The 288358-nt window shown below is 35.0% G+C and overlaps 1 protein-coding gene across 3 annotated transcripts; it reads right to left on the bottom strand.

Annotated features, from left to right (window-relative positions):
* Window positions 1-82770: 82770 nt before the first annotated feature.
* On the bottom strand, window positions 82771-252490 carry TBC1D32 (TBC1 domain family member 32; the record flags this gene model as incomplete). 3 transcript variants are annotated; one of them, XM_084228396.1, is made up of 33 exons in its annotated part: window positions 82771-82890; window positions 92026-92214; window positions 101094-101234; window positions 107001-107155; window positions 107552-107679; window positions 109167-109236; window positions 129536-129619; window positions 131523-131648; window positions 149957-150050; window positions 150742-150850; window positions 151771-151893; window positions 176776-176864; window positions 187821-187937; window positions 194255-194373; window positions 197108-197195; window positions 200404-200542; window positions 203005-203087; window positions 203649-203850; window positions 208519-208646; window positions 212810-212955; window positions 214862-214936; window positions 217237-217383; window positions 220772-220862; window positions 227661-227720; window positions 231359-231503; window positions 232114-232175; window positions 232262-232365; window positions 232498-232576; window positions 234938-235063; window positions 235525-235593; window positions 241387-241564; window positions 243922-244083; window positions 252336-252490. In XM_084228396.1, the coding sequence occupies 33 exons, from the start codon at window positions 252488-252490 to the stop codon at window positions 82771-82773; spliced, it is 3903 nt and encodes a 1300-aa protein (XP_084084522.1). The 3 variants fall into 3 exon arrangements, with proteins under 3 accessions (XP_084084522.1, XP_084084521.1, XP_084084523.1); XM_084228395.1 differs by having other exon boundaries at window positions 214862-214942; window positions 217243-217383; XM_084228397.1 differs by lacking the exon at window positions 151771-151893.
* Between the last annotated feature and the right edge of the window lie 35868 nt (window positions 252491-288358).

Below are 288358 nucleotides of genomic sequence, written 5' to 3'. Positions count from 1 at the left end.
AGAATAAGAAGAGAAAATGTTGAGTCATTTATCAGTAACAATTGGAATGGGAGAGTACTAATTAAGTATGAACAGTTGCATAAGTCATGAAATTTGCAAAAATAGAAATTGCTGTATTGTATGTACATAAGTGTTCCAAAACACATTATACAGTACTTCTAATGAGACAATTCTGTAGAGTGGGGTTGAAACAACTGGAGAGGAAGATGGTTTAGATATGAAACATCTCAGGTCCATTTAACTTAGGAGTAATTAAAAGTTGGTATCTTATTTATTCTAAAGTTTGACAAGGGATGAATGGTAAAAATATCTTCACATAAGGTGCATGTATTATAGATAATGTTTAAAAGAAAACATGATACCAAGCATCTAGACATATTGGTAATGTTATATTGTAACATTACAATATAACTGTGTCGAGTCAAATGCATACTCAAATTTTTGTCTAGGTACTTTACTGGAACTTACTTACATAGGACCTATATTGTTTTCCCTGCAAAACAGTTAAAATGTTCATATCATCAGTTAAAATATCAGAATTTTATATTGTTAACATGAACAAGATAACCGTTAACAATCTTTTTTCAATGAAATAAGTTATCAAATGTCATCTCCTCCTCTGTGAAACCGCAATACCGATTCTATAACTCTTGAACTCCAGTCTCTTTCTTCCTCTGACATAAAATAAAGCCTATTTTCTTTGCAAAGTCTAGTCTCTTCACATGTGGCAATGGATATTATTTTCTCCTACTTTCCTCAGGACCATATTCTTAATTATTCCTTTCTTTTTGCATCATCCTCTCTATTTTATTTTTGAAAGATTTATTTATGTATGCATACAAGAGCTGGGGCACAGGCCAGAGGTTTGAGGGGTGAGAGGATTCACCAGAGACAGAGTGGGGAGCAGAACAGGCTGATCTACTGAAATACACTGCTGAGGGGAGCAGCACATGAGACAGAAGTCTGTTGTACCATGTGGCCATGTGGGTAGCTCCCTGGACAGCCAGGGATTGAACTCATGCTGCAGAGGCTATGGATTGCTTTATAATGCTGTGCTTAACCCCTTGCACCATCAGGGAGTCCCACATCATCCTCTCTTTTAATTGTTACTAGACCTACTGGTTTTGAAATAATAGTCCTGCTGTTTTTGAACTCAAACATATTTGACTTTCTCCAATATGATATTTATTTTTTAATTTACCCACATTTCCCATCTATTACAGATCTTATTATTTTATTTTTGTAGACAGGCTTGAGTTTGGTGTTGGGAAATAAGGAATGAGCACATCCATCTAAAGATTTGTATTTTGGGCCTCCCCAAAATATTTGGCGCAGCAGTTGAGCACTGGGTTGCGAAGCTGCCCACAGCCTCTGCAGCGCCGGTTCGATCCCCGGCTGCTCCTCGGCCACCAGAGGAGGGTCCCACATGGCGCACAGACCTCTACTGCCGCCTGCAGCTCCCCTCAGCAGTGTTCTTCGGTCCTTCTGCCTGCTCTGCTCCCCGCTTTGGCGAATTCTCTCACCCTCCTGCACTTCTGACTGTACCCAGTGCTTGTATAAATAAATAAATAATAAAGATTTGTATTTTTATGAGTTAACACACATAAGTTATTTCCCTGATTTACTCCCTTAGCATGCTATTTTCCTTCATAGAAATTATTAGTTTGTAATTGTAATGTAAATAAATAATTGTGATGTAAATAATAATAAAGATTTGTATTTTTATGAGTTAACACACATAAGTTATTTCCCTGATTTACTCCCATAGCATGATATTTTCCTTTATAGAAATTATCAGTTTGTAATTGTGATGTAATTAATGTCTGTACAAACTTTTACCTACCCACATCCTTTAAAAACCTGTCGACCTCTGAGAGAAGCTGCTTATGTCTACCTTAAAATAGTCTGTGAGCTTCCCAGTTCATGTCTAATCAGTGGCAATACTTTTTGCCTAATTTAATAATTCATGTTTGTTCAGTCAAGATGTTTCTAATACCCATACTACTTTTTGTTTATAGAAGAGATATTTGGGGGTGTTTTTTCAAATGTATCCCTGAATGGAAAAATAGTCTTCTTCTTATGTGTCAATATTTGTCTACTAGTATTGCCTGTCTAAAATTTTCTTCAGATGAGCCCTGAGGCTGAATCTAGGTTCTGCAGGAAAGTGTAGTGAGACAGATAAATTCTCTGAGCTAGGATCAAAGGGGGAGTTAGTGGACTATATCTCTTGATTTTCATGTTTGACATCCTTGGCTTTGTAAAATTATATCACCCAAGGTGCTAATCATACAGCTCACTGAGTAATTGTCCTCTCTGAATTACTGAGATTGAGTTCCAAGATTATCTTACTATTTCCACTTGTTTGAGAGAAATACAGGCATGAAATTCAATTTCCAACTCAATCCAAACACTTTGATAGCCTGAATCTTTTCAAATGTCTCTTTGAGGAAATCAGTGGGTAAACCCTAATTTGAACATCATATTACTAAATTAAGACTCAAGAGAATGCAATGTCCTGGTTTTTAATATCTTAAACTCTCTACTTTTACTAGGCCATCTGGAAAATGATGATCACATAACCTGACATGAGTAACTCTTAAATGTAATAACACTATATTTTTGAAGTGATATGAATTGTACTCTCATAAAAGCAAATCTATTTTTTAACATTGGCTCTACTTAGTGTGTGGCAAAACATTGAGATATAATATCTAAAAATATATAAGTACCTTGATTTAAGGCAATAATACATGCTAGTAAAAAGAGGACTCTGCCTTGAATATGATTCTGGAAGAGAACTTAATAGTCTCATTTAGAATTAATTTCTCTTAACTCTTGGAAATTAGAACTGAGTAATTCAGGTTTCATAATGTAAACATTTTTGGCATTTCATTTACTTTCTGAATACAAACAGCTAGCAAAACAATAGAGTATAAGATTTTTCAAAAATTAGATCTTGGGCTAATTCTCCAAAAGGCTCTAGGATAAAAGCAAATGTTTCGATCTGTGGTGTTACATGAAATTAATTATTACTTGTCTTCCTGATAAAAATGTGTGTATACATATATATATTATATATATAAAATATTTATATATATATATATAATAACCTTTCAGGTAAACACTATTTGTAGCACAACACTATGAATTATGATAGACTAGTAGTTACAATTATTTACTTGACATATCTACTTCCATATCTAATAGGGATCCCAAATTTAACATATCCAAAAACAACTCCTATCGTTCTCCCTCAAATCTGTTTTTTCCTACATTCTTCTACTTCTTAAGTAGTTGTAATTCTAATCATTTGAAGGAAGGACAAAACCCAGATTCAATTTTGATTTATGTTTTTCTTTCATAGTCCTCTGTTAGCTAATCTAGTAGATTTACCTTTAAAACATTCTCTTTATCTGTGTATTTCTAACTACCTTCACTGCCACCATGTTCAAGGAATAACATCTCTGGCCTAAGCCAGTACAAAATTCATCAATATGGTTGCTTAGTCTTCTGCAACTATCTCACCTTGCTCTGGTCACACTAGATCCTTGATGACTTTGCAATAGGACAGGTAAGCTCCTGCACAGCCCCTTGCTGTTCCTCTGCCTAGATTGTTCTTGCTACAATTCTCAAGTCTCATTTTCATCCACTCTTTCAGGTATTTCTTCAAATATCCCTCTTTGGTAAGACCTTCCCAATTTAATATTACATATTATATCCCATCTCATCCTACTACGTATCTTTAATAGTACACACAAATCTGAGGCAGACATTCTTTCTAAAGCAGGATACATTAATTCCTCAAAACATCATCCTTAATATGGTCAATCACATTCCTTCAATATGCTTTAAATTCTTGCCAATGTGAAAACAAACTTTTCTACTTTATAAATAATGATTAATGACTATATTAATATGTGATTGTAATAGAGAAATTGCATTAAATATAGAAGAGAAATAAAATAGAACATAAATTTTAAGAGAAAAAGATATTTCTTTTAATACTTCTTATAGTAGTACATTATTTTGAGCAATTCAATGAAATTTGTACCAAATCAAAAGCCTCTTTAACCCATCAACTTTTCAAAATGTTACTGATAATTTATAAAAACAAATTAGCAAAATTATTAAATTTAAGGGGGAGATGCAAGGGCTAGCTTGATTGAAGCTTTTAAGACTAAATTTATTAGCCAAATCAGTGGTCTAAAACAGGTGCTCTCAAATTTTGTCATTCCAGAGCCTTCCTGATGGTGCAAGGGGTTAAGCACAGCACTATGAAGCTATCCGCAGCCTCTGCAGCACAAGTTCCATCCCTGGCTGGCCAAGGAGCTACCCACATGGCGCAGCAGACCTTGCCTGTCTTGCCCACTGCTCCCCTCAGCAGTGTATTTCAGTCAGTCTGCCTGTTCTGTTCCCCACTTTGTCTCTGGTGAATCCTTTCATCCCCGCCCCTCACCTCTGGCCCGTACCCCAGTTCTTGATTGCATAAATAAATATTTTTTAAAAATTATCATTCCATACTGTAAGGTCAGGAATGGACACAGTGCAGGTTTTCTATGATCCCATGCAGAACGGGTGAAGGAGGAGTCAGAGTCCTCAGTGGTTTTTTGCAGGTCTTTTATTGGGATTTACCCGGTACACAGCAGGCAAGGGTGCTGGGGGGCCAGGAGGCTGGCAGTCCTCCCAGCCCCCAGCAAGTCTTCACTCTGTCTGGGCTCTCAGTGTTCTCTGCTTCTGCTACTTCTTTCTCGGCTTCTCTTTCTGCTTCTGCTGCTGCTGGCATCCCCGTGACGCCGCCCTTAAAAGCACAGTCTTAGCCCAGGTCAATCCCATCTACCTATGCCCACCCCTATTCCAGGTGCCCGCCATCAGGCATGCATTCAGGACCGCAAGGATCCATCCTCTATCCTGATGGCAGGAGGGCAGAAAAGCCTGACATTTTTCCTTACCCTACACAATCACCTGAATGGCTTGCTAAAATGTAGTTCACAGAAACTCATCTCCAGATATTAAGCTCATTAAGTCTGGAGTAAGACCTTGTAATTGTTAATTTCATTAATTCTCCAGGAATAATCAGTTTAGAAACTATACTTTGAAAACCACTGGTTAAAGGAATCATGCAGATTTAATGAAGATTAACCTTTCCTAGAAAAAAACCAACATTTTCCCATGTTTAAGAAAGGAGATGGTATTCATTTTTTGTTTGTAGGTTAGTACTTGAATTTCCATTTGCTCTATGTGGGATTCAGAACAACTTTCATACCAGCATGACTAAAACAAAACAACTTTATGGTAATTTGGCCTTATGACATGCATTTAATCATATTGTAGTTTCCTAAATATGCAGTGACAAATAAAAATCTTAAGTTTTATACTTAAGACTCTTTTTTATGTTAATTCTGTAAAGGAAAACAAGGGATAAAAATAAACAAAAGTTTTAGAGTATCAGAAAGAACTGTATCAAAACCAATGCAACACTTCAAAGAATCTGATTCCAAGGTGTTATTCTTGATTTACTAATACAATATGCAGCTGAACCTCATAAGTTCCAATTGCCAACATAAAGAGGAAACCTTTAAATTTTCCCTTCTAGCTTGTACTTTCTAGTAACATTTCCCATAAAAATGTCTTCAGACTTAATCTAGATCATCTTACAACTACCATCTTTATTCCTTATACTCTTTTCAAGATTAAAGGGGCAATGGACAGAGATAGAAAAGTAAGACTATGGTTTAAACTCTGACTAGAAAGGAGATTGTCTGATTCACTGGAAAGTATAGCTTGATTGAGAAAAATGAGGCCCTGGCACATACAAGGTTTATCTTTTCCTTTTACTTACAGTTCTAGATAAGCAGGTAACTGGAAGACAACTCCTAAAATGAGCACAGTATATCACAGATGTTATCCTGACAGAGCATGCGCAAAAGGGAACATTTGTTTCCACAATTGCTCTTAAAAATCTGAGTGTAAATCACTTCCTGCCCAGCGTTGCTATTCTTTGCAGTCTGTTAGGTCATACAATACCATTTCATTCTCCCACATTTACATTTTAAAGGGAATAAATGTCATTCATTCACTCATTGTAACACTGGTTTACAACTTGGTTTTAGAAGTATAGAGCCTACCACTTCAGGTGCTTTATTACCCTACACCCCACAAAGCACACCTATAGTTAACCACCACAGTCCAATGTGCTTCTGCCCCACTTTGTTCCCCCACCTCTCGGAGCCTCAGTTCTACCCTCAGATTTCTAGGATTTCTTATTAGTTTCATATTATTTTTATTAGATAAATAATGGTTTGTTAGATAAAGTCAAACTATGTGTAAAGGCAGGAATGGCCACTGAGCAGGTTTTCTGATCCAGCAGACCGGGTAAAGGAGGAGTCAGAGTCCTCAGTGGCCTTTGCAGCTCTTTTATTTAGATTTACCAGGCATATGGCAGGCAGGGGTGCTAGGGGGCAGGGAGGCTGGGCATCATCCCAGCCCCCTGCAAATCCTCACTGTAGCTGGGTTCTCTGGCCTTCTCTCTGCTTCTCTTCCCTCAGCTTCCATTCGTTCTTGGCTTCTGCTGGCGTCCCTGTGACGCCGCCCTTATAAACTCAGTCTCTCAGCCCAGGTGTATCCACTTCAGGTGCCCGCCATCAGGCATGTATTTAGGGCCACAGGGTTCCCTCATTTATCCTAATGGCGAGAGGGCAGAAAAGCCTGATACTTTTTCCTTACCCTACACTATGTCATTTTTATTCACAACACTGATACCACTTTCATCTATAAATTTTACACACTAATATACCATACATAAACATGTAAATATTAAGGTATTCAATAGTATGTGATAGCTTGACACTGAAATTTTGATACAGGAGTGTTCAAGTTACTGCTATAGATGTAATGACACATAATTATGAAGGTGAAGGCCTCAGTTGGGTTCACAAAATTTTGACATATATCTGTCTTATGTAGTGGTTTAATTTCTGATTTTAATTCTGAATGTATTTTTTCAATGAAAGTCAATCAAGCTATACTTTCCAGTGAATCAGACAATCTCCTTTCTAGTCAGAGTTTAAACCATAGTCTTACTTTTCTATCTCTGTCCATTGCCCCTTTAATCTTATAGTAGAATTATAAAAAAATAAATGCTCAAAATCATAATTTGTTTAGATATAAAGGCCCATAGGTTATTTTGACCATACAAACTTAATGAGCATCGGATGGGTTAGAGCAACACCTATAAATTAAAAAGCTTAAGCTATCTTGACTTTTAGCCATACAGGAAAAGATTTCCTACATGAGAATGTTAAAATTATTAACTTCACAACTCTGCCAAGACAATTATGAGTTTTCCACATTTTATCTGTCTCCAAGGAATGACATTAAAAATAAAATCCAAGACCTAATTGAAGAATATAAATATGTGGAAGTTAATGAAAACTCAAGATACTGAAGTTAAGAATAAATTTTTTTTTGATTTACATGAAAAGAAAAAAAACCTGCTGATCATTAGTTACCATCTAATGGGCTTCTCCATTCCTTAGGAATAAGTAAAGTATAAATGTGTGAATCTTTGATAAATACCGGTAATAAAATAACAGATGGTTTAAAATAAATAAAAGCTAAGATTTTAAGTCTAAGTGATTTATGATTTTAATCACTCTTTACTAAGTCTTAAGAAGTAATGAAAGACAATTTCAGAAAATGAAAAACACCTTTTTAAAGAGAAAAAGAAATAGCTTACTTACCCTCTAATGATTTTCCATTAATAATAGAAACTAAACTCTCTGACAACTGTAATTGCTGGTCATGACCAAAGCAGTGGAAAGCAATAAGGCAAATAACTATTGTGACCCCATTTATCCCTTTGCATTTGTGTCTTTTGATATTATACCTCATTTTTACATGTAAATATGGATTTTATTTTCATAGGAAATAGTAGCAGAAAATCATTTTTATTTTCAGATCAGCAAACATTTTTCCTCCACTACCATCCCTCATGCCTTTGACCCTTGCTCTTTCCCCTCCCTCTTAACATCAGAAACCTCCTGCCCTTTTTTAGTGTCCACTTGTTTTTATAAGTATTATGCATTATCAAATCATCTACTATATAAATGTGCAATATTTCTCTTTGTCTTTCTGACTTGCTTTACTACACATAATTCTCTTGAACTACTTCCATTTTATTGTAAATGGTAACTATCTTTTCTTATGGCTGAATAATATTCCATTGTACAGATATACCAGCTCTTCTTAATCCAGTCTTCTATCTGTGGGTACTTAGGTTGTTTTCATATACTAGCTATTATAAACAATGCTGCAGGAAACATTGAGCATATACTTTTTGAGCTGATGGTTTTTAATTCTTTGGATAGATTTCAAAGAGTGGGGGTGCTGGTTTATATACTATTTCCATCTGGCCCCAAATCAGGGCCAAAACCAAGACAAATACTGAATGCTTTCAATAGTTTCCAGCTAGAAACAATCCTTTACTCTACAAGATTAACATTCAAGATAGAGTAAAAATATCTGGATCTAAATACCAAAAATAAGTGTCCCAGAGTAAGACTCTGTATTGAAAAAGTAAAGAGAAAAACACTAACCTCATAGTCCATTCTCAACTAAAATTCAGTGCAATATCTAGTGCACAAACACAGCCTAAATGTTGTTGACACAAAACTACACTTGTGTCAAGGAACTGGCCTAGGGGAAGGGATCACTGCAGATGCCCAACACACAACTCTTGTATGTGAAATACAGCAGGAAGTATATATTTAATTGAGCTGGGTCTTCAAAGCCCCCATATGGAATATGTCCCTGAATCAATAACTGTATGAGGAGGCTGCTGTACAGAGTCTGTTTATGAGCTGTACATACTCATACAGAGCTGTATATACATAACTACAAACGCAGCTCAATTAAACTTCTCCTACCTCTTTCCACAGAATTCTTGCTCCTGGTATAGGTACAGTGATCTTGTTTATCTCTCAGGAGTTGTCAAAATTTGACTCAATTTAGTTGTAATTATATGGAGGACAGCCCAGGGTCTTCACTCTGCCACCATCTTGCATCTCTTCTACCTCAATTTTTTAAATGATTTAGGTATTTTCACAGTTACCATGTAACAAGATGATTATGCTAAAAGAAATAAGTCAGAAGAAGAAAGACAAATACAGGATGATTTCACTCATGTTTGGATTATAGAGTAATAAGTCAAAGAGACAGACAAAACCAGATCAAAAACAAACCCTAGAAATGACTGTAAAATTGAGAATACCAGGGTGGAGATGTAGGGGGTATAGCCCAACAGGCTATGGTGGAGGACTATGGCTACCATGGTGGTCAGTGGGTATGGTGACATACATCTGAGGAGGTGTAAGCTTATACTTCTGAGTGAGCTACAGTATTGTAAACCAATGCTATATCAATTTAAAAAAACAAAAAAAGAGATGAATGAAAATCTCACAAAAAAATGGATGAGGAAATAAGGGCAAGGAAAAATAAAGATTCAAATATAACATTAAATAGGATTAATGTATAAAGTATAGATAACATTGACAATAATATATAGACATAAAAACATTAATTACAGATACTAAAAATTATCATTACTAAAGATTACAAATTTTCTACTATTCTTAAATTTGTTTAACTAAAGTAAATCACATTTTTTAAAATTGTCAATCTTGTGAAACCAATAATGATCAAAAGTAAATGAATGTATTGGAACCATAATATTTGTTTCTGATATTTTTGAAATTTCTCTCTAGCTTTCCTCTCTCCAAGAATTTATATTTTGCAACTGAAAAGACAATAGTTAAAATTTAGCTCCTCTTATATGCTATCAACATTGATTTTCATGGCAATTGTTGCATATATTTGATTCTTTGCAAAATTTTAATACATTATTTGCTGTATTTGCTCATATCATCCTTATGCATTCATCTACATTCTAAGCTATTACTACTCCTGAGAGGAAATCACAAATCATGCTTATTATATTTTCTCGTAAGAAAAAAAAATTTCCATTTTGCATTATTATTAAGAACAATTGGTGTAAGAGCAAGCATTTACTGCTAATGGGGTCAGAAGCCATTGACTAAAAAGAGTAGCACTACTGTTTTTTCAGCTTCTATCTAAAGTACATGCTGGGTGCCTTTATCCACCCATTTAATCTCTTAAACTTTTAAATCTAATTTCTTCCTTTAAATCCTCTTTTCTTGTTTTGTTTGGTCTCCTAACCCTTGAAGTTCTCTTAGATAAGCTCAAATTCAGTTGAAATAATCCCTATTGATTCTTGTGTTTCTCATAAAGCTTGAGAGCAGGAAAACAAACACAGATCAAAAGCTGAAATAAATGTCACTGAGCTAATAAAAACAATAAATGCATTTAATATTTAAGCTAACAACAGATATTTGCAGCAGAAAGCATACATTTTATAATAACAAAACATCATAAATGCTAAATGCTCAGCTAATCTTTATATGCTCAGACATGACAGGCATGGTTATTATCCCCATTTTACAGATAAGGGAACTGAAGAGAAGAAGATTAAATAGTTTGTCCGAAGTCACACATCTAGTGAGGGGTGGAGTTCAATTCTAAATCTAGCAGTATACTCAAACAATGTACCTCCTCTCCAAGGAGATAACTGATGACATGTAACTTCCTATATGATTCTCATTATTTGCTCTCTCAAATTCCAGTTGTTCACAAGCCATCCTAGCAATTTAATATTACTAAAGCATACTTTACATTAATTTATTATACTAATGTATATTTGATATTTAAAATACATTTCTATTTTTCATCAGTGTAAAGTAAAGCAAAAAAAAAAAAAAGATGAGGTATTTAATACATATGGTTAGTCTCCAAACAGATACATCTTGAAATTCACAAGCTATTTTGCTAACCACCTGTATGAATATATTTTCTACATTCTTAAGTATTAGCAACTATATGAAAATATAAACATTTTGAAAATCAAAATACTGAATTTACCATATGATCTAATGAAATATTGGCTAAATATTCTAATATACTTTCAGTATGATTTATGAGAATACTATTGTTAATTGCCCCTATCACTATGTCTCAAATAATGGAAGTTTGCATAACAAATACTTTCAAATTGTAGTAGTGCAAAGAAGCAATGGGTTACACTAAAAAATACAAAGTTATTTCAGTTCTTTTGGCTTTACCTCTGAATAGGCAGGGATCTTGAGTTTGTATTTTTGAGTTCAGTCCAATACAAGAAACCTTGAGCACCGATTATCTTTAAAAATTTGAACTAAGTCCTAAGGAAAGATGAGTTATCTGCTCTCATGAAGTTTAATGTGTACTTGAAAGAATCAAATGTATACAGAAACTACAATACAATGCAAACTGCTAAAAAAGTGAAATGCTTTTAAAATTTACCACAAAGGAAAAAATGTTGACGATAGACATTATGAGGACTGGTTCTTGATAAATACCTTTCTACAGCTCGACATGGGAGGAAGGGCATTACTAATGGAAGGATCATCATGAGCAAGGACAAAGTGTCAAGGAAGACTGATGTAGGCTCTAGGTGTGGCAGCTTCCAAGGGTGGATTCAGCACTGGAAGGAGAATAGTGGTAGTAGTGAAATGGACACTCGGGATCAAATGATGGGAGCCCTAAATTTCAAGAAAGAATACAACTGAAAGTCGTAAAAGACTATGGAATCTGATAATGATGTGATGGGACATGTGATTTAAGAAGCTTTCTCTTGTAATTGTGAGTGAAAATAATTGTGAAGGCTGTAGGTCAGAGGTAGGAAGACCAATTAGGAATTAGGAAGCTGTTACAGTTGACTAAGCTATTGGAAATGAGAGTATGGATTAGTGACAAAATTAACAGAAAGGAGTCAATAGATACAAAAGAAAACTGCAGAGGTGGAATTAACTCTCTTGGTAATTTCTTAGGTTTAGTTTCTGACACAGAGGAAGGAAAAGTAAAAAACAATTCCAACATGTTGTGAGTATCAGTAGATAGACATGGCAAAGTCATGATGTCCTTGAAATCAATACACAGGCCTTGCTGTCTGATTGGTGCCAATACCCCCACTCTTTCTTCGATGTACACTAAAGATTCAAAACCATGAATGAACCTAGGTACTTCACAACTAATAAAAGAGGAGAAATCTTTGAATGAAAGACTAAATACAAAAATTAAAAGGGGAAAAAAGGAGAAAAGAGGCTGTGAAGAAAGTGACTGCTGCTAAGACTATGAAGAAGGATGCTAGCAACCTCTTCCCAGATGTAATAAACTGTACACAAACTGACCACCTAGAACTAAAAAAGTTTGTGTATACTATGTCAAGAGTCAACCAGACATGTCAACCAGACTGTCAACATATTTGTGAATAACTATGAAGATCCCAGTTCTCTGATCTGAACTTTGGCATTCAGAACCAAAGGGGTTCATCTGGAGGTACAAGATTACAGAATATCTCTATGAACCACTACACAAGTACTTGGAAGATGGAGATCCCTATGTTTAGAAAACAGCAATGCTTGCATGGCAAAACTCCATGATATCAATGCCCCAACAGTGAAAAATCAGAGAATCTAGGGTTCTCCCCAATGTCTTATAGTAGACTCAAGCCCAGTGGTGGTGATTAATGATATAGCAGTATCATGTGAAATCAGCAAATCTTAAGTAGCAATGTACTAGATCTAAACACAAAGCATATTAGTAAGCTGCTGGTAGCCCAGAATGAATGAACCAAATGGGGCCATGTTTTCATCCCTGACTACTAAATTACTGCCTTAAAGGTGACCAGCAGACTCAGAGCATCCGTGAGTATTAAATCTCCACTTATTTCATACCAATTTAGGAATGGTGCTTTCAGCAGTAAAAGTTCTAATGAAATTTCTAGAGTTGTTACCCAATCCTCTGACTACCGAAGGAGCCGGTCTCTCTACTTGTCACTTTGCTATTGGAGAAATCAGAGGAGTAGTACATCACTCTAAGGAACTTCAACATAATTGTCCAGAAAAGGCATAAAATCTTGAAGAATAGAATCGAAGTATTCTTTGTGAAGTACGTTGCAATCATCTATATTAGAGAAGTTGTGTATGTGTGTGTCTATTTAATTTGGGGATTTGTTTCTTTGACATAGAATTGAACTTCTGAACTTAAAAAAAGGGTAGAAGGTTGGTAATGGCTATATCTAAATACTCGTATCAAAACAAAGAATTAAAGCCTACTAGTATTCATATCTGTCATTTAATTATAAATGGTTGATTTTTTTATCTTCCCCCCAAAAAAAAACTTGTGAAAAATTAAAATTGATTGCAATTTATACAAATTAAGACTACATCTAACTAATAATTTAGAATTTAAAAATATAAACCCAGAGTTAATTTTGACAATCTGATATAGTTACATAGAATTTTTTTATCAGAATATCTGGTAATTTTTTAAAATAATGTTAGGGCTAAAAAATGTTATCTATTTCATCCTCCTATCCAATGAAGAACTTTGTTGGAATATTTCTAATTCAGGCAATCTATATGTTGGAAAATTCTAATTATTAGAATGTTCTACCTTATTTACAGTCAATTTGTTTTCTATAATGTTTTCTCTTTTGTCAAAGTTATACAGTTAATACTGCTTAAGTATCCTTCAGTCTCCAGGACCTTAAAATATAGAAAACAATTATTTTTCATAGCTAACATTCACAGAAACTTTCATTCCTTTTCATGTAGAGCCAAAACCTGTTTGACAATCTCTTTTAAAATGTGATAATCTGATCTGAACACAATCTTCCAGGCATTATATTGTTGGTATTAGCATTTCACAGGATCAGAATGTTCCATTTCCAGTAATACAACCTAAGATAGCATTAGTTTCTTTGCTATATGTGACATCGGGAATTGACCCTACAATACAATGGATATTGGTCTTCCAAAGTCCGAAATGTTTTTACATGTCCTGTTCTCATGTCAGGTCTCCCTTTACACAGTTCTGTTTGCAAGCATTCTCTACATGTGATTTAATGAGAATAACTCTTTTTAATGGAGCTTTAAGCCATCATTCATATGCTTATGCACAGATCTAACAAATGATTTCACAGACCACAGAATTAGTTAGCGGCTTGCTATAGGCTTGACATAATGAGACTGTCACAATTTTTTACTCAAGTGAAATAAATAGCCCGAAGTAGTAATTATGTATTTATTTAGTGTCATTACTTCTCAAGGCATTTTTCAATAGTTGATTTACAGAACATCATGTAATACAGTCAAAAAAGTTTTGTTTTGATAGAACTTACCACGTGAAAATGTATTAGTCTTACCTTAGTATAAAATCTTGAAAATTATCTAGAAAAAGCATTGGTAGTAGGCATTGACAACTTTGCTTTTGTGGTAGCTCTCAAATCTGAGTTCTACATACTTCCTATTTTTGTTTATTCATACTAAATGTCTTATCAATGATTGTCTTCCTGCCAGTATTGTTTTTTGAATGATCATAATTTGTCTTCATGCCCTCATGACTTCCTTTCAGGAAATTACTAAGGCAGTTACAGTGAATGCAGTTGGTTATAGGAAAATGTAGGCTTCTTTGACTAAGCTTCACATATAAAGACTGGAGAAACAAGATTATTTAGCAACCTCTTTGATGCAGACACTAAACTGAGATATTCCAGAGATAGGATATCATTTTATCCCTTTAATATCCTAAACGACATATTGTTTTTGTATTACAAATTAAAAAATTGGCAGAACTACAAGTCAAAAATGTTAAGTATTTGGCCCAATATCACAATGTTTTTCAGCTGAGATTCAAACTCAGATTTTTCCGATTCAGTATCCATTCTCTTCCCTCTGAGAGCACATAAATGAGATTCATTACAGTTAGTAGGGGAATCAGAAATTCTTTTAAACATAAAAAGAGTTTCACATATTCTCTTTGATCTCCTTCATAGAGAGTTTATACAGAGACCACATGCCACATTTTCCATATGTAATAAAACTGAAGAGCTTTTTTAAAAAAAACTTCTTTTATATTGGGGTTTCATTGATTTACGCTACTGTATGCGATTAGAGATAGAGGCTCATATCCTTCAGGTGTATGTTACCACACCAGACCTGCCACTAAGGAACCAAAAATCCTCTACCATAGTCCATTCTGTCCCCTCTCTCATTTGTTCTCTACCCTTCCCAACCTCCTGTGGTTGGGGATTTCTAAGGTTTCTAGTTAATTTGATTTTATCTGACATTTGTTCTGTTTCTTTATTTCACATATAAGTGGCACTACCCTGTATCTGTCTGTTTCTAACATTTCACTTAGCATAATCCCCTCAGGTTCCACCCATGCTGTTGGAAAAGTCAAGATTTTATCTTTTTTTTTAAATAACTGAGTAGTATTCCATTGTGTACATATGCCACATTTGTCTAATCCACTCATCTATCTGGCCACTTAAGTTGTTTCCGTAGGTAGGGTATTGTAAATAGTGCTGCAATGAAAATATGAGTGCAAATCCCTTTGAATTAGTGTTCTTGCATTCTTCAGGTAGATACCTTAGAGTGGAATTGCTGGATCGTATAGACTTACTTTTAATATTTTGAGAAATCTCCTTACTATTTTCCATTTGGCCTTGGCCAGTCTACATTCCCACCAACAGTGTAAAGAGGGTTCCTTTTTTCCCAGGAACACGTGTTGATCCTGTTCTTTTGAAATGGGCCATTCTCACAGTTGTGAATACTACTCAGTTATTTTTAAAAAAGATAAATAGAAAATTATATGTATATGCATATTATGATCACAATCATTTTAAGACAAGAAGTACAGAAAAAGATTAGAAGGGTTATAAAATAGTAGTAATCATTCTTACTAGGAAAATGGATTATTAAATTTACTATTTCTATATTTCCTAAATACTTTATATAATGTTCACTAAAATTTTAAAGTAATAGCAGGCTTTTGAAGAAAATGGTTACAATTCATTTCCAATTGTTCAGAAAGCTAAAGGGAAGCACTGGCACTAAGAGCTGACTCCTAAAGCACCCTCATCATTCCACCTCCTATAAATTGCCCGGCTGGCTCTTCAGAGTTGTTAGCATACAAGTGGTCCTCCCACTGCGGTTGTAATTCTGTACTTGTGTTCCCCTGAACTTGGTCAATACTCATGATCTACATTCAGACCTGTATGAAAACTTCTCTATAATTTTCCCCATGTCTGTAAATGCTTAGTTTCTACATGTGACTATAACATTCCTGCCTAAAAGGGAATGATTTTTTGTTGCATTTCTCTGTCCTTTTTATAGACATGCCTTCCCCACCAAGGAGCAGTATTTGAAATAATTTTTTACAAATATTAGTCTCTCTTCTTTGAGAACTTCATCTTCAATGGGGTCCCATATCTAGAAAGTGTCCCTTAACAAATTATTATATTATTATTTGTCATTGGACTATAGGATATTAAAATCTCACATGAGCCTGTCTTCCAACTTGTTTCTTTAGCTTTTTCTTTTTTTTCCAATAGAACTGTAAAGGCCGGACTGGGCACAGTGCAGGTTTTCTGATCCCATGCAGACCGGGTAAAGGAGGAGTCAGAGTCCTCAGTGGTTTTTTGCAGGTCTTTTATTGGGGTTCACCAGGCATATGGCAGGCAGGGGTGCTGGCTGGGGGGCTGGGAGGCTGGCAGGCCTCCCAGCCCCCAGCAAGTCTTTACTCTAGCTGAGCTCTCTGGAGTTCGTTCTGCTGCTTCTCGGCTTCTCTTTCAGCTTCGGCTTCTCCTGCTGCTTCAGCTTCTACTGCAGCTGGCGTCCCCGTGACGCCGCCCTTAAAAGCACAGTCTTAGCTCAGCTGAATCCCATCTACCTATGCCCACACCCTACTCCAGGTGCCCGCCATCAGGCATGCATTCAGGACAAGGATCCACCATCTATCTGATGGCGGAAGGGCAGAAAAGCCTGACATTTTCTTTACCCTACAAGAACTAAATGAAATTCTCTTAATGGAGCAATCATATTGTAAGCCAAATATACTGTTATAACACATAATACAATGTCACACAATGGATTGTTTCCTGAACCAATAACTTCCTTTTTTTTCACCTGTCATGAATTGGTTGAATAATAACAAATTAAAAAGTGAGGTCATATGATCGAACAGTGAGACAAGTTCCCACAAAGCCTTAATGTACAAATCAAAGAAGCCTGTTGAGGATTCAATGTCAGTAAAATTTCAGGATACTATGCCTTGTTAAAAAGTCATTGTTAGGCAGAGAATCCACATTAAATCAGGTGTTTAATTCATTGGATAACTGGAGTTAGATTTAAAAGAAGAAAAAGAAAAATCTATGATTGGCTATGATTTAAAAGTAATCATACTGGGTATGGTTTAAGATTTGTCGTGTCTTTCCTGAAGAATCATAAAGCAACTGATGAGTAATATACTTAGCAATTTTCAGAAACCCGGAGGGTGCAAAATGCCAAATGTAACCAGAAATCATGTTTTCAGGGAGAATATATATCTCTTTCAAGATTTCATTAAAATTAGGGGAGTAAGGGTGAATTATATTAAAGAAAGACTGTGAATTTGAAAGTAGGCATTGTCATTTAGAGTTTGAGGTCAGCATCTCAATTTCTCATCTGATTTGTATTAGTCTTTGCAGAAGATTGTGAGATTAGCTGAGGATGTGTCATGCAGCTGCTCTGATTTAGCAAAGAGGCGTGTCCAGGAAGGCTGAGAGTTGTTTCAGGTACTCTGGGCAAAGTCAATCCACCGGTTTTACATCATATTACTGCCTTTCAAAGCTGAATTACAGATTTGTAAGTGGATTCAAGAAAGTTAAAAGGAAACAATTATTTTTCATTATGCTTTATTCTTATGTCTTTCGCTGTTCATTAACCCATCCCGGGAAACATTAAGCATCATACTTGTTTTCACTCGTAGCTGGAACTATTTGCTGAGTTTCAGAAGTAAAACTAAATCTACCTCCATTTTATAATATGATTTCTCTTCATACATAAATTTTTATGATTAAAAGTAATGCTCATGGCATGCTTTTAACACTGACAAATAGATTTTACACAAGATGAAAAATACTTAATGAAAATTCACAGTAAAATGATCATGTTGGACTTTGAAAGAAATTCTCATTTTAAATGTAGATTCTGTGTTATTCCCTTTTGATACTGAAGGCCAAAAGATGGTATTTGTTCTCAGACACAATTGACAAGTTTGATATTTGTTTTTCCTCTTCCATTTTAAAAGGGATAAAGAAAGAATTTTTATAAAGTTTTCCCCTTTGTTACATAAAAACTTTCCTACTTTAAACTACCCAATGAAAAATGTTAATGCAATAGACTGGTAGTACCTACAAAATAAACTCACTCTTTCCACTTTTCAATGGACTTTAATTTGAAGAGCTAAGCTGTAAATCATTTTGATCTGAGCAGTTTTAGTTAATCTTGATTGGTTAAAAAATAAAAAAAAAAAAAAAACCTTGAGTGTTCCTTTAGTTGATTATCTCTCTTAGTTATCTCTCTATGAACATACCATTCTTTTTCTTTACTTACTTTGTTTCTTTCAACTACTTTTCACATTTTCCAATAAAGTTTAAAAACCCATAGTTTTGAAAACTTTACAATTTCCATTAGGTTCAATTTCAATTAATTCAAATATTGAGGGCAGTGCTGCATGGTAAATCCATATTGCAACAAACTAATAAGTGAAACAAAAACATCAACAGCATCCTAAAACCTGAGAATTATGGAAAGGGATGCCTTTCCTGAATGCTTATAATCTGAATCACCGTGTTTTGATTAATTTCCAACAGAAAGTCCCACACAGGTTTCAGTATTTTTCTATTATGGCTTGCTAAAAATAAGATTTCTGTATATTGAAGCAATGCAACAATTAACACTTGTGGCTGCTTTATTTTCCTGAAAAAGTACTTTGGTGTTTAGACAGTCTGTCAAAAGGAATTCTTCAGAAAAGAAGTCAATAAATACTGTGTGTCACCGCTCCCACACTCTCATTTGAAAGCTAACAGGAGTATAGCAAACTTTCATTCACTCTCAAGCAGAATTCCTGCTGAGTTCAATAAATAAAGCCACCCTTTCTTTAGTGCATTTTTCAATCTCAAAGAGAAATTCCAGATTTTAATGTGTAATATGCACTTGTACTGGAAATTTTTCTTTAAGAAATCACTCAAAATCTCAAAATTATAAATTTTCACAAACTACTAATACTTTTTAAGCAACCAAGGATTTCAGGGCATGAAAATGCTAGAAGTTTCCTTTATGAGGCTTGGTGCTGTTTCAAATATTTTTTTCCTGATGAAGTTGGGTACTTAGGGCACTTAGAGGATTTTAATATGATGCGATTTCCTGAGGGATTCTGAGTTAATTATAATTAATTCCAAACCAAATGCAAATTTCCCAAGGTAGTTCTACATCTGGGTCTCTCAGATTTAAGCCTATCTAATCATGGCACCAGACTAGATTTCTGGGTACCTCTGAAGACTAGGGTTCATCAAGAATGCCATTGTGATACTATCAGGCTTTCCTCTAAATGGGTAGCTCATGGGTGGTCCTGGAATAAAAAATCATATTATAGAAAAGGCACTATTTTTCCCCCTGGTAATGCCAAGTCAGTGAGCATTAACTTGTTATTCGACAAGAACCTATGAATCAAGAAAAGAAATAACATTAAGGAGTCAATGATGTAACCTAAATCATGTTGAAGCATTTCACATACTTAATCTTCCCAAGATTCCTAGAAGGAAGCTATCAGTATTTCCATGAGGAAATTTGTAATCATAGAAGAAAATATATTAAATATGATAGCTGCTCTCTCTTTGTATATTTCCTAGTTTTTTTGTGTGTTATTATTTAATATCCTAAACACAAAGAGGAGAAGTCCTTCAAAGAATTCACATCTTTTCATGTCATTCATCTATTTACATTTACTCGTTTTCGTAAAAGGATTTAGATGAAATACCTAAATATGGATCAGAAGCTCTCTATACCATTTCTCCAGTCACTCCATGGGCCATAATCCTTTATTATTAATGTTCTAGATAAAGTCTTCTATTTACAGTTACCACAATGTGCTGGCAATTTTCTACTCCATGAGCATTTGCTGTTCTATTCACCCAGAAAAATTTCTCTAATTCTCTCCACTCCCAATTCATTGAGGTAACTTCTAGTCAGCCTTTAATTACTGAAATAAATAGCACTTCTTCAAGGTAGTTTTAAAATAGCATTTCTTCAGGACTTGAGATACATATTTTGGTGCAAAGCCTTCTTAAATGCCCTCTTATATGTGTTCAAAGTACCCTCTGTTCAACCTCCAGAGTATTACTATTTCAAGGAATAAACTTTTTAATTTTTTAAATTTATTTTTACATAGAATTACAGGGGTATAGGTCAGAGGTGTGGGGGGTGAAAATAACTAACCAGAGACAGAGTGGGGAGCAGAACAGGTGGATTTCCTGAAATACACTGCTGTGGGTAGCAGGGGGGTGAGACAGGAGAGGTCTGCTGCACCATATGTGGGTTAGCTCCCTGACTGGGGAATGAACTCAGGCCTTAACCCCTAGGCCATCAGGAGGGCCCCAAATTAACTTTTTTTTCTTTTTTTAATCATACACTTTTTCATATGACCTACAACTGCAAGGTCTAAGATACAGCATTTACTGCTGTATCTCCATGTCTTAGAACAATGTTAGGTCCATAGATGCTCAATGAATATTGGTGAAAAGAATGAGTGAACCACAGAATCACAATTCTGCAGAATTAGCATCCTTTTTTCACTTTAAAAAATATTTTTTACATGTAATGTTTTTTCTGACATGAATGTTTAATAAATTTTATTAAGTGTATGCTAAGATGTGAACTTAAAAATAATTTAGTTGTCAGATTCCAAGTTTTCATTTAGTACCTTGGATTATAAAAATAGTTCATGATTGGGGCCTCCCCTGGTGGTGCAGCGGTTGAGCGCTGGGCTGCGAGGCTGCCCGCAGCCTCTGCAGTGCCAATTCGTTCCCCGGCCGCCAGCGAGGGTCCCACCAAAAAAAAAAAAAAAAAAGTTCATGATTGGAATTGTTTTCACTAACTTTGACTAGCTTCTAGTGTTATTTTTACTATTAAGAGTTAACTTTTTAAATGCCTCTGTGATTCCTTTCCTAATTTCATTTTTTTAACTATTATTTTTTGAGGTAATTTTTTTTTTAAGATTTATTTATTCATTCAAGAACTGAGGTACAGACCAGATGTGTGGGAGGGTGAGAGGACTCACCAGAGACAGAGTGGGAACAGAACAGGCAGATTGACTGAAATACAATGCTGAGGGGTGCAGGAGAGGTCTGCCGCGCCATGTGGGTTTCTACCTGGCTGGCCGGGAATCAAACTGGTGTTGGCAGACAGCTTCACAGCCCAGTGTTCAACCCACTGTGCCACCGGGGAAGCAATTGAAGGTAAAATGTTCATTATAGTTTCTTTCACTGTTGGTATAAAACAACACCTATGAGTCATCGGTATAGGTTCACACTTATTTACATGTAAGTTACTACACCACACCTATTGCCAAGGCACCAAAGTCCTCTATTCTAGTCTATTGGGTTCTCTCCACAATTTCTGCTCATCCTCCACACCCCATCTGGTAAACTCAACTCTAAGGTCAGGTATGTAGGGCTTGTTTTGGTTAGATTTTGCCTGTCTCATTGTTTTGTTACTTTACATTACATGAGTGAAATTATCTAGTATTTGTCCTTTTTCTTCTGGCTTATGTCACTTAGACTTAATCCCCTTCAGTTCAATCTATATTGTTGAGAATGGTAAGAGTTAATCTTCTTTTATAGCAAAGCAGAAAAGTAGTATTCCATTGTATATATATGCCACATTTCTTACTCTACTCATCTGTCCTTGACATTTAGGTTTTGGTAATGTAAATAGTGCTGCAATGAACATAAGAGTGTGTCTATCCCTTCAAATTAGTGTTTCTAATTCTTCAGGTACATACTTAGGATAGGATTGCTGAACCATAAGGTAAATCTAGTTTTAATATTTTGAAAAACCTCCACACTATTTTGAAAAACCTTCACACTGGTCAGAGGCTAGACCAGTCTCCATTACCACCAACAGTGTAAAAGGGTTCCTTTTTCTTCACATCCTCACCAGCACTTACTATTGCTGGTCTTTTTGCAATAGGCCATTTTCACAGATGTGAGGTGGTAACTCATTATCATTTTGATTTGCATTTCCCTGATGATAAGTGACGAGTATTTTTTCACGTGCCTGTTGGCCATCTGTACTGTTCTTTGGAGAAGTGTGTATTTAGTTCTTTTGTCCATTTTTTACTGGACCTTGTTTACTTGTTGTTCAGTTGTAAGAGTTCTTTGTAGATCTTGGGTATCAGTTCTTATTCAATGTATAATATATAAATATTTTCTCCCATTCAGTAGGGTTTGTTTTAATAGTTTATTTCACTGTGCAGAAGGCTTTTTATTTTTTCATCTTTCTGCATTTGCCCTTTTTAAAGGGTTTTTAATATTATATATGATTCAGAAGCTTCTTAGTTGGATTTATTTATTTTTTGCTTTTATTTACTCCTAGCTAATGTTTCCCAGAATTTTTTTAGTTTATTTCCATATCGTAAAAGCACTTATCCGTCTTTCTGTGAAATATGGGAATTCACAAGGTTCTAACATGTTAAAAAATAATGTAACACTATTGTTATTACTCTTGAGGTCCCAGATTACGTTTGCATCTGTACATCTTATTATTGATTAAGTAATTTAACCTACATTCAACAAAATGTCATTTTACTTCTGACACTCTCATTTAATGTACATTTGTTTATGCTGACAAATATGTACCTCAGAGAGTTGAGTAACAAGAAATTCATCTACCAAAACCATAGCTTGACATTCATTCCACTACTAGGATTTTGGTAAATATAAATAAAACTGAAGTATATGCATTTGATTATCTCTATAAAAGAGTAAAGTGTGATTTTATAATTTCTGTCTGTGTGACCCATTAGACACTGAAATCATGAATTGATTTCAGTTTCCAATACACAAAGCTTTTCCTCCTAACTGTCCTTTTCCTCACTTTTCCCCCATTAATTATTATTTGTTTAAAAGATGCATTTATTTATGCATACAAGAACTGGGGTGCTGGCCAGAGATGGGGGGTGGTGACAGGATTCACCAGAGACAGAGTGGGGAACACAACAGGCAGACTGACTGAAAGACACTGCGGAGGGGAGCAGTGGGTGAAACAGGGGAGGTCTGCCTAGCCATGTGGGTAGCTCCCTGGCCCTGGGGCTCGAACTCATGCTGCAGAGTCTGCAGATTGATTCATAGTGCTGTGCTTCACCCCTTGCACCACCAGGCAGGCCCCCCCACATCACTTATTATTCTGGCTTCCCTATTTGTTCCTTAACTAAGCATATATTCAAAAGCCAATATGTATGTACTATTGAGCTGCATGCTATAAATAAAATGAAAAGGAAAAATTGTAGTACTTACTGTCACATGTTTTATAGTCTTAGTCTTACTAAATCCTCTTGAATTGTATCAACACAATTTTTACTAACATTTATATGTTGATAAGTCCAAAAGCTGTATCTTGCTCAATTGCTTTAAGTTCAAGGAATACATAACTACCTTTGTAATCATTATACCACCTAGATATCTCATTGGTATCTCAAACTCAGTCTGTCCACTAACTTGCTATTCTTCTTCTAAAACATATTCTATTTTCTAACTGGGTAAAGGTAACCATCTCGCAATCTCCCAAACAAGGAATTGGAATTAATTCTAACTTTCCCTCTCTTCTGTTTGTGAGACGCAATAGGTCCTCAAGTCCTATCTGGTTCAAACTTTCTCTTCCAAAATCAGTCTCTTTTGCAGTCAATCTAATTCCCTTCTAAAGGCTGAGTTCCTGGAAACTGACAACAACATACCCTGGGAAAATAAGAGCTGAAAACTGACACCATTTTCATCTGTATCTAGAATGTAATAAATTTGCTTCTTTTCTTTTATTAAAGTTTCAGTATAACAATGAAATATTACTTAGTTATAAAAAAAAGATGAAATCCTACCATTTGCAACATGGTGGACTTAGAGGCTATTATTCTTAGTGAAATAAGTCAGATGAAGAAACACAAACACTGTATGATTTCACTCACATGTGGTACATAAAGATACAAAGCAAATTAACTAAATAAAACAAAAATGAAATTTTAGGCTGTAATCACCAAATTAGTGATTACCAGAGGGAAGAGGGAAGGTGAGTGGGCAAATAAGGCATAAGTGGTCAATTTATGGTGACATAAGTGAACTTAGAGTTGTGAACTTAATAGTATACACAGACATTGGTTTATAATGGTGCATGCCTGAAACATGTTATAATGCAATATTGACTTTAATTAAAACATCATTAAAAAATAATGCCTCAGGGCCTCCCCTGGTGGAGCAGGCAGTTGAGCACAGTGCTGTGAAGCTGTCTACAGCCTCTACAGTTCCTGTTCAATCCCGGCGGACCAGCAAGGGTCCCACATGGTGCAGCAGACCTCTCCTGTCTCGCCCGCTGCGCCCCCCAGCAGTGTATTTCATCAGTTTGCATGTTCTGTTCCCTGCTCTGTCTCTGGTGAATACTCTCACCCTCCTGCACATCTGGCCTCTACTCTGGTTCTTTAAAAATAAATAAATCTTAAAAAAATTATAAAAAATAACAATGCCTCAGTATAAAGTATGATCCATCCATCTAGAACAGGCAGATTGAATTAGGAAAAATTAAACATGTCCTTAATAGCTCAATAAAATTCAGAAGTCTCTGTAACAATGATGATGATATGATGGTGAAATCTAGGATATGCTGCAATCCTGGATAATGGAAAATTAGGTAAAAAAAATCCCATGATTTTTAAATGAAAGGACCCCCAGGAATTTACCTGACTTTTTAATATCTTTCAACCTTCTTAATGTTGTCTATTTATTTTGATTAAGTGAATAAATTAGCTTGGAACATCTACCTTTCTGTAAAAGAAACTTAGTCCTGTATTATTTTATGTAAAAGATAGTATTTTAAAAATAAGATTGATAAAATAAGTACCAAATAGCTATTATAGTTCTATTACAAAAATTAACAATAGAAAATTGATGTTAATAGAACCCTCCAAACCTGTTTTAGCAATCTAAACAAGTATCTTATAGACTAGAGATCAAGGTACAGTTATTACAACATATAAAACTTGCCTTATTATATAAAGCCACACTCAGTGTACTTTATCATAATGAAAGCAAAGCCATCCTAAGATAAATTTAGAACATTAAAAAAGTTTTAAAAGAGAGTTGCTATTCATTCAAAAAGGATCTAAATTCAGTATAAATCTGATGAATTTTTGCAACTTTAAATTACCTGAGGTTATTACTAAAACACTTGAAATCTTTGTAATTCTGAATTCATTTCTCTAGATCCCCTAAGAGCTGTCAGGTGCATCCTTGGAAACATCACTGCTTTTGTTTTCATCAGCTCATGTATTCCTGGCATTTCCCCATTGCTTGTCAAAATAATTAATATCTAGCATGGAAGAGATAGATATGCTGCATTTTAATATAAACTTTTTGAGAGAAACATAGTTAAAGGAATAGTCTATTAAAAGTGAGGTTTCAGTCTGACCTTTTATTGCATTGCAAAAACATTTCTGATCTGTTTAAAGAATTGTGGATACAGCTGCCATCTCTGTAGATGAAGAGTGCATTTTCAAGAGACTTTCACACCAAACTTTTTAAGAAATTGGGATATTAGTCAATTTATGTTACACTTCATAGTCAATGAGAATATAAAAACTTTATCCTATAGAATAAGGCTAAAATCTTTTGAAAACTTGAAATGTCTATCACTTTGAATATATATTTTTTATCAATTATATATTTCCTGCCAGCTACAAGTATGCTATCAACACTTCACTGTAGGATCCTGAAGTTAAAATATCTTGGTAAATATGTAAATCTACTTATTGTTATAATACACTAGAAGGTATTATGGTTCACTTTCCCTGGAAATGACAACTACCTGACATCTACATCTTCCCCACAAACACTGAGTGTATTTTTCCTTACATGTTTTTCCATAAAACACACCTGGAGTGTCTAGGTTCCACTGCCTCTACCTTTTATCCTAACCTGTGATTAGGAATCTTTTTTAATAAAGTCACTTTCAAGAGTAACTTAAATCAACACAGAGCACAAAGTACCATATAATAGACAAATGGAAAATACTATTACAGTAACCAAACATTATAAGTACTAATGAAATCACAAATAATTTGGAAAAGAGAACAGTTTTTCCCCAATATATTACATTTTTTAAAAAATTCTATCTTTTACAAATTAACAGTAATTATGTAATGAAAAGAGATTCAAGGATGCATATATACCACATAGGTTCTTTATCGTACATTTGTTTTTCTGTTGGGAAACCCAAAGATGTAAGGGAAAAAAAAATACAAACACATCTGATGTTTTTAAAAGATTCCTACTACAATTGCTAATTCCTAATATGATTGCTTTCTTTAGAATTTCAGACAAACAGTGCTTCCCTGGTGGCACAAGGGGTTAAGTACAGCACTGTGAAGCTATCTAGAGCTACCCACATGGCGCAGCAAACCTCTCCTGTCTTGCCCACTGCTCCCCTCAGCAGTGTATTTCAGTACATCTGCCTGTTCTACTCCCCACTCTCTCTGGTGAATCCTCTCATCCCCACCCCCCACACCTCTTGCCTATACCCCAGCTCTTGTATGCATAAATAAATATGCATATGTGGTGAAAGGATTCACCAGAGACAGAATGGGGAGCAGAACAGGTGGAGCTACTGAAATAAACTGCTGAGGGGAGCAATGGGCAAGGCAGGAGCGGTCTGCTGAACCATGTGGGTTAGCTCCCTGGCCAGGGATCAAAATCATGAGGCAGTGGCCTCATGAGGCAGTGGCTGATGATAGCTTGATAGCACTATGTCTTTAAACCCCATCCCATCAGGGAGGCCCACTTCCCTACCTTTTTAAAAGAAGTTTTGCTACTATTGTAACATGTTTACAACTAGTCTTAATGTATAGAAGTCATAAAACACTGAATTCATGGATATTTACCAAGGTTATAATATAAATTTTTCAAAGTAAACATTCACATCTTTGTATAATTATTATTCACTCACTTCCCTGGTTAAGATAAGACAAAAAAATAAACTTATTCCTGTGATTTACAAGATATGGTCATATTATTTTATTTCCTTTTGTAATTCTCTTGTTCTTAGCCTTCTTGCAGTTTTGTTGAAGGTCAGGCGACATGAATATTTGCTTGTGTTGATTAGAATCAAACAATCAGTGGGTGGTAAAGTTGAGTAAAGTTCAGAAAATTGCATGCAGACATAACAAGACATAGATGCAAGGGACAATGGATTTGTGGAACAGCATAGGCCTGAGTGATTTAGCATGACCTTTCTGGTTTCTTATGCAGGAATGTACTATTTATTTACAATTAGGGAAATTTAGTATCAACTGCTGAAGTTTACTGAATCTAAATTTTATGCTGAATTTCTTGGCCTGACTGAATAGAAGCCACAATGTTTGTAATCAAAAGATATTTAGAATTTTATTTGTCAGAAAATTATATATATCCTAGTTCCCCTTCTGCTCCTTTTTATTCTTTTCCCTCACTTCCAATAGTACTATCGCGGGAAGATCTCACTTCAGAAATAATTTCCTAAAATGCATTGGAGAGCAACATGGCGGCGAGGAGACGCTGCGAGTAAGATCTCCCATTAAAAAAAGTTAATAGGGAGGAAAAGCGGCAGGTCCCAGTGAGAACTGGGACACGGAAGATAAACGGACGACTCCAGCAAACTGCCCAAAGAAGAAAGTGGCCATAAAAGAGGACGAGAAGGGAGGGAAGCGCAGAACCCTGCTCCCCTCCCCCGCCCACAAAGTCGGCACTCTCCGACCGGCAGAGAGGAGGGAAACAACAAACCAAAATGGCCAACAAGAAAAACGGACACAGCAAGTGGGACTGTGAGTGGAAAGGAACTATTTCAGCCACCACACCCCGTGAACTGGAGCTGAGGCGAACCCTGCAGGATCCGCCGCAGAGGTGAGCTCCAGGCGCCATTAAAGAGAGCCCCGCCCCCAGGAGGAGACCAGCACCAGCACACAGCCCCGGCCGCCCCGTAAGCTTGCACGAAAGCTGCGCTCGGATTGCAGCTGCCCAGGTCCCTGCGCCTGCGACCTAGGCTTGCGGGGAGACGGCGGAGGCCCTCCCTGAGTGAGCAGGAACAAGGTGCCCAGGCAGGGGAGCGGGATTCAAAAGGCGCCATTCCCACGCCACTGATCTGGGCTACAGCCCGCATCCTGGAACTGAGGGCTTTGGAACTGAGACCCGGGCGGAGGCCCTCCCTGAGTGAGCAGGAACAAGGCGCCCAGGCAGGGGAGCGGGATTCAAAAGGCGCCATTCCCGCGACACTGATCTGGGCTACAGCCCGCGTCCTGGAACTGAGGGCTTTGGAACTGAGACCCGGGGCACGAAATTAGGGGCGTGGGTTCCCCACGACGGTGGGGCACAAGGCAGACACAGCACCCCAAAGCCGTTGAGGTGTACCCTACCATCCCCGCTCTGCTCCCTGTCCCACGGGGTGGAAAATCAGCTCCCCAAGGGCTCTAGGAGAGATCTCTGGCACCACCTAGCGACTTGACCCCAGCACAGGCTACTGAAGGAGCTAGTGGCCAGCTGGGGAGTTAGCCCACACCGGGCTCCTTCCTAACAAGTAGTCTGAGCCCACAGGGAGAGCGAGCACCCACAGCCGGGGCAGACCAGGCGCGCAGAAGAGTGTGCCTGAGACCAGACGCGCAGGGAGTGTGTCCCACATCACCATTTTAGAACAGGGACATTTCTTCAGTGAAGACTACCTGCAGAAGGCTTCCTCAGGAGCCAGAGGTGAGCGGGGGAAGTTCGCCCACGCCAGATCCCCTCTGGCCTGCAGTCCAAGCCCAGAGGGGAGCAGGAACCCACCGCCGGGGCAGACCAGGCGCACAGGGGAGTGTGTCCCCACATCGGCATTTTAGAACAGGGACCTTTCTCCAGTAAAGGCTGCTTGAAACTGACAGATGACTCCTGGAAGAACCAGAGGGGAACAGAGAAGCCCACCCAAGATGCCGGCCAGTCCCAACAACACAGTGTCCCAACGCATACGGCAAATTAGAAAACAGACAGTAGGGAGGAGAAGAACCACACGCAACCTAGCAACTCTCCAGAGAAAAAGCACACCACAAAAAGAAAGCCAGCCCCCAGATTTGAAAGACAATAACTTGGAAGAATTTCTGAGCCTTCCAGAAAGAGAATTTAAAATTGCCGTGATTAAAAAACTGACAGAAGTCATAAAGGAAAACAATGATAAGGGAAAAATAATCAACGATCAGAAGAATGCAATTGAGTCCCTAGAGAGGGAAAACAATGGTCAGAAGAAAGAAATTGAGTCCCTAAAGAGGGAAGTAAAAGAAATGCAGGAGATCAAAGAATTAATGGAAGAACTAAAGAATTCTGGGAAAAGCAATGAAAGCAGAATAGATGAAATGGAAGAACGAATAAGTAATCTTGAAGACACAGAAATAAAAAGAACCAAAACAGAAAAGGAAAGAGAAGTACGAAGGAAAAAGAACGAAGAAAGACTTCAGGAACTATCTGACTCCATGAGGAAAGGAAATATAAGAGTTATAGGAATACCAGAAGGAGAGGAGAGAGATGTAGGAACAGAGAAAATATTCAAAGAGATAATTGAAGAGAACTTCCCAAATGTGAAGAAGGAGCTGAAAATTGATATACAAGAAGCAAGAAGAACACCAAACTTCCACGACGAAAGGAAAAATACAGCAAGACACATAATAGTAAAGCTCCCAAGAATCCAGGACAAGGAAAAAATAATGAAGCTGGCAAGAGGGAAGAAACAGATAACATTCAAAGGAAAACCAATCAGGCTGACATCAGACTTCTCCGAAGAAACACTACGGGCAAGGAGAGAGTGGAGGGACATAGTCAACAGACTCCAAGAAAACAGATGCCAACCAAGAATACTCTATCCCGCAAAGCTCTCCTTCCTCTTTGAAGAAAGAATATGGACCTTCCCAGACAAACAGAAACTCCGGAATTTCATTGCAACTAAACCCCCACTCCAAAAAATACTACAAGGAGTCCTAAAGCCAGAACCTCAGAGCGACGAATAACAATGAAAGAAGGCCAAAAAAAAAAAAAAAAAGTTATTAAAAGAATAAATAAATAAAATCAAAGGAAAGACAAACACAATGGCAAATACAGATGTTAACATATCAATATTAACTCTAAATGTAAATGACTAAACTCTTCAATAAAAAGACACAGAGTTGCAGCCTGGATTAAGAAACAAAACCCAACCTTTTGCTGTCTCCAGGAAACACATTTAGCTACAAAAGATAAAAATAGGCTCAAAGTTAAAGGATGGAAAACAATCCTACAAGCAAATGGACCAAAAAAGAAAGCAGGAACAGCTATACTTATATCAGATAAAACAGATTTCAAACTCAAAAAGATAAAAAGAGACCCCAATGGTCACTACATTATGATCAAGGGGACAATACTTCAAGAAGAAATAACACTCATTAACATATACTCACCAAACGAAGGAGCACCAAAATATATCAGACAACTGTTGTCCTCTCTGAAAACAGACATCAGAGAAAACACATACGTAGTGGGAGACTTCAACACACCACTATCAACAATGGATAGATCAACAAGACAAAAAATAAGTAAAGAAACCAAAGCTCTAAATAAGGACCTAGAGCAATTAGGCTTAACAGACATCTATAGAACACTAAACCCCAAAAAAACGGAGTACACATTTTTCTCAAGCGCACACGGATCATTCTCCAGGATCGATCACATACTGGGGCACAAGACAAACATCAACAGATACACCAAGATTGAAATCATATCAACCATCTTTTCTGACCATGAAGGCATCAAACTAGAAATAAACCATAAAAAGAAGGCAAGGAACTTTCCTACCTCATGGAAATTAAAAACCACACTACTGGAAGACCATTGGACTAATGAGGAGATCAAAGAAGAAATTAAAAAATTTTTTGAATTGAACGACAAGGAGGACACCAATATCCTAAATGTATGGGATGCAGCAAAAGCAGTAATAAGAGGAAAATATATAGCAATAGAAGCTCACATCAAGAAACAAGAAAGAACGCAAAGAAACAACCTAATCTCGAAGCTCAAAGATCTAGAAAAAGAACAACAAAAAAAACCCCAAAACCAGTAGAAGAAAAGAAATAATAAAAACCAAAGCAGAAATAAATGAAATTGAAACTAAAAAAACAATCCAAAAGATCAATGAAACCAAGAGCTGGTTCTTTGAAAAAATCAATAAAATAGACAAACCCCTAGCCAGGCTCACAAAGGAAAAAAGGGAGAAAGCACAAATAAACAGGATCATCAATGAAAGAGGAGAAATCACAACGGACACAGCAGAAATCAAAAGAATAATCAGTAACTACTATGAACAGTTATATGGAAACAAGTTTAACAATCTAGAGGAGATGGACAAATTCCTACAACTCTACAATCACCCAAAGCTAGATAAAGAAGAAATAGAACACCTAAACAGACCAATTACAATTAGCGAAATTGAAATGGTAATCAAAAACCTCCCCAAAAACAAAAGCCCAGGACCTGATGGATTTACAAATGAATTCTACCAAACATTCAGAGACGAATTAGTGCCTATCCTTCACAAACTCTTCCAAAAAATTGAGAAGGAAGGGACAATACCAAACACGTTTTATGAAGCCAACATTACACTAATACCAAAACCGAACAAGGACAACACAAAAAAGGAAAACTACAGGCCAATCTCCCTAATGAACACTGATGCAAAAATCCTCAATAAAATTTTAGCTATCAGAATCCAACAATGTATCCATAAGATAATTCACCACGACCAAGTTGGATTCATTCCAGGGGCACAAGGATGGTTTAACATCCGAAAATCAATCAACGTTATCCAACACATCAACAAAAAGAAATATAAAAACCATATGATAATATCAATAGAAGCTGAGAAAGCTTTCCACAAAGTGCAACACCCATTCATGATAAAAGCCCTTGAAATTCTGGGGATACAAGGAACATACCTCAACATCATAAAGGCCATCTATGACAAGCCAACAGCCAGTATCATTCTCAATGGTGAAAAGCTGAAAGCAATTCCATTAAGATCTGGAACAAGACAAGGATGTCCACTCTCACCATTGCTTTTCAATATAATACTGGAAGTCCTAGCCAGGGCAATAAGACAAGAGAAAGACATCCAAGGAATCCAAATAGGAAAAGAAGAAGTCAAACTATCACTATTTGCAGATGATATGATATTATACATAGAGAACCCCAAAAACTCCACAGAAAAGCTAATTCAACTCATCAATCAGTTCAGTAAAGTGGCAGGATACAAAATCAACACGCAAAAGTCAGTAGCCTTCCTATACACAAACAATAAATCTGAAGAAGAAGAAATCAAAAAGACCATCCCTTTTGTTATTGAAACAAAAAAAATCAAATATTTGGGAATAAATCTAACAAAAGAGGTAAAGGACCTATACAAAGAAAACTATAAAACACTGTTAAAAGAAATAGAAGAAGACACAAAGAAATGGAGAGACATCCCCTACTCATGGATTGGAAGAATAAACATTATTAAAATGGCCATCCTACCAAAAGCAATATACAGATTCAATGCTATTCCAATCAAAATTTCAATGTCATTCTTCAAAGAAATAGAACAATTATTGATGAAATTCATATGGAATCACAAAAAACCCCGAATAGCCAAAGCTCTCCTGAAAAAAAAAGAAGGGAATGGAGGCATCAGACTCCCAGACTTCAAACTATACTACAAAGCCATAATCATCAAAACTGCATGGTATTGGAACAAGAACAGACATACAGACCAATGGAATCGAATAGAAAATCCAGAAATAAACCCACAGATTTATGGTCAACTAATCTTTGACAAAGGAGCAAAGAATATGCATTGGAGCAAAGAAAGTTTGTTCAATAAATGGTGCTGGGAAAACTGGGTCGCTACATGCAAAAGAATGAAGCTTGACCACCACCTCACACCATACACAAAAATCAACTCAAAATGGATTAAAGAACTAGACATAAGACCTGAAACCATAAAATATATAGAAGGAAATATAGGCGAAACACTACGTGATTTGCACATCAAAGACATCTTTACAGACACATCACCCAAAGCAGTGATAGTGAAGGCAAAGATATACAGCTGGGACTACATCAAATTAAAGAGCTTTTGCACATCAAAAGAGACAATAACAAAAACAAAGAGAAACCCCACCAACTGGGAGAACATTTTTGCACCCAACACTAATGATAAAGGACTGATCACAAAAATCTGCAAAGAGCTGATGAGACTCAACAACAACAAAGAAAATAATCCAGTCAAAAAATGGGCAGAAGAGCTTAAAAGAAACTTCTCTGAAGAGGAAATGCAAATGGCCAACAGGCATATGAAAAAATGTTCAACATCACTTGTCATCAGGGAAATGCAAATCAAAACTACCATGAGATACCATCTTACACCAGTGAGAATGGCACATATTAAAAAAACTAGCAACAACAAATGTTGGCGAGGGTGTGGAGAAAAAGGAACTCTTCTGCACTGTTGGTGGGAGTGCAAACTGGTCCAACCACTGTGGAAAGCTGTGTGGAGATTTCTGGACCTACTAAACATAGCGCTTCCATATGATCAAGCAATTCCACTCCTAGGTATTTACCCAAAGGACACAGAAACATCAATTCCAAAGAACACCTGCACCCCTATGTTTATAGCAGCACTGTTTACAATAGCTAAGCTTTGGAAACAACCCAAATGCCCAAAAATAGATGACTGGATCAAGAAGATGTGGTACATATATACCATGGAATATTACTCAGCACTCAAAAAAGATAAACACATGCAATTTGCAGCAACATGGATGGCGCTGGAAGGGATCATGCTCAGCGAAATAAGCCAAAAAGAAAAAGAAAAATACCGGATGGTCTCACTCATAGCAGGAATCTAGAAAACTTAAATAAGGGACCAGGAAAATGAATAACTATAAGAAAGTGAAAATCAAAATCAACAAAAAACTATGAACCAGAGACACTTTTAGGGGGGCGGGGGTGGGAGGGGAGGGATGGGGGTCAGAATGGGGGGGCTGCAATTGTATGGGGAATATAACTATAAAATTTATTTAAAAAAATAATAAGAAAAAAAAAAGAAATAATTTCCTAAAGATTAAAACTCCTTCAATATTGGGGTCTCCCTGGTGGCAAAACGGGTTAAGATGCAGCACTATGAAGCTATCTGCAGCCACTGCAGCACGAGTTCGATCCCCTGCCAGGAGCTGACCCACATGGTGCAGCAGACCTCTCCTGACATGCCTGCTGCTCCCCTCAGCAGTGTATTTCAGTCAGTCTGCCTGTTCTGTTCCCCACTCTGTCTCTGATGAATTCTCTTGCCCCTGCACCTCTGGCCTGTACCCCAGTTCTTGTATGCATAAATAAATTAATCTTAAAAAAAATCTCCTTGCATATCTTAGTGTTTGATATTTATAATGAGAGAGTATTTCTCTTTTGGTCCAAGGGAGTTCTTAGCTAAAAATAACTAAATATGAAAGGCTGTTAGTAAAAAAATGTAAAGAGGAATATACACATTCAGAATTTTTTTTCTTTTCTAGGAAAGTTGGGTCATATATCTTTTCTAGGGAGATTGATCTTGTTGATTTATGCTTATAAAATTAAATTATTTATTGTGGACCAAAATTACCTTATCAATCATAAATAAAAGCTGATTGCTTTCTGAAGTTCTCTCTGTGTGACTGACCACAGTTCATATGTCTAATGTAATTAGCCTTATTTTATTCTTTCCTGTGCATATTCTTAATATGTTTGATATATTAATTTTGACTTATAAAGTCATTTGAGAGTTATATACGCCCAGGCATTGATTGTAATTATTTTCTCAAGTACATTTTTTTATTTTGAAAATGAAAGAGGATCACTGTGTATACTAATTATTCCTTCCCCAAAAGTGTAAGAATAAGTAGGCAGCAGTAAACCAGTGAAGTCATTCAACTCCATTTATCATAAATGTCTCTCTTGCCTATTATGCAACTGGAAAAAGTACAAGTCAGTGGTACTGAATCATTCATAAAAATACTATACTTAATAATATTTTTAAGAAGCTTTGAAAAGCAGAAATATTTCCTTTTATTCATGCTTTCAGACTTGAACACAGGATGACTACAGTTATCATACAAAATCATGTTGGAAATGAAATTCTGTATGCTAAATTAATCTTCAATGGTGTTCAAATGATCTTATAATTTATTGACTGTGAAGAAAGTTTAGGTAAAAATCAGATAGAAATCTCTCCACTAAGAAATTAAATAGAAATTTTGATACAGATGAGGATTCTACTAGTGCTAACTAATCTTTACTTAAATAGTTGAAAATTTTCTATTTTTTATTTCTAATATTAAAGAAAAGAATAACAACATATATCTTCTTGGAATTCCAGTTTTTGTCTTTTTTTTTTTATATTTGGTCTTGCTATTAAGAAATAAGGAACTGATTAGAACTTAAGGGTCAGAAAAAGTATGATATTTTTTCTCTAGTAGAAATGAAAATGTTCTTTCTATGGACAAATTATTAATATAGTTATTTTGCCTGGTAAGTTTACCTTCATTTTGAATATTGAACTTAAAATGAAAGGTCCTAATTTAGAAAACTGAAGAAATAATTTTATAGATTCCACAGACTATCTTGAAGTTTATTCTAATTTTGACCAATCAAGTAAATTAAAATAGTTATGTTTTAAAATAAGCAAAATTAATAACTTAGTATACTGTATTGTTTCTGAACAGATTTCAATGCCCAGGTTGATTAAATAATTGAACTTGCTCATTGGTAATAGTGAATAACACAGTCTCAAGTAGATACAGGGTAATACATTTCCAGATTAAAATATAGGATTCTAACATTGAAATGTTAATTCCTCATTTGCTTACAGGTATACCTGACTATAAAATAAAATGCCTGCTGTCATAGAGCAACACTGTACAGTCAGCAATGCAGAAACTTGGAATTAGCTTTCAAGTATGATGAAATTAACAAGTTGAGTCAGTAGAAAGAAGCCTGGACTTGGAATTATGAGGACTGTGCTTCAGTTTCACCATTAAATAGTTCAACACTTTCATATAATTGACATCTCTTGACCACACTTTCTTTCAGCCATAAAATAAGAGCTTGCACTAAATGATCTAAAGAGATTCTTACAGCTCAAATTCCTGTGCCTTCTCTGACCATATTCTTTTACTCAATCCATCTACTATCGTTTGTAAGATTGCTGGCCAGGCGACATTGAGAATGAAAGAAAGAATGAAATAAACTTAATCTTCATTGGAAAAATCAAGGTAGTGTTTCTGTTTCTGTGTTACTAACTTACTGAGTAATCAAGTCAGAGAGTAAAACAGAAAAACAGAGACAAAGAACAACAAAATCAGAGACAGAAATAAGAGGCAGCACTTAAAAAGTTAGTTTCTGTATTTCTTCCTCACAATTTTTAGAAATTAACTATCTTCAAGGTTTAGCCTGTAGGGATGTTCAAGAGAAAGCCATATATTTAGAATTTTTATAATTGGGCAACAGTTTATAAGCTAATTTACAAAACTACATGGACATAAACTATTCATATATAAATGAATTTTTATTACAGATGATGGATCAAATGTAGTGCACTTTGGTATTTTAACCTTATTTTCCTAAAATATACTAAATTAAAATACAGACAATTTTTTTTATTCAGTACAATATGTTCCTTATTATGTATTCCTACTAGAGAACTGGCTTTTGAGTAGATTAGGTTATGATGATGTTGGGATACAAATAATTCCATTAATCCAGGTCCATAAACTGATACATAATATTTTTGCAATGTCGTTTCAAAGTGACTTCTGATTGCTAACACATTACAACTATAATTTAAGACTCAGGAAGCTTAATGTTGTTTTTTTCACACTCAAGACTGTTAATTTACCACTGCAAATATATGACTAAGTACAGTACTTATTCATCATTTTTACTCAACTGCAAAGTAAATATTTGTGGCTCTACTATAAAATGCCAGAGAGGGCATCATTTAATATCTTTTTCTCCTCCCAAACCTCAGATACATTAAGATACTAAAGAGACACAGTCACAAAGTCTTAGAATATTCAGTGATTTATAGAAAAGAACAGTGATGGGAAATGATGAACAATCTATCCATTAAGTCATTAAGTTGACATCAGCATCAAAGGAAATTAGAAATTATCTGTACATTAATAAGCACATAAGCATTGAATGTAAAGTGAAGAGTACTGAAGTATGAAACTACATAAATGTTTCAATTCTTTGTTTCTTAGAACTGCAAAAATCTATCTTCTTGATAAGTGTAAATAGTTAATAAAAGATTCAAGAAAACTGTAACTTTGATTGTGTTTAATTGTCTCCAGGGTGACCGATAATTACGTTATTCTAGTTGTTGATGTTAAAAAAATAAATTAGGCTGGAAAAGGAAAAGGAGCTAACATTTACTGTGCATCTAGTGTGAATTTGGTCCTATGCTAAGTGTTCTAAATTCATCCCATTTAACTTGAGCTCATCAAAAATCTGAGGGAAGATTTGCACTTCAGATCCATAGGTCAGAGCTCTCACAGTCATGAAGAACTGAAATGGCTTTGGCTGATTATAGATACTGATAGTGGCAATAATTTAAATGTTTCTGTTTTTTTTTTAATTCAATTTTTTAAATAACATTTTATCAGTCTGTATAAAATATATAACCAGCTTGATTGCATAGTTAGCATTTTATCTGTTATATCTGACCCATAGGTATGAAGCCAATGCATGAGTTACCATGAATTAACACAAAAGCAGCTACAGTTGGGTGTATGTGTGACAGAAAGAGGTCTTGGTTGGCAACACAGGAATACCTTCTGATTACTTTGGTGCAGCGAAGGGACAGGTATTACCATATTTTCTTATTTTCTATATTCTTGAACTCAGGTATTTGAGGCATTTTTGATAGGGAGAGACTGCCTCTCCTAGGGCTCTCCAAATATTAGACATAGCAAAAATCTTTCCAGGAATATACCCTTTCATTTGTAAAACAACCAATCCAGAATTCATACCTCTAATAACCTCTTTTATCTAACTGTAATATACCAAGTCAATTTTCCCAGGCTGTAAATCACCCCAAGATCAGAAAGTAGAAAATTAGGGACCACCCTGAGAGGCCAGAATCTGTGAAAATTATTCAAATTATCCAACCCCATTCAAGACTGCTCAGCCACTTACCCAGCCTCACACAGTCCATCCCATGAAAACCACAGTTCAGGTTCGGAGCCAGGCTTTCCCCTTTTTGCCTCTTGACCAACCCTAGTGCTTCCCTAAGTGGCCCTGCATGGTCCGGCACTCCGCTCCTCTTAAGAATTGCTGCAAACTACCTTTACAATGGCAATCATCTCCCGAATTGGTGACCTTATCAAACTTAAATAAAACCTAATTCCAGATTCCTTTTTAAATCACTTTTTAGTGTCTATGCAAGTGTCCTTTATTCTTTTGCCCCCTTTCCCTAACAAAACTCCTCTTTAAATATAAAAATAAAATAAAACAGACTTTATTTTTATAGCAGTTTACAATTTAGATTTACAGCGAAGGTGGGCTGACAGAGATTTCCCTTTTACCTTCCACTACCACTCATGCTACCGCAGAATAGTACTTAGGTCAAAATCAGTCCTAAAAATGCTCTCTTCCAGACTAAAGTTAAAGGAGGAAGGAGGAAATAAAACTTTCCCATTCTACCATTGCAGCTCTTTGCATCAGGAAACAACTGCAGACAGACAAGCATCAAGAGGTCATAGCAAAGTTCAAAAGAGCCATTCATGTAATAACCAAGTAACCAGTTTCTTGAAAAAAAATCTTTGAAAGAATACTGGGAACTTCCATGTATTTTTTTACAGGAAACATTGATGATATACAGAGTTACAGAATAGTTAATAAAAACAACGTACTTGGGACTTAAGTGTATAAATGAGAGCCTTTACAAAGAAGACAAAGTTAGCTGCAATTGGGTAGCAGATAATGCAGAATTCAGAAGAACTGGAATGTGAAATAAATTAAGGAAAAAGTGGGACTTTTCCTGTGGTTTTAAGAAAGAAATGTCCCCTTACACTACAGGCTCATTATTCTAATGGGAAGGGTTTGGAAGAAAACACCAGACCATGTTAAAAATTAATTGTATCCACTCAACATGGCTCTTCCACAGCCAAGGTGTAGTTATTTAATTATTCTTTGTCATAATAATTTTTCAGGTCTTTAAGAAACTGCTATCTAAAGCAAGTGCCTCATAACAATGATTGTTAAAAGAAAATGACCAGCCTAAACAAACTAGGTAAACAGTTACCTTCATACACACTGTCTTAATAAAGAATTATTCCTTCTTGGTATCGGTAATTTCTTCATTTTAAAGTGGTAAATCACTGACAGTAAGAATGGGATGATGAAAACTATCCGGATGGCCTCCCTGGTGGCACTAGGGGTTAAGCACTGCACTATGAAGTGATCCACAGCCTCTGCAGCATGAGTTCGATCCCCAGCCGGCCAGGGAGCAACCCACATGGCACAACAGACCTCTCCCGTCTCACCCGCTGCTCCCCTCAGCAGTGTATTTCGGTCAGTCTGCCTGTTCTGCTCCACACTCTGTCTCTGGTGAGTCCTCTCATCCCCTGTATCTCTGGCCTGTACCCCAACTCTTGTATACATAAATAAATAAATCTTTGAAAAATAGAAAACAGAAAAAGAAAAAGAAAACTATCTGGGAAGCAATCAAATTAACTGTTTGAATGTATTTACAATTAATTTGATTTACTGACTTAACATGTTTATATATTTATTACTTTGTCCATCAGCAAATATGCATAGAGCACTGCTCTGTGCCAATCACTTTGATAATATACAGGTAACAACTATGCACAAACTAAACATGTTCTTTTGGTGTGCAAAGTCTAGATGGAAAAACACACACTGAAAAAGCAAACTTATAACAACTTAACCTATAATTGTGGTAAGTGCTATAAAAGAAAAAACAAGGCCTATGAAAGCGGGTAGTCAAAAGACTGTAAGTGAACATAGTCTGCATCAGAAATTAATCAGCTAAGAAACTGATTTGATAAAATAGATGGTATTTCAAAGAATGGCTTAATTTTATATTTCATAAATGTATATTTTGCTTTGCAGAGATTGTGGGGGCAAATCCACTCAATATTACAGTTCTTTTTATCTTTTAGTGATCTTTCCTTGTGCCAGCCAGAGTTTTGTCATTTATCTTATAAAAAAATCTAGCAGCTTAATTTTTCCCAGCATCTTACAGAACAAGGAGATGATATAAATTATTCAGTTTGTAAATGTCTTTCTAAGGTGTTCTGTAATACTAGCAGGAACGTGTGTTTTAGAAATTGTTTTGGGGACAAATCAAAATTAGTTTCTATCTGGTCATTGCATACTATATCATTGATTATAGGCAATGGAAACAAAAGTCAAAATAAATGCACAGGACTACATCAAACTATATCATCTGCATAAAGAAACTATCATTAAATGAAAAGATACCTTAGTGAAAGGGAGAAAATATTTGCATATTGTACATTGAACACGGGGTTAATATCCAAGATCTACAAAGCACTCATACAACAAAAAGATAACAACCTAAACAAAAAATGGGCAGAAGGGCTAAATACGAACTTCTGCAAAGAAGACATACAGATGGCCAAAATGCACATGGAAAAAATGTTTATCATCACTTATCATCATAGAAATGAAAATCAAAACCACAATGAGATACCACCTCTCACTTATTATGACTAAGAATAATTAAATAACTACACCTGGGCTATGGAAGAGCCATGTTGAGTGGATACAATTCATGTTTAATATGGTCTGGCGTTTTCTTCCAAACCCTCCCCATTAGAATAATGAGCCTGTAGTGTAAGGGGACATTTCTTTCTTAAAACTACAGGAAAACACACCAGGTAGACACTTACCTTCATACACACTGTCTTAATAGAGGAGTATTCCCTCTTGGAATCGGTAATGTCTTCATTTTAAAGTGGTCAATCACGGACAGTAAGAATGGGGTGAAGGGGCCTCCCCGATGGCGCAGCGGTGGAATGCCGTGCTGCGAGGTTGTCCACAGCCTCTGCAACAGTGCCAGTTGGATTTCCTGCCAGCCAGGGAGAACCCCACATGGTGCAGCAGACCTCTCCTGCCTCGCCCGCTGCTCCCCTCAGCAGTGTCTTCGGTCCTTCTGCCTGTTCTGCTCCCCGCTCTGGTGAATTCTCTCACTCTCCCGTGCTTCTGACCTGTACCCCTGATCTTGTATAAAATAAATAAATAAATCTAAAAAAAAGGGATGAAATTTTCTTTTATAGTTTTCTCCCTTTCACCTCTCAAAACCACAATGGTCCATACTAAAAAAAAAGAAAACAAAACAAAACAGAAACAAGAAGTGCAGGCAAGGATGTAGAAAAAAAGGAACCCTCTTAAACTGCTTAAAGTAGTTCAGCGACTATAGAAAGTTGTGTGAAGGCTCCCCAACATACTAGAAATAGATCTACATACAACCCAATTATTTCATTCATAGGAATCTACCCAAAGAACACAAGAACACTAATTCAAAGGAAACCTACACTCTTGTTTATAGAAGCACTATTTACAATAACCAAGAAATGGAAACCACCTAAATACCCTAGAACTGATGAGTAGGTCAAGAAGATATGATAAACACACACAACGGAATATTACTCAGTGATCAAAAAAGATAAATTCATGTCATTTGGGGCAACATAGATGGAATCAGAAGGGATTATAGTAAGTGAACGAGAGGAGAACTTGAAATAAGCCAAAAGAATAAAGATAAATATTGGATGGTTTCCTTTATATGTGGAATACAGAAAAATCAAAGGGTCAGACAAAAAACTTTGAAAGCTGACCATAGGTATGAGGTATGGGGAGGGGGAGGAGAAAAGAGTGAGGTGAGGTAGGGTGAAAAGGCTGGGGGAGAGCAAAGGAAATATGGTGATGGACTACGAGTGCTTTGGTGGTAGGAACACTAAAATGACCACAGCTGAGGGGAGAAATCATATTGTCCAAAAATTAACAGCAATGTTAAAAAAGAAAGCAAAAATTAAAAAAGAAAATGGAGTGAATGAATATATTAAAAAATCAATCAAATAAATACAAGTGGCCCAGTGGCATCCTGTTAAAAATTCCCTATAGTCTTTGCCTAATAAGGTAAAGGCATCCTTTTTAACCTTTGAACCAAAATATAACAAGCTAGAAGTCAGTGTCTCACTGGGTGGGAGAAACTATTGCTCTGTCTCAATCTTCTGGAGGAATAAAATAGTGCCTATTAAATCTATAAATATATGATAAATAAATGTCTGCTAAAATAACTCTGGTATTTGGAATTTATTCTTAGGAACTTGTTTAATGGATTTCCAGACCATTCCTGGAATAAATCTTCTGATGACCCCCTGATGAGCAGGAGAAATACAGCAATATTAAAATTTCCATGATTAACCTAAGTCCTAAGTGGTCAACATGTTTTGTGTCATGTATCTTTTCCAGTTTTGAAGTTAACAAGTCTTTCCCTGAAAAACACAAGAATGCCATGCATTTTATCACTTTAACACATGATTATTCAATCACATTACTTCACTTGATTCTCAGGAGTGAGATCTACATACATCACTCTGGAATGATCTACATAAATTGCAAACTGCTCAACTATTATACAAATATAAACTATCATCCTCATCGCTATCATCTTCATCATCATCATCATTATTCATAACAATCTCATTTTTCTCTCCAGATTGTCCATGCAAATCACATTTCCTCTCCTGTACATAGCCACTGGCCTTCTAAACCCTTATTGCTCATGTCTAAATATAACAAAGCATTTGAAAACATACTTTTCTAATTCCAGCCCCAAAGCCATACAATATAGGACTACTAGTATGTCCCTGCCTGTCGATACTGTAGAAAAAAAATTCAGCATCCATAACCACAGTCATCAGTACTGTCTCTGAGAGTCTATTATGTGCAAATATATAGAGCTTATTAGCCTTTTCTTGGCAAACAAGCTCACCAGTGCCAACAAAGATTCCGAGTTTCCATACTAGACCCTATGTGGAATCAGCTCTGGACATAACCTAAGCCTGATCAAGGTCTAGAGCTGGTTTTATCCATGGATCCTGCTGGGGCAGCATAAGTAGTGTGACCTCCATCCTGGACACCTGGATCTACTGCTGTACATGCTTTAAGGATAAGCTGCTCAAAGAAAGTAACATATTGATAAGAGGCACATGCTTGAAATAATGAAACTCTACCAGAAATTACAACTTCGCATAGAGAAAGTTGACTAAAAAGCTTTTGAATACAGCAGGATAATATCATCAACAAATGTCAGTATATAATCTACAATATAGAATATGTCCATGTACTCTGCACTTTGAAAGTGCAGAGTGCATCAGCTGATAGATGCTTTAAAAGATCTTAACCTTAAGTTTGAAAAAAAAAAATATCATTTTACGATCAACTTCTCCAAAATGTGAACAGAAGGAACATACCTCAATATAGTAAAGGCCATATATGACAAATCCACAGCTAAAATCAGACTCTATGGTACAAAACTGAAAGATTTTCTTCTAATACCAGGTACAAAAAAAAAGTCCACTCTCACTACTACTATTTAATATCATTAGAAGTGCCAAGTAGAGCAATTAGGCAAGAGATAACAATAATATACAAATAAACTATACATAACATTGTAATGTAAAAGGAAAACCGCTGAATCTTCATTAAAAATAATCAAAACAACATATAAAAACAATAAAGTGACAGACTACAAAATATGCAGTCTTTGTGTACACAGTGAAAGACAAGAGAAAGAAATCAAGAAAACAATTCTAATTGCATAAAAAAGAATAATGTGCCTAGAAATAAACAACAAGGGAAGTTTAAAGACTTGTTCATGAAATACTAAATAATAAGTCATTGTTAAAAGAAATAGAAGGCACAAAGAAATGGAAAGACAATGGATAGTGCTTGCAATGGATAGTGCTTGCAAAGCAATATACAGATTCAATGCAATCCCTATCAAAAATTTTATAGAACTCTTCAAGAAAATAGAGCAAACATCACTGAAATTTATAGGCAACAAGATACCCCCCAAAAATCAAAACAACTCTGAAGAAATAGAAGAATGAAGGTATTAGAGTCCCAGGTTTCAAACTATATTATCAAACTATAGTAACCAAAACAGGGCGGTATTTAAAAAAATAGACATAGAGACCAATGGAATAGAATGGAGAGCCCATAAATAATCCCATGCCTATATGGACAGTTAATTTATAGTGAAAGAGCCAAGAGCTTACATGAAGAAATGAACATCTCCAACAAAGGGTATGCAAAAAACTGAAAAACCACATGCAAAAGAATGAAACTAGATCACTGTTTCATATCACACACAAAAATTAATTCAAAATTGATCAGACTTGGTTGTAAATCCAGAAACCATAAAATACAAAAAAAAAAAAAAAAGAAAACAGCAAAACACTTGGAGCACTGGCTTCAGTAATATTTTAGTGAATTAACAGTAAGGAAAACAAACAGGACTTCTGCACCATGAAAAAAACTATCATTAAAATGAAAAGGCACTGGGGGCCTCCCCGGTGGCGCAGCGGTTGAGCGCTGGGTTGCGAAGCTGCCCACGGCCTCTGCAGCACCGGTTCGATCCCCAGCTGCTCCCCGGCCACCCGAGAAGGGTCCCACATGGCACGCAGACCTCTCCTGCCTCCCACTGTTCCCCTCAACAGTGTACTTCAGTCCTTCTGCCTGCTCTGCTCCCCGCTATAAAATTAAAATAAATAAATAAAGCACAAATGTTTATTTAAAAAAAATGAAAAGACACTGAACGAATGGAGGAAAATATTTGCACATCGTATATCTGACAAAGGGCTGATATCTAAGAACTATTAAGAACTCATACAACTCAAAAAAAGAAGAGTAAAGAAGAATCCAGACAAAAATAGGAAGAAAACCTGGCCACTTCTCAAAAGACTTACAGATGGCCAACATGCACATAAAAAAATGTTCATTACTTATCAAAAGGGAACTGCAAACCAGTGCCACTATGAATACCACCTACTACCCATGGGAATGGCCCATATCAAAAAACCAGGACCAAGTGTTGGCAAGGGGTAAGAAAAAAAAGAATCCTCACACACTGTTAGTGGGAATGTAAATTGGTACAGCATCTATGAAAAACAGCATAGAAGTTTCTTAAAATATTACAAATAGACATATGATCCAATAACTCCTCTCTTATTTTGCTAAGCAAAATAAGACAAAAGGAGAAAGTAGAATAATGGATGATTTCATTCATCTGTAGAATATAAAACACAAGCAATGAAACAAACAAAATCAAACCAAAATAAATGCTTGGAATCTGACTGCAGAACTGAGGCTTTTAGATGGCTGTGGCTAAGTGGGATTGGAGAAAAAGGTTGAGAAGGTTCAATGAACTGTGGTAGAAGATGATTGGTACTATGGTAATAGGCATGGTGTTGCAACATACATATGAAGGAGTATGAACCTACCCCCCTAAATCATATACAATGCTGTAAGCCAAAATAACCTCAGTAAAAAATGAATAATAACAAAATTTTTAAAAAGAAAATATGTATGTTGTGAGAAATTTTAGTATAGATCAGTGATAAAAGACAGTTTTAAAAAATATATACAATTCAATATTCACTTATTGAGAAAACACTGCGTATAAACATTCACTACGAGGAAAGCAAAGATGAATAAGACAGGAGAGGAGAAGTGTATGCACAAATTATTATACACCTAGGCAGCACAACAGGGGACTGAGAAGAATTAAAACAGTGCCACAGAAATTCTGAGATGGTAAAGCTTAATTTGGCCAAATAGACTTTGAGAGGTTTAGTCAAGGTGGTGGGATTCAGAGGCAACTTCAAAGGAAAGGATGAATTCTGAAGCACATGGATATGCAGAATGAATTATAGGTGGAGCATACAGAGACACAGTATAGGTTGTATATTGCAAATAGCAATTGAATAATTACTCCAAGAATGTAAAGTCTGTGAGAACCTATATTTCCTACATTTATCTCCAACGTAGACCTGCAGATCACATAGTCCCTTCAGGTCATTTACCATTTAACATGCAAATAAGAAATAATAGGAGAAAACTTACTCTTTCCTATCATCTTGATGATTTTTTTTAATTTTACAATACTATTTTTTTTATTTATCTTCAGATAGAATAAAACAGTTTCCAAGAGACAAATCTTCAGTTCTTTTTGAAGCAAGCAAACGGTGAGTGAGGTGAATAATATGAAAAAGTTGGGAATGATTATCTATCTTGTAAGTTGGTTTTCTTTCTGCTTTGTGAATTTAATCTAATAAACTATCTGTGCTTTTAATAATCACAAGTAAACCTATACCCCTAAGACATATATTGTGATATAAGTCAACATTACCTCAATAAAAATAACCTAGCAAAAAGACGTAGCAAGCAACGATGGTACCAGCAAACAAGAAACAGTTTACCTTCTATTTGCAGCAATGTCATTGGTTGGCACTTATTTTTCTGTTCCAATTCTGAAAGATTGTTCCCACAACCTAATCTTTGGTTGCTATATATTTGTGTACACAATGTGTAGAATGAAAATACACAATTTATTTCCTTTTGTTCTGTAGGTTCTATTTTATGTTTCTCATTCTCTGAACATTGTGATTTGCTATTTGTTTTTTTCTCACATAAAAGTCTGTGTTTTTATCAGGCACACAAGAATTCAAGCACAAAACTATTTTTTTATTTGTTTTGGGTTTTTTTAAATTTTATTTATTTATTATGTAGAAGAAATGGAGTACAGGCCAGAGGTGTAGGGAGTGAGAGGATTCACCAGAGACAAAGTCAGGAGCGGAACAGGCAGATCTACTGAAATACACTGCTTGCGAGCAACAGGCAAGACAGGAGAGGTCTGCTGTGCCATATGTAGGTTAGCTCCCTGGCCACACAGGGATCGAACTCCTGCTGCAGTGGCTGCCTATAGCTTCACAGTGCTGAGATTTAACCCCTTGCACCACTAAGAAGGCTCTATTCTTTATTTGAATTAAAATTATGGCTATTAAATGAGGACAGGAATGATGTTTAAAAAGAAAAGTTGAAATTAGATACAAAAGAAATAAAACCTGCCCTTGGTACTCCTTATTACTCAAAGACAGAAAGCTGACTTCTAACCAGGTTAAGAAAATTGTTGAAATACTCAACTTGTCTTAAATAGGACAAGACCAACAAAAGTGTTCAATTCCTTCTAAAGCAGTTATTTTTTTCTTTTTAAGGTCATTGCTAGAGTTACTGCTTTATCTTTCCTTTCATCAATGATTTAACAAAATCAATGTTTAAGAAAAAAATACTTGTAAATTAAATTTATTTTCTTTCATGTGTCCAATGAGTTAAATTAACCCCATTCCCCCATTCAGAGCACACTTTGATCACTGAACCTTCTATTGATGTATTATTTAGTTATTTCTTTTTACTTCCATTGTAATATGTTTTGATATCCTTTAATATTAATGTACTCTACAAAACCACAAATTATAGTTTCATATGCATGAACTTTTTATCTCCATTAATGCATTGTTCTGTGACACTCATGGTAATTCTTAGGCATATAATAACTGCTTTAGAACAAGAATTTTGCAGCCAGATTGCCCAAATTCAAACCCTAGTATAACTACTATTGCGACATTGTGTACCTCAATTTCTTCATCTGTAAAGTGGATAACAATAATATATTATGATATAATCCCAGTCATTGGTACACATTAATTACTATATAAGTGTTAGTACTATTATTAATATTATTGCTATTCCTGGGGCCTCCATGGTGGCACAGGGTTTAAAGTCAGCATTATCAAGCTATCTCCAGCCACTGTGGCATGAGTTAGATCCCCAGCCAGGGAGCTAACCCACATGGCTAGAGACCTCTCCTGTCTCGCCCGCTAATCCTCTCAGCAATGTATTTCAATAGATCAGCCTTTTCTCCTCCCTATTCTGTCTCTGGCCTGTACCCCAGTTCTTATATACATAAATAAAAATAAAGCTTATATATATTATATATATTATTGTTATTCCAAACTCATAATGTGTGTCTACCATATTTCACCTCATTTTCCCACCTAAGCTATCTCCAACTCACTAAGGTCATAAGCAGTGCTCATTGCATATGCCCCTGTAGACCTGTGTGAAAATATCTCTACAGTATATATTCAGGAGCACGATCACTAACTAGGTCACAGGCCCTGAGTACATTTATTCTATGTAAATATATCTGGTTGTTATCAGAACCCAATTATAAGCCTTCTAATAATACTGGAAGGTTCATACATGTTAACATCTTCTGCAAATTTTCATTATTCATATTCAATCTAAAGGACATAAACTATATTAATGTTGCTTCAACATCATTCCTCCAAATTCATTGAGACTACACATCTCTTTAACATTTTGGGTACTTTTTTTGTAAGGAGCCTACTTCTACCTTTCCATTATTCTACTGTGGGCTAATATCCTTATAGATATATGTCTTATCAATTTTAGATATTACAAACAACTTTCCTGTTCTTACATCTGTGTTATATTTATTCGTAATGCCCATAATTAAAAAGAAGCCTTCAATTTTTATGTACAGAAATTAATCAATTTTGTTACCTTTTGAGATTTTCTCCATGAAGTTTTTCCTCAGTCTTAATTGACAAAAATAATCATCTACATTATAGCCTACTAACTTTGCCAAATTCATACACCTGAAATCAAACTTTGCTGCGTTAGGCAGCAACTTGGTTTTATTTTCCCATAGACTGATCTGGTTTTTTCAATATCATTTACTAAATGTTCTGCCCTTTCTTTATGAATTTGGGGAAAGATAATTTCCATGAAACACTCTGCAAAGCCAAATCTTGCCTGCCTGCTATACATGAAGGCCTTGGTGCGGGGTTTGGTATGGTAACACTGAGGAAGTATGAACCTATACCCCTAAATCATAATCAGCATTGTAAAACAATGTTACATCAATCATTTATTATTTAATTAATTAATAAGGGCTGTATAATGTTCAATTCTGTATGTTTCTAAGCAGATAATAGTTCTTTGAATGAGGTTTGATTAATCATTTCACCTTTGCTTAATCATTTCACCTCAAATTTATGTGAGCATTTTTTCACTAAGTTCACATGGAATAATAAACTCTAAGAATCTCACTTTCTCACTCTCAAAACCTAGTTGGTCTGCTATTTTAAGGGCAGATTTAAACAGGACCTACATTGATTCTGAGTTTGGATTCCATTTCTGAGACATACCCTTCAGTATTTCCTGTGCCAAAACTGCTTGGAAGCCTGTCTTGAATTTTTATTCCTCTATTTACTGTTGCCTCTTCTCTCCCTTTTAACTCTTCACAAAGATTTTATTCATGCAACAAAATCTGAAAACCTGCTAAGCACAACACACAGTGCTAAATACTAGTTAAATCAACACAATGAACAGCTGTGAAAAATACAGATAGGGCTTCTAATCCAAGGAAGCTAAAAGTAAGGTAGCAGCTTATTAAATGAATAATCAAATGTGTCTAAAAATTACAAACATTATGTAATAATAAGTGCTGAGAAGTAAATCTGTAAGTTACTATATAAGAATGTAATGGGGAGGGAGAGGCCTCAATTAGATTAGAGGTTAGGAAAAAGACTTTTGAAGTAATATAATTTAAGATATGAGCTGAAAATGCAGTAATTTGTCACAAAAAGCAGAAGTGGGTAGGAGAGAGCCAGGTAGAGGAGTTATATGCAATGGCCTGAAGTGGGAAAGATCTTGATGGTACTTTAGTCTGGGGCCATGGAAGAGGTCCAAGAGGCTTCCAGGAATGTTTTATACTGTGTTATGGAGCTGAGGTTGGAGGTAACTGGAATTTAAACCAACTTAATATCTCTAAAATGAAATTCTCTGCAAGGAAAAGATTCCATAATATGTTTAAGTAAACTTTAAGTTTAAGTAAATTTTAAAAACAAGTTTCCCAATCAGAATACAAAGGAAAAAGAGATTTCTTCCATTTATGCAGCAGACATAAGAGACTATCACTCCCACTCTAACTACAAATAAAAACAATCTAAACAATCATCTGCTTACTTGTGCCTATCAGAGAAGCAACATCTTAAAGCAACCAAGTATGCAAGATTCTAAATTATGACAAGCTCCTCCAAGGAGAATTAGGAACCACAAACTATTTTTCCCTGGGTAGAGCACAGGAGGAAGAGATGTCAAACCACAAAGTTGAGTAAGAAGAAACAAACTTTTAATTAATCTTAAAGACTGACTATAGGCTAACACAGTAATTTAGAATCTCTGGGAGCCAAAGACAAAAGAAGCGTATGAAAATAGGGGGTTTGACTACAAGGAGCCTAAGTAAATTTGGGGGAGGTAATGGGTTATCACCATTACCTGTATCTTGGATTATTCTGTATCTTAAATATAGTGGGGGTTACCTGACTACCTTGTCAAGACTATAGCAGGGATTTTCATATATACCAAAAGTACAGAGAATAGTACAGTACCTATCATCCAGATTTGACAATTACTAATATTTTGCTAATCTTATTCCATCTCTCTTTCTCCACATTCTTAAAACATATCTTAACCATCATATTATTTCACCTAAAAATACTTCAGGATATATTTCCAAGTGAGAACTTTTTTTGCTTAACTACAATATGGCTGCCACATCAAACAAAATTTATGGAAAGTCTTTAATATCTGATAACTATAATGTTTTGTTTGGTGGTGATTATTTTTTTTTTGAGATGGTGGGAATGGCATGATCTCCCTATGGTAATGGCAATAATACAGTAGAGGACAAAGCTGATGATCAAAAAGGGACAAAATATATTATTGGCAAATATCCTTGAGAAGACAGGCAAGAATGGTCAAAGAATCTAATGTACAAATAGAGGAATTAGCTTTAAATAGGAACATGGACAGTTTACCTACAGTAAAAGGTGAAAAAGTAGAGTATTTACTGTGTTTACAGATGCCATGGGCCTTGACAAATAAGGTATGAGAATGTGTGGGATTTCTTTTCCATTTGCTTCCACATTTCCATTTGATTCAGGTCATTAGCTGAAATTGAGGATAGATTGTATGTTGTTGGGATTTACAGAGAGAAGATAATATGTCAAATAATAATTTAAGAAATTGAGAGAGTGAGTAACTGGATGATTATGATTTTAGGAGCCTATTTAAAAGTTGCAGTCATAGATTTATAGTGGGACTAACCAAGATAGTTGAGCAGTTTCCTCCCACTACATTCAGCACTAATATGTAGAGTTATCCATCGGATATCATAGATTTATGCTAATCATCTGTCTAATTCCAATGACCACAGAAAATCCATTTTAGATGATGGAACACCCCAATCTGAGTCTAAAAGAATAAGTACAAGTTGATCAGAAAAAGCAGACAAGAATAACAAAAAAAAGAAAAAAAAAACTACCAAATAATATCCCTAAGTGAACATAGATACAAAAACCCTCAACATAATGTTATCAAACTGAATCCAATAGTACATTATGACTACATGTATGTACACCACATATACATACATTGTGAGCAAATGTGACTCATTCCAAAGATGCAAGAATGACTCAACATCTCCAAAACAATTAATGTCATTTACCACATCATATTAAGGGAAGATAATAACCATGATAATCAATACATGTAGAGAAAATTTTTAATAAAACTTAGCATCTGTTTATGAGAAAAACTCTCAAAAAAGGGAATAGGGGAACAAACCTCAATGTAGTATGGTCATATGTGATAGCCACAGTTAACTTTATAATCACTGATAAAAAATTGAATGCTTTTCCTCTTAGATATGGCAAAAAAAGGATGTCCACACTTAACACTACTATTCAACATAACATCAGAACTACTAGCCAGAGCAATCAGTTAAGAGAAAGAAATAAAAGGAATCCAAATTGAGAAAGAAGGAATCCAAATTGAAAAACTATCACTATTTGCATGATAGTAGGCATAAGAAACCCTAACCACTGCACTGAAAAATCGATTGAAAACAATAAATAGGAAAGTGGTACTCTCCAAAATTAACTCATATGTATAATATATTAAACAGCAATGGAACAAACAAGATCAAAACAAACCAAACATTTGGAATCTAACTGTAAAACTGAGGTTACAGGAGGTGGAATGGAGAATGGGAGCAAAGATTAGAGGGATCACAAAGGAATTGGTACAGAATTATTGGTGCAATGGTGGTGGGCGTGGTATGGTAACATGCATTTGAAGAGGTATGAACCTATATCTCCAAAATAAACACAGTTTTGTAAAGCAATGATACATCAGTATAAAAAAATAAAAGATACTCATGATATGTTGTTTGTTGTACTAACTCAGTAACATTTGTTTTTATGGATATCATAAAATTCCAGGGTTTGTGGCTTTTTCAGTGTGCTTTTAGACTACTGTCATGTAAATATACAACAGTGAATTTAATTTTAACAACAAAAAAATACAATGAAATCTTACTAGTGAAATATATTTAAGTATAAAATAATTTGATATTCTAAAATTTAAAAATTTGGCAATGTCAGCTTTGCACTGACATCTTGCTAGATAATGTCACTAAAATCATTTTCTTAAAGTTATTTGAGGAAAAAAATTCCTGTGAATAATTTTGCAAGTTCAGGTTTTCTCTGTACCTTGAGTCCATCTCTCACTTCTTTCATTTCTATTCTCAAGAATTAAAATGCTAGCATTTGATCTTTCCTTATAGAGTAATTTTGCTCTAGCATTTCTTAAAAAACAATCTTTTTGAAGTTGAAAGAAGCACCATAACACTGAGTGAAAGTGACAAATACAATAATAAATCATAAATTTAAAAAAAACAGTTAAATTTTACTAGTTGTCTTTCCTTCAACCCCAGTTAACAAGCCACTTCTTTTTCTTTTTCTTTCCTAAAAGGAGTTTTCTTTCTTTTTTCCATTCAGTTATACATATAAAAAATTCTGATCATGTGATTTTTGATGTATAATCACAATAGATTAATCAATTGTTTTTGCTGACTGCAGTCATATTTAAGGTTTAATATTATAAATATGACCTCAAATCAGCTAACGCAAAATTGGAAACCTGCCAAAACTCATGATTAACAATTTCATTATTTTTCTGATTGAATACATGTTTAGTGTTATCTGCAATTTATGATTTAGTACAAACATGAACTTAGCAAGAACCCACAGATTTAAATTTGAGTAAACATATGCTTAATATAAACTGCACTGTAGGAAAGAAAAAATTAAAACAATATTAAAGAGGTTATTTCTTAAGCAAACAAAAATATTCTCTCATATTGATTCTGTTTGTTGTATCATAGACGGGATGAGGGGGATGATGATTTACCTTGAAAACTGAGTTCAACTGGAACCTACAATAAGATGCATTATACTGATACTTAAAAATTCTAAAGTAAATAAGTTTCCTCAGTCTCACAACTGAATTTTCTGGAGAAGTGTTCATTGTTCTAAATACCACACCTAATTGGAACATTAGCAAAGATATGTGAACTATTGATAGAATATTCTATTAAAAATCTCACTTACCCATTCACTAAACAAACATTTATAAGGTGTCCACTAACTGCCTTGACATATGCTAAATGATAGGTAATTTTCCAGATTCCTATTGGTACATAGTGACTTAGTCCTTTCTCTTAGATAGTAGGTCCATCATTACCCTAGTTGGGTTGCTTTGTACTTGACAAGAGGAGCGATGAAAGAGAACATTTGTTGTCTATATCATCTTCAACAAGGGGTGGAACACCAATTTTCGAAAAGGAAGACTAGGTAACATAGGTAAAACAAAAAGTTCAAAGAATGTAGGAAATGGGGGAATTCAAAGTTTGCAAGTGTATTGGCCCACATAGCTCCAACCCATATCTTCCCAGTAAGAGCCTTGACTTGATACAGCAGACTTGTAGGCTTGAAAAGAAAGTTTTCTCTGAAGCTCTACTAACCTTATAATTAATTCTTAGGCCTGATTCTTAGCATGTTCTATGTTCCATTTGAAGAAAATATGTCTACTCCTGTACTTTTATTCAATGTAAGTAATATACCTGGGAATCATTGTTAACCTCAACATCTATACCCCTGAAATTTTGAATTAGTGAAATTTCCTTCTCAGGTTCAACTTCCTCCTCCTACAGTTGGACCTACTGATCCTGCTCTTATCTCTACATATTAAGTCTATTATACTTTCCTGATCTCAATTCCTTTCCTATTCAGTTTACATTTCAGCTCAATTCTTCTCTTAAAAGCATTCAAAAATTCCATTGTTTTCCCAACCTGCATAATAACATCTCTAATCAATCCTGGAAGACTAAAATAATTTTTCTTAGTTCTTTCCAGTGAAATACTGCATATTGCTAGAGAATATTCACGTAACATTAGAGATGAGCTACAATAAAATTTGTGATTTTTATCTTCACTAGAGTCTTCAGTGATTTGTACCCATCACGGTACTCACCAACTTCTCATAATTTCGTGAATGGAATAAAGATACTTCAAACAAAATTTAGTGTGACTAAGCTTTCATCCTCAATAAACTTTATTTTTGTTAAAAAATAAAAAGGGAAACAAATTCAAAACAAAACTTAAGTTCATGTGCAATTCATGGCCTTCAGTTTTGGCCAACTTCACACATGTAATCTATAGCATCAGTCCTATCTACCTCAATGAGAAAAAAACGACATTTTTGTTCTTTTGCAAACCAAAATCTTCATAAATAATTTTTACTTTGGAGCTTTCTAACAATACCAACTATCATGTTTATTATACACTAAAAAAAGATAAATTCAAATTTTCAAACCCTAGTGATCTGGTAACCAATTACACAAGATTAGCATTGACCAATATTGCCTCCTCTCTTGCTTATCTTCAGTTGATTCCTATCCTCTTATTCCTCTTGCTCTCTAAATATGCTCAAGTATTTTTATTCTAATACTGCCTTTCTTCCATCTCAATTTCCCTGCAAAGTATCACTCTATTTCTCTCCTTTATGAAAAGCTCCTTCAGGGAAAAAAAAAATTAGTATTTCCTTTCTACCTTTACTTTCTCATCTCCAATTTATTCATCAGTTTTCTATTGTCTGACTCAATTTCTCATAAATGTAATAAAATTGCCACAAGTAACTTCCTTGAAAACAAAGTATACTCCTGCCAATTCCATCCTGCTCAACCTGTATATGGTAGTTTATTCTTTTCTCATTAGAGAATCAGAGAATCTCCTCTTAGCTATGTTATCATCTCTTTAGATTTCTTCTTAACTTCTCAATCTTATTAATTGCTCTTTTTTCTTTTTTTTTTTTTGCTAAAACATTGGCTTCCTTGCCCTTCTCTCTCATTAGCCCTCCCGTACATGCACCCCAACACAAACATTTAAAGAGCTCATTAATGCCCTGAAGAAACTTATTAACCAGTTCACTGAGCAATACTAAACATAATATTCCAAATACATTTACAGAACTTGTAGTGATCTGATATAAATTACTATACAAAAGTATTATGGTACATTAAGTGTTTGAGGAAGCACAGGATAGAAGATTCAATTGTTAAGGTAATTCATTAAGGTAGATTTCTCAGAGGAGCTATGTATTGAAGAAGCTGAGGAAAATGAATTCTCTTTCTTATCTACTTAACCTGAAAAAGATGATCACTCATTTTCCCTCTTTCTCAAAGAGAGCCCCCCCCCAAAAAAAATTCAGCAAGCTGCTGTAGTAATCAATCCTGTATGTTTAATGATCCCTCAGTTATTTCAATTTAATCGTCCATGAAATCTGAAAAAAAAAATGTTTGCTTAAGTTCTAATTCATAGTCTTGGGGCCTCCCTGGTGGCACAGGCCGTTGAGCGCAGCGCTGTGAGGCTGTCCGCAGCTTCTGCGGTGCTGGTTCAATCCCCACTGGCCTCGGAGCAACCCACATCATGAGCAGACCTCTCCTGTCTCGCCCACTGCTCCCCTCAGCAGTGTATTTCAGTCAGTCTCCCTGTTCTGTTCCCCACTCTGTCTTTGGTGAATCCTCTCACCCTCCTGCACATCTGGTCTATATCCCAGTTCTTGTATAAAAAACAAACAAATTAAAAAAAAAAAATTCATAGTCTTTATCCTCAGTTTGTACATGATCCACATCATGATGAATTAAATAAAATTTGTTTATCTTTCATCAAATGCTAGAATAGATATATATCAAGGTGGTTGAATACTATTTTTACAAATGACTTAATATATTCAAAGTCATCCTTTGAATTCAATATTTTTTAAAAGATTTATTTATTTATGCATACAAGAACTGGGGTACAGGCCAGAGGTGTGGAGGGGTGAGATTATTCACCAGAGACAGAGTGGGGAACAGAACAGGCAGACTGAAATACACTGCTGAGGGGAGCAGTAGGTGAGACAGGCGAGGTCTGCTGCACCATGTGGGTAGCTCCCTGGTTGGGGATCGAACTCCTGCTGCAGTGGATGTGGATAGCTTGATAGGTTGCATCTTAACCCCTTGTGCCACCAGGGAGGCCCCCATTCCATATTTTTGTTTTCTCCAGGTTCTACAGTCATATGTCATAACCATTCAGAGTTGGTATCACACAGTTAGCTCAAATTTCTACAAGGGTCTTTTAATTAGCAATATAACCTTCTGCTTATTACTTGAACTGACCATTTTATTAGATGGCAGCAAAAATTATACACATATATAACACTTAGGATATATTTGTGAGAATGTGATAGTCTAGTGAAAGAACCTGACTTAAAGAGGGTATTCAATAAACATTGGTCATCTCCCTTTCCTCCATTTCTAGTGCAAAGTGAGGCTATTTTCATTTTGCACATTCTATCCTTCATTTATATAGCAAATAAAGCATTAGTTTTTTTAAAAAAACAATTTTTAAATCACATTGTTTCCAATTTTTTGGCATTATAAATATGTAGCAATATGCCTTGCACCTCTTTTTAGCATATTGTGTTTGACAGTCCCAAGAAAACTTAAATACATATATCTTCTGCTGAAGTCATTGTGTGCTATCACTGTAAGAGTTATGATAGAAATAATTATAAAGATATTGCCAATCTATCACTATGATGGCTCAGCACACTTTCCTGCTGCTTATTCTCTCCTTTCTGTTCTATTTTTAAAATATTATACAGTTATTTTTACTATAGAGAAGGTAGTAGAAATTATATATCCAAGTAGAAAAAAGTACAAGGGGATACAATCAACATTGAAATTTGAAATATATATTATAGGAGTCCAAACAAAATATGGAAAACACATTCACAGATAAAAGAACGAAGTTACTAAGACAGCTTTAAAACCAGTAAGATGTTTTTATGGAGAAGACTAAAATTCAGTAGCCACTGAGGAACTCTAAGATTGGCTATGGTTAACTCAATAATATGTAGTGTTTCTTAGGGGGAGGGAAATGATTGTACTTTTTTTGTCCACTAAAAATGGCTTTGCAGGACACAATGAAAAAATGAAGATATAAACTTTTTTGTACAAGAAGAGGGAGACATGGATTTGAAAGAGATTAATATTACTTGAAGGAGATACATGTAATTCATAAAGCCAAGTCCATTTGGGATTCATTTCAAAGGTGAATAAAGTGGCAATGTGAGGAAAAATCTCTATCACTATATTTCACATCTCACTGTAAATTGGGATGGGATCTATAAGCTACCAAAAAAGTAAAAAATAAAAAAATAGCTCTATGTAGAAAAGGATCTTTAAAATTTGTAATGAAGTTCTTATTACTTTTATTTACAGAAAACAGCAGTCTTATAAATGTGTTAAAATGTTTTCTCTAACCCATTTCATCTGTTTTCAGTTGTTGGCTCTAAATAATATGTCTCCTTCAGCAATTTCTAAATTCTTAAAGTTAAGATTGCTTTGCATTTAAGATGCTTTGGCAAGGATTGTAATGAGAATTTTAAATCTAAGTAAAATCTCTTGAAGTTCTAAATGAGGCCATCAAAGAGAACATTCACCAGATGGAATCAGTGATTGATCTAAAGCTTCGAGTCTTACTTTCAATCTCTTGTTTCCCCGTATAGACAAATTTTGCAGACTCTTTTCCCTTTTTAAGGACTTAAACTAAAATGTATAGTTAAAATAGAGGTTTTATATTTCAGGAATGTTTACAGAACAGAAGTAGAAAGTCTTGTGTCCCATCCCAGTCAAGAGACAGGACATTCTAAAGAGTGTGGATCCCTCCACTTGAGGCTCCTGTTCTATTATTATTCCTAGGTATACTTTTCCCTGCTGGATGGAGCACAGTGCCCCCAAGTTCTAGTCAGAGCAATTAGGCAAGAAAAAGACATGCAATTAATTCAAATTGAAAGAGAAGACGTGAAATTGTCACTTGATGTAATAATATATACAGAGCATACAAAAGATTCTACCAAAAAAAGTGTTAGAAATAATAAGTTAAATCAATAGTACCACAACCCAAAATCAATACACACAAAAAAATCTGTTGTATTTCTAATGCAAAGAAAGAAATGGAGTAAAGATAAATTAAGAAAATAAACCCATTTACAATTACACCAAAAAGGATAAAATACCTGGGAGTAAATTCAACAAAGGAGGTAAAGGAACTATACACTGAAAACTATAAGAAAACGTCAAAGCAACTAAAAGAAGACACAAAGTAAAGATATCCCATGCTCATGGATTAGAATAATAAACTTTATTAAAATAGCCATATTACTTAATGCAATTTACAAATTCATCACAATTCCTACTAAAATCCCAATGACCATTTTTTAAGGAAATAGAAAAAAGTATTTATAAAAATTGTATGAAACCACAAAAGATCCCAAAAGACGAAGTAATCCTGAGAGAAAAGAAGAAAAATGAAGGTACCACACTTCCTTGCTACTAACTATACTACATAGTGACAATAATCAAGACAGTATGGTATTAGACTAAATAAAAACAAAAAACAATGGAATAGAACAGAGAGCCCAAACCCTTAGTTAATGTAGAGAAAAAAAACATGTGTGTCTTCTTGTCTGACCCAAACATTAGCATATGAACAATCTCAAGGCAGGAGTTATGTTCACTTAAGTATCTCCAGAATCTAGATCATAGCCTGTAGCTGAGTCATAGTGTTGATAAAAGAAGGGAGAGAGGGAAAGCAAAGGAGTAGAAGAGTTAGAAAACTGAAATCTTTCTTTTCTTTTCTTTTTTTTTTGTTTTTGCATAGAAGAACTGGGGTGTAGGCTAGAGGTGCAGGTGGGTGGGGGGTGAGAGGATTCACCAAAGACAGAGAGAGGGGCAGAACAGGCAGATTTACTGAAATAGACTGCCAAGGGAAGCAGCAGGCAAGACAGGAGAGGTCTGCTGTGCATGTGGGTTAGCTCCCTTGCTGGGGACAGAATTCAGACTGTAGAGGTGATAGTGTTTAGACTTAACCCCTAGGCCACCAGGGAGGCCCGAAAATTGAAATCTTTCAAGAATATATCTTTAATATCATCTAGTAGATGAAAATAACCTTCCAAAGAGAAACAATAGAACTCACTAAGAAATGTAACAGGTCCTGCTAACTTGGAGACCTCTATTAAACAATATTAAAAGGCTGGTTTGATTATTATCTATGCTTTAGGTCACTCATTCTCAAAACTTCTTCTTACTCATTATTCCCTAATAATTATTCAGTACATACAAATTATTTGTTGTGACCAGCCTAGGGTAGGTGGTCTCCTGATAGTCCCCATCTTGCTTGCCATCCTCTAAAAGCTCTTTCTCTGCTGACTTCATTGTTTCTTCATAGGCTTTCCTGCATTCACTGTTTAATTCTTAAATGTTAATACACATCGTGGACACTTTTAAATACAAAGAGTGTAAATAAATGCACTTTAGAAAAGTCATCTTAAAAGAGTTTTAAAAATGATTTAAAGACCAACTACATACAAAATAATCATTAAGAAGAAAAAGGCCATTAATTATGTACTTTAGAATTCAAAAGGGAGTTAAAGGCAGAAAGTAAAAGATAAGCAGAAAGATAAATTCAGTCCAAGATCTCTTGATACATTCTCCTCTTTGTGAAACCATATTTATATACTCTAAATATGGTTTTCACCTAGCCTTTTTTACTATAAAATCAAATATTGAGATGGGACAATAGACCAGGCCAACTCTTATGCCCAAGGCTTCTTCATCTTTGATTCTGTAAGTCTAGGGCAGATATGTATTTGCCCATTTGATTATCTATAGATTTCAAGGGGGTTGAGGGGAGCTTCACCTCTCTTTAGACTGAATAATTTGTAGTGGTTTTCAATTAAACCTTATGTGTAATTTGAGCAGTCATATACAACAGTATTTGGAAAAGGAGTTATTCTAGATTTCCAAATTTATTTTTTACATATACACAATGGAACCTATTGAACAGGAAAGACACATAATTATTTCAGGATATAACATAATTCCAGTGTGTGATAAGAGTTGAGCTCTGCACTGCAAAAGCATATTGCAGTGCTCTAACTAAAAGCCATATGACAACTCCATAGAACACACAAACACTGAGAAAAAATAGAATTGAATCATGGATGATGGGCTATGAAGATATTACTCTCTACATATAAGGAAAAACGGTGCACTTTTGGTTAAGATAGGTGGCATTTATCTTATTTTATGCTCCATGATTATCTGCATATATGGGAGGGCATGTGACTAAATTATGACAACTCATCCTCAAAAACACCTTCAAATACACCTGGACAACACAGACCATAAATATTGACAGACAGGTCAAAAAGAAAAAGGTGTGTGATTGGCTTAAAAGCAAAAGAATTTTTCATGCACAGTTGTTTGTACTAGATATAACTATAATTTTTAAATGTCTACACACCATACACTGAAATCAATATATTGCTTAGCAAGTTATATGTTGTATCACCTAATTCATTTGTTGCATTGGGGATTTTCTAATACAGATTACAAAATAATTTATAGAATAATCTGATATATAGAATAATGATCATTTCAAAGTTTAGTCTCTGTCAGAAATATTTTAACATGCAACTTACTCAGTGCTCCTTCAGGTTTTTAACTATGTCTCTGAGCATTTGAAAATGTGTCATGAATTTTTTTTAGATCTCTAATGCAGCCAGATTTTCACTTCTGGAAGGAAATCCTTGCTGGGCTCTAATGACTCAGCATGGTTCATCTCTGTAATACTGATAAGCAATTTGGTAGCAGTTCCTTTGCAAGTTTGTGGCCCTCACATTTACCCTGACTTCCAATGGACTACTGCACAGGGCTTTTTGGTACTCTAGCATTTCTCTGCAACTTACATGGCAATGGTACTCATTCGTAGCACTGCTGAGCTTCTCATTCACTGTTCCCTGACAACCTGCAAATAATGAGTCTTCACAGGATGATTGCTTTGTGAAGAGAAATGAATAATTTACCTGATAACCATGGTCATCTATCAGACCATGCATTTTTTCCTAATAAGTGATATTGTTACGTTTGCTTGAAGCTTATGCTGAATTTTTCATGAGTTGGATGAGTGCTTTCCAGCATCGGTTTATAACGTCAACTTAAATTTTTTTTCATGAAATGAAACACCCAGGAAAACTGGGTGTTTAAAAAGATATATTACCTTTCAAAATAGGGGTTCTCTGTGCCTGAAATATAAAAAGATCTACAGAGGTTTCATTGATTCACTGTTTTCAAATCTTTGCTTCAAACGATCACAAGCTGTTTGGCATACTGTGTATCATTTGCACACTTCTTCAAAGACCAATTTCTACCTAATGCTTTGAAAAAGGGGCTCTCAGGAGTTGAGTACTTATAGCCAAGTATTCAAGATGAGTAACATCTGAAGGTCTGAGCATTAAAATCTCCTATTTAAAAGCCTAGCTTCAAACCATAGGAAATAAGCTAACTTATCTGTTCGAGAATCTTAAAGGCATAAAAGAATATTTTATTCACTGAGTGATCACTGCTGAGAAAGTGGAAGATTAAACAGGAGAATACACATGATAGAGCTTGGAATTTCAAATAATTATCTTATAAAATAAGCTACAATTTATACATTTCTAAGGAACTTTTTTTTTTAAGAGGCATGTTTTATTTATTTATTTATTTGTTTGTTTGTTTGTTTGTTTTGTTTATACAAGCACTGGGTACAGTCAGAAACACGGGAGGGTGAGAGAATTCACCAGAGCCAGAGCGGGGAGCAGAGCAGGCAGAAGGACCGAAGCACACTGCTGAGGGGAGCAGCGGGCGGCAGGAGAGGTCTGCGCGCCATGTGGGACCCTCGTCCGGTGGCCGGGGAGCAGCCGGGTATCGAACCGGCGCTGCAGAGGCCGCTGGCAGCTTTGCAACCCAGCGCTCAACCGCTGCGCCACCGGGGAGGCCCTCTAAGGAACTTTAAATTAAAATTGTAAAAAAACTGCATAGTCTTTTCAAAAGTATTTTAAATGATTACCACATTTAATATATTTCTAAATGATGGGAAATTCAGAATTTTAAATTACTTAACTAATATACTCAATTTAAAATATCAACTTTGTGAAACAATAGGAAGAAAATGAAGATAAATATGTATCTCTAGTTCACATGTAAATGAGAACTTTATTTTGTTAATATGCTTTGTTTTGACACATAATAGTGCTCTTCTTTCATTTTAAAAATATAGGCTCTGATGGAATTCAGTACTTGAAACAAAATTGAGTTACTGACTAAAATGTGACGATATAGAGAAGAGATTATTTGTATCACTGGTGCCTAGCAAAATGCTGGCATATATTTAGGCATGTAACTAACTTCTGCATGATTAGGTCAATTGTATGGTGAAGGATAAAAAGTTGAAATTTTAGTGATAAACTTAAGAGCGTATACACATAATGCTTTTTTAATAATGCACACCTGATGAGTACTAGAGCAAATTGGGGTTAATTAGGCAGCTTCAGAGACAGTGCAGGCAGGAACTTCAGAGATAAAGGCAACAAATTCCAAAGGGAGCTTAATCAAACACCCCAGGACTAGGAGCAACAGGACATTCTAGATCAAGGATGATAAAGAAAAAGTATGCTAAAGATAAGGGCAGGGACACAGAGATTTAATTATGAGCACAGAGACATTTAGGCAGAGTGAGTGACGCCACCAAGAACTAACCAATGACAAAAAGACTGATGGAAACTTTAGAGTAATTAGGGGAAAAAGGTGTATATTCCCTGAGTCACGACTCCACTTCAGCTTCCTTGCCCCTCCCTAGCCTGGTTCCACTGGCCTGGGAGTCCCACTTTATTTCTCTACCTTTTCCCCTTAATAAATTCTTCTTTCTCTAAACAAATCGCCCCCTTTTCACTGGCTTCCCTGAACATCCCTGAAGTTCCTGCTGAGACTTCATGAGACACCAACCCCTGGTGGTCTAGTGTCTGGGACTCAGTGCTGCCACTACAGCCTGGGATCCATTCCTGGCTGGGAGACTAGAACTGAAAACTTGCAATTATGGTATCACTGATATTTGTATGTTGTTATAATACATTAACATTTTTTTTTCATTTTAGCTACATTAGCAAATTAATAGAAATATACAGTTTTTCCACTACCAAAGGATTGTGAAAATAAGAATAAGTTATAGCAAGACTTAGGTGAAAATGGATTGGATTTAGGGGAAACATAGTCAAAATAATGCCCCCAAAACCACTTAATTTTAGTTTTGCTTACAAAATGATAACATGAAATCTGTAAAAATAGTTTTATAATTTAGTAAATATTTTCACATTATCTCATTTGCTCCTCCCTCCTGGGATGTGGATATTAATATTTATCATATTTATTCTGTTTAATTGAAGGATAGAAGAGATACAGAAAAAGTTCATAGAGTACAAGAACAACTCTCATCATAAATGTATAGCATGATTGTGTCTAAATATTTATGGACCTGAGTAACTACACCAAGATCAGGATACCAAACATTTCCAGAATCCCATAATCTTTCCATTATTCTTCATCTATTAGCACTGATGAATTTTACCTGTTCTTGTAATTCACACAGATAAAATCATAGTATAATTATGCTGTTGCCTGACTACTTTCTGTCAATATAAATTCTGTATCATCCATGTTGTAGTATATACCCATTGGCTATCTTTTTATTACTTCATAGCATTTCAGAATATCAATAAGCAATATTTATCTATTCCCCTATTGTTTTTTTTTTCAGTTTTGTACTATTATTAATACTATGGACATTTTGTAAACATGTATTTTTGTCAATATATACATTCATCTGTGTATTTTTTAATCTAACTGAGAGTGGACTTGTCTCACCACCTTCCATATTATAAAGAAGATGCTAAACAGTTTTCCAGAAAGCTTATATAATTTTATATTTTTATCAGGAATCCAGTTTCCACATATTCTCTATGCTTGCTAACACTTCATATGTTCAGTCTCTTTTTATTTCAGCCATAAGACTGCTATGTTGCAGTATTTCATTGTAGATTATATCCATTTTAAAAATAAGAAAACTAAATGTAAAGCAATTATATGACTTTTCCATAATTGCCTATCTAGTAGAAGCTATCATCTCCTATCCTGAATTCTATATTCACTTCTTTGCTTTTTCTATTACACAATGCTGCCTTTCCTTCCTTCTTCCCACTCCTATTTTTTCCTTGTAGTTTGCATTATGAAAAATCAGACATGCGGAAAAATAGAGAATAGTCCATATGTTCGTAATTTAGATATAACAACTGTTTACACTTTGCTATATTTAATTCATGTATTTTGCAAAAAATTTAAAAGTAAATTACATACCTTATAAACTTTTACTCCTAAATATTCAGTGTGCATTTCTAAAATACAAAGATATTTTATTACATAAAATAAAAATTCCTATCACAACTAAAACAATTAACAATAAGTTCCTGGAATTACCTAACAGCCAGTACTTAATCAAATTTATCCAATTATTGTAATAATACTTCTAACAGCTGTTTTGTTCAAAATAAGATAAAATTCAATCAAGACTATATATTCACTTGCTAACACTCTGTGATGCTTTGAAGAATTAAGTTTTATTATTATTATCACTAGGCAAAATATATTAAATATATTTAAAGGTTTTTCCTCTTTCTAAATAATTTTAAAGCCTAAGTGTCATATATAAATTTTTAAAATCTAAATGGCAAATGTAAACATACTTTCATTTCTTTAATATTTATTATAACTATTGATGTAGTCAGACACTGAGTGCACTGCAAGACAATGGCAGTAAACCAAGATACTAAATATCTTTAAAAAAAAAAAAAAACAGAGGTGCTCATGTAAAAGAATATGAAAAATGCAATTGAGTTTGGACAAAAGAATTAATCAATTAAAGAACTGATCTTAGTCTTGGTCCTTTAAAAGGATTATTATTAACTATCCTAGTCTTTTTCTCATATTTACATTCTCATTAGGAATTGATTAATCTTTTATTGCTACTATTATTACTAGTGGGTGGAACTCCAGATGAAAGGAGTCTGCATTCCTTCTAAATAGAAAATCATATGAAGCACACACCATTCTCATTTCAAAATTTGCATTAGTTTTTTGCTACCCAATTAAAATTTGAGTTTGCTTAAATATTCATGGCATCTATAGAGCAAACATGTGCAATAAAAGTTCACTGTATTTTTGAGTCTCTATCTCTATTTAGTTTGGACCACTGAGAATGCCAGAAAAAATAGCCCAGATGCTCATAAACTCATAGGGCTCACAGTCAGTTTGAGGCTGCTGCCGATTTTTACCCTCACTAATCTTGAAACTATTTACTACCATATATTACCGTTCAAACATTGATACTTTGGGGTTATATGAATTTACACAACCCTTATCTTAAAAAGTGGGAAGAAAAAAATCAAGGATCCTTACCTGCTAGATACATTTCTTCTGAATAGAAGAGAAAAATGATTTAAGAAGAAATTGCCCAAGGCTCCTTTCTCCTCTTGATTACGTATTTTCCAGCTATCTCTGCAGATTATCAGAAATTTAAGTTTATTTCCTAGAGGTTGTACCAGGAGCAGAACATGGTCACCTTGCCAAACGGAGGAAGTGAGTACTCAAGTCAGGGTCATGAGGTTAGCCCTTGACTTTCATTTTGATGTTGTCATCAGATGACATGAAGAGTCTCTTCGTGGTCGCCAAAATGATGTAGTTTTGTAGATTGCTGGGTCCTTGGGTTCACTCTGGGAAAGGTTTCCCCAGAGCTCCCGTTTCAGCGGCAGGCGGCGAGTTCCCCAGGTGCGTTTCTCAACGAGACAGAGACATAGTTATATTTAAAGAGCAGGTTATCAGGAAAAGGGATATGTTTTGCTAAGAGAGGCCTGCATGGTTGCAGCAGGCAGCCTTAAAAGGTCAAGGGCAGGCAGGAGGCTGCTGACCTGCAGAGGGAGAGAGTTGGTGAAAAGAGGCACCTGCACAGTCACAGGTGGGCTGTGGGAGTGCTGCCCTGAGCCTGTGCAGAGACTGCACTGATGTGGTCTTTTTCTGTTTGGGAGGGGTCACTCCTCTGTGGAGTGGCTGCTTGTTGCCAATGTTGGGTAACAGGCAAAACTAGAAAGGGACCAGCGATTCCAGGGTGGGCCCAATCTCCGTATCTTTACCCTCAGGCCTGTGCTCCCACTCCCTGTAGCATCTGATCCTGCTTGGGTCTCAAGCCTTGTGATAAGGCTTTGGTGCCTAAGGGTCATAACGTCTACAGTTGGGTTAAATGGTCATATTATTCCCCTCGACCCCCACCTCATTGTGTGAGTCAGGTTTTAGTCTTGCGAGGCCACCTTTCCAGTCTTTTCTATTCTTGTCCTTCATCAATATCGCTGGTTCAGTACAGAAGCAATGCTAGTCAAATTCATGTTGGAAATTATTCCAAAAGCTGCAGACAAGTCTTGAAAGCAATTGTTTCCTTATGAGACTCTGGTCTTCTATGGTGTTCCAAATGCAGGTGATGATTGCGTTTTGGTTTTGGGGTTGTTGCTATTGTTTTAGCCGGCAGGGGGGGTCAAGATACCACCGCCAGTGGAAATAACATCTGAATAAATCCAAATATTTGTTATTAAGACTTCTGCATCAAATACAATCCAAAGTGTTTTTCTTTTTAACACACAGTAATCAAGAATCTATGGCTTCTTTGAAGCCAAACACATTATCGTTTGACTCAATAAAAAAAAATATACTCCACTGAAAGCGACATCGGACCATTGTCACAATATTCAGAGTCTGGAGGTAAGAATGAACCCAGGCATCATTTGACAGGCTTCTATTTTCCTCCCACCCTGGTATTAGGGGTGTATGAAATTATACCAGCACCAGCAATTGTTATCAAAATGACAGCTCATTTTTTTCTCTCCACGAACCACAAAGTGTGAGAAGCGGTAGTACCTGAACAGTTTCCCATGTGAAAAGGTCTTTTCTGGACCTTTTTCCCCTGCCTGGGCTGTGAGCAAGCCAGACCCTGGCACAGGACCCAGCAGGACTTGCGTGCATCACGCGTGAACAATCCTCCTACATATCCTGGGTCCAGAATGCAGCCCTGGGAAGATTGCAGAGCTGCTCGGGATGGGAACGTACTGCCTCTGTTTTGTTTTGTTTTAGTTTTTCAGAAGTCCTTCCCAGCTATATCGATGTTATTTATGCTGAAACTCAAACAATATAGAGAAAGCGATTGTCTAATGAGCCAGGAAGATCCCAGTGCTTCTGTAACAGGGTGGTCCCCAGGAAAGGGGGAGTGTCCAGGTTTCTTGCCCCACCCAAGGGAGAGTGAAGCTGAGCAGGGAGACAAGAAGCTGCAGAGGAGGAGAAGGAAGCAGGATGGAGAGCCAGCAGGAGACCTGGAGGAGGCACATGGAGCAGACACATGAAGAAACTGTGCTTGCCTTTTGGTCGTGAACTGGTTGACACAGATGTGGGTGAGAGGCTCGTGGGGAAGTTAACAATTGGCAGCTTTGATCTTGATCTTGATTTTGCTTTTTTCCCTCCAAACTTGTCTGGTTGTTTCTGATCCTTTTCTGTGGGTCCCCACTCGAAGATGCTTTAGACTTGTGGCAGGCTTTGGGGCCTTGCTCTGGGCCAATTCCATTTGGATGGACTTTTACCCAAGAGGGGATGGGTAACTTTGGGTGCTTGATTTAGAAACTATATTCTTTGTCTTTTCTGTATTGTTCACTAATTGTATTAAAATTCCTTTCCACTAAAGTCTCATTTGTTTTGTGTTGATGTGGTGGATGGCAGAAACTATTTAGAGCAGGCAGGTTTGTGGGGTCTGGGGTGCCCCTCTTCCTGCCCTGTAACACTTCCTCCCTGCTTTGTGCATGCCATCTCTTGTCTTCCTGTTTCTTTTTGCTGGAGATGTGCATTTTGTTTAGGGGGAAAGAGTAGATTTTTCACAAAAGGTTATGACTTGCAGAACCAGAGGTTTGAAGCATCGGTATAGAGTACCTGTTTTTTGTTTTCTCGGAGTGATATTTTTGCTTAGGAAGTTAATATAATGCCCTCAAGTTATGCAATGTGTGCCAAACGTAAGCCCAGTGCTCTTAGTTTTTGTCAAAATAATAAAATAGAGCAATCCTTGCAGAAAATCACCCTTAAAGTAACCCTAGAAGAAAACAAGATATCTAGAAATACTAGGTAGGGGTGGGGGCTGGAGGGGTCCGTGAAAAAATTGAATTGAACTAATAAGTGTCAGAATAACCTGAAGCAGAATTGAGCTTGTGGCACAATGAGAAAATAAATTAGAGAAACATCTTTTATGTTTTACTTTTACCTCTCCCAGCGGTTGATTTGGAATTAACTACGGGAATTAGGGAGAATGATCATACATTGAAGATACCCAGGAGAATACTACAAAGGCTGTGCAAAAATTCTACTTATGCGACATGTTTATTAAAAAAAAAAAAACATCAAAATTGACAGTCTGGGTAGTCATTCTACCTTTCCATCTGTAAACTTCTGGGCCTCTTAGATTAATTACTATCTAGAGAGGTAAGTCTTCCCTAATTTATGTATTCCCGATAAATGTTCCCACTTAGGACAGAGCTTAGTGGAAAAATAAACCTAGTTCTCCCACCTAAAGCTAAGAAAAAGGATGGTACAGATAAAATGAAGGAGTAGAGAAGACTGATCTTAGCCAGGCCACATTTTTGAACATTTTAGAATAAACATAGCAGAGGGAGCCAGGAAGCTAAGAGTATCTCCTCCATAGTTCCCCTAAGAGTAGAGAAAAATCTTTTTACTTAAACTTGAGCAACAAAAACCGTTGTCAGTCGACTCCTGAATGAAGTTATGTAACAAAGTTAGGTGAAGTTCCCTTTCAAGAAGACTAGAAAAATTGTTATCAAAGTAAGGTCTTTATTAGTTGGGAAAAATTTATTGTTATAAGATCATCTGTCAAATAAGAAACTAAGATGAAATAGTGTGTGGAGCTTATTGTATTCATTGTTCTCAAATTTTAACAAAAAAATTATACTAATATAGCTACTGTCATATGCATGAAATTATGTGGCATTTTTGTATGGTAGTTTCCATAGTTAAAATTATCACTGGATCAGAAAAATATCTTAAAATATTTAAGTAAACTGAGTGATAGCAGAGAAGATAGGAGAGGTTTGCACAGTGATGGATGACAACATGAACCTAGCTCTATTAAATTCAGGAGCTTGCATCATTAATGTCTGTAATTACTTCAAGCAGTGACTGCCCAGAGGAAGAGTGGTCTGTGGCACCACAGAAAATAACATAGCAATAGCTTTTGGCCATTCTACAGATTTATGACTCTATGAAAACTCATTAGTTTGGGGTTTTCTGTTCTTTCTTCAAACACCTATGGTGAGTATAATGAAATTGGACTAAATAGCAAAAAGAAATAGGCTCAATCTCTTACATCTAGCAGTTATGGGAAAGATTGAGCTCTGATCCAATATGAAGCTTTTTGACTGTTTCCAGCTGGGGTCTGAGTTCCCAACTTATCAAATTACATTCTGAAATCTGCAGGTTACTGTTGGTTTTCTTTTTAAATTTTGTAGGTTAGTATATCTTTTTGAAAAAAATTCTTTCTGTTCATTGTACAAATATGAGTACACTGTTAGTTATGTAACAGGCAGTTAAGCAACTGCCAAAGAAAATCCTATCAAAGAAGTATGAGATAATTATTTAAGTTCAGATATTGAAACTATGTTTAAAATATTTAATCTGTTACTAAATGTAAAGATTCAGCAGTAATATTTTTCAATGAGCACAATGATTCCATTAAATCCAGAGGTTAAAAATTCTAAAATACACTCATCGCTAAGGTTTTGGGAAATTAAATTATTCTTTGTATTTTTTTTTCACTGTTTTACTTCCTCCAATTTCACTGTTCTTCTTTTGAGATATTAAAAGAAAAATTTCTTGTTTCAAATGTAAAACATAAAAGCAAAATCTTTTCCCCCGGACTGTTGAACCTCATCTAATCTCCTCACCTCCTCTCCTGCTTCTACTCCACACTTGATCACCGTGATGCCTTCTGCCCAACAGGAAAAATTTGACTGTGTGACACTCATTTCATCACTTTAGGTAAGTGGATTTCTAAATGAAATTCTTTTGTTCCACCCACAGTTGCTAGTACCTAATAGAGTAGGTATTTGTGGGACCCACCTCTGCCCCACTTGTATAGACTCGCTCAAAAACAATTACCTTTTATCCTAAGAGACCACATTTCCTTGATAATCTATTGAAATTTAAGCTGTCAGACTTCTTTGCCCCAATCATGGCCAAATTTTTTACACAAGACCCTTAATCTTGATATTTACATAAATGATTATCAGTTTTAGTCTTTCTTTCATTGTCTCTTCAAACTGCTAGGGATGTTATGCACAAGGGACGCCATGCTGCACTGAAATGATCCAGCTTTCCTGAAATGAACAGTCCTTTCAGGCAAACTTAATGGTTGTCATTATCATCATCTACTCAAGCAAGTTTTTCATTTGAATAACAGAATAATTATACTGTTTTGTTAATAACAGGAACTACTTTAGCGTCACAATTTTTTTATACTTGGAAAGCTATATATATAGTATGAAATACTAAGTTATTAAAAGGACTTATTCACTTGAAGATATCTGTCACCTCTCATTTTAGTTAAAACAAGGTTTGGACCCAAATTCCTCATTGCTTTCATTCGCTTCACTTATTTGCCATCCCAGAAGAACCTAGAGGGATACAGAATCATTTCCTTCATGCCCCAACATCTTGTACCAATGTCTTTCTTATGGGTGCTTTTATTTCCATAGAAATCAATTCCTAGGAAAGGGATTGCTGGTCTAAAGGTATATGTATTTTTAAATTTTTATAGATATTGTCAGATTGCTAACACTTTGCTTCTCTACCAGTTATAAATAAAAAATATTCTCTAGAGGTTTTCCTTCCTTTAAAGCACAAAATTTCACATTTCTTTTGATAAATTTTAATTATTTAATGTTAAATATTTTAAAGGGCTGGTTTCTGATAATTAATGTTGATTTCTTTAAACAGGTTAATATAAATTTTATTAATTTAAGCACTGTAACTTCTCTTAATTTTTTTACCTTACCTTCACTAGTAATTTTGCCAAACTAAACAGATGGGCTTCCCTACTATTTTCCTGGGCATACAATATCCTTAAAACTCAATTTACTGCCAAAGTTATCGTAATGGTTTCAAATCTTGCCCTGCAGCATTCAAGTAAAGAATTAGTTCCCCTCCCTACCTCTATACTAAATATGGTTTCTCTGTTGATTGGGGATTTTGTTGAAACTGAAATTATGACTATAGAAATATGATGAAGCTGTACAATAAGAGCTCAGTCATAATAGATCTCAATATAAGAGATTCAAAATAACATCTATTTTTCCACTGTTGTCTATATCCAAAGGCAAACTATTTTTAGACAATCTTAATATCTGGATTTTATTTTTTTAAAGATTTATTTATTTATTTTATACAAGAACCGGGGGACAGGCCAGATGTGCAGGAGGGTGAGAGGATTCACCACAGACAGAGCCGGGAACAGAACAGGCAGGATGACTGAAATACACTGCTGAGGGGAGCAGCGGGCAAGACAGGAGAGGTCTGCCGCGCCATGTGGGACCCTTGCTGGCCAGCCAGGATGGAACCGGTGCTGCAGGCTGCGGACAGCTTCATAGCACGGCGCTCAACTGCTTGTACCACCAGGGGAGGCCCTGGATTTTAATTTTGAACTGTCAAATACCTATTTACTCACTAAATACTGATAAAGTATCATTATAGACCAGCTTCATTAAGAGCTCAGACTTGTTTCACTGATAGATCTGTAAAATAGCTCAGGACTACCATGTGCTCATGATTTATCTTAAAATTACCTTAGAATAAAGATTATTTTAAAATAATGTTTTCTCATTTAAGCTGAAATATATATATATATGTATGTTTCTATAATAGGTGGCTTCCATAAATGCACAAAAATATTCTCTCCATAAACATTCCAGTTTACTTATAACTCTCAATAATGCTTTTTTTTACAAGGAAAACAAAGGCAATTCATAATTCAGTGCCCACTATGCTCAATGCCCTTGCTGTTTTTATAATTTCATTTAATGAGTTTACTTTAAAAATTCCAGTGGAATGTAGGAAAGGAATCACATGAAAGTGATGATCAGCCATCTGTGCTTCGCTGAATTAAGTTTCAGTAATATGGAGCAGAATATTAGAACCAAAAGTTACACTAGGGTGATCCCAAGAAGTCATGAGTCAGGACCCTTGTTTTACACCAAAAGAAAGGAGGTCCAGAAATATTCAGGTAATGAAATAACAGAGCTACTTGTTCCTGGTACCAAGACTAGAATACCTGCTAATTGACATTCTGTCCTAGTATTCTTCTTTGCACTATGTAGTATGATTAAAATTGAAAAGAGATTAAAGTTAGGCAAACTTGAGACTGTGGAATATAGAACAGGATGTCTTAGAAGGAAAACAGAAAGGATCAAAGCAGTTAGGAATTTCCCTAAGGAAAATTAATAGCAAATTAAGAGACAGCCTGGTGATGGAGAAGTGGTACTCATAAGAAATTTCCTAAGCAACAACTTTATCCAGGGCCAACACTAAGCTATATTGCATTTTAAAACAACATTAAACCTATACTTCAGACCCCCTGACAAAGTCAAAATAGTATGGATGATGGCTTTTCAAGGTTACATCCTTTCATTTACTCTCGATGGCTGTTTTATAACAGTCAAGAGAATTCTGTAAGGCACTTTATTTTAGCTTTGCTCTCATTAAAGACTCATAAACTTAATTACTTAATATTCCTTAAGAAACACAGCTTGAAATGGCTGCATTACAAAAATTTAGCAGTGTTCATTCTAACTTTTATTCTTCATGACTCTCCTAGAATTGCATTTCAAATGCCACTTTAGAAATTTTTTTTAAAAATCTGACATGAAGTTATTTTGAAGTATTTTCTTACTAGCATAAACCATAGATTAAAAGTTCAAAAGATATTTATGATAGGTAAGTAGTATGAGGTATATGGTATATATTACAAGCTAAAGAAAAACCTTGGTTTTAAAAAATTTTTTTGATCACAGCATTTCGCTTATAATAGATTAATATATTTATTAGCCTACATAAACAAAAAGTGATTCTAAAACTAAAAATTCTTTAAAGCTAAGTCCTTAAAGAATTTTAAATAAAGCAAATTAGAACTAAAGATAATTCTTCTAAATTTCAGTATTTGTTACATCATGTTACTCTTCTGATGAAAATCTTCAGTAATTACAAATTACAGGAGATGTCTGATTTATTTGGCCAGTTAATCATCCAGTATTTTCTCTCTTTTTTTAATTCAATGACTTTTTGAGTATTTTCTCTTAAAACTTCTACCATAGTGTAGGATGTGGCTACAAGATTGCCGGGTTCTTGATGATGAGAAAGCGGGTCACAAATCGCAAATTTTTATTATGACGCAGCAAGAGATAAAGCTGTAGTGACAGCAGCAGCGTCCAGCAGCAGCAGCCCCGCAGCTCTGGTGGCAACAGTGGCCCTGTGGCCAGTTAGTATCCATGAGGGGCCTTTAATAGGCCCCGGGAAGAGGTTCCCTATTAGCTTTTACATGATTTATATATGTAAAAGCCAGCACAGGACGAAGTTTAGGCCTAGTTTATAGAAGTATGTTTCCCACATGGGAACTATACATCAAGGTTATGTATTATTTACCGCTCTCCACAAATGTGACCTACTTGTTATCTATGAGGCCACCTGTGATGGAAGATCATGGCAAGTCTCAGAAACTCAAAGAAAACTTTGTTTTCCCACAGTCTCTACACATAGCCAGAGGGTTTTACTCAACATTACTCCTTGAATTCTCAATCTGCCCTCTACCTCTCCATCCTGTGCACTCCCCGCTGTTTGTTTTATTCTGGTGTCTTCTGGATGAAAATTCTGCGCCTCCCATGATCACTCAGCTCAAGGTAATGCCTGCTTCTTCTGAATCTATCACTACTTCCCTTGAGATTGTTCAGGTTTATAAAATATGAACTTGTAGTCAGCTTTTCTTTTGTTCTGGATAACTGTCAGTCCTATTATAAGTTCTAACTGAAGGGAGAGATTGTGTTATATTTGAGGTCTTAGCAGAATAGACTTGCAAATATTTTATCAGTTTAAAATTTATTTCATTATCAGGTGATCCTATAATATGGTACATAAATAAATGAAATTTCCATGTGCAGCATTTTTATGAATTTAAATATTTACCATTGCTTATATTGTACTATTAATAAATAAGCAAGGCATTTAAAATGATCTACACAATATGATCTCAGTTTTGACCAGTGATAAAGATTACATTTCAGTGCATGAGAACTACTGGAAATGCAGGAATATATACACATACATGGATACATATAAATGTTAAAAGAAATTATATTTGGGTGGTAGAGTTGTAAAGATGAAATGATATTCATGTAGATACTTTGAAAACGGTAAGACACTATATGTAGAGTACATGATTTTTCTTGGAGTTATTCTGTCTTTTCAGAGATGATATTAGGCATATTCTATGTACTTAATTTAACTAGACCTGTCACTTCTATCACCCCCCTTTTTTTTTTGCTTTTAATTTTTTGGGGAAAATTGGGCTTTCTGAAATTCTGATTAGGCCAACGCTGACATGCCATTCAAATATGCATGAGCCCTGATTCAGTTTTTTTTTTTTTCCCTCCAGCATGGAGATGTAGCCTTGTGGTGGGGTTTGGGCCAAAAATCAGCAGAATGAAAGTTTGCAAAGGTTTCTTTAACCAGGGAATATGAATAGTTTGCACAAATCATTTCTGAATAATAATATAAGCTTGAAGAATAAAATGGTAAGAAATGAAATTGACCTTTTGAATCTTAAAGCATACTACAGAGTTGCTGACAGATAAATTTTCCTTATTGAGGACCAATAAAACCTACTCGAATATGCTATATCTGTTCCTTTGTGAGATGGCCTCACTCCTGATAAATTTCTACATCATTTGCTAAATAACTTGGGAATTTTGTCTAACCTTATCTTACTTGTGTATGCATGTTAGTGTTTTCTGCCAATCCTTATCTCAACTGAAGTACTCTTTCATTTGCATGCTCAAGTGCTTTTTCTGATTCCTATTAATTTTCAAGTCACCAGTAGTTCTATACCCATTGTATACTACAGCTTGGTAATATTTTTCAGGATACAAATAACTCTAAGTTCAAAATATAGGAAAGTAGAATTAAATTACATGTTCTAAACTTTTTTACTATATATATAATATTAAAAATACCTAATTGTAATCAAATTTGAGTTCACTGATGAGGTGGATACTCTAATAGTTATTTTTAGACTCCCAGCCTTCATCTACAGAAACAAGACTTGCTTATAAAACTTTAACCTACTACTCAAGTGATATATATTATGTCCACCAAACTTTTTACCAATTGGCAAAAATATTAATGAATGGTATATGAAACTTTCTCAATTTCATTTGTGCTAAACAATACACTTAGGTCTTAATATGAAATTTAATAAAACATTATGGAATTAAGAACATGCTTACCTAGGGCAACAATTACTTAGAAATTACTTAGAAATGGGAGGCAGAAATAGGGAAAGTAGGAAGGTGACAAGGTATTTAATGCTAGCTACAATAACGAACCAACACAAACTTGATTTCTTCCTCAGTTCATAGTCCAATGCAAGATGATAGGAATGTTTTGCTCTTCACAAATTCAAGCTGATTAAATGCCTTTCATATAACTAGCCCAGAAAAAAGAAACTTTTAGGTGAACATTAGTACCTGCTTTATCACCCATTCTATTGAATACTTTTTTTTGGACCAATATAACTTCATGATTGTAGCAAAATATTAATCTGAAAATTTCTTCTGAGGAAAATTAAAAGGAAATTTTAGAAAGTTAAATACATAATATGGAGATTATTTGACCAAAAAAAAAAAAAAAGCATTTGTTTTCCATTATCTAATGATTTCTGATGAAACTATAAATTATAATTGATAAGGGAATTATATTTGAGATAGTCAAAAACATGGAGTATAGCATTTTAGAAAAAGACAAAATATATACATTATTCAATAAAGAACAGCTGACACATATGATGATGACAGCAGATCAATGCTTAAATCCTGGATTAGATGATCAAACTTTAGCAGCCAACATTTTAAAAACTGTCTTTCTCAATGTATCTCAAATGCACTCTATTAGAAAACATGACAGTCCAATTATTTCCATGGTGCTTAGCATTTCATGGTGGCCTAGTGCCAATAGAATATGAGGTGAAAAATGTGCCAACGAAGTTAACTGATTTTAAAAGCTAAAACATTGCTAGAGCTGAAAATTTAGAGTTTATGTGAGGCTAACTGCCCTGACCCTATTTAAACTCATAAGTAAATACACTGACACCTACTTTAATAACTGTCCTAATATTTTGTTGGGAAAAAAACTGTAAGTACGTTAGTATGCATGTATTATTTTTTGCAACCAAAAATATACATCAACTTATCACTGTAAAATATAAAACAATTCAAAAATACATTGGTAATCCATTTACATTGATCTGGTATACATAACTAAACTGGGAGTATAAAAAAATTCAATTTTCTAAACAGGAAGAAAACATGACAAAATTGGGAAAAATACAAAAATTTATATAACCTTGGATTTTACAGGACTTTTCTGCCATTTTATAGCTAGTAAGGAAAACATAAAAGTAAAGTATAATCTGTTACTACTGGAAAAGTCTAAAAGGAGGAAAATATTAGAACTAAACCTAACAGAATGTGCACAATAGGAATTTAATACAGGTATATTGAGTGACAAAATTAATGAATAAATAAAGGTAGTTGAAAGAGGAACTCAAAATCAAAAGAACTAGGTTCTGGGCTACCTTGCCACCATCTAACCACACAATGGCAAATAATAGCTATAATTGATGAAATGCTTAATATGAGTTATAAATATATTGAATACATTCTAATTCCAAGGTAGGTACTAGTGTTATTCTCACTTTATCAACAAATAAACTGAGAGAAAGAGGAATTAATTTCAGAATGGGGGATGCTGATAACTAAAACAGCTGGAACCATGAGATACATGAGATATACATGATATATAATATATGATGCCCCAAAGTAGCTATCTTGGAGAGTGACTGTAGTAACCCAGTGGTGATCTTTGCTTCACTAAAATACCAAAAATTATGCCTAGGGGTAAAGACTTAAGACTATAATGAAACATGTGCCTATGTACAGGCATGTAATAGCAAAGTGCATGCAAGACTTATTATGCACATGGAACATGAAGAACATAGAAAACACCCTCCCCAAAGCCTTATAACCTCACCTCACCTCAAGCTCTAGGACAAAGGTGCTTCTGAAACAGGAATTTCCCCTCTATTGCCAGGTCTTACAAAAGAAGATCTTGTTTTGCCTTCCAGAACCTGCTTGTTGGATCATTGGCTTTCAACCACCAGGTGAATGAACCTTCTCATTTAGGAGAGTGTTATAATTTGTGTTTTCATTTTAGGTATTTTAGTTACTCCTGTCGTTTTAATTTGCATTTCCCTCATAATGATGAGCATTTGCTTTTGTGCTTAGTTGTCATAATTTTTTTTTTTAAATATGAGAATGTAAATCATCTTTGGTTATGTGTTTGTTCAAGTACTTTGCCTGTGTTATCATTGTTATGTATTCTCTCATTGGGTGGTTAAAATATTTTTAAATAAAATGAACACAAGGTTTTTTTTACTAGATATTTTGCAAATCTATTCTAGTTTGTGGCTTATATTTTGAGAATCTTTTGAAGAACTTTCTCTTTCAATTTTGCAGAAGTGTAAAATTTATCATTTTATCATTTGTACTGTTTATGTGGTAAATGTTCACTTAACCAAAGGCCTCAAAAAATCACATTTATTTTCTAGATATATTTAAAATGATTGTGTACCTGTCTTTGATTTCTGTTCTTGCACCTCAGATTTGGTTTTTTTTTTCCTTTTCAGACTGATCTTTGAAGATTTCAACTTCTCTTCTTTTTTTTTATTATTTATTTATTTGTTTATTTGTTTATTTATTTATTTTATTTATTTATTTATACAAGCACTGGGGACAGTCAGAAGCATGGGAGGATGAGAGAATTCACCAGAGCCAGAGCGGGGAGCAGAGCAGGCAGAAGGACCGAAGTACACTGCTGAGGGGAGCAACGGCGGCAGGAGAGGTCTGTGTGCCATGTGGGACCCTCCTCTGGTGGCCGGGGAGCAGCTGGCGATTGAACCGGTGCTGCAGAGGCTGCGGGCAGTTTCGCAACCAGTGCTCAACCGCTGCGCCACCCGGGAGGCCCTGAAGATTTCAACTTCTTAAAAAAAATTTTAAACATCCTTATTTTTTCGTAATATAGGATTTCTCCCTTCAGATTCGGTCACTGTAGTATTGCTATCACCAAAGGACCACTTCCTCCACACCTGATTCTTTACTTCCCTTTCTTCCTTCCTCTCCCCTCCAGAGTGTCTCATTTCTATGATTTGCTTTCAATGGTTAGTCTTATAATTTGCCTTTGTCTGATCCTCTGTTTGGTTTCTCTTGATCCATTTATCTGTTCTGGGACATTTAGGTTGTTTCCATAGCTTGGTTATTGTAAATAGTGCTCCTATTACATAGGAATGCAGTAACATACCAATTCCTTTTGAATTGGTATTTTGGTGCTCTTTGAACAGATACGTAGGAGTGGAATTGCTGGGTCATATAGTAAACACATTTTTAGTCCTTTGAGAACTCTCTACACTTAATAACTTGTGTTCATTTTTGCAAGCTATCCAGAGAAATTTCTTGTTAAAATTTTGGTCACTTCAATATACAAAAGATGAGTCTTCCAATACTTTGTAATTTCAGCTCTTTGACTCCATTTTTGTTCAATGATCTCATCTTCCACTCTCAGTAATTCAATGTCATGATCATTCTCTTCCAAAATTTTAATTTTAAGCTTACTTAAGTGAAACTATTTTCTAGTCATTTCACATTCCTCTCAAGTACTCCAAATGAAACAATTATTCAACACTGAAGAACATAAAATCAGTTGATCCTGACCCTTCACAATGAACAAGAAAAACACAAAATTTGCTAACTTATTTCATGATCATTAAATCATATTTTCCTTGTCCATTCACTCTCACACTTTCCTTTAAATTCTTTCACCTATTTCATACAACCTGGCAAGGTTTTTTACCATCCTAACGCTTAGCTAATGACATTTCCTATTTTGCTGAGAAAACAGTAACTTCCAGAATGCCCACCTTCTGTCTCCATTTACATTATCTCCTAATGTGTAATTTTGAATGAAGTGCCAAAGCTCCAGGGAAAAGCTAACTGTAAAATGTCTTTATTGGGTTCCATTCCCTCACCTTCTATTTATGACATTCTTTCCAGCAGTTTTCTCTTTATCATCAGTTTTTCCTTCTCTATTCCACTATTTCCATTTCTAAATAAACATACTATTGTCTTCTCAAAAGTCTTGGCATCCTATGCTTCCTCTAGCTACCCACCCCTGTATAGCAATACTCCTAGAATGGACAGTTTCCAAAATCTCTTATCTCAGCATAATTTCCCAATAAAAATTTTACCTATAACTCCATTAAACTTCTCTTATCAAGGCCAACAAATCCAGGATAAATTCTCATTTACCATCTCTATAACTATATTTTGACTGTTTAAAAATTATTCATCTTCCCATGAAGGCTGACTCTGAGTGGAGGTGCTATATCTCATTTATCCAATCTTGAATACTATAAATATTTCATTACATGTATAACCCTCAAAACATGTTTATTTAATGATGAACCAAAGAAATTTCTTTAATATGTTGGAAATGGAATTTCAGACTGCAGCACACCATAGTTTAATAATCATAAATATAGGTAGATTCTTGTTAGAAAGTTTTAATGAATTCCTGAGATTTACTTTATACCTTCACAGATTTCCTAGTTACGTTTATATCATGAAATGGCATAACTAGCAAGCTGAAATTTTGAAAACAGATATTTAAAAGTATACATGAGTACCTAAATTCCCAACATTTGTATACAATATATCATAAAATATAGTTATCACAAAGAAATCTGTAATATATGAGATGTCTCTTCACAAAATAGAAACAAAGTCCATTCTAAGTATTTATACTTTAAATAAAGACAAAACTGAGAGGTAAGATAGGGCAGTTTCCATTTCTACTCTAAAAAGTATTCTTAAAATTAAAAGCTAAAAAAAATCACGATGGTAGCTATACAAACCACCATATTTAACACTTTAATTCACCAAACAAATTGCTAGGTTATTTTCATATGATGTTTCTTATTTATGAAGTGAAAACAAAAACTCTTTGGCTCCACTAGAAGCCTTTTTCCCAAAATGTCACTGTTATTTTCTAGATATTACTTCAGTCTCCAATCAAAATCACCAACAAATATTATAAAATTAAGTTATAGTTGCTTCTCCATTTGTATTTCTAACTAGCAAGAGAGCTTCTAAAAAGAAAGTTTCAAGTTTTTTAGGACCAAAAACAATAACCCAAGAACTGAATATGAAAAAATGGGACCATACACACATACAGATTCTGTGGGAAAGCTGCTCAAAATTAAATTTGAATGTTGGCAAAGATTTGTGTTTTGGGTCACACAGGTTCTCTCATGTCAGCCAGAGCTAAAGTGAATAATATGTCAAATTAACTTGGTCTTATTTCTTTTCTCAACTTTTCCAATGCCCTTTAGGAACACCATTACTGATGAGTTATTATTGGTATTCACAGCATAAAATCTGATTTTTGAAGGTTTATGTTTCAACAGCCTAAATATCACAAAACTACAAACTATATGGTACAAGTTGTTTCATCATACTAAAGTAAAAATGAGTTTGTAGATGAGCCATTTTTTACTGGGGAAAAAAACATTCAAAATGGCTTTTAGTGGTTGATTTATACCAAATATGAACAATACAAATGACCTCTACCCAAAATTTAAAAACTATGCTAAAAGTGCTGATTGAAAAATCATTTGTGTATTATCTTTCCTATATTAAATGTGACAGCTGTAAGAAAATAGACTCTTACATATTACATTAATCTTATTAAGCAAACTTCTATTTAAATAAAACAAAAACAATACTGTTATTTAAAATAATTTAGAAAGCTAGACTCCTTAACGTTTTCAAGATCAGAATAAATCAAATCTATCAATAAGGAAAATGCGTAACAAATGAGAGTCAAATGATTATCAGTATGAAATAACCAATCTATCTTTTAAATGAACCATGTAAAGATTATATTTCAAATGAAAAATTATTATAAGTTGATAATAGGTATCAAAAGTAATTCCAAGAAAAACAATTATGTCACAGGATAACACTTTTTCTAGCACTTGCCATCATTTGTTCCTCCACATATGCAGTTTGTGGTTTTCTCTGTTTTCCTTTATATGTACCGACACCAAAAGTGAAGAAAACAGTTGTCTTTGCCTTGTTCCTGTGACTATCTTTGGCTAGTCAAATGATTATGTACAGTATTGCTGTATCTTTCCAAACTTATTGGGAAAAGATATTTAATCACCTGGTCAAGGAAATGTTGGTTGAGACTACTTCTTAAATATAAGGAATAATTAGTAAGCTAGATCTCATTCTAAAACAACTTTACAAAACAATAAATCTGAAAAAATGAATTTACTTCATGTCACAAATTGAGCTAATACCTATTTGAATATATTTACATAATACTACAAATAACATTATATAGTTGATCTCACAAAGCATATTGTTATGGACACAATTCCTTTGTTGTGGATAATCAAGCTCTTTATTTCTTTTAAAAGTCAAGCTGTGCTTTCTATGACCTATGTGCTTTGCACTCTAATGTTCCTCATGTCTCTTAGCAGCACTGGTCGGTAGTTTTGCTCCAAAATTTCCATGTATTCTAAGTAATCACTCACTCGAAAGCCATGCAGTGCTTCTTCCTGTCAAAAAATGAAAAGAGAAATTCATTTGCTTATCTTTAGTCTCATGAGTAAAGACATATTATCCTATATTACTCAATTTTAGATAGTTGATGTCTTTTTTTTAGCTACAGACAGGGTTTATATTTACTAGTAGAGTACAATTGCTTTTTATTTAGTAGGCTGTGTATGTATTTGATAAGATGAAATCATGTCCCAATTACAGAAGGTTGTTTGTTTTCAAAACCAAAAGTGCTTTTATAGCTAACAAAAATTCCTATATAATGAACTCTTCTTAATATTTTGTATATAAAACTTTCAATTATAAAATGATTGTTTACATTTGCAATTTGTAAAGACCCTAAACCTTACCTATCAAAGGGTACTATAATAATGCAATAAATTTCTGTTCTATAGCTATTGTTCATAAAGACTTCAACAGCTTGCAATTCACAATGTCGGTACTATGCATGTCTGTACCAATTTGAATTTTAATAGTATCCCTAACGAGGCATTTAATAATAAAAACAGTAGGGACATCCATTTGTAACAAAAATAAAAAACAATTTTAAAAGAATAAATACATGTATATTATCATGTGCAGATATTTTGTTAGAGGCTATTTATACATGGGAGACATCAAGGTAGGGTAGCTAGGAACACATCCAACAATGCTCAATAAGAACTCAGGTGTCACTGGTTACTTATAGGTTAACAATACTTTACAATGTTCAAATAACTTGGGAGAATGTTACACTTATTTTGCCATGCATTACCTTAAATCAGATGATTTGAGGGAAAAATTAGTTGGTACTTAAAAAATTTACTGATCTATGAGTTTGAGATTATCACTAGAGAAATTAAATGTTACTGCTTCATAATACTTACACCATTAAGACTAGAGCTAATACCTGCCAAAATAAAAATTTGAACTCCCTAATTTTAAAATTGTGATGTTATACACTCTTTCATTTTTTTATTCATCAGCTTATTCATTCCATTATTATTAGCAAGGTTTTTGGCTATATAATGAAGACACATTGGTGAATGAGACAGGTTGATGTCTAAATTTAACTGCTATGAGAGACCTTTTCTCCAGTTTTCTGTATAAGCAACTGTTTCAAAGGGAAGATGTTCATCTCATGAATAACAAAAATATTTGGCCTTGTAATTTTTTTCTACTATAAAAAATATTTTACTTTGTTCTTTGTGGAAGAAAATAAGATCAAAGTAAGACCAATCTAGCTTACTGTTCAAGAATTCACTTTAAACAGTTGCCTGTTACAGCCAAGGAACTAACACGACCATCTATTCTCTTCATTCAAATTATGTGTGATTTCATGAACACCTCTTCACCAAAAGTATACCTAAATTGGAGAGGAATTACAGTAATGTGTTATTCTAATAAGAGAATAAAAACCCGATGCCACAAAAAATTTGTTTTAGTACATATGCATTGATATATAAAGGAATGTTTATTGTCATTAAATGTAAATTACAATAGGATGATAATATTTGAAAAAAACTTCTAATCTTTCTGGGCAAAAAAAAAAAGGTAAAATCTATTTTTAATTATTGTACAATTTAAAAATAAGACCTACTTATGGGTAACTCTGGATATTGTTTTAAAAATATTTTTTCCTTAGAGTGTATTTTTTGAAATTATGACTTTTATTTTGGACATTAATTTTAAAATAAAGAGAAAATACCCTGATGTATACACTGAAGAGACACCCATAAAGAGAGCAATAAGGCTATTAAGGTCTGATTTCATAAAATAAAAATTAAATATTCATTTTAAAAAGCATGTTTTTAAATGATGTAGTTCATTATTTAAAATTTGCATGCAATGTTAGCTCTGAATAAAATCTAGAATCTCTGAATTCCACTTACTGTTTACAAAGTGGAATGTTTTTTATTTTATCCTAAATGTTCTTAATTACTTTTTTAGTGGATATCTTTTCTTTGTAAATATGATCATTTAGACTGACAGCTTATTATTCAAGTTATGAAAGATCATTTCCTCATTTCATTTAAAGAACTAATTCTATTGAACTCTGTATAAAAATATAAATTCCCTCACACTTTAAATAGGCATATATATAATTATATAATGTTAAACTATTCCATTTTATATAAAAATGCATTTTTTGTTAAGAAAAGTTTATTTTTTAAAAACAGTGACCATTAGAGCAGTTAATGTGTTAGAGTTCACTTTAAGGACACTGCATTTTCTTTTTATACCCAATAGTTTTTCAACCAGTGTGCCTTCAATGTCTTGCACTCTCATTAATTCTGGGTTTCAAATATTGAATTATAAAAAAACATTAAAAATTACCATTCTGAACCACCATACTGTGTGTTTATTCTGTATTTTGATAGGACATAAAATACAGGTTCTCTTCCTTCTTTGTATATAGAAGTTTCATATATGAATCTACTGGTTTTCTTTTACTACTGAGAATATTAAAACAGAAGGTCCACTAAATACTCTCATGTAAAAGTAATCGACCTATTCAATAAAGCACAATTTGGTATACTAGAAAAAGCATAGGATTTGATTCAGACAAATAGAGTTTGGGGTTCTATATAGAATGGCTAAAATTTTCAACTCAGGTGAGGGGTTCCTAGGCATGTGTGATGACTAGAGAGATGAATCAATCTTGGCTGGATAAATGAGAGAACAGGCCTAGATCAGATACAATGTAAGAGAGTATTCCTAGAGATGGCATTTATATGCAAGCTATTGCAAAATATATATATATCACAGAGGCTGGAAAAAAAAAGAAGAGTACTGGAGGGAGGGAGAGAGGGAGGGAGGGAGGGAGGAGCACAGGGGACTGTGGTGATGGTGCACGGGTGCATTGGTGAAGGAAATTCTATGGGGACTACACCTGGGGGGCGGAGGGAAGCAAACATTGTTTAAAAATGAAAAATGATGTAAAAAAATATAAATAAAAAATAAAGAGAATATTAAATCAAAGTCAAAAAAATAGAAGAGTAAAAGTACATAGTCTAGCTGTAGCCTCAGAAGAAAACCCTATTTCCTTTATTGTGTTCTTTACATATCTTTTTCTTAAAGAAAGAACAGGAGAAGGATGGGCAATGGATGGACAGGGATACAGAAATTCAAGTAACTGCTAAGTTGTTTTGTTTTTGGAAGCACTTGCTGTGAGCCAAATAATGTTCTAGAAGTACTTTACAGATATCATTTCATTTAATTCTTCAATAATTTTAAGAAGCAGGTATTAATTAACCCCCTACTTACATAGTGAAGGAAGCTGAGGCTTAGAGAAGTTAAACAACATGCCCAAGACTTATACAGTGATGGAGTCAGAATATGAATTCACGGACACTCTAGTTATATAAGGACAATGCAGAAAACCTATTTACAATAGAGAGTTGACAAAATACTGAGTATTTATCTATTCCCTCAGATAGTAAAGTATTTCTAATATTATGCATACTTCTGTCTTTTAAAAGCTTAGTATTCAATTGGCTTTTCTCAGTCTGATCTTCCTGTCAACATGTTCCCATAAAAACAGCTGCAATAGCAACAGAAACAAAATTCCTCTTGACAATTTTCTGATTGGGTTGAAATTAATCTGATTTTTTTCATAATTATAAATTGATTTTGCCATAATATGCAGAATTTAGTTGAAGCATTTTAATTAAGCCTGATTTTCACTGGAAGACAATTTTTCTTAGTCTGGCTTTTCAGTGAAGCTTGTTCCCAGACTGAATTCACAAACTAAAACCAAGATCCCTGCCAGCCTATTAGTATGCTAGATTGGAATGCAATATAGCCAATCGACAGAACAGAAGGTTTTCTGAAGTACTATTAAACTATCATTAAATATACGTGTGTGTGTGTAACTCCACTAAAAAAAAAAAATACAATTTCAAGCATGCTGAGATATTTGAGAATATTTACTTTGTTCGATGTTTTTCTATCCAGAAGTTTGATGCCTAAGATTTTCTGAACTATCGTCTATCTCAGATAAAATGTTCAGGTCCACGGCCAAAGTTCTTCAGCATACCTTCAGAAGTTGAATTCTAGCTTAGTACACTCTATTACAATCAAAGTGTGGGAATAAAGCATGTAGATGCTCTATTATCCAACCCACATTTCTGTTTTGTCTACAAGGACATTGTGAAAAACTCAGATAATATGTTCCTGAAATCAATTTATATGTATGATATTTACCTAATTTAATATTCTAGTAGTTAAATTCAAAGAGAAAACATAAACATGTTTTTAGTAAGCCCGGACTGCCTGAAAGTGTTTGCCACCTTCTGATCTAAGAAATTACAAGTCTTCTTTTTAATATATTGATCATGAAGAACTATTTGGTGAACTACCAGAAATGGAAACAATGAGTCTAGATTCTCAATTACTTGATTTAAACATTGAGCCTAAATCAAAATGAATACAAATGGACTGATTTCTTCCTAATTTATATGTTCAGACAGATTTTTATTCCTTCAGCAATGCTTCTTTCATGTCACTCTTTGTCAAAACGGAAAACTTAATCCTGGAAAAAAATGCATATTTCCAATCTTCTGGAATCATTTCATTATATGAAGTGTCTCAGGACAATTGATAATAGTTGAAAACATTATATGCTTGTGGTTTTTCAATATTTTGCAAATTAACTCAATTGGGTGTGATGATTTGAACTTATTTATAATAGGATTCAATATCTTTCATCTAAAAAGTATGGGCCCATTCTTCAAAAATCAAAGAAAGTCCACATAAATATATGAAATATACATGATGAAAAGTATATACATGATGAAAAGTATATACATGATGAAAAGATCTCTGTTCTATTACTTTGTAATAGGACCAGTTATTAAATATGTAGATTCAAGGAATAATTTATAACCTATAAGAATATTATTATGGCTGTGGTAGGTAGTTATAGGGAGAAATATTGACAGTTCTTTTTTCTTTTTTCTTTTTTTTTTTTAATTTTGCCAGGGAATTTTTTTTTTTTTAAGATTTATTTATTTATACAAGCATTAGGTACAGTCAGAAGTGCAGGAGGGTGAGAGAATTCAGCAGAGTCAGAGCGGAGAGCAGAGCAGGCAGACTGACAAAGTACACTGCTGAGGGGAGCAGCGGGCGGCAGGAGAAGTCTGCACACCATGTGGGACCCTCGCCCGGAGGCCAGGAATCAAACTGGTGCTGCAGAGGCTGCGGGCAGCCTTGCAACCCAGCGCTCAACCGCTGTGCCACTGGGGAGGCCCGACAGTTCTTTTTTCTTTTAGCATGTATTTGAGATTTTGGATCAGAAGCTAGAAAATGTAATTTCTAAGATTAATCCCTATAAACTACAGTTGAATGAGAAATTAAAATGTCATATATCTATTCCTGACTTGGGTGATCTGAAGGAAAAAAGAATAAAAATGATTTCATTAAATAAAATTGTATTATTAGTTAATATGTGAATAAGTGAAAAATGGTGTTCATATATTTATATACTTTACAAAAGAGATTACAACAGGGCCTAATAGTCAAAGAGGTTTGTAAACACAAATTTACATAAATCACACTGAAATTTATCTCATAATAAAAATAACTGCCCATCAAAAGACATCACTGAACTGGAGCCTTACCTGCTGAAAAAATAAAAATAAAATAAAGTGAAGTCACAGTATTAGAAAGGCATTTTTCCTAATCCCTCAGATGAATGCAAACATCAGAAGAAGTAAGGTTAGTTCTAAGGCAAGTGCTTACATAATTCTTTGCCAACATGTTCTTAGTTTGGATTTAAACCAATTCAATTAAAATTTCAGGAATTTAAATAGAATTTAAGTAGTAAAGATAATCTTTTTTTCCTCTCATTTAGAAAATCTTTAATGTTAAATTAATAGCATTATGCCCAAAGCAGAACAGAGTTTGGGGCACATTTAAAGAGGTCATCATTTGCAAGACCTATTACATTGTTTTTCCCCAACATTAGTCAAGGTAGACATGAAACTGCAATAATCAGCAACATTAATCAGATTTAAAGATGATGAAATAAAAGGCATCCTTAAATGACAAACTTTTGAAGACTGTAATAATGTATGTTATTTAATGTGAATAAAACTAAATTAATTCACCTAGTCCTTTCTACTTATGTACATTCTTCATTCTATCAACAAATATGTACCTAGCACCAACTATGTGTTAGGCAATGTTTGAGGCATCAGTAAATTAAATAGACAAAAATCAAAATTCTCATGAAGCTAACACATTATATTAGAGAAGACTGACAATATATATATAGTAGACAATGAGTCTAGATTAAATATATATTTATTATATATGTTAAATACATATATTTATTAAATATATATTAAATATACATATTTAAGCAGTGAACACTGTAAAAGAAACTAAAGTGGGACAAGAGATTAGAGAATTACTTTGAATAGTACCCTAGCCATTATATCTGACCACAGTAGCTAATGAAAATGACTATTATCAGTAAAGAACACATATTTTGCCCTAACCATGCCTGTTTTCTAAATTATCTCTTGCAGATCTTTTTTTCCTACCTAGGTTTTCCTTTTACATGTACAATTATTATTGTCTTGGCATACTTTTTCATTCAGAATGTTTCTAATATTAAAATTCTAGTGATAAATGTAGGAAGTCTGAGACATTTTGAATTCAATATTGATGAAATAAAAATACTTGATAGGTACTCAGAAGGGAAGCCGGCGTCAGAGGAAGTTCCTTGCTTCTATTCCATGAGGATAATCTAAGGTGGTTCATTAAACTAAAAAGCTTCTGCACAGTGAAAGAAACTATCACAAAAACAAAAAAGCTCCATACCGGGCCTCCCCGGTGGTGCAGCGGTTGAGCGCTGGGTTGCCTAAGCTGCCCACAGCCTCTGTAACACCAGTTCAATCCCCGGCCCCAGGGCGAGGGTCCCACATGGCGCGCAGACCTCTCCTGCCACCCACTGCTCCCCTCAGCAGTGTACTTTGGTCCTTCTGCCTGTTCTGCTCCCTGGTCTGGCTCTGGTGAGTTCTCTCGCCCTCCCGCGCTTCTGACTGTACCCAGTGCTTGTATACATAAATAAATAAACAAACAAACAAACAAACAAATAAATAAATAAATCTTAAAAAAAAAAAAGCTCCATACCAACTGGAATGAATTAAATGCACACCCTACATCTGCAAGGGTCTGATACCCAAATCTACTTTTGTTGAGTATACAACTTAAGAAAAAGAAAACCACCCAATTAGTAAATGGGCAGACGGACTAAACAAACAATTCTCCGGAGACATATTGGTAGCAAATAGGCACATGAAAAAATGCTCACACCATACTTATCAGGAAAATGCTAATAAAATGACAATGAGATACCTAATCACCCCTGCAAGTCAGCCCATATCAGAAAGGCCAGAAACAACAAATGTTGGTAAAAAAGTGGAGAAACAGTATTCCGTTAGTGGGAAAGTAGACTGCTTTAGTCCCTGTGTAAAACAGTATGGACATTTCTCAAAATATTAAAAATAGATGTACCATATGATCCAGCAATTCTACTCCTAGGTATCTATGCAAAAAATACAAAACACTAATTCAAAGGGGTATATGCACTCCTATGTCCACTGCAATACTATTTATAACACCCAAGTTATGTAAATAACCTCAATGCCTAAGGACAGACAAGTAGAGTAAGAAGTCGCATATATACATGATAGCATGCTACTCAACTATAAAAAAGATAAACTTTTGCCATTTGTGAATACATGATGGAACTGTAGGACATTATGCTAACCAAAAATTAGTTGGAAGGAGAAAGACAAATACAGAATAGTGTCACTTGTATGTGGAATATACAGAAACAAAACAAAGGGCAGATAAAACCAAACTAGCAAACCTGAGAAATCTGACTGCAGAACTGAGGCTCCCTGAGCAAGAGAGTGAGAGGGGAGTTCAAAATAGGGAGGGGGGCAGTGGACCTTCAGTGTCTTGACTATGGGTATAGTGTGCTAACATACCCCTGAAAAGTGTGATCTTATACCCCTAAATCATATACACAGTGATAAGTCAATGTTACTTCAATTAAAAAATTGCTCAATAAAAAAAAAAATTGCTCAATAGTTTGGTACTTTAAATCATGGCATTTATTTACATTAAATCATCAGTAAATGGAAAATTGCTCTGACACATATCTAATGGTAAAAAATATAGATAGAATTTATTTATATGAAATTATTAGTTGACCTTGAAAAAATCTAGCAAGTGGCAAATGCTGGTTTTAACTTAAAACAGTTGTATTTCCATCAAAAATTAAGTATTAAGTATTTCTTGAAGTCCAGAGCTTCAAGTCAAATTACAGCAAGTGAGAAAGCAAACAACTGTCTCTTATTTCAAATACTAACTTTTATATAGCAGTGATTTTTAAAAATTAGATGGTAGAACATTCTCTCATGGAAAACTCCTAAAATAATTGGAAGGGTAGAAAAATGTAGATTAAGAAACTATAGGAAATTACATTTAATATTTTAAAAAGTATCAAACCTTTATATGAATTTTATTAGTCCAAATAATATAAAGAATTTTTTGACATTGCATTCTGGTTAAAACAAGTTTTGGATCTATAAACTTAACTTCATATCTCAGTTCCACCATATTCCAGTAGCATAATCTTGGGCAACTGACTTAATTCAATTTCCCTATTGCTAAAATGAGAATGATAATAGTACTTACCTCTCAAGGTTGTATTTATAGGGCCTCCCCGGTGGCGCAGCGGTTGAGCGCTGGGTTGCGAAGTTACCCGCAGCCTCTGCAGCGCCTGTTCGATCCCCTGCTGCTCCCCGGCCACTGGAGGAGGGTCCCACATGGCCCGCAGACCTCTCCTGCCGCCCGCTGCTCCCCTCAGCAGTGTATTTCAGTCCTTCTGCCTGCTCTGCTCCCCGCTCTGGCTCTGGTGAATTCTCTCACCCTCCCACTTCTGACTGTACCCAGTGCTTGTATAAATAAATAAACAATAAATAAATAAACAAACAAACAATAAATAAATAAGAGTATAAAAAAAAGGTTGTATTTATAATTGGATAGTGTATAGGAAAGTATCTGCCATTAAGCAACCAGTCAAGTCAGTTATTAACTCTCAGCCAACATTTCGCCCTAAATATAAAAAGACTTACTTTTAGGAAAACCTGAAGATCTTGAGTCTGAGTGTGCTGTAAAATGTCTTGCTGTAGATGTTTGAAGATAGCTATACAGACATACACTTGATAATCAGGACCAAGGAAAACACAAGTAGCAATATAATGGCAAATTTCTATCCAATCTAAATAATTCCAAAAACACTGAGTTATCCATTGCAGACATATCTAGGAGGGGGAAAAAAGAGTCAGTTCATTAGAAAGCTAGGATAACCTTATTGCTTTTGAAACACAGTTAACTAATAACACAAAAAACAATGAAGAGCTTAGCATTTAAATTAGACATTTTGTACACAAGCCTAATAGAGATCCTTCACCTTTTTGCTGAATACATGAAAAAAAACTACATGGCCTTGGAACTCAAGACTTAGGAAGTACCTGATAGTATTCACTCTATCCATACACCTATTGCTAATGCCTTCTTTATATTATCCTCCTCTTACCCAAAACACCTGTCTGCTCTGAACAGATAACAAATGCTAAGAGATTATTTTAATTCAAAGATGGAATTTTTTTCTATCCTACCTATAATCACAGGTGTATAATTATGCAATGACAGCTTGCTACATGTTACATTAATGCAAATGGACTCTAGCTGAATCAGAAAATAATTTCAACCAAACAGAATTACTTAAGACTGGGAGCTAATATAGACAATAATTAAAAAATGAGACTTTCATAAAGATTACCTTAGTTTGAAAAACACTTGTTGAGATTACAAAAGCAATGCATGCTCACTGTGCAAAAAACAGAAGTTTAAGAAAAAAAGAAATAACTGTGACACAGACATTAACATTGTTAACATGTTTGTGTATTAGCATTATGGGTAAAATGATGTCTCCCACCTTTTCCTCCAAATATGTCAAAGTCCTAACCCCCAATACCTGTGAATGTGACATTATTTAGAAACAGATGCCATTTGGGTGAGCCCTATTTCAGTATGACTGATAACCATATATAAAGGGTAAATCTGTACATAGAAATAAACAAAGAGAGAAGATTGTGAAAAGATAAACATGAACAATGTCATGTGAAGACAGAGGACTGGAGTGCACCTATCAGCCAAGAAGCACCTACGGTTACAGAAGCTAGGAAAGAGACACTGAACAGTCCTTTACCTGAGTCTTTAAAAAGGAACCTAGACTTGCTAACACTTGATTCTGGACTTCTGTCCTCCAGAGCTCTTAAGACAATAAATTTGTTGTTATAAGCAGCCCCATTCATTATACTCTATACCCTATTCCTAAAAGATATTTTCCAGGGCCTCCCCTGGTGGCTCAGCGGTTGAGAGCTGGGCTGCGAAGCTGCCCGCAGCTTCTGCAGCGCCTGTTCGATCCCTGGCCACCGGTGAGTGTCCCACATGGTGCGCAGACCTCTCCTGCTGTGCTCGCTGCTCCCCTCAGCAGTGTGTTTCCTCGGTCTGCCTGTTCTGTTCCCCACTCTGTCTCTGGTGAATTCTCTCACCCTCCCGTGCTTCTGACTGTACCCAGTGCTTATATAAATAAATAAATCTAAAAAAAAAGACATTATTTTCCAATATTTTAATTTTTATTTATGATTAACAAATTTCCATTGAGGTATCTTTTATTGAACTACTCCTATAATTTTATGGGGTTTTTTTGGGGGGAGGGGTGAAGAGGATAGGAAAAGAGGGAATGGGGACAGATGTGGATTATCTAACTATCATAGATATAGAAGATAAAGTTTTTGTGGTTTTTTGCTCTATCTTTTAAAACAGATTCTCAGTTTCTAAGATTTGTTATCTCTGATTCACACTTTGGGGACTTGAATTTGGATCTTTTTAAACTGCTTTTAACACGGTATATAAATTTGTTAGGACTGCCATAAAAATGCATGACAGAATAGGTAACTTAAGAAGAAATTTATTTTCTCACAATTCTGGGGAATTCCATGATCAAGGTATCAATAGTGTTGGTTTCTTCTGAGGACTCTATCATTGGCTTGTAGATGTTAGCCTTCACCCTATTTATTATAGTCTTTCCTCTGTGCATGTCTGTGTTCAAATTTCTTCTTTTTATAAGGATACCAGTCACAGTGGAATATGACCTCATTTTAACTTAGTTACCCCTTTAAGGAACCTCTTTCCAAATATAGTCACATTCAAGATACTAAGGGGGTTAGGACATGAATATATGAATCTTTTGAGGAACACAGTTCATGCCATACCAAATGGTATCTTTGAATTTTTATTTTCTATACATTACTCCCATGTCCACCACTAAGCTTTTAATTTCAGCCATTATGTGCATATATTTTTATCTAATCCTCTGGTCCTATTTCTATTTTATTATTGATAATACCAACAATAACTGATCAAATATTGCTTTCTGACAGTAATTCTGTTATCAGGTACAGTATTTTCCTTTACAAATATGTTCTGTTACTATGGCCCCAACTCTTCTCATAGAGTATTTGTCAATAGGCAGGGTATATTTAATTTCTTTTAGTCTCAAATTTACTGTTCACTTGGCACTAACAGAATTCTTCTCCCAGATCCTGACTGGGAGGATAGGTTGGCAAGCAGTCAATTACCAAATTTCCATTGCCCACAAAATACCCATGTAGCATGGCTCTACTGGAATGGAGAGAAAATATCTCATGCTCTTACTTCACTAGAGAGGCTGAAGTAGTCAATACTTCCTTGACTAGAAGCAATAATTTCAATTCCCTTAATGCACTGCTGCCAGGGTTCTCTCTGTCTCTGTTCTTTGCTACAGCTATTAATGTCAATCAACTTATGGCCATGCTATGTTAATCAAAGTTAGAGTCTCCGGATGAATGAAGAAGGAAAAACAAATGAAGAATAGAAATGAATACAAATGATCCCCGTAGTCAGAGAAAGTCGTTTACATTCAATTGTGTTTCAGGGGTGACTAATAAGTAGATAAACGAGTCCCAGATTATGTCCACCTTCTTCCTAGCTGGCCTTAACATTCTACAAGTTGAATACTATGAAACTATTGATCAATGAACTCACTTTGACTTTAAAACCTGGCAAGTTTATAAGATGCAAACAAATAGATCTGAAGTTAAAATTTCATGTAGAGATAATTAGTCCCACTTTGATTATTATTCCAACTTGCTACACATGGAATTTCAGAAGGAAATGAGAGATTATAAACTGAAAGCATGAAGAAAATGTATAAATAGCTATATAAATGTTGTTCTATTACAAAGATACAAATATTATTCATTTAGCAAATAATTATTGATATATTTAATAATTTAATATACAAAAGCATTCTTATAATTTCTAAGTGAACAAAAGACAAATCCTTGATTTCATGGTACCTATATTTAAAGGGAAGACTTACACTTTTAAATATATAACCCTCTTCATTTGGCAGAAAGTAGATCTGCTATTGTTATCATATGTGCAAGATACTTTGGGATTATTAAATTGTGAGCGAATTCCAAAACACTATTTCCCTGGAATAAAATTATCAATCATTGTTTTAAATCCTGAAGCAAATAACTTATCTTTATAAAATACGATCTGCAAATCAGCTGACAGGCTGGAATTCTAAAAGGACAAGGAAACAGGATATGTCCAAATAGATATGACACATATTTTCTTTTATATTTTTAGTATAGATTTTTTCAAATACATTTAAAAGGGAGAAAACAGGAAATGAACCAGATTAATCAAAGCTTACAAATTTGATTGATGATCTATTTCAAGCCCATTTTCCTCTATAGGTTCCCCTCTTTTAAACTTTTGAGATAAAATGCATCATACATTGAATAAGTTATATCTGTGTTTGTTTTAATACACACTGAAAATCTGTTATCAATGGCATCAAAGTAATACTTCATTTACCACATAAAAATGGCAATCTCAGATTTACAATACCAACACTACCACAAGCAGTATTATTAAAACGGTAGTGTTTTGCTATTTTCTTTATCTTTAGATGACATATCAGTAGGCATGTACACTCAAATTGTTGTGCTTTCTAGGGTTCTTCATGACATAATACCATCAACTGGGAACTACTAAATTCATTTCATTTAGTTTGATTTTATATTTGGAGGTGCAGAATGAATTTTGTTGGTTATGTGCATCCACTTATATAAAATATTTAAGTGATTTCAAAGTAAAAATACAAAGTATATTCTGTCCCATCTGTTCATTCCTTCAATCACTTATGGTACATACTTTCATGCTTTTAATATAAACACATTTGTACTTGTATTCCTACCCTTTTTTATATAAATGTAACAAACTATACATCCTTTCTTCTCCACCTTTTTCTACTTAATAAAAGTATATGGCAATATAAAAAATAGTTCTCTTTTGTTTTTACAACTGCATAGAACTCCATTGTGCATGAACCATAATTTAGTCCACCAAAACCCTAATCATAGACATTTTCTTATTTCCAGTTTTTTGATACTATAAACAGTATCATAAAAGTATCTTTGGGCCTCCCTGGTGGCTCAGGCGGTTGAGCGCAGCGCTGTGAGGCTGTCTGCAGCCTCTGCAGCACCAGTTCCATCCTGGCAGGCCGGGGAGATGCCCACATGGCATGGCAGACCTCTCCTGTCTTGCCTGCTGCTACCCTCAACAGTGTGTTTCGGTCAGTCTGCCTGTTCTGTTCCCTACTCTGTCTCTGGTGAATCCTCTCATCCTCCCGCTCATCTAGCCTGTGCCCAGGTCCTTGTATACATGAATAAATAAATCTTTAACAAAAATTAAAAAAAATCTTTGTGCATATATACACACTTTCTTTATACACTTTACACACTCCAAAGAGTCACTATTTGAAAAAAAAGTATTGTTTGTTGCACTTCTAGGCCAGACAGTATAAGACATTGAAAGAACCTTAAGATAAGTCAAGCACATATACCTTAAGGAGCTTCAACTAATGAGAAGATAAGGAGAAAAATAACTAATTTGCAAAATAAACTTTTTTTCCACTAAAAGAACATATAGAAACAGTATACTACATCAAAGTTGAATCATATCCTTGTAGATGATTAAGAGTTTCCATTTGGACATTCAAGGGTAAGCACCTGCAGAGTAAGGATGGGTCATGGGGAGGGAGAAGGTATCATTTTAGTAACAGTATCAGCAACATGAAGAGAGGAAGAGTCCATACCAATTTATGAATATGACTTTTAACAAGGGGCATTCCAGTCTTTGACATTCTGCTTTGCATTGTATACTTTTACATTTTTAGAAAACATTGTCACAATATATGAAAGGATACTAATTTTCTTTAATCTTGCTTTCATGATGGTAGAAAAAGAAACAGGAAATTTAAAAAATAGAATTGTTTTCTAGAGCACATTCAGAGGATTATCGATATTATTCATATATTGACACAGTACAGGATAATAATCAATGGTATACAAATGATGATCCAAGGAATTACAAGAAATAAACCCTTAAAGATATGAGATATTTCCTAAGTCACGAAAGCAAATAAAACATGATAACAAAAGATTTTAACAAATGAAAAAATTGGTGAAAAAGTTAATCAGACCATGTGATTTTCTGTTCATTTTTTTAAAGAATGTATTTGCTTTTCTATTATCTTTCGAATCTCAGTTGCTCTTAAAAAACTCTAATTAACAAAAATATAACTACATTTAACTTTTTCATATTCTTGTTGAGCTCTTTTTTACTCTAGAGATCTGTGTATTTATTTTATTTAGCAACCTGCCAGAAATCCTTCATTAATCAACCAGTCCCTTAGTGTCTATAAATACACTTCAAAAAGCACTGCTCCTAATTAGATCAAAATGAATAAGCTTTGAAATACAAAATTTGTATCCAAGTAATTACTTTACCACATATACCTACTTAGTTAAAAGTTGTTTTCAATTTTATAATTAGCAATAAAATGACAAACAATATCAACAAAGCAATGATATATACTTTTTAAGGCACAGAATAATTAGCTCACTTTGGGAGCCATTAAAATGGCATTTTTATATTAGATAATTTAAGAAACATAGTAACATTACTGCTCAGAAATAATGCAGCGATTTTTATCAAACCAATCTGCTACATTTATGCAATATCATAATGACAGCTAAATCAAGTTAATAAAGAGGTGCCAAACTGACAAGAAGCAGCCAAACTGATATGAGAACCTGATTTTCCTAGTCTTTGATAAACCATTTTAAATTAAAGGATATATGTTAGGAACTAATAAATGATTCATCCTATTAGTCAATATAGGTTGTAATAATCAAGACTAGACCGGAAAAGGAACTCCCAGGAACATATTGCTGCTTGGCTTAAATTTTTAGAAGAATAAAAAGAATAGATTATTGAGTTGATAGTAAATAATTGAACAGCTAGAATTCTGACCAGGATTAAATATTTTGTGATTCAAAATTCCTAAATTGTTTTAGGTATATACATAGTAAGAGCTAGAATTGGCCAAGAAGAATGTTAATTCTCACTATATACAATCCCTTACTTCAGGAAATTTAAAACTCAACATGTGATGAAAATCAATACAAGTAAATATAAATGACATAAATGCTCCTCAAAATAAGTATAAAAGCAAAACTAAAATCTCAAGAAGAACTGTGTATAATAAAAATATTCCAAGTAGGGAAAATCCAAGGGAATCTAAAGATAGTTTACAATTAAGAAATCTATCAATATGTTACAAACAGGTCAACTAAGCCCTGAGATTAACATAATCTTAACCATAAAAGAACTTGACAAAATTAAACATTCTCACTGGAGTAAAAAGAAAGAAAAAAAATTCAATGAATACTATACATAGACTAGAAGGATTCTTTTATTTTTATTTTTATTTATTTATATAAGCACGGGGTACAGTCAGAAGCACAGGAGGGTGAGAGAATTCACCAGAGCCAGAGCGGGGAGCAGAGCAGGCAGAAGGACTGAAATACACTGCTGAGGGGAGCAACGGGCGGCAGGAGACGTCTGCCCGTCATGTGGAACCCTCCTCTGGTGGCCGGGGAGCAGCCAGGGATCGAACCAGTGCTGCAGAGGCTGCGGGCAGCTTCGCAACCCAGCGCTCAACCACTGCACCACCAGGGAGGCCCCTAGAAGGATTCTTATATAGCATAACAATCAATGATATTCTACAATAAATACCAACCACTCAATAGTGAAATACAGGATGATTTCCCTACAATTTAAGTCTAAAATTAGTAAGGCATTATTATTTAGAATTATTACAAAACTGCATACAAGTGAATAAAAAAGCAGAATTGAAGTGTATTATCAGAAAGTTGGAGAAAAACCATTAACACAAATCTAGAAAAAAAAAGTGTAGCCTAATGGACATAAAACAGCCAGTGACTTTACTAATTATTAACAATAACCAAAGAGAAAATAAATTTGAAAAAGAGATCTCAAGTTACACTAATTAGAAATGTCTGCAATGACATGTGATACCTATATGGAGGAAAAAAACTATAAAATTTTAATAAAATTTGATAGAAAATTATGGGAAAATTTATGTTATTATAACAGGAAGACTAAATACAGCAAGGCCAAAATTTTCTTAAAGTAATTTATAATTTAACATATACATATATAGTAATCTTAAATTTCATACAAATTTAAGTGTCCAATTTGAATGCGCAAAACTAAATTAAAATGTACATAAAAGAACCAACCAGTAGGTAGAAATAGATAAATATACCTTTTAGGGGCTTTTAGGAAGCAAATGATAAATTCTTACCCAACATTAATATAAATCTAAGTTATGAGTAAAATACATCAGTAAATAATAGTAAATAAATAAAAACCCAATAGTATATAAGTAAACAGTCAATAAATTATAATAGTAAATATGTAAAATGTTACTTAGTAATTGTAGAGATTTGGGAATAGGGTTACAATTAAAGAATATGTATCGGTGAGAAACACACTAAGATAGGAGTAAGATTCAACTAGTTAACAAAGCATGGGCTTATAATCAATTTTGCCAATGTTAAAAAAAGAAAAACCCACAGATTTTTAAAAAGAGAAGCAATTTTGGCCTATCAATTTAGTAGTTTTAAAAATTGTTGAACAGAAGAATAGATATTCCTCATTTCTGCTAGAAGATTAAAAATAAGTGAAAGTGATCTGATAATACGCATCAAGAGCTTTAAAAGTATTCAAATATTTTGATTAACCATTTCTAATTTCTGGGTTTCCATTCTAAAGATTTAACCTAAAAATAGAAAAATGCTTTAACCTCTAAAATTTTCATTTGAGGGCCTCCCCGGTGGCGCAGTGGTTGAGCGCTGGGTTGCAAAGCTGCCCGCAGCCTCTGCAGTGCGGGTTAGATTCCCACCTGCTCCCCGGCCAACAAAGGAGGGTCCCACATGGCGCCCACTGCTCCCCTCAGCAGTGTACTTCAGTCCTTCTGCCTGCTCTGCTTCCCGCTCTGGCTCGGTGAATTCTCTCACCCTCCCGTGCTTCTGACTGTATCCAGTGCTTGTATAAATAAATAAATAAATAAATCTTAAAAAAAATAAATAAAATATCCATTTGAGTCTGACTGTGACATAATGAGAAACAATGCACATCTGCACCATTAGGAATGACTCTGCACAGGAGAGAGACCCCTATGGCCACTGCAGGTCACCACACATGTAGCCCAACTGTACAAGTTCAGGCCCAAGAAAATGAGTCAACATTCCAGATTCCAACAACATAGGAGTTCCAGAACACAGGAGACATTCAGTGCTAATAAGAATTCTTGCCATCAGTCACATAACTTAATCCTTACATTACCCTTATTATTATTAATTTCATTAATGTCCACACATGTCAAAGGTTTTCAGAAAGTCCATGCCTTCGAATAATTCAAATTGAACTCAAAATCTGTGTATGCCTGGGATCTACTATAAAGTAAACCGACATATTAGCCCTCAGGGGGAAAGCTGTCAGTTGAAGATTTAAACATACACAAAGGTATGAATACTTACATAAATGATATTATCAGTTTCAATGTTTTTTCTATATTTAAAGAGAATGCAATTTCCTTTGAAGACACTGAGATTTGAGAGTTGAATAAATGTTACTCCCCATGGATTACCTGTGATGGTGTAAAACCAGACATGTGAAAAGCTGAAAAAACAAGCGGCACCTCAGCCTTCAGCAGCATTTCAATATAGTGAGTGCTGCAAAAGTATATTGGGTGGACACCAGATTCTACAGTGTCAACAGGTAGGTATCTCTGCATAAAAGAGAGAAATGGAGAATTAAGGAATATGCAGCTAATATAAAATAATCAAATAAACATAACCTTTTTTTCTTTTGCTTTGAATTTTGCCACTTCAAAATTAATGTGGTGGCATAACAAGTTACTGCAAATATTATAATTACACAAATTAAAAAGTAAGATTGCTAACACTTCCCAAAAAAAACATAATCAAGGGCATCCCTAGTGGTGCAGGGGTTAAAGTCTCTGTGTTATCATGCTATTGCCAATCACTGAGGCATGAGTTTGATCCCTGGCCAGGGAGCTAAACCACATGGTACAGCAGGCCTCTCCTGACTCACCTGCTACTCCCCTCAGCAGTGTATTTCAGTCAATCTGCGTGTTCTGCTTCCCACTTTGTCTCTAGTGAATCCTCTCAACCCCCACACCTCTGGCTTACACCCAAGTTCATGTATGCATAAATAAAATAAATCTTAAAAATCATACTTTGGGCCTCCCCAGTGACATAGCGGGTTGAGCACAGCGCTGTGAAACTGCCTGCAGCCTCTGCAGCAGCACAGGTTCAATTCCCAGCGAGCCAGGGAGATATCCACATGGCGAAGCAGACCTCTCCTGTCTTGCACACTGCTCCTGTCAGCAGTGTATTTCCATCAATCTGCCTGTTTTGCTCCCCGCTCTATCTCTGGTGAATCCTCTCACCTTCCTGTGCCTCTGGCCTGTACCCCCAAATAAATCTTTTTAAAAAATCATAATCAAGGCAATATGATACCACAGGAATAAAGTCAACACTGTAATGTGAAAACTTCAGTACCTTGTGAAAGGGATGGGTATTATATGAAAGAATCCAATAAATGTATGAGTACATGAGCAATAAATGCTTTACATTTTAATCCTGAGTGTATTTCAAAATGCTTACTATCCTTGGTCACTGATTCTATAATGTTAAAAAGTTTTAGTATTGTCAACTCTTAGGGAAATTTGTCTAGCTGCCTTTTTCTAAGTTAATGTTAACCCAAATCTGAACTTGAATTACTAATAACTGAAATTGGGAAGGAACTCTGTTAGAAATTCTCTAAAATTGGGGGAAACATACATAATGCAGTCCCATCAAAGTTCTCAGGTTAACTAATTGTAGCGTGTGTATATATGTATTTATGTTTACTTTTATATTTACCTATGTCTATTTATACATCATATATGTATGCATATATATATACAAACATTTTTCAGCATTTCTTCATAAAGTTAATTTTCCAATTGAACTCATTTATAATATATCATGAATGCTCTATGTTTTAATGAGTATTACTACAATTCCAAAATCTAATCACAGCTTCTTTAAGCAAAAAATAAATGAACAATTTTGTGTTAAGAAAAACCTTTAGACAAGCAACTACATATTATATCCTACAGACATAACTGATACTCAGATTAGATCTGAAGAATATGTAATTAAGAAACTTCTGAAAATGCATTTTCGGTTCTTAGCTTTACTGGGAAACCTATTTTTAAACTTTTCAATAAAATAAAATTTAACAAATTAAATTAAGCAAATCAAACTCATACATAACAATTACATGAGTTAAAATAAGATGGATTTCTTTCAAACTTTGTTGCTAAGCTGTTTTTATAGATTTAAATTTGAGTATATAATAAAATTTCTGAAATCAGTGAGCTGCATTATCAGTTTTTTTCCTATTTTACCTTTCTTCACTATATTTGATGATTACAATTTTGTATTAGAGACGTATATATGTAGAAAGATATACTTTATGACAACTTCTCAGGAAGATATCTCACAGTACATAAAAAATTAACTCTACATATGACTGAAGATATACATAGCATATTAAATGAACATCTTATAAATTTAAGATAGATGTGTAGGACAAAAAAATAACCTTTCCATAGAGTAGTTAAAAGAAACATGAATGGAGTGAGAATTAATATCCTTGTTTTGTGAAATTCATAATGTGTTTCCCTAAAGACTTTTTTGTAGAGTGGAATTAATCTAATGAACATATTTTCATGTTCAAAGCCAAATTAGGTAATAATTTTCTTAATGTATGTATAACAGTAGTCCAAATATTATGTGTAGAAAATACTATTATACAGCATATTTTCTATAAATTCCCAAAGATAAGGCAAGAGTTCTACTTTTACAGATTTTACTCTGCTGGAAGAAGTTATGCATACTCTTCAGTAATCAACACAGCTCCTAGCACCAAGCCTGGCAATGAGTAGCTACTCAACAAATATTGACTGAATGATAAAAAGGTACTAATGATTGCACATTATAATCACCGTAAATTCCCTCATGTCTTATTAATTGACCTATTAATTAGCCTTTTACAAACTAATTTATAGTAGTGTTCAGAAAACCAGATAATGATAGCTCTACACCATATGATTACAATAAAGCATTGTTTGAATCATCAGATTAAATTGTTAGTTATACTTTTAATGTTTTGATATAGTTTGCTGAGTCACAACTCTGAAATGATGGCAAAACTCTTATTAAAGGTAACTCTAAATAAAATCCAGAATACAAGATTAAGTGGTTCACTTATAGAGAAACAGTATTTTATGTATCATATAAGTGACATAAACTAATATATAAGCTGTGCTAATACTGTGGAAAAATCATCAGCGAAAACTTTGACTTGAGGGTGAAAGCTTTATGAAATAACACTTTTTAATGATTAAAAATTAAGGTACGTGTTTTAAAAATGAGACACAGTAAGTAGTCTTTTAGTTTTTTCTTCCAGTAATGGTAGTTTTGATGAGTCATTTTATGATACTACGAAAAATCTATTTTTGTTGCTGTGAAAATAATATAGAAAGACACAATTAGAAAGACTTAAAACAGTCCAAACCAATCCAAACTCATCACATTAAGTAGAGCCCAGTTCTCCACTCTGGAGACATGCAGACAACAGTCTATACTTGATTGGTGAATATGTGCTACACATGTAACATGTAGAGGGGTGGACAGAAAACAAAAATATTTTTAAAAACTTCAATCCTGTAATTCTAAAACACAAATCTTTCAATCTTTCTTCTTTCAGGAAGGAGGAAAAAAACACATGGTGAATGAAATCTTCAAAAGTAAATTAAAGGCACATATAACATTGGGAAGGAGTTTTGACATGTTTTCTTTCCTAAAAGATGGGTCACATGACTTATTATATCGCTAAGGCCCTATAAAAAGGTTATAAATATGCCATAAGATACTTATGTTTGTAAAGTGTAAATCTAAATGTAAATGTGAATGCTATTAGCATTTTTAACTCTAAACTAGTAGGTAATTGTTATTTTACCAGGAATAAAAGAGGACTGTTTCTATATACATTCTTATTTTATACATGTATATAATAATATAAATGTAAAGTAATTATCCCATGACCTTACTGTTGAACTATACTAGCTCATTTTTTCACACTATTTTACCTGATTTATCGTCAATGGAGTTTTATTTGTTTGTGAATGCACAATTTTATTTATTTTAGTTTGTTATTTTTCATGTGTGTTTTACTAACAGAGAAGACATATATGCTTATTACTTTTACTATAATTATTATTTGAGATTAGGTATTCCTACATGGAAATAATTGATTTCATCATCCTGACATATTATTTTATTAATACCTTTGATGTTAAGAATTAGCCAAACTCTTGATTCTTATTAAAATTCTTTAAAGAATGACTATAATCACTGTAAACATTTTGTCTTACAAATAATGATACTAGATAACTATAATTACATAACAGTTCTAGATAGAACCCCTGAAGAGAAATCTTAGAATGTTATTTGTTTTATAACAAAGCACTAAGACATACTACTGATGATGAAATATTCAACATGGTATATTTGTACTTTAGAAGAAAAAATGATGCTAGGGAAGGCACTGTTTGAATCATTGTTGATGATACAACTTCACCAACAGAAAGGTATCAAAGCTTCATATCAACAGTTCATTCTAAAAACCCTGAGTTATGTATCACTCCACTTCCATTCACTGATTTATATTCCAAATTAAATGATGCTATAAAAATGGTAACTCTAGGGCCACCCCGGTGGCACAGCGGTTGAGTGCTGGGTTGCGAAGCTGCCCACAGCCTCTGCAGCGCCGGTTTGATCCCCATCTGCTCCCCGGCCGCAGGGCGAGTATCTCACATGGCGCACAGACCTCTCCTGCCGCCCACTGCTCCCCTCAGCAGTGTACTTCTTTGTCAGTCTGCCTGTTTTGTTCCTTGTTCTGGCTCTGGTGAATTCTCTCACCCTCCCGCGCTTCTGACTGTACCCAGTGCTTGTATAAATAAATAAATAAATCTTAAAAAAAAAAGTTGTCATTTAAAAAAACAAATGGTAACTCTAGTAAAATCCAAGCTGTCAGAATTCTGCCTGATTTTAGTTTTATGGGAGGAAATATTAGAATATAACACTCCCACTGTTATGTTAAAAATGTGTTATGAAAAAAATTTTAGATTTAAAACAGAAATGCAATTATAAAATTATGTTTAAAAACAGTTTACAGGTGATGTCTGGCAGTATGACAATTAACACTACCGTAGAATAGTTAAGACTAGTAAAGTGTAGGTACTGCTTTTAAAAATATGTGACTGGAGTAAAAATTCGTACTTGTTATCAAAAGAACTTTCAATATTGCAACTGTAAGTAGAAGAGTAGAAACAATGTAAGATTTTTAAAATCTTCATGTACAATTTAGAGAATTGTTCAAATCCTAGTTAACAGAAGGAAAGTAATCCCACTAAAAGGATAAAAAGTAGTATAGACTTTTTCTGTTTGCTTTCTCTAATTCATGTGAGTACATTTCTCACATGAAAAAGTATAAGAGCTGGTAAGTCTTATCAGGAATAGCATTCACATTCAAGGATAAAAATCACAAATTCCAATACATAATCTATCCCTTTATGCTTTACTTTCATTTTCCTTATCACAAATATATACTGCAAAAATATAAATTCTTTCATTTAACCCCACAAAAATACTCTCTAGCCCCCTGACACAAGAGTGTCATGTGATTTTATTGTCCACATATAACACTGTCAGGGAAAAGGTCTTTGGAAGTATTAGCATAGTATATATACTGGCCAACTTCTCCACAATGTAGGTTTTTAAAAAAATGGGCAGTAAAAATTGAATAAAACAAAATAAAGATGCAATAATAAATTGAAGGATGATGCAATTGCTTCTAATCTCTCAGGAAACTAGTAAAATCATTTCAAATGCACTACAATACCTTACTCAAAATGATTATAGATTTCCAAAATATATGTGTTATTTTCCTCTATAAAATATAGTTATAATTTCTACTTAAATTATTAATTTATTTTAATAATATTTATTTATTATATAAATATATTATATATAATATTTATTATTGTTAAATTAACAATAAGAATAAATTATATTCTGCTTAAAATTTAACAGAGATTCTAGCAAAGCAACAATAAAAAATATACTTTTGATACTTCTTTTAACATAATTTATAATTTACTAAAGGGCAAGTTTAAAATTTAATAATACATCAATTATTTTTAATTTTTTATTCATTTCACCATTAGGTAAAACATCAAGTATTTGAGAAAATGTCACCTCTGTATATTCAAAGAGAAGCAATCAAAATGCATTCAAGTATAAAATTAATATAAATAATTACTGGGTCCTCTGCAAATAAAGTAAGATCCCAGTGAATTTAAGTAGAATTTTCCTTAAAATTTAAAACACTTCTTTAAAAACAGACTAAAATGTCTCACAGAAATATGTAGTCTCGGCAACCAAAGGAAAGCAGATGTCAGAAGTCTGGAAAACTGCTGAAGAAATCGGAATGTTTTCTCTCTGTCCCCCAGCATTATCAAGAACAAAGAAGATACAAACCAATCGTGGCCAGCATAATTTCCCTGCAAGCTGACTGAGAAGCAAAGTTAAGGAACTTTACAATATTTTATCTTACAAGGTGGAAATAAGAACTCCATCAATATTAATTTCTAGGATCTCTATCAGGAAAGAGATATTGATGATACTTTGTCCTCATGACGTATTTAAACAATTTATATGCTATTAAAGTAAACTAAACTTTATTATTAATAAAAATAAATCACAATGTTCACATGTCCAGTGGAGACCAATGGTATTAGCAACTAATAGGTCTTGTGTGAATAAATAAAAAACAATACGATACTATAAATATGTATCATGACACATCACTACTATAGGTTATAAAGTATTATTTTACTTATACATGTTAGTACCCTACCAAAGAATTATGAAAAACACAATTAAGAAAGTTCAACTACTGCAAATGCACTCAAAAGGATATGAAGAGAAGATTTTACAGGATTTTGCTGTTGTTTCAGGAATCGCTCACAGTGTTTTAAAACCAAGGTAAGGTCATTTTCTGCACCATCTTTTAATAGGTTGAGGAACTTGCCATAACTACATTAAAAGCCCACAAAACATACAAAATGAAAAATGTCAGGCCGTGCATAGCAAATTCATTTGTTGAAATCTATCAAAATATATTCCTCTTGAGAACTCAAGGTTTTAAATTTTCAAATTTCCACTTTCAAAATACCTTGCTATATAAGGCACTTAGGAAATATTAACATTCAATACATGTTCCTGATAATTCTGATATATTTGGATTAGCAGTATTCACCTGGTAAATACTGGTAATTTTAAAAGAAATTAAATAGTAACAAGAGAACTAAATGTAGATACCTTGTAGCAGAAGTAAATATTTTTTCCTGAAAATCTAAAACATGGAATTTGACAGGTTAGATTGACAGAACATTAAGTCTAGAAACAATTTTGCAGTTCATCTGGTCCATTGATTCTAAAAGGGGATTGTACTTACCCAGGGACCACTTCGAAATTTATGGGGATGGTTTTGATTATCTTAGTGACTAGAGGGCACTACTGGTACTTGGTGAGGGGAAGGAGGTTAGATATGGGACATTCCTGCACAGTAACAACTTGCAAATGCCCTGCCTGTTCCTTACATGGATAAAAAAGGCCATTTATAATTATCTAAAATTAATTCTGTTTTATGTAATATCAAAAAATGTTTTTCCTATATTTCTTAAACACTGAATACATGCTCTATGTGATGAAAGTGAGCAAGTTAGAACAAAATAATGATATGAATATACAAAAATAATCATTTTAACATATTTAACATGTAACTTTCTTAACTTGATTCTGAAGATGACCCATTGAAGCAGAATGTGATTGTCAAGCTCTCCGTTTAGTAACAAGAAAAGAGTGGGGAAGGGATACTCAAGGACTTGGTACTTCGGTCTTAGTTTGCCATTTTGCTTGCTATTTCTCTTGAAACTTACAATTTACTAAAATTTCAAACTACAATAATTGGTTTATTAATTTTAACTTCTGCTACTATCCTAAAGTACTTTTGTGCTCTTCACCGTAGTGTGACAACTGAAACTATTCATATTTTTAAAATGGTATTTGTATTTTTAGACTACCACCTCACTCTTATCTTGCTATTAAATGGAGATGTGACCAACATGCTGATTTTTACAATGCCATTTTTGCAACAACAAAAAAAACACAACAAGGGCATCCCCTGGTGGCACAGCGGTTGAGCGCTGGGCTGTGAGGCTGCCCGCAGCCTCTGCAGTGCAGGTTCATTCCCTGGCCGCCCGCGAGGGTCCCACCAAAAAAAAAAAAAAAAAAAAAACACAACCAAACAAATTGAAATGATAATGAATAGTAACTGAGTTACACACAGAGGTAATTTAATCATGTACTGGTATCTTCAAAAATAAAGTTATTATTTTCTGAATAATAAACCCTGCATTTAAAGTATATAAAATTGTTGGTTGTTAAGTTCTATTAAGCACATATGAAGTAGATAAAACAAACTCTAGAAATGCACAAGGGAGATATTTCATATAATATACCTGACAGTCATTTTAATGCCAAGCTGCTGCACAGATGAAAGACTTTCATTCTTCACATTTGCATCAGTAGCTAAAAAACAATAGAAAACTGGGTTATAAAAATGTATAAAAGTCTGCATAATAATCACATTTTAATTGAAAATTGATGAAAGCAATATTTTTACATATTTTAATGTGAATTTTGAAAACACTGATGAATTTGTTCTTTTAAGAGCTGCCAATTACATTTTCAAAAATTAAGAAACTTTTTACAAATAACTTCTTCCCTATTAGAAACATTTAAAAGCATATTAAATATAAAACAACTAATCATAGTTGCAAAGCAATCTATTTTTACTTAGTTCTCAGAATGCCAAAGCTATTAACCTAAAAATGGCCTAGAAGGTCTAGAATACTTTCATCAAGCAAGGCCCATAAATTATTTTGTATTATATGTGTGTGAGTGGCTTTTCATTCCTTCTTTAGATTCCCTGTTCAAATCTTTAAGAAGTAATCAGTATTCTATTTATGATGCATAACAATATATGAGGATAAAGTGAAAGGGTTTCTTCCTACAGCTGGATTTTATTTTTGAGAAGCAGGAACTGTAATCACCTATCAAAATTGAAGAAGGGGTTGTACACTACAGAGGATACAGGAGAAATTCAAAGTGTAAATTAGTCCCTCAGAACAAAGGATAGTAAGCTAATAGTAAATACTCAAAAGCATCACTAGATACCACTGACGGTCTGGGTGAAACTCAAATTTTAACAAGTTGCAGCACATACTTTTGTGTGCATGTGCACACGCACATGCACACGCACACGCACACATGCACACACACACACTGTTGCTCATTTCAGGAACTGTCCAGTTACATAACTATCTAGTGGTACAGAGACCAAAAGCTACATTTTCTAAATTGTGTATCAGCTACTCCCCCCTACCCCAATAAACAGAGGTTTCTCTCAAACTATTAATATAATCTACTTAACTCCTGAACTCATTCATGTCTTTCCATAAATGCTCTCTGATAAAGTGTGTGGAGCACTATGCTCAAAGCTATGGGGGATAAAAGATATATCATACAGCATGCCCTAAAAGAACTTTCCATGTAGAGTCAGAGATAAAATTTGTATATAGATAACTGATAAAGATGTTTCAAAGCATTAAGTGAAATAAGAATTACACAGTTACATAAATCCATAAATTCGGGAAAAGTGGCATTTAAACTGAAAGTTAAAATATAGGTAGACTTTAAATCTTTAGAGATAGGGAAGAACAAATTAAACATCAGTCTTTACCAAGCATTTACTCTTGGACCAGCAATAATTTATCTTATGCTCATAGAGTTAAGGTAAGCAACTGGTTCTAGTTTGCTGAGGATTTCCATGGCTTTAGAACTAAAATCTCACATCCAAGTAACCTCTCATAGTTCCACTCAAACTGAAGTGGAGGCCACCCTACCTATAATTTTTAAATTTTCTTAAAGAAAACATTAAGTGCTCAGTTAATTTTTTTAAAGATTTATTTATTTGTGCATACAAGAGCTGGGGTACAGGCCAGATGTGTGGGGAGTGAGAGGATTCAACAGAGATAGAGTGGGGAGCAGAACAGGCAGATATACTGAAATATACTCTGGAGGGGAGCAGCAGGCGAAACAGCAGAGGTCTGCTGCCCCATGTGGGTTAGCTCCCTGGCCAGGGATCAAACTCGTGCTGCAGTGGCTGCCTATAGCTTCATGGCGCTGAGATTTAACCATGTGCCCCACCAGGGAGGCCCCTCAGTTAATTTTTTGATAAACTATATGAGTTTTATTTAGGACAGAATGCAATTTTAGCAGTATTGTTACATTTCCCCTATAATAAGAGCAGTTATGCTATAGTATATATGGTTTAGAAGTCCATGGTATTTATGATCCTTGTTGTGATAATAAATGTATATTCTATTCCTTGAGAGAAGGAGACCAGTTCTGGGTTTCTAGTAACAGGTTTAACAATGGAGACGATTCATTTTCTTTTCCAGATTTTTCAAACTGGAGTGAAGATAGATTCCCCGCCCCCCTATTAATCAGGGAGCTATGAAGTGTCCTAGGTCTCCAATAGAAAGGGAGGAATCCAAAGTCAAGGCAGCCAGGGGAAGAGACAAAGAAATGAGATAGATTACTATGGACAGCTTAATACCATTTATATAAACCAATGATTATGACTCTTTTATTGCTAAGACAAAATTTGACTTGGGTTTACAACACTTGGTACCACAAACATAAATCACAAATTAATCTCATGCTCACAAAATTAGTCAATTTAAGAAATATTAATCATCATTCATATCTTACCATAATTTCAAGTACTAAGAACATTTAAAAATTTAAGCAATAATTTATTTTTTAAAAATTGTTATTTTATATATTTTTTACATAATTTTTCATTTTTGCACAATGTATGCATTTTCATTGTCCCCATATAATTCCCACCACCCTTGTTTTGATCCTACTCCCTTCTCTTCCCCCCAAGCCCCGTGCCCCATAGGGTGTCCTGGTTTATAGTTGCTTGTTGATTTTGATTTTTACTTTATTATAATTAGTCTTTTTCCTGGTCCCTTATTTAGGTTTTCTAAATTCCTCCTAGGAGTGAGACCATCCGATATTTTTCTTTTTCTTTCTGGCTTATTTCACTGAGCATGATCCCTTCCAGCTCCATTCATGTTGCTGCAAATTGAGTTTATCTTTAAAAAAAAAAAGATTTATTTATTTATGCATACAAGAGCTGGAGTACAGGCCAGAGATGCAGGGAGTGAGAGGACTCACCAGAGACAGAGTAGGGAACAGAACAGGCAGACTGACTGAAATACACTGTTGAGGAGAGCAGCGGGTGTGACAGGAGAGGTCTGCTGCACCATGTGGGTTGCTCCCTGGTTGGCTGGGGATCGAACTCATATTATAGAGGCTGTGGATTACGTCATAGTGCAGCGCTTAACCCTTTGCACTAACTGGGAGGCCCTGCATGAGTTTATATTTTTTGATTGCTGAGTAATATACCGTTGTGTATATGTACCACATCTTCTTGATCCAGTCATCTATTTTTGGGCATTTGGGTTGTTTCCATAGCTTACCTATTGTAAATAGTGCTGCTATAAACATAGGGGTGCAGGTGCTCTTTTGAATTAATCTTTCTCTGTCCTTTGGGTAAATACCTAGGGGTGGAATAGCTCGAAAGTTCCATCTTTAGCAGGTTGAGGAATCTCCACACAGCTCTCCATAGTGGTTGGACCAGTTTGCACTCCCACCAGCAGTGCAGGAAAGTTCCTTTTTCTCCACATCCTCATCAACATTTGTTGTTGCTAGTGTTTTTAATACGCGCCATTCTCACTGGTGTAAGATGGTATCTCATTGTAGTTTTGATTTGCATTTCCCCGACTACAAGTGATGCTGAATATTTTTTCATATGCCTGTTGGCCATTTGCATTTCCTCTTTGGAGAAGCTTCTTTTTAGCTCTTCTGCCCATTTTTTGACTGGGTTGTTTGTTTTTATTGAGTCTCTTCAGCTCTTTGTAGATTTTTGTGCTCAGTCCTTTATCATTAGTGTTGTGTGCAAAAATTTTCTCCCAATTGGTGGGGTGTCTCTTTGTTTTGGTTACTGTCCATTTTGCTGTACAGAAACTCTTTAATTTGATGTAGTCCCAGCTGTTTATCATTGCCTTCACTATCACTGCTTTGGGTGATGTGTCTTTAAAGATGTTACTGAAGTGTATGTCATGCAGTGTTTTGCCTATATTTCCTTCTATTTATTTGGTGGTTTCAGGCCTTATGTCTAGTTCTTTAGTCCATTTTGAGTTGTTTTTTTGTGCATGGTCTAAGGTAGTAGGCAAGCTTCATTCTTTTGCATGTAGCAACCCAGTTTTCCTAGCACCATTTATTGAACAAACTCTTTGCTCAATTGCATATTCTTTGCTCCTTTATCAAAGATTAGTTGACCGTAAATCTGTGGGTTTATTTCTGTTTTTTTCTATTCAGTTCTATTGGTCCGTGTGTCTGTTCTTGTTTCAGTACCATGCAGTTTTTTTTTTTTTTTTATAAATTTTATTGTTATATTCCCCATACAATTGCAGCCCCCCATTCTGACCCCAATCCCTCCCCTCCCGCCCCCGCCCCCCTAAAAGTGTCTCTGGTTCATAGTTTTTTGTTGATTTTGATTTTCACTTTCTTATAGTTATTCATTTTCCTGGTCCCTTATTTAAGTTTTCTAGATTCCTGCTATGAGTGAGACCATCCGGTATTTTTCTTTTTCTTTTTGGCTTATTTCGCTGAGCATGATCCCTTCCAGCGCCATCCATGTTGCAGCAAATTGCATGTGTTTATCTTTTTTGAATGCTGAGTAATATTCCATGGTATATATGTACCACATCTTCTTGATCCAGTCATCTATTTTTGGGCATTTGGGTTGTTTCCAAAGCTTAGCTATTGTAAACAGTGCTGCTATAAACATAGGGGTGCAGGTGTTCTTTGGAATTGATGTTTCTGTGTCCTTTGGGTAAATACCTAGGAGTGGAATTGCTGGGTCATATGGAAGCTCTATGTTTAGTAGGTCCAGAAATCTCCACACAGCTTTCCACAGTGGTTGGACCAGTTTGCACTCCCACCAACAGTGCAGAAGAGTTCCTTTTTCTCCACACCCTCGCCAACATTTGTTGTTGCTAGTTTTTTTAATATGTGCCATTCTCACTGGTGTAAGATGGTATCTCATGGTAGTTTTGATTTGCATTTCCCTGATGACAAGTGATGTTGAACATTTTTTCATATGCCTGTTGGCCATTTGCATTTCCTCTTCAGAGAAGTTTCTTTTAAGCTCTTCTGCCCATTTTTTGACTGGATTATTTTCTTTGTTGTTGTTGAGACTCATCAGCTCTTTGCAGATTTTTGTGATCAGTCCTTTATCATTAGTGTTGGGTGCAAAAATGTTCTCCCAGTTGGTGGGGTTTCTCTTTGTTTTTGTTATTGTCTCTTTTGCTGTGCAAAAGCTCTTTAATTTGATATAGTCCCAGCTGTTTATCTTTGCCTTCACTATCACTGCTTTGGGTGATGTGTCTGTAAAGATGTCTTTGATGTGCAAATCACGTAGTGTTTCGCCTATATTTCCTTCGATATATTTTATGGTTTCAGGTCTTATGTCTAGTTCTTTAATCCATTTTGAGTTGATTTTTGTGTATGGTGTGAGGTGGTGGTCAAGCTTCATTCTTTTGCATGTAGCGACCCAGTTTTCCCAGCACCATTTATTGAACAAACTTTCTTTGCTCCAATGCATAGTCTTTGCTCCTTTGTCAAAGATTAGTTGACCATAAACCTGTGGGTTTATTTCTGGATTTTCTATTCGATTCCATTGGTCTGTATGTCTATTCTTGTTCCAATACCATGCGGTTTTGATGATTATGGCTTTGTAGTATAGTTTGAAGTCTGGGAGTCTGATGCCTCCATTCCCTTCTTTTTTTTTCAGGAGAGCTTTGGCTATTCGGGGTTTTTTGTGATTCCATATGAATTTCATCAATAATTGTTCTATTTCTTTGAAGAATGACATTGAAATTTTGATTGGAATAGCATTGAATCTGTATATTGCTTTTGGAAGGATGGCCATTTTAATAATGTTTATTCTTCCAATCCATGAGCAGGGGATGTCTCTCCATTTCTTTGTGTCTTCTTCTATTTCTTTTAACAGTGTTTTATAGTTTTCTTTGTATAGGTCCTTTACCTCTTTTGTTAGATTTATTCCCAAATATTTGATTTTTTTTGTTTCAATAACAAAAGGGATGGTCTTTTTGATTTCTTCTTCTTCAGATTTATTGTTTGTGTATAGGAAGGCTACTGACTTTTGCGTGTTGATTTTGTATCCTGCCACTTTACTGAACTGATTGATGAGTTGAATTAGCTTTTCTGTGGAGTTTTTGGGGTTCTCTATGTATAATATCATATCGTCTGCAAATAGTGATAGTTTGACTTCTTCTTTTCCTATTTGGATTCCTTGGATGTCTTTCTCTTGTCTTATTGCCCTGGCTAGGACTTCCAGTATTATATTGAAAAGCAATGGTGAGAGTGGACATCCTTGTCTTGTTCCAGATCTTAATGGAATTGCTTTCAGCTTTTCACCATTGAGAATGATACTGGCTGTTGGCTTGTCATAGATGGCCTTTATGATGTTGAGGTATGTTCCTTGTATCCCAAGAATTTCAAGGGCTTTTATCATGAATGGGTGTTGCACTTTGTCAAAAGCTTTCTCAGCATCTATTGATATTATCATATGGTTTTTATATTTCTTTTTGTTGATGTGTTGGATAACGTTGATTGATTTTCGGATGTTAAACCATCCTTGTGCCCCTGGAATGAATCCAACTTGGTCGTGGTGAATTATCTTATGGATACATTGTTGGATTCTGATAGCTAAAATTTTATTGAGGATTTTTGCATCAGTGTTCATTAGGGAGATTGGCCTGTAGTTTTCCTTTTTTGTGTTGTCCTTGTTCGGTTTTGGTATTAGTGTAATGTTGGCTTCATAGAACGTGTTTGGTATTGTCCCTTCCTTCTCAATTTTTTGGAAGAGTTTGTGAAGGATAGGCACTAATTCGTCTCTGAATGTTTGGTAGAATTCATTTGTAAATCCATCAGGTCCTGGGCTTTTGTTTTTGGGGAGGTTTTTGATTACCATTTCAATTTCGCTAATTGTAATTGGTCTGTTTAGGTGTTCTATTTCTTCTTTATCTAGCTTTGGGTGATTGTAGAGTTGTAGGAATTTGTCCATCTCCTCTAGATTGTTAAACTTGTTTCCATATAACTGTTCATAGTAGTTACTGATTATTCTTTTGATTTCTGCTGTGTCCGTTGTGATTTCTCCTCTTTCATTGATGATCCTGTTTATTTGTGTTTTCTCCCTTTTTTCCTTTGTGAGCCTGGCTAGGGGTTTGTCTATTTTATTGATTTTTTCAAAGAACCAGCTCTTGGTTTCATTGATCTTTTGGATTGTTTTTTTAGTTTCAATTTCATTTATTTCTGCTTTGGTTTTTATTATTTCTTTTCTTCTACTGGTTTTGGGGTTTTCTTGTTGTTCTTTTTCTAGATCTTTGAGCTTCGAGATTAGGTTCTTTGCGTTCTTTCTTGTTTCTTGATGTGAGCTTCTATTGCTATATATTTGCCTCTTATTACTGCTTTTGCTGCATCCCATACATTTAGGATATTGGTGTCCTCCTTGTCGTTCAATTCAAAAAATTTTTTAATTTCTTCTTTGATCTCCTCATTAGTCCAATGGTCTTCCAGTAGTGTGGTTTTTAATCTCCATGAGGTAGGAAAGTTCCTTGCCTTCTTTTTATGGTTTATTTCTAGTTTGATGCCTTCATGGTCAGAAAAGATGGTTGATATGATTTCAATCTTGGTATATCTGTTGATGTTTGTCTTGTGCCCCAGTATGTGATCGATCCTGGAGAATGATCCGTGTGCGCTTGAGAAAAATGTGTACTCCATTTTTTTGGGGTTTAGTGTTCTATAGATGTCTGTTAAGCCCAATTGCTCTAGGTCTTTATTTAGAGCTTTGGTTTCTTTACTTATTTTTTGTCTTGTTGATCTATCCATTGTTGATAGTGGTGTGTTGAAGTCTCCCACTACGTATGTGTTTTCTCTGATGTCTGTTTTCAGAGAGGACAACAGTTGTCTGATATATTTTGGTGCTCCTTCGTTTGGTGAGTATATGTTAATGAGTGTTATTTCTTCTTGAAGTATTGTCCCCTTGATCATAATGTAGTGACCATTGGGGTCTCTTTTTATCTTTTTGAGTTTGAAATCTGTTTTATCTGATATAAGTATAGCTGTTCCTGCTTTCTTTTTTGGTCCATTTGCTTGTAGGATTGTTTTCCATCCTTTAACTTTGAGCCTATTTTTATCTTTTGTAGCTAAATGTGTTTCCTGGAGACAGCAAAAGGTTGGGTTTTGTTTCTTAATCCAGGCTGCAACTCTGTGTCTTTTTATTGAAGAGTTTAGTCCATTTACATTTAGAGTTAATATTGATATGTTAACATCTGTATTTGCCATTGTGTTTGTCTTTCCTTTGATTTTATTTATTTATTCTTTTAATAACTTTTTTTTTTTTTGGCCTTCTTTCATTGTTATTCGTCGCTCTGAGGTTCTGCCTTTAGGACTCCTTGTAGTATTTTTTGGAGTGGGGGTTTAGTTGCAATGAAATTCCGGAGTTTCTGTTTGTCTGGGAAGGTCCATATTCTTTCTTCAAAGAGGAAGGAGAGCTTTGCGGGATAGAGTATTCTTGGTTGGCATCTGTTTTCTTGGAGTCTGTTGACTATGTCCCTCCACTCTCTCCTTGCCCGTAGTGTTTCTTCGGAGAAGTCTGATGTCAGCCTGATTGGTTTTCCTTTGAATGTTATCTGTTTCTTCCCTCTTGCCAGCTTCATTATTTTTTCCTTGTCCTGGATTCTTGGGAGCTTTACTATTATGTGTCTTGCTGTATTTTTCCTTTCGTCGTGGAAGTTTGGTGTTCTTCTTGCTTCTTGTATATCAATTTTCAGCTCCTTCTCCACATTTGGGAAGTTCTCTTCAATTATCTCTTTGAATATTTTCTCTGTTCCTACATCTCTCTCCTCTCCTTCTGGTATTCCTATAACTCTTATATTTCCTTTCCTCATGGAGTCAGATAGTTCCCGAAGTCTTTCTTCGTTCTTTTTCCTTCGTACTTCTCTTTCCTTTTCTGTTTTGGTTCTTTTTATTTCTGTGTCTTCAAGATTACTTATTCGTTCTTCCATTTCATCTATTCTGCTTTCATTGCTTTTCCCAGAATTCTTTAGTTCTTCCATTAATTCTTTGATCTCCTGCATTTCTTTTACTTCCCTCTTTAGGGACTCAATTTCTTTCTTCTGACCATTGTTTTCCCTCTCTAGGGACTCAATTGCATTCTTCTGATTGTTGATTATTTTTCCCTTATCATTGTTTTCCTTTATGACTTCTGTCAGTTTTTTAATCACGGCAATTTTAAATTCTCTTTCTGGAAGGCTCAGAAATTCTTCCAAGTTATTGTCGTTGCAATCTGGGGGCTGGCTTTCTTTTTGTGGTGTGCTTTTTCTCTGGAGAGTTGCTAGGTTGCGTGTGGTTCTTCTCCTCCCTACTGTCTGTTTTCTAATTTGCCGTATGCGTTGGGACACTGTGTTGTTGGGACTTGCCGGCATCTTGGGTGGGCTTCTCTGTTCCCCTCTGGTTCTTCCAGGAGTCATCTGTCAGTTTCAAGCAGCCTTTACTGGAGAAAGGTCCCTGTTCTAAAATGCCGATGTGGGGACACACTCCCCTGTGCGCCTGGTCTGCCCCGGCGGTGGGTTCCTGCTCCCCTCTGGGCTTGGACTGCAGGCCAGAGGGGGTCTGGCGTGGGCGAACTTCCCCCGCTCACCTCTGGCTCCTGAGGAAGCCTTCTGCAGGTAGTCTTTACTGAAGAAATGTCCCTGTTCTAAAATGGTGATGTGGGACACACTCCCTGCGCTTCTGGTCTCAGGCACTCTCTTCTGCGCGCCTGGTCTGCCCCGGCTGTGGGTGCTCGCTCTCCCTGTGGGCTCAGACTACTTGTTCAGAAGGGGCCCGGTGTGGGCTAACTCCCCAGCTGGCCACTAGCTCCTTCAGTAGCCTGTGCTGGGGTCAAGTCGCTAGGTGGCGCCAGAGATCTCTCCTAGAGCCCTTGGGGAGCTGATTTTCCACCCCGTGGGACAGGGAGCAGAGCGGGGATGGTAGGGTACACCTCAACGGCTTTGGGGTGCTGTGTCTGCCTTGTGCCCCACCGTCGTGGGGAACCCACGCCCCTAATTTCGTGCCCCGGGTCTCAGTTCCAAAGCCCTCAGTTCCAGGACGCGGGCTGTAGCCCAGATCAGTGGCGCGGGAATGGCGCCTTTTGAATCCCGCTCCCCTGCCTGGGCGCCTTGTTCCTGCTCACTCAGGGAGGGCCTCCGCCCGGGTCTCAGTTCCAAAGCCCTCAGTTCCAGGACGCGGGCTGTAGCCCAGATCAGTGGCGCGGGAATGGCGCCTTTTGAATCCCGCTCCCCTGCCTGGGCGCCTTGTTCCTGCTCACTCAGGGAGGGCCTCCGCCGTCTCCCGGCAAGCCTAGGTCGCAGGCGCAGGGACCTGGGCAGCTGCAATCCGAGCGCCGCTTTCGCGCAACCTTACCGGGCGGCCGGGGCTGTGTGCTGGTGCTGGTCTCCTCCTGGTGGGCGGGGCGCTCTTTAATGGCGCGTGGAGCTCACCTCTGCGGTGGATCCTGCAGGGTTCGCCTCAGCTCCCGTTCACGGGGTGTGGTGGCAGAAATAGTTCCTTTCCACTCACAGTCCCGCTTGCTGCATCCGTTTTTCTTGTTGGGCGTTTTGGTTTGTTGTTTCCCTTGTCTCTGCCGGTCGGAGAGTGCCGCCTCTGTGGGCGGGGGAGGGGAGCAGGGTTCTGCGCTTCCCTCCCTTCTCCTCCTCTTTTATGGCAACTTTCTTCTTCGGGCAGTTTGCTGGAGTCGTCCGTTTATCTTCCGTGTCCCAGTTCTCACTGGGACCTGCCTCTTTTCCTCCCTATTAACTTTTTTTAATGGGAGATCTTACTCGCAGCGTCTCCTCGCCGCCATGTTCACCATGCAGTTTTGATTATTATACCTTTACAGAAAAGCATGAAGTGTGTGTGTGATGTCTCCATTCCCTTTTTTTCTCCATTCCCTTTTTTTTTTTTTTTTTTTTTCAGGAAAGCTTTGGCTATTCAGAGTTTTTGGTGGCTCCATATGAATTTCATCAGTATTTATTCTATTTCTGTGAAGAATGTCATTGAAATTTTTATTGGAATAGCATTGAATCTGTGAATTTCTTTTGGTAGGATGGCCATTTTGATGTTAATTATTCCAATCCATGAACGGGGTATGTCTTTCCATTTCTTTGTATCTTCTTCTATTTCTTTTAACAGTGTTTTAGAGTTTTCTTTGTATAAGTCCTTTACCTCTTTTGTTAGGTTTATCCCAATTATTTGATTTTTTTTGTTTCAATAATAAAAGGGATTTTTTAAAATTTCTTCTTTAGAGTTATTGTTTGGATATAGGAAGGCTACTGATTTCCGCATATTGGTTTTGTATCCTGCTACTTGACTAAACTGATTGATGAGTTTGATTAGTTTTTCTATTGCATTTCTCTCTATATATTATCATATCATCTGTAAATAGTGATAGTTTGACTTCTTCCTTCCCTATTTGGATTCCTTGTATGTCTTTCTCTTGTCTTACTGCTCTGGCTAGGACTTCCAGTATTATATTGAAAAGCAACAGTGAGAGTGGACATCCGTGTCTTGATTCAAATCTTAATGAAAATGCTTTCAACTTTTCACCATTGAGAATGATATTGGCTATGGGATTGTCATATATGGCCTTTATGATGTTGAGGTATGTTCCTTGTATCCTGAGAATTTCAAGGGCCTTTATCATAAATGGGTATTGTACTTTGTTGAAAGCTTTCTCAGCACTATTGATGTTATCGTATGGTTTTTATGTTTCTTTTTGTTGATGTGTTGGATTATATTCATTGATTTTCGGATGTTGGACCTTCCTTGTGCCCCAGAAATAAACCCTACTTGGTCGTGGTGAATTATCTTATGGATATATTGTCAGATTCTGTTAGCTAAAATTCTATTGAGGATTTTTATATCAGTGTTCATTAGAGAGATTGGCCTGTAGTTTTCTTTTTTGTGTTATCCTTGTTTAGTTTTGGTATTAGTATAATGTTGGCTTCATAGAACATGTTAAGCATTATCCCTTCCTTCTCAATTTTTTGGAAGAGTTTGTGAAGGATAGGCACTAATTCGTTTTTGAACGTTTGGTAGAATTCATTTGTAAATCCATCAGGTCCTGGGCTTTTGTTTTTGGGAAGGTTTTTGATTACCATTTCAATTTCGCTGCTTGTAATTGGTCTGTTTAGGTGTTCTATTTCTTCTTTATCTAGCTTTGGGTGATTGTAAAGTTGTAGGAATTTGTCCATCTCTTCTAGATTGTTGAGCTTATTTACATATAACTGTTCATAGTCCTTTCTGATTATTCTTTTGATTTCTGCTGTGCCGGTTGTGATTTCTCCTCTTTCATTTGTGATCCTATTTATTTGTTCTTTCTCCCATTTTTCCTTTGTGAGCCTGGCAAGAGATTTGTCTATTTTATTTATTTTTTTGAAGAAACAACTTTTGGTTTCATTGATCTTTTGGATTTTTTTTTTTTTTTTTAGTTTTGATTTCATTTATTTCTGCTTTTTTATTATATCCTTTCTTCTACTGGTTTTAGGGGTTTTTTGTTGTTCTTTTTCTAGTTCTTTGCGATGTGAGATTAGGTTGTTTCTTTTGAGTTCTTTTTGTTTCTTGATATGAGCCTGTATTACTATATATTTTCCTCTTATTACTGCTTTTGCTGCATCCCATACATTCTGGAAAGTGGTACTCCCTTGTCATTCAACTTGAAGTATTTTTTTTTTCTAATTTCTTCTTTGATCTCCTCGTTAGTCCAGTGGTCTTCCAGCAGTGTGGGTTTCAATCTCCATGAGGTGGGAGGGTTCCTTGTCTTCTTTTTATGGTTTATTTCTAGTTTGATGCCTTCATGGTCAGAGAAGACAGATGGTATGATTTCAATCTCAGTGTATCTGTTGATGTTTGTCTTGTGTCCCAGTATGTGATCGATCCTGGAGAATGATCTATGTGCACTTGAGAAAAATGTGTACTCAGATTTTTTGGAGTTCAGTGTTCTATATATGTCTGTTAAGCCCATGAGGTCTAGATCCTTATATAGAGCTTTAGTGTCCTTACTTATTATTTTTTTTTGTGGGACCCTTGCCGGTGGCCAGGGATCAAACTGGCGCTGCAGAGGCTGCTCTGCAGCTCAACCACTGTGCCACCAGGAGAGGCCCCTTACTTATTTTTTGTCTCATTGATCTATCCATTATTGATAGTGGTGTGTTAAAGTCTCCTACTACATATGTATTTTCTCTGATGTCTGTTTTCAGAGATAATAATAACTGTCTGATATATTTTGCTGCTCCTTCATTTGGCGAGTATACGTTAATGAGTGTTATGTCTTCTTGAAGTATTGTCCCCTTGATCATAATGTAGTGACTGTCTGGATCTCTTTTTACCTTTTTGAGTTTGAAATCTGTTTTATCTGATATAAGTATAGCTGTTCCTGCCTTCTTTTTTGGTCCATTTGCTTGTAGGATTGTTTTCCATCCTTTAACTTTCAGACTATTTTATCTTTTGTATTTAAATGTGTTTCCTAGAGGCAGCAAAGGTAGGGTTTTGTTTCTTAATCCAGCCTGTAACTCTATCTTTTTATTGATGAGTTTAGTCCGTTTTACAGAGTTACTACTGATACAGTAGTGTCTGTATTTGCCATTTTGTTTGTCTTTTCTGTGGTTTTATTTTTTTTCTTGTTTCATTCATATTCATCCCTTTGTTGGTTCTGGCTTTAGGACTCCTTGCCGTATTTTTTGGAGTGAGGGTTTAGTTGTAATGAAATTCTGGAGTTTCTGTTTGTCTGGGAAGGTCCTTATTTTTTCTTCATAGAGGAAGGAAAGCTTTGCAGGATAAAGTATTCTTGGTTGGCATTTGTTGTCTTGGAGTTTGTTGACTATGTGCCTCCACTCTCTCCTTGCCCATAACGTTTCTTTGTAGAAATCTGATGTCAGCCTGATTGGTTTTCCTTTGTATGTTACCTGTTTCTTCCCTCTTGTCAGCTTCATTATTTTTTCCTTGTCTTGGATTCTTGGGAGCTTTACTATAATGTGCCTTGCCATATTTTTCCTTTCATCATGGAAGTTTGGTGTTCTTCTTGCTTCTTGTATGTCCATTTTCTGCTCCTTCTTCATGCTTGGGAAGTTCTCTTCGATTATCTCCTTGAATATTTTCTCTGTTCCTATGTCTCTCTCCTCACCTTCTGGGTTTCCTATAACTCTTATATTTCCTTTCCTCATGAAGTTTGATAATTCCCAAAGTCTTTCTTCATTCTTTTTCCTTCGTATTTCTCTTTCTTTTTCTGTTTTTGTTCTTTTTATTTCTGTGTCTTCGAGAATACTTATTCGTTCTTCCATTTCATCTATTCTGCTTTTACTGCTTTCCCCAGAGGTCTTTAGCTACTCCATTAATCCTTTGATATTTTGAATTTCTTTCACTTTCCTCTTTAGGGGCTCAATTTCATTCTTCTGATTGTTGATTATTTTTCCCTAATCATTGTTTTCCTTTATGACTTCTTTCAGTTTTTTAATCATGGCAATTCTAAATTCTCTATCTGGAAGGCTCAGAAGTTCTTCCAAGTCACTATTGTTGCAATCTGGTGGGTGATTTTCTTTCTGTGGTGTGTCTTTTCCCTGAGGACTTGCTTGGTTGCTTGTAGTTTTTCTTCTCCCTGCTGCTTGTTTTTTAATTTGTCCTATTCATTGGGACACTGTGTCGTTGGTACTGGCTTCAATCTCTTTGGTGTGCTCCTTCTGAGATGACAAAAACTAGTGGCCCAATCAAGTCCAATACTGTTATGCCCCAGTGGAGGGGCCTGGCTTGTGTGGGATTTCAGCTCACCTCTGACTGTGGGGTTGGCCTTTTCTCAGTTCCACACAGCTTTGGTGAGGTCTGGAGGCAGAGCTCATTCTCTTAAATATGGCACATCTGGAGGCACTTCCCTGTGCCCTTGAACTGCCCTGGTGGTGGCTGGGTCCCCCTCTGGGCTCCAACTAGCAGCCAGTGGCAGGGCCTGGCTTATGTGGGATTTCAGCTCATCTCTGACTGTGGGGTCAGCCCTTTCTTAGTTCCACACAGCTTTGGTGAGGTCTGGAGGCAGAGCTTCCTGTCTTAAATATGGCACATCTCTAAGCAACAATTTAAACACAACTTCAACAATACCCCATACAGAATAATCAGATTAAATTCATGTGGATAATGACATAAAGCTCTTTTTGCTCAGTACCTGATTCAGTAATTAAATCTGCTGCTGGTGATCCTATACTTGATTAATTATAGTTTAATATTCATTAATATGTAGATAGTGTGCTTGCAATTATACTAATTATTCTCTTCTGAAAAGTATTAAACAGATACCTTAACAGTAGTGGAGTGCTGAGAATGGGCATTTTCAACGTCAGGTATTATCTAGGTCAGGATGGTTTCTACAAGAAGATGCTGACTTCCAGATCAGTGAAAAATGCAATAAAGTTAAGGTTCAAGGTGAGTAATGTCTGCATGTTTGTGTGTGTTTGTGTGTAAACACACATCTTTTTTGATCCACTCATCTGTTTTGAGGCACTTAGCTTGTTTTCATACTTAGGCTACTGTATGTAGTGTTACAAAGAACATGAGAATGCAGGTTTCATTTTGAAATAGTGTTTTTAAATTTTTCAGGTAAATACTTAAGAGTGGAATTAGTGGGTCTATGGCAGAACCATTTTTATGTTTTGAGACACCTCCATACTGCTTTCCATAAGGACTAGACCAGTCTGCACTCCTTCCAGCAATTCAGGAGGGTTCTTTGCCAGTGCTTGTTGTTTCCTAGGGTCTTTTCCATATGGGCCATTCTCATAAGTGGGAGGTGGTATCTCTGTGATCTCTACTTACATTTTCCTGATAAGTGATGATAAACATTTTTCATGTGTGGTCTGAATATCTTCTTTGAAAAAGTGTCTGTTTACTTCTGTCCATGTTTTTATTTCTGTGATTATAACTCCTACTTTGTAATTGCATTTAGCTCAGGTTGTATGTAACAAAATATTATTTCACTTAACTTTTTTGTTTGTCAAGTTGTCAAACAGCATATCAAGCACAAGCTAAAAATCTCACCTTTAACATATACCCTTAAAACATTTTCTGAGTCTTTCCTCTTTCTGGAAACTCTTCATTTCTTATTTTTTTTAATTTCCTGCAGGATTTTATTCAGACTGGCAATAAGTAATTATTGACATATGCACAACAACTTGTGGTGTACCTAAGTGCTTAATAAGCATTGAGTCAAAGAACAAGTAGCTGAGTGAATAAAATAATAAACTACCATCCAATGAACAACAACAAAAGAAACTGTGCTTTACATGTCAAACCAGAAGACGGTGATGAAAATAGATACAGGCTTAAAATATTCTCTGTAGACTGAAGTCAATAGAAAATAAAAATCACTCCCTAGTCACTGTGAAAAGCATAAGGAAATAGATTGTTTTAAAAAAGATCAACCAAGCAATGACACTTGTAGCATCATACTTACTCTGTTTACTTAACAATACTACATTCAAACTCAGCATTAATATTAATTGTTCAAAATAACCAATCATTTTGATTATAAATATAATTATCTCAAAATAAAATGAATTGAAAAATTTACTTATTATTTACTGAAACCACTCACCTCTGGTAATGCATTCTGTTCTATTTTTGGTTTGCAAACTAACACCGAGAGCAGTGGTAGAAGAAATTAAATCTACTCTGCCTGGCACTTGACTGATGGTGTGGAAAAAAATAAATTTTTAGAAGAGTAAAGAATTTCTTCACTGAAGGACAAATCCATGGTTGGAAAAGCAGTTACTGCATGGCTGTTTACTGACTCTTCTGAAACCCTGCTGTATCTGTCCTTACCAGGGAACTCTTGGTGGCCGGCCCCGCCAAATCAACTGGTTAATATGGATCTTCCCACCTCCTGCCTTCTCTGTGAGTCTGCAGGTTCTGTTGCTTCTTTTTTAACATGCATTTAACACCTATCCATTTTATTAAATTTTGCTGCCATAAAATTCAATTCCTTGTGACCAAGCAACTCTAAGATGCTCATCCTCCTAATAGGTATAATCAGTGTTATTTGGGGAAAAAAGCATTACTCTTTCCTTGTCTTTGATTATACAATTACCCTTGCTCGGGAGACTCTTTTCCTCTCCTATTTCTTTCAGCTGTAATAGCCCAGGAGGCAGCACAAGTGTCACTCCTCCTGCTCTATTATTGCTTCCTCCTTGTCTTTCTCAATGGCACTAGTCAATACTGATCACTCTTCCTACTGAACACCTGCGACACTCAAACAAACTCCTTCATTTGACAATGAGCCAATTCAAATAGCATACTTAATTAAGGCCCTAGCATATTTTTGGAGACAAGGAAAACCAACTGAAAATTGTCAGATTCCCTTCATTTCTTTTACTTTCTAACTATATGCTGCATTAACTTAATTCATCATTTTAGGTGTATGTCCTATTTCCCTCAAGGATGGACCACACCTTGATTATTGGGCATACTCATAAATATGCTCTATAAATCTCTGATAGAAAGCAGCATATTTTCTGAATCACCAAAAAAGGTATAGATGCCATTTAACCGTACATATTACATTCAAAAGTATCTTGACGGTCCAGTAGCAAAACAATGCAAAAATTTCTGATTCTCTTCCCAACTCCTTGATTTATAACATAAAGAGCAAAGGGGTAAGATATTTACTACTCTGAAAGGACTACATCATTTATCATTTCAAAGAAACAATTACAGTGGGGAAAAAAACCAAGTCGTTCCAGGGATTTGAGTTGACAGAAGTTAATATCTGTTAAAATTTGTAAAGATACCTGTATGAATTTTCAAATTTCAAATGAGCAGAACCTTAGCTGTTTGTTCTCTTCTCTTTCTTTAAGGGGATAAACAGCCAAACTAATTTGATTTTTCCAGATTTGCGAATTTTATAATGAATTGAAATCCTGAGGGTGCTAACAACAGATGGATGATTGTGTTATTCTAATTTCAGCTACCTTAGGGTTTAGCAAGCTGTCATTTTTAAAAAGACAATCAATTTCTCATTTCAAGAAACATGAAAAAACATTAAATATATCTATTCAGCATTTGCTTTGAAACATCTTTTATAGCAAAACATGGTTTTATTTATTTAAAGTAAATAGAGTGAAATTTTATAATAGCAAGACATTGTTCCACCAGCCAAAAAATAAATGATAAAAGATGAGGATATCTAAAGTTATGAGAAGAAAACAAAACTAGCAACAAGCTTACCATATTATAATAATAAATATTAAACAATCAATCAACAGGAAGTCACTTTATTTTCAGCTGTACTCTAAAACTCCAGCAAAGATAGTTGTTCAGCTGGAACCTTTAAAGAATTTAAATTCACATTCAGGGTTTATCTGACTCGATAATATATTCAACAAAGCCAACATCTGAGATCTCATTCAGCATAATTTAGAAAGAGAAGAGGGCATTAAATGCATGTATTCTAAGCAATCAGTCTTGTTGAGTATTTAAATAATCTATATGACATAATGTTAATTTTAGGTTATATACAGAAAATACAACCCAAAAGAACAATGTGCCAAAGAGCTGCAGAAATTGGAGATTTCTATAACAAAGACTGGAGAAATACACACTCCACACTCTAACCATAATCTCCATGATTTCTTTTCTTACTCAGAGACATGTTCATTAACCCCTATATGTTTTTCATACATGTATTTCTGGTTCATTCATAAAACTATACTTTTCTTCACAAATTCTTTTCTTGAAAATTCTTTTTACAATTTCTGTTTTCCTACCTCTGAGAACAGTTACCTGATTTTAAATGTAATGATTATGCCTCCTACAACAGTAGTTCTAGGGGTGGATGATGATAACACATAAGAAGTGTCTCATATATGAACACACAAAATTGCCCAGAGGTATCAATTACCTTACCTACCTTCTGCTGATCTTAGCACTGTTTAAGACTGTAATTCTCACCCATTCCCTGATGAGTATTTTCCATTTATCACCATACTATTTGACATACTGACATACTTGTATTTATTTACTGTTTTTCTTCCTACCAAAAGGTATACTCCACAAAGGTAATGTGTTTTTTCCCCCATTTTTATTTACTGCTGTATCTCCATGCTTAAAAAAGTTCTATTACAGAGATCTACTTTTGAATAAATGAATGTGGAGGGGGAGAAAAAAGTTGGTAGTGCTGTTATTGATTTAGTCTTCCTGAGAAATAAATATAAGGCATAGAGAGAAAGGGATGATACTAAAGGAGGAAAGGGAATAATAATTACTATAAGAATTTAAACATTATGCAATGGTCAATGGTGAATTTCTAAGGGATAGAGAAATGAGTGGGTCACATTTGAGCTCAAAGCTAATCTGAAAACAACATAAAGAATACTTTTGAAAATGAATTATTTTTTAATTGAGTTAACTGGTTTATAACTCTGCCTGTGTTTTAGTAGCACAGGTTCAAACACTTCCTCTAACGTATGATACATACCACAGCCACAGTCAAATACTAGCGTTCCTCCATAGACTCCCTCTGTCCTTTGCTACCTCCCACACTTCACATTAGTAACCTTAGTTCTGTTGTCAGAATCCATGGGTTTGTTTTCATTTTGCTTTGTCTGTTTGTTTACTTTACTTATTAAAAAGTCCATTTGAAAAGAAGTCAGACTCCAATTAGAGATACCAGGTAAAGGGGCTGTAGTAATATCATAGTTAAGAAATAATGGCTTAAACTAAAATAGCAACATTGAATTGATAAAATTGAGACATATTAAGAATAATGAATATGGTTTGATTTGTGTGTGTGTGTGTGTGTGTGTAAGTAAGAACCAGGGTGTGGGCTAGAGGTGCGGGGGGTGAGAGGATTCACCAGAGACAGAGTGGGGAGCAGAACAGGTGGATCTACTGAAATACACTGCTATGGGGAGCAGCAGGATAGACAGGAAAGGTCTACTGTGCCATGTGGGTTGTTAGCTCTCTGGCCAGGAATTAACATCAGGTCATATCAGTGATGGTGCTGAGACTTAACTCCTAGGCTACCAGGGAGGACCAGGGTTTGACAATTGGAAGGGATATGGACTTAGAATTTATGATTCCTCAGTTTCTGGCTCAAATATACCATTGGCGATTGTACTATCCACCCAAACAGATAATATGAAGGAAAGATGATATCAATAAGTATGTTGAGATGAAGACCCTGTTGCACATTTCAAGTTTGAGGGTTTTTACAGTACATTCATGTGATGTCTATTTATTAGGCAGCTGAAAACATGAGAATGATATTTATATTAGATCTTTCAGTAGAAGAGTAAATCTAGAAGTCATCAATACATAAGGTAGGCAAAACAGAATAAGCAGATGAAAAAATTGGAGGATAGTGGGTAAATTCAGAAGTCAAGAAATATGCCTTAAGCCCACTTTCAAAATGGAGTCATAGTTACAAGGAAACTCAGGTATTTGCAGACAAGAAATGAAAAGGTATCTGGGAAGCAGTTGCATCAAGTGAGAGCATTTTAGGATGGGAAAACCTGTTTTATTGATAATCTATACATCTCTGAGATATTACCTATTTGCACATTGTGTTTCAAAATTCAAAATGTTTAAAATGTACCTGTGTATTCCACTGAGGGGAAGTAGCATTCAGAAGGGCTTTCAGAGAGATGAAACACAAATTTTTCAAGCAATTCTACTAAAGCTGTAGTAAACAAGAGAATAATTAGAATATTAAAGGTCAAGAATAATCCATGATAATACATCTCTGTATCACAAGCTAGTTAGAAGATAAAATTCATCTGAATTTTCATAGTTACACCCTTAAGGGGGTCCAATTCAAAGCACATACCTTTTAATATTCATAACAATGTTCCCAATGTAAATTAAATTTTAATAGCTTCACTGAGAATCCATTCAATGTAAAACTGGAAAAAAGTCATCTGTTATCTTTAGATCCTCTAAGGATTACTTCAGAATTTGCTAAATGATTTCAATACAGACAGAAAATTATAACTAATTAGGCTATATCATCTGATCATCATTATTCACACATACAAGAAAAAAAAAAAAATATGTGAACTCCAAGGCTAAGATCTATGCACAACTTACTCCCTTTTTAAAATCAGAATACATTATACTTTGCAACTTATGTTATCTGTTCAAGGCAACATGATCAAAAGTAAGCTAGTCAGGGCCTCCCCTGGTGGTGCAGCGGTTGAGCACTGGGCTGCAAAGCTGCCTGCAGCCTCTGCAGCGCTGGTAAGATCCCAGGCCATTGGCAAGGGTCCCACATGGTGTGCAGGCCTCTCCTGCCACACCTGCTGCTCCCCTCAGCAGGTATTTCGTCGGTCTGCCTGTTCTGTTCCCCGCTCTGGCTCTGGTGAATTCTCTCACCCTCCTGTGCTTCTGACTGTGCCCAGTGCTTGTATAAATAAATAAATAAATATTAAAAAAAAAGTATGCTAGTCAGGTTGCTGGGAGAGAGGGAGGAACAAATAGGAAAAGCACAGGATTTTTAGGGCAATGAAACCCATCTGTGTAACACAACATTGCTGGATACATGTCATTATACATTTGTCAAAATTCACAGACTCTAGGACCTATTATAAACTATGGACTTTGTATGTTAATGATGTGTCAATGCAAGTTCATTGATTCTAGTAAGGGTAACAAGAATTGATAGTTGATTGTGGGAAGTGGTATATGTGTAGGAACAGTATATATATATATATATATATATATATAAACTCTGTTACTTTCCACTCAATTTTGTTGTGAATCTAAAACTTCTATAAAAAATTTGTTAATTTAAAAAAAGGTTGAAATAGATCCTCTCTGTCAGAGGAAAAGTAAATAATGTTGAGGACAAAAGTAAAATTTGTCTGTCTGACTTAGAAGTGAAAAGTGATTCTTTCCTGGCCTGGATAGATAATACTATACATAAAATCATTCCCTAAAAAAATATTATTTCTTCAAAAACAAAAGATAGAATTATATTTAATTCTAATTTTTAATTTTATAACAAATGATACAAATATGAAAGCCATGGTCAATATAGTGGATAGTTATTTTAAATTGTAATTTTCAAGAAGTCTATCTTGTATAACATTAGAATTTTTCTTAGACCTTCTTTATTAAAAATGTTAATTAAAAATGATTTTAGAACATGAATGCACATATAAATGTCTAAATATAAAAATATTTTTGCAAGTTTAGAAAACACTACTTCAAAACAACATTTCCTTAGGGTCAATAAATTTATTTGACTGGATGGAGCAGTGTTTCAAAACACTCAATAAAACTGCTAATAATATAGCAGTATGATGGTGTATTTGGGTGAAGTCTGATGAAACCAAACATACTGCTACTGAGGCAAAAGTAGAACAGTTTCAATCTTGCTTCCCAAGATCTTTTATTTAAAAAAAACTTAATAGGTCCTCAGATTTTATTTTTTTCCCCCTCAGGATCACAAAGTTTCTCAGAAGTTAGTGGAGTCCTGGAATCAGTATTATGCATTTCTGGACATGCCAGTACTCATATTCTGGGAACACAGTCTCTATTAACTGCCACACAAAATCCCCACAAAAATTAAACAAGGTACTCACCACCTCCACTGATTATATCAGGTTTGGCCTTCATCATTTTGCAAAATTGTCTTCGACAGTTTTCTATCCACTCAGTTTGTTTGTCAGATACTTTGAAGCGCAGTAAAAGTTTGCCAAGATCATTGTCTAATAAGAAAGATAGCTGATTATTATAACAAGCTAGATGCACTGTAAAGTATTAATGTTGTTTAAAATTACAAATTCCAACAAATGTATAGCATATATATGGCTTTCAAAGGAAAACAGACATTTTTCATTCATTATATATTTATCATTGATTGCTAATTACCACATTTATTAAAAGCTCAAAAAATGGATTATTCATTTATAACCATAATTCTTGAATTTTCTTACATAAACATGATTCATTACTGAATATTTGGTTTAATAGACAGTGTGGTTCTTAAGGTTTCATTACACAGACTGACATGAATATTACATTAATTCTTCATGTATATTTGGGTATAATTTTATTCATTTCTTATAAAGCAAAAAAAAGCATAAATGTAGGCAACCTCTAATCAATTATTTCTCTTCTTGAAGAAAAATGATACTGAAAATAATGAATGAGGATGAAATAGTATGGCTAAAACATAACTTCTTTTCTTTATAAGCAATTTCATGAATATATTACCATTTACATATACTTTTAATTTTATTTTGCCCATGAAATTTTTCTATCTTCCACTGAAACTTTATTCCCATGCTATTTTGTATTAAAAAAATCTATAAATATTGTTAAAGAAAAATCTAAATGTCATTAAAAAAGCATGTATGTGTATGTATATGTATATACATATGTATACACACTATTATACATACATACATATACATTACCTCATAAACATATATGTAGGAAGTGAAAAAGAAAAAGCAGCAACTATGTTCTCTCATTTTCTAGAAAAGCATGGGGGAAGTTGGTGATTGCATCAACTCATTCTTTTTACCACTTTCTTTGAAGGAGATTTAGGAGATTAAAGGTAACAAGCACCTTCTGAAAACACAGGATCAAAGGTCGCATTGCTTCTGCCCAGAGTTTTGATCTGGGAGCATTAATGCTGCAAGATGCATCTGCCTAAACCCTAATTTAGTCCTATAAATCCCATCAGGAAGATACTAATGCTCAACCCCATAACAGAGAGGGTTTCAATTAACTCTTTACCTTTTCTTAAAGAAAATAAAATTATAATAAAGAAAGCAAGTCCTTATTCTTACAGGTTTTAAAAACTAAACTTTATATCATATCAAACTACTTTAACTTGACCTTTCCATCTAATCTTTGTAAAATGCATTCAATTAATATGTGTGGAGTTTCTCCTACATGGCTATAATAATCAAGACAGATAAGGTCACCTGACCTCATAAAATTTATGTATCAGAAAGTATATGCAAGTGTACACACATATGTATGCATAATGTGTATGTATATTTATATATAGATTATAATAGTACAATCAAGTCAGGATATACATATCATTCCTATGACCTAAATTCCATTTTATTTAAATCTAAAATATCAGCTATGTATCCTCATGTCTATCATGTAGAAAATTATATAATTTATATAAAACCATAATTTATATAAATATTTACTGATTTACAAAATATCACAAATCTTTACATATCAAAGCTTTACATATACATACTCTCTCAAATACATGAATATATAAATACATATACATATGCAACTCAAATATACACATAAAGAATTGTTTTGCTGAAATATGTATAATTCTGGTTTTTAGTACTAATCTAATATATTCTTTTGAACATCAAGATGATAATGCACCTTAACATATCATAATAGTCTTAACCAAGCAAAAATTGGAGAAAAATAATTTATTAAATCAAAGAAGAAAGTGATTCTTTTTAATAAAAATTCTCAAAACCTTTCATCTAAACTCAAGAAATAAGCCAAGCTGATAATTTTGTTGAAAACTATGCTATTAAGAACAAAATTTTAGTGTTAAATATGTCTTACTATAAACTTAGTAAAAGACCAAACTCAACAGCATTACAATTAAATTTTATTGTTTCCAATCAGCATAGTTACATTACTTATTTCCCAAGAACAATCTACCTAGAGCCCAATAAAAATCACTTTGTTTTGCATGACTGAAAAGGCAAAAGCAATTCTTTTTCCTTTATTTCTCTATGACATCTCCTCTATCCATGTCTAAACCTGCCTTTTCTACTACCTTTTTCAAATAGAGGGTGTCCATATAGATCTTTCATAAATCATTATTTTTTATAATTTCTAATTTATACTTTCCCTCCTTCCTGCTGTATACCCTCCTCTTCTTGCTCTCCAGTTTCTTTCATTTCATATTTGCTATTCTGTTTCACTTTCTCATCAATTCATTTTAAGGAAAAGAGCACAGGGCAGTATAATTGTAAACTGCAAATATAGGATGCATCTGAATTTACCAATTGGAGGAACTGAAGGACCCTATTTCACATACCTGGAATTGGATTTGAGGTAATAAAGAAATGCTGAACTGGAATCTGCATGACTACCTAACAAAGAGACTCTGCATCCTTTATAATTTTTGGTTAGTTTCCCCTAGCCATCAGTTAAAAACAGTGATTTGATATGTTAACACCCTCCCCAAAAAACAAAACAAACAAACAAACAAAAAAATGTGTATCTGTGATAATTACTGAGTTAGAAGAGAGTATTAACTCCTTTTATTTCCCCCTCCAACCTTGGGATCATGTGATAAATAGGAGTAGATAAATGGAGTTCAAAATATTGGTGTTAGTACTGCCACAGCAAACTGGCACCATCACTTGGATCTGCTGCTACATGGCCTTCCATAGCTCTCTCCTGAACTGAATAAATTTATTCAATCATAGTGAGAAGACACCAAAAGCCTCCCCTCACTGTACATGGTAGAAAAGGTGTAAATAGAATCAAATAGTAGGCTTGAAAGTATACCCTACAAGTTAGGCTAATCCCAAATTTTCATTCCGCCCCCCAAATTCATCTACCAACATGCCTTCCAACTTTGTGCAGATATGTGAGGATGTCCAGAGAGAGGCCAAGGGTGTTATTCTAGCAATGCTTTTGCATATGGAGAATAAGACAAGAGGATGGAATCATAGGAATGGTACCATAGAAATATGACAACTCTAAACTAGTGGTCCTCGGAGAATTGATGTGAATGATGCACAGAATTCTGTTTCCCCACATTTCTGTGCTTTTAATGAGGGGAGAAAAAGTATTGTTTCTGGTCATAATAGAGCAAATGAGAATAGTCTTGTTCTCCTTCCATAAACGAAACTGGGTAAAATATATCAAACCACTGTTTTCAGACACTGGCCAATAGGAAACACAAAACCGTCAAAGAGGGAAACAAAACAGATGAGCTTCATGACTGGTCTTGTTTTTCTCTTGAAGGGACTTTCAAGATCACTGTAAAAGGAAGGGTGTGTTGGAGGTAGGTACTGCTGAATTGAAGAGACAAAAGTCAAATTGCGAAGACAATGATGAGGCTAAAATTGGTGGATCAGAGTACTGGAAAGGAAGAGCCGAGAATGAACTCCAAAAATCTATATAAGTGTATATCATGTTGACTGCTAAGTAATCAGCTGTGCAAGTGAAGAGTAAAACTCCACAATGTTGGGCAAAGGAGAGCTGGCAGTTATAAAATGAACAGCTCCGAGAATGTATATAGGACAAGGTGATGTCCAAGTTTCAAAAAGAGTGAAGAATACTCCTCAACTAGTAGAGTGCCAGAAAGGTTACGCCTTATAATGACTTAGTAAGAATCACCAATTAGATAAATCATAAAGAAAAGGCAACTCTTCATCTGCCCTAAAATGAAAGTCTTGAAAGACCAAACTGATCCACTACTAACTTCTTGACTAAAGAAGTCAAAAATGTCCATTACTCTAAAAAAAAAAAAATCCAGCACTCAATGCAAAATTAATAGCATTCAACATTCAATTTTGAAATAACTAGCATGACAAAAGGGGAAAATGTGATTCTAAATCAGTAGCTAATTAACTAGTAGAAAGTCTCAGAAAGGTCTGACATGATACAATTAGCAAAGATTTTCCTGCAGCTGAAGTATTTAAAGAAAATATAAACAAAGAGGGGACACTTAACCAAGTTGTAGTTTATCACCACCAGGGTCTTACTTAGTAAAATAAACAAGTGAATGTACACATACAAACTGAATGAAATTCAAGACTATTTTGCTGAGAAAAAGAAAGCAGGCATAAAGAATGTATCCTATATGGTTCTATTTGTATGATCAGCAAGAACAGGTAAAACTAATCTTTAGCAGTGGTTCGCAAAGGCTTTGTTCCCCTGAGGATATTTCTACAATGGTTATTGACATTTCTGGCTATTACAACTGGGAAGTGAGGCACAAAGAAAGTTCTGGCATCTAGTGGATTTTTTAGTGCTGTTAAAAATCCATCAGTTCACAGGACAGCACCCCTCTGGCAGCAAGAATTAATCAACCCAAAATTAATAGTGCAAGTAGAGAAATCCTAATCCATAGTAATAAGAAAATGTCAGTGATTGAGGATAAAGGGAAGATGACTTTACAAAGGACTATAATGAACTCTGTGGTGTCATGAAAACGTTCTATATTTTGATTGTCGTGATGGATATGTGGACATAGATATTTGTTAAAATTCAAACAACTCTGAAATTGTGTACATCTTCATGTATACAAAATTGATTATATATACACACATAAATACACATTACACACGTGGGTTTGTAAATGTATGTGGAAAAATTAAGTTACTTAAATGACCAAAAGCTTCCAAGTATATAAGTGTCACTAAAATATGGGCAGTTATTGTTCATAGTTTGGCATAAAGAATTTACTAAACAGTAAATGTATCCATGTATAAAATAATTCACTTGCAAGTGTTTTGATTTCACTTACATATGATTTACTTAAAGTATTTCACATTTAAAAAAATCCTCATTCATATATCTTAATGTGAGGTTCCTGTAATGAAATATACACTTCTTAGAGAAAATTTCTTAGTCTATTCATCTGTCTTTGGCCATTTAGGCTATTTCTATATATAACATGGGTATTGTAAATAGCGCTTAATAAGCATAAAAGTGGATACATCCCTTCAAATTAGTGTTTTTTTCATTCTAAAGGTAGATACCTAGGAGTGGAGCTCTGGATCATATAGTAGATCTATTTTTAATGTTTTGAGAATCCTCCAAACTGTTTCCCACAGACACTGGACCAGAAGACACAGTATACAAACAAACACTGGAATACTATACAACTATACACACACACACACACATATACATACATATATACAACTACATATATACACACACATATATATACATACATATATACACACACACACATATATATAAGCTACATAAACAAAAACAAAAACAAAAAAACAAACCTTGCCATTTGTGAAAGCAAGGATGTAACTAGTGTGAATTATGTAAGTGAAATAGACCAGAAGGAGAAAAACAAGTACCGATGGTTTCACTCATGTGTGTAATATCGAGAAACAAAACACAGGTCAGACAAAAAAAAGTCCTAGAAATCTGACTGTAAAATTTAGGCTACCAGAGAGGAAGAGTGAAGGTGGAGAGCAAAAAGAGAAGGGGGCCCAGTAGAGGACTATGGATGCCTTGGTGGTGGGTGTGGTGTGGTAACATATCTGAAGCGGTGTGAACCTATATATATCTCAGCATCATATACCGTGTTATTGTGTAGTATAACTAGTTACAATAAAAAATTTAAAAATATAACTATCACAAAAAAGTGAAAAAGTCTTACCAGAAAGAATCCAACTTTATATTCTATGTATTGATTGTATATAATACTCCCTTTCTTATCTCACAGTGCTATTTTTTAACAATGACCATTTTTACATAGTTCTAACCACACAGCATTATTTCTAGAGGCAGAATATAATGTATATAATTATATAACTAGTATGATGAAGTCACCATAAAACTACAATTTCACTTTCCTAAGAAAGGTTTCATCTACTTAATGAGTTAAAGTTATCTTCTTCCCCTTGCTCTTTCTTTGAACCCTATGACTTACATATAACTATAAAAAATTGGATGAGAAACCAAATCATCTATTTTGAATTGTCCTTGATACCACTGAGGAAAAAAGGAGAAAAAAAGAAAACATCATCCTTCTTACAAAATTCACCAACCATCGCCAATATTTCATATCTAATCTCTAAAATTCTTTAGTATGTGAAAGCTACAATCGTTTCATACTTGAGGATAATGATTAACTTGTTTTTCAAAAGATTTATTATATAGAAAAACTAAATATTCTATAGAAATATTCTATCAGTTTAAAATAGAAAAAATTTTTTAAAATCTTCCATTCAAGAGAAGGAAAAATGTAAATGTATTATAAATGCAAAGAAAATATATTATTTACACAGAAAACTTTTGTGGTACTTCTTTTTGACGCTGTTAGTACGAATGTCCAGGTTAGACAGGCTATCATAATATGGTACCAGAAAAACAAAAATGGAAGATTTCATAAACTAGCAGCAGATTCTTAAGCATAATTTAGTCAACCTCCTATTTTCTTAACTATTTGTTTTCCATTTGTGTTTCCTCATATTGTTTTATTTTTCCATGTTGGTTAATATAGTAATTTTATTTTCTTCTTATTAGAAAATAAAAGAGAAGTCTTTGGGCATGGTCTCTTTGGGCTATTGGACAAACTAATGTATCTTTCCATCTCTAAATTTGAGAGTATCTAAATACTTACATGACTTTTTATTGCTGGAACACCTGTGGATTCTTAACACCATGATGTCTACATTTTCCATAGATTATTCCTTATATTTTAGAATTATTTTTTCTCTTAATATGTGATAAACACTTACTAAAGAAAAAATCAAAGAAGTTTAGAGAAATGAGGATTTAATTTTCCTTTGTTGTTCTTCTGTACTTAAACTAGTAGGTGATTTATTTCCTCTGGTTGTCAAAGATGTTTATTTCAAATATAAGAGTAAAAATTAGATGAAAATAAAGTTTTATTATTCAAAGCAAAATGGTTATTCTGATTTTTAAGTTAAATATTGCAAAATTGCAACTTGAAATTTACATCGGAAAAAACAATCTCATACACCCCATCTCCTCAGTCAATAGGATGTAAAATAAAAGTCATTCATATTTTATCTACAGAACATATATCTTAATTCCAAGGTTACATACAATAAGGAAAGAGAAGAACTATAAAATATCTGATTTGACATAAGGCCTAGATAAGTATTTGATAAAAGGGAGGATTAATCACCAAAAATATTTATAGACTGATTATACGTATAAGCTGTAACACAAAAGGCTTTTAAAATCAGAACAATATCCATCAGCATGTTGAATTTTATAGAGTACCATTCTTTTTCAAAGCACTTACACAACTTTACCTAAACGATTATATATTTGGTTTATTGCAGGAAGAGTGGCAATCCGAAATCTTACATAATTTATCAGACTAGCAATGAAGGAAATTCAGTACAAATATTTGTTATATAGGTATTTTTCAAAGTTTTGAAACTTTGATTATTTAAAATTTTAATTGCTTCAGAAATGAGTTAAGAAACACACTCTGGGGCATCCCCTGGTGGCACAGCAGTTGAGCGCTGGGCTGCGAAACTGCCCGCAGCCTCTGCAGCGAGGGTCCCACTAGGTGCGACAGACCTCTCTCCTGCTGCATCTGCTGCTCCCCTCAGCAGTATGTTTGATCAGTCTGACTTTTCTGTTCCCCGTTCTGGCTCTGGTGAATTCTGTCACCCTCCTGTGCTTCTGACTATACCCAGTGCTTGTATGAATAAATAAATAAATCTTTAAAAAAAAAAAAAAAAGAAAGACACTCTGATCTTCCTACCCCCACTAAAGTCAGAAATATCCAAAAAAAAAAAAAAAAAAAAAACCACACATCTTCCCTGTATCAGAAGGTTGAGATATTCTTAACAACAAAGAGGGAATTCTGAGCGAAGAAATCAATGTAAACAAACACTGCTAGTTCTTTACGAATTGGGACTCAAGCTTGTTTTATTATCTTATCAATGTTTTAAAAATTTATTGTTTTCTTTCAAAAAGTTATAAAAACCTGTTTGCTTTGGTCACTTTCAGTCTCCTAAGGGTGATCCCCAATGTACAAAATTAAATTTTTTTCTATGTTAATCTGTGTTATGTAAATTTAACTATTTGGCCAGTCAGAAGAACATAGAGAGGTAGATGAAAAATTTTTCCTTTTTCTGAAAATTGAATGTTGTCAACTCTTATAAATTAAAAAGACATGAAGATATTTATCAGGGACACAGGCATGGGTTTAACATCTAACAAAGGCAGAAATATCAGAGTCAGCAAAAAGTTGTGCCATTAACAGTTAAACCCAATAAGGACATTGGGTTTAAATTTATTAAACAAAATTAATATGGATCAATGAAAATTGTCATTAAAATAAGGACACTATTTCAATGTCAAAATAACATTTGTGGTTGAAAAGGCTAAATTTAAACATCTTCTAATGCAATTAATTTAAAATAATAACATGTTTTGAAAGCTCAAATAAAGTTGTCATCATCAGAATGCAACTGCAAAACCTATGAATTTTATAGCTCATTCACTGAGCATTCCAAAACTCCAGAGACAGAAAGTATAGTTACTATTCATGTTCAAAAGCTCCAATGCCAACTTAGAAACTTTTTCTATCACTGTTTGTTTACTTATTGACCAAAACACATTGCAGTGATTACCTAACTCTTATATAAGCTGCAATATATATTAACACATAATCATTGCAAATGGTTTTCACTTATATTTTGATAAAGTACCAAATCTATGCAAAGAATACAGATTTTGTGGCTTAGCATCATCACCCTCACCTCAAAAAATATGGTCCTTAAAGACATTTGACCAACACAAGGAATCTGAAAATTCAAAACATATTTTATACAGAATTCATTAAGAGGTGAAAATTTACAAACTTTGAAAAACAAATTTTACTGGAATTAATTTTTTTATGATCTTTGTTTAATTTGTAGAAAAAATTATTTCATGTTCAGGCAAAAAAAGTGATAACTATAGAGATGTATTTATATAGTCATATATTGTGAACATTAAAATGATCTGTAGGTACCTTGGTGGTGCGTGTGGTGTGGTAACATGCATCTGAAGGGGTATGATCCTATATATCTGAATCATATACAGTTGTGAACCAATGTCATCTCAATCTAAAAAATGATCTGTTTCTCATATAAGAATAATGCCATTTGAAATACCCACTAAAAATATCTGAAGAAAAAAATTCTGAACAATCCAACTATAAAGATTTTAATATTATTTGATGCATCCCATTTAAGGGACTAATAAAACCACAGAACTTACTCTTTTATATAGTATCTGAAAGAGAATTGTCTTACCAGGCAGAAAATCAATTTCCTAACAGGTAAGTAGAAATGCAGTAGAGGAAGCAGTAAAGTTAAGATAGCAAAGCCATAAAACATCAAATTTGAAGTAATCACAAAATAAAAATTGTTCATTTTTTCAATTGTAAAAAATGATATGTAATTCTAACAATTCATACCTTTTATGTGCTATAAAACATAAAGCACCACTTTATAAATGATAAAATAACTATAATAAAGGTGTCTGTTTCAAATGACATATACAGAACTATAGCTTAAGGAGATACCTAGCTGAAAAGCTATCCCTGCTCTAAAAAATGGGTTAGATTGGAGGTTATTCCAGATATAAGTAAAAATTTCTATATTTACTTCAGATTAGCTTAGAAGGAATTCCCAGTGTCTACTGACAAGTATTTGGAAGTTAAAGTTTGATGATAGAAGTAAAAGAAGAAACCAATATTAATTCATCTACTTTTCAGCATTTATTATTGCCATTACTCAAGGCAAAAGCATCTGTTTCTTGGAATATAAGTTCTATGGCAGCAGACAGTGAATAAGCAAATACCTAGTAAGTGCTATTAGAGGAATGAATAGGAGGCCAGAGAGAAATAAGCAAGGAAAGAAACACAATTTTTAGGTAAGGTAGAGATAATTTCTCTGAAGAAGTAACATTCAAATTAAGCTCAAAAGGTTTAGAAGAAATTGTTCATGTGAGGAACAGACTAGTATTCCAGGAAGTGGGAATATCCAAAGCAAAGATCCAGAGGCACAAAATATTTTAAGATGTAAAAGAAGTTTCCAAATCATCTCACATGGTACTATATTGGCATAAGAGAACACAACTCAATAAAATTAAAAATGGGCAAAGGATCATTGGTCATTTCCCCTAAAAAGATATGCAAATGGCTAATAAGAACATGAAATGCTCAATTTTAGGTAACACGGAAATGGAAATCAAAATCATAGGGAGATAGCACTTCACATCTAGGATGGCTAGAATCAAAAATCTAATCAAAACAAATATTGATGATGATGGAGAGAAATTTTAACCCTCCCCCCCATACTGCCAGTGGGATTGTAAAATGATGCAGTGGCTTCAGGAAACAGAGAGGGAGTTTCTCAAATTGTTAAACACAACATAACATATAACTCAGCAACTTCTCTCCTAGGTACACAGTTATACAGGTACATGAATGTTTATATTAGCATCTTTTAGCCAAAAGGCAGAAATCATTCAATGTTCATCAACAGACAAGTGTGTAAGAAATTGTGGTATAGCCACATAATGGAATGTTTTTTAACTAAAAAAAAGGAATAAAGTATTTACACATGCTAGGATATGGATGAACTTCAAATTCACTAAAGGAAAAAAGCCAGAGGCAAAATCGCAGACTGGCCATATGGAAGTCCAGACTAGAGAACATTTTAGAGGCAGAAGTAGATTAATGGTTGCTTAGTGTTGGCTGAGGGAAGGGGGAATACATGGGATACCACATTTCCCTTGAAGGTGATAAAAATATTCTAAAATTTCTGTGGTGATGGTTGCACATATTTTTGAATATACTGATAAAACCACTGAACTGAATGCTTAAAATGGATAAATTGTGTGATATGTTAATTGCTTCTCAAAGCTTTTTTAAAAAGTTTTTTAAACACCCATATTGTTGATACAGAATATGTAGGATAATTACTATAAAAATTGAAGGTCATGAGTTGAAGGGCAAGGGAGATGAAAGAATGACAAAGTAACACTTATGTAAGTGGCTCACATTAACTGTCACTTTGTTTCTTAGAAAGCCCCAAAGAAGTAAACTTTCAGGAAAGGTTTCTAGAGAGATAGAAGAGTTCCTAGGAACACTGAGAAATTCCTTGCATCAGGAATTACTAATATGCTTAAAGCTTTCAATGAATGGTCATTAAATTTCTAAGATGAAAGAAAGGCATTCTATGCCAACTGTTCTGCCAGTGACCATCTGAATCAGAGTTGCAATTCTGCTCCTCTGTTGGTTTGGTTAAGAGTACTAGAAATAAAGGCAATGACAAAAATAACTTAATATCCACTTTACAGCTACAAGTCCACTGAGTAAATAAGGATCTAATTTTTTTTCATTTATTTATTCAAGAACCAGGTACAGGCCAGATTCGCTGGAGGGTGAGAGGATTCACCAGAGACAGAGCACGGAACAGAACAGGCAGACTGACGAAATACACTGCTGAGGGGAGCAGTGGGCGAGACAGATGAGGTCTGCCACGCCATGTAGGACCCTTGCCGGCCAGCTGGGAACTAACCAGTGCTGCAGAGGCTGCAGACAGTTTCACAGAGTGGCACTCAACCGCCTGCACCACCAGGGGAGGCCCTAAATGGTTTTTTGATAAAGGTAGGAATATGGATCTAAATGGTTTTTTGATAAAGGTAGAAATCCCACAGTAATATGACATACAGTAGACAGGCGTAATCTAGAGTGCTGATTATTTTATAATTAAGCTTGAATAAATATTACAAAAGTAATAAAACAAATGTAGATGCTAGAAAAGAAAATAAGAACAAATTCTTCATCTTATTGATGTCTCTGATGTTTCCAATAACTACAGTATGGTATAGTTAAGCCACTTTTTTTTTTTTTTTTTGGTATAGAAGTGCTGGTTTTCCCTTCCTAGTTAGAGAAAGAAGTCCCCATACTAAACATACCAAAATGGAATATATAAGAACTGACCAGCCAATTAGTGATCTAATAGTAACTCCGGGAGAGCTAATTTTAGGAAAACAAAAACCAGCAATATAAATGGCTATCTCATAATTTTCCTGTTTCACATATGAAAGCCATTATGACTCATTCTCCAGTTGTTCACGTTAGCAGCTCCTGACATGCTGATCTGTACTTGCTTTAAACCATTGTATAACTGCTTACTACCACTTTTCTTTCCCATTTCTTATCTTTTGAAGAGGTAACAATATGCTACATGTTAACACATTGCTTCCTACTTAACTAAACTCTCACAGACAGATGATGATATTTTGAGCATATTTCTACCACATGGAAGAAAACTTTTCACAAGTGCTACATGCTCACATACAGGTGACACATATGCTCACATATAGGTGTATATATAAAAATATAGGCATAAATAATATTCAGAAGATCTCAAAGGGCATTTACATTTCAATGTGGTGACCTAAAAACTGTGCACAAAGAAAAATAAATGAACCAGATGATGTCGCAAGATTCTTATTTACAGATGAAGATAAATCATCTAATAACTAACACTGATGCCAATGAGCTAACAAGAGGCAATTTAACAGATGAGGCGATGTTAACTGTAGCAAGGAGGATAAATCTAGAAGCTGGGAGACAAATGATGAGGATGTCACCATGTGCACACAACTGGAGTGATATATTTTCCACAACAATGAAATGATATCCCAAAAATTTGCAGTGCAAATAAAGACTAAAATAACACCTAGCACAATCAGTAAATTGTTATTTCCAAATCATAAAAGAAGAATGGAAAGAATATGAACTCTTGCCTTAAAAATTATTGTTTGCTTCTTATTACTACCTTAAACAGTTTATTTTTAAATAGGACAATACTCAATTTACTGAACTGTATTTAACTACAAACATTATAGTCAATTTAGCTTTATGTCTGTTAAAAATACATTTGGCTCCATTTTTCTCACTGAGTTTACAGAGTTATCATCACTGTACTCTCTTAGGTACAATGAAAAGCTAGACAGGCTTCTGATATTTCCTCTCCCATTTCTACCATCCTACCTGAATAGGGTCAGTGACACATCAGCAATATCAGAATGCCATACATTCTACTGATATTCAATTTAGAATTATATAAAATATTTTCCTGGATACTTTCTGCACTATCCACTGGTACCCAGATCATTCTCTCCTGCTTAAGAAGAGTCGTAGTAAAGTTAAGGCAATATCCATTAGGCAGAAGTATCAGGTACAGCTGTTAAATTAATAAAGTCTTTTTTTAAGATTTATTTATGTATTTATACAAGCACTGGGTACAGTCATAAACGTGGGAGGGTGAGAGAACTGACCAGAGCCAGAGCAGGGAGCAGAACAGGCAGAAGGACTGAAGTACACTGCTGAGGGGAGCAGCGGGCGGCAGGAGAGGTCTGCGCGCCATGCGGGACCCTCACCCGGTGGCCAGGGATTGAACCAGTGCTGCAGAGGCTGCAGGCAGCTTCGCAACCCAGTGCTCAACCACTGTGCCCCTGAGGAGGCCCAAATTAATAAAGTCTTAATGGGTAGTGGGAATTTCATGGCGACTATAACTGAGATGAAAATGTATACATTGTACAAAAATGAAAAATGATGTAAAAATACATAAAATAAAATAATAAAAAATAGAAACATTTATAAAAAAAACCAAAGACATGTTTTACAGAGAAACAGAAAGACAATAAAACTTACTGTCCAGTAGATGGTAAAATATGGAATTAAATAGCGGCTTGAAATTGTACTTAACTGAAACAGGATGTGATAGGAAGGAAGTCACAAATACTGGATTTTACAAGATACCAAGATGCCCTGGAGGGTTTGGTTTCAGTTAGAAGAATAATATGATCCAACCACATTTAACATCATTACTGTGCCTGCCATGTTGCAAATATACTTGGCATGTTACTGCAATAGTACAGGTGAGAGATGAGAGTGGCAATGGATGAGTGAAAGTGGTTCTAGTTCAGATACATAAAGTTAAGAGCATCTGCTGACAAACTAGATGTGGAATATAAAGACAGAGATGAGTCAAAGAATGCCTTCAGGTTTACTGACTAAAAAACTAAAAGCAAAATCAACAAGCAACTATAAACCAGAGACACACTATGGGGGGGGAAAGACTAGAGTCAAAATAAGGAGGGAGGTGCAATTGTGTGGGGAATATAACCAAAATGAATATGCATACATTGTACAAAGACAAAAAAAGATGTAAGAATTATATAAAATAAAATTTTTTAATAAAAAAATTTATTGAGGATTTATGCATCAGTGTTCATTAGCGAGATTGACCTGTAGTTTTCTTTTTTTGTGTTGTCCTTGTTTGGTTTTGGTATTAGTGTAATGTTGGCTTCATAGAATGTGTTTGGTATTATCCTTTCCTTCTCAATTTTTTGGAAGAGTTTGTGAAGGACAGGCACTAATTCGTTTTTGAAGGTTTGGTAGAATTCATTTGTAAATCCATCAGGTCCTGGGCTTTTGTTTTTGGGAAGGTTTTTGATTACCATTTCAATTTCGCTGCTTGTAATTGGTCTGTTTAGGTGTTCTATTTCTTCTTTTTCTAGCTTTGGGTGATTGTAAAGTTGTAGGAATTTGTCCATCTCCTCTAGATTGTTGAACTTGTTTCCATGTAACTGTTCATAGTAGTTACTGATTATTCTTTTGATTTCTGCTGTGTCCGTTATGATTTCTCCTCTTTCATCTGTGATCCTGTTTATTTGTGCTTTCTCCCTTTTTTCCTTTGTGAGCCTGGCTAGGGGTTTGTCTATTTTATTGATTTTTTTGAAGAACCAGCTTTTGGTTTCATTGATCTTTTGGATTTTTTTTTTTTTAGTTTCGATTACATTAATTTCTGCTTTGGTTTTTATTATTTCTTTTCTTCTACTGGTTTTGGGTTTTTTTTTGTTGTTCTTTTTCTTGCTCTTTAAGCTTCAAGATTAGGTTGTTTCTTTGAGTTCTTTCTTGTTTCTTGATGTGAGCCTCTATTGCTATATATTTTCCTCTTATTACTGCCCTTTTTTTAAAGATTTATTTATTTATTTATGCAAGCACTGGGTACAGTCAGAAGCGAGGGAGGGTGAGAGAATTCACCAGAGCCAGAGTGGGGAGCAGAGCAGACAGAAGGACCAAAGTACACTGCTAAGGGGAGCAGCGGGCAGCAGGAGAGGTCAGCGATCCATGTGGGACACTCCTCCAGTGGCCAGGGAGCAGCGGGGGATTGAACCTGCGCTGCAGAGGCTGCAGGCATCTTCACAACCCAGCACTCAACCGCTAAGCCACTGGGGAGGCCCTTTTATTACTGCTTTTGCTGCATCCCATACATTTAGGAAATTGGTGTCATCTTTCTCATTCAATTTAAAGAATTTCTTAATTTCTTCTTTGATTTCCTCATTAGTTCAGTGGTCTTCCAGTAGTGTGGATTTCAATCTCCATGAGGTAGGAGAGTTCCTTGCCTTCTTTTTATGGTTTATTTCTAGTTTAATGCCTTCATGGTCAGAAAAGATGCTTGGTATGAATTCAATCTTGGTCTATCTGTTGATGTTTGTCTTGTGTCCCAGTATGTGATCAATCCTGGAGAATGATCCGTGTGCACTTGAGATAAATGTGTACTCAGATTTTTTGGGGTTTAGTGTTCTATAGATGTCTGTGAAGCCCAAGCGCTCTAGAACCTTATTTAGAGCTTTAGTGTCTTTACTTGATCTCCTGCATTTCCTTCATTTCCCTCTTTAGGGACTCAATTTCATTCTTCTGAGCATTGTTCTCCTTAATGACTTCCATCAGTTTTTTTCATCACGGCAATTTTAAATTCTTTTTCTGGAAGGCTCAGAAGTTCTTCCAAGTCACTGTATTTGCAAGCTGGTGGGTGGTTTTTTTTTTGTGGTGTGTCTTTTTTCTGAGGCATTGCTACTTTGCTCGTAGTTTTTCTTTTCCCTGCTGCCTGTCTTCTAATTTGTCTTATGCGTTGGGACACTGTGCTGCTGATACTGGCTGGCATCTTTTTGGTGTGTTCTTTCGGGAGTTTCAGAAACTGGCAATCCAAATGAGTCAAAAACTGTTATGCCAGAAGTCTAGTGAGGCAGTGGTACTTTGAGTATGTTAATGGTCACTGTCACAGAATCTTTCCTCCTTCTGTGTTTAGTTACAAAGGTGCATCTTGAAGTCCCACAGAGTTCCCTGGGGGTGGGGCAGCTGGATTGCACTCTGGGTTCCAAATCTCTGGATTCTCCTCTGGGCTCCGACTCCCTGCCAGGTGGGACCGGGCTTGTGGGGGCCTTCAGCTTACCTCTGACTGCGCAGGGAACCTTCTCCCTCTGGCTCCACGGGGAGCCTTCTGCCAGATTCAAGCAGTCTTTATTGAAGAAAGGTCCCTGTTCTAAAAAGGTGATGCAGGTACGCACTCCCCTGAGCACCCGGTCTGCCCTGGCCTTGGGTGCCCGCTCCCCCTCTGGGCTCTCGGACTGCTGGCCAGAAGGGGCCTGGCCTTGGCGAACTTCCCAGCTCACCTCTGACTCCTCTGGGAGCCTTCTGCTGGTTTCAAGCTGTCTTTACTGAAGAAAGGTCCCTATTCTTTGGGGTGTTGGTGAATTTTTTCTGGTTGCTAGGTGGTGCCAGAGATCTCTCCTTGTGTCCTTGGAGAGCATTTTTTCACCCTGTGGGACAGGGGAACAAAGTGAGAGTGGTGGGGAAAACCTCAACGGCTTTGGGGTGCTGTGTCTGCCTTGTGCCCCACCGTCGTGGGGATCCCATGCCCCGAATTCCGTGCCCCAGGTCACAGTTCCAAAGCCCTCAGGTCCAGGACGCAGGCTGTAGCCCAGTTTAGTGTCTGCAGAAATGGCACCTTTTGTACCCCGCTCCCATGTCCAGGTGCCAGGTTTCTGATTACTCAGGGAGGGACATTCACCTCAGTGAGGGCCCCCGCGCATCTCCCAGAAAGCCTAGGTCACAGGCGCGGGGACCTGGGCAGCCTCGATCCGTGTATCCTTTTCAAGCACGCCGCTTTTCCGCACAAGCTTACCGGCTGGCCTGGGGCTATGTGTAGGTCTCTGGGAGTCTTTGTTTTTCTCTAATGGCGCCCAGAGCCATTTGCTCACCTCCACGGCGAATCCTGCAGGGTTCTCCACAGCTCCAGTTCACGGGTGTGGTGGCTGAAATAGTTCCTTTCCACTCACAGTCCCGCTTGATGCATAGTTTGTTCTTGTTGGTTGTTTTAGTTTTTTTTGTTTTTTCCTCCTTTCTGTTGATCAGAGAGTGCCGATTTTGTGGGTCGGGGAGGGTAGCAGGGTTCTGAGCTTTCCTCCCTTCTAGTCCTCTTTTATGGCAACTTTCTTCTTTGGGTAGTTTGCTGGAGTCGCCTGTTTATCTTCCGTGTCCCAGCTCTCACTGGGACCTGCCGGTTTTCCTTCCTATTAACTTGTTTTTAATGGGAGATCTTACTCACAGCGTTTCCTCACCGCCATGTTGATCCGCTAATGCAATTTTTGATCATATATCTTTATATTTCATCCTAGAAATCTCTAGTAACTGAATTTTCATTGCCCTTGGAATGCAATCTAAACACCTCAACTTGAGCTATCTGGGCCTTATTACAGCTAAACTTGGCTTACCTATCTAGTCTCATCTTTAATCAATCTTAACCTCATATTGCTAATCTCAGACATCCTGGAACCACTCACAGTTCTCTAAATCTAATTTGCTCCTTTTCTGCTATTTCCTCTGTCAAAAACACTCTCTTGTTACTGAGAAAGCAAATTCTTGTACTTCATGTCTCAATAAAGACAAACTTTCTTTGGACAGGTTTTCTACTTATGTACTAGGCAGCAGGCTACAGAGTTGACTATTTAGTCCTAACATATTATGCTATCATATAATTATCTAATTACTTAGAAGTGCTTTCTAAAAATTTATGAACTACTCTAAGGTGGATACGATGATTTTTATTTTATTTATGTAATTTATCTGATTATATTTCAAGTTTTGACCACACAGGATATATGTATGACACACAGATACTAAAAAATATTACTCTATTGAATAGGGTTCTATATATCTAAAACTTTAACAAGTAAAGTTGCTACTTCATTTTTCAACCAGAAAGTTTCTGGTAAGAATTACCTGCCATCATACAAATAGAAATATAATAAAATGAAAAATTACAAAGAAATAGGTATAAATATATCCACATATACAAGCCAATGAAAAACAGTACTAATCTCCCTTCATAATACTTTTGTCTTTTTTCAAATTATAACAACAAAAGCACTAAAATAACATAGCAGTTGATGGTAAACATTTTACCTAGTTTTAGATCAGCATTTCTTGTGATTTCTGACAGATAGCAGCTTGGTAAAGGATATGACGAAAACATAGGCCAAGGATATGGGTCATCACTCTAAAAAAGATGCAAGACAGCTTTAGGATGTTTTAAAATATTGAATTTTAAGGCTATTTGAAATATCATTAATTGATTTTTGTTTCATAAATTCTAGAGTTGCAGCCTAACTAACACAAAGCAATTTGATAGAATTCAATACTCAAATGGATAATAAATAAAATAAAATGTAATAGAAACACATTAATCAGCACTGAAAACAAATATATGTCAACTTCTTCTAACAACCAGGGATGATAATAATGGTTTTAGTATTTTTTTATGAAAAGAAAATTACAGTCTTTAAAAGATACCTATTTTTCCTATATAGCCCACAAAACAGTTTTTCTTATGCTGTCAATCATATTTATCTCATCTGTCCCAGGGACAAAACCAAAATGTGCTTAACAACAATAAAAAATAACAAAACCCTTTAAGAAAAAGCTAAACTCTACAGTAGAGTTGATGGAAAGAGCAGTATTTAAAGTTTCCAATTAAATACAAAAAGAAAATTACAACTTTTTAATAAAACATCATACTCTACAACACACTAGCTCTTGCCAAGAATGCCATTTTCATTTGAAAATCTTTACTTGCATCATAAAGTTTTTCTAATCACAAAATTTGATAGGTGTTTAATATCACTTAAGTTGGCTATTTTGTTTAAAAACATGTTCAGGAAAACATACCCCTTACTTTCTACTTCACTCACCTTCTGTAGCATCCTTGGAGGTAAAATTCGCTCCATGGGCCCACCAATAAGATTTATTCTAACAAGAACATGATTTCTCTCTACTGATAAGCCATCAATTATAAAATTCCTGAAAAAAAATATTGATTTTGTTATCTTTAAAAAAGAATTGATGGTAATATAATTAATACAAAAAGATGAATGGGATTAATAAATGAGTATGTCCTTGATAAATGTTACTTCATTTGAAGAAATGGAAATGAGACATGCATTAATTCCATAAAGACTTTAATAATCATATTTTTAGGCAAGGTTCTCTTAACTCTAAACACAGTGTCTTAAATTCAAAATCAAATAATTCCTTTTGAGCAGCCTCCACACCCACCTTATGCAGCTCTTCACACCATCCTTCTATAACTAACCTACAGCATCCAGATTATGGCTTGGATGGCTTTAATATTTTAAGACCTAGCTAGACTAGATACACACATTTTTTTCCCTTTAATTACAGACAGGAAAACAATGCCTGTTATTGAATGTGCATGCAATAAAATGTCAGTCAAACTGAGACAATGGCAAATTTGATATAATAGAAAAAAATCATGATACTACCATAAATTCATTTTATAATAATCAGAATTTATGATTACAAACATAAAATTAAGAAATAAAACATTCTACAGGGAACACAAAATTCAGAAGTTTTGTTTAATGGATCATCTTATATGAAATCTGACCTTAAAAGTAACACAATCTCCTGGAACATTAATGAAGTGAGAGCTTAACTGAAACGAAACAAAACCAAAACAACTAAAACAAAAAAGTCTTAGAAAGCAGTCCTCTGTAAGCCCTAAGAACATCTATCACAATCTTTCTGTGATGTTTATGAGATAATTGCTTTTCAGTCCGCTGTTATTTAGAGCTACTGAATTCAGATAGAGGAGAAACATTAAACACACTGCATAGAATATTACTTTCTAACAGAGCATCTGTAGAGAAATCTGTTGTTATCATGTCTTAATAGTTTTTTTTGTTGTTTGTTTGTTTTACCTGTGGCTTTCAGAGGTCTCTAAGACATTTTCTTCTTGAGCATTCAGTAACATTTCAGATACTTGATATTGAGCCTCTAACAGGAGAAGAGTGTCTAGATCGCAGCATATCACACTTAATAACCTATAAAAATAGGAAATAAAAGGATAGATTTTAATAAAATAATCCTAAAGTTTGTAAACTTGCTTGGAGTCTCAAAGTAATATATCACCTATACATGGAAATACACATTTTGTAAGAAAAATCATGTAGTTAAGACTAATTATTTTAGAAGTATTTTTAATCATTTTGAATAGTAATCAACTTCACAAACTCTTCCTATTGAAATGTTATTAAAAGATCAAGGTAATTTCAAATCTTTATTTTAAAAATATTAGCTAAATCAAAACGAACAGTAAATTTTCTTCTCAACTGCTACGTAATTTAAAAATTCATTAGGGAATATTAACAAATCCATTAAAACTATAATTTCTACCACTTTTCATTCAGCAATTAATCACAGAAAGAACAAAAGAATTATTTTGCCACCAGTTCAGGAAATATTGATTAGGTAAATGTCAATGGCTAACTTTATAATTGTTGTATCAAGCTGAGAACACCTAAACATATTGATCTCTCCTAAGTTTACTAGAAGACAGACAAGCAGAAATCAAGTGGTTGCTACTGTGATAAAAGAGGATGCACACTGCGCTATCTATGAAATACTATTGCCAAGATAATTGAACCTCACTATTAATTTATAGAAAATACAAGAATCAGAAAAATATGCTGAGACCCCCACAAGGAAGAAATAGTCAAATCTAGAAATGGAAACTCTTAACATATTATTAGATTACTTCTTCAAGAAAAAAAAAAAATGGCTTAACAGGAGGGACTAAAAGAATTCGTAATTTTTTTACCAAGAAAATGGGAAGCTTTTGTTTTGTTTTGATTTCAATTTTAGCAAAAACTGTACAAGTATATTTTTGAGTCAGAAAAATATGGGATAGGTACTATATAAAGAAGATCAGAGAATCAGCATTTGGGTAAGATGTTTAAGTGGCACCGTGGTAATTATAAAAAATAGGTTCTTCTGTGTTAGAGATACATACTGAATCAATCATAGGTAAAATGACATTGGAAATTTGCTTTATTTTTAAAAAATGAATATAGGAGGTGAAATCTAAAACTAAGGTTGAAAAATACTGATAACTGATAAATACGAGTGAAGGGTACACAAAAAGTTCATTATACTATTATTCATTGACTGTTTTATATGTTTAAAAATTCTGATTAAAAAAAGTACATAAAAAGATAAGGTGTAGGAGATAATGGGTGGCTATGGTAGATTGAGTCGTTAGGAAAGGTTTCTCTGAAATGTGGCATTTGAGGAAACAAGAAATTCCAGAAGAACCCAACCTTCTGATCACAAACACATCTACTGATATATCTTAGAGATACATTCAAACATGAGCACAGTGATCTATGTACAAAAATACTTATTGCAGGGAGGTATTTAAATGTCTTGGTTTCATTTTTACATGGTATACTATGCGTTTTGATAAAAAACAAAACATTCAAGGTTATTAAGTAAAAAAGGAGAGTCACAATGCACTATGTATAGAGGTCTTTGAATAAGAAATGGCAAAATATTTGAATGTATACATAAATACATATTAGAACAAATAATTTACGTGCATTAGAAAATGTTATGTAAATATATCAAATCAAGACATTATAATCTACACAATGTTAGATATTAATCATAATCTCAGTAGAAAATAATTTAATAAAGCAATGATCTCCAATAAACTCTCTACACAAAGTAGAGATACATAAAAAGAGAGAAGAAACAGCAAAGCAATCAGAAAAGAAAGCATGAACTGGCAGAATTAAGGAAAGAAGTACAAGAATTAAACTGTTATAGAAATAAAGCACAATTGGAAATGGCAACAAAAGAGCAGACATTAAAAATATAAATGGTACAGGGGAACAAATGACAACAATGTAGAAAATACAATGGCAATAAAGAGATTACACTATCAATTTCTTGAAGAGAGAAATGGAATACTTAACACCTTTAAAGATATTAGTCAAGAAATTCTTTCTGAAATAAAAGAAGCCCTGAATTGAAGTATATAATAAATACACACACATATATATATAAACACAAGTATGTAACACTTCCCAGTGTAAACTAAACCATAAGAGTCAATACTCTAGTAAAATTACTGGACTTAGAGAGAACCATTAGGATATTTGTGGGGAAATTTCAAATCACTGTAAGTGTGGGTGGGCATCGGGAGTATATCAAGCTGTTCTCAGGTATATCCACAGCAACATTCAATAGCAGAAAAAACAATGGGACAACACTGGGAGAATGCCTAACACCATCAGCTATTAAACTATTACAAAGCTGTAATATTTTTTAAAAAGTGTGGTAATGACACACAAAAGAAAATCCAGGGCCTTCCCTGGTGTTGCAGCGGTTGAGCTCTGGGCTATGAGGCTGTCCGCAGCCTCTGCAGCGCCAGTTCGTTCCCCGGCTGCCGGCGAGGGTCTCACCAAAAAAAAAAAAAAAAAGAAAGAAAAAGAAAATCCAGACATAGACTCAAACATATCAAGTAAATTTTATATTATGTCAAGAGCAGATATCCAGCTTAATTGAATATGTGAACCAAAAGGAAGAAATATCATTGATGACTAGCAATGTTCTATTAAAAAATAGAAAAGATCAAGTCATCAACTAAGATATAAGGCTTTAAGTTATTTAGGTTTAGGGAGAATCTAGTGATGTTCCTACTTTCTTTACATTACCTAATCAGTGAACAGGTAATGAAAATGACCTTAATGTTTTCTGGTGTATGACTTGAAAGAAGGGGTCTATCGGATCTAGATGGACAATGAAACGATCCAGGGAGAATTGAAGCAACTTAAAAAGCAATACATGCCTGGACCAAATTTTCCTCATTAGAGAATGAACAAATAAAACCTTAACAAATGATGTAAGACTTTTAAAATCCTGCAAGTACTAAGAATAATGTAAAGCTTAGAAAATTGGATCCTACAGTAAATTTAAAGACTTGCACATGATGACCAAGTACAGTTCATTCCAGGAAGAAATATACAGTTTAATATTAAAACATCTCCTGATGTAATTCATAACATCAATATGCAGTAGAAGAGAACCATATAATCATTTGACCAGGAGCTTAAAAGCTACTTGATTTAAGACCCACCATGTATTCTCTATTCCCTGTCCTCTAAAATATTCTAAGTTAATTAAAGATAACTTACTTCATTAATTTGATTTAAAAAACAAATTTATCTCAATGTAAGAGCTAAAAGCATAAACAGGAAATGTAGTCCCATTAAGGTGATGAGGAAGGGAAAATTGTCCATTACATTATTCAACATCATTCCAGAAGTTTAAGTCAATGCAAAATAAACAAAAAAGGAACAGCAAAATAAAGAGGCATGGTGTCTGAAAGAAAAGAAAATGTTGCTTACTACAAAATGGTAAAACTCAATTTGGAAACCAACACTTCTTGACATAAAATTTAACTTAATTTTAGGAGCCATGGTTGAATACCTAGTAAATCCCAATCACTGTAAGTCCCAAATACACAAAAATTTTGGCTGTATGAAAGGCAAAACACTGGTGGAGGGGACTACACAATGAACAACATAAAAAAATTAAACAAAACACAGCAAGAATACAGCTAAAGCAGGGAAGTGAATAGGGACTTCTAATAGGGGGCAGTAAGGCTAGATCACAAGCCAATTTTAAATAAGTTAGGAAAGACATCAACAGGGTGACACTTCAGTAAGGCCCTAAAAGAAACAAGAGCATGCTAAGAAGTTATCTGGTGTAAAAATGTTTAGGGCCCAGCACAACTCAAGCAAAGTAAAATGAGAGCATACCTGGCAAGCTTGAAGAATGATAAGGAAGCTAATGTAGTTAACGTGGAATAAGCAAGGCAGAAGTAGTAGGAGATAAGGTCAAAGTAATATTGGGGGTCCAGATGACACAGAACTCTATAAGATGGTTAGGATAACTCTGAATTTTTCTTTGCTGACATGAGAAACCACTAGAGTATGATTTTGTCCTACTGAGAAACCCTGTAAGTATAAGACTGCGATGATCTGATTTATGGGCTCACTCTGGCTGCTATGTACAGAATAGGCTAGACTTATGCAGGGGAAGAATTAGATGTCATAGCAAAAAATCTACAGCATTAATTTACATCAGCTTAAAACAGGATAGTGAGTAGAGGATAGAATAGCTCTGTGGTAGACAGACTCTTAGGCATCCTCTTGGTGCTCATGTGCATGTGATTCCCTTTCTCCTAAAGGTAGGCAGGGTCTGTGTATTTACAATAAACCAAACTCAGAACAACTCAAAAGTCCACTAACATTATAGCAAAACACAGTATTTCCACATGAAAGAGTACTATACATCAATGAAAATAAATTAAAATATGTGAAACAGTCATCTTAGAAAACATAATGAGACACAGAAAAGGTCAAATCAGATAAAATAGGATAGACAGAATATAACATTAATGGAAAGCATAATTTAAAATATTCTTTAGGAATACATGATTAGATAATATACAAAGTAAACCCCAATTTTAAGTGCTATAAAAGCACTATTGGGAGCAGAGAGGGAATCATGATCAAAAAAATACATAGTGGTTGGAAGTTCTCTCCATTTGCTTGATTGGAATTATATGAGACATTTATTTTACAACAGTTTGTTAAGATGTATGTTTATATTTTACTCAATATTTATATTTTTAAGACCTCATAAAAAAGTTATGTGTTATGCTAGGATGGGTAGTGGGGAAAATATATCATATCTACAAGGAGTATAAATGTATAGTCAACAAATGAACAAACTCAGAATTTTAACAAAAGAATACATAGTTTAATGATTATGTATATTCTTGCAAGACTTGATAACTTATGCTATTCACTACTCAATTATGTAATCATCTAATAAACAGATCTTAATGGCTTATTAATTATGCTAGCATATTTGTATAAGCTAGCAGCTATACTAAACAAGGAATAGAAGCCATTTGAGTTTTTAGCCTAACCATAATATTAGGACTAGGTTTACAAAGTGAATAGAAGGGTGCAGATTTCCACACTTAAAGACCAATGAGCAGAAAAATATTTTTCAAAACTTATATATTTTTAGGTTCTAAAAAATATCACCAAGTTTAGTTTTTGTTAGCTCCAATTTCTAAAGTTATGGAAAAAATCTGCTGCTTATTTCATATATAAAGCAATCTGGTTATATCAACAAGTATTCCAGGGCCTCCCCGGTGGCGCAGCGGTTGAGCACTGGGTTGCGAAGCTGCCCGCAGCCTCTGCAGCGACGGTTCGATCCCCGGCTGCTCCCCGGCCACCGGAGGAGGGTCCCACATGGCGCGCAGACCTCTCCTGCTGCCCATTGCTCCCCTCAGCAGTGTACTTCGGTCCTTCTGCCTGCTCTGCTCCCCGCTCTGGCTCTGGTGAATTCTCTCACCCTCCCGCGCTTCTGACTGTACCCAGTGCTTGTATAAATAAATAAATTAAATTTAAAAAATTTTTGAAAAAAAAAAAAAGAAGTATTCCAAAGAAAGTTGATTATCCAAGATAAATGCAAATTCATTGACAAACTAAATAAAAGTTTTGAAGGTATATTTTCAGTTTTTTTATGGAAAAGGGTAAACTATTAATAATTTAGTTTTACATAAAAAGAGTAAGTACACAGGTAAATTTCAAAAGTGTGTCTGTGTTTGTATATATGTGTCTCACAATACAGTCAGAAATAGATTGCTTTCACTTACCCCAGACACAAATATTCTTAGGTTATACATATATTTTATTTTTATCAAAATAAGAGAAATTTTTATACATCAAAAGACATAACAATAAAGACCTCAGCTTTTCCTTTATTTCCTACTTCATACAATGAATATACGTACAAATATTACTTATATGTGATTGAGAATGAACTGAGAAGGAATGAAATTTGTGCTAACACTGGAGAGATTCCAGTCTCTGTTAAGGAAGAGGGTAGGAGCATTTTGTGAGTAGGAAATTATACTGTGCAAGTGAAAAAGAATGTTATCAGTATTGCTGCTGTTTGGAGCTTCAGAGTTCTAAGGTTTGAATAACTCATTATTTAACGTATTTAAAATACCGGGCACATGGTAAATATAGTTGTATGTATTTGTCTTTACCATTATATTTTTGTAAGAACAACTGTGAGATAAATTGTTAGATATCTAGGAAAAACTAAGTAAATAAAAAAGTGCCTTACTAATGCCAAAAAGAAAAAAAATTTTGAGATGAAAGGAAATCAAATCATATTATATATCTTGAACTAGAAGAGAATAACATTTAAGACACAGAAGACAAAAGCAATTCCCAGGATAATGGTGAAGGGAAATCTCAGGAAGGTTGACATATATGGCCCAAAGATCCTCTGGTGAAAATGAAATAGGGTGATACATAAGTAAAAAGGACAAATGATTACCTGATGTTCCTTAGCTTATTGAGAATTTATGTTTTCACATATATGACAGGATATGTTCCCTGCTCTCAAGAATTTGAAAATCTTGAGACTATAAAACATGATTTTAAATATTGATTGCAAGGTACTTTGGCATTTCTGTTGTAAAGCACTATAATGCATGGATTAGGCATTACATTCTCTGGAATCAGGATACATGGATCCAAACGCCAACTTCACTATTTAGTCACTTCAAACAAATGACTTAACTTCTCTGTGACTCTGAGTCATTTGTGAAAATAGAAATAAAAAGAGTACCTATTTCATGGGGCTGTTCTGAAATTAAAAGACTTAAATGTGAAATCAGTATCAGGGACATAATGAGTATCCTATAGTGATTAAGCAGTAGCAGAGGTATTATTTTTAAATATATATGCATAATTATATATAGCATATAGTATTATGCATAGTATTATATAGTATCTAGTATTATGTATCTAGTATTATGTATAGCATATGGTATTACATATAGTTTATAGTATTACATATTTAGGATAGTCTATGAGCTTATTATTGGTAGATGCAGTAAAAATGAAGCAGAAAAATCATGCAATTATTGAATTCAGGAAAAATACTGGGAAAAAGAAATATAGTCATAGTATATTATATGGTTAATAGATGAGTAATATTTATATAGATCTTATATGTGTGCTTTAATACATTAATCAATAAAGCAGAGAGAAGGAGAAAGCAGAGGAGAGCTAAATACAAAACTTCTAAATCTCTAAAAACAAGAGAAAAGGTCTAAAATTCAAAAATTAAAGCATGTAGTATAAACATTTAAAAATCTGGAGGTAAATACCCTAAAACACAATTTGAGGAGTAAACAACGGCAGTCTGAGGAGAGGAACTTGGGAGTGAGGAAGACTGGCCAGAAGATTATTCCTCATTCTTAAAAGTTTTCCATATTATTTGACTTTTTCGAACTATGCACATTTATACTTTAATAAAAATAAAAAAGGTGCTTGGTAGATGTCACACAGACCATAAACTAATATTTTCTTGAGTTTGCTCTGCCAATAAAGGTAAATACAGATTCTGTGCTAGAAGCAGAAAGTAAATCTAGTAGACATAGAATCTGGACCTTTATTCAGTCCTTTGGTCTTGCTCAAATAGATTAAACAAAAACAAATATGTGTTTTCTGAGTTCCAAGTTGTCTTTAAAATTCTGCCTTATTGAACTGATTTGTAATGTAATGAAAGTAAACCAATATGATTTAATTTTTGTCATAAAGGAAAATATTTTGGGTAAAGAAGTTATGAAAACTGAAATAAAACTCCTCCTTCCTGTGTAAAGGATTTAGGTTTAACATAGAAGATTGGCATTACTGACTTATAAAAAAGGAAATATATGTAAGTCAGTGTATTTTTTGTGATTAAAAAAATCAAAGCAGAGTAATATTCCATTGTGTATATGTACCACATCTTCTTGATTCAGTCATCTATTTTTGGGCATTTGGGTTGCTTCCACAGCAGGAAAAAGACTAATTAATACAAAGTAAAAATCAAAATCAATAAGCAACTATAAACCAGAGACACTATGGGTCGGGGTGGGGGAGGAAGAGGAAGGATTAGGGTCAAAATAAGGGGGGGTGTGCAATTGCATGGAGAATATAACCAAAATGAAAATGCATACATTGTACAAAAATGAAAAATGATGTAAGAATTATATAAAATAAAATATTAAAAAAATCAAAGCATACATAGAACTCTATGGCAAAGAATTATTAACCATGGTCATTCCAGATTTCTAAGACTTACCTATATATCATTAGGAGCCCTAAAATATAACTGCAGAACTGAGGTAACTAGAGGGAGAGGGGCAGGACAAAAGGGAGAGGGAATCCAGTGGTCTATGGTGATGGTGCTGTGATGGTGGTGGGTGTTGTGTGGTAACTTACTTTTGAAGACGTATTAACCTTTTCTCTAAATCATATACAATATTATAAACAATGTTACTTCACTAAGAATTAAAATTAAAATTAAAAAAAAAAATCTAAGTGGTAATTGCTCTAAACATCTAGCAATATATTGTCACACACATTAAGAATGCTAACATTAATATTCATTTTATATTAGTGGTATAAATTTATATGATCCATTATAGTTATTTATATTATATAAATACACTAATTAAGGGCTATTTAGGCATTGGAAATAAAACACTCATAGCTTGTTATTCTATAACTACAAATAATTTACAAACAGCCAATTTATCACTTTAACACTATGCATCTCCCCAGGAGACAAGTCAATATATCTTTAAATATGCACCACTAAGCATGATTAGCATAACCTAGTTATAATCAATAGAACAGTCCACAGTCAGATTATGTTTGTTATCAATGTGATCAGGATATAAGGTGCACCTTCTTACACTAACCATGCTGTGAGTGCTCTGTAAAGTCCTGTGTCAGTGCTGTCCTGAGGAAAGCCCATGTCCTAAGCAAACCAAGATGCTAAGAGCTTTACATTTGATCCTTATGCCCAACTATCAACAAAAAGATTCAGACATTGTTTTGCCTCAGATGCAAAGGGAATCTCCCAGTTTAAAGGGGAAGTGGACATTTATATCATTGCAAAGTTGGATTTTAAAATACCACATACTTTTTCATCACTCAGTCCTCCCATCCTTTCTCCCCTTATATTATACTCTGGTGATTTAAAACTTGCAAAATCAGGGCCTCCCTGGTGGTGCAAGGGGTTAAGACACAACCTATGAAGCTATCTGCAGCCACTGCAGCATGAGTTTGATCCCACACCAGGGAGCTACCCACATGGCATAGCAGACCTCTCCTGTCTCTCCTGCTGCTCCCCTCAGCAGTGTATTTCAGTCAATCTGCCTGTTCTGCTCCCCACTCTGTCTCTGGTGAATTCTCTCACCCCCCACCCCACACCTCTGGCCTGCACCCCAGTTCTTGTATAAATAAATGAATCTTTAAAAAGAAAAATTCAAGGCCCCGCCCTGGTGGCCCAGAAGTTGTCTCAGCACTATCACTGTTATTACCTAAGTTCGATGCCTGTCAGGGAGCTAACCCACAAATAGTGCAGCAGACTGCTCCTGTCTGGCCTACTGCTCCCCTCAACAGCGTACTTCAGCAGATCTGCCTATTTTGCTCCCCACTCTGTCTCTGGTGAATCCTCTCACCCCCTGCACCTCTGGTCTACATCCCAGCTCTTCTACACAAAATTAAAAATAAATAAAAATTGCAAAATCATGACTTAAAAGTCTGTAATTGACTCATTCTATAAACCTTAGGACCAGGAATTTAGAATTTTAATGCTTAACAACAAAATACAGTATACATGGAGTCTGGAACAACACCTCATAATCATACATTTTAATAGCTCTTCAACAAAAGATACTAATATTCAAATTAGACAGGTTAAATAAAACCTATAGTCTCACATGATTTCATGTCAATAGGTACACATAGCAAATAAGTTAGAAATTCAAATTAGAATCTGTGACACTTAAGGTAATACCAAGTTAGTATCCATTATAACACTCCTAAGTTAAAAAGAAATTTGTTTCTTTAATGCTCAGCACATAGAAATTTATCTTAAAAACACATTACTGAATTTCAATTCATTTCTGCATATGAAAGTCAATGTGTCCTTAATGTGAATGTTTATTTGTACTATTTGAAGGAATACAATTTTAGAAATTGAGACTAATCCCTTTGTTTTGAAAGATGTCTTGAATATGGTGAATCACCCAGGAGTTTACTAATAACCAAATCAAATCTTACCAACAGAAGAATAACAATTCTGTTCTTAATCACTATATCCTTTGAAATGACAATTTTTAAGTATCCTATCATTGTGAACCGGTGCCCCGGGTATCTGGAATGATTCTCTGCAGTTTAAACCTAGCTGCCTGTCATCTCTATTTGAAGGAATTCCAAACATGTTCTTTGTTTGTCTCATACATGCAGTTACAAATCTCTTCTCTATATCCTGTCACTCACGTATTTCTAACATTCTAAATACTTCTCTATAATTTACAGAATTTGTTGCAATGCATACAACTTTTCTACAAATTAAATTTTTTATGAATGCTGCAATCAAATACATTATACATAGGTATATCTTACTTAAATTTTACTCTTCTAACACAAAAGAGTTCCTTCTGATCAGTACATACAAACTAGCTGGCAGAAATGAGATGCCCAATACTCTGCCTGCCGGTCAAAATCAAGAGCCATGAATTATGCACACAATTACCACCATCCCCAAATCTTAGTTTGATTTTGATACTCACATAAACATACTGAGAAGGGGAAAGGGGAGCAGGATCAGTTTGTCAATACCCCTTTTTGAGCAGCACAGGATGAGGGACTGTGTAAAGAACTTGCATACTTGCTCTGGGCACCAACTTCCTATCTCGGTGTCAGAAAGTGCTCTGGGATTACTGAAGCTGGAGGTTAGCTTGGACTATTGCAAGTGCACACAGTGTAAAGGTTTTGGGACACAGTGAGTGTGCTGAACTTGCATGGTATACAGATCCAAATGCCCAAATAAAATTTAGACAAATGACCAAGGAAATTTTAGGGATAGATATACAGATAGGTATAGGGTGAGTTAATAACAAAATGAGAAAAGAAACTACCACAGGAGAAAAAAAAATAAGAAAAAGGATAAAGACAGTCTGTAGAATTCAACTGAAAAGTAGAGGAGGATAAAGAAGAATCAGCAAAAGCAACTTGACAAAAAGATTCAAGAAATGAGAGAGAACAAAGTTCAAAAAGACCCCCCTCCCAAAATCATATAGTAATATAGTACTTAGGAATGCAATAAATATTTTCTGAATGAACAAATACATGAAAGGAAAAAGTATAAATAGTGGGTAGAACATAAAATGGTATAGAAAAATAGTATAGAGAGGTCAAGTAAAATGAATCATAAAAAGAACAGAAATACAAAATCTTCAACAAATGGCCATTCTTTATTAAGCCCATCTTTAAGAATTTGTTGTGCAGGGCCTCCCTGGTGGTGCAAGGGGCTAAGCACCTCACTATGAAGCAATCTGCAGCCTCTGCAGCATGAGTTTGATCCTGGCTGGCCAGGGAGCAGCCCACATGGTGCAGCAGACCTCTTATGGCTCGTCCTCTGCTCTGAGCCCTCAGCAGTGTGTTTTGGTCAGTCTGCCTGTTCTGTTCCGTGCTCTGTCTCTGGTGAATCCTCTCACCCCCCCTGCATCTCTGGCCTGCACCCCAGCTCTTGTATGCACAAATAAATAAACCTTAAAGAAAAAAAGAATTTGTTGTGCAAAAATAATTATGGGGGTAGACACATTCATAGATATAGGTGATTTTAAAAAGTTAATCTACATGTCTAAAACCAGAAAATAGGATTTCATCCATGTATTGGAATATTATTCAGTCTTTTAAAATTACTGTATAGATGAACATAAGTATGAAAGAATTTAAAACAAGCAAGAAAGGAAACTTTAAAGCAACATAACTCCTGTTTTTCAAAAAAAAAATTTGCAGCAAAGGTTGAAAAATACAGGCTTAATTGGACTAAGGTAGTTATTCAATGGTAGGATAATGTGAATTATTTTATTTTCTAATTACTCTATATAAACAGGAATTCTTTGAAGAATATTGACTTAGTTCCTGATGTTTTCAATTAGGAAAAAATCATTTAGGGCCTCCCTGGTGGCACAAGGGGTTAAGCACAGCACCATGAAGCAATCTGCAGCTTCCACAGCACAAGTTCGATCCCTGGCCGGCCAGGGAGCAACCCACATGGCACAGCAAACCTCTCCTGACTCGCCCGCTGCTCCCTTTAGCAGTGTATTTCAGTCAGTCTGCCTGTTCTGTTCCCCACTCTGTCTCTGGTGAATCCTCTCACACACACACCCCCATGCCGCATCTCTGGCCTGTACCCCAGCTCTTATATGCAAAAATAAATAAATCTTAAAAAAAAAGAAAATATCATTTCATTACTTTCTTCAATTAACTTCATAAAAGATAATTAAATATTGGATATGTTTGTATGTCTGTTCATGCACATGTATATACAAATTATAAAATGTGGATTTAAGCCAGTTTATAATTTCTGTTATTGAAAAGATTATAAGAGATAATTTTGAAATTATTACTTATTACTAATATTAATCAAATTTAAGTACAGTTAACATCTGGGTAACTGGGAATAGAAAATTTGGTGATTTGTTTAAAGGTTATTAATATTTTTCTATGTTTTAGAAAATGAAACCATTTCTAAAGTGAACTTATTTTTTATTTTTTTATTTTTTTTTTTTTAATAAATTTTATTGTTATATTCCCCATACAATTGCAGCCCCGCCATTCTGACCCCAATCCCTCCCCTCCCACCCCCGCCCCCCTAAAAGTGTCTCTGGTTCATAGTTTTTTGTTGATTTTGATTTTCACTTTCTTATAGTTATTCATTTTCCTGGTCCCTTATTTAAGTTTTCTAGATTCCTGCTATGAGTGAGACCATCCGGTATTTTTCTTTTTCTTTTTGGCTTATTTCGCTGAGCATGATCCCTTCCAGCGCCATCCATGTTGCTGCAAATTGCATGTATTTATCTTTTTTGAATGCTGAGTAATATTCCATGGTATATATGTACCACATCTTCTTGATCCAGTCATCTATTTTTGGGCATTTGGGTTGTTTCCAAAGCTTAGCTATTGTAAACAGTGCTGCTATAAACATAGGGGTGCAGGTGTTCTTTGGAATTGATGTTTCTGTGTCCTTTGGGTAAATACCTAGGAGTGGAATTGCTGGATCATATGGAAGCTCTATGTTTAGTAGGTCCAGAAATCTCCATACAGCTTTCCACAATGGTTGGACCAGTTTGCACTCCCACCAACAGTGCAGAAGAGTTCCTTTTTCTCCACACCCTCGCCAACATTTGTTGTTGCTAGTTTTTTTAATATGTGCCATTCTCACTGGTGTAAGATGGTATCTCATGGTAGTTTTGATTTGCATTTCCCTGATGACAAGTGATGTTGAACATTTTTTCATATGCCTGTTGGCCATTTGCATTTCCTCTTCAGAGAAGTTTCTTTTAAGCTCTTCTGCCCATTTTTTGACTGGATTATTTTCTTTGTTGTTGTTGAGACTCATCAGCTCTTTGCAGATTTTTGTGATCAGTCCTTTATCATTAGTGTTGGGTGCAAAAATGTTCTCCCAGTTGGTGGGGTTTCTCTTTGTTTTTGTTATTGTCTCTTTTGCTGTGCAAAAGCTCTTTAATTTGTTGTAGTCCCAGCTGTTTATCTTTGCCTTCACTATCACTGCTTTGGGTGATGTGTCTGTAAAGATGTCTTTGATGTGCAAATCACGTAGTGTTTCGCCTATATTTCCTTCTATATATTTTATGGTTTCAGGTCTTATGTCTAGTTCTTTAATCCATTTTGAGTTGATTTTTGTGTATGGTGTGAGGTAGTGGTCAAGCTTCATTCTTTTGCATGTAGCGACCCAGTTTTCCCAGCACCATTTATTGAACAAACTTTCTTTGCTCCAATGCATATTCTTTGCTCCTTTGTCAAAGATTAGTTGACCATAAATCTGTGGGTTTATTTCTGGATTTTCTATTCGATTCCATTGGTCTGTATGTCTGTTCTTGTTCCAATACCATGCAGTTTTGATGATTATGGCTTTGTAGTATAGTTTGAAGTCTGGGAGTGTGATGCCTCCATTCCCTTCTTTTTTTTTCAGGAGAGCTTTGGCTATTCGGGGTTTTTTGTGATTCCATATGAATTTCATCAATAATTGTTCTATTTCTTTGAAGAATGACATTGAAATTTTGATTGGAATAGCATTGAATCTGTATATTGCTTTTGGTAGGATGGCCATTTTAATAATGTTTATTCTTCCAATCCATGAGCAAGGGATGGCTTTCCATTTCTTTGTGTCTTCTTCTATTTCTTTTAACAGTGTTTTATAGTTTTCTTTGTATAGGTCCTTTACCTCTTTTGTTAGATTTATTCCCAAATATTTGATTTTTTTTTGTTTCAATAACAAAAGGGATGGTCTTTTTGATTTCTTCTTCTTCAGATTTATTGTTTGTGTATAGGAAGGCTACTGACTTTTTCGTGTTGATTTTGTATCCTGCCACTTTACTGAACTGATTGATGAGTTGAATTAGCTTTTCTGTGGAGTTTTTGGGGTTCTCTATGTATAATATCATATCGTCTGCAAATAGTGATAGTTTGACTTCTTCTTTTCCTATTTGGATTCCTTGGATGTCTTTCTCTTGTCTTATTGCCCTGGCTAGGACTTCCAGTATTATATTGAAAAGCAATGGTGAGAGTGGACATCCTTGTCTTGTTCCAGATCTTAATGGAATTGCTTTCAGCTTTTCACCATTGAGAATGATACTGGCTGTTGGCTTGTCATAGATGGCCTTTATGATGTTGAGGTATGTTCCTTGTATCCCCAGAATTTCAAGGGCTTTTATCATGAATGGGTGTTGCACTTTGTCGAAAGCTTTCTCAGCATCTATTGATATTATCATATGGTTTTTATATTTCTTTTTGTTGATGTGTTGGATAACGTTGATTGATTTTCGGATGTTAAACCATCCTTGTGCCCCTGGAATGAATCCAACTTGGTCGTGGTGAATTATCTTATGGATACATTGTTGGATTCTGATAGCTAAAATTTTATTGAGGATTTTTGCATCAGTGTTCATTAGGGAGATTGGCCTGTAGTTTTCCTTTTTTGTGTTGTCCTTGTTCGGTTTTGGTATTAGTGTAATGTTGGCTTCATAGAACGTGTTTGGTATTGTCCCTTCCTTCTCAATTTTTTGGAAGAGTTTGTGAAGGATAGGCACTAATTCGTCTCTGAATGTTTGGTAGAATTCATTTGTAAATCCATCAGGTCCTGGGCTTTTGTTTTTGGGGAGGTTTTTGATTACCATTTCAATTTCGCTAATTGTAATTGGTCTGTTTAGGTGTTCTATTTCTTCTTTATCTAGCTTTGGGTGATTGTAGAGTTGTAGGAATTTGTCCATCTCCTCTAGATTGTTAAACTTGTTTCCATATAACTGTTCATAGTAGTTACTGATTATTCTTTTGATTTCTGCTGTGTCCGTTGTGATTTCTCCTCTTTCATTGATGATCCTGTTTATTTGTGCTTTCTCCCTTTTTTCCTTTGTGAGCCTGGCTAGGGGTTTGTCTATTTTATTGATTTTTTCAAAGAACCAGCTCTTGGTTTCATTGATCTTTTGGATTGTTTTTTTAGTTTCAATTTCATTTATTTCTGCTTTGGTTTTTATTATTTCTTTTCTTCTACTGGTTTTGGGGTTTTTTTGTTGTTCTTTTTCTAGATCTTTGAGCTTCGAGATGAGGTTGTTTCTTTGCGTTCTTTCTTGTTTCTTGATGTGAGCTTCTATTGCTATATATTTTCCTCTTATTACTGCTTTTGCTGCATCCCATACATTTAGGATATTAGTGTCCTCCTTGTCGTTCAATTCAAAAAAATTTTTAATTTCTTCTTTGATCTCCTCATTAGTCCAATGGTCTTCCAGTAGTGTGGTTTTTAATCTCCATGAGGTAGGAAAGTTCCTTGCCTTCTTTTTATGGTTTATTTCTAGTTTGATGCCTTCATGGTCAGAAAAGATGGTTGATATGATTTCAATCTTGGTGTATCTGTTGATGTTTGTCTTGTGCCCCAGTATGTGATCGATCCTGGAGAATGATCCGTGTGCGCTTGAGAAAAATGTGTACTCCGTTTTTTTGGGGTTTAGTGTTCTATAGATGTCTGTTAAGCCTAATTGCTCTAGGTCCTTATTTAGAGCTTTGGTTTCTTTACTTATTTTTTGTCTTGTTGATCTATCCATTGTTGATAGTGGTGTGTTGAAGTCTCCCACTACGTATGTGTTTTCTCTGATGTCTGTTTTCAGAGAGGACAACAGTTGTCTGATATATTTTGGTGCTCCTTCGTTTGGTGAGTATATGTTAATGAGTGTTATTTCTTCTTGAAGTATTGTCCCCTTGATCATAATGTAGTGACCATTGGGGTCTCTTTTTATCTTTTTGAGTTTGAAATCTGTTTTATCTGATATAAGTATAGCTGTTCCTGCTTTCTTTTTTGGTCCATTTGCTTGTAGGATTGTTTTCCATCCTTTAACTTTGAGCCTATTTTTATCTTTTGTAGCTAAATGTGTTTCCTGGAGACAGCAAAAGGTTGGGTTTTGTTTCTTAATCCAGGCTGCAACTCTGTGTCTTTTTATTGAAGAGTTTAGTCCATTTACATTTAGAGTTAATATTGATATGTTAACATCTGTATTTGCCATTGTGTTTGTCTTTCCTTTGATTTTATTTATTTATTCTTTTAATAACTTTTTTTTTTTTGGCCTTCTTTCATTGTTATTCGTCCCTCTGAGGTTCTGGCTTTAGGACTCCTTGTAGTATTTTTTGGAGTGGGGGTTTAGTTGCAATGAAATTCCGGAGTTTCTGTTTGTCTGGGAAGGTCCATATTCTTTCTTCAAAGAGGAAGGAGAGCTTTGCGGGATAGAGTATTCTTGGTTGGCATCTGTTTTCTTGGAGTCTGTTGACTATGTCCCTCCACTCTCTCCTTGCCCGTAGTGTTTCTTCGGAGAAGTCTGATGTCAGCCTGATTGGTTTTCCTTTGAATGTTATCTGTTTCTTCCCTCTTGCCAGCTTCATTATTTTTTCCTTGTCCTGGATTCTTGGGAGCTTTACTATTATGTGTCTTGCTGTATTTTTCCTTTCGTCGTGGAAGTTTGGTGTTCTTCTTGCTTCTTGTATATCAATTTTCGGCTCCTTCTTCACATTTGGGAAGTTCTCTTCAATTATCTCTTTGAATATTTTCTCTGTTCCTACATCTCTCTCCTCTCCTTCTGGTATTCCTATAACTCTTATATTTCCTTTCCTCATGGAGTCAGATAGTTCCCGAAGTCTTTCTTCGTTCTTTTTCCTTCGTACTTCTCTTTCCTTTTCTGTTTTGGTTCTTTTTATTTCTGTGTCTTCAAGATTACTTATTCGTTCTTCCATTTCATCTATTCTGCTTTCATTGCTTTTCCCAGAATTCTTTAGTTCTTCCATTAATTCTTTGATCTCCTGCATTTCTTTTACTTCCCTCTTTAGGGACTCAATTTCTTTCTTCTGACCATTGTTTTCCCTCTCTAGGGACTCAATTGCATTCTTCTGATCGTTGATTATTTTTCCCTTATCATTGTTTTCCTTTATGACTTCTGTCAGTTTTTTAATCACGGCAATTTTAAATTCTCTTTCTGGAAGGCTCAGAAATTCTTCCAAGTTATTGTCTTTGCAATCTGGGGGCTGGCTTTCTTTTTGTGGTGTGCTTTTTCTCTGGAGAGTTGCTAGGTTGCGTGTGGTTCTTCTCCTCCCTACTGTCTGTTTTCTAATTTGCCGTATGCGTTGGGACACTGTGTTGTTGGGACTGGCCGGCATCTTGGGTGGGCTTCTCTGTTCCCCTCTGGTTCTTCCAGGAGTCATCTGTCAGTTTCAAGCAGCCTTTACTGGAGAAAGGTCCCTGTTCTAAAATGCCGATGTGGGGACACACTCCCCTGTGCGCCTGTTCTGCCCCGGCGGTGGGTTCCTGCTCCCCTCTGGGCTTGGACTGCAGGCCAGAGGGGGTCTGGCGTGGGCGAACTTCCCCCGCTCACCTCTGGCTCCTGAGGAAGCCTTCTGCAGGTAGTCTTTACTGAAGAAATGTCCCTGTTCTAAAATGGTGATGTGGGACACACTCCCTGCGCGTCTGGTCTCAGGCACACTCTTCTGCGCGCCTGGTCTGCCCCGGCTGTGGGTGCTCGCTCTCCCTGTGGGCTCAGACTACTTGTTCGGAAGGAGCCCGGTGTGGGCTAACTCCCCAGCTGGCCACTAGCTCCTTCAGTAGCCTGTGCTGGGGTCAAGTCGCTAGGTGGCGCCAGAGATCTCTCCTAGAGCCCTTGGGGAGCTGATTTTCCACCCCGTGGGACAGGGAGCAGAGCGGGGATGGTAGGGTACACCTCAACGGCTTTGGGGTGCTGTGTCTGCCTTGTGCCCCACCGTCGTGGGGAACCCACGCCCCTAATTTCGTGCCCCGGGTCTCAGTTCCAAAGCCCTCAGTTCCAGGACGAGGGCTGTAGCCCAGATCAGTGGCGCGGGAATGGCGCCTTTTGAATCCCGCTCCCCTGCCTGGGCGCCTTGTCCCTGCTCACTCAGGGAGGGCCTCAGAGTTCTCCCCGCAAGCCTAGGTCGCAGGTGGGGGGACCTGGGCAGCTGCGATCCAGTCAGGATCCGCGCCACTTTCCGCGCAAGCTTACTGGGCGGCTGGGGCTGTGTGCTGGTGCTGGTCTCCTCCTGGGGGGCGGGGCTCTCTTCAATGGCGCCTGGAGCTCACCTCCTCGGCGGATCCTGCAGGGTTTGCCTCAGCTCCCGTTCAGTGGGTGTGGTGGCTGAAATAGTTCCTTTCCACTCACAGTCCCACTTGCTGTGTCTGTTTTTCTTGTTGGCCGTTTTGGTTTGTTGTTTCCTTCCTCTCTGCCGGTAGGAGAGTGCTGACTTTGTGGGCGGGGGAGGGGAGCAGGGTTCTGCGCTTCCCTCCCTTCTCGTCCTCTTTTATGGCAACTTTCTTCTTCGGGCAGTTTGCTGGAGTCGTCCGTTTATCTTCCGTGTCCCAGTTCTCACTGGGACCTGCCGCTTTTCCTCCCTATTAACTTTTTTTAATGGGAGATCTTACTTGCAGCGTCTCCTCGCCGCCATGTTGCTCCGCCCCCTGAACTTATTTTTTAAACAACTATGTATAATTTACTTTTCCTCTTAAAATTATCTTAAAGGTCTGACTGCTACAAAGATGATAGTTATGCATAAAGTTTCATTGTACTGTGTATAAAATTTACTGTTACAGATAATGTACAATAACTGAAACAAGAAGTCATTAATTTTAAAGACTATTGTGCAAATATAGATTCTGGGGTTTTGTTTTGAAGAAAATTAATAAATAGGCCACATTAGAGTTTCAAATGAAGAAGGAAAAGGTTTTAGGAGAATTATATTAACATTTCCCTAACCATATTAAGTTTTAATGTATATGTTTAATTAAGAATTACTACATAAGAATTAAGTTGTTAAAAATAAGCAATTCTACAGTCTAACTAAAACTTGAATGGTAATTTGATATAAAGAAAGCTATTGGGCCTCCCCTGGTGGTGCAGCAGTTGAGCGCTGGGCTGCGAAGCCGCCCTCAGCCTCTGCAGCACCAGTTTGATCCCCAGCCGCCGGCAAGGGTCCCACATAGCATGAAGACCTCTCCTGCCATGCCCGCTGCTCCCCTCAGCAGTGTATTTTGTCAGTCTGCCTGTTCTGTTCCCTGCTCTGGCTCTGGTAAATTCTCTCACCCTCCCGTGCTTCTGACTGTAGCCAGTGCTTGTATAAATAGATAAATAAATCTTTTTTTAAAAAAAAAGCTATTAATAATGAATGAATATATGAGTCTTTCTCCATGAAATATACAATTTTTATATTCAAATAAAAAAGTATAACATTCCTTTAAAACCTAAAGATGGTTAAGAAAATCTCAAACTGCTAACTAAGACTTTGGCTGAGTTCCTAGGCAACAGTTTTGATCAACTAACAGATTTAGCAAATAATGTTTACCAAATAACAAAAAAAAACTTTGTATTGTGGTAGACATGAAACTAAAAGAAAATGAGAAAACTCACTTAGGAAGTTTAAGTTTTTGTCAGGAAGAGGACTAAATAAAACATTAAATTTGTGTAAATGACAAAAGATGTTAAGCATATGTAGGGGAAAAGCAAGATCAAAGCGTCCTATGTCAAGTCATGGAGGAAGTAATGCATAAAACAAGCTTTGCCCTAAAGTCAAATTTGTATATGATGAGTAAAAGTTAAGGTAACATTCAAGACATAAGTAACAGAAGCACAATAGTGCTTCAGGGAGATAAGAAGTCTAACCAACACCATGCATTAGTTCAGGCTAAGGGAAAGGTAGGAAATAATGCATAGAGGAAAGGTGATGATATATCACATAGCTCCTTGAAAGTAACACAAAGGAATCTGGAATTGCTGATTATTTAAAATGGGAATGTAGGGAGCTTTATAAAGAATGTGTTTCTTTCTGCATTAATTATCTCACTTTTTATTATTTTAATATCCAATTCTTCACTAGGTGGTGAGGTTAAAGAGAATGAGCACCGTATCTTATTTACTCATCATTACATCCCTCATATCTAGTACAGAATGTAATAAGTTCTCAATGAATATTGGCTGGATCCAACCACTATAGAAAGCTGTATGGAGGATCCTCAGTCTACTAAAAATCGATCCAAAGGACACAAGAACATTAAATCAAAAGAATGTATGCATCCCTATGTTTATTGCAGCACTATTTATAACAGGTAAGACTTGGAATCAACCCAAATGCCCAAAAATAGATGACTGGATCAATAAGATTTGGCATACATACACAACAGAACACTATTCAGCAATCAAAAAGATAAACTAATGCCATTCACAGCAACATTGATGGAACTTGAAGGGATTATGCTCAGTGAAATAAATCAGAAGGAAGAAGAAAAATACCAGATGGTTTCACTTATAGGAGGAATATAGGGGATTAAGGGGAAAAAATGATAATAACAAAAAAAAAGCACAACAAAACAAAACAAGGAAAAACAGACAACTATAAATCAGAGACATTCTATGGGGTGGGGGAGAGAAAGAGATCAAAATGAGGGTGGGAAGAGCACAAGGGACTATAGTGATGGTGCACGGGTGAATTGGCAGTGGAAATTTTATGGGGACTACACCTGAGAAAAGAAAGCAAACATTGTAAGAAAAATAAATAAATAAATAAAATATTGGCTGGGTAAAGAGAGAAGAGTAAACTAAAAGAATTATAGATTATATCTACAGTCATATGTAAAGAGCACTTTATATCTATGTTATTATATCAAGAGACCTGCTCAATCTCTCCTTTGGTTAGACAGGAAAATAAAATTTCTGACTCAAAAAGAAGGAAATCGCAGGAAAATATTCTTTTAACATGATGGAGATAGGTAAGGTGGGAGGCCAATGAAAACATTAATGTCCTTAATATCATAGTCAAAAAACTTAATTAAGGTCTAAAAGTAAAATATAATGTTTAAACCAGTTGATAGTTTTTCCTGAATCTTTCTTAACTTTAATCTCTAGGGAAAAAACCACTAGAGAGAAAGAAAAAAAACAGCTTATTTAAATTATGCAATTCCTTCCATTACACTAGGCTTTTTTTTTCCCCTTCATTTTCCTTTCTATAAAATTCAGTTCAATTTTAAAAGGGAAACTACATTATGCTTTCATTTTCATGAAGCATTTTATGAAGTATTTCATGAAGTATCTCTTCCTCTGTCTGTACATGCATAGACTATGTCTAGAATGATTTCCCTGAGTGTTACTTTATTTTCAGAATTAGGCAGAATCTCTTATATTTAGTTCCCTGCATTGGTTAATTAAGATAAATTATATTTAAAAGCAAAGAAAAAATTTAAGATGACTCTCAGGATTGAGGAACTGAATAGATGATTGGGCTACTTAATGAGATGGAAATGAAAGATTTATTTTGTTTTGTAGGAGGCGATGCAAGAGTTCAGTTTAAGACTTGTTAAGCTCGTGATGTTTGAGAAATGTCTGAATTGAGATGTCACTTGCATGTATGAGTCTGGTATCACAGAATACTAGCTTAAGTTAGAAATACAAAACAAAGGTGTAAGTGGATAAACTAGGGGCAAAGTGCATAGAAATATAGTATGCCTAGGAGCAAATCCTGAGTATTCCAACATTCAGAGGTTGCTTAGAAAATGCAAAAGTGGAAAAACTCCAGGCATAGGACTGTATGGTGTCACAGAAGAAAAGGGAAGAGGATTTGAGCACAAAAAGAAATGGTCCACTCTCTGAAATGCTATTAGTAGTTAACAGTAATGTGAATTAAGAAAAGATTCTACTAGATTTATCAGCATAGAAGACGAGCAGAATGTCAATGTCAAAACTAAGTAGGCTGTGGTGCCACCAGAGGTAAGCAAGTGAATACAGTTTTTAGATACATTTTGTTACGGTAAGAGGCAGAGAAACAGGACAGTGGCTATAGAGAGATGTGATGTCAGGTAAATTTTTTTTGTGTTTTTGTTTTATTATAAATAAGGACATATAAAGCCATGTCAGTATGCTGATGCCAACAGTAGAAAGGATAGAAACAAAGAGGATAGGACTAACCAAAAGAGCAAACTTCTTGTATATCAGTCATGTGCTGTAAAATCTATAAGAATACATTGGGAAATAAAAATTTGGAAATTTTAATAGAATGTGATGCTGCTGAAAGTGAAAAATCTACATTTCACTAGGCCCCAGCCAGAGTAGCCTCATCTAAGTGCAGAGGCACACCTAAACTTATCCGCATGCTACTTCTAGATTTTTGAAGCAGAAGAAAAACAAAGTGAATGAAATAATGTAAATTCTAAACATCAAACACATTAATGAGATGATCTACCGAAGGGAATCATGCCAAAATGTACAATGAGAAACAAACAAAAACACTGTGAGAGTAAGAGAAAAAGACACAAGTAGAATGCAAAAGAAACAGAAACATGACATTTATAAAATACATAGCTATGATATAAATTATTTAATAACTGTTTGTAGCCTGATATTAGCAGGAAATTGAAAGTATATTATCCAGTTTCAAAAGTAAAATTTAAAATGTATTAATTGAATGGCATTATCAGAATGAACTTAAAAATATAATGAAATAAACTCCCTGACAAAAAAAAAAACCTTGTTAAAAGACAATAAATCAAAATACTTTTCCTCACAAAGTGATTTTGTCACTTGTCTGAATGCTGACACTATAAACAGCAAATTACTTGGCAGCATGTGAAAGACTACTGGGATAATTGAAAAATGAAGACAAAATTCATTTCATAGTAGAACACAAACAGCATAGAACAAGTACAGATAAGAAACACTTGAACTACCAACACAGCCATAACTAACATTTTCATAGGGCTTACTATGTGCTACACACTGTTGTAAGCCTTTTAAATTTTTCTTATGTAATTCACATAACTCTTTGAGGTATATAATATAATTATTCTCCATTTTATATAGAGAAACCCATATCCCACCTCACACAACTGGTAAATAGCAAGCAGTCTGATGCTGCAGTCCATGTTGCTAGCTACTTATACTACACTGCTCTGTATGTATCAACAGTGGGAGTAGCAAATTTCTTGTTGTAGCATAGAAATGACTCCATATGGGCATTTAAGAAAGCACACACTATACGAATTAGTATATTTTCCAGGAACATTTTATTTCTTGGATTGCTTCTTACATGTCTTAATAAAACATCACTTAAATTTTTGGCCAAAAGAATACTACCAAAAATACTATTATATAAAAGAAAACTTACAGAAAAAAAAAACCATTCGAAGTATCAATAGCAAAAGGCCAAATCTACATTCTATAGTTATGACTCAAAATATATCCAGGAGGTTCTGCTAAATGGATTGTTTCTAGTATTCCTCAACACTGTGCTATCAGATGTATCTCATGCTATACTCTGAAAGTTAAAGGTTAATATGAAAATCCATTTTGGATATAAGGCACACTATCCAAAGAACTCTAGTAGCTACAGCTCTTCTCCTACCTTTTTGATCTAGAAAGTCTTAAAGTGAAATTCAGCTATTAGTAAATGGCTAAAAAGTCTGCGTATTCTATAATCTACACTACCACCAGAGAATTCTAATTTTAGAAAAGTAATTGCCTTATTTCCTAGGTAGAACATTTTCAGTGACCCCCCTTTATGAGTAAAAATTACTTTGCTGGTAGAAAGAGAAAATCACAAATCTATGAAAAATGGAAAATGTCTTTAATTCAGATGCTTTCAAAGGTAGCAATTTAAAGATAAGGAAGTTATATGTCTAAGTAGAGGTAAAAGATTATGACTAAAAATTCTACGAGTCTCTGTAGTCCAAACACCTCTACCCCCCTTCTCCCCTCACCATTTGACTATACTAAATAAAATATTCAAATAGAAAAATTTAAATCCTGGAAAAGCTAAAGTTAAAGAGTGTTGATTAACATCAAGGAGAAAAATTTGGTTCTCAAGGTAAATCATGCAAGTCTAGCCCTCTTTCAAGAGGATATTTTAGCAGACATCTAATAAAAAACCAATAGAGGGAAGCTCCAATTTACTCCAGAGTAAACTGAACAGTCCACAAAACACCTCAAATAAATCAAACAAAATTTGAAGATGCTATAGTTCAGAACCTAAAGGCCACGAACACAGAATGTAAAATAGTATAAAAATGTGATGGTTATAATTTTATCTGTAATATTATAGGTCAATAAATTACCTTTAAACTGACATTTTAAAATGAGTTTGAAGTCTTTTTCAAAGTAAAGATCATAACTATTGTTACAACAAAGAGAACATCTCAAGTAAAATTTAGCACCTTACCTTAAACCAAAGATGTGTGATTGTTCATAGTTGAATAAAGAACGAATCTTAGCTTCAGAATTCAAAATTATAAGTCTGTCAATAATATCCTGAGAAAAACAAGAATCAGACTGAGAGTATGTCTGACTGATACCATTTAAATAAAACCAAATCAAAAAAATATTTATATCTTCAGTTTTCAAACTTGGCTTTATGTTTGAATTACCAAGGGGACCAAAAAAAAAAAAAGAATTTTAAAAAATACTAAGTGCTTAATTCGCAACCCTAGAGATTCTGAATCAAATGGTCTGGATGTGACCACATGAAATTAAGCATCTAACATTTACCTAAAGTAGAGAATCACTAATTTACACCCTACTCTGGTACTGTGTGAACTTCTCATGGTACCAGTTAAATACCTATTAAACTGCTAAAAATGTAAACTACTTCTATAAACAAATAGGAAATCTACAAATATGAAGCATAACTAATGGATTTGAATAGTTTAATCTAGTAACTATTCAGTTGAGATTTTGTTAATAGATATTCTTGCTCAGTTAATCAGTGGCTTCCAACCTTGTTGAACAGTAGAATCACCAAGGGAACTTTAAAAATATATAGAGATGACCAATTAAGTCACCTTCCTGCTAGCAAGACTCAAGCATTAATGTCCTTTTAAAAGCTCCTCAAATTTTTGCAATGTGTAACCAGGTTAAAAATCACTGATGCAAAAAAAAAAAAAAAATCACTGATGCAAATACAAAAAGAACCTGATGACTGCTGGTGGCACCTAGGTCCATGTGCTAACAATTTAAGCCTACCACCAATTTTCAGCACTCTCTGAATACCTTTCTCTCTATAAATGCTTTTGCATTTATCTTTGGTCTAGGTCTAAAAAATTTATTAATAGTAAATATTTGTCTTTCTCAAAAAACTTGCTACCCTCTAATGAGTTTAAATTGAAGATATTTCTGTGATCAACAGGGCAAAAGGAGGAAGGTTTTGCTAGGTAAAGTCACACAATATTTATTAGGTCTATGTGGGTGAAAATACAAAGGTCAGATCAAATAAGAGGCAGGGGAATGAGTTTGCAACAGGGCGGAAATAATGGCTATCTCAAAAATCACATTTGAAAAAAAACACTAATCAAAACTTAGTAAAAACTGGATTTTGTATAAATTTACCTACTGAAAATTTATACCAAATACTTGAAAATGCATTTACCATCCCATAGATCTTATAGAAATGTTTAAATACTAGCACGAGTTGATAATCAGCAAATATTACTAACAATGAAAAATAAAAAGACTGCTATCTTAAAATAATCTTGCATTGTCATCTGCTTCTTAACTGGATTCTCCTTGTTTCAAACATTATGAGAGAATATAAGATGAGCTAAGCTCCTCATTCATATTCTCAGCTTCATATTCATATTCTCATTAATAGTTGTGGTTCTCTCCCAAGCCCTCTTCCCTAATCTTTCCAATCTGGCAGTCCTGATTTAACTACAGTGACACAGCTTTCCTTGACATGCCCAGATACCTAGATACTACTAAGTATTCACTGCAGTAGGCACACAGAGAAACTTGTTTGTTATGTGATTTTTTTCAAACAAATAATTTGCTACTTAATATTGCTACTTAATATTTTTAAGAAATGATCTATCATTTTTCCATAATCTTCACAGATTAATATAGGTTTGATTATATTACTAGCCTTCTTTTACCTGGGAGAAACTTCCAATCAGTTCTGGGCACAGTACTTTCTAAAAGAATTACTATAGATTTCTCTCAATTAGTAGGGTACTAGTATAGGTGATTGTAATTTGCAGAACTATTTGATATAATAGTAAACTCAGACTATTTGATAGCTAGTTGATACTTCATGACTCTAAAGCTCTAGTTATGAAATCAAACAACTAGATAGTGTAAGAATAAAAAAGAGAATGTATTACCAACAAACTAATGGAAGAGTAGATTGCAGTGATCTATCACTGATAATGCATTTTCGAGAACAAATGTTACAGTAAATAATTTCTTCTTCAAAGAAGATTACATTGATGGATCACCACTTAGGGAAGAAAACCAAACTCCTGGGAGCCTGCCTTATGGATAACTTCAGTTTCTAAGCACTACAACGTGTGTCAATAAGACAATCAATTTCCTAAATCAAGCCGCTTCCCAGCAATAAGCTACTGCAAGTAAGACTAAGGACTCACAAACAAAAAGTGGCCTGAAACTCAGTCTTTTTAAGAGATATTGCCCACCTTAAGAGGATGTGCAATAATCAAGAAGAACAGAATAAGGCTGGAAAAACAAAGAAATATCCATTCTACGTAAATAGATACATACTCAAGTGTATGCCTATTTACAATGGTTCCAAAGAGGCTGTCTGTCCTATCTGCTCCTTTTTACTTAAGAAAGGGCCAATAACAGGTGAGGGAGAAGTCAATCCTAACATCAACATTCCTGCATCTCACCATTAGTAATGGCTTCTGACTGGTTAGCTCATAAATATCAACAAACAAAATTTAGTCTGTTAAGGTCCTTTGGAATTTTTGAAAGTGAGGAGTATCTTAATCCCAACTGGTAGCTATAAAAGAATATCATAGACTAAGTGGCTTATATACAATGAAAATTGCATTTCCCACATATTGTAGAGGCTTAGAGGTCCAAGATCAAGGATCCAGAAGTTTGTGTCCTGACACAGTAGGTGGGATGAGGGATATTCTGGGGTCTTTAATAAGACACCAGTCACCTTCAAATGGCCCAACCTCCAAATATAACATTGGAAATTAGGCTTCAAAATATGAATTTCAAGGGTATGAAAACATTCAGTTTACAGCAAGAAGGTAAAGGAAAAGGACATTCCTGTTTGGTTGTATAGGAAATCAAATAGAGACATCCTCCAAAACATATGTCAATGCCCTAATCCCCAGAACCACTGGTCATCACTCTATTTGGAAAAAAGGATCTTTGCAAAAGTAATTAAATAAAAGGATCCTGAGAGAAGATCATCCTGGATTATCTAAGTGGGCCCTAAATCAAGTGATGCTTCCTTAGAAAGACAAGAGAGATTTAAGACAGAGAAGAGTAGAATGCAATGTGAAGAGGAGCAGGATATTGTGTTATGCAGGAACAAGTTATAAAATGCATAAAACAATCAGAAGATGGACAAACTTGGAAGGAGTCTTGCCTGGAACCTTTGGAAGATAGGTTGCCCTGTTGGCACCTTGATTTCAGACTTCTGGACTCCAGAACAGTAATAAGAACAAATTTCTGTTGTTGTCAGTCTCACCCAGTTTGTGATAATATTTTATGGTAGCTCTAGGAAACTAATTCAAGTTTGTTACTAATAAAGTCAAATTGAGAACTAATAAAGTAACTGGTCTTTTCCTATAAAGAATGTCACCTGAAGAAAGGAAAAAACTAATGATAATTATAGCAAACACTAAGTATTTGTCTGCCAGTGATTTAAATTTTTATATTCCATTTAATCCTCACAACAACCCTGGCAATATGATAGGAATGTTACTACATTTTAACAGAGAAGAAAACAGATTTAACTTGTCCAAGGTCATATAGTTTTGTAAGAGGCAGAACCAGTAATCTTGTACAGTCAGTCTGGTTTCAGAATACAAAATCTTAACCATTATACTAAGTTCACCTTTGAATAAAGTCAAACTGGAGAGCAATGATTACAAAGAAACTGGCGAGGGAGACAAAAAGAGAGAACTTTCGATAAAATAAGTACAACTCCCAGTTGTCCCTCATTTTCATACAAGTTGGTTATATATGTCAACAAATTTCAGTATTTGCCTACACTAATTTAAATGGAGTATTTCTTTTTTTTTTTAAATAATAAATTTTATTTTTATATTCCCCCATACAACTGCACATGCCCCATTCTGACCCCAATCCCTCCCCTCCCGGCCCCCACCCTCCAAAAAGTGTCTCTGGTTCATAGTTTTTTGTTGATTTTGATTTTTACTTTCTTATAGTTATTCATTTTCCTGATCCCTTATTTAAGTTTTCTAGATTCCTGCTATGAGTGAGACCATCCGGTATTTTTCTTTTTCTTTTTGGCTTATTTCGCTGAGCATGATCCCTTCCAGCGCCATCCATGTTGCTGCAAATTGCATGTGTCTATCTTTTTTGAATGCTGAGTAATATTCCATGGTATATATGTACCACATCTTCTTGATCCAGTCATCTATTTTTGGGCATCTGGGCTGTTTCCAAAGCTTAGCTATTGTAAATAGTGCTGCTATAAACATAGGGGTGCAGGTGCTCTTTGGAATTGATGTTTCTGTGTCCTTTGGGTAAATAGCTAGGAGTGGAATTGCTGGATCATATGGAAGCTCTATGTTTAGTAGGTCCAGAAATCTCCACACAGCTCTCCATAGTGGTTGGACCAGTTTGCACTCCCACCAACAGTGCAGAAGAGTTCCTTTTTCTCCACAACCTCGCCAACATTTGTTGTTGCTAGTTTTTTTAATATGTGCCATTCTCACTGGTGTAAGATGGTATCTCATGGTAGTTTTGATTTGCATTTCCCTGATTACAAGTGATGTTGAACATTTTTTCATATGCCTGTTGGCCATTTGCATTTCCTCTTCAGAGAAGTTTCTTTTTAGCTCTTCTGCATGGTATTGGAACAAGAACAGACATACAGACCAATGGAATCGAATAGAAAATCCAGAAATAAACCCACAGATTTATGGTCAACTAATCTTTGACAAAGGAGCAAAGACTATGCATTGGAGCAAAGAAAGTTTGTTCAATAAATGGTGGTGGGAAAACTGGGTTGCTACATGCAAAAGAATGAAGCTTGACCACTACCTCACACCATACACAAAAATCAACTCAAAATGGATTAAAGAACTAGACATAAGACCTGAAACCATAAAATACATAGAAGGAAATATAGGTGAAACACTATGTGATTTGCATATCAAAGACATCTTTACAGACACATCACCCAAAGCAGTGATAGTGAAGGCAAAGATAAACAGCTGGGACTACATCAAATTAAAGAGCTTCTGCACAGCAAAAGAGACAATAACAAAAACAAAGAGAAACCCCACCAACTGAGAGAACATTTTTGCACCCAACACTAATGATAAAGGACTGATCACAAAAATCTGCAAAGAGCTGATGAGACTCAACAACAACAAAGAAAATAACCCAGTCAATAAATGGAGTATTTCTATTAGCCAAGGGGATCGCCCTATTACACCACTTATGTAACTGAAAGTTAAGTGACAGGCTGAAAGCAAAGGACACAGAAAGATTAATTCAAAAGGGCACCGCCACCCCTATGTTTATAGCAGCACTATTTACAATAAGTAAAACCTGGAAACAACCCAAATGCCCAAAAATAGATGACTGGATCAAGAAGATGTGGTTTATATACACAATGGAATATTACTCAGCAATCAAAAAAGATAAACTCATGCAACATGGATGGAGCTGAAAAGGATCATGCTCAGTGAAATAAGCCAGAAAGAAAAAGAAAAATACCAGATGGTCTCACTGCATAGCAGGAATTTAGAAAACCTAAATAAGGGACCAGGAAAAAAACTAATTATAATAAAGTAAAAACCAAATCAACAAGCAACTATAAACCAGAGAGACACTACTGGGCAGGGGGATAAGAAGGGAGCAGGATCAAAACAAGGGTGGTGGGAATTGTATGGGGACTATAACTAAGATGAAAATGCATACATTGTACAAAAATGAAAAATGATGTAAAAATATATAAAATTTAAAAAATTAAAAAAAAAGTATTTTGCATCACTCAACTTTAATTTACTATCGTGCAACTTGAGAATTATTCATGGGCTAGAGTTTTGGTAGATACCCAATAAAAGGCCCTGAAAAGTTAAGGTGTGGTATCACTAAAATATAAAAAAATTCTTAAAATTGAGAAAGAAGGTACTTCGAATGAAAAAAAAGCAAAAATAAATTAAAATAATATTAAGGGAAGAAACATCAATGCCCATTAAATGTATGAAGAGACATTCTTCATAATGATAAATATAATAGTGTCAAATATAAATTAACACTTCTCTCCCATCAGACAAACATCTAAACCTCTGACCACATAATCATCTAAATGAGCCTGCCAGGAAGGAAATATGCACTACAAAATCTTATTGATGGGAAAGCAGAATTATTCCCTGTGGACAGAAATCTAGCAATATATTCCAAAATTACATGTGGATTAACCTTTCAACCTAATGATCCCACTTCTAGAAATCTATTATGGAAGACAGAATTCTAAGACTTCAAGAATACTAAGAATTCAAGATCCTCAAGTTTCAAATGCTAATAGGTACTGCTGTGTAGATATTTTTGAAGATGTAATTATAGTCCTTAAATAATTGACTTTAACATAGATTGCAGCTCTGATCTTGTCATCTGAGCCATTTAAACCCGTTTTCTCTAACTGGTCACAGAAAATGGATTCAAACCATGAGAGGGATTTGACATGAGGAAGATTCTTCACTGCTGTTCTGAAGTGGGCCACAGGACAGAGACTTGAGAGCAGTGTCTGGCTGGTGGCCAGCAGGCAACCAGGTACTTCAGTCCTACAGCTGTGAGAAACTGAATTCTGCCAATAAAAAGATTCAGACGGGAAGTAGGTTTTTCTCTACTTTGTCCAAATAAGTATTCAGCCCAGCTAGGATCTTGGTTTTGACCTTGTAATACTGTGAGCAGAAAACTCAAGCAAACAGTGCTGAAATTCTGATCAAGGAAATGGTGAGTTAATAAATAGGTGCTGTTTTATTTTGCTAAGTTTGTAGCAATCTGCTATGAAGCAATAGAAAAAATATAGATACACTAGTAAATACAATATAAGCCAAAGCTATTAATTTTGATATAATCTGTAACAGCAAAGACTTAACCCAATTGTCCACCAATTGATGACTGAATTAACTCTAAAACATCCACACAACAGAGCACTATAGATATGTTAAAAAAAAGAATAAAGAGCTCTATATACTGCTATGGAAATCTCAAAGATACAGACGGGGGTGGGGGGAGAAATGTAAAGAGCAGGACAGTGTTCATAGCATATTACCTTCTACTTTAAAAACTGGGGAAGGAGGATATATGTGGGGGAAAGGGATATATATATATATATATATATATTCTTTTTTAACTGAGCAATAGAAGAATAAAAAAGTAAAAATTGTTATAGAACAATGCTGTGTAATCAAAATTTCTGTAATAATGGAAATGTTCTGTGCTGTCTTACATGGTAGCCATTAATCACATAGCTAGTGGGTACCTGAAAACTTTAAATGTGAATAGTATTGAAAGGAAACAAATTACTAAGTTTATTTAATTGTGATTAAATTTGAATAGCTATGTGTGGCTATTGACTATAATACTGAAGATGAAAACAAGGGGAAAGATGAAAATGGAGATTAAAATGTAATACATTCTGTCAGTATACCTTATATATTAGAATCACATATTTTTCTATAATTTAAAAAGGGTAAAAATTAAGACAAAAAGTAAAATTAACATAACCTTTCTGAATTTAATACATTCTGAAACAATCCTATCAAGTTAGTGGTATCACTAGACAGAAAAAAGATTTACTTTATCTGAAGTGACTTTAAAACAATGTTTTTATTGTAAATCTTCAGTGGCATATAAAGGACAAAGATGTCTTATTTCACTTTGAAACTATTATACGTACATTAAACAATAAAGAAAATAAGTAATTTGTTCATGTCATCAGTAACTAAACTTTTCAGTGAAAAAAATATCAATATAGGTGCATGATTAATTTTTCTCTTTAAAAGGAGTAACAATTACTTATTCCTCTTACCGGCCCACTGATAACCCACAGTTCCTAGTACCCAGATTATAGTTTCTAAACATACTTCCTTTTAAAAGGAGCTTCCTACTAAAATGAACAAAAACTCTGAAGATGGTTGATTCCAGATCTGAACCAGAAAATGTTTACAATGAACCTGGAACTCAATGCTTTATATAAGAAAGATATCAAGCAGAAAGATATCAAGTTAACTTGATCATTAAAAACAAAAATCATGTGCATTGTATTAGAAAACTAGAGATGCATGATAATAATAATAATAATAATAATAAAACCTCCCTTTCAGAGATTAGTATAGCACCAATTTAGAGATTACTAAAGTACCAACTGATTACCCTGAAAATTTATAAGAAGAGACAAGCATTTAGATTTACAGAACTAGAATCACCATTTTATACCTCTAAATAAAGCAATGAATTATTATGTAATTGAGGACAAAAAAGACTAGCTAATTAATAACATGGAAATAAAAAAGGGAGGGCGAACTACTTTAGAATAAAATGGACTTAAAGGACTCGATGACCAAATGTAACATGTGGGACTTCTTTGCATCATGACTTGATCAAATATAAAATATTTCAGACAACAAAGGGAACTTCTGTATAGATTATAGATTATACTTTAAATGATATTAAGGGGTGAAATCTAACATTTTAGATATGTAAAATCATAATGGCATACAAGGTGATAATTCAACCCCCACCCCCCAAAAAAGCAAAAGCAAAGGAGTCTTTATCTGAAATACATAGTAGCTTACCAATAAATTGACATTATGCCCAAAATATGCTTTCTGATTATCCAGGAAAAAAGCAGGAATAAAAGACAGGAAACTGGAAAACCATGGGGGAATAGATGAACGACAACTAACAGAATGTTGACAAAAGTAGAAATTTATTGGTGGGTCTAAGGAACTTCATTATACTATGTTTTTATATTGTAAGTGTGAAGTGTCCACAACAGAAAGTAAAGGAAATCCACAATGTGCACACACTCCACACAGTTTCTTAGTACATCTTCTAGGGTACCTGCCATATCACTCCCAAAGAAAACAAAATTTCGGAATCATATCCTTCCTAACTCATTAAAAGTCTACCCATAAGAAATAATGAAACAGAACTCTAGAGCAAGTTTCTGTCTCCTTGGGAACACTGCTATGTGGAGACCCCAGGTGAAAAGATGTCTGAGCAGGAGGCAAAAACCTTTAGCTGAGGATTTGGGGGCTAAGAAGGAAGATGATGTTGATTTCAAGGTTATTGGACAGGTCAGCAGTGAGGTTCACTTCAAAGTAAAAATGACAACACATTTCCAGAAAAAAAGGGGAGTTTCCAATGAATTTACTCTTGTCTCTTTGAAGGTCAACAGATTGTTGATAATCACACTCCAAAATAAATGAGAAAGGGAGGCATAAGTGATTGAAGTTTTTCAGGGACAAGCACGAGTCATTCAGTGGTTAGATTTTTTTTATCTTTTCTCTTTCCCCTCAATCTTTTTTTATTTTTTAATTGTATTTTTTTAAATCAAGGTAATGTTGCCATATGATACCATATATGATTCTCTGGTATAGGTTCACGCCTATTCAGATTATGTCATCACACTACAAAACACTTACCTTGTAGTATTCAAAACAATTAAAAACTGGTACTGGAGCTCTTTAAAATGTTTAACAATTTGAATTCTAGTGTCCGTCCATTAACCATTATTGACTGTTCTCATTATGGTGATTTTTGATGATTAAGTCTTAGTACCCTTCATATATTGTCCTCTCCTTTTTAAAAACTACATGTGTACAAAAGAGCCCACCTGTTCCAGAATAGGACACTTTGAGGCTTGTGGTAAATAAGGTTGACCAATGTGAAGGTTCATAATGAATTTCCAACTGGCCCTAAAATTTAGGAGTGAAGCAATCACATTGCTTAAGTTATTACCTTTTAGTGGTTCATGGAGGTTTTTCAAAGAACTGAACTGTGGACAAATGGCCTTCCCTTAACTTAAAGTTATATTTAAAATGCAAAGTCATCAAGAGAGTTAGAATAACAAAACTGTTTGCAGTTAAGTGTTTTAAGAATAAACAGACAAATCCCTCCCTAAGTGGACTATGAAGATATTCAAATCTTTTAATATAAACATATTCAAATGTTGATAAAAGTCAACAATGATTAAAATCAAAGAGAACGAACAATTGAGCAACTTATTCTAGATTAAATAAAACTCATTTGTATTTGTTTTCCATGACTGGAAGGCAATAATATTAGCAATGTCTGTGCTCAATAACCATTCACTGAGCACCTAGCACATAAATAGGTGTCAAGGAGACTAAAATATCCTTACTCTCAGGCACTCCCATGATAAAGGGAGAAGACAGGAAAATAAGTGGCTAGTTACAATATTACTTAAGAAGTGCCAAGATATAAGCAAAAGAAAAATTTGGAACACTTCAAGGAAAAGATAAGAGAATATATTTAATGATAGAAGTACTTATATTTTACTTCATATAAATTATCAAAAAATTTCCCAAAGTAAAGACAGTTTCGGAAAAACTTAAAACTTGAAAATTAAAGTGTTTAGGGTTAAAAATGATTTCAAAAGTTTTTAAAAAAAGTGACCAGAAAATAAAAAGTGATGATTAAAGAACATTCAATATTAATAAAATTATGATTTACTAATGCATATGTACACATATTTATGTGTGTACTTATATATGTTTAATTCATAAACTAAAAATGAGGAACAAAATATCTGAATAATTTAAACATCATCTAGGAATATGAGTATGCATTTCAAATTAAACAAGTATGTATATACTGCCCTCATGGGGCAGTAATATGTAGTTCATGAAAATATAAGCAGAAAAATGTACTAGATTCCTTGAATATAATTTATTAATTAATCAATAAAGGTGCAGCACTTGTATAACTAATAACTTCATAAGTCATCTCATGTATATATTCATACACATGCTTCTGTTTATACCAAACCTCTTTTTCTGGTTGGGTAGAGTAGTTAACCTTCCAATAGGTGTTGCAACTGTTAGGTAGCCTAGATTAAAGATGTGATTCACAGATAATTCAGAAACAGATAATACATGTTAAATAAATCAAATCAGTCTTTAAATGTCATTAATAGTGTTTTCCTTTTTTATGTCAAACTTCCTTTTTTTACTGTAACTCTCAGTAACATTTATAAAAAGTAAACATTAAAAGAAAATTACTTACAATAACACATGTTGGTACTTCACGAAGAGAATATTCTGCTTTATTAGGAAGATCTTGATTGCCTACTAGCTCATAAACAGTAGGATAAGATAACAAGTTCACCAGTGCTAGAAAAGACTGGGGGGTGGGTATTGAGGGGAGGGAGAAAACAGTCATTTAAATGGTTCAGCTTTTTCTACTATGTCCATGAAAGAGTCATTAATATAATCCACATAAATGTGAAAAACACACATAAGTACAAAATACTTAGCATCAACAATAACCCATGTACGGACAAGGCACAATATACATGAGAATCAGAAATGTTTTCAATTATCACGCATCTCCTGAAAAGTTTGGTTCTGAGAAAAAAATAAAATGATCACCCTCATTTTTTGCAATGTTATATCTGCTATATAAGAAAATACACAAGACTAATACATAGGGGTTGAGAAGTAAGATGAATTCTAGCTAGTCTTACACTCAGGTCACAGAGCTACTTTATCTTTTAATTATATTTGCTGGAAAACAACGAATCTAGATATAATAGTTATTTTTTAAGAGTCAAGGACCTTCCTATCAAAATCAGTTCATGTTCTGGTGTAATCTTAGTAAGTTAAGCTCTCCATGGAATTTTTAAATCCCACTGTCATTTTATTAAAAGCAATCTGAAAATTTTTCACAAGCACATTTCATTCTTTGGCCTCCCTGCCCAGAAGTATTCACTTGTTGCCCATCACTAAACATCATATGTAAACTCCTTCGGGGCCTCCCCAGTGGCACAGCAGGTTGAGCACAGTGCCGTGAAGCTGTCTGTAGCCTCTGCAGTGCCAGTCCATTTCTGGCCGGCCAGGGAGATTCCCACATGGCATGGCAGACCTCTCCTGTCTCGCTCGCTGCTCCCCTCAGCAGTGTATTTCAGTCAGTCTGCCTGTTCCGTTTCCCGTTCTGTCTCTGGTAAATGCTCTCACCATCCCACGCCTCTGGCTTGTGCCCCAGTGCTTGTATAAACAAATAAATCTTCAAAAAGTAAATAAACTCCTTAGCATGATGTTCAAGTCACTTTACTATAATAATACCTTTCTTCTTTTCAATCTCAAAACCCTCACTTTCCATTACGCCCCCACCTTTGGTCAGTCTAAGATGCCTGCGGCCTATTTCAAGTGACCACCACATATATAAACTTATCCTAAAAACATGTTCCTCCTTCTCTCCTCATTCTATGTTCCACTTTATAAGCTTTCAAAAGTTTGCCATTTCTTTTTCTAGAAGACTTTCCAATTAACACTATCCACATCTTAGAAGCCCTATTTTCTGTCAATAGTTGTGTTTACTTTGTATTGTACCAATATTAATTATATTTATTTTTAACGGTTAAATTTTCTGCTAGGCATTTAAAATTTCTAACTAGACTCAGATAAACTGAGAATCGGGCAAACTGAAAATCTTCACTAAAATATGAGCACTGAGAAAATTTAAAAGAACAGTTAATTTGGGCCTCCCTGGTGGCGCAGCGGTTGAGCACTGGGCTGCGAAGCTCCCCGCAGCCTCTGCAGCGCCGGTTCGATCCCCGGCTGCTCCCCGGCTGCTCCCCGGCCAACGGAGGAGGGTCCCACATGGCACGCAGACCTCTCCTGCCGCCCGCTGCTGCTCCCCTCAGCAGTGTACTTCAGTCCTTCTGCCTGCTCTGCTCCCCACTCTGGCTCTGGTGAATTCTCCCATCCTCCCGCGCTTCTGACTGTACCCAGTGCTTGTATAAATAAATAAATAAATAAATCTTTAAAAAAAAAAAAGAACAGTTAATTCAATCTCAATGAGAAAATTTGTAAAACAGAAAATGACTTAGTCAAAAACAACAATCAGAAGTTGGTAGAGAAACTAATCTGTATTTTCTTATTCCAGGTAAAGGTTATTACTCATTACAAATTGCAATATAATCTTCAGAAAATACTTAATGAGGTCACCCTTGCTCAATAGCTCTTGACTGAAGACCTGTAAAATATGAGTTCATTTCATATCCCCCCTTATTATATAAAATGCAACGTTACTTAACAAACAACAGTGATTATAGTGAATATTTAACAATGTTTTTTTCAAAACCACAATTTTTTTTTTTTAATAGAGGCATGTTTTTATTTATTTGTTTGTTTGTTTGGTTTATACATGCACTGGGTACAGAAGCGCAGGAGGGTGAGAGGATTCACCAGAGCCAGAGCGGGGAGCAGAGCAGGCAGAAGGACCGAAGCACACTGCTGAGGGGAGCAGCGGGCCGCAGGAGAGGTCTGCGTGCCATGTGGGACCCTCCTCTGGTGGCCGGGGAGAGCCAGGGATAGAACCGGCGCCGCAGAGGCCGCGGGCAGCTTCGCAACCCAGTGCTCAACCGCTGTGCCACCAGGGAGGCCCCCAAAACCACAATTTAATGGTATATATAACAACCCTCTATGTTGTCTTTAGTTTCTCATGCACAATGGTTTTTAACAAATGCTGTTATAGGTAAAAAAAGGAACTCACATTAAGTTTTTTAAAGCTTCCCTATTTTCCATAAATATTCCACAAAATGAAAGTGGAATTTGTAAACAATTCTAAGAATAAAATAATTCCCATATTCATATTTAAAGCTAATATCATTTGGATAGCAATACAATCATCATAAAGTAGAATTTAATAACCTAATTAGCATTTATTCAATGTCAATTTAAAGAGAACACTATATTAGAAGTATGCACTATAGAGAAAGAAAAATGATATTGAGAAAGGGATACTAGAAGAATATATTTATTAATTACATATAAAATGAATTACAGGGAAATTAGAGGATTCATGTCACCTAGAAAACTACTTTAAAATTATTTCATTAATCACTAGGGCGTTAACTAGAAACATAATTAATAAAATGGATTTCATAAAATGCTAAAAAGTATAAACTAAAAAATGCTTTCTCATTTAACTATATAAATATTTCATAAACATTCTTAACAGTTCAGTAATATTTAGATACTGTTATTAAATCTTTTATACTTAAAATCTCTTTCCCATTTATTGTAACCATAAGTGATAACAAAACAACTTTTAACAAATGTACATTTTGACATTTGACATTGTCCATAAAGACATATTATTGATATATGTGATTTATAAAGACCACATTGAGGGTTTTGAATTATTTACATCTGAGGAATCATATTGGTGTTTATAGAACCTTCAGACTTCCATCTAAGAAAACAATTTGGACCACTTAAACAATCAGGTAGATGAAAACAATTGAGTAATTGTATTTGAATTAAAATACCCTGAAAGTGGAAAAAAAATAACCTGAAAGTTTTAAAGAAACTTAAGATTTCAGCAGCTTGTTTATAGGAAAAATAAATTTATTTCTCATACACTGAGCATTTTAAAAAGACATTAGCATACAGTAAAATTATGATGTGTTAAGCACTTCAAAACTCAAATATTTACAATCATTGGTTCTCACAAAAATAACACAAGATGTTGCTAATATCAGATATTAATTATATATTGAAGCCACATTTTTGTTTTCTACAATTCAAAAGACAAGATAAATTCCAAAAGAAAAAGCACCCCTAAAGAACAATTTTTAGGACTACATTCTAACTAATAATAGTTAACACTAAGATAAGATTATTTCTAGATCACTCGGTATCTAGATTAGACTATACAATTTCTTTTTAATGAAAAGTCAGTTTACACTGACAATTCTAATTCAAAGAAGCTGAGAAAATTCCTTACTTTAAATTTAAAATAGAAACATTTCCTAGAGATTAAGAATAACCATTGTGCCAACTTATTTAAAATGTAAGAACCTATAACCACGTAGGTTTGCAGACCAATACACCACTAGCTTGTCCTGATGGTACAACTCTCTTTTATATTACCTCTAAGTATAAAATAAATCTCACTATATTCCCATGTTATCTTTTAGAGTCATATGTCCTTACAAGAAAATAAGAGAAAAATAACCGGCTTTTATACTCACTCACCTATTTGAAATTTCTTATTTTCAATCTGATTAATCTAAATTAATCTAAATTAACCTAGTATCATTTTCCCTAAACCTAAAGAAACTCCGTTATTATTATTTGAGACGCAGGTTTGCTATAAACATTTTCTTAGTCTTTATTTTACAATTTATTTTACTTATTTATGCATACAAGAACTGGGGTGCAGTCCAGAGGTACAGGGGGTGGGAGGCTGGGGGGTGGTACTAAGAGGATTCACCAGAGACAGAATGGGGAGTAGAACAGGCGGATCTACTGAAACACACTGCTAAGGGGAACAACAGTCCAGGGATTGAACTCATGCTGCAACAGCTCCACAGCTCCAAGACTTTAACCCCTGCGCCACCAGGGGGGCCTTTTTGTTTTCACTTTTAAGCACATGAATGACACTGTCTTCTGGCCTGGCTGCCACTTTTTCTAATGTGATTATCAAAAAGCTTTTCTGTTGTTGCCCTGTATGTGTGATTTTCAACAGCGACTTTTATGATTTCCTCTTTATTTTTCAGAAATGTCTATGTTTAATGAGTCTTGTTGCTGTAGTTTCCTTTGTATTTTCAACTTCACATTTTCCTCTTCAGGATTCACTAAGTTTATTTACAAATTTACATCTTTCAATAAATGCGGAAATTTTTAGCTATTATTTATTCAAATATTGTCTTCCCTATTCTGTTATAGTGCTGCTATTCCAATAACACATGTTAAGCCTTTTGATATGGCCTCAGAAATCACAACTTTTCCCTTATTTTTTTTCTCTCTGCTCTTCAAATTGTATAAATTCTATTGATCCAATTCTATTGACTATTTCTTTTGTTATCTTTAAATTTCCTAATCAGTTAAGATTAATTTAGCAGTTAACATGGCTGATCTCCAACTTTAGTCTCAATTTAACTTTGGTGTAGGAGCATTTGCTACCAATAAGTTCAAGTACTTAAAATCTAGCAGATAGTCACATATTTGGAGAGCATATACACTGAATGTGGAGCACCCCCTATGTTTCTCTCTCTTTTACAGGATCTTTTGTATTCCTGCTGCTTTGCAGCCCGCTAAGCCTTGTCCTCCAGCTTGTTAAAGTGTGAATTCTACTTGTGGACCATCACCTGGATGTGCCCTCAAGCAAGATCCTGTTAAATCCAGAATCTCAGTCCATACTATTCCTTTACCTGTGTAATGACTCCCTTCATCACTCATTTCCTGCTCATTTTTAGTTGCAATACCAATTAATTTTTTTTGAAGATTTATTTTTATTTATACAAGTGCTGGGGTACAGGCGAGATGTGTGGGAAGGTGAGAGGATTCACCAGAGACAGAGTGAGGAACAGAACAAGCAGACTGACGAAACACACTGCTGAGGGGAGCAGTGGGCGAGTCAGGAGAGGTCAGCCGCCATGTGGGATTTCGCCAGCTGGCCAGGATCGAACCCGTGCTGCATAGGCTGCAAACAGCTTCACAGTGCAGCGCTCAACCACCTGTGCCACCAGGGAGGCCCCAATTAATTTTTTTAAAGATTTATTTATTCATGCATATAAGAGCTGGGGTACAGGCCAGAGGTGTGGGGGATGAGAGGATTCACCAGAGACAGAGCAGGGAACAGAATGGGCAGATTGACCAAAGTACACTGCTGAGGGTAGTAGCAGGCGAGTCAGGAGAGGTCTGCTGCGCCATTTGAGTAGCTCCATGACTAGCCAGGGAATTGAACTTGTGCTGCAAAGGCTGCGGATTGCTTCATAGGTTGTATCTTAACCCCTTATGCCACCAGGGAGGCCTGATCAATTAATTTTAAAGTGACTTTTCCTGAGTTTGTGTTTTAACCTTGAGGCAGCAAGTCCACCATCCCACACAGCAGAACTTCCAATTTATTTTTGATAATTTTGTTACACCCTTTGAATGAAAACTGCCCAGGCTTCCATGAAAACGGTCAGGAATTATTTTATTTAAGTGACGTTTGGAGAACACTTTAAATAAAGTCAATGCATTATACTAGAACATTGTATGACTACTTCAGATTTTTTTTTCACCACATTACTATAAATGATAGCATTTTATCTCTACCTACCCTTCCTTCAAATAATATTGACATTTTTCTATTAGATTTTAGCTCAAGGGTATAGAACATTTCCTTATTTCTGTTTTGCTTTGTTTTGGTTGGTTGATTTTTGTTTCAGGGTGTTTTTGGTTTTGTGTTCATTTTTTCAGTAATGTCTCTGTGTTATTATTCTCTATTAGAGGAAAATTCAGTAAAAATATAATGAAAAACAACCTTATAAAACATAATTCGAAGAGGATATTTGGTATTCCTATCATTTGCTACATATTTATTGAAAATAATTTTTAAATGAAAAAGGAAAACTGCTAGATATTTTTGAATATAAACTCTGGATAAAATAATTTTGGAGGAATATACTTAAAATTTGTACATTACTAGATAAATCAAGTTCTTACCTTTTGACAGCTTCGATCAATTGGATCCACCGGAGTAGATCTAGGATGGGTTACTCTAACATCATCTCTTCCACATTCCAGATTAGCCCATAATTCACTGATAAGTGCATTTATAAACCCTAAAAAGAATAATTCCATATCATAGTTATAATATATATCTACTTTATGGAGAAGAGATATAATTATTCCTGACAAGAATAGTCCACACTGACAAAGGACACATACTTATGTCTTGTATAATAAATAATCTCTAACCTTGCTAGAAATTATCTGCTATTATTAATATGCCTTAATGATACCTCATCATAAAACTATGTAATGACTAAACCCTGAAAGACTATTTCCCTGGAGAAATGGTGAGTTTTAAGTCCCAGTTTTTATCCTTTGGCCAATAACTTCTCTGAACAGGTTTTCAAAAAAATATGAGGCTGCATGTAGGGTAAGGAAAATGTCAGGCTTTTCTGCCCTTCTGCCATCAGGATAGATGATGGATCCTTGTCCTGAATGCATGCCTGATGGCGGGCACCTGGAATAGGGTGTGGGCATAGGTAGATGGGATTCAGCTGAGCTAAGACTGTGCTTTTAAGGGTGGCGTCACGGGGGGATGCCAGAAGCAGCAGCAGCAGCACCAGTAGCAGCAGTGGAAGCCGAAGCCGAAGCCGAAAGAGAAGCCAAGAAGCAGCAGAACTAACGCTAGAGAGCCCAGATAGAGTGAAGACTTGCTGGGGGCTGGGAGGCCTGCCAGCCTCCCAGCCCCCCAGCCAGCACCCCTGCCTGCCATATGCCTGGTGAACCCCAAATAAAAGACCTGCAAAAACCACTGAGGACTCTGACTCCTCCTTTACCCGGTCTGCATGGGATCAGAAAACCTGCACTGTGCCCAGTTCTGCCCTTACACTGCATTTCACTCTGCAAATGAACCAAATGTGTGTATAGAATAAGGTATCAAGAGATAGGGTGGGAAACTAAAGAGAATATAAGTGGGCTCCCTTATTCTAACATAAGTTTTTTGTGAGTTTTTTTTTCGTAATTCCATATGCTTAGAAAAATTCTCCATTTCACACAACTTTTAGTTCCCTTGAATCATGAAATTCCCATGAGACAGAAATTGCATTCTAAATGAAAATGATTGTTGATTTTGATTATTAAATTCCTTTATGAAGATTCAAATCCTATTGTGAAATATAAAACATAACATCTAATCATAAAATTTGTAAGTTCATAATAACACCAAGGCAGAAAGGATACTCTGATAAAATAGAGGCTCTGAAATTGAGCATATGAGGGTTCAATTACAAATATGCATTGAAAAATAAAATCATAAAAAAATAAAATAAAATCATAGTATCTCTATTAGAGGGTTCAGATAACCTTAAGAAATTATATATAAAATACAATATATTAAATTCCTACTGTTTGACCTTCTTAAAATATCCATCCATAGTGGATAATACATACCAATTGGAGAAATAGTGGCGAAAGCTAAGTAAGTGGTGAAATGGAAGCTTTCCAGAAGGAAAGAGAAGGAAAAGGAGTAAGGAAATATACGTGTGTGATCACTGTTATGACTATAAACTTTGATGCAGAAGTAAGTCACTGAAAGTGAACATTACAAAATCCTATCAGATGCAACTGTACCAAGAGAGGGGTGGTAATCTATTGATTTATAAAATGAAGACAGCTTATTAAGATATTAAGTATTTAATTTAGTTCATTAGGTACCATTGTTCTGAAGAAAGAGAACAAGGTTGCATATATTTCAAAGAAAAAAATTCTCAGTAGGATTTCATGGAGAAATATTAATATTAAAAAACACACAAAAAAGGAAATCCTATAACTTTCTTTTACCTAAGGCATAATTTTGAAAAAGGACTTTAAAAGTAAATATTCTAATACTTGAGAGCATGCCAGTTAAATTGAGTTGTTCATTTTATTTAAAAAATTGTAATGCCATGATAAAGGACTTATCACAAAAATCTGCAAAGAGCTGATGAGACTCAACAACAACAAAGAAAATAATCCAGTCAAAAAATGGGCAGAAGAGCTAAAAAGAAACTTCTCTGAAGAGGAAATGCAAATGGCCAACAGACATATGAAAAAATGTTCAACATCACTTGTAATCAGGGAAATGCAAATCAAAATTACCATGAGATACCATCTTACACCAGTGAGAATGGCACATATTAAAAAAACTAGCAACAACAAATGTTGGCGAGGGTGTGGAGAAAAAGGAACTCTTCTGCACTGTTGGTGGGAGTACAAACTGGTCCAACCACTATGGAGAGCTGTGTGGAGATTTCTGGACCTACTAAACATAGAGCTTCCATAGGATCCAGCAATTCCACTCCTAGGTATTTACCCAAAGGACACAGAAACATCAATTCCAAAGAGCACCTGCACCCCTATGTTTATAGCAGCACTATTTACAATAGCTAAGCTTTGGAAACAGCCCAGATGCCCAAAAATAGATGACTGGATCAAGAAGATGTGGTACATATATACCATGGAATATTACTCAGCATTCAAAAAAGATAAACACATGCAATTTGCAGCAACATGGATGGCGCTGGAAGGGATCATGCTCAGCGAAATAAGCCAGAAAGAAAAAGAAAAATACCGGATGGTCTCACTCATAGCAGGAATCTAGAAAACTTAAATAAGGGACCAGGAAATTGAATAACTATAAGAAAGTGAAAATCAACAAAAATTATGAACCAGAGACACTTTTTGTGGGGTGGGGGGAGGGAGGGGAGGGATTGGGGTCAGAATGGAGGGGTTGAAATTGTATGGGGAATATAAAAATAAAATTTAAAAAAAAAAATTGTAATGCCAATTGAAGAAAAAAAAACTTACCTGAACTTTTTAATGCTTTTGCACCTGCTGCTGTTGATGCCACTTGTGTAACTAAAACACCATAGCCAAATTTTTTATGCCTGTTGATCTATCAATATAAATAAGGAACAAGAGTGAGAAGCAGTAGATATGTCATGCTAATATTTTACTTAAATTGCAGGTGGAGTCACTGAACTTTTAAATCTGAATTCTAGATATTCCTTTAAGTCGAGATAACAGCAGTAAAAATAAATATAAATTATAGAAGTGAATGATTGCTACTATAGTATTTTTGACAATCCTATTTCAGATTTAAGCCCTAATGCAAAGTAGCTGTTTCACACTGAACAAGTCAATTATCTCTCTGGGTGGTCTGTGTCTCCTCTTACATGAAATAAAGGACTTTGACTAGATGAAGAACAAGACCCATTGCCACTCCAAATTCTATTATTTTATTCCTTAGGTTTAACTGGGCTTTCAAATAAAGAACAATGATATCTTATTTAAAATGATAATTATTTTTAGAGGCAATGTGATTTTTTCTAGAGGAAGGGAAAATACACACCACATATTATATATATTACATATATACAGACATACATACATACATACATACATTCATCAGAGGCAGAGGAAAAGAATCCTCATCATTAATACATAGGTTTTTAAACGACACTGTAGGAATCTTTAAGAGAACATTATACATGTAATCATAGCAAAGCTTAGAAGTGAGTAAACTCAGAAGAAATTAGAATAGAGAAATAATTGATATTATTATGAAATGTTCCTCCTCAGACATTGGTTAAGATGGTGTGGCTTATAAATTCTTTTACTTCCCAACAGAGCTACTCATCTAGAATTTATATTTATTAGGCCTTTCATTAAAAGGATCTCTTCAAGACACACAAAAAAATGTTCATCATCAGGAAAACGCAAATGAAAACCATAATGATTTACTTCATTTCCTGCCTCCCCACACACATTTTTAATGGGTTGAGATATACCCTTCATTTTTTCATGCTTTTGAAAATTAAATTGTTTGGTGTGCATTAATTTTTAATAAATAAAATATTAATATTAAAAAAACACAATGAGATACCATCTCACACCTGTGACAATGGTCCATATATTAGTAAGAAAAAACATGATGGTGAGGATTGGAGAAAGGGCATCCTTCACACTGTTGGTAGGAATTTAGAATGGTCCAGCCCCTATGGAAAAGAGTATGGAGGTTTCTCAAAATATGAAAAATAGACCTGCCATATGATCCAGCAATTCCACTCCTAGATATTAAAGAAAAATAATTCTAAGGGATATTCTAAGGGATAATTCTAAGCACAATTTATAATGGCCAAGCTATGGAAACAACCTAAGCATTCAATGACAGATGAATGGATGAAGAAGAGCTATATTCCCTTTGGTTTATATGCCACATCATCTATAAAAAAGAGGAAACATTGCCATTTGTAACAACTATGGATGGAATAAGAGGGGAGATTATGTTAAGCAAAATAAGCAAAATAAGGAGAAAGATAAATACTTAATAATTTCACTCATGTATGCAATATAAAGAAACAAAACAAAGGAACAGACAAAAAATAAACCAAAACAAAATCTAGAAATCTGACTGCAGAATTGAGGTTACTAGAGAAGAGGTGGGGGAAAGGAGGGGAGTAAGAGTGGGAGGAGGCCCACTACACTACGGTGCAGGATTATGGGTTCTTCAGTGGTGGATATAGTGAAGTATTGTTATAGGACAGGGAGAGGGGCAGCCCAAACCCTGCAAACCTGCCTATTCTAAATGGGTTCTGCCATCTGCTGCATCAACACAAAACATATGAGACTTTAATGGGAAGGAACTTTAATAAAACTAGGAAACAATACAGGAAAGGCAAAGAGTCTAGTTTCTAAATGAAGCACCCAAAGTTACCCGTCCCCTCGTGGGTAAAAGTCCATCCATATGGGAATGGCCCAGAGCAAGGCCCAAAGCCTGCCACAAGTCTAAAGCATCTTCCAGTGGGGACCCACAGAAAAGGGTCAGAAACAACCAGACAAGCCCAGAAGGAGAAGAGCAAAATCAACATCAAGATAAAAGCTGCCACTGTCACCTCCCCATGGGTCTCACCCATATCTGTGTCACCCAGTCCACGACCAAAAGACAAGCACAGTTTTTTCATGTGTCTCTAGGCTCCAAGTGCCTCCTCCAGGTCTCCTGGCTCCATCCTGCTTCCTTCCTTGGTCTCTTCTGTAGCTTCTCCTCTCCCTGCTCAGCTCCACCCTCTCCTGGGTGGGGCAGGGAACCTCCCCCTTTCCTGGGGACCACCCTTTTACAGTATCATATCTGAAGAGGTCTGAACCTATACCCCTATGTCATACAACAGTGTTGACCTCAATAAAAAAAATGATGCAATTAAAACTAAAATGATCTCTTCAAATTTTTAAGCATGTAATGTACATTGAATTTTAAGGGCAAAAAAGGTAACTAGAGGGGAACTAAAAGACCATGAAATGAATGAGGTTATTATCTCCAATTTTCTACTGCTCATGTCTTTATAAATTTACCTTCCCTTTCCATTTTTATTACTCATATTTTCCATTTTCCTTAATTTACATACAGTAGTTCAGCAGTTAGATGACACAAAAGTACAGCAAGATAAATGCCCATCTTTTTTCCAAAAACCAAGAAATTACAATTGAAGAGAGTAAGGAAGAATAAATAAATTTATATTTACAATCAGGCAACCTAATATCAAGAAACAAACAGCTGCAGGGATAAAGAAAACATTTTTAAAAGCATATCTAGTATCATGAAAAGGCCGTAAGTCTAGGCATATTTTTCCTGAAAGCAAAGAGCTGAATATACCTCAGTAACCTCTGCCTGTTGGAGAAGACTCACTGATATTGCAAAATAATTCACTAATAGCAATAATAAACTCCTTCCACAAATAGTTTCTTTTAAGATTTGAGGTCTAAACTCCTTGAAACATACATTTAAATACAACAGATTTTTGTCCTAAAGTCCCACCTAGTTTTAATACATCCAGATGTTTGACATCATATTTATAAAACATCTAGATGATTAACTAAATTTCTCAATCCCATCTGGTTGTTTTCCAATCCTGTAAACATAACCATATATAACAACATCAATTCTCTAATGCCTCCCTGAAAAAATACTGAGTTAAATATTACAGTGTTATATGGGTTTTTAATTGAGGTTTACAAACCTCTTTATGCATAAAAAACAGAATTATGTTCTTAATGACTTTTACAGCAACAAAAAATTCCTTTTGCCTATAGCAGATGGTAATTCATACCTGTAATTTTTTTGCATATCGGTTGAACATAAACGTCACACATTCATTGATGGCACCTGTTCTTTGAAGAAGTAGTAGTCCTTTGGGGGTGGCAGCAAAATTTAGTAAATCATCTAACAAATTTTCTTCCCAAGCCATACTGAAACATGTAAAAGAAAAGTATGCTTTTACTATACTCAAAACAAAAAGAAAATATTTCTTCTTAATACTGCTGATAATTGAATTTACAAAATAAACATCACACACATTTATTGAGCACTTTGCAACCCAACTCTTACATTATGAGAAAAAAAAAAAAAGGTCACAAAACAGAAGAGGGATGAAGGTAGACAAATCAGATGAAAGGAGTCAACTGGGAGTCAACTGCATGATGTTGGATGGTAATTAAACTATTAGGTGGGGATCACAATGTAGCATCTGCAGATGTTGAATTAAAATGCTATGTACATAAAACCTAAAAAAATTATAAACCAATGTTACTTTGACAATTTTTTAATATAACAATATTTTTAAATAAAATAAGAGGCAACCCCCTTGTTAATTCTTTTACTCTTATACATTCTATTCCAGTAACTTTCCTTCCTTAAATACTTAATGATTTAAGTATTAACAGTATACATCAGCATTTTTATTACACCTAGGCTCCCTCATCCATGCCTTAATTTCATTCAGTGTTCCTATTATAATTCTATTGGGCCTGGATTCCCCAAGTCCGGACTCTTTAACATCTCTATACTTCCTTTCCATTATAAAGTGTCTATTTTCTGAAATGCTAAAGCATATCATACATATTCTGTTATTTTCCCAGGTTTAAATTCATTTTACTTTTGCAGAAGACATTTTCATTTTCAGAACAATTTTTAGAGGTCAGTAATGTTCTCCAGTGTGTGTGTGTGGGGCAGGGGGAGGGAGGATGTGAAACACTAAGAGCTAGAATTTGAAACACAGAGGACTATGAATACTTTATTCTGAAGTACCAGGAAAAAAAAGAAAAAGGTACTACCTACTAGATAGTCCTACTCGTCTGTGTAAAGACACTATGGATATTAAAATGAGTCAAAATCAAATGTTATAAAGACGGTGAAACTGAGTATGGAAAGTGTGCCTCCTCCATCCACCCTTCCCCTGGAAAATTTTCAGAAGTCTGTTTGAAACTGATTAAACGTGAATTGAAATCCAGTACTTTTCAGATCAAAAAAGGAACAATCACTACATGTTTTGACAGACAGTCTTCAGTGGCAAGCACACACAAATGACCAAAAATATAACTGTATTCAAATACAATACAAACATCACCATGGACAAAGAAGACAGAGGACAAAGAAGTGAGACTCATTTTGAGATGAATATGGGCAATGGAAGCCCAATTTGGCTCCAACAGGATAGAAAGGACCTGGAGAATTACATATGAAAGATAAGAGCAGTGCTGAGCTCCTTGCCTAAAACTTATGACTGGGTTAGACTAGTAGGAAATGATATACAGCTAATTGAAATTAAAGTTAATATACTCATTTACATTTAAAGCAATCAATAGAGTGCACACATGAGAGAGAGAGATACCCAAAACTGGAAATTTTAGCAAGCCATAAGTCTAGGGAAACATGAGATATGGATACAGCCGCATTTCTAGAGGTGTGAATATAATCAATTCACCTTCTCATTCTTTGTGTCTGTAATATTCCCATTATCATTGATGGGAGACTCAAAATGCCAGTTCAGTTTATTAAAAACATAGGGGTAAAAGTTAAAAACCATTAACTGTTGAACAAAGAGGAATGACCACAGAAGTAGAAATTGGGAGAAAAGAGGATGTGGGAAAAATGCAAAAGGGAAAAAGACTCATAAAATGGATCTGCAATGAAATTTCAAAAGATAGCTAAAACAACTAATTACAAAAGTGACTTTTTCTCACTCCTTCATGCAAAAAAAAACCCTGATAGTTGGTTTAAGTTTATGAAACCAATATCAGAAAAAATATATCAAAAAAAATCATAGCAGTTTTTAGTAAAGTAGCTATTTGTTAAATCATTACAATGTTAAGGGAATGCAAAGGCTTTTTGCTTGATTGCGTAAGTTAAACTACGCCTACCTAAAAGAGAAATTAAAAAGAAAAAAAAAATTCTCCAATTCTGTTTTTAGACTATACCACAAGCTATAAATTCAAAAGAGAATCAGGAACATATTTCATCTGATCCTTAGTTTAAAAAATCCATTTTTTCTGACTCCACATCTTATTGGCATTTATTAAAAAAACATGGAGACATCTAGATTATAATTTGGTATATAGATTTGAATAACTGTTCAGTGCCAAATTCTAAAATGCATCCCAGACATTTTAAAAAATCAAATTTATTCATTGATTTCATTGGCACCTGAAAACAATTTCTATGAACTCTCTAGGTAGAGTTTTCCAATTTTAGTATTTGGTAATTCAGCAATGGAAAAATCAGAATAGTTTAGGGCCTCCCCTGGTGGCGCAGCAGTTGAGCACTGGGCTGCAAGGCTGCCCACAGCCTCTGCAGCGCCGGTTCCTTCCCCAGCAGCCTGTGAGGGTCCCACAAAAAAAAAAAAAAAAAATCAGAATAGTTTAGTTGTACTTACATGTTTTGGGATTCCTGGCTTACTGGAGAAACAGAATTTGTGCCCTCTACTGGAGTAGGAATTCTTTCTGATAGCAAACTTGTCTAAAATACAAAGTGATTTACATTTCTTTACTATCAGTATTATTCATGAGATTTCATGCTAAAAATTTATAATTAGTCTGTAATGTAATTAAAATTTAATTCAATATGTTAATTCTTTGGTTTTAATTAGATATCATAAAGTATTTCACAAAGCATATAAATGGAGAAAAAAAGACTTATTGCACTAATACCGTACTTGACTAGTGCTACATTATGATTTCCAGTGTCCATAACAAAAACTCAGCTGTTTGTAAAAATTGCTCAGAAATAACAACTAAAGAGGAATGCTAGTCTACATGAAAGTAATTTATCTACAGCTCCTTCTACTAAAAGAAAACACTTCATAATGCCCAGTTAGGTCCTAGGACTTAGTCCTACTAGGAGAGGAGGCAGTGAAGTTACCCTGTGGCAAATTAAGAAAACATTATATTCCCTAGAGTATTATGATGCTAAATAAGTCATATTTGTCACAGTAAAACATTTTAACTTCAGTATATGATAATGCTGGCTTTATTTGAAGAAAAATTTTGCAGGGAGGAAAAGAAAATTGAAAATATTTACCTTCTTCCATGCTTTTGCTATAGATTCATGCAAACTGTAAGGAATTAGCACCTGCAAGCCTTCGCATGTGCCATATATTTGACGACATACAGAAATAAAAGCTCCTTTAACCAGAGGCAACATTTCTGATCCAGAAAAAATAGCAATATCTTCATCAAGAAGTTTTTTTGAAAACTGGGCAATGACATGGGCACCTGTAGGACTAAAAGACAATATTTACGAGTAATTCCAACTGTATAAAGTGCTTCCAGAAAGGCCTGTCTTTTTATAAACCATTTGCTTGGCTCCCTTTTAGTCCACTAGCTTTTCTCTGACATGTCAGCATCACTGTTCCCACCCATGTCTGCACCCATATATGCCTAGCAGCGAGGCAGTGCCCTTAGACTAGCAGAAAGAATAGATAGCAAACAAACAAAAACTATAGGGGGCCTCCCTGGTGGTGCAAGGGGTTAAGCACAGCACTGTGAAGCTATCTGCAGCCACTGCAGCATGAGCTCGATTCCCAGACTGCCAGGGAGCTACTCACATGACACAGCAGACCTCTCCTATCTTGCCCACTGCTCCCCTCAGCAATGAGTTTCAGTCAGTCTGACTGTTCTGCTCCCCGCTCTGTTTCTGGTGAATCCTCTCACCCCCTGCACCTCTGGCCTGCACCCCAGTTTTTGTTTGCATAAATAAATAAATCTTTAAAAAAACTATACACTTGAAAGTTTATAGATCCCAGGAGTCCAATGCCCTATGTAACTATTCCTTTTTAATAGTTTAATTTCTTGTATCTTTGTTAATTTTTGGATAGTACATATGTAACTATTCTTGATTGTGTAAGAAAAAAAATGTAAGGCTGAGTTTTTCCTAATACTTGTTATGCATTCCCCATTCCATAAACAGGACTCAATTCCTCTATCTCAAAGACTTGGATACTTTAACAAATTAATAATAAAAATAGAAAACAAGGGAGATTTTAGAACAGTGCCTAGCACATAAACACTTACTAAATATGTTAAATATACTGACTCATTTAATCCTTACAATAACCCTATGAAGTAGTTTTATTATTTTTCAAATTGTACAGATAAGAAATAAACATAAGGTTTCAGAAGTTAAGTAACTTGAACAACATATCATATGGCCAATAAAAAGTGGAACCAGGACTCTAATCTGGGTTGTCTACCTCCAGAATGGTACAATTATTTTTTCTCACTTTTTAAAAACAGTGATGACAATTTAAAAAACTGAAATAACAGTAAGTACTAGATAGGATAGGGAATAACTCTTCATACACTTCCTCTTCAGCAGTTATGAACCCTTCACCAGTATTGTTTTATCTATTTCCTGACCAGTCCTCCCTCACTTTCCCCTTCAACTGAGTATTATAAATCTCAGACATGAAATCATTTTACCCAGTGTATATCTCTAAATGATACAGATTTATACTTTAAATATCAAGTCCTCACCTAATAAATTTTATTACTTTTAATATCATCTGATAGTCCTTATCTAAATTATCCTGTCTTACAATAGGTCCAGCTGACTTCAAACAAGGGCCATAGAATACAGTTAGGCCCTCTCTAGACTTCTTTTAAACTATGCCATTGATTTGTAAGTAAAATAGCTACTTTTCCTATCCATTCTTTAATTGGATAAATGCTTCACCATGGTGTCACCTAATATGCTCCTTTAGCTCCCGATATTTCCTATAAAATGATAATTAGATCTAGTGGCTTAATTACATTTAAGTTCCAATTGTACTCTTGTATATTTTTTTCTTGACTAATTTCATAGATAGTTGCTGTTGTGTTATCTCTTATTTCATCATATATCTACTTGTCTCAATTTTAGAGGTGTTAAAAATCAAAAGGAAATCAGTCTGACTCTGCCCATTATTCTTTCACCTAATAGTTCTAGCATCAATTTATGATTACATAAATGTCCTAAATCCACCATTTCACTAGAAATGACCAAATGGTGATTTCCTAAGTACATATTTTGCACTTATATGTTAAAATTCTTCAACGAAGAACTTGTCCTCTGGAACTTAATATTTATATGAAAACAGATAAACTTGTACAGAAAAGACTAAAAATATGTTTATATCTTTTTACCTAAAGGTAAATTAATAAAATGGTGCCTTAGCAATATAAGTGGGTAATAGAAAAGGTCTGTCTTTTGCTTGATTTTTAAAATTTTAGTATATCTTAAACCCATGTATTTTTACATAACATATATTTTGATTCATTGCAGTCATTATTTTCTAAATTCTCAAAATTGTCCCTTTTAAACCTTTCTAGTTAGTTCATGGTAGTTTTGAAGTACATTTGCTATTATCCCAAAGTAGATTCCTTACTTTCTAGAATGCCAAGTTGTCCCAGAATCACCTTGCATATTTCTTAACCCAACTGAGAAAAATTTCATCAATGATTACTAACTCTTCTTAGATCAAAAAAATACTTAAGCGTTCACAAATGGGTGCCAACTCATTACCAAATGGTTGTCATTACTTTTAAGCCTTTTTGGTGGTAGTGCTAGAAAAAAATACATTTTTAAGAGAAATAAATAAGCTTACATTCAAATTTCCATTATGAAATTAAGACTGAAGTTTAATTTCTTTACTCTTATACTTTCATCCTTTTGCTTTATCTATGCAAATGATTATACAAATGTAACCATTTCTAAATATATTTAGTGCATTTTAAGACTACTTTGAGAACTTTTTAAATCTTAGAGTATATCCTACCAGAAAAAAAATGTTCAATCAAAATTGGTCACAAGTAATTCTTTTCTTTACATGAGTATGTCACTAGTTTTATAAAACTTTGGCTCACTCATTTCCATTTTGAAATTGTGACATTTTAATTATTTTTTCTCTTTGATATAATTTTGCTTTACATTTAATATGCAAGACATCTATATGATTCCAAAGTAAAATCTAGGTATAATTCGATATGTTTTATATCCATTACTTTTCTCTCCCGTTCTTGAACTATTATCTGCATTCCCTTCCTCATACAATAAGTAGCATTTTATACACTATGTAGCATTCTATCTATATTCTTTTGTTCTGTTTCCTCACTAACAATATGTATGGAAATTAACTCCACAGCAGTACATTAAAAAAAATCCTCATCCCTTTTTTTTTCTGGTTAAAAAGGGTAATAATAAGAGACAAGATGACACTATCTACTGATTAAGGGCTTATCACAAGATACAATTCTCAATATATATTTACCAAAAGATGGAGTATCAAAATACATAAAGCAATTGCTAACAGAATTAAATAGAGACATTAACAACACAATAACAGAGAATTTTAACACCCCACTTGTCCACAATTATGGACAAAACAAATAAGGAAACAATAGCCTTAGATGATATGCTAGATCAGAGGAACCCAATAGACATTCATAGAATATCCCACCCAAAACAGCAGAATTTACATTTTTCTCAAGTGCATATGGAACATTCTCAAGGAGAGACCAAATTTTGGAACACAATTCAAGTGTCAATAAACTTATGAACACTGAAATCATGCCAAGTATTTTTTCTGACCAAAACACTATAGAGCTAGAAATCAAGCACAAAAAGAAATGAAAAAAAAGCCTCAATGATGCTGAAATTAAACAACATGCTTCTCAATTACTAGGTCAACAAGGAAATTAAAACTGAAATTAAAAAATGCCTGGAGATGAAAATGAAGAGAAATAGATAAATAGGTTATTAAAGGAATATTATGAACAATCTGTGCCCACAAATTTGATAAACTAGATAGGTGAACCAATTTCTTGAAAGATACAATCTGCCAAAACTCATACAAGAGGAAACAATTCAAATAGCCCCATTTTCTATTAAAGAAAACAAATCAATAACTTTCCAAAACAGAAAACACCAGCACCAAATAGATTCACTAGTGAATAGTATGAAAAATTTAAGAAATGAAAATTCCCTATAATTCCCTGCAATCTCTTCCAAAATATAGAAGTACAGAAAATACTTTCTAACTCATTGAGTTCACATATATTCCATAAAGACCCTTGTGAATATAAATATAAAAATCCTCAAATATTAACAATTCAAATGCAACAATGTATAAAAATATTATATATATCACAAATAATGGGAATTGAAGTGTGCAAGGCTTGCTCAATATTTAAAATAATCTATTATTATAATCCATCAACAGGATAAAGGAAAAGAATTTTATTGAATGCTAGACATAACCTGATATCCACTGATGAGGGGAAAGTATGAATAAATTACAGTAAACACATCTCAGAAGTATTATGGAACAATTAAAGATGCTTCATTCTGTCCTTAAGAATATGTCAATGGTTACACATTAAAAGGCAGTGAAATATATATATAGATATATATATATACACACACACACATATATACACATATCTATATATGTCTATGTGTGTGTATAAATGTGATACTGTTTTTTAAAAAGATAAAAATTCTATGAGTATGTATATGTTTGCTTCATCATTGAAAGAACAAAGTCTAGAAGCATAAACATCAAAATTTTACCTTTGGTTAAACCAGTAGGTGGAAATGAATGAGGGTAGAGAAGAAAGAAGCGGTCAGCTTTTCCAATGTGTACTTTTATGTAGTTTAACTTGAATCAACAATGTATGACTTTAAATGTTTGAAAGAGAAAATTGCAAGGGAGCCAAAAAAAATCTTCTATTCTTAATTTAAAATTACAGACATCAAGAGCTACTCTGTTATTCATGGCTGATCAAGAAATCTGACCAAACCTAGAAAAGTTATCCAGATTTTCATTATTAAATGCAAGGCATTTTGGAAAAATTGAACAGATTGAGGAACTATGTTAAAAATTTCACAAATTATTTAGAACATAGACACTTACCTTTTTTCTTCAGAAGAGCTCATATTTTCTCCATAAAGAAGTAAAGTAAGTCCTTCTTCTACAGATGCAATTCTTGCCAAAATATCAGCTATATGAATTAAAGCTGTTTCAGAGCAATTTGGAGCAGCCTGTATGTTAAAAAGGTAACAAAACAAATCACACCATTTTATTATATGCTGGCATATCAGACTAAAATTCAAGGGTGGTAGTACAGTCTAATAAAATTATATTACCACAACTAAAAGAAAGTTAATGATTTTTTTTGTACATTTGTATATGTCTGAATTAAATGGGTCATAATATTCTTACTAGCACAGTTGATATGGCAAATATGTTTTCACCTAACTAGCTATTAAGATATAAGAACTATTGCTTTTATTACAGTTTATATGTAATTCTCACTGACAAAAGCAGTGGCTTCTCTACTTCCACTTTGTTCTTTATGTCCCTCTCATTGGGTTCCCCTACTTCCAATCTAATTTTATTACACATAGGATATAATGCACTAACATCTTCTCTATGGGATACCATACCTTCCAACAACTGACTGTGTCATGAGCTGTAGGTTTCACTAAGGACAGCCAACTAAGGACTGACCATAGTCGAGGAGACAGGACAGATAGGTCCAATCATATTTCCTAACTTGATTTTATTTTTTTTAAATAATAAATTTTATTTTTATATTCCCCACACAATTGCAACCCCCCCATTCTGACCCCAATCCCTCCCCTCCCGGCCCCCACCCCCCAAAAAGTGTCTCTGGTTCATAGTTTTTTGTTGATTTTGATTTTCACTTTCTTATAGTTATTCATTTTCCTGGTCCCTTATTTAAGTTTTCTAGATTCCTGCTATGAGTGAGACCATCCGGTATTTTTCTTTTTCTTTTTGGCTTATTTCGCTGAGCATGATCCCTTCCAGCGCCATCCATGTTGCTGCAAATTGCATGTGTCTATCTTTTTTGAATGCTGAGTAATATTCCATGGTATATATGTACCACATCTTCTTGATCCAGTCATCTATTTTTGGGCATTTGGGCTGTTTCCAAAGCTTAGCTATTGTAAACAGTGCTGCTATAAACATAGGGGTGCAGGTGTTCTTTGGAATTGATGTTTCTGTGTCCTTTGGGTAAATACCTAGGAGTGGAATTGCTGGATCATATGGAAGCTCTATGTTTAGTAGGTCCAGAAATCTCCACACAGCTCTCCATAGTGGTTGGACCAGTTTGCACTCCCACCAACAGTGCAGAAGAGTTCCTTTTTCTCCACACCCTCGCCAACATTTGTTGTTGCTAGTTTTTTTAATATGTACCATTCTCACTGGTGTAAGATGGTATCTCATGGTAGTTTTGATTTGCATTTCCCTGATTACAAGTGATGTTGAACATTTTTTCATATGCCTGTTGGCCATTTGCATTTCCTCTGCACAGCAAAAGAGACAATAACAAAAACAAAGAGAAACCCCACCAACTGGGAGAACATTTTTGCACACAACACTAATGATAAAGGACTGATCACAAAAATCTGCAAAGAGCTGATGAGACTCAACAACAACAAAGAAAATAATCCAGTCAAAAAATGGGTAGAAGAGCTAAAAAGAAACTTCTCTGAAGAGGAAATGCAAATGGCCAACAGACATATGAAAAAATGTTCAACATCACTTGTAATCAGGGAAATGCAAATCAAAATTACCATGAGATACCATCTTACACCAGTGAGAATGGCACATATTAAAAAAACTAGCAACAACAAATGTTGGCGAGGGTGTGGAGAAAAAGGAACTCTTCTGCACTGTTGGTGGGAGTGCAAACTGGTCCAACCACTATGGAGAGCTGTGTGGAGATTTCTGGACCTACTAAACATAGTGCTTCCATATGATCCAGCAATCCCACTCTTAGGTATTTACCCAAAGGACACAGAAACATCAATTCCAAAGAGCACCTGCACCCCTATGTTTATAGCAGCACTGTTTACAATAGCTAAGCTTTGGAAACAGCCCAGATGCCCAAAAATAGATGACTGGATCAAGAAGATGTGGTACATATATACCACATATTGGTACATATATGTGGTACATATATACCACATATTGGTATATATGGTATATATGGTATATATTGGTATATATGTACCATATGTGGTACATATATACCAATATTACTCAGCATTCAAAAAAGATAAACACATGCAATTTGCAGCAACATGGATGGCACTGGAAGGGATCATGCTCAGCGAAATAAGCCAAAAAGAAAAAGAAAAATACCGGATGGTCTCACTCATAGCAGGAATCTAGAGAACTTAAATGAGGGACCAGGAAAATGAATATAAGAAAGTGAAAATCAAAATCAACAGAAAACTATGAACCAGAGACACTTTTTGGGGGGTGGGGGCGGGAGGGGAAGGATTGGGGTCAGAATGGGGCGTTTGCAATTGTATGGGGGAATATAAAAATAAAATTTATTATTTAAAAAAAAAAAGAAGATGTGGTACATATATACCATGGAATATTACTCAGCATTCAAAAAAGATAAACACATGCAATTTGCAGCAACATGGATGGCGCTGGAAGGGATCATGCTCAGCGAAATAAGCCAAAAAGAAAAAGAAAAATACCGGATGGTCTCACTCATAGCAGGAATCTAGAGAACTTAAATAAGGGACCAGGAAAATGAATATAAGAAAGTGAAAATCAAAATCAACAGGAAACTATGAACCAGAGACACTTTTTGGGGGTGGGGGGCGGGAGGGGAAGGATTGGGGTCGGAATGGGGCGTTTGCAATTGTATGGGGGAATATAAAAATAAAATTTATTATTTAAATAAATAAATAAATAAATAAATAAATTTAAAAAAATTAAAAAAAAAAATCTGCAAAGAGCTGATGAGACTCAACAACAACAAAGAAAATAATCCAGTCCAAAAATGGGCAGAAGAGCTAACTTGATTTTAAATGAAAGTCTACTAATCATATCTATTCCAGAGTATAGCAAATTAGAGCAAAGCAAATATTGAAAACTACTATGCTGGAGCCCTAAGTCTACTAAAGTTCCTGTTTCTGGGGCCTTTTTTTAGCCTATACTTGCATGGATAAAATCTGATTGAGAAGAGAGGTAGCCAAGACAACAGCAGTCTTCCAAATTACTAAGTAATGGTTAAGAATATTAGGTAGAAATTAAAGATGCTCATTGGGTAATCAAGAGCTTGGCCTACGCAACTACGAGACACATAAGGGCATACTTATAGGCAAAAGGAAGATGTCGAAAGAAAATTAAAAAAAAAATTATGAAAGCAAAGATGCAAATAATGGCTATGGTGCAAAATCCCAGAGACAGTTCTTAGCTCTGCTATATGGTTTATATTTCACAATACTGTTAAAAAACAGAATTTTCAATACTATTTTATTGTATGATTTTATGAGTTCTGTTTTATCTTATTTTTCTGAGGTTGCAGGTAAGACCAAAATAATTTATCATTGTATCCACTTCTTTCCCAGAATTTTATGCTTTGTATCACATTTACATAAATGCTTAATACATATCTTCTGAATGAACAATGAATAATGGGTGGGTAAGCAGTTCCCCAGCCCACTGAGGGATGGGCATGAAAGGGAGATGAAACCAATAAAATAACTACAAAACACAGACATGGAAAGGCAAAAATCTTTAGTCCATTGATAAGTTAAGTCAGTCCCCAGAAGCTGAAGTCATAGAAGTAGAAGGATACACTAGACAGACAGAAGTACTAGGAGTGGTATCAGTGTTGCCACCTATTAAATTCTGACCTTGAGCAAGTCATTTCTCTCAGACTCAATTCTGAGGATCAAATTATACAATGTAAAGGAATATATCATAAAAACTAAATAAAGAGATACACATTTTTTTAGTTTATTTTTCTTAAGTAATACTTATTTCATATAAAATATGGTTGACGCTTCTTCAGGAAAATATTTCCAGAGGCTATAAAATTGCCATTAAGCAAATAATAAGCTATTTACAATATTTAGTATATTTGCCAGACAAATAGCTAATTGGAATAACTTCTCAGTACTTATAATAAGCAAATCTAAGTCTGACTGGAAAAAAAAATTAAATGTTATATATATTCCCCCAAATATCATAAATAAATCAACTTATTTTATAGCTCATTTAAAAGTAAATAAAATCTATATAAGCATATAGGATATCTATATGTAAAAGAATGATGCAATATTTCAAATATATCAAACGTAGAAATAAAGTCCTATAGTATATTCACTAATACCCTATTAAAAAACACTCTTTAGTAAATAATACTAACCTTAGTTCCTTTCATTAAATTATGAATAGGCTGAAGAAGTGCCTCAATCACAGTGCTGTTATGTAAGCACTCGATTGCACATTCTTTTTGATCACACAGGATCCGCAGAACTTCAGTCACCATACTTGCAGGAGAATAATTTTCTGCTAAGCCAGAAATATTTTTAAATATTAAAACTCTGAAACATGGACTATTTAATGTATCTCCTATTTATGCTGAGCACATGTTTATTTTGCATAGTTGAGACATGTTCACTAGCTATTGCTGTTGCAAAAAGGTCAACATCAAGGTCAAGTAGCTTGAAAATCACACAACTCAATGTCCAAAGGATGATGTATTACCAAATTACAACCTAAAACTTAAGGAGATATCAATTAGCTTAACATATTTTGAAGTTAATAACAAGTGAGTAAATGACAAATACAAATGCCAAAAAGACAACAATATAAGATCATTCACTGTTTGACATTAATCACTGTCTGATAGCAAGGGTATAGTTTGAAACAAATTTACAAGATTTCTGCTACTCACAAACATTTTTATTCTTCTTAAAAGATATCCAGATGTTGAGATTAGAGTCATGATGACAAAACTACAGCCAAAAATTAGGCAGGAGGAAAAAGAAACACTCATGGAGACTAGTGTTCTTCTTGTATCATCAATAAAACCAATGAAATGAATGAATAAACATTCTTGAGATTTTCTTTTAAAATGTATACAGAAAACATAAATATAAATATAACACATGGAACAGTCACTAAATAAGTATGACATTTTAAGGATTCATAAATGAATGCATTTTCAGATTATTTAGTTTTCTAATTACTCGCAAGGCAGTGTTTCACAGGAGGAAACGAGGGAACCAAAAATTAACTATGTAAAACTGTAGTAAGATACCATGTTGAGAGTAACACCAGTTCTTAATTTATGTTACAATATCTTATACTTCATAAATATAGTAAGACATTAAATCAATACCTGACAAAAAGAAAATGGAAAAGGAAAGTTCAGTGATTTTTTTAAACTAGCTCAAATGAGAAACCCAATTTGCCATGAAATACAGTATTAATAAAGGTATGATCAGTCATTCTTCCAATAATCTACTATTTGGGGGGTACCTACTATGTGCCAGATGCTATGCTAGGCACGGAAGACAGAAATAAGAAAAAAGTCTACTAGATATAAACTGAGATAGTTACAATTATTAAAAAAAAAATTTATCATAAGGGACGTTCAGCATGCTGTAGGAGCATATAACTGGGGATCTAACCTAGTACTTTATACATGTAAATGCTGTAAGACAGAAAAGTTTGAAAGGCATTATTAGGACTGATGTACTATTGCACTTACCTATAAAAACATCAATTGGTAAATACATTACCACACTAACTTATGGCCCAAACCAATATTTTCTTTGATTCATTTTAGTTTCTCCCAGAATTTTTTCCAGCATTTCCAGGGAGAACACCATGTGTTTATAAATTATGTGTTTTGTTTTAAGGATTTTGCCTTGGAAACTTCCATTGATATTCAAAGGAATATGTTATCTTTTAAATGTTAATTATCTTATAACATTTTTTTAAGACTCAGTCAACAGCTAAAGACTAAATGGCATTTTACTCAAAAACATGAAATGGCTTATTTGTTATTTTGATAAAAATAAGACCCTCAGGTTTTGAATGTAAGCTGAAACAAGAAAGCTAATCAAAACACCAAGAAAAGTTTACACAACAGAAAACAAGAATGAACACATTAGTACCTAGCAAGCTTCCTTTACTATCATTTCTTAAGAACACTATAATCTTAAAGAACATGAAAATTTTCAGCAAAAAATGGTTCCAAAAAACCAGATTAGGAACATCTTAAAATATCAATGAACAAAATTAAATTTTATGGTTTACTTCTAGAGTCAATATAATTTGTCATGGATACTGCATGTTATGAAACTTCTTTACTAAACTATGTCAGTCACTCAAAACATATGGAACAACATAATATTTAAATATTCTTGGATGTTTTCTATTTCTCTATTTAAAATAAAAGCAGAATTACCTGATGTCATCTTTGGACAACTTGGTGAGTAATAGATAAGTTGGGTAAACAAAACAAGCAGATCTGTAAGGGATACTGAATCTTCAAAAAGGAAAACAAAGAAATTATTTTCAAGCATACCACTTATTGCTAGCAAAATTTAACAGAGCTTCCTTCTTCCTACACTAAGTTTTTACAGCGACTGGTACTATCAAGGAGAAAGCTGCAATAATCCAAAAAAGAAGATCCTTGAATCTGATCAGGGTTGTTTGAGTTTATTCCATTAGGAACAATAAAATTCAGTTTCATATTGTTGATCCAGCTAATTTATCTATACAGCACTGTAAAACAGAGGTCAGCAAACTTTCTGGACCAGAGAGTAAGTATTTTAGGCTTTGTGGCCAAGCTATCTATCTGTCACAAATAATCAACTCTGCTGATTTAGCACTAAAGCAGCCATAGAAAATATACAAAGAAACTGGCTATTGTTTAGTAAGACTTCATGGACATAAAATTTGAATTGTGTGTATATTTTTATATCTCAAAATATTAATTCTTTCCAATAATTTAAGAATATAAAAACCCTTTTTAGCTCGTAAGTCATACAAAGCTGTGTGCTAGATCTGGCCCATTGGCTGCAGTTTATCAACCCCCTCTCCTGCAGAAGCTTATATAAAAAGATTCTGGTGAAAGCATACATAAAATTTAAAGGTGAATACTGACTTACTGCTAATACAGTGCACTAGATCTCTCTAGACTATCAGTTATTGATATTGACCTGTGACATTTGATAGGTCAAATGATGAAAGTCAATATAAAGTGTTAAATAAATTACAGATGATAAACTTATATAGAATACCTACAATAATATCACAAGTATACATTAATCTTTCTAATAATTCTGTGAAATTCAACAATATCCTATAAGATGATAATTTTTTTTTGAAAGTAAATGGTTTACCAAGTGCCTAATATGCTCAAAATTATGTTACCTTGGGGAAAAAAAGTACATAAAATATTTTTTCTGAAGGAGCTTATAATCAACCTAAGAGATAAAAGATTTCATTAAGTAAAGCAACTAGTTCAAAAGTGAAGATTATAGTCTAATAACAGAACTGGCAAACGATAGCCATTGTGGCCTAATTTTGCAAAAATTGCAAGCTAAGGATGATGTTTACATTTTTAAAAGAAAGTAAAAATGTCAGGGCCAGATTCAAAGGTTCTCTAGGACTCATGGGATTTAACAAAGAGTCATACTCCTAGTTATGATTTCTTACAAAAATGATGCAAAAGTCAAAGGGAAAAGGTATATAGGGTCAAGTCTGGAGCAGGTCAGGGGCAAGTGTCCAAGGTACTCTCCTAATGGAGTCTTTCAGAAATGAGCTGTAACAAAATACGTGCTTGTCATCTACCAAAGAAGCTCACTAGAGACTCGGTGCCCATGGTTTTTATTAGGCATTGAGCATATAGCACATATCAGGATTCCAGAATCTACCCTGCTCCAAAGAGGTTACACAACATAAATCACATTGTGTGGACAGAAAGTCTAGGCACAGTAAGTCACTCATCACTGCAAATAAAAAGAATTCCAAGTTTCAGATGTCAGTCAAGGTACAACCTTGCAAGCAGGATATTCTAAAGATAGCAGTCTCAGGCATGCTGCACTAACTCTTTTTGCACATGAGGATGTGCAACACACACATACACACACACAGCAGAATATGTAAAAAAAACAATATGTGAGTATGTGGCCAACAGAACCCAAAATGTTTACTACCCTTTACTTTACAGGAAAATCTTGCTGATCTGTATATTATAGTCCTAGCATAGACTTAAAAGTTTTAATAGATAACAAACATGTTTAAGTTTGCTATTTAAAAGTGGGACTTAGGGTAAGAGCATAGTAATAATATAACAAATGTACAGAGCTTTGTAGTTCATAAAATAGTAGCTGCAGTTTATAAATCACTATATAGTCATTATAAGAATTCTGCTTCTAGAATTACTAACATATTATTCCATTTTAACAGAATTAAACAGCAGTTAAGTTGCTCAAAAGATCACAGTTAGTGTTTAGGGGAACAAGAATCTCAATGAGGTCTTCTAGACCTTAATCTAGATCTCGATTATTCATTACGCCTAGGATTTCGAAAGGCAAAGAGGAATAAACGCATGAAAGGCTAGGGTAATTGAAAACAAAAATAACTACATATATAGGAGAAAGTATATACTGAAAAAGAAAAAAACAGCACTTCAACAGAGAATAAGCCATTAACAGACTAAAAAGGTATATCATTAGAAAAATCTCTTAGAAGAGATAAGGACAAATTTTCAAGTTTTAATAATCCATAGCACATAAATTTTACCATACCAAACATATTCATTTCTTTAACTACACGTACCTTTTCTATTCTTCAGCTTTACAGGAAATAGCTTTCTACCTTGTGTGTAGATCAATAATCGTCCTAAAAGGCATACTGAGTGAATGAAATATATATATTGCAATTCTTGTCCTGAGTAGTAGAAAGCTTTCTGTTTGTTCCCTTAAAAAAAAAAAGAGGTAAACAATTACATTTATTTTTATGTTGTTATACTTTATTGTGCCTGTGCTCATTCCCTTCTGAACACTAAACAAGGTTGCAGTCTACAATGGAGACAGTATAATTTTTTTTCTTCCTGTTTCTCAAAATCCTTTAACACCTATATATGAAGAAAAGCGATCGCTATAATTTTTTTTTTAATTCAGAAAAGCATAATGTGCATTTAGTGTTCATTCTCAAACAAACACCTAATATTGTCAGGATTGTTATCTGTCATCCAGAGACACTTCAAGTTAGGGAAGGGAGAATCTGAACAGTTTAATGCTACCAACTGAAGTTACTACCATAAAAGGTTATATTTAAACCATGTTAGTAAATGAAATTAAAGTCACTAAAATATAAATAACTTCCAATACACATCATTCATTCACTCATTTATCCATTCATTCAAGAAATAGTATGTGCCTATTTTGTACAAGACTGAATTATTTGCTGGTGTCAAAACCAATAAAAATAATCTAAGTTTGTGTCCAATTCAGGATGGCAAAGAGTATATGACCAGAGCAAGGGAGGGACAAGTGAGAGAAACAAGTGGCTAGAGGATGGCACAGTCAATCGCAGAGATCTGAGCTGCACAAGGAATAAGGGCAATTAGGGCAGAAGCAATTAGGGCAATATTAAAGGACTTTAAGCCAGAAAATAACAATCAAATATGCATGTAGAAAAATAACTCTGACAGCATATAAGGTGAATAGAAGAAGGTCAAGGCTTGAAATACTCATTAGAAAAATTCATGAATAAAAAGAATGGTGAGGATAGCAGAGATAAAAATAAATGTTTAAGGACACAAAATCAATATGCCTTAGGATTATAGGTGAACCATGAAAGAAAATTCTTAAGTTCATAAATCAAATATCTATGTACATAATAAATTTTTCTATTTAAGTAATTCTAAAGAAAAAACAAAGGTTGAGAAAAAGAAGTCATTTCAGGCCTTAATATTATAATATTGAAGTGTCCTTGGAGCATTCAGAAAGATATGCTAAGTATGAGATGACTATGTGGGTATGATTCCAGCAAAGAGGTATGGATTTAGATATTTCACAATTATCATACACATTAATATATATTTGAAACAATGAAAGTTGTTGGTCTCCCCCAAGAGAACAGGTAGACTCATGTGGAAAAGTACAAAGGGTAAAAGCTTTTGAGTACAAATATATAAAATAAAAAAAGGTGTCAGATGAGAATAAGGAAATCCCAGAAAGACTAATACCCTAAAGAAAAGGGAAAGAGTTAGAGGAAAATGCTATAAAAATGAGGACAAGAAAGAGTAGACGTCAACAATGAGGTCATGGAAAGGTAGAAATATAAGACTTATTTCTGTTCAAAATGGGTAAGACATAAAGAAACAGGATGGGAATGCATACAGAATACTTGGAGGAGTTTTTCTCTAAAGGGAAGCAGAGAAGTAAAGTTCATATGAACCTGTTCAGCTTTTATATTAAAGATACTTAAATACGTTTAGAAGATGGAGAAGAGGTTACCAAAAGAAAGACAACACAATAATATTTGAAGCAATGTCCTAGTTGTAAAATGAACAGAAAGGTGGAAAGAGAATCAAGAATAGACAAAGCAATCAGTCTGAAACAGTGTGGCTTAGAATAAGGGGGTTTTGATAAGGGCATATACAAATGATTTGCATGCATAGTTGAAGGACATTTAGCAATTTATACCTGTAAAGTTCTATATTTCTTAGTGAAGTAGGAATGCAAGGTCTCTTCTTGGGAGAAAAAATGATCAGGGGCAAGGCAGTGGGCTTGGTGAGAATGGTGAAGGCTTGCAATAGCTATTCTAGAACACTGAAGAGAGAACATCTTTTGAAACTAAGTTCCAAAAGAACATAAAAAAAGGTTAGAGAAATAAGTATGTTATCAATTTACATCACAAATGTTCTTTGTTCAATTTCCTGAGGACTAATGAAGACATAAGATTGCTCTAAAGTTGAGGAACTATAGTCAGGAAATTCTGACAGAGAAAACAAGAATTTTCAAAGAAATGGCAAAAGAATGCAGTGAAGCACCTTAAGGTGTTCGCTAGATAGGAAAGAAAGCAAAGAAGGTCTAGTAGAGTGGTAGGGTGTGGGAAAGAAGCTAGATAAAACATTTTAATACAAAGAAATTAGAAAATCTATACATTTATAAAGAATAAATGATATAAACTCATGTATGCTTTCCCTTTTATTATAGACTAAGTTCTGGTTACTGTAACTTCTGTGAAATTCTGAAATACCAGCTTGTGAAAGTCACTAATTCTTATTCTTTGACCATTGTTGCTGCTTGAGTTAGATGAAGAATTTACCCAAGGATAAAGTATAAGATATCTTTGTATTCTCAAAAAACCTATTATTTGCTCAGCGAAGTAACAAAATACCAGAGTGATTACAAATAGCAAATTCAGATGGTTCACAAGTTGTGTAATGTAAGTATAAGAGCAGTAAAAATTCAGAACAGGACTTCTTGAAAAGTTTAAAACAAAGTTCACTGTTTCACGGTAAATAAGATCTATATTAGTGTATGCAGATTGTGGATACTATAGACAGTAGAAATAAGAATAACAGAGGTTTATAGGCATTGGTATACAAAAGAATATTGGTAAGAGAAGATTCACTTTGAGCAATAGCTAAACATGAGATTAGACAGAGAGATCAGGGCCAGATTAGAAAACAGCTAGGATATTTTAGCTCAGTCTGAGGGTAAGTAGAGAGCAATCACTGGATGAGCACATGGCATCCAATTAGACTATATCTTATAGAAATTTTCCTCCTACTAAAATGATTCAGAGACTGGTTAAATGACAAATTATTAAAGGAAGAAGAGTGAACAGAATATTTCTGCAGTATAACAGACTAGCAATATAAAAGCCAATATTTTGAAGAAAACCATATGGTGAAAATTAGCATGAAGACTTTAACTTCAAATGTAGATATGTTATACAAAGAACAGTTAAAACTAACCCAAAGCAAACCCTATAAATTTGACTGTAGAACTGAGGCTACCAGAGGGGGATGGTGGAGGTGATGCCAAGTGTGGAGGGGGCGATGATGAACTATGAGTGTGCCTTGGCGATGGATGTGGAATATGTTGACATATGCAAAGTTGTGTACCTATACATACAAATCAAATACAGTGTTGTGAACAAATGTTACCGCAATAAAAAAAAATAAACTTTAAAAAAGATAGCATTTATGGTATATTTAATTTGTGAAAAATATGTTACATTGGTAAAAGTGACCTAATTTACCATGCTACTATTAAAAAATAAATCACTATTAAGCTAGTTTTATTAATAAAATTTACCATTTTAAATGTATGTAACAGAAAATACTTACCACAATGCTTTGAATGTCCCAAAATCGCATCAGATTTCATAGTTTCACACAACTCAAAGTACTGAACACATTGTTGAACTGCTGTCATTATCTAATAAAATAATAAATTATTAAGACCAGAAATTTGCAACCTACAAGTCATTTTCTAAAAACAGTTAATTAAGACTGTAAAAATATGCTGGTAAAATTAAGAATAGATTTCCAGACCACTAAAACTCAGTCTCCCTTGTTATGTTTTAATCATGGTATCATTATGGCAAATACTGAAAATATTGGTGGAACTAATATAATATTGGTATCAATGTACAAAAATAAACATGTACTTTATTTTTCATAGTGAAAGATACCAAAACTCTGTAGCCATGACTTTAAAAACTCTCTTCTTAATATCCCCAGATCCCTTGTCTTAGAGTCTTTTCTTCTTACCTTACCAGTAAAATGTGAACTGGTTCAAGTCTTTATTTCCATGAGAAAGAAAAAAAGATCTCATAATTCAAATTGTAGCCACAATAAAAATGATCTCCAATCTGTACTGTATCCAGTGATTTTCTTAAGAGTCTCCATTCTACCTCCTCTGATTCCCCACAAGCAGAGATTTCAAATCTTCTCCCCTTTCCTCAGCACCTACCTACTTCTTGTAGGAACCCTCTCATTCTAATTCTCAAATGAGAAAAGTCTGGTAATTAATGGATTTGGTAATAAGGTTGTTGGTGACATTGAAATGATCAGTTTCAGGGGGGCTTGGGGACTAAAACTAGACTAATAAAATGGACTGGGAGCTAAAAATGTAAAGACAGCTCATGTAATTTTCATTTTCAGGAAGGCTGCCTAGGAAGAAATGAAAAAGACAGAGCAACAATTGCTACAGGGGATCTTGGAGTCAAGATAATTATTTTTCAAGTTGGAAAGATATGGTCATGCTTAAAAGTTTTTAGAAGAGGCCAATACTATATGAAGAGTTTGAATACACAGGACACAAAAAGGGCAGATAATAGAAAAAAGGTGTCCAAGAGTCAGGAGTAGGTAGATCCTAAGTAGAAGGAAGGGTTAAGCTCCAGAGGGAGGAAAGGGATGGAGGATGTATGACTAGAGGCAAGTTCATAATTGTGGTGTCAAGAAACTGATAAACTTCCCATTTTCACTTATTCTTATGTCCTCAGTTTTATGCATTAGAGTTAATGTGGTAGGACTTCTACCTTTAGAATGTCCTGTTTTACAAAACTGGACCTTACATAGCATATGGGAACTTGTATTTCAGATGGGCTCCTGCCATTCTGAGAACTGACTAAAGGGATTCACTGTACCTAAATTGATTGTACAATCAGTGTGCTTTAAGCTGAACATCTACTTTCCTTCTGGGAGTCTGGAATCCTAGTGTCAGGAAGAGGAAGGGGCTACATATTCAATACCAATTTTTTTAAAAATGAGGGGAGTCTTTAATGATATCCCCTATAGACAAAATTTCACATTAACTGTCATAATTTGATGCTGGAAGAATGGAGTAGAGCTCACTGTGAGTCTACTTCAAAAAGAGGCTTTGAAGCTTGTGCCTGGTATCCTAAAGACTTCACCCAATGAACCTTTACCCTACACTGATTTTGTTTTATATATTTTTTGATAATAAATCATAGCTGGGAGTAAGAAAATATTCCGAGTCCTGTCAGTTCTCCCAGCAAACCATCAAATCTGGGGGTGGTCCAGGGATTCCCTCTCATATCTATACATCTTGCCTAAATCATGCTTTAGAACCAGACCACAAATGTAAAATTGCTTCTTGAAAAATCTGCATTTTTAAACCTTATATGAACAAATTTACCAAATCTAAATCCATTACCTTTCCCAACTTTCTGATTTTTCTCCTTCTGTGTCATATTACCATCTCAATGAATGATATTAATCAACTAAGTCTTCATCTATCCCCATTCAAAAAATCAAGTCCTCTAAATCATACAATAAGAATATGTTACTCCTCGGTTCACTCATTTATCTCAAGTCACACTGTCATATCATCAGTTCATAGTTCCATCATCTTTTCCTTCTATTATTATAAAGCCTAGATATTTTTACCTCAACATTTCTCCCATCTCTACCTCGTACCCTCAACCCATTTTTCAAACCCCTAATACAGCTGTTACTTCAGTACTTAAAAACCTACCAAGGCTTACCACACTTCAAAATAACGTCTAGTCTCCTAAATTTGACATATTATCTACAAAAACTCTTTATGATCTGATAATAGTTTGTCTAAACCGCTTATTCTCCAGATGGCCTCCCTCCAAACACACATGCATGCCCAAACATACATAAAAATATGGATACTATGTAAATTCTGTAACCAAATGTCATTTCAACATTTGACTAGCCAAATAATCAATTCATCAAAAGTAAATTCACTGAAAATCTCACCTATCAGTCTACACATATCAATTAATTGTGAAAGTCACGCAAAACTCACATTTACAACAAGCTCAATCTTTTTATTTCCAAAATAGGAGATTTCACTTAAATAGTTCTTCTCTATTTTTATAGGATATGGTCTGTCCCAAGCATGACTGAAAAAAAGTAAGGTCAACTGAGAACCCAAGAACTTTCAAAAATATACCATTTACTCAAGATTATTTTTCAGAGAACTGATTTGCAGGAAGTTTTTTTTAAGTCATATAAAATATGTGCAGTTACCAAATAAAATGTGTTTCCAATCTCTAAGTCTGCAAGTGTACTATTCCAATGCCCTGACATATTTTTCTGCCACTACCTTTATTTTTTTCCCAAGATAAAACCTACTCATTAATAAAAAATATTTCCCATGTTCCTCAGAAAATAGTAATAGTTCTATAGATTATAGCAAATAAGAACTAGAACAAGGTTTGAATCTATTTAATAAACTGGTGACAAATCTATATAATGATGGTAACATATCCAGCAAAACAACTTTAAAATCTTATGAATCAATATTTGTGAATCAACAGATCTCAATGAAAATGTTGATTCTTATGAATCAAAGAAAATGTTGATTCTTATGAATCAACAGATCTCAGTGAAAATACTTCTGAAAGCCAACCAACTGGTGTTACATTTGTTCTTCTGAAAGTCAGTAAACAGATACACACTAGAAATATAATTATAAAAGCTATTCAGCAATAATCATATCCAAGTTACCATTCTTCTAGAGTTGGCATGAACTCACTCTCACCTCCAAAATCCACCAGTCTGAATTTCAAGCTTTCCCCAAACCGAGAAATAAAAATAGCATTTCATACTGCTTCAGATATTGATCAGTGGTTTTAATCCTTGGACAATTCTAGAGCTTCCATGAAGATTACTGCGAAAAATCATCACAGCAGCATTCCAGAAGACAATGAGACAAAGAAATAAGGACCCCTGAGTCCCAACCCTGATATCCTTTAAGATCTGCCACTATGTTAATGTGTCTCAGCATACTCGGGGCTCCAACTTGCCTTACTGAGCTCTCATTGCTAAATTTATTTTGTTATCCTAAGATTTGTAATGAAATAGGTCTTTGTACAAGGTAGCCTTTTGTTTTGGAGGACCACCATGTGGTAAACAGTTTGTTGTTAATCTGCTAATTCTATACTTAGTGTTTGCTGTTTATTTGGACAGAATCCTAACTCCTATTTTGTTTTGGTTTATCTTACATATATATTAAGGATATATAAAGGAGTATTCCATAGAGAACAGGAAAGGCATAGTCGAAGAAGGCTCTAATTCAACCCAGAACAATGTAAATCAGCTGTGAGATTACTGGCTACCACAACAAATTCATTTAAAGGCAACTGGTCAAACTGCCTTGGGACTCCTACAAAGATTTTATAAGGACACTTCCTGATTTGTCAATGTGTAAAAGAAAGATTCCAATGGTCATGTCACTGACCATACAGTCCTTTTTATGCTTCTATTTGATCAGAACATGAGACACCATTCATTAAGCACTCATTGTTCCCAAAAGTATAAAGATCTGTCATATTTTTCATGAGTTTATCCCAGTCTATCACAGGTGCAACTTCCTTCTCCTAATAGGAGTTCCTATTTCCTAAATGAACTTACTCTTACAGTTCCAATTCTTACACATACCTTAGTGAATAGCAACATCAACAAAACATGACTTAGAATAACAATTGGCATTATGGTAAATTTTGACATGACAAAATCAGATATTTTCTTGAAAGACACTCTAAGGAATTAGGAGACAAAAGAGGGATATCCAATTTTTCCCCTCTCCTAATGATTCATTTTTTTTTCTTTTATTTCATGATTCATCTTTTAATACACTTCAGTAATCATCTAAGAAATATTTACATCTCTTCCTTGAAAATTTTCAGCTTCTTTTAACTAAGAACTTAAATCACTGTCCCTAAAATAACCTTTCACAAAGACTCGAGTTCACTTCTCTTTAAATCTATAGAAACTCATCCTCTCAGCACCCATGTCTACCCACTTTTATCTTTCCCACCTGCTTACTTCCACTTCTTTTCCTCCTGCGCCTTGCCCTAGTTTCTCAAACATGTTACCTTAAACGTGATAAAAGGGTGACAATTGCAAGAAAAAGTTTAACTGAGGGAAGGGAGCAACCACTTCATAGAATATTGATACCCTTTAAATTGCAGGAACAGAAAGCAGATCTATTTAAATACTAGACTAAATAGTCAAATTTAAGATATAAAGAATAAATTTCCTAAACCTCAGGGAAGACTGACAGAAATTTATTGTAAATTTCAGGATTTTGATATATATCCTCATGGATTATGAAATATGTTAACAGTCAGTTCACTTAACTGTTAATCCCAAAGATGGGACAAGAGGTAGGGCTGTTGAAAAAAACAGGAAAGTAGGAAAACTAAGGGAGAATTTTAATAACCTAGCTGTAACTGTTTTTTAAAATGACTTTGAAAGGGCAAGAAAAATAGGAAATGTACTACATAAGTCCATTTCAGAAACTATCCCCTTAAGGGTAGATTGGGTAAACATTCAATTGTTAACAATAAAAGGTTAACTATTTATGCTGATAGCCAAAATGTACTTCAAGTAGTTCATGACTCTGCAATAATATGGAATCTAAGCTATCTTAACTTCCCTCAGATATGTCTTTTAAAAATGACAGCATAGGCAACATACATTATTTGTTGCCTAATGTTACTGACAGAAAATGGCATAAATGTAACAAATTGAATTGCATATCAAATAGAGTAGTTTTATACTCCAACCACATTAGTTTTATATTAAAATTAAATATTTTTTAAACTAAGTTTCTTGGTTAATCATATTTCCAAGTTTTCAGTGGACACATAGAGCTAGTGGCTACTCTATTAGGCAGTGGAGATCTATTGGTGCAGAAAATATTATCAGAAGGCACCAATGAAAATCTAGAGGAAATGGTTTAGCAGGTCATTATATTACACAGGCTACTATAACTCAAGTCCTTATGAAAAGATCTATCATTGGTTTACAGCAGGAGTCAGAGGCAAGGGTCTCTTATAAAATGAAAGTCAAACTCATGGAGTGGTCCAAAGTTTTCACTGTAGATGCACAAAATCTAATCTTCAATTCTGAAAAGAAAATGGGAACAAACACTCTGTGTCCATTTTTCCCAGTTTTCTTTCAAAATTTGGATATTTTGCTTTAAAAAAACACCATAAATTGTTTGATAAAATACTTTCATATTTACAAAATTAAGAAAAAGTGAGGTTTAAAGTTAAATTTTCAAGCAAGTTTGATCTATTATGTACATGAGATAAAATGACCAAGTTGACAAGACAGTGAAATTGTTCAAAGTAAAGTAACTATATACAGGCTGAAAATTAACTATGGTCAAGTTAAAACCTGTTCCTTATTTGAAAAGCTAGGAGTTAATCTTTAAGAAACACATTTGAAATACTTTCACTGGGAGCTCAGCAATAACAATAGTGAATTATCCCTATGTAACCCTCAGCAAAAATAAAATAATCCTGTTCTTTGTTTTTAACCTTTCTCTTTCCTATAAAGATCAGTCTATGCTCACATGGCAACAACAAATTTTCATTAAAAATGGGAATAGGCGAGGAATGAGATGTGGACTTTATTTCAATTCAGCTTCCCTAAAGATTAAAGCACCTATTACCTCTACAAATAATTTCCCATCCTATTATTCAGTATCCCTCTCTCTATCTTCTGACACTCAATTCTCTTGATTCTCAAACAAAAAAACAATTATTGGTCTCCTTTTTCATTTTATGCTCTACTGCACTCACCCAAAAATTTTCAATTCTGGAAATAATCCTTTCAACAGACTTCTAAACTGAAGATTCCATCTAACTACATAAACCATATTTATCACCTCAAAGTCATATTAGTATAACTTTTTAAATATCTTAATAAATTTCTTATTTTTCAGTTGTTATATACTAGACTTGCTGCTTTCTTTTCAATTCCTTTCAGTGCCTTTATTTACTGTCTTACTAATGCCAATAAAAACAGGTAATTTTGCTAATATATTTTACAGTATTAATTTATATTTGGTGTAACTTGGATCAATTTTACAAGTATAAAATCATTTGTCATCTGATTTTTATGCAAATTTAAGTAAAAATATGGATTTATTTTAAAGAATTCCCCTATAAATAACTAATATGAGTTAAATTACATAAAACCTAACATATGGTTTCTTTCAAACTTGCTTGTTAGTTATACAGCCTAATTTACTATGTTACCCACCTGCATTTTAAGTCCTATTTTTATCTTTTTGTTTCACACAACAGTTAAAAATCACCCTAGGAGGGGGATTACTTCATTATACAATGTCAATTATCATTCAACTTCACATGTTCTATTTATTACATCATATATTGTGTGTGACATTATTTCTCAACATAATATAGCAAAATGTCAAACTTACCAGAGACTTATATTTCTTTTCAAGAAGCCTTAGTACTGTAGTTCGGCTATAATATGCATGCTAAAATTAGGAGGAAAATGATATTTAGTATTTGAGCTATATTACTCAAAATCTATATTTCCTGCATCATTTCCAATAATATAAGTTAACAATAACTTACTTCTAAAATCTGTTTTTAGATTTTAGAAGGCAAAATAGGTTTTTCTGAGTACAATGGATTATGGATTATGAACATGGCAATCACAAGAATGCAAATGGTATCAAAAAATGGTATCATTGGGGCCTCCCCGGTGGCGCAGCGGTTGAGCGCTGGGTTGCGAAGCTGCCCGCGGCCTCTGCGGCGCCGGTTCGATCCCCGGCTGCTCCCCGGCCACCTGAGGAGGGTCCCACATGGCGCGCAGACCTCTCCTGCCGCCCGCTGCTCCCCTCAGCAGTGTACTTCGGTCCTTCTGCCTGCTCTGCTCCCCGCTCTGGCTCTGGTGAATTCTCTCACCCTCCCGCGCTTCTGACTGTACCCAGTGCATGTATAAACAAAACAAACAAACAGACCAGCAAACAAATAAATAAAGCATGCCTCTATACAAAAAAAAAAAAAAAAAAAAAACTTATATAAAAAAAAATGGTATCATTTATTAACAATTGGGAAAACATTCTATTCTTCAATTGTGTCCAATTTCTATGCTAAGCTATTTTAAAACCACCAGCAAAATATATCTCTGACTACCAATATTTGACAGAACTTTAAGGAGAGATACAAAACTGAGGATATAAAGGGGTGGGGGTAATCACAGCCCTTATTCTGAAAATACTATACTGTCTACATATGAAGAAATTTGCCAAGGTTGAAATGCTCTGAAAGAACAATATCTTAATCACTCTATGCTAATCATTTTTTTAAAGATTCAAAGTGCAAAAAAACTCTTAGTTCCTTAGAGCTGAATACAGAAGGGATTAAAAATCATGCATTGTGCAAAGCCAGGAAAAAATATTATTTAGCTAAGTTATGTAAGATACAATCTGTATTCAATGTAGTTTCTTCATTTTACTTATCAAAAATATTAAACAGAACAATATTCAGCAAAAACTATCAGAAAGCTGGAGAAGAGTTTTTAGTTAATTAAATAGTTTTGGTTATTTGAGGGTTAATCAAACCCTGAGTTTTAACTTTTATGTTTCTAAAAACCATTTAATCTTTCTTTTATTTTTAATAAGAGAAATATGTTCATTTACATTGAAGCTACTGACTATGTTCTGAAAAGAAATCCTCATAGTGTCTTTCTCACACCAGAGTCAGCAAACTACTGTCCCAGTTTAATTCAGTTTACCACCAACAGGCAAAAAAAAGTTACAGGAACACAGTCACATTCATTCATTCATACATCATCTATGGAAATGTTGGGGTCTACAACAGAATGCTAGCTGCAACACAGGTAGTAGATCCCCCCAAAATAAAAATATTTATTGTCTGGTCCTTTAGATAAAAAGTTGCCAAGCTCTGCCTTAGATAAGTATAGGAAAATGTAATGAGCTTTTATTAACATTAGAATGCCTTTGAGGAACTGGCTTTTTAAATAATTTCTATTGGTTAGTTTTCTTGTCAATTATCTCATTTTTTTAAATATTTATTTATTTATTTATACAAGAACTGGCATACAGGCCAGATGCACAGGAGGGTGAGAGGATTCACCAGGGACAGAGTGGGGAACAGAACAGGCAGACTGAAGAAATACACTGCTGAGGGGAGCAGCAGGCAAGACAGGAGAGGTCTGCCGCGCCATGTGGGACCCTCGCCAGCCAGCCGGGATCAAACCCGCACTGCAGAGGCTACGGACAGTTTCATAGTGCTGCGCTTAACTGCCTGCGCCACCAGGGGAGGCCCAATTGTCTCATTTCTTTTAAAGATTTATTTTATTTATCTGTGCTGCAAGAACTAGGGTCTAGGCCAGACATGCAGGGAGTGAGAGGATTCACCAGAGACAGAGTGAGGAGCAGAACAGGCGGATCTATTAAGATACACTGCTGAGGGGAGTAGCAGGTGATTTGTATCATTTTCTTAAGAATTAAATATTGACAATAAATTGTTTAGTGAAAAAAGTTAATCTCAAATAGTTAGTATAAAATTTCATTTTTATTAAAGATGACCTAAACAGATAAGTTCTAAATTCTACATAATAAAATTACATAAACCAAAATCTTAATAGTTGCTATCCCTGTGTCGGAGAACTACAGATATTTAATTTTATTTGTGCTTTATTATGACTGTGTATGTTTTTCTACAATAATGGTATAATTTTATATTGAAGAGAACATTAAGAAAAAAGGAGTGTCAGATGGGAAGAACAAAAACTTCAGGTTAAATTAAGGAAATATTTATCAAACCCACACTATCTAGGCCAGGTAAGGGCTCACACTGGACAAAATTGTATTTTAGTCAACTGGTCATTTGTTATACAGTTTAGGTTACAAGGTTGGAGGGAGGGGTTTAGTAGTCATCTGCTAGATAATATCCAAAGCTTGCTGAGCAGTAAATCAATGTGTCACTGCTTTGCATAGGAAGGCATGGCCCTAGTCCCTGTATTTACCACTGCAACAAATACTAAATTCCCAGTAGACAGTTTAAGAGGGGAACACATGACAACACAAGTCATTCTGCTACTACAACTGCCAGACACAGGCCTCTCACTCAACAGCAGGTGAAGAAATAACAGTATAAGTGTCCCTACTCTTACTATTAGTTTCAGTTCCAGGACAGGGGAGCTCTCCATAGGAAATTAATCCCTGAATGTTAAATGAATACTTCCCAAACTGCAGATTTAGGAGGAGGCAAATAAAGGGATATTTTTAGACATCTCCTAAGCCAAAGAAAAATTAGCAATGAATCCTTCTGTTCTATCAGAGTTGCTCACGAAATCTGAGTATTTAAAGAAAATCTGGAAGGGATCATGCTCAGTGAAATAAGCCAAAAGGAAAAAGAAAAATACCGGATGTTCTCACTAATAGCAGGAATCTAGAAAACTTAAATAAGGGACCAGGAAAATGAATAACTATAAGAAAGTGAAAATCAAAATCAACAAAAAACTATGAACCAGAGACACTTTCTGGGAGGTGGGGGGCGGGAGGGGAGGGATTGGGGTCAGAATGGGGGGGTTGCAATTGTATGGGGAATATAAAAATAAAATTTATAAAAAAAAAATAGCTAAGTAAATAATATAAATTTCCTCATAATTGAAGCTCACATTGAATAGCCTTTTTAAAAGTAGAATATAACCTTAATTTTGTCTCTATACAATTGAGACCCTTTCAGAAAAATGTAATGACCCACATGTATGTGAATTTTAGTTTGTAATAAATCTAAAGGAATGCCCAAAAAAATAAAGAAAGAAAATAAAGAAAATCAAATTTTCAATAAGTCATTCAGCTTAAATAGATTCAAATGAATTGTTACATAAAATCCTATTCTGGCTGTGTCACTAGGTAAAAATCTTGAGCAAATTACTTAAATGTTTTATGCCTCAACTGCTATACCAGTAAAGTGGGGTAGTAATACCACCACCTATCTCATAGATTGCGATATTAAATGAGTTAAGACATGTAAATGTGATGAGGACTCTTAGCACACAGTGAACACTCATATTAGATATTCTTTGAAACAAAACAGAAATGTATGAAGAGGTATAAAAAACATCCATTTTCCTTACCATCCACTTTTTGAACCATACAGCTTTGGTATCAACTAATGCAAGAAAGTAGACTGGATCCAAAATCTTTTGTGAGACAAGATGACTTTGATCATATTTAACTGATAATAAGGACAAAGTACTCTCCACAATTTCTTCCATGTACCTAAAAACAGTTTAGGAAAGAAATGATTTTAGAAAATATGAATGCAATTATAAAGATAATGCTGCTAATAAATCATATGTTTATGAAATGATGAAAATGTAAGTCATCTTTAGGAACAATTATTTTATAGTTCAATAAATAGCAGAAGTGGACTCATACCCATTTTTTTTTTTGCTTTCAGAACTTACATTCTTTCTTTTTCATCACTGTTCTCTGAATTTAACTTTCTATTTTAAAATCACAGATGTTCTTACAACCTTAGCAAGAGTTTTCAAATTTTAGAAAAATTTTTTTAAAAACTTTAGAAAAGTTTAAAGAACATTTAAGAAACCTATCCAAAGTAGCAAAGCCCAATAAAGAAATCACCTAAGGTTAGAACACCACCCTCTTTTGCCCTAGTTGTAATAAATAACTGGTACAAAATGGTACTTCCATGAGTCACTGGCATAGCTAAGTATAAAATATGAAAAACTAAAAAATAAACTGCATTAATCCCTTTCTAATCACATAAATCAATTAAGACTATCTTTACTTTTCCTCTCTGAAATGCAACACGAGGCAGTAACACTCTAATCCTTTACCTTTCATGGGCATAAACTGACAGACTTACTTTTCTGGGTGACGAATCCAGAAAGATGGAGCCTCTTTCTGATATTCATTTAGAAGACGGACCTACAATGCAGCATACAACAGTTCTCAAAAATGTTAGAGATCATAAATATAGAACTATTTAAATAAAAATAAAAGCAAATGGATACCTTTTTAAGTAAGCGAATCACACTATGATTAGTTATATCTATACCAGTTGAAAGAGTAGGAATATGATTTTCTCTAGAAAGAAAGTATAACTCCAAATATTTAGCTGAAAAGGAAAATAAATTAAAATTATGTCATTACTTTATAATGCTTTCTGAAAAAAAAGATTGAGCTTACATTATATCAGTTTTCTTAAGTGTAAAAGGAAAAAAAAATTTAAGTGATTTAATAAACCTACCTAAGCTTGTATAAATCTCCTTGGTCATATGTAATGGTGAAAGTGTAAATGTCTGTGCATAGAATTTTAAAATCCGGTCCTGTGGAAATGAGACAAAAGATTTACATCTAAGATTCATACAAAAATGGAATAGAGATGAAATAATCACTTTTCACATAGCAGAAAAACCTAGAAAGTAAACCACTGAGAAATTCATGTAGAAAATGTCCATAAAAAGGGGATATTTTTGTATGAGAGAAGAAATAAAATTCACCACTAACATATTATTATAAAATCTGGTAATAGTGGGTACAGACCTGGGAAGGGGATTGCTGTGTAGAGGTTTAACAGAGAAAGGTACAATGTGAAAGCATCAATAACAAGGCGACAGAAAGGCAATACTAAATGTAAAATTACCACTCCTTTTTAAATTCATTTGCTTGTCTTTTTAATTGCTTTATGAGTCGTTTCAGTAATTAGATATTTAGGACTCAGTAATTTTGTCTATCAAGGTAAATGAATTACATGAGATAACAAAGTAGTAATAGAACTGTCTGGTGTTCATGGGTACTTTAAAAATGATGACTATTATTATTTTGATTATACCAACTTCAGCACTGTGATGAGACTAACCCTAGTAGTGAATTCCCACTGCTCATTGAATAAAAAACATAAAATTCCTTCAAATGTTCTACTCTCATAAGACAAAACTAATAATCTTGTCTGTCAGATAATACACTTACAAGAAATGGTTATCCAAATAACTAAAAACATCTAACAATCTCAAGAGATTCCTAGGGCATGCAGGATATTAAATACTTTGGGAAGTCTGCTTCTATACTTGTAGCAATCTCACATTTTTCAATAACTATTGGCCTCACTCAGTTTCAGGTATGAGTCTCTTAAAGAAGGATGGAGAAACAGAATCAAACACTAAAAGAAGTTTGATCAAGCATAAAGTCAAAATGAAAAGAAGACCACACCTTGCCTCCTAGCCCAAAATGACTTGTTCTATTACCATTTTCCTTCTATAACAATTTCTTCCAATTTTATTAACTTAAATATTGATCACTCCATTACTGCTAGAAAAGAAACTCAAATTAGAATATGTTTATAACTAATATAGCTTAGTTATTTTTATGTTTATATCTTTATAAGATATATTAGATATTAGATATGATCTTTATATCTAATTCTGTTAGAATATTTACTATGTTTATAATGCTGTTTAATTTAGATAATTAAAGGAAACCTACCAGGTCATGATTCTGTCTTTGTTAAGGGAAAAATACAGGGAAATTGGCCATTAAATTTCTCGTTAGCCTTGGAATGCTAAAGGTGATCCTGTGTCTTTTCCCCCTTTCAATTCTTGAATCATTGAGTTTTTACTGAAGTCTGCATCACCCTCTGGTGTTAGTAAGGGTGAACTACATCCATGTATTAGGTAATTAAACACCCCCTCTTTGAAAAACAACAAACCATTTCTGTTTACCAGTAAAATTACATCTTCAATGAGGAAAGATATGTGTGATATATGAAAGATATGTGATAACAGTGATTTTTAAAAAACAAATGTATTTTCTATAACTTTTACTGTCTATCTGCTCTACTAAACTGTAGATTTATAAAGGCAAAGACTTCAGTCTTTTTCAGGTACTCCAGCATTAAAACTAGAACAATGCATAGTGTAAGTTTACAACACATATTTTGTTAAACAATTAGCAAACTTAAGTCTTTTACTAATACCTTAAATTGTGCACAAATCTCCAAGTTAACTTAAAAGCCAAATTATTCTTCGCTGGCATATCAATTAAAAAAAAAGATAAACTCTCTAAACACACATACCTATTTGCATTTAAATCTGATAATATGATAGTCTTTTTTCAATTCACAATATAGACATTATCCATAGAATTAACTGTACTTTTAAATATGCAGTTTTCTTGTCATTTAATAATTGCTCCTGAAGTCATATGCAAATCAATTTTTACAGAAAACCATGTCAACTGATTTCATGACTTTACCATTTATAATTTTCTATATTTGTTTTATGATCCAGCTTAAATGCCTTCTAAACTTTATTTTTAAAGTTTTCTATTTTCTCTTTAAGCAGTTAAATGATCTGAATAAAACACTTAAATGCATAAGGAAAACTTTACAGACCCTTTAGAATAAATCTTCATTCAAAAAAAAATGGCAAATACTGGGATATCCATTTACAACATAAAACAAAAATGTACAAGGTGACAGACTAAGACTATTTGGCAATGAAGAGTAACATTAATGAGACTTTTAATCTAATCATAAAGTAGCTAATTCTTTAAAAAAAAATGTTTTGACAATTCAAAATCTGAAAATGCAATTTATTTGTAAATAAACTTAAACTTCATTTGTAAAAACTATTTCCTTCTAGAATAAAGGGAAAATACAAATTTTAATATTGCTATAACCATTTCCTTACACTAAACACAGGATCAGGATCTGAAAGAAACACTGTCAGTTTTTCACAGAGAGTGGTCCAATTTTCACAGTTTAGTACATCAGACGGAGGAGCTGAGCATAATGTTTGCAAGGCTTCATATCGCACCTATAATTTTTTAAAAGAAGTGTATTAAAACTCAGGTTCATTAAAATTTCTAATATAACAAACATACATGTAAAAATTGTTCATATTTTCTAGAAATAGAAAACATGATTTTTTTCCTTCAAAAAAGTCACTAACATATCTCATACAAAGCAATAGTAAAGGCACAGTTTAGGGGACAAATGCTTATCACTTCATCCCTTCCAAATTGAAAAGTAGGAATTAAAATTTCCTCTAAAGAATAACAATTCTCTAAGGAGAGCCTCCCTGACACTTTTTGATCTTTTATTTCAATAATGTAAAGTCTAGCAGATATATCAGTGTACAACTGCCATTATAAAGGATAATCTTCAAGACAATCCACTGCTCCTGATTGTAATTTAATACATTATAAATAAATTATACATATAAGTTTAAAAAACAGACATACCTGACTGAACTTCAAAGCAATCCTTTAAACTTACCTCTTTAGGTTGCCCAGGTTCCAACTGGTCTAGTATCAACTGTAATTTTCCTTGGCAAAATTTATAACTCTGTAACAATTGACAGAAAGTAAACATTTAGAAGAATCGCAATAAATGATTATTTAATATAACTCCAAGCACAAAATGCATTTGGAATGGGAGAAGATAATATTTTGATTTGGCAGCAAGCTTACAATTCTTGTTCCCAAGGCATTTATATGAGAACTAAGTGTCCCAATATAACAGTGTACAGGAAAATAATTATTTGTTGAACAACTGCAATGTGTACAAAATTATAAAACTCGAAGACATAAAGCCAAATGGTTTGTGTTCAGGAACATGAGATGAATAAAATAGAAGTATAAAATAACACAAGTAAGAAGTCACTAACACGTAGTAGAACACATAGCTACCATGCTGCTTGAACTCTGTTTCTTTCTTTTCTGCACTTTCCTTAACCTTTCTCCACGCCTCTTCTTTGGTGAAAACTTTCTACAGTTAAAACATCCATTCAGCAAGAAGTTTCCAGTAGACCATAAGATATTTTGGAAAAGGAAGGGGGTCTTTTTCTTCCCCAAAAGAAATTTAAATGATACTCAAAATAACCATCTAAAAATAACAAAAATATTATTTACGATGTAAAAAAGTCCTATACAAATCTCAATTTACAACAAAGCCTGAAATGAGAAACATGAAAACCAGTAAGGATAAATAGGTTCTCCATGTCACCCAGATTATTGGAACTCAGATTCTCATCCAAATTTAGATACCTTCTACTCTTCAGTAGCTATATAAGAACACCGTAGTGTTCTTATCCAGTTTTTAAATATATCATGATAACTCAAATTTTCATGAGTTATTTCATCTCCAAAGTTACAGATATTATTATCCTTTCAACATTTCCACTTGGATTCAAAGCATTTCAAATTTAACAAGTCCAAATAGAATTCTTCATTTTTTTAATTCCAAACTTGCTCCTTCCTCAAATTTTTTCATCTTGGTAAATGGCACTACCATCCTTCCAGATTTTGACTTAGAAACAAGAGTTAATCTTGACTCCTCATTTTCTCTCATTTCCTACATGCAAAATCATTGTCCTGTAAGACAACTTCCAAGTTCACATATCCTAACTCCAAATACCTGTTACCACTTTCCTACCAAAAGCTGAAGTCAAGACACCATCAACTCTAGTCTAGACCACTTCACTTCATTTTTTTTAAATAATAAATTTTATTTTTATATTCCCCCACTTCACTTCATTTTAATTGGTCTCCCTGCTTCTACTCTTAACCCATCCAACTGCACCTCACCATCCACTCTCCAGCAAGTTAGATGGAGCTTCTCAAAAGTATATAACCAATCTCTTCATCTCTCTACTTTAATCCCACAAAAAAGACTTCAACTTTACTCAAAATATGAAAGATTTACTTACATGCCCTAGCTCCTGCTTATCCTAACTCATACCATTCCTTTCTTTGCTTCCAGGCTATCCTCACTGATCTTTTCTCTATCCCTGGAAGATGCCAAGATTACACTAGCCTAACATGCTTTACCAAAATGTTTCTTCCTGCCTGGCAGTGGGTCTTCTCCAAAGCTTTGCATGGCTGTCCTCTTATCATGTAGAATTTGGTCTTTTTCACTAATATATCTTCAGTACCTGAAATATTGCCTGATGAGATAAGCACTCAATAAATATTTGTTTACAAGAATGATTCTAAAGCCAGTCTTCCCAACATGTTATACTGTCTCTAACAATACAGGGTAAATAACATTTTAAATGGTTCTCAAAACAAAATTTAAAAAAGATACATACTACACAGATCTACTCCATAACAAACACAAAACACCCAATATTTCATATTAAACAGCTTTTTTCTTAAAAATTATTTAATATGTTCTGAATTTTACTCCTTTATTAAGGCATACAGTTCAACTGATGAAAAGTTTACGCATGCTATTTGCTTAACTGAAAGTATATATTCGATAACTTTACTTTTGAATTTTCATTATATTGCATGAAACACTAAAATTTGAGTGATTACTAATGAGCAAATTTAAGTATTTATGTATGCAGACATCTTGCCTAATAGAAAAAAAGGATATAAACATAGATAATATACAGTATCTTACACTATGCATAGCATATAAACACAAGGATATATTTAATATACATATATAGGTATACATGTGTAATAGTAGACCCACATGCATACATGTATACACAGAAGGGGATATACATTATGTATATGTACATAAATACTAAAATGTATAATAGAGTTAGATATACATACGTACTCATTCAATTATATTGCTAGTTAACCTCTTTTTTTTTAAACTGGCCTTTTTTGTTTTTTTCTTATGAATTTTATATCTCCTATTTATTCTACTTCTACCATCTTGACATTAACTTGATCTAACTAGCTATGTGACCCTGTAGTCTTTTATCCTACCCTCAGTTTCACACCTTCCCATTATTGTTCTAAGGATTAAATGGGAAAATAACTGTAAAGTCTTACGCTTTATTGCTATTAAATTTTTTTAATTTTAAGTAAATCTCATTTCTTCAGGAAATTTTCTATGAGAAAATATAATTTGACTCCCCCTACCAATTACCTATTCAAGACCAAGTCATCTAAAAATGTAATTCATTAATTTCCAGATTTCCATGCTAAGCCACCCTCTTTCCCAATCAAGAGACATGTTCTACAACATCCTTGAAAAATGATGAGCAAGTTTTTGTTTAAACATCCTCAAATACAGGGAGCTCTTATTTGGTGAGATAATCAATACTACCTGAAGCAGAGTCAATAAAAGGAGATAATCCTGAGATCATAACTTCTTTTTTTTTGCTTAAATTTTCACAATGACAATGAATGTTTATTATCACTAAATTTTCTAGTCTTTTTATCTACAAGATGCCAGTAAACAACTCTTATTCTATAAAAATGCCTTTTACCTTTTATTTCACAAAAATAATCAAGGTTAATCAACATAGTGATTCCTCAATGTCCCTCCTTTTCCCCTCAATATTCTTCTGTGGTAAACTAGTGGCTACCGAATCCAAAGATCTTTTCTTACTCATCTTCTTTGACTTCCCTTTTGCCTTCATTACAATTAATTAACTATCACTCCTGCCATAAAATCCATCCCCTCTTAAAATCTATCCCCTCCATCCCCTACCTACAGCACTATGACTTGATACCTTCTTTTTCTGACCTATCCTTTTGTTCCTACCGATCCTTTGAAAATGTATTTCCTAAAACCTCACTTCTTTAGGTGATTTCAGTAGTAACACCTCGGCAAAGACAACTTACAATGTTATCTGCAACCTTTCTACCTATTAAGGACATTGATTTGAGATACCTATAAGTTATTCCAGTGGTGTAACAAGTAGTTGAAAATGCAGAATTCACTAGGTAGAAAGGTTGCAGATAACAGTGTGAGTTGTCTTTGCAGAGGTGTTACTACTAAATATATATAATATATAATATATATTTATTTATATATTTTTCATATATATATATATATATATGAACTCCACACCCTTCCACCCAGATATAATGCATATTAGAAAAGCACAGTCTTTAATAGTTACCTTGTTTGAACAATCTTACTAATCTATTTACCACCTTATAACTGTAACTGTCTTCTTAAATATAGTGTAGACTGTTTTAAAGTGTTATTTAAACAATGAAATTATTTCATTACACTGGAAATCAAAATGAGTCTAATACCTACTTTAAAGTCTATCTGTGTTTTTTAAGGTCTCTTTTTTCATTATTGTGTATCAGGGGATAGACATAACTGCCATAGCAACAAACTGTAATAACTTAACTAGAGCACATAATGTGTTCCATTGAATATGAATCCATTAAATTTTCAGCTGTTATAAATATTTCTTAGATTGAAAATTCCTGAGGCAAGCAGTGTCTGCCAACTTGATTTATAAAGCAACACAAGATTGTTGTATGGTATCAATACAGGTAGATAAAATCTGCTGGTGTTATCAGTATAGACAGCTACTTCTGAAAGGAAATTTTTTAAAACACATATTTACATGTATCAAAGTATAAACTAAGCTAACTTCCAAGCAACTGTAAGGGGAAAAGAATAATAAATAGGATAGGCTGATAGTCTAAGATGTATTTGGTCCTCTTCTGTTGTCACATAGATCTTAAAGGTCTTTATATGTCAAAACAAAATTTGTGTCAGATGCAATTTACATAAGAAATGTGAACATAAAAATTGTGGAATATATCTTTACAGAAATATTACACTGAATTACTGTATTACAACATTTGCCCTGGAGAATAGTCACACTATTCAACTACTACACTTAAAAATAACCCTCAAAATTACTTACCCTAGAAATCTCTATTTTAAGTGTTTGGTTTGAAACTATGTAAACCACTGAACATACAGTCAAGGAAAGAAGACAACCTTTAATGTTATGGGAATTCAGATTGTCCTGGGAGGCAATTCAAACACAAAGTCAAAACAACAGTATCTTCTTTTCCAGGAAATTGAAAAACAGTAACATCAAACCCTGGACTTCATGTGTAGGGTGAAAAACACAGGCAAACTGGTAACAATAGTGATACTACATTTGTTTTCTATTGCTACTATAACAAATTAAGTGACTTAAAACATCACATTTACTATCTTATAATTTTAGAAGTCAAAAGTCTAAATATATTAACAGGATTTGGTTCCTCTGGAGACTCCAGGGGAGTATATTTCCTTGCCTTTTCCAACTTCTAGAGATATCCTGCTTTTCTTGGCTCACTGGACCCTTCCATCTTCAAATTCAACACATCACTCGGCCTCCACCTCAGCCTGCACAGAACCTTTTCTAACTTGGAACTGCCTGAGTGTCTGTTACATATCCCCCTGTGATTACATTTGGCTCAGCTGGGCAATCCAAGATAATCTCCCTCATTTCAAAACCTTAATTTAATCAACTAACAAAGTCTCCTTAGCCATATAAGGTAACATCACAGGTTCCAAGGATTATGTCATTTTCTGCATACCATAGGTGCCCAAGAATGGGTTTGTAAAGCTGGAAAACTCAGCAATCTCTTGCTAAATGATGCAGTGGTGACCAAGCAGGGCAACTTTTAAGTTCTGCCTCAATGATGACCAATATGCATTTTTTTTTCAATTCCCCCCTCTAAATTCTCAAATGTCTTTATGGTATAGGATTTATGTTATAGTTATGCACCTAAGTCAGGTTAAAAAACATTTCACTAAAAATATCAGGTAGGATTCATGCAAAGGTCAGAGAGATTCCATTTGGCTTGACTGATTCTATATGGAAGGTCATGGTACATGCATATAGGCTCTAGGATAACTAGTTTCCCTTGTCTTCTGTAGGACTAATCTAGCCATTGGTCTTTACCTTAACTCTGCTGTAGCCAAATGACAAGGATTTCAATAACCTAGAAAGAGAAAATGTGAAACCTAAAATTTATTTACCTCAAAACAACTCAATCTTCATCTCCTGAAGATACATAAGGAAATGTGTTTTCCCATATTTCATCTATAATATAAACTTTGGTTAGTAAGGATTAATTGGGAATAATGTTTTGTTTAATTGAAGGTAAGTAGATTGGTATCAAGCGTAATCCAAAATCCATTTATTTTCTTCATAAGAAATGTCTCAGGTAAAATGTAATAATTCAACATAAAATCTAAAAGATGTTACTTCATAAACTAATCTTCAATATTAGGTTACTTTATTATCTGTTTTTCTTCTGAATCTTAAAATGAAGAAGCAGAAAAATATGGATAATAAAAGATGTATTGAAGTTAGCAATCATTAAACATCATTTCAAGACATAAGTGAAAAACTAAACAACACACCTGATTGAATGATGAATCACTATCAGAGCAATTGTCTGTGCAGTAACTATCACTTTTTTCCTTTTGAATTTTTTTCTGCCTCTCTGGACTTCGTATCTCATCTTCTTCAAACTTGTTAATCATCGATTCCACCACTACCATCATGACATTCTTCAGGGAATGCATCATTTCTTTGTATCTTAAAATACAAAACAGTATGAATAAGAAAAATACTATTAGCACAATAAAACATTAAACTAAGTTAAAGTAAACGAGAATTTTTCTAAAAAAAGAGAAGTCCCTTTCAGAACACAATTCTGAAAGAAAAAAAATCTAAGGTCAGTTTTTCTTAAAGAAAAAATGGTTCAATTAAAAAAAATCATACTAAAGGAATAAAAATTAATAGGGAATCTAAAAGGCATTTGTTTTTGTTTTTTAATCTGGTTATATGGGTCAAGGTAGTAAAATTAATAGACTGTAAGACAAAATGTTTCAATGGCATGGATTTCAGTTATTAGCAATGGAGGCAACTATCAACATCATACTAACAAAACAGAGCCAATTTTTAAATTTTACTTTATTCCACACTCTCTATTCTCCATTTCTCTATTTTGTTTCCCTTTTTTTCTCTTCCGCCCACCTTTAATATATGTTATCAGTTCGATGGGTCTAAAATTTTCATTTCCATGGGTCTAAAATTTCAAAAAGAACATAATAAATTTCTCTACTCATTAACATTACTATTGGACTTGAGATCCCCAAAAGCCCTAGGAATATATTTTAGAGCTAGATAGAACCATCTGGTCTAGCATTTATTTTACAAACAAGGAATATATGACTTGGACCGTTGAAATTTCTAAATTAAAAAAAAGAGAGAGCCAAAAGATTTAAATAAACATAGTGAATAAAAAAGTTGGAATGTGAAAAGTTGGGCTGGATTCTGACTACCTACAAACTTTGTCATCAGAAACAACTCTCATTTTCTATAGCTATAAAAACATTTAAAGAAAACCAACACTCTATCTGACCTTTTCATGTGGTTGTAGAAAAAAAAAGAGAAATATATCTGAAATACTTTGCAAATATAAAGCACAATACATATATTTATTGTCTATCATTACACAAATAGAAATACATTAGAAAAATAAGCACAGATATTTCCTTTTCTTTATATTTCTAACTAATCATTGTAACTGCATAAATGAATCATTGTAACTGCATAAATCAAAGGAAGAAGAGCTAAGGTTCTTGCTCTCATAAGAATAATAAAATTACACTGGGGAATTTAGATAAAAACAGTAGACTAGGATTTTTAAATTTAATGAAATTTTTAAAAATATAATTTAAATTGTATGTTATCAAGTATATATAATTTTAAATGTCATTTTAAGTTTAATATATGACATTTAACAATATAATATAATATATTTTTATATATTATACACTATATAGCCTGAATATATAATATATATAATATGTGGTTTATATAATATATAGCCTGAAATAAATTTAATATAATATATGTATTATATATATTTATATTTTAAAGTCCCAGAGATTATGAGAAAACACAAAAATATTAAAAGTAGATGGGACTAGGGCCTCCCTGGTGGCACAAGGGGTTAAATCTCAACATGAAGCTATTAGCAGCCACTGCAGCACAAGTTCGATCCCTGGCCAAGGAGATAACCCACATGGCGCAGCAGACCTCTCCTGTCTCACCACTGCTCCTCTCAGCAGTGTATTTATTTCAGTAGATCCACCTGTTCTGCTCCCCACTCTGTCCTGTAAATCCTCTCGCTCCCTCCCCCCGCAACTCTGGCCTATACCCCAGTTTTTGTATGCATAAATAAATAAAATCTTAAAAAAAGAGTTTTTTTAAAAAGTGGATGGGAGTAGATTAGGAATAATAAAGAGGAAAAACAAACCTACAAAAGTAAATATTATAGAGATGAGAATCAGTCCAGAAAAGTTCCAAATTGATGTAAAGGGAGAGTGGGGAAGTGGTGGCTCATTTAGCACAATACTAAAGAACAAAGGTGGAGGACAGATAACACTCAACCTCAAGACTTATTATGAAGCATATACAGGAAATCTCTGTAGGTTCCTCTCAATTTTTCTATGACCTAAAAAATAAAGTGTGTTTAAAAAAAATAAATAGTGAAGGAGTAGGCCCTGCACACATTTAGGGAAAGGGCCTTCTAGGTAGAAGCAGCAAAATGAGTGCAAATCCCTGACTGAGGGCTTTGTTTGAGAAGGAACAAGACCAGTCTGGCCCAAGTAATATGACAGGGAAGGTGATAAGAGTCAAGGTACCAGAGGAAGCAGAAGTCTCATGGTGGGCTTTGTAGGCTACAGAAGTAACTCCGGATTTGATTCCAAATGAGATGAGAAGGCTTTGGAGAGAGCTAAGGGGGATGATCTGACTCCCTGGTTTAAAAAATCATTCTAGCTGCTATGAGGGAAACAGACTGTGGATAGTAGGGGATGGGGTGCTTTTCAAAAAGCCCTATTGAGAGAAAACTTACTTTGTAATATTATTGTGTGTGTACTTACGCTTTAGATTCCTGAGTTCTTTTAGTAACATGCTGTACAACTGTGTCATAGCCAGATTCCTCACCCTGATTTTGATCAGATGTCCATTTTTCCATTTCTTCTTCAATCATAGACCCCAAAGTGTTGCATATATGCTGTCTAAGGTATTTCACAAATTCATAGCTGAAACAAATATTTTAAAATATCATGAACTTACATAGCCAGAAAAAAAAATGTTAGCACAGAAAGATTTATAACACATTCATATCCCTTACCCTATTAAACTAGGGTTAAACTGTTACTCTATTAAACTAGGATTAATAGAGTCATTCACCCTAAATCATCAAACTAATCTAGAATTCTGTTATTTTCTTTTTCTTGATTACTTGGTAAAGATAATCATTTACAGATGACCAGGGGCAGGAACAGGGAAAAGCGCAAATTTCAGGACTAACTCAACCTTTACTGGGTTAAGAGTCTTTTCACATTTTTTTTATTTTTATCTACTATCTTTAATATGTGATGCTTCAGGATGAAGAAAGCAGTTGTTAAGGGTTTTTACAATTACTCAAGCTGATAAAGAAAACTATACTCGAAAATCAGCAATTATGAAAAATGAATATGAAAATATTAAGCTATATTCATCTGAAGAGTTTTTGCATACATTGTGAAAGTAGTAACTGATGTAAATTTTATCTACTCAGCTCTTGTCTGACTTGATACACAGAGAGAAGTATCTCAGACCATTCAATACACTGAACACTTCTCTTCAAACTATTAGGTTGATGCTAACATTAAAATTACAAACTCAGACAGCAAATATGAGGTCAAAAGTAACACAAAGTAATTATTTTATAAAACATGTTTACTGAAAATAATATCAAGATTTAAAAAGGCTAAAGGTTTATGATCCCTCAGGTGACAATGATAGCTTAGGATGGACCAATTTTGTAAGTATCACAGTGGTCAATTTTTTTAAATTTTTATTGATTTAACTTTGGTTTACAAGACTTTTAGTTTAAATACAATAATGTATATAAGCTTCCCATACAGGCAATATGTGATCCAGGAGACCTGGAACAATTTTCTTCTTATGAGTCAATCTGGTACCGAGCAAATAATCTTCAGTCAAATTTATTTATTAAATGACTGTCCTCTAAAGAAAAACCACCTTACTCTGGTACCCAAAAGATTTCATCTTCAATTATAACTTCTTTTTATTGGGATTTCCTGCTCTGCCTATTTCTTAACTTTAACCACACTGCTGCCTCCTGGAATCCCCCTGGCAGCCCCAGTTCTGCAATGGCACACCTGCCATAGATAGTGCAGACCTCAACAGTTAAGTGGAGATATCTGACATGGACCCATGTGGTATTATAGCAAAAGCACAGGTTTAGAGTAAAGGTGCCTGAGTGCCAGCTCCAGTTCTACCACTTAAGAGCAGGTATAGCTCAGTGGTAGAGCATTTGACTGCAGTTCTACATTTTAGTAGCTGTGACCCTGGACAAGTCTAAGTTTTCTCATCTATTACATGGCAAAGACATACCTACTTCGTACCATTATTCTAAATTAGGAAGGCATTAGACACAAAACTTACTCTTTGCAACCATAAATTACCAGATTAAAACTAATAGCAGATATATCCCCCACTCCCATTACTTCAATTTCAGATTCCATACAAACAGGTGGTTTCTTCAGCAATTCCTTCAGTCAAATTGTTCCAGAATGCCAGACCAATAGGAGCTGTCTGCTGGACAAGGCTACTTTATGTACTTTCACTGTATTGAAGTCAACATAACCAGAGTAGGGTCACATTTGGGTTCACAGTGTCATTGTAACGTTGTTATATTGTGCAGGATTCTCTAGGGGATTGGTCAATACCTTGTCTAAGGGGTTACATTGGGGTGTGGGGCATGCCAAGCACCTGATAAAATATGAAGATCTGTGGAATATGAACACCCTGTGTGAGCATATGTGTGAGCTGTGAAAGTTGACTGCACTTTCTGTTCAGTTTTGTGTTGGTACCAATATGGTTTTCACTCATCATGAATGGTTATCTAAGTCTATGACTTCATATGTTCAGTTTTCCAAAGAACAGTTACCCATATTTTAAACTCAGACTCCCAGATGCAAAAACTCAGAACTAATGAAAAAAGTTGTCTAACTTAGGAGGGAACTTCCTGATTTAGAGAAAAAAACCATGACGATGCTTATGGGGCAGACTGGTGGTGCAGGGGTTAAAGACAGCACTATCACGCTATCTCCAGCCACTGCTGCATGAGTTTGATCCCCAGCCAGCCAAGGGCAACCCACATGATGCAGCAGACCTCTCTTGCCTTGCCTGCTACTCCCTTCAGCAGTGTATTTTAGTAGATCTGTTTTGATCCCACTCTCTGGTGAATCCTCTCACTTCTACACCTCTGGCTTACACTCCAGTTCTTTTATGCATAAATACATAGATCTTTAAAAAAAAAAAAGAGTCAGAATCACTTGAAATTCTTATTACAACAGATTGCTGGGCCCCACTCTCAGAGCTTCAATTCAGTATGTACATAGTAGAGCCAAAGAATTTATATTTCTAACAAGCTCCCAGGAGATATTGATACTGAAGCCAATGCTGCTGGTGTCTGGACCATAATTTGGAACCACCAACTAGACAAATTCTGTATTCAGAGAGCTTCTAAACAGTCCTAAGGTTTTTGGAACTCCAATCAGTAATTCTTATTCCAAGAAGCAATATTAAACCAAAATACTGATGAATAAATATACATGTAATTGCTTTATATTAAAATATGCATTAAAAAGTGATAAATATCATTTTATCACCCTCTGAATCAATAGTGTTTTTGATTAAGAGACAAATCATCAATTCCAGTAATTTAGAATAAGCAGGTCCTGACATAACTTTAAGAATCATGGTAGTTCTTAATTTCAATGCCCCCACCTATTAGCTATGTGAGGCTATTGCAGATCCTATTAAGCTTCAGGTTTTTTCCATCTATATAATGGAGAAAACACTGTGGAAATCATGTAAAGATTCCAGATAAAGTATTCCCTGGATGGCTATGATTGAATGGGTGGGTGTGGAGGACAGAATATGGAGAGTTAAGAACATTCTTTGTTGTTAAGTCTGGGAGTCCTGAAAAATAATGTTAGTGCCAGAAATGTGGTGGGTAGGTGAGACATGTTTTTACTGATTTGTACATTTTTTAAAGATTTATTTATTTATTTATGCATATAAGAGCTGGGGTACAGGCCAGAGATGCAGGGGATAAGAGGATTCACCAGAGACAGAGTGGGGAACAGAACAGGAAGACTGACTGCAATACACTGCTGAAGGGAACAGCGGGTGAGACAGGAGAGGTCTGCCTCGCTATGTGGGTTGCTCTCTTGCCAGCTGGGGATCAAACTCGTGCTGCAGAGGCTGTGGAATACGTCATAGTGCGGTGCTTAACCCCTTGCGCCACCAGGGAGGCCCATGATTTGTTATTATTTAGTGTTTTGTTTAAGGAGAAATAGTTATTACAATTTATTTTCTCAAAATTATATCATTGGCAAATAAATTTAAAAGTACAATTTACTTAAAATTTTAAGTTATTCACTGAACTTACTTTTAAATGTTTAATATTTATACTCAATGTTTTCTAAGCATTAATAGATATTAAGAACAACAGAAGACAATGACAAAAGTGTTCTGTGAACCTAATGTTCAATATTGAAATAGCAAATACTAATTCTCAGAAACACTCCAAGAAAAACAAAAACTTACTGAGACATATATCATAGAAAACAATCTCTAATCATCATCTAAGCAGGTTTTGCTTCCTCTCATCATTCATTGCCTTGTATTAGGTAAAGGTCTCCCCTTTATGTAATATAAATAAGCAGGCTCTGCCATAACTCCCCACTCATTTTAAATGTCAAACTTTTAAAACTCTTGCAACCTTGGACAAAACACATGACTTCGCTAAATTTTAGTTTCCTGCTATTTAATAGTACTGATAAACTGCTCTTCATTACATACTTTCTTGTACTTTGACACTTTCCTCATCAAATATATGTTCAACATATCTACATATATTCATATACCTTTAACTAACCTTATCTGTTATTTTGAAAGTAATTTAAGTGAAAGAAATACTTGGTTTAATAACACTGTCACCAAATGATAGCAAACTATCTTTTCCAAATATTACTCAACTAGGTATAGAAAAACCTTAGAGGTTTTTACTGTTTGCAACTAAGGAAAAACATGTTGACCTCACATTTCAGAAGCAGCTCCATAAAAATACATAGCAACATGCCTGGTCATTTTGTTTTACTACTGAAGAATATGAAATGTTAAACATTTACACAGAAAATTTTTATAAAGTTAAGTAAAAGAACATTTACTTTTTGCCATTCTTTTTTCTCCAGTTTATCATCTAAATTTTCCAATAAAATATATTTTTTCCCTGATGAAACTCCAACATGTTCAAAATATTTTTTTTTAAGATTTATCTATTTATTTATACAAGCACTGGGTACAGTCAGAAGCGCAGGAGGGTGAGAGAATTCACCAGAGCCAAAGCAGGGAACAGAACAGGCAGACTGACAAAATACACTGCTGAGGGGAGCAGCGGGCAGCAGGAGAGGTCTGCGCGCCATGTGGGACCCTCCTCAGGTGGCTGGGGAGCAGCTGGGGATCAAACCAGCACTACAGAGGCTGCGGGCAGCTTCGCAGCCCAGTGCTCAACCGCTGTGTCACCAGGGGAGGCCATCCAAAATATTTTTTTTAATTTATTTATTTTTATAGAAGAACTGGGGTACAGGTGAGAGGCACAGTAGGGTGAGAGGATTCACCAGAGACAGAGCGGGGAGCAGAACAGGCAGACTGAGGGAAGGCACTGCTAAGGGGAGCAGCATGTGAGACAGGAGAGGTCTGCCATGCCATGTGGGAATCTCCCGGCCAGCGGGGAATTGAACCCATGCTGGAGAGACTGCGGAAAGCGTCACAGCATTGTGTTCAACCCGCTGTGCCACCAGGGAGGCCTGTTCAAAATATTTATATCAAAATATACACCACTATAGAGATTGCTATTATAAAACAAGGATATAAAAAAAGGTACGTTTGTTTCATGAAATCATCTACTTAAGGCTATTTAAACAAGCAAGAAACTTTCTAATCATATATAGAGAAAATTATCAGTAACTATGTTTTAAATACATATTTTATTGGTATGTTATTAATTATAATTCTGATATTTAGAATTCTTGAAACATTTTATTTCAGAACCCCAGAATTTATTATATGACAAACTTAACTGTATATATATATATATATCACATTAATGTATAAAATGGCAAGTACAGAAAATTTTATATCACCTAAAGCTTATTAGGTCAAAGTATAAGTTTCTGAGTCATGATAAAGTTACTTGAAATGCATTTATTAATTACAGAAACATACCTATAATTCTCAGTAATTTCCCAACATAGGTATATAAGTTTACATAAAGGATCTTTTTTGAAGTTACCACTTAAATACACTAGAATTCACTAATTTTAAAAGTCACTAGTAGATTCTCTGTAAAATAAAGAACAGACTCAATTAAATAAATACTGTGTTCTTTCTGTATGAAACCAAAAATAAATCAGATAAAAATTACAAATATCAGGTTCTGCATTAAAGACTATTAAAATCATGAGGTCAGTTAGTATTGAAAAAAAAGATTAAACAATTGTCACTGCAATGCAAGTAAGTATGCTCTAACTCTGTGGTTCTCAACCCTGGCTGCACATTAGAATCATCCAAGTGCTTTTTAAACAAACCAAGGTCCAGTCTCTACCATTCCCCTTTCTATCAAGTCCTTCAAGAAATTGTGATTCATTTATGGTGAGGCCCAAGTGTCAGTATTTTTTTTTTTTAAGCAGCACCTAACTGCTTCTAGGGTAGCCAGGGTCGAATACCAATACTGTTTGTTTTATAGGGGCCAGCCTAAGTGTAAAATATATACATAACACATACAGCATAATGAAAGCAATGTCCTCTTCCCCGCCTCTCAAATGCTTGTAATCACTTTCAGAGCAATAGGGTAAAGCTTGGATCTCTTAGGAAATGTGTAGATTTTAAGGCAGAAAAATAGAAAAGGCTTAAGAAACAGTTTAAGGCAGCTGCCATATGGGGAGAATCCACAGATAAGAATTGAACTGTGTGTGCTACAGTTTCTCCTTCAAATGACTGCGTTTTCCTCCACTTTATTATGCTATCTGAAACTTCATCATTTATGGACTCAACTGTCTTAACAACCATCTTCTTACAAAAAAGCCTAGAGTTACCAGTTTGCCTACAAGTCTGTTTAATAAGATTTATCTTGGCAATACCAGGGCAACATCAGGTGGTTTTAAGAAACCAATGTTTTGACAGTAAAGATGAAAAGACAGATAATCCTGAAGTATGAAACACTTGAAAAGCAATATATATATATATATATATATATATATATATATGACTCAACAACACTTAGTGGTCAAGGAGTGTTACGTCAGTGAAAACACAAATGAATATACAAGCAGGTGGACCTTATAATATCCAACCCTAAAATTATAAAATTCTATGAAAATATCAAAAACACACATCTCCTTTTCCTCTCCTACATGGAAAGTTCAATTCTAAGGCACAGATCTCAGTATAGCACTGCCAACACACAAATTTTAATTTTATGCTTAACTCCTTAAGCTGCTTTTAGGATCACTTATCTTATTTTTTAAGACCAGTAACTAGTTATAATTTGAGAGTGTCTGTATTATTTTTTAGGTAGGAAACAAGTCTCTTTATTAAATATAAACATTATGCACATTATTCAGCAGATATTTAATCTACATTAAACTGGAGTATAGTAAATTGCAGTATTACTGAATTGAATAAACTGTTGAGAGTAGCTATAATGATCCAACTTTTACTTGAAAAGCATTTTAAAGTAGGCACAGCTAAAGCAATACTTACAGGCAAAGCTGTAGCTTTAAATGTTCACAATTTTTTAAAAGAGGAGAGCTGCAAATTCATAAGCCAAGCATTCATGACAAAAGATTTCAAAGTTTCTCAGGGGGAACAAAAAATAAAAAACAGAAATTAAAGAAACACAAAATAAACATTTAATTGAAAGGAAAAACAGTCAACAACTGGTTCTTTGAAAAGACTAATAAAAGTAATAAACCTCTAGCAGAATAAATTAATAACAGAAGAGGGAAGGCACAAACAGAAAACAAAAATAAGAAGAGGAACATAACTAGACACTAGAAAAATTAAAGATGAACAGTATATTAATGATAACCTTTATACAAAATAAATTTGAAAATCCAGATGAAATGGTCATATTCCCAGAATATTATCTATCAGTGACTCAAATATTTCAAACAACAATCTGCATGTGAAATAAAAACTAGAAATGAAGCCCTAAACTTAATGTTTGATATAGACTTGTATGAGGTATATTAGTATGACATTAATATACAAAACATTAATGTTAAATTTGAGAAAGTCACAGTTTTCTATATTCCACTGTAAAAGTGGAATATTAAAGAATATTAAAGAGTATGAGGATCCCTTGATGTAGATCTATAAAAATTGGTAGGCGTTTCAGGTAAGTAAAACTTTTGGGCACCCAAGAATCTGTAAATGTAGCACAAGAGGAAAATTTTTAGATATCATCTCTGTGAGGTTAAAATAAACCCCAAACACTCCATTTAAAACACTACTACTGATAATAATGAATTGAGGCAACTGGTGGGACATGTTTCAATGGATAGGCTTAATTTAAATCCTATGAATAAAACCAAAAGTAAAATACAGGTCTCCAAAGAAGCATATTCTTCAAGATTTATCGCAAATGTACCTATCTTATTAAACTTTACATGGCAACTGCTCTCAAACCCAAATCACTCTGGCCTTCTGTAACACATATATTCCTGACATGTGACCCATACAGTTGTGTGTCTTATTCCTTTATAGGAATGATTCCTGCAGAGCTCAGAATAAGTGGTGCAGTCACTAAAACATCAGATCAAAAAAGAAACAGGGGTCTTGGGAACTAAATGCTTTTAGGGATAGTGTCAGAAATCCCCTGAAATAATAGAATTACTCTTAAATGAACAAACATAATTTATAATCAATGTTACTGTGATGTCCAAGAGAAAAGATAAGAGAATTAAGATATGCTGATTGTGTCACTAAAATAAAGACAAAAAAAAAAAAACCAACAACAACAAAGGTGATGGGGTAAAGCTTTGGAAGAGACGAATAAACAATTTAAAAAGTCGAATTCGGGTAAATACAAAAATGGACCTCAACTTCCAAAATGGGCGCTACTTTAACAACACTACTCAAATGAACATTCCCTAACAACATTTTGACCTTTGCTGGATCAGCTGGTTTAAGACATCAAAAGCAGTTTTACTTGTGAAAATTTTCATCAGTTTCCTCCAGATGTAAGAGGATCTCCTCGGCACACTCCAGGGAGGGAGCGCCCGTGATTTTCTCCTTCACGCTCTGGAACAACTGCCTCAGCATCGCCTGCAGCACTGCCTCGTCCTCCACGGAGAAGTGAGCCATCACCTGTCAGGATCAAACCCCCACGCCCATTACTAAGGGTCCGCGCAGACCCCCGCACTGCGCACGCGCGTCCCCAGCCAGGCCGCGCCTGCACGCAGCGTCGTTCCCCAGGAGACCGCGCCGAGCGTTTGGGGGTGGGCCCTCGGCTGCCCGCCCGGCGTTCAGAAAAACAAATCACCTTACTCCGGGGGAAATCACGGCCTCGCGAGGACCCGCCTTCGGTACTCGGTGTGGTCGGCTTTCGGTACCAATAGGGCTCAAGCTTCCCGAACTAACAGCTAAAACTACATCCGGGAAGGCGCTGAGGGTGGGCCTGGGGCGGCGGGCTGGCACCGCTACGCGTGACGTCAGCACGTTGACGTTGCTTCGTAGCGGGGAGGAAGAGCCGTCTGACGGCCTGTAGGGCTCCTTAGAGGAAGTGTAGGCTGCGCTTGCTCTCCATAGCCTCCTGGTTGTAGGTAGGAGGGAAATGTAGGCAACAATGATAGATGTGAAACTGAAAGTAGCTTGAAAAGAGTTAATTGATAGGAACTAAGAAGAAAACTCTCACATAATCTAACAGACGCAAACAAGAAATTAATGATCACAATACAATGCAATTAAGTGTTATGTAGAGAAATGCACCAGGTAGGTGCTATGTAAACCCAGAATCAGCTTTTAACCCAATAGAAGTCGAAAAGGCGAAGACAAACCGGACATGCCAAGGGCAGGGACCTGAAAAACTCTAGCGTGTTTCCTGGACTTGAATTGAGTTGGTGGGGTTAAGAGGTGCAATGTGTCACAGAATCTTACTGGGTCAGTTAGTTACTATCATTTATCCAATGCATAGTATAGCTAAAAGTATGAGGTTTTTATTTTTTTTTTAAATGGCATAAACTTCTGGTCTTCCTTATGTCTGTTTTGTATTGTAGACTTTTGCCAAGGTGCTAATTTTTGTTTCATCCTGGTAGCTCTCGTTGTTCCACTCAAACCACCAAAGCTGAGACTTACAAAAAAAATGTAGAGGAGGATAAGGACAAGGAAGAGAAAGTTGGAATTAGCAACATCAGTCACACAATGGAAGAGACTACAGTTCATAGTGAACTATCCGTAGAAGAACACAGTAGATTTTTCTACTGAAGAAACCAATAGACAGCAAATTTAGTTTGTGCAGTTTTTACCAGCTTTGGTCCCACAGGTATTCTAATTCAATGATCCCAGTGAAATTAATTCCTTCCCCCGAAGAACCCAGGAATCCACAAGCAGCCAACCCGCCTCTTTACAGCTGCTGGACTCCTGATAGCCTCTTACCACAGGATGTACACACTTAGGTATTGCTCCTCCAATTGTGCACTTGCATACTGCCAGACTTATACCTGCAATGTGCTGAAAGTGCCACTGAAAGAGTGGGAGAAGGTCAATGATACAATTGCCCATGTGGGCATTCACCCCAACAAGGTGGTGATCACTAGACTGAAACTGGACACAGACCACAAAAAGATCCTATAAATCAAAGTGAAAAATCTCTTCAAATAGGAAAGGAAGATGGAAAATATAAGGAAGAAACAATTAAGAAGATGCAGGATTAAAGTAATCAAGTATATAACTATCATTAAGGGCCTCCTTGGTGGTGCAGGGGTTAAAGACAGCGCTGTGAAGCTCTAACCAGCCACAGCAGCACAAATTTGTTCCCCTGAAGGCCAGGGAGCAACCCACATGGTGCAGCAGACCTCTCCACTGCTCCCCTCAGCAGTGTATTTCAATAGATCTGCCTGTTTTGCTCCCCAGCCTGTCTTTGGTGAATCCTCTCACACCCCCAAACCTCTGGCTTACAGCCCAGCTCTTGTATCCGTAAATAAATAAATCTTTAAAAAAAATCTTAAAGCTTTAAAAAAAAAAAACACCCAAATAAAATAATAAAATATAGGAAAATTCCTTGGGCAGAGGTTTTGACAAATATTTGTTTGGCTATGACTTCAAAAGCACTAGCAACAAAAACAAACAAAGAAATTGTACTACATTAAACTAAAAAGCTTCTGCACAACAAAATAAACAGTTCAGAAAATGAAAAGGCAATAGGTGAATAAGAAAAAATATTTGTAAATCATTTATCTGATAAGGGTTTAATGACCAAATTACAGCTCAAAGACAAGACAAACCTCTAATATGTTGGCAACATACTACTGAATTATTATTGGGTTAATGAGGAAATCAAAGAAGTTGAAAAATACTTTGAGACAAATAAAAATGAGAAATAACCCATCAGAATCAATGGGGCGCAGCAAACGCAGTATTAATGAAGGGAGTATATAGCAATGCAGGTTCACATCAGAAATAAGAAATAACTCAAATAGTCTTATCTCTCACCATAAGGAACAAGAAAAAGATGAACCAACAAAACCAAAAGCCAGTATAAGGAAGGAAATAAATAGATTAGAGAAGAAATAAATGAAATAGAAATCAAAAAGAAAGTCCAAGATATTAATGAAACCAAAAGCTGAATCTTTGGGAAAAAATATAGATAAACCTCAAGGTACATTTACAAAGAAAAAAAGGAAAATTCAAATAAATAGAATCAGAAAAAAATAAAACAGACATTTCAGAAATTCAGAGGATCTTAAAAGACTGCTATAAAAATATGTATGCTTGTTAGCTGAATAACCTGGGAAAATGGACACATTCTTAGAAAAATACAAACATATGAGAATGAATCAGGAATAAATAGAAAACCTGAACAGAACAACTGCAAGGAAATTGAATCACTAATCAAATGTCTCCCAAAAAACAAAAGACTAGGACCAGTTTTTCTGATGAGTTCTACGAAACCTCCAAAGATGAAATTAAAACCTATCCTTCTCAAAATTTTCAAAAATTGAGGGAAAGGAAATAGTTCCAAATGCATTTGATGAGGTCAACAGTACCTTAAATCAAAACCAGACAAAGACACCACAAAAGAAGAAGCTTATAAACCAAGTTCCCTATTGAACATTGATACAAAAATCCTCAATAAAATCTTAGGAAACTAAATTCAACAATGCATTGAAGGGATCATAGAGAATGAATGGCAAATTGGGATTTACTGCAGGGACTCAAAGATGGTTCAGTCACCATCTGACAAAATTTTAGACCAGGGATGGAAGACCAATAGGTGATTTAAGTTTTTCAAAACATAAGTTGCTTCCAATGTGCTAAGGCTTTAGTAAAGTCTCTGACGACTATATATCTTCACACCAATGGACTGGAGGTGGAAGATTCAGAAATCAGATGTTATTATAGAATTCTTAACTGTCAATAGTAGAAACCACAAAACAGTTTCTGAAGGGAAAATGCTGCTCAAGTTTGAAGGATACACAAAAACTGTCAATTTTTTGTGAAATAGAAAGAAATAGAAAACTGCCATTATCATATAAGCAAGTGTTCAGAAATGTTGCCTTCCACAAACCCTATTTTAGGAACCTTGGGAAGATATGCTCTGCTAAAATGAGATAGTAAATTAAAAATGTAAAAGTCATAAAGCCCAGAAAATATAAATCTTTACACAGAAAAGAAAGAGCATTTCTTAAATGATGGTGAGTGAATGGCTCAAAGTGACAGCTATAGAGCATTCCCTGAAGTGAACCACCTCACCTGAAGCATGAAGACGTAGGACACCTAGAGTCATTTTTCTAAGGCCTAAGGAAACAGACAGATTTCCTAATTTTTTATATGAAGTTTCTTTTAGCTTTTTAAAAAATATTTTCGTTACAGTTTCAAGAAGAATTACTGATAGTTATATAAAAACAACACCCTTCAAAAGATAAAGCAGTTATTGGGGCCTCCCTGGTGGTGCAGGGGTTAAAGATGCAGCACTACCAAGCTATCACCAGCCACTGCAGCACGAATTTGATCCCCAGCCTGCCAGGGAGCTACCCACATGGTGCAGCAGACCTCTCCTGTCTTGCCCACTGCTCTCCTCAACAGTGTGCCTGTTCTGCTCCCCACTCTCCCAGTGAATACTCTCACCACCTCCCCTTCTGCCCCATACTTCTGGCCTACACCCCAGTTCTTGTATGCATAAATAAATAAATCTTTTTAAAAAAAGATAAAGCAATTATTAATTTCAAGAGGAAATGTAATTATAGTGTAACTTATGTCAGCAATGAGTAATATGTGCACAGTAACATACATGGCCACATTCTTAATAACCTAAAAACTAATTTCATCAAAAATTGTGATGAAATTGTACTACATGAATGGAGGGCAATTTATAAAAGGAAACTAATTCCTCTTTATCCACAAGGAAATCAATTTTATAATGCTAAAATTTATAGAATAAAAAAATAGTTTTGAAGATATAGAAGTAAATTCTGATAGAAACAATTGAAGGGTTGAAAGTTCAGAAAAGCTGTTATTTAGAAATGAGGAGGCAATGAGGCATTTCCTCTTTCATTATAAACCCCATATTACTATTTGACTTCTAAATTATGCACATGTATTGCTTTGATAAAAAAATTTACATAGAGCACATTTACTTAAAAATATAGAAATTTACCCAAATCAAGTGAAAAAATCATATATTACTAGACTACAGGGATTGGTCCTTTTCTGTTAACTTCTGCTTCCTGGTTACTCAGGATCTCCAGCTGTGGCACTAACTTCATAAGAATCCAAAATGCAGTTTTCAAAAATATTTCATGCCTATGTCCCTTGCTTCAAATTCTTAACCCTGAGACTGAATGATTATGTCTATGTATTGAACAACTGTTTATTCCTCATGGTATCGTGCAAGATACACGTGACCATACAAATCCATCACTTCAACAAGGACTCAGTGAGGGTACCACTTCAGAGAAGTGGTTACTGTTGGAAATACATAGACATACGTAGTTCACCTTCAGAGCTCACCAAACCAGCCTTTATTAAGTTTACCTGGATTGGGGAAAAATGCACTGGTTGTTGGGAATATTTCTCCTTGTAAATTAGTAAATCGACTTCCACAATGTAAGCAAAAGGAAAGGAGATAAATACATGCGTGGTCAACAAAGAGGAAAATAGAAAAAAATACACAAGGAAGTATTAACAGAGAGAGAAAACTAGAAAATGACTTGACTTTTAAGTTCTTGAGGTTTGGCTTTGCATACCAAACTTCTTTGCATGAGATCCTCCTGTAGGCTGCAAATATATCACATTTTTACTTTACCTACTTAGAATTAATTTCTGGTTTTTCAACTGTGGCACACTGGCAAAAACATTAACTTTTTTAAAAACTGAAACACTGTGTTAGCCCCTCCTGCCAGACTTATAAACTCTCCAGGGGAGTGCAGGGCTGCAAAATTTCTTGGCAGTCAGCCAACTTCAGCAACCTTCATTCAGTTGACAATATTTGTGGATTTGTCTATTCAAACAAAACATCTCTAACAAAAACTCTACAGTAATATACTTTCTTGTACAAAGAAAACTTTATAAACCCTGGAGATTTTAATTAGTAGTAAAATGTGAAAATATGTAACTGAATTTTGTTTCCTCAGCCATTTTTATAAGAACATGAAATAACAGAACATAGATGTGTTATGAATAAAAGTATGGTAAACATACAATAATAGATTTACAGATTAAAAAGGCAGTGATTGAATCCAAAAATCTCAATTTCTTTAATATGGGTCAGAGGTGTCACAGAAGCTTCATGTGTGCTTTCTCTGAATAATGTCCAGGCACCCCTTCAAATATCAAAATATAGAACACAACAAGGTCACTGATACTCTTTTCAACATGGATTGCCTGCAGTACACATGGGGGAAAGAATGACATCATGATACTGCAAGTGCTAGCAGTAAAGTAACTATAAGGAAAGGTGTGCACATAGAAAAAGTGCTTTTTTTTTGGTAAGTCATGTAAGATGGTATCCACTTACTAATTGAAGAATCAACACCTCCCAGAAAAACAGCTTTTAAAAAATAGTGAGATCATTGGAAGGAAGAAGAAGAACATGATAAAAGAAAATTTGCTTCATAAAATTTAATCACAGTAAATATAAACTTAGACTGTTCTATTTAATGTCAAATAATTTATTAAATAATGCACCTTTTTTTTCTTGGCTTAACAGATTGAGGAAGGACATTAATAATGCTCTGCCATCAACTACTTCACTACACACTTCAGAACAGAGCAGATGACATCAAGGATCTGTGGGTAAACTGTAAATGAAAATCAGGATTCTGCCCCCTATGAGTTCAGTATGTTGTTGTATGGCAATTAAGAAGTTATAATTGCCTCTCTCTACCTTATGGTGAATTCGCTGCTTCCCTTTGCTTTAAATATTACAAAAAAAAAATGTCATGTGGATGCAAAAAGTAGTCAGCAAAAGAGCAATACAAATATGATTATATTAGAATGTATCTTGGGTATTGTGGTAATGACCATAGTTTATGGCACAAATTTATATTCTGCATATGTCTTCAGAAGTTGCTAAATATTACTGACAAGAACTGATGGTTCTGAGGAATAAGTCTTCACATTATCTCATAACTCAGCTAAGGGTGACAGAATTTTCTCTAAATCTCTGGTTTATTAATAGTGCTTAAATAAGAACTTATCCTCCATAAAACAACATTAGTTTTTTTTTTTCCTGGATCAGTTAAATATAATGTATTTCTTATATTCACTTTGAAAAATTGTTAACACAGGTTGTGATAAAAGCAGCATATTAAAGGGAAGATTTGAATGATTTATTCTTTCCCCAAAGATCTAATCTAGATTAGTCTTTTGATACTTATCTGTTAAGATATTGCATAAGAGAAAAGTGTGATGATCTAGACTGAAGATCAAAATCTCTTGCTATTGATTTTGTATATTTTTATTTCCTAGAATCAATATATTTCAGAAAATGCCTCCCTGTGGTAGAGAAAAACAATATACTTCCTTCTAAATATCCAAATGAATATTCAGAGAGACCGCGATCCTTCAATAAGCTACTTGTAAATATGAATGACAAGAAGTGCCAATTTCACCCTTAGGATGAAATAGCCAGATTTCTTAGACAAAAATATTTTCAACAATTGAATTATCTTCATTTAACACTCAAACATTTTTCAAATGTTTACAGCACCAGTAACATAATTCAAAAAGTATCCTTAATCCAAAAACTCATTTTTGGGTGTGTTTAGGCTACAAAACAAACATTTTACCAATTGGTAATAGCTAAATGTTGGGTCAAAAGGTCCATTACTAATTCTACTTTTCATTTTGAAATGATGTATAAACAATAAGCTATATCAGAAAAACTGGAAAGTTCACTGAACTGGGTAGTATTTAGTATTGTTGTTCTAACCTGTCCTTTTTTATATATACGTATACTTGCCAGTATATAAACATATACTTGCCAGTACTTGCCTAAACTGGAAAAAAAATGGAATATAAAGGAATTTCATAATTAATAAGTAAGCATATACAAAGAAAACAGTTTTACACTCAGTAATGAGAATATTAGATTTGACCCTGGATTTTGTTTATGTCTGGCTTCAATCCATGAATTTACCCTGCTTCTAGCACTGTCTTAGTTACCACTACTGAGTAATACATACACAAATCTTGATGTGACTTATTTGAGAAAAAATAGCAGCGTTCTGCCTTTTATCTTAAGTGAAGAAAAAGATGTTTCAGAGTTATAAAGGGAGAATTTGACTGAGAACATCTAGGAGCATCTAGTTTCCGCCCATGTGTGGTCTGGAAAGGGGCAAACATTCTGCAGAGTGGACTCAGATAGGCAGAAAGACAAATAGATAACTATATTTTATATAATTTATTTAATTGTACTGTATATTTTAGTCAAACAAAAAGATATAAATTCTTTTTGTCAAATCTGACTTGTTTCCTGAGAAAGTGTATCAGATTTCCTCGTTGTTTTTTTAGAGATATAGTAGCACTGATGAATATAAACCCTGGTAATACAGACATCAGTTAAAATTCATGGTCACCTTACGGAGTAACACCTATGGAAGAGGTCCCAGCAAAGGCCCAGAAAAGGTCAGTCTGTGGTCAAATATATTCAACAATCACCATGGTAACATTCCTGAGGCACAGCTATGGAGTAACCTTCCTTCCATCATCTCAAAAGATAATTCTGTGCATGACCTGTATTGAAGCTTTATCAGAATCATCTCTATATTGTTGAAATAAAGTTGTCACTCCCTAGAGAACAACTTTCTCATGGAACAACAACCTAAGTCACTTCAAAATACAATACTTAAGGGAACAGCACTGACTGTTCCCAGAATTACACCAGACTAGAATGATTTCCAAAACCGTTCTATCATGCTGCAGAACTCCCAAAATGTGTGATTTAAAATTCAAAGACTTTTCAATGTGTGCATGAGTTCATCCACAGAGCTAATTAGATGACTGAAAATATTTTTGTGAATGATATTTTTGTTGTGGAGAGATGACTCTCTTATGAGAGTCCTTCAGAGGATTCTTATTTTGGGAACTTGAAATATCTGCCACCACCATGGAATGTCTTTTTTTTCCCCTCCACATGTGGGTTGGTGAGATTAATACCTGCTTTTTGTCTGTTGTTCTTCCTCAGAGAAATGTCAAAATCCATAGCTCTTCCCTACAAAACAGCTTGCTATCTCTGCTGGGAAGCGTTTCTTATTGCATGTAAATCCTCAACTCAAAGTACCTTTGTTTAGATATCAGTCTTGTTTTTTTCTGTTTCTTTAAAGGATAAGGAGAAACAACCTCTATGCCCCAAATGAGGTCTGAGGATTATGAGTGGGTCTCTCCATGGGCTCACAATTTCTTCCCTGAGGAAAGTAATAAAAGGAGTTAGAAGACCTTCGCCCCTTCTGATATTAACCCAGTCTGCTGGGAGAGGCTCTGCTGTAGATGCTGAGCAAGTCCTTCATCATTTACTCTCACCTCTGAAACTCCAAACCATTTGGAAAATTAAAAAATCCTACCTTTAATTAGAGGGCAGAAGCAGTGCAGGTAATATTTGGATATTGTTTGTCTCTGTGTTTGAGATAGAATAAAGAGGCAATGAAACATTTTTGGTTAGTGTCTCTATCTTAAATTATTTTTCTCTTTGTGATACAACAGTTTCAACCAATAGACTAATCCCAAATCAGAACGTATCTCTAATTTTAACAAGTCCTAAAATAGTATAGAAACCAGTCAACTTTTAACTGAAATTCTCCAAAACATTGACTCTATGTAAGGACATATCTGAAATCACATGATCAATGACAAATTTTTTAAAAGTATAGGGGATAAAGGGGAAAAATATGACCTAATAACTATAGAAACTTGTGGAACCTGTAAGGCCAAATAGCTTAATATAGAAACAGATATTTGCATATAGAAAAATTTGTAGATAGTGTTTGTACACATAATAGTATTTCATTGTACTATCAATTGAAAAAGCTTAAAGTAATGAACACATCCAGCATTCCAATCAGGTTTCTAAGGTCATTCATTCTATAGTAAAGAATCAGTTATTTTATTCAAGGATCCCTTGTTCCAGATTCTTGGAAAGTAGCTGATCAAGGAATAGTGTAGGCAATATATGACGTGAATTCCAATATATGACTGGAGTTGTCTTGTAGGATCAAAAAGTAAGGGAGTGCTCAAAATAAAAGACAACACCAGAGTTAGGGCAAAGAAACACAACACCAACTGAAAAGAGCTCAGATGAGAAGTCTGATACCAGCTTCTTCATCTGTGTTTTTTTTTTTTTTCCAGAAATAAACTATTTTCATACTTGTAGTGCAGAAATATCACTTTATCATGCCTTTTTGAATGCTGACTGGCAGACAGTAATTTTAGTAAATCTGTAGTCATTCATGAGCAGAGAAAGTTTTATTTTATTTTCTGTTTGATTATTACTTCTCTGTTCTTTTTCTCTTTCTGGAACTCTAATTTTATTATGCCCTAATTCCTGAAACTGCCCTATAAGATTCACCTATTTTCCTTTTTATTTCCATCTCTTTGAGTTTTGTTTGACTTTTTCCATGATGAGTTTTTTTTCACTTATTCACCCAAACTAAATACAAAATTGTTTGCCAACAAGAACCAATGTTTTTTGTTATTCTAATAAGATCATATTTCATAATTCTAGTTCAGCTTGTCTTCTTCTAGGTCCACAAGCCATTGGAAAGCACGGCTTCCTTTAAGGAAATTTGCAGACTTAGTTACCTCATGAAATACTGAACTGCACACCAAGTGAAGAGATGAGGATGACCTCTTCTGCTCCTACTCCCACAGCTCCTGCCTGGCACCAAAGAAAATAAATTCCTCCACTGAGTGTTCTTCATCCAGTCAATCCTGCTTCTCCTTGGACATAGCATTACTGGGAAGGAATTCAACCAAGCTATAAAAATAACCCATCCCAACCTATACCAACCCCCACCAACAGTCAAGTTCGTCAGTGTAATTTGCCAGAAACTCTTCTGCCAATTTAACCTCCTCATTCCTACAGCTCTGAGCTATCATTCCTGGTACTCTTTGCAGACTTCTTTCATTTTTTAGATTTCTGATCAAATACTACCTCCCAGAAAGGCCTTTCCTGCCCATTCTATGTAAAATAACAAAAATCCACTTCTCTGTCCTTTTCATATGCTTTATTTTTCTTTGTAGACCTCACCTTATTTTTAAATTATTTGTCTCTTTGTACTAGAATATAAGCTCTTTAAGGGCCCCCCTGGTGGCGGAGGCAGTTGAGCACAGCGCTGTGAAGCTGTCTGCAGCCTCTGCAGTGCCGGTTCTATCCCCACTGGCCTCGGAGCAACCCACAGGGCGAGCAACCCACAGGGCGAGCAGACCTCTCCTATCTCTCCTGTTGCTCCCCTGAGCAGTATATTTCGTCAGTCTCCCCGTTCTGTTCCCCGCTCTATCTCTGGTGAATCCTCTCACCCTCCTGCGCATCTGGCCTGTACCCCGGGCTCTTGTATAAATAAAATAAAATCTTTAAAAAATAAACTCTTTAAGAGCAGGGAGTTTTTCTCTTTGTTTTTATTATATACCCATTACCTAAAACAATGCCTGAAGTGTTGTAGTTGTTCAAAATATGCTTGTTGGATCAAGAAACAAGTGAGATACTGGTATAAACCGTGGCCTCAGATGTATTTCTTGATTTGGTCAGCTTGCAGAGCTTGTTGTTTCATTTTTCCATGGACAGAATTTTGAAAAGAAAAAAATTCTAGAATATATGCTAAAACTTTTCTGTCTGAATACTTCCACCATAGCCATGTGAATTTTATAATATACTTTTCTTTCAAAATAGATAAAATTGTGTGGACTTCCAAAGATGGCACATTCAACTTTTGCATCTATTTCTATCCCCTCTATACCACCCTGAAATGATAATAAACATTGTTTAAATGCATAAACTCATGAAAGAAAGAATAGGTACAAAGATAATAACTACAAATTTTATAAGCTAGAAAGCAAATAGATAAGCAGGAAATGACTCAGCAGATGTGAGATAAATTAACATTAAACTAGGAGAGGAAGAAGCTAAAAGCCAATAGGGGGTACCTAGTTTAAGTCACAATATTGCCCAAATGCTCAGGAGCTGGCAATCCCAGACACCACTAGAAACACAGTAAAGATCTACAGCTACAATCTGGGGAGAACTGAGGATATATTCTCTGAAAAAAAATAAACAGAGGATTCTAGACTTGGAAACCAGTGTTGGGTTAGGAAAAGTATACTCAAAACAAAGACATTGCATGAGTATTTGCATACTAAAGGGATGAAATCACCACTCTAGCTTCCTCCTCCCTTAGCAACTAGACACAGCCAGATTTTTACTCTGTGCAAGGAATGGGTAGAGTCTTCTCTAGAAACTTGATCAACTCAAAAAGAAAGAACAACTTCCCAGACAAAAAGTGTCACAATTATATTCACAAACTTTAGGTCATTGCCAAGTGATCAAGTGAGGAACTACATCTTCCTTTCCTTTCCTGTGTTATTCTGGGTCAGAACTGGCCAAGGGAAAAATATGCATGATATTTGGAGATGAAAGTTAAGCATAGATTATTATTCTCTAAAGAATTTCACAATCAAAATAGATAAAATTGTGTGAAATTCCAGAAACTGGAAAGTACAAAGTTCTTGGCAAGTCCTAGATTGTCTCTCCCTCTCCTCAAATCCATGTCTAGCCCTTTATTTTTTTTTAAGATTTATTTATTTTTATACAAGAACCAGGGTACAGGCCAGATGCGTGGGAGGGTGAGAGGATTCACCAAAGACAGAGCGAGGAACAGAACAGGTAGACCGACTAAAATGCACTGCTGAGGGGAACAGTGGGCGAGACAGGAGAGGTCTGCTTTGCCATGTGGGATTCTTACCAGCTGGCCCGGATCGAGCCAGCGCTGCAGAGACTTCACCGTGCGGTGCTCAACTGCCTGCGCCACCAGGGAGGCCCCCATGTCTAGCACTTTTCTCCAATTGGTGGGAAGAAAAAGTATAAAGTCAAAAGCCCCTGTAGCAAACAGCAATTCCAGCCTTATCAGCAGCACCTGGTGGCAAATGTCCAGAGACAGTATAGAGCTAAGTTTGTCACAGGCCTCTCCCTGAACTCCTGTTTGTCATCTCCCTGAACTCCTGTTTGTCAACCACTGTAGTGATTGGACACACTGGACTTCTTAGATGCCCCTAAAAACCCCAACTTGTTCATCTAGCTCCATGCCTGAAGAGGAACTGCTAGTGATTTTTCCTCCAATCCATCAGTGCTTCTCTTTCAAGACTCCCTTCTAGTCCCCTTCTATAATGCCTCCCATAGTTATACAGGGCTAATCCCTAGAACAAATCTCATAACATTTATAGAAGTTTGGCTTTTCTAAGTGAATACTGAGTAGTCCACAAGCCCCATTTACATGCTCAGAGTTTCCAACTAGGTTTTTGTTCTCCAACTTTGTAAATTTATTCTGACTAGGCATCTGGGGAAAGCCTCTAGTAAGAAAGATGCCCCCTCCCCCCAAAAAATTAAAAAATACAGCTTATAGCAGAGACTGAATGATGTGTCAGTGAATTCATGACCTAGGTTAACATGAATGGTTATATTAAAACCTATTCCCTCTCTTTTTATGAATGCTTTAGCAAAAGATATCTGATTCCTACAGTATTCATTGCCTAAAGTGCACTCATGCACATACACACACACACAAACATGCACTCACAAAAATCTGTGCAAATCAGAGGATTTCTGTTAATAAGACATGGTTGTGCATAAAATGTCTTCACAAGTTGAAAATTATAAGAAGCTGATAATAGTGCTTGCAATTCTGGAAGTGAGAAGCTAGCTGAATGAGGGGGAAGGAATATGAGGAAGACCCCCTTTTCTCACATTTCATTGCTTCTGAATTTTGTGTCACATATTTCAAAAATCAAAAGAGCACACACACAACTAAGAAAAAGAAGAGCTTTAAACATTGAAATAGACATTGCAAAACACAAAGCAATGGAATAATGCTTTCAAAATTCTAAAGGAAATTATTACTTAGAATGCAATATGGTATGGAAGGAATTATTTCCTAGAATTCCATACATAGTCAAACTATCAATCAGTCATTAGGATAATAAAAAAGTATTTATATATTTCCCAGCATAAAATACCTCAAAATACACCTCCTGGGTAACATTTCACAGGCAGTTCTTTGTCTAGGAAGACAAAGATGTTGGTTATAGGAAACAGAAAATTCATTTCAGAAGAGTTACAAAGAGCATGCTCAGGTAAAGGACAATCCCAGGATCAACAACATGAGCCAACCCTAGCAGATATCCAATTCAGAGACCTCAGTCAGAAACCTTCAAAGAGACTACTACCAAAAATGAAGTGATTAGGGCCCCTATTGCACTTGGACATCCTGAGAAGAATTTTAGAAGACCAATGTGTGCCATTCTGGCCCTGCTTGTTCTCAGAGACATATTCTAGGTGGCTTCTAAGCAGCAATATTTATTTCTCACAGTTCTGAATGTCCAAGATCAGTATGCCTGCATGGTCAGGGCAGGCCCTCTTTTGGGGCACAGCCTTCTTGCTGTATGACAGAAGGGACAAGCGAGCTCTCTTTGGCCACTTTTATATTGCTCTCATTTGTGAGGAATTCATCCTCATGACCTACTCACCTCCCAAAGGCCCTACCTTCTAATGCCATCATATTGGGCATTAGAACTTCAGCATTGGCATTGTGGGGACAACTATTCAACTTATGGTTGAGGTCACTGGTACAGATAATTTCACTCTTTCTCTAACTTACGCAGCTTCTTTAGTAATATTAGTATTTCCTTTGTGGTTCTAGTTCTCTCTAGACATGAAAGCCATGACTTTGACTCTGTGCTTCAGCAATATCTTGTTCTTCCTTTTTCTCTCTATACTAAAAAGACCAAAAGCTTTCTGCTGTTGCCAAGCTTTTTAGTTAATTCACTAGCCTCTTTTAGCTTCTCAACATCTTCCTGTATTCCAATTCCACACATTAAAAATATCCTTCATTGTTAACATAGGAAGTGATTTCTTTTTTCCTGATGAGATGCATACTGAAACATGGTTGATTTACAAAGTACTTAAATATCTAAGGAAAACAATATAGCAAAATAATGAATAGCAGGGAACAGATTTGTACAGAAAAAAAAGAGGTGCTAATGTTTTGTCTTTCCTATATTTAAATAATTGATATCATGCAAGTAATATTGATCTAAAAAAGATTAGATGCACATCTAATAACATAAATCCTACAATTCAGTAGACCAACTTGTAGTATTTTTCCAACAGAATAGGAAAAATTCTTCTACTTAATGATTATGATGTCTTGTAACTCTATTTTACAGGAGAAAGAGAGAGAAAGGAAATGCAGGAAGCAAAACATGGATCCTGCTCTACCATCTCTAGTCTTCTTTCCAGAAAAGATAGGTAACTTGGGTAAACTATAAATTCCTTTCTCTATCTTCAGAATTTTAAAAAATATACCATGTCTTAGAACTAGAGAAAGAACTATTTCAAATAAACTTGGCAACAACTCTAAATTTTAGGTGAGTACTTGTCAGGGGCGGCTGCCATAACAAGGATGAATGTTCTTAGAGCTGGGAATTGAAGAACTGAACACACTGACTGGAGTTCAGAAGTTCAGAGAGCAATACGGAGTGCCAAGGCAGGTCAGACTCACTGTGTGAACACAGTTTCTCACTGAGCTGAAGATAAATAGAGAAATAGGTCATTGACAAACGCTAGCAATGGGCCAGCACAGAAATGCAATAAACCAGGTAGCTCATGCCCAGGGACCCTCAAGTCTCACAAGGCCCTGAGGTCCAATAACCTTACTTCCCTATAAAAAGATGCCATCTTGGAAGGACCCTGAAATGAAAGCAGAATCATGAAAGAACCTAAGTGATGCAATATAAATTGAGCTGCCTAAAGAAAAAAAAATAAATTATTGGACCTTATTACTTCAAATTGAACTAGTTTAAAATTGGGATATATGTGTGTGTGTGTGCATACATATGCATACATACACACATATTACTCACTACCTAAAAGACATAAAGAAGGTAATTAATTAATTGTGTTATAGTGAAATCACTGTGTGATTATAGTGAAAATCACACACTGTGTGATTATAGTGTGTTATAGTGTGTGTTGTAGTGAAATCAGCTTGCTGCCTTACAGTGTGAAGTTTAGGGCTCTTTCTCTACATTTAATTCTCCAGACACAATCTTTCTTTCCCAATCCCAACTTCCAGTGAATGATTCAACTCTTCATTCTGCTCATAACCATGTGTCAGATGATTATTGCAGATGTAGTTAATTTAAGAAGTTATAATGACAGCAAAATAACCTAGAAGTTATTTTACATCAGGTCACCTATCAAAACAAGTCAAGGAAGAACCAAAAGTCTCTGATAGACTCTGAACAGATATCTTTGACAAGAAGGGAATGTAGGAAAGAAAATTCCAAACCATGCTCCCACTTGGGGAGTTGCAATAATGTCAATTTAACTTTCTTAGTTAAAGATTTATAACAACAATAATACTCCAGTGGAAATGAAAATGGAAAATATACCATCTGACAAGAGAATAATCAACAAAAATAATTGCATACTTTTAACAACTCTTTGCATGTATGGATAGTCAAAAAGAAAAGTAACTATTTATTAGATGTATGAGGATTCTGGATATAAGAATTCTACCCCTCCCACCACATCACTTCCTTTTATAATTTGAGGTGCTCCTATGCATCAAAGAATGAAATTTTTTTAACAATTAGACTTTTAATGTGTATTAAAAAAAATCAGTATAGGCCCTCACTGAAACTGTGGGATTTTGTTATGATAATTTGTAATTTATAAGGGTCTGTTAGATATATTCTTTCCTGTCATTCTCACAATACTCTGTGTGACAGATGATACAGATGAGAAACTGTAGTTCAGTGAATTAAAGTGATTTCTCCAAGGTCACGTAACTGGAACATGAGAAGTTGGGATTCAAAACTGAATCTTACAAATGCAAATCCTTTTCACACGAATTCCTTTCTGAATTTGTCTGATTTACAACAAACTTAACTCTGCCCTAGCAAATTTCTCATATTTTTTCTTTATCATCAAAAAGTAGTTTGTCAAGAATCACTGTCAAAAATTCTTAATCTGGTGAACTGTATTGCCTTCTAAATTTAACTCTACACCAAATTATGCATAGACAGAGATTCCTTGACCTGCCTGAGATTGTGAAATTTTCTGTAGTGCCTGACGGACCTTTTTGATGCATAACATTTAGTCACATCAATCACATCACCTCGAAGAATACATTGTAAAGAAAATAATGTTGCTTGATTGATGTGAACAGATGTGACATGGGACAATTAAGTTTCAGCTTAAGGATCCAAGGAGAAAAACACCTGATGCTCTAAGAGGTTCACTAAACAAAGGTTCCAATGCTAATAGAATAAATGTAATTTATAAGCATTGTTTTCCCAAGTGGGAGAGAAAAGAAATACAATATATGTAAATAGTATAATGTGCGTTTATCCTCCATGCATAGGCAGAAAATTTCCTTGGTGTGTCTGAAATCTAATATTTCCCACTGTATTCCAGAGCCAAGTCTAACTTGGCAATGCTAATTCACAGAGGAAAAAATAATGTATTTTAGGAAATAAATTATTTATCATTATTATACATATGGATGAGGGCATTTCAAAATAATACAATTTATGACTTCAAAAATAAAGGATTTTGATAGATTTGAAATGTAACTGATATTTTATTGGGAATATTTTTGAAGTATTTTATTTTTTTTTTTCCTAAAGATAGATTTATTTATTTATTTATTTATGTATGTATGTATGTATTTATTTATTTATACAAGCACTGGGTACAGTCAGAAGCGTGGGAGGGTGAGAGAATTCACCAGAGCGGGAAAAGTACAGGCAGACTGAGGATACACTGCTGAGGGGAGCAGCGGGGGGCAGGAGAGATCTTCGTGCCATCTGGGACCCTCACCCGGGGTGGCTGGGGATCAAACCGGTACTGCAGAGGCTGCGGGCAGCTTCGCAGCCCAGCGCTCAACCGCTGCGCCACCGGGGAGGCCCTATTTTTGAAGTATTTTAAATGACGACTTTTAAAAGGCATTTGTTTGCTTTAAAAAATTTTTTACACTTAATTTGTTTTAAAAAGACATTTGCTTTGTTGCCAAAGGTTGTGACCATTCCTTTCAATGTCTTCATTTGTTGAATTTTACTTCATAAGTTAAGTCTCTATAAAACAAAGATCAAACTATGAATATATATTTAAATTACTTAAATTTTTCCTGATAGTTTTTTTTTTCCATTACATATTGAGCAATATAAAATTTGTATATTTAGTATCTTGGTAGAGAGGGTAATAATTTATAATCAATCCAATGCTTTTAAATCACACTCTATTGTCTTTTTAATGTTTCTTTCTTTCCCCATCTCTTGTTATTCTTTCTTGCCTTCCTCTCTTCTTTTTGCTTCTCAGTTGCTTTTTCTACAAAGGGAATCCTCAAGATTCCAACACCTGACTCTCAGATATCTACTTCTCACCCCTTGCGTGCACAGTTAGAGCTTCCTGGGAAGCCTTTTGCACAGACGAAATTCTCCAGACAACCTGGAGACTAAATCTGTGCCTGGGGCTTTTTATCTTTATACATGAGACACTTAAAATTACTTATCTCATGATGTAAATTGTGAGAGTTAAAATGAGACTATTCTAAAGTGCTTAACACATTTAGTGGTAAAAGTAGTAGCAGTAGTATGTGCTCACTATGTTAGTTTCTTTTCTTTAATAGTTATGGGTTAGACAGCTTAATAATTTTGTTGAATCGACAGTTTTATCTTGCAATGTTATGTCTTATTTCTCCTTGTGAATGCTCAAGAGAAAGGATAAAGGGCCTCCCTGGTAGCGCAGGGGTTAAGACGCAACCTATGAAGCAATCTGCAGCCACTGCAGCACGAGTTCCATTCCCTGCCGGCCAGGGAGAAACCCACATAGCGGGACAGACCTCTCCTGACTCGCCAGCTGCTCCCCTCAGCAGTGTGTTTCCGTCAGTCTGCCTGTTCTGTTCCCCACTCTGTCTCTGGTGAATTCTCTTACCCTCCTGTACGTCTCTGACCTGTACCCCAATTCTTGTATACAAATAAATAAATCTTAAATAAGAGAGAGAAAGGATAAAGATAAAAGCTGCAAGTTTCTTCTCTTTCCCTTCTCTAAGTGCTTATTATGAAGTACTCAGCACCATACCCCATGACAACTAGAGTAAAACAATGTATAAGGAGAGTAAAACAGGGGGAGAGAATGAGAGTGGAAAGGTATTTTTGGAGACAAAATATTATGTATGACATTCTAGACCCTTCAAAGTAACAAACACCCCAACTCTATTTCATCCTTCAGATCCATGGTTGTGAAAACTGAGATGTTCTGAGAGTTGAAAGAGGCCTTGGAGCTGAAGGACACCCAGGCTGGGAAGGAGCCAGAGGGAAGCAGGACTCACTCCAGCCACCTGAAGTCTAAGTAGGGGCAACTACTTTCCACCATAGAAAACGGATGTTCAAGACAGATGAGCCTGACTCAGACTGACATCCTCTTCTTCCTGTCTCCCATGACACACCTGCTTACCTCCCTTCCTTTTTGGGGGGCGGGGGAGAGGACTCTTGTGTTGAACCTCTGCTTGGTACAGGTGTGCCTTAGAAATACCCTAGAATCCTTCCCTTTGCCTTGAACTGGGGCACCACTGTAGAGGTTGGCAAGCATTCAAGGGTTTTTGGGGGGCCTGGGAGACCTGGGACTTTCCCGGTAAGTTTTTAGTGTTTTTACCATGAGGGACATTTGGGAAAGCTAAGAAAAGTTTTTCATATAAGGAACATTATAGAAACAGCCATAGGATGGGTTAGAAACCCAGTACTTCACCATACTATCCACAGAAGCTCTTTCAGGTTGTTGAATTTCTCCTAACTTCATTATCCACATTTATAAGATACTGATAGTCATACCTACCACACAGGGATTTTGGTGAGGATTAATGAAATAATGTAGATCTGGTCACAGCATCAATTTCTCACATCACATTTGGGAATTAGTGCCCTCAGGGGTACTATGGCGGTTGGTGGATGAGTTGATAGTTTCTATGATGGGGTGATCAAAGGGGAGGGAATTTCCAAGTCTCCTCTCTGCTGGCCTTGCCAAATCTTTTTTTTTTTTTAAAGATTTATTTTTATTTAATATGCATACATGAACTGGGGTGTAGGCCAGAGGTGTAGGGGATGAGAGGATTCACCAGAGACAGAGTGGGGAGAAGAACAGGCAGAGCTACTGAAATATACTGCTGAGGGGAGCAGCGGGTGAGACAGGAGAGGTCTGCTGCACCATGTGGGTTTGCACCCTGGTTGGGGGTCAAACTCAGACGGTCTCCATGATAGCACTGAGACTTAACCCCTAGGCCACCAGGGAGCCCTTATCCAGCCAAATCTTGTCTAATATCTTGGTAAACTTTACCCAGCACCTAAGAGGAAATCTCACTTTATCCCATAGCCTGGAGAATTCCATGTCTGGGTCAGTATCCACCAAGATTTGTTTTACCTCCTTTAAATGGCTCAGGATTGATATCAGTTGCACTCTACCAGGCACATCTGCATTCATCAACTGCTCTCTCCTCTTCCCTATTTTAAATCTAAATTTTATATTGATTTATTTTACAATAAAACTTTGCTATCAAACACCAAACCAAGCTCCTAACCTCCCCTCCCAAAAAGTGCCTACTTCATTCAGCCATATGGGAAGGCTTTCCTTAAATAGTCCTATTTCTGGGTTATTACTTATTTTATTTTCTTTAATTATGATGGACTTCTCTCGTCTCTACTTACTTACCAAAATTCTACTCACTCTTCAAAAACTATCTCACATATTATCTCCTCTGGGAAACTTCTCCCGGTTCTGCCAGATGAGATTAATTACTATAGAGCTTGCTCATAACACAAGTGTAGTCCTAGCACTTATGTGACTTTTTCCCCTACTAAATGCCATGAAGCTGGATTCTGTCCTATTAAATTATTTAGGTCTAGCCAGAAAATGCAGTGAACTTTGATCAAATATAATAATAAAGATACAAGGATCTATTGATATAGCGTTGTTATCCTTAATTTTCACCTGCTCTTAAAAATGTATTCAAATATTATGTCATGGATGTTAAGCATTTAAGGTATTTCTCCCAATTTCCCTGCATGGCACCAATTTATGAAATTCCCTCATGTGCACAGCTACTAATACAAGCAGAGAAGTTTTGAGAAAACATAAAAATTGGAGATTGGGAACCTGGTTCTGGCTCACCTTTGCCACTCATGAACTGTATCATTGTGAGAAAATCATGTTCTTGGGCCATAATTTTCTCATTTGTAAAATAAGCTAAATTAGGAAAAGATTCTTTTTTTTTAATTTTTTTTTAAGAATTATTTATTTTATACAAGCACTGGATACAGTCAGAAGCGCGGGAGGGTGAGAGAATTCACCAGAGCCAGAGCGGGGAGCAGAGCAGGAAGAAGGACCGAAGTACACTGCTGAGGGGAGCAGTGGGTGGCAGGAGAGGTCTGTGCGCCATGTGGGACCTTCCTCGGCTGGCCAGGGAACAGCCGGGGATCGAACCGGCGCTGCAGAGGCTGCGGGCAGCTTCGCAACCCAGCGCTTAACCGCTGCGCCACGAGGGAGGCCCTAAATTAGGAAAAGATTCTAACTTCCTTTCCAGTTATGATATTCTACCATTTACCATTGTATAAATATCAATCCTAAGGCATTATCAATACATTGCTTTTACTCAAGATTTGTACTGATAACACTGAGTTTAAATGGAAGTTAAATGAAATGAGGGTGGTGACTTGCAAACAACTGGAGAAGAGTTGTCTGTGATTTGGGATGCTTTGCCATCTTTTGTATCAAAAAATACCTGTTGAAATTTGATCTTGGTTGCTTTGAATGTGTAATCAGTGATGGGTTATATCAGGTTCCTATTTAAAAGAGAGCCAGAGAGGGATATAATAGCTTAAATTATTGAGAGAATGTTTTCAGGAGTGAAAGAAGAGGAATAAGGCGGGGGAAAAGAAAGCTCAGCAGATATGTGGTCTTCCCTGAACAATAGCTTTAGTCTCATCCAATGGAGAAGTCTGGTACCTAATTACAGCAAATATTTGACTCATATGAGGCAAGGGAGTGACCTTTGGTTTTCCATACCAGTCATTAACCACTCTTGGGGGTAGATCTTGGAGCCAAGGAGGTAAGGGTGTTCCTGGCTGCCACTTTCCCTAGGTCAATTCCTTGTAAAGAAGATGGGGAAGTTCTAAATTAACAATTAAGACTCAAGAGTCCATAGAGGATGGATGCTTCAGCTGCTAAAGGTAGGTAGGTACCAAAATCATCTTCTGATTAAAACTATTTTGTTCACCAGAGCAAAGGTCAGTGCTCAAAAGAGTAGAAGTGTTCACATATCTGAGGAAAAATGTTAATACTAGAATGTTCTGAGTTCTGAGTGCAGCCATATATTTACTCATTCTCTTTTTCATATAGTCAAGTAATAAACATTTATTTAGTCCTACTTACTATGATCCACTGCAGTAAACAATGCAATTGTGTCAATGGTTTCATATCAGAAACAAGAATTCATCAATGCGTGGGATGATTCCACACACTGTCCATTCTGGAAAGGGCCTCTCAAGAATAGTTTAGACTGAGTTCCAACTATATGTCAGAGGACAGACCTGAGTCTACCAGCAGCAACCAACCAATGACCTAGAGGTGTCAAGACCCAGGATCCATGCATATATATTTGCCAAAAACAGAACTCTTGGATTTATAAAAGCAATATGGTGTTGCAGAACATGTAGGGTTTAGAATCCATGTGCTTTACAAGTTGGATATCAACAGTTTGTTTTTTCCCTCTTGGATAATATTTGTTTGATTCATTCCTCTTAATTAAATTTCCTGTGGGTTATTTGTGAACCTCATGCTTGCAAGTAAGGAAGTTGTTGTCCACCTCCAGAAATGGGCAAAGAATGTTCACTACAACCATCAATGTAGCCTATGTCCTATGAATCACAGATGCTGTAACAGATAGGACAATTCATACTGAAATCCCTTCCAAAGTTTCTAAAGTGACTGAATAAGGAGTAATAGTACTAGAAGAGAAACAAAATACTGGAAGAGAAAATTTGGAAGAAAAGTGTTTAAATTGGCTCAAAGACCTTTGAGCTCCTTCCCATCCATGCATAGATGTCATAAAAGTTTCCCATTTATGGGAGGCACTGCTTTTTGAGCCTGATTATTCTTTGTTGCCTGACACCATATCTAGTTCATTTGGGCCCAATTATTATTCTTTTTTCCCTCGCTGTAAAGTTTCAAGCTGTTTCTTGTCCCATTAGTCACTTGCCTGATATTGTGATGTTTTATTTTTTGCTCATATTTCACTTATAGACTGGCACTAATCTCGTCTCTTGCGAGCTATGGGTGTCCAGTAATTAGAGACCAGGGATGGTGCTACATATCTTACAACACACAGGAACAAAGAATTATCTCATCTAAAATATCAATATGTAGTGCTTAAGTTCGGAAACTGCTGTAAGATACTAAGCGTATTAGCATTTCTCATTTCAAGGTTCCACAACTTGGCTCTTCCTTTTACTGGAATTGCAAAATTATCTCTTCCAGACAACAAGAAGATATCTGTTTGTATTAACAAAGGGTTTCCTAGTTTCATGCTTAGTCTACTTTGAGCTGCCAGAGGATAAAAAGGCTAAGAGCTCCGTAGACAGCTAGCTGCGCCTCTTCATGGTCTGATCCCTCCCTCTAGTGGTAAGCACTGCAAATGCAGCTGATGGACAGAATTCTGCTAGTTGCCCAGTTTTGAGCAAGTAACTGCAAAACCTTAGTTCCTTCATTTAAAAAAATCCTTCTTTTATATAATAGTACCTATTCTATAGGGTTTAGTGAGGACTTAGTGAAATTTCATGTGTGAATTACTAAAAGCGGTGATTGACACTCAATATATGGCAGATATAATGAGTGTTAAGTTATCTGGACACACTAAGCTCTGGGTTTTGACAGGCAGCCTCTGTCACCCTCTTACCTGGCAATGGATGGGCAAAGTATATAAGTGTACAGTGTCTTTTTTCTGTCTAGTTTAAAAACGATCCCAGTTTTACAATATTCAGAGAGAGTCTGCACTGTATTTGGTGCTATGCCCGAGGGATGGCATCATTGAGCTATCCCTCTGCCAGCTGGCCCAGAAATATAACTGCGATGAGATGATCTGCTACAAGTGTTATGCAACCCCAAGCTGTCAACTGCCACAAGAAGCATGCCACACTGCCACACCAACAGACTGTGCCTCAAGAAGAAGGTCAAGTAAGTCTCCATGAGTGGCTCTTCCTCTGCCCGGAGGATGGCCTCCTGTCCAAGCCCCATGGTTCTGGGGTCTCAATCAAGTTTCCCTTTGGTTGACTGGAGCACTAAAATGAAACAAACAAAAGCTATTCTGGAAAAAACAAAACAAAACATGACCCCAGTTTTTGCAGTACAAAGCTGACTGCTCTGTGATCTTGTATACAAACAGTCGTTCACACCCATTAGAAACCAGATTAGTGGTCTACTTTAAAAGTAGTTCTGATTCCTAATGAGAAAATTAAATGGACTGAATAGCTTTTCATCCCAAGTCTCAGAAGAGTCTATTACATAAATCAGTGACCTAGTAGGAACGACAAATCCCTCAGTCACTTTGGCTGGGTTCGACTTCTCTGTGATCATATTCAATACCATCTACCCCTTCCTGCACCTCCCCTCTCTTTGTCACTCAAGGGGACAGGTCCCGGTGGGTCCTGGTATATGTGGTTTAACTCAGAGACTGCTTGCTATGTTATAGAAAAGAGGGTTGGAGAAAGAAATCTTTGTATGCAAAAATGCAAACATAAAGAAAAGCAATCAATTGACTATATAAAAACATTAGAATTACTGTGAGGGTGAAAAGAGAAGGCATATGATGGGTTTTTGGGGAACTCAATATTTTCTGGACATGGGGTATCACTTTCTAATTATTTGTTGAACTACACAGGTATATTGTGCATTATACACACACAAATACATATATTACATTTCACAATTCAAAAGTTAAAAGACATTATTTTCATTTTAAAATTTTATTTATTTTTAAATGAGATAATATAGGGATTCCCCCCCCATCACGTATTACCACTATAGTGCGTCAACCAACTCAACTGCATTCCACCATTTTGCTTCCTTCCACTTTGTTGTTACCCTTTCCCCATCCCCTTGCCTCCACAACATCCTTGGTACTTCAGTGCAGGGAGCAGAATAAAAATTTCTGACATGAAATAAGCATTCTAAAATTTTATTTTGGTTAGTTTTTAAGCTTGTCTTTATTAGTTTAGTTACTTTATATTCCACATATGAGTGATACCATCCAATATTTATCTTTCTCCTTCTGACTTATTTCACTTACCATTATCCCTTCAAACGCCATCCATGTTGCCACAAATGGCATGAGTTTATTCTTTTTGATTGCTGAGTAATATTCCATTGTGTATATATACCGTATCTTCTTTTCCATAATTGAGCTATAGTAAATAGCAATAAACATGGAAGTGAAAGTTTCCTTTCAAATTAATATTTTTTAATTTGGGGGGTATATGCTTAGGAGTAGAATTAGTAGGTTGAATGGCAGATTTATTTTTAATGTTTTGAACCACCTCTATACTATTTTCCATAAAGACTGAACCAGTTTTCTTTCCCACCAGCAGTGTAGGAGGGCTCTCTTGTCTCCATATTCTCACCACCACATGTTTCTGGCCTTTTTGACATGGACCATTCTTACAGTTGTGAGATGGTTTCTCATTGTGGGATAACAGGGTCTCTCAAAAGAGTTGGACATTAAATGTGATGCAGTTTTAATAATATTTTAATCAATTCATTTTGCTTATATTTTCCTTTCTGTACATACTCAGGAGTGGCATATGATAAAAAGTGTGCCTAAATAAAAAAAAATAATTATTTAAATAGATATAAAAATTCTAAGTCATAATAAAAAAGGAGATAATAATAAAAGAGAAAAAACCTCATATATATCTGGCCCCTTTACCATCCCACAAAACCTATGTGTAATGACCCATTTAGCCATATTCCATATATAGTCAAGATCCCTGCTTCCAGCTGGCTTTGAAGTCACTCTTCAGTCTCTCCTGGAAGAATCTGCCTTGGAACCTCTGCCTACATCTCTTTCTAGTGGGAGTTAGCTGCAACGGTTTCTGAGAATTGAATGTACCACCTCCCAAATTAATGTCTTGTGAAATTTCAGGGAGTAGTAGCCACAGACTCTTGCCAGAGATTCCTTGGCCAGAAAATGTTATAACTTTTTACTCCATGTAAGCCAGTACATGGAATGAAAATTATAAATCAAGAATGAATGTGTCAGAAATAAATTAACTCTGCATATATCTGATGTCTATATAATACATTTTGTGTTTAAAATATATTAAAACATTAATATCATTTATGTAAATTATTTTTATGACTGTAATTGAATGCTTCATACATAAGCAGAATACACAACACATAATGGCTTTGACATCATTTCTGACATTCATTTAACTCTTCATTTACTTAAAGCAAAGAAAATTAACATATTCTAATCATTGCAAAAACCTATTTACTGACCCTTTATAATTTTTAAACTTTCCTGCCTTCTCATTTTTAGGAAATAACTTTAGGGGCTATTTTTTCAATCACTCCAAAAATTAATAGGTGCTTTTATGAATGAACAAATGAATCACTCTGTCAATCATCAGGATTTATTTATGGCTCCTGTAGAATAATATCCATGGTGAAGCAAATGGAACTGGCAATTAGTTTCATAAGACACACATTGAATGAGACTGTAACTAAAAGTACCTAAGGATGATGTTTGGAACATCATGAGAATATATGTAAGGTTGTTAAAATTTCAGTCTAACTGCAGGAACCCTCTCAGATGCTTACTAACATATATAAAATTATAGGAATTACAAAGAAAATAACATTCAGAATAAAAATTCCTGACATGAAATAAGCATTCTAAAATTTTATTTGTTATATGAATAAGTGAATAATATTTTTTTAATTATTATTTTAAAAGATTTTCCCAAGTTTTTTCTTTTGTATTTTTCACAGATGTAAGGTCACACTGCAAATATTATCTTATTCAGGGGGTATAGCTCAGTGGTAGAGCATTTGACTGCAAATATTATCTTATTCTGTTTTTATGGCTTTATAGTATAAAAGTATCCTTTCTTCATAACTTATTTTGTATTTTTAAATTTGCATTTCCCCTGTTGTTGGGCAATAGGATTGTTCAAACTCCCCCATCTCCCATTTTTAGTACTGTAACTAAAGCTGTAATAAGCACTGATTTAAATCTGCATCTATTTCTTTACAATGATTCACAGAAAGTGACATTAAGGGTGAAATTGTATAGTAAATACCTTTTTTCTTGATTGATCATCATGTCTCTGACTTTTGGTGACAACATCTCACCATGAAGAATTACCCGGTATCCCAAATAGTTTTGATAATGCCTACCCCATACCTGACTCCAAGATGTATGCAAGACCCAAACTGGCCCATCAGGCAATCTGCCCTACTGGCTGCGGTGACTGGTTCAGGACTGAATGTGAGACTAACTCAGACAATGAAGCTCTGGGTTCTTCCAAGATCTACTGTGAGAAAGTCATCCCCTTCACTTGGTATAAAATCAGTTTCATTTTCTAATGATCACTGGAATTAAATACTCCAGGCTTCATTTTGCAGCACTATCACTTTGGGCAAGTTACTTAACTTCCCAGATCACTTGTTTGCTAATTTGTCAAATAGATATATTTACCTCATTGGATTAAAATGAAGATTAAATAAAATAGCATATTAACATGGTGAAAGGAAGAAGGGACTATATTCATATATTAATTAAATTTTCTTTCTAGATTTCCTTAGTCTGTGCTTATCATCTTCCAGTAATGCCAAGATTGTAGTGAGAGAATAAAATACATCAGTGGACCACCTCATTCCAACTAGCTGACAACTAATGAAGAAATCTCATGAGAGCAGTTCCACTTCCAAGAATGATGGAGTAAGAATAAACCAGATGGAATTCTTCATAGAAAGCTACCATAAAATCTGGACTCAATATAAATAGCAGCTACCTGAACACTATAGAGTAAACTGGCAGAGGGCATTTGTTTAGAAAAATGGAGTCCTATGAAGTGAGTTCCCATTTTTATGTCTTTCAGCCTGAGGCCAAGTATAGGCCAGCTCAAAAGAGTGAGACCATTATGGCCTGGTGAGCCAGAAAAATAAAGCTCAGAAGCCATGGACATTGAAGTGAGTAGGTATATTTTGGAAGGAAAAGACTCAGAAAGGGAATGTCCAAGTTTTTTCCTGCCCATATCTTTCATAGACTCCTTAACCATACATGGGTACTAGAGATACAGCTCGGTCAATAGTAGTAGATCTGAAAGACTAAAGCTGCAGCTACATTACATTACATTTTGCTTAGATTACAACAGGTTAAATAATTGAAAGGACTTACAAAATTCTACAGAGCATACTTCATGTAAGATTTTTATTAAAGGCAGAAGATATAATACAGCAAGAGAAAGAGGATGTAGGCATACACTAAAGGTATACAAGATCTTCAGGCACAGCCTCCCAGTGCATACTCACAAAATGAGTATGTGTTTCATCTCAGCATTAAATTGCCAAGATATCTCTGATAAGTTTTAGTTTCAGAAACTTTGCTCAAAAGTTTTCAGTGTGTTATTTTTTTTTTTAGAGGCATGTTTTATTTATTTGTTTGTTTGTTTGTTTGTTTTGTTTATACATGCACTGGGTACAGTCAGAAGAGCGGGAGGGTGAGAGAATTCACCAGAGCCAGAGCGGGGAGCAGAGCAGGCAGAAGGACCGAAGTACACTGCTAAGGGGAGCAGCGGGCGGCAGGAGAGGTCTGCGCGCCACGTGGGACCCTCCTCCGGTGGCCGGGGAGCAGCCGGGGATCTAACCGGCGCCGCCGAGGCCGCGGGCAGCTTCGCAACCCAGCGCTCAACCGCTGCGCCACCAGGGAGGCCCAGTGTGTTATTTTAGACTTTTTCCTGATATAAAGCTGTTATCAGGAAGTCTAACTAGTCATGCTATGTGAAGTTTCATCAATAAACAAATCAGTCTTGAATACCTCCAGGGAAGTTTTGAACTTAAAACATCCTTTCATAAATCACTAGCTGACTGACCATCTTTTTTTTGACCAATAAAAGTACCATATTTCCAAATGTCACTGGAGATAAACAGAGCTCTCCCAGACCAGTCATAAAATAACCATCATTCACAAATTTCAGTAAGATACCTGCCTGTTAAAACAAAAGAAATAACACACATCAGAGAAAAATAACAGAATCCAGAATTTCAACAACTTAACATTTATAAGTTCTAGGACATAACTGAAAATTGCCTGACATGTAAAAAACCAGATAAATGGAACATACTGCCAATAAAAAAGAAAATCAACTGTATCAACCTTAAGATCACCAAGTATTGATATTAGAAGTTAAGGGTTTTAATCTAGCTTTTTTACCTAACCTCAACTAACCGTAATAAAGTAAAACAAAATATGTTTACAATTGAATAAAAAGACAGGAAATCTCAGCAGAGAAATAAAAATAATAAAAAATGGTAATTCTAGAACCAAAAATATATGTTAAAAAAAATTCAAGGGATAGACTTAGGGATAATTTAAGAAAAATCAAATTAATATGAATGTACATAAAAAGAAACTATCGAATGGGAATAATTCAGAGGAAAAAAATCAGCAGAGCCTCTGAGAACAGTTATACAACAGGAAACAGTTCTACATACATAATTGCCCAATAAGGACAGGAGAAAAAAATGTTTTCAAATAAAGATAAGATGGTCAAAAGTTCCCCACTTTTGGGCCTCCCCAGTGTTGCAGTGGTTGAGTGCCGTGCTGCGAAGCTGTCTGCAGCCTCTACAGCGCTGGTTCAATTCCCCGCCAGCCAGGGCAAACCTCTCCTGCCTCCTCCGCTGCTCCCCTCAGCAGTGTCTTGGGTCTGTCTGCCCCTTCTGCTCCCCACTCTGGCTCTGGTGAATTCTCTCACCCTCCCGCACTTCTGACTTGTACCCCAGTTCTTGTATAAAATAAAATAAATTTTAAAATCTTTTAAAAAAATTCCCCAAATTTGATGAAACAGAAAGTTGCAATTAAAATAGCTGTGCAGGAAAAACCAAAGATAAAGAACAAATCTTGAGGCAGCATAAGAAAAAATATACTCTATAAATGAGAATAATAATGCAATCAATCGTTCACTTCTCAGAAATTCTGATGCCAGAGAATAATGGAACATTATGCATGAAAACACTTGAAGAAAAAACTATCAGTTCTAAATTCTGTATCTTGTGAAAATATCCTTTAAGATGAAGGTGAAATAAAAGAAACAAAATCTACAGATCTATCCTGATGGGATCCTAATCAAATTCCAAACAGGTTCCTTTTTTCCCCTTATTTATTTCCTTACTTATTTCCTTATTACCTTTTATTTAGTTCATATGTGAAAACCAAGAAGATTTTTTTTAAGATTTATTTTATTTACTTATGCATACAAGAACTGGGGTGTAGGCCAGAGGTGCAGGGCGGGGGTGGGGTATGAGAGGATTCACCAGAGACAGAGTGGGGAACAGAACAGGCAGATCTACTGAAATACACTGCTGAGGGGAGCAGTAGGTGAGACAACAGCAGTCTGCTGCGCCATGTGGGTTAGTTCCCTGGCTGGGCATCAAACTCATGCTGCAGTGGCTGACGCTCGCTTGTTAGTACTAAGACTTAACCCCTTGCACCACCAGGGAGGCCCCCCAAGAAGACTATTTTTAAAAATCATATGGAAATGCAGGGCCAATATAGCCAACACAATTTTTTTTTTAAGATTTATTTATTTATTTATACAAGCACTGGGTACAGTCAGAAGCGTGGGAGGGTGAGAGAATTCACCAGAGCCAGAGCGGGGAGCAGAGCAGGCAGAAGGACCGAAGTACACTGCTGAGGGGAACAGTGGGCGGCAGGAGAGGTCTGCGCGCCATGTGGGACCCTCCTCTGGTGGCCGGGGAGCAGCTGGGGATGGAACCAGAGCTGCAGAGGCTGCGGGTAGCTTCACAATCCAGCGCTCAACCGCTGCGCCACCAGGGAGGCCCCTAGCCAACACAATTTTAAAGTGAAACAATGCTGGAATATTTACACTATCTCATAACAAGATACCATAATAGCAATTAAGAGAACCTGTTACTGAAGCAAAGATAAATTAACTGGCCAATCAAATTGAATAAAGAGTTCAGGAATAGAGCCAAACATAGCTGATCACTGATTTATACCCAAGATAAAACACTATCGTACAATGGAGAAAACATGGTCTTTTTAATAAATGACACTGGATTAACTGAATTTCCATAACACCATAATGGCATTTGGACCCCTATTGTATACCACATCCAAAACAACTTCACTGGTATCACAGTTCTAAATGTGAACAGTAAAGCAATGAAACATTTAGAAGGAAACATGGGACCATACCTTCTTAATTTTGGTTGAAATAGACAAACATTTCTTTAAAAGATTATTAAAGATGTTAATTATAAAAGAATTTTTTGAGAATTTAGATAATATTAAATCTCCATACTTATCATTATTAAAAGAAACCATTAAAAGAAAGGCAACCCAGAGGAATGAGATATTCATAACATAATTAGATGACAAGTGACTCATAGAATAAAACAAGATAAACTATAAATCAATTAAAAAAAAGTCAGACAACTCAAAAGACATGTATTACAATGTTCAGAGGATTTTTATTTATGAAATCCAAAAGCGGGAAACTTCCCAAGAGTCCCTCAATGCTAGAAAAGCAAATTGTGATATTCACACAAGAGTGTATTATACTTCAGTAATAATCACTGACATATCACTGCCTGCAATAATATGGATGAGAGTAAAAGAAGCTATTCAAGATAAATTACATTCAGGGCCACCTTGATGGCACAAGGGGTTAAGTCTCAGTACTACGAAGCTATCAGCAGCCACGCAGCGCCAGTTCCATCCCTAGCCAGGGAGGTTACCCACATGGCACAGTAGACCACTCCTGTCTTGGCAGCTGCACCCCTCAGCAGTGTTTTTCAGTCAATCCACCTGGTCTGGCCCTCACTCTGTCTCTGGTAAATCCTCTCAGGCCCCTGCATCTCTGGCCTACACCTCAGCTCTTGTTTGCATAAATAAATCTTTAAAAAATAAGAAGAAAAAAGATAAATTACTTTCCTTAAGACTGAGTTTAATTAAGGTAGGGTTAAAACAAGAAAATCTAGATAGTGATTATCTTTATAGAGAATGTAATAAAAGGAAAACTATGGTGCAAGGGGTTGAGACACAGCACTATGAAGCTGTCTGCAGCCACTGCGGCATGAGTTCGATACCCGGCCAGGGAGGTGACCCACAGGGCACAGCAGACCTCTCCTGTCTCGCCCACTGCTCCCCTCAGGAGTGTGTTTCAGCCAATCTGCCTGTTCTGTCCCCCACTCTGTCTCTGGTGAATCCATTTATCACCCACACCTCTGGCCTGTACCCCAGTTCTTGTATGCATCAATAAGTCTTTTAAAAAAAGAAAGAAAAGTCACCTGAACAATCCAAAAATACCACATGCACTATTTTGACTGGGAAATTTATAAAACATGATTGCCAGGAGAATATCCAATACCAGCTGTCTCTGATGTTTGCAACATCAAAAGTTTAGTGATAAGAACCTGCCTACCAGTATTTCAGTAACAGTAATCCAGGGTTGTGAAAATGTCAGAAGCAAGGGTGTGCTGGAGAGGGTCAGTGTAAAACAAAAAGGGAAGCCCATACAATGGAAATAAATCAGAACTTCACATGATGCAGGACTCAAGTGACTTAGGAAGCAACTATTTATAAATAATTATGAAGTAATAAACATACACTAACTTTAAACTAAAAGCATTTAAAATACTGATGCCCTTTTAACTCTAGAGATGGAACAATTTAAATTTAAAAACTAAGCCCCCAATCTTTGCCCAGTGACAAATCTGGGAGGTTTGAAAGGATAAAGAGAGTGGAGGGAAGTGCCATCTGAACTGAGCTATTAAGCTGATGATCTGTTATGCATGCGATCAGGATAATGAGCCAGGACACACCCAATATTGGTCACCCTAACCAATCACTGATGCCTGAAGTATAGAGCCTGGGGAGCCTCTCCAGGTGTAGCAGACCTCCCTGTCTCAAGGATACTTCTCTTAGCAGTGTATTTCAATATACTCTGGTGAATTCTTTTACCCCACCTCCTGCCTACATCCTGATTTTACCCTGCTACACCATTCAAAGGTAAAATTGCTAAAATCCCTATGTATTTGGGTCTCCCTGGTGGCACAGGTGTTAAAGTCTCAGGGTTTTCAAGCTATTGCCAGGCACTTCAGCCTGAGTTCCACCCCTGCCCAGAGAGCAAACCCACATGGCACAGCACACCTCTCCTGTCTCACCCACTGCTCTCCTCAGGAGTGTATTTCAGTAGTTCTGCCTGTTCTGCTTCCTACTCTGTCTCTGTTGAATCCTGTCACACACACCCCCCACCTCTGCCTGCACCCCAGTTCTTGTATGCATTACTAAAAATAAATCTTTTTTAAAAATCCCTATGTAGGGCCCCCCCGGTTGGCGCAGGCAGTTGAGCGCCACAAGGTGAACCTGTCCACAGCCTCTGCAACACCATTTCGATCCCCGCCAGCCAGCAAGGGTCCCACATGGCGGGGCAGACCTCTCCTGTCTCACCCACTGCTCCCTTCAGCAGTGTCTTCGTCAGTCTGCATGTGCTGTTCCCCACTCTGTCTCTGGTGAACCCTCTCACCCTCCCACATATCTGGCCTGTACCCTCGTTCTTGTATAAAAAAATAAATAAATCTTTTTAAAAAAATCCCTATGTATTGTTCATATCTACTAATTCTTCAAATATGTCCTTTCATGTCCTTTCAAGTCTAACTCATGCTTTTGAAGTCTGCATTTTACCACCAGGAATCCATGAGCTATTTCCATTTTTCTAGTGTACTGAATTGCACTACATGTGCAGTGAATAATTTCCTTATTTTATGATGCCTGTAATTTACACTTTAAAACTTTAGCAATGATACAGTACAATAAATGTGTGTGTTGATTGATTGAAGTTTCATATAGAGTAGATGGATATTTTAATCAAGAGTCTAGGGGTAGGGGACAAATATAGATCAGAAAAGTTACCCCAAAGAGGGCTACAAGTACTTCCATATTCATGTCTTTGAAACATACCAGACATTTGATAATTAGCATCCTGAAAGTCAGGTATGGATTTCCATTAGTGAAATTAGTGGTTTGTTAATCAGCAAAATAAATGTTAGAAATAGGCCCTCTATGATGAGACTAGTGGTGGCCAATGTATGTAGATAGTCTATAATTTTGAGACCTTAGCATAAACAGGATTTAAGAAACTAAAGACTTGACCCCAAAAAGATCCCAAGTCCAGTCATTTGAAAAATCCTGGTAGTTGAGTCTATCACAATATGAATGCTTGTCTGGGCTCAAAGGAAATCATCCCATATCTCTCTGCATTCCTCTAGGCTGGCAAATAATCAAGCGTCAGAAATACTGACAAAAGAAAAAAGCAGGGGCCTTCCTGGTGGCGCAAGGGATTAAGATGCAATTTATGAAGCTATCTGCAGCCACTGCAGCACGAGTTAGATCCCTGGTCTGGGAGCTACCCACATGCCAACCAGGCCTCTCCTGACTTGACTGATGCTCCCCTCAGCAATGTATTTCAGTCAATCCACCTGTTCTGTTCCCCATACTGTCCCCACTCATGCCCCACACCTCTGTCTTATACCCCAGTTCTTTTATGCATAAATTACTCTTTAAAAAATAAAGAAAAAGAAAAGAAAAAAAATAAAAGGACAACTTCAAAACAACCTTCAGAGTGTTCCCATGAAATAAAACTTTTGACAAAAAGACATATTTGGGGGTGGTAGATTTTTGCTCCCCCATGTGTGGTATCTAGAATATTGTCATTTCTACCATGAGAACATTTCCTGCAAGGTTTAGTCTCTGTGTCTAAAAAGAAATGAGTTGGAACATCACAGAAAACACAAAACAAGTTGTAAAAAATGTTTAGCATCTGCTTATTAATCTGTGCTTATTAAATAAGTATCTAACATTGAAGCCAAAATTAACTGAAAGTTTGTTTTGTTTTTAGCTTGTACTAATGTCACAGGAAATATTCTTAATACAGTCCAGCCTTTCATGTGCCAAAAGGAACATCCAAGATACACACAACTAAACTGACTAAGGTGATTTCACACACCATTTGACTTATTTCTGCTATTACCTTAAGAACTTATATCCCCTGTCTTTTAAAGTTTTCTTTCTAAGGCACAATAGGTATTGTGACTAATTTTGATTTATTTTATCCTTTTTCAAGAATATACTTTCATTTAAACTTTCTTAAGGCTCCAATGTCTTAATTCAAAGGTGGAATTTTAGGGGTGGAGAATGTAGCTTCTGTTGGGAGTGGGTTTAGAGAAGATGATTTGATCTGAAAGATCTTTGGATGTCTTGCTGTACTTCACTGGACGATAATGTTCTAAGTTTATATTAGGCTGGTCCTGTTCTGGAGTTTTGTTGTAAATCACTTGAAACTCCAGCATTTAAAAAATCACCTAAATCTTTGAAACATATTAAGTCTGAGTGACAATTTTGGACTTATTTTTCTTTTCATCAGTGACAACCTGACACTAAAGTACTGTTTATTTCCAGTAGTTAATAATTAATTAATAATTAAACAAACTGAAGGCTCTCTTAAAAGTTTAATGGCATTTTAAAATTTTGTCATTTTTAGATCTATATAGGCTATAATCTTTTTTAATACATACTGAATTTATAGGTACTATGATGCATAATTTTTTAGAGATAATTGTGTTCTTTCATGCTATACTGAAGTGAAAATTCTATTAAATCTGGTAGTGTACTTAAAGAACATATACCATATAAAGTTTTCCATAGGTCCCATTTCTTGTGCACCAAAGCAGATTTAGACATACAACAGAAAGGCATTTTAACGACTCCAGTCAAGTGGTGCTATAACCAAGCTTATAAATATTTCATTTGGGAATTGAATATCAGTTCACTTCTGAAGCAACACTAAGTGTTCTTTTTTTCTTTGACATCAATTCAACAAGTATATTAATGAATTTTTTTTAAAAGATTTATTTATTTATTTTATACAAGCACTGGGTACAATCAGAAGCGTGGGAGG

The sequence above is a fragment of the Talpa europaea genome (assembly GCF_964194135.1).
Source record: "Talpa europaea genome assembly, chromosome: 2".
Taxonomy (NCBI): domain Eukaryota; kingdom Metazoa; phylum Chordata; class Mammalia; order Eulipotyphla; family Talpidae; genus Talpa; species Talpa europaea.
The sequence above is the reverse complement of the archived record's forward strand: the minus strand, read 5'-3'. Positions and strand labels throughout refer to the sequence as shown.